General features: G+C 50.1%; 3 protein-coding genes and 1 non-coding gene across 24 annotated transcripts in view; all 4 read left to right on the top strand.

Annotated features, from left to right (window-relative positions):
• Epb41l1 (erythrocyte membrane protein band 4.1 like 1) overlaps positions 1-61,382 on the top strand; it is a 123,457-nt gene extending 62,075 nt beyond the window's left edge. For 5 of the 17 annotated variants that reach the window (XM_057780454.1, XM_057780453.1, XM_057780450.1 and 2 more), the window contains 24 exons: positions 11,541-11,731; positions 12,781-12,945; positions 13,625-13,729; positions 14,220-14,262; positions 17,854-17,929; positions 22,758-22,976; positions 24,539-24,626; positions 25,142-25,294; positions 27,901-27,998; positions 28,224-28,399; positions 29,749-29,897; positions 30,835-30,870; positions 33,066-33,248; positions 36,626-36,724; positions 40,424-42,325; positions 42,804-42,914; positions 43,956-44,363; positions 46,028-46,132; positions 48,467-48,547; positions 52,706-52,792; positions 53,570-53,653; positions 55,753-55,833; positions 56,120-56,236; positions 58,070-61,382. In XM_057780454.1, coding sequence (XP_057636437.1) covers positions 11,555-11,731; positions 12,781-12,945; positions 13,625-13,729; positions 14,220-14,262; positions 17,854-17,929; positions 22,758-22,976; positions 24,539-24,626; positions 25,142-25,294; positions 27,901-27,998; positions 28,224-28,399; positions 29,749-29,897; positions 30,835-30,870; positions 33,066-33,248; positions 36,626-36,724; positions 40,424-42,325; positions 42,804-42,914; positions 43,956-44,363; positions 46,028-46,132; positions 48,467-48,547; positions 52,706-52,792; positions 53,570-53,653; positions 55,753-55,833; positions 56,120-56,236; positions 58,070-58,078 — 4,752 coding nt within the window. In that variant the 5' untranslated portion in view covers positions 11,541-11,554 and the 3' untranslated portion in view covers positions 58,079-61,382. The remainder of the gene's footprint in view (positions 1-11,540; positions 11,732-12,780; positions 12,946-13,624; positions 13,730-14,219; positions 14,263-17,853; positions 17,930-22,757; positions 22,977-24,538; positions 24,627-25,141; positions 25,295-27,900; positions 27,999-28,223; positions 28,400-29,748; positions 29,898-30,834; positions 30,871-33,065; positions 33,249-36,625; positions 36,725-40,423; positions 42,326-42,803; positions 42,915-43,955; positions 44,364-46,027; positions 46,133-48,466; positions 48,548-52,705; positions 52,793-53,569; positions 53,654-55,752; positions 55,834-56,119; positions 56,237-58,069) is intronic. The other 12 variants (XM_057780456.1, XM_057780455.1, XM_057780458.1 and 9 more) reach the window with 12 other exon arrangements.
• Positions 61,383-65,259: 3,877 nt separating this feature from the next.
• Aar2 (AAR2 splicing factor) lies at positions 65,260-81,611 on the top strand. 2 transcript variants are annotated; one of them, XM_057780101.1, is made up of 5 exons: positions 65,260-65,461; positions 65,706-65,769; positions 66,463-67,260; positions 69,341-69,570; positions 80,079-81,611. In XM_057780101.1, the coding sequence occupies exons 3-5, from the start codon at positions 66,504-66,506 to the stop codon at positions 80,244-80,246; spliced, it is 1,155 nt and encodes a 384-aa protein (XP_057636084.1). In that variant the 5' UTR covers positions 65,260-65,461; positions 65,706-65,769; positions 66,463-66,503; the 3' UTR covers positions 80,247-81,611. The 2 variants fall into 2 exon arrangements, with proteins under 2 accessions (XP_057636084.1, XP_057636083.1); XM_057780100.1 differs by having other exon boundaries at positions 65,261-65,461; positions 66,460-67,260.
• Positions 74,045-74,163, top strand: LOC130882147 (5S ribosomal RNA). Its single transcript, XR_009057783.1, has one exon. It is a non-coding gene; the product is annotated as a 5S ribosomal RNA (ribosomal RNA).
• A 42,224-nt stretch (positions 81,612-123,835) lies between the features above and the next one.
• On the top strand, positions 123,836-276,133 carry Dlgap4 (DLG associated protein 4). Of its 4 annotated transcripts, none has more exons than XM_057780265.1 (13): positions 123,836-124,159; positions 177,657-177,841; positions 213,421-214,489; positions 216,751-216,995; positions 218,154-218,268; positions 219,304-219,354; positions 222,076-222,316; positions 258,637-258,998; positions 261,254-261,342; positions 261,854-262,266; positions 272,548-272,639; positions 273,593-273,819; positions 274,489-274,625. In XM_057780265.1, exons 3-12 carry the CDS (start codon positions 213,494-213,496, stop codon positions 273,803-273,805), a joined length of 2,817 nt encoding a protein of 938 aa, XP_057636248.1. In that variant the 5' UTR covers positions 123,836-124,159; positions 177,657-177,841; positions 213,421-213,493; the 3' UTR covers positions 273,806-273,819; positions 274,489-274,625. The 4 variants fall into 4 exon arrangements, with proteins under 4 accessions (XP_057636248.1, XP_057636247.1, XP_057636246.1 ...); XM_057780264.1 differs by lacking the exon at positions 261,254-261,342 and adding an exon at positions 260,945-261,024 and having other exon boundaries at positions 123,837-124,159; positions 273,593-273,748; positions 274,489-276,133; XM_057780263.1 differs by having other exon boundaries at positions 123,839-124,159; positions 273,593-273,748; positions 274,489-276,133.
• The last annotated feature ends 7,727 nt before the right edge of the window (positions 276,134-283,860 follow it).

Genomic DNA, 283,860 nt, shown 5'->3' with positions numbered 1-283,860 from the left:
CGCCTCCCGTTGACGGACTTCCAAGCTGTTTTCTAGTTTTACCCTGTTCTCAACATGCGAGCTCTGTTGGTGTTTAAACAGTCTCTAGGAATCAAGGGAAGAGAGAAAAGGTAGAAACTGTGAGGCCACAGGTTTCCCTTGAGGATCTGCTGCTTTTTCCTCTTCCTGCTTCCCCCGAGGACCCGTCCCTGTCATCCTCAAAGTGGGGCGATGTCCCAGGGAGACCCCACCTTTTTCTTATCTAGTATGCCCCTCACTTGTGACAGTCTCAACTCCTCTTGGGATGCCGCAAGCTGCCCTCTAGGGTCTCGCTGCCACTTGCGTCTCCAGTTCCAGTGTCCTTGAACAGCTTTGCCTTCTCTGGACCCGGGTTTGTCCATCTGTTTGTGGGGATGCCTTTCTGATCATAGCCGCCATTACACCAGCTTGTATCTGCTGAGTGTCGAATACTGTGCCAAGGTGAGCTTGGGGCCGTGTGGACTTCAGGGTGTTTTATTCTCACAACGCATCAAATGCCTTTGATGTATCAGGGTACCCTTCCCATTTTACCTGCTCACACTGGTTTTCAGAGAAGCTAAATAATGTGTCCGAGGTCACTCGACCTATGGGATTGCAACCCCAGTTCTGGCTCCGTTTTTGAGTCTGTGCCTCCTCAACCAGTCACCTCTCATTGGTGAGATCCAAGCAAAATGATAATTCTGAAAGAATATCATAATGGGACACGAAGATAATTCTAGCTCCCAGGAGGCTGAGGCAGGATGATTTGAAGGTCAAGGAAAATCTCAGCTTCAGAGACCTTGACTCAAACAAATACATCAACAAAACCGTCTTTGTGAGTAAAGAGCCCTGCATGTGTGTGGACGGGGAGGACTGAAACTGCTGTTTCAATTTCTCTGTCCAGAGCAACAGCACTTTTGACAATGTGGTGTACAGCAAGTTAGAGGTCATGGGATGTAGCAGGATTGAGGGAGAAGGAGCTCCGGGCTTTGAGCCAGCCTTCCTGGGTCCAGTCCTGGCTGTTCTCGAGCTGACTAGCTGTGTGACCTTGGCCACCTGATCCAGCCTGGGGAGTAAACCATACACTCTGCATGGCCCTTGCACAGCTCCGATAGGTGAGGTACAGGCCTGAGAGACTTTCAGACAGCCCCGACTAAGGAGGTCTTGGCTGCCTCCTGCAGTTGTCAGTGTGGTTCAAGCGGGAGACGGCTCTCCTCTTTGATGTCCGTACTCTGCAGATCAAGGCTGTCACGTGGTCCCCAGTCCACGCCGGCACATCAGTCTGGCTCCTTCGTAGCCTGTAAAACTTTGGGACAAAAAGCCGTGCTGGCAGGTGGTGGCTTCGTTGTGTCGTTTGATTTTGTTTAATGCAGTTCTCGTGGGTACCGCAGGCCTTTGACAAACTGTTGTCTGCCCGTGCTGCGTTTAGAACTGAGAACCCAGCCGTAAGGATGGCAGGAGGCTCCGGTCTTTTCAGATCATGTGGGCCTAGCTCAGGCAGCACAGCCTGCTCCCTTCCATCATTTTGTTCACGTCCGTCCGGTGTGACTGGAGGAAGCCTGTGCTCAGCCCGGAGGTGGAGGGACCCTGTGGGATGGAGCCCTGCCGCCAGAGGGAGAGAAAACCTCCGGCGTGTGCACTTCTGATGTCTTCTCTTCCGACTTCACAAGCAGTACATGTCCACAGTGGGAAAAGGGAAGCGTACGGGCAAAAGTGAAAAGCCCTGTGAGTGTTAACGGGTTGGCCTTTGAGCAGCGATAAAGGTGTTGAATGTCTCTGGGGCCTTAACTGTGGGGTTTGGCATTGCTAAGTGCTTCGTGAGTGTGATCTGAACCCAGCTCCACATTTACAAAGGCGGAAATCAAGGCACTGAGGAGGGATTGTTAGAGACTTGCTGAAGGTGTGAAGGTGTCCTTCTGTGTCACCTAAGCCGTGTAGACTGTGCTGCTCCCTCTACCCCCTCCCCCCATGCACCAGCATCAAGCAGAAATTCACTAGACGCTTAAGCTGAGGAGGTGCTGACCAGGAGGAGAGGAGAGTTGAGGAACCCCCAGTGTTGAGGCAGGCACCCATACCGGCAAGGACAAAAACTGGTTTCTGCGTTCCCTGAGCTCCATGATGGTTGGAGAAGGGCAGGGGGCTGAAGATTCGTCGCCACCCATCACAGTGGAGGAAAGCGGGGAAGGCAGCTTGCCCACTGTAGCTCCTGCCTTCCCACCAGACCCCCAGAATCAGCAGGCATGGCAGCTTGAGGGTCAGGTCAGTGGGCTAGCCACCTGTTTCATGCATACGTAGTATGGATTTGGAGGTTCAAATGGAGCCCCGAACCCAGGAGGCCTTGTTGCCAGGGAGTGGGAGCGAAGTGTCTCCTTGGCCTCCCCAAAAGAAAGAAGACTGGATAACTGGTTGTTATCTCTTGGTATTTCGGCTGTCTCTTGTCTCTCTCCCCACCTCCTTTCTTGATCCTTCCCCCTTTCCCTGCTCCCTTCCTGCCTTCCTCACTTCTCTCATCTTTCCTTCCTCTTCCCTCTCCTTCCCTCCTTTCCACTGCTGCTTCTCCTGGATCAGATCCCCTAGGCAAAAGTGTTCGGATTTAGAGGAGACAGCCTCACCATCCAGTGGGGACTGCTCCTGGTTTCCTAAGCACACAATGATGCGTTTCTCCGACACACATGACTGCCCTCCCCTCTGTGTTTGGTGGCGCTCTAGCTTTCCGATGGCAGAGTCCTTTCAGACTCTGTAATCTTGTACTGCGGTGGTATTACTCTGACGTGGGAGGCACGTGTGGAAAACAGAACGAGGAAATGGCTTGCCTGGGGGCTCATCAGGTAGGAAATGGCAGCCTTGAAATGAAAACCACTGGTCCAGATTCTGAATGTCACTCTTCCCAGGGGATCTGGTTCTCAGTCTTGAGAAGTCTGCCCTTTGCCAGCAGAAAATGGGCTCCCCCGAGCCCCCCGGCCCGAGGATGCAGAAGTCCCGTAGAGTAGGAAGGCCTTTGAAATCCAGGATCTGGCCCGGCGTATGTCCTTGCGCAAATCAGTGTCTTGGCAGCTGTGGGTTCTCATCAGTGCAGGAAGGAGGATAGTGGCAGGGGCTTGGATAAAAAACCCCGTGTTTCAGGTCTGATAAACCAGAGGAGAGGCTGCCTGGCCAGGAGCTGTGAAGGCTCCTGAGGTGAACAGCCTGGGGAGTCTGGCACCATTACCAGCTGTGTGATCTTGGGCAAAGTCACTTTTCTACTTCTCCGTTTGGAAAATGGAGATTATAAGAGTCCCTGTCACAGGCAATTGTAAGGATTAGCTATGCAAAGTCCATAGATCAAAGCCTGGCACACAGTAAACTATGAATGTTAACTTTGTACAATTTTAATCTTCCCTATTGTTTTGTTTGGAGGCAGTCTCACTTATATAGTGTAGACCAGCCTTGAACTCCTTATCCTCCTGCCTCTACCTCCTGAACCCACACAGGGCTCTGTTTGGTTTTCAGGGGTGGGGTCTTGAAGTTGCTCAGGCTGGTCTTGAACTTGTTTTTACCATATATCTCACTCAATGTTTATAGTTACATATCAAAAATTGCACTGAGGCCTGGCAATAATGTTGAATGAGACAGATCTTTATGGATTATATTGTAGAGGAGAAATAGAAATAAGTAAATGAATCAATAAGTGTAAATTCAGTTTGGGATGATGTCTCAAAAAACCCACTGGAAAAACAGACGAATAAAATATTTAAAATAACATAAGCACAAGCAAGTTAGCATGCTGTAACTATTGAAAGTCAGGGAGAGAGGCAGACAAAGAGCGTACAGAAGGTGAAAGTTGTCTTGCCAAGAGAGGGGACAGAGTCCCTGTTCATGCTAAGGAAGACAAAGCCCTATGTAGGGACAGGCCGGCACAGACAGAGACTGGAATGACAGATTTGCAGTATAGAAGAGGCAGAGCCAGCTGGTGGGAATGGGAGCCAATGCTGGAAAGATGGGCATGGGCCACAGACAAGGGCCTATAGCTTGGCAAGGAGGGTGTGCCTTTTATTTTGATGAGAAGTCATTAGAGTTATTTTGGGTTTATTTGTTGAGCGAGGGCTCACTATGTTGCCCAAACTGGCCTTGAACTAAGATCCTCCTGTCTCAGCCTCCTGAGGGCTAGGATTACAGACTTGTGCTACCACATAGCTAACTGAAGGGGTTGTGTTTTGTTTTATTTTGGTTTTTTGTTTTGTTTTGTTTTTCAAGACAGGGTTTCTCTTGGCTGTCCTAGAACTTACTATGTAGACTAGGCTGGCCTTGAACTCACTGTGATCCATCTGCCTAGGTCTTCCAAGGGCTGGGATTAAAGGTATGTGTCATCACCACTACCATTGGAGGTTTTAATGAGGGTATCTAACTAGACTTCTGATTCCTGTGACTGCTCTTGGAGAATAAATTCTAGGAATGATGGCAGTGAGACCCTGTGTCAATCAGGTTTGGACCTAAACAGTAGCTAGAGGAATTGAGAAAATGATCAAATCTGACTAATGACTAGTCTCATAGATGCTCACACATGCTAGCCCTGATTAGAAGGTTAACCAGATGCCAGCTGATTCATTTTAAAGAGGGGGTACAGTGCCAGGCCAAGTGGATGCTGCCGCAGCTGAGGAGCCGGCTCCCTGCAGATCATCCAGATGTGGAGTTTAGAGCCTGTGAGGGCTGAAGGCTGCTTAGTGGTCCTGTACCGTTGCGGAGCTCCGGATGCTGGCATCCTGCTGAGCCAGCCCTGGCCCAGGCCACACAGGACCTCTCCAGACAGCAGTGGTGTGGATGCTGTTCGCATTCACGTTCTGGCTGACCTTTCTCTTTCCTAATCCTGTGCATTTGCAGCCATGTGTTGGTGTCACCAGCGTGGCCCCACTGGCTGGCCTTTGTCTTGGGCACCATTCTCTTTCTGCCTCTATTCTAGGCAGACATGTCTGCGCTCTCGCTCTGAGTGTTCACTGTTGTGCTATGAGGGGCCTGGGGATGATGGGAAGTCTTTGGCCAGAGCCTGGCCACACAAATGCTCCATGGTGGGAATCCTGTCCTAAACTAGTCCCTGACACTTCTGACTCTTGCAAGGTGACCCACATGGTCCTAGTTCCTGCTCTTCTCCTGGTCAGCCAGTCCCTCCTGCCAGGCAGTCTGGAGCTCCCTTTGCAAGTTTCTTGAGGTGTCAGAGCATCCAGGACTGGCCCTTTGCCCAGATAGTGTCTCTGCCCAAGTGCCCTCCCTGCCTCCACCTCTCTAAATGTTTCAATTCCACTCCACCCCGACCCTAGAAGTCTTCTTTGAGAACCAAGACCACATTCTGAATCACCAGGTCCCTAGACTCTTATGCAAAGCTAAAACATACCCTGATGGATCTAAATCCCTTGCAGGCATCTCCTGGGACAGCACCATCCTCTCAAAGCAGAGAGCTCCATGGGAACTGGCACGTGCTTCCCTCCAGGGGCCCTTACTGTGCCCAGTCTGGCCTGGCCACCCAGCAGCTCTCCCAGTCTGTGCTGTCCTGAGCAAAAACCATGTCCACGTGACAGACCGGCTGTGTCAGAAGCCACAGCCCAGTTCTTGGCTCTCTTTCTATGGCTTAGTGAGAAACAATGCTGTTATCCTCGGGCTTGTCAAAGAAAGATTTTTATTGTAAAGTTTTTTAAAATGTTATTTTTATTTTAATTAATAAACTTTAAAAATAGGCTTAAACAGGATTTATTGATCTCCTTTGCATCTTGTTATCTGAAGCCATGTGTGTCTGAAAAAAAATTTTTAGCCTCTAGGTTTGTCTATTTATTTATTTGAGTCCAGATCTTGCTAAATACCCACTACATAATGCAGGTTGGCTTCAAACTCATAGCAATCCTCCTGCCACAGCCTCCTGAGTGCTAGAATTGCAGACGTGAGCTGTCATACCTAGCTAGCCTCAAGCTTTAAGGCAATCATTTAAAGGTCTAGGCCAGGCATGGCAGCTTAGTGGTTCACACTGTTTATCCCACCTCTCGGGAGGCAGAGGCAAAGGCAGGTTGATCTCTGAATTTGAGGCGAGCCTGGTCTACATAGCAAATTTTGGGCCAACCAGATGTAGAAAGAGGTGGGGGCAGGCAGAGGAAAAGAAAGAAAGAAAAGGAAGGGAAATCCGGGCACGGCAAAAAGGAGGGTCAGCAGAGTTATCAAGACTAGGGCACGGTGACAGGTCCTTGAAGTCCCAGCTGCTTGGGAGGATGAGGGAGGAAGATCCCTTGAGGCCAGGTGTTTGACCGGAGCCTGGTCTCAAGCAAGCCACAGTTAAATAGAAGGAAAATGTTAGTCTGTTCTGTCGCCCAGAGCCGACCACAGCTAACAGTTCGCCGAATGACTGTCCTAGATACTGTTGACTTTCCAAGTTGTTCTGTTCTGACAAACCTATCACAAGTTGAAAGTAAATGCCTGTCTTATGTTCCCATTTTATTGGTAGTATAATATAGACTATCAGGACTTCCCAAAGAGACACCTGGAGACCAGAACTGAGAGTAAGAAATCCATAGTCTCAGAAAGGTTGTCAAGTTGTGAGGGCATGTGTTCTTGAGTGTGCTTCGTTTTTGTTTGTGTGTTGTTTTTGAGACAGGGTATCTCTGTGTAACAGCCTTGGCTGTATTGGAACTCACAGACTGACCTTGAACTCACAGAGGTGAGTTCTACCTCTGCCTCCCAAGTGCTGGGATTAAAGATATGCACCACCACTGTCTGGAGAGTAGGTTTGTTTTAAGAATTAGGAATTATCAGGACACTCAGGGGGTGAAAGTGAACCAGCTTGATGTGGCACAGATAAGGAGGTTGCTGAAGTATTTAGGAACAAAATAACAATCCTAAAAAAACTGTACTGAAATTTAAAGTCCCTGGAAACGATGTGCTGAGTTTTCAAATATAAAATTCTCTGTATTTTAATAAGTTTATTTGTACAATATGCAGTCTAGGTAATTTTAATATGCAATCTTGAGACACATCCACCAAAGGAGAAATAATTGCCACTCGTAGATGAAGAAATGAGGGTGTCGTGATGATTGGAACGAGAATAAATAAATGGCTAATGTGTCAGGAGAATGTGGTACAGGAGCAGAGTGTTTTCCTGGAAGTCTCAGGGCTTTTGTTTGTTTGTTTGTTTTTGGTGACCTCTATCCAGTCCTTGTCTTCCACGGGCCCAGTCTTATCACCACGCCAACACCACGTGTTACCACAATAGCCTCTGTTGAGTACTCTTCAGTTCTTGTTTCCAGTAGATGTGACCCTTGACCCTGGGAGGGACAACACAGTGAGCACAGCACAGCCCTGAAAGAGCCAAGGGGAAAGTACAGCCAGTCAGTGCAGATGCTGCTCGCCAAAGGCATGCAGGGAAAAGAATGTTCCAAGGGGCAGGGCGGTGGTGGCGCACGCCTTTAATCCCAGCACTTGGTGGGCAGAGGCAGGTGGATCTCTGTGAGTTCGAGACCAGCCTGGTCTACAGAGCTAGTTCCAGGACAGGCTCCAAAGCCACAGAGAAACCCTGTCTCGAAAAACCAAAAAAAAAGAATATTCCAAGAGGCGGAAAAAGCATGCAGATCTTGGCTGGGGAAGGGTTCCTGCAAGGGGGAGCAGTTCAGCTGCATGTTTCAGGAAAGAACACAGCCCAGACTGAGAGCTTGAGGAAGGGCTGGGCTACATCACCCAGGTGATGGACCTCAGTGGGTATTTAAGAGCAATGTGCTTCCTTATTTCCCTCGAGCAGAAGTGTTATGTAAGGAGGTAGTTGAAGATTCACGGGGTGTGCTGAGACGAATGTGATGAGAAAGTCGGGATAAAGGAGTTTGAAATTTTAATGCAGGGAATGATGAGCTGTCTGTCAGTTAAGCTGGAAGGTGGGGAGGGGACCGGCGGCAGCAATTCCAGGCAAGCGAAAGTGTTTCTATTCCTGGCTGAAGCTTTGAGTACTGGTAGTTATCTTTTTTCTTTTTTATGGGGGTTGGGGGTCCCCAGCATTTCTTTACCTAGCTGGTGCTCAGCCTAGGCCTGGGCCATTTCTCCTTTGAGGAGGTTCTGTTGGGCTTTTTGCTGGAGGTGGTTGTGTGCCGGGGAGATAGGCTGGAAGGTAAGCCCACTGTTTGAGGAAGTGACTGTCATTCAAGTCCGAGTCTTACTGTGACAGAAGTGACATAGTTTTCAAAAGGTGTCCAGCCCCTCCTACCTATGGCACTGGCTACCAGAGGCTGTGAAATTTGGGGTATTTACCTAAGATTGCTTTCCTAGTTATTTCCAGGAAGACTCAGGTAAGGGGAAAAGTTCCAAGCGTGTTTTGAAGCCCTGAACAGAGGACACAGGCAGGAGAGGAGTGGTTGTACCCCTGGACACTAGGGTCACGTGGACTCTGCCTGTCACAACAGAAAATGTCTGCATAAGTTTTTGGCTTTTTAGAAATACTTTAAAATATTTATTTTATTGTTTGTGTGTGTGTGTGTGTGTGTGTGTGTGGTGTGAGATGGAGACTGTAAGAAGGAGTCAGACATCCCTCCCCAACCCACAGCTGGAGTTACAGGCAGTTCTGAGCTACTTGATGTGGGTGCTGGAACTTGAAATCAGGTCCTTTGGAGGAACAGCAAGTGCTCTTGACCACTAAGCTAACTCTCCAGCCCCTGTCTTAGGATTTTTTATCTGTCATCCCATTGATCGCCAGGGCTGATTCGCCAGGGCTGATTCATTTGGCTGATGTGGCTGGTTAGGCGGGTGTCCCCTTCCTCCCTCACCGCTCCTTTGGCGCCCCTCCCCTCCTGATGCTGTTAATTGAAGAGGAGGACTTTCTTCTAGAACCTCCAAACTAGCTCTCAAGGTCCATTTATGCAAAATTATTTAGAGTTCTGGCCTATTGACCCCGCCTGACCTGAGGACTGGCTACCCTCAAGCACAGGCCCAGAGAAGGTCCTGCGCTAGCAGATAGGACTCAGTTTGACCCTGAGTGGCCTGGGACTCCCTCAGAGCAGCTGCTGTGTCAGAGCTCACGGGAGTGGTGGAGGGTCATGGCTGGAAGAGAGCCTCTTGAGTGAACTACAGTGTGGCCACAGTCCTCCCTTCCTCCCACCTGGCTGCACAGCAGCAGCACCGGGAACATGCACAGCTCCTGTCTGTGACCCCGGCTTTAGCTCAGGAGGACTTCAGTGTGGGCCTATGGCTGGAGGACACCATGGCCTCTTCATGGCCCCAGGCTCACTGTAGTCTGCCTAGTGCCCTTTGCCTTGGGCTAGTCCAGTGCCCATGGGAATGCATGGAGGTACCAAAGAATAAAAATGAATGGCCAGGGGGCTTGCCTAGCATGTCGGAGGCCCGGGATTCAACCCCCATCCCATCCACAAATTTGAGTAAGTAAATAAATTAAAATGTTTTGTTTGATGTGGTTTGGTTTTGGTTTTTTGAGACAGGTCTCATTTTGTAACCTAGGCTGTCCTCAGACTTGTGATAATTCCCCTGCCTCAGCTTCCCAAGTGCTGAGGTGGGACACCACACGTGATGTAAATAAATAAATGGAAGCATTCTGGAGCATGTGTGTGGTTCAGAGTGTTCAGTATGCCTACCTGTCTGAGGCCTCTCATGGTGGACGGTTGAGGAGAGCTTCCCACCAGGTCTTGTGTGGATCTTTCTCATATACTGTGATACAGTGAACTTAGAGAAGGGTCTAGACTAAGGAGTAATAGTTCCCATCCATCATTTATCTTACTCTGTTATATATACATATATGTATATGCATAATCTATTGTATATTACATATATGAAGTATATCACACACACACACACATATTCTGGTTGTGGTCATGAATGACTGCTTTTGCCTTTAAAACAAAACAGACTTACACATCAATGTGCTTACTACAAATACCCAAGTGTCGGATGTGACGGCATACACCTGTAGTCCTATTGTTGGGAAGGCTGAAACAGAAGGGTCAGAGTTCAAGGCCTCAGCTGTTGAAGTGGCTTCGTGGCTAAAAGTGCTTGTAGCACACGGCTGAAGACCTGAGTTGGATCCCCAGAACCCATCATGGAAGGAGACAGTCAGATCCTGAAAATTTGTTCTCCACACACATGCCGTGACGTGTGCATGCACGTTTGTGCACACATGCAACAACAACAATAAAAATTTGAAAAGTAGTTTAGTGCCAGCATGGCCTACATAGTGAGTTCAAGGCTAGCGTGGGCTGTATGATGAGACCTTGTCTCAAAAACAAGAAAAGATCCAAGTAATTCCGAAGTGTCTAGAGCACAAATGATGCTTCCGCTCCTACCCTTCCCATCCCTGTAGGTCTTTCTTGACGGTTGCAAGTGTCCTTCATGATCTCTTACAGGATGAATAAACTATGAAAGCAGCACTGTTAGGATCTGGCTAATTCCAGCAGGACGGCTGGACAGCTGCTCCTTGCTTTTCTCTGCCATCTCATCTAGTGTTTCAAAGAGGAAAGTGTTAAGGACAGCCTGTCCCAGAGATATTCCCCCAAGTCCCTCTGTTTATGGGTGAGTCCCAGAGAGGCAAGGTGACACGTTTGCTGCATACAGGCTGAGCCCTGCTACTCTGAGCGTTCCGTGGGCACACCTCTGAGCGTTCCGTGGGCAGCACCTCTGAGCGTTCCGTGGGCACACCTCTGAGCGTTCCGTGGGCACACCTCTGAGCGTTCCGTGGGCACACCTCTGAGCGTTCCGTGGGCACACCTCTGAGCGTTCCGTGGGCACACCTCTGAGCGTTCCGTGGGCACACCTCTGAGCGTTCCGTGGGCACACCTCTGAGCGTTCCGTGGGCACACCTCTGAGCGTTCCGTGGGCACACCTCTGAGCGTTCCGTGGGCACACCTCTGAGCGTTCCGTGGGCACACCTCTGAGCGTTCCGTGGGCACACCTCTGAGCGTTCCGTGGGCACACCTCTGAGCGTTCCGTGGGCAGCACGTGTGTTTTCTAGTAGTGTCTACCTGTTCTCGTCCACGGGCCCCCATCTTGACGGCATCCTGTGAATCTGGGGCTGGTGTGTGTGTGCGTGTATGTGTGTGTGTGTGTGTGTGTGTGTTTGTGTGTGCAGCTTGGGAAGTGAAGGGAGTTGCTTAAACTCACACACAGGTCTGGAACCCAGGGCTTTCTCAGTTTGCATTTGGTGTGCCCTACATTAACTAAGGGGCTGTCATGTGCTCATGGGCCAGGTGTAGGGGGAGAGTTAGCCTGGCCAGGGCCTTGCTGGTACCCTGTGCAGAACAAAGTGCCCTAGAGAGACCCTCATCATACTTAGAAAGGGTCAAGATCCCAGGTCTGGACCAGGAACTCTGGATTTCTATGTGACTGTGGACACAGAGGAAAGGAAGCTTAAGACTTCCTCAGGAGCCACTAACCCTTCGCCGTCTCGTGCCTCCCTGTCCCTTTGCTCCACCCCCACCCCCTTCTCTCTGGTTCTTTGTCCATTTGTCTCCATCTGTCCCTCACCGCGTGTGGTTCCTGCCCCCTCGCTGTCACTGTATCATCTCCCCCCACCCCATCACATGCTCGCCTTCATTCCAATGCAGGCGTGCTGGTCACCATGACAACAGAGACAGGCCCCGATTCTGAGGTGAAGAAGGCTCAGGAGGAGACTCCACAGCAGCCTGAGGCTGCTGCAGCTGTGACCACCCCGGTGACCCTCACAGGCCACAGCCACCCAGAGGCCAACTCCAATGAGAAGCATCTGCCCCAGCAGGACACGAGGCCTGCTGAACAGGTGTGTACTGGGATCTGGGCTGTCTCTCCTCCCGCCCCACTAGTCCTCCTGGTCCAGTTCGTAGGGCCCTAGTATTTCCTCAGCAGAAAAGGAGAAAAGAGATTCAGATGCATTCATGACTTGCTACGTGCTGGACTCTGGGCAGGGGTCATGATGGTCATTTTATTCTTAATTCCCCAGTCTGCAGAGGGGAGCTGTCATTTCCCCATTTCATGCTGAGAGGATCTGTGACTCAGTGTACCCAGATCCCCAAAGTCACATGTAATACAGCCCCAGAGGTGGAGGTCAGACCCAGAACTGATTCCAGAAACAGTCCTCTCTACTTTAGACTCTGGCCTTTCTACTCAAGCTTGGCAAACCCGGCGGGACCCTGACAGAACTCATCCCCGGAAAACTACAGGAGACTAAAGGCTATTGAGCCCTCCATTCATGACAGGCCCAGAGAGGTGCGGACTTGCCCACACTCTGGAGGGAGCCAGCTCTTCCCTCCATTATGATCCCCATAGCTGTAAGCCTCATGCTAGACCTGGTGACGGGAAGCCGAGAGCACAGTCAGACGCCCTGATGAGTCAAGCACTGCTCTAGGGAGAGAGGCAGGCCAGCTTGGTGGGGAGTTTAGTTCTCTGCGCTGCTCCTGTCTGCAGAGGCTGTCCACGGTAGCAGTAGCCTGTAGGAAGACACGGCCCCCTCAGCTCCCATGAAAATATCAAATTTCTACCCATGCTGGGTAGTGGTGGCGTACGCCTTTAATCCTAGGACTTGGGAGGCAGAGGCAGGAGGATTTCTGTGAATTTGAGGCCAGCCTGCCTGGTCTACAAAGTGAGGTTCAGGACAGCCAGTGCTGTTACAAGGAGAAACCCTGTCTTGAAAAACAAAACAAAACAAACAAACAAAAAAATCACTACCTATATCCACCAACCATAGCCCCCAGCCACCCTGAAGGTCTTGGAAGGTATCACATCTTAATCTAGGGTGCACCTTGGCCTCAGCCACCCAGTCACTTCTCATTGTTTCAAGTTTGCTGACTTCTTTCTTTGTGGGACCCACAGAGCCTAGATATGGAGGACAAGGACTACTGTGAGGCCGATGGCCTGTCGGAGAGGACCACGCCCAGTAAGGCCCAGAAGTCGCCCCAGAAGATTGCCAAGAAGTTCAAGAGTGCCATCTGCCACGTCACTCTGCTCGATGCCTCTGAGTACGAGTGTGAGGTGGAGGTAGGGAGCACCCAGCGCCATATGCCCCGCCCCAGGCCCACTGGCCTCAGTGCCAGGCTAGCTCCTGCACGTCCTGAGTCCAAGCCAACCCAGAGAAGGACCAACTGCGATGTCCGGAGGGGTGGCTTGGCCTGGCACTCCCTTGTACAGATGGTGACACCGAGGTCCATAAAGGGTCGTCACTATTGCAATCTAAATTAAGACCCAACACAGACTGGCACCAGGAAAGGTGTCTCAGGCTGGCTGTGCCTTGGTAAGAATGTCACCATTTAAGGGCTGATATGTAGGGCTGTCCCCGTATGATTCTGAATTCCAGGCTATCTCCTACATGCACACACACACACACACACACACACACACACACCACTCAGCTTTGCATCTTTTGAGGGCATCTTTTCTTCCTCTCACCCCCAACCCTTAGGACTTTGGCTTCTCTTCTTCTTGATTCCTGTCAAGGGGAAATCTCCAACATGCTCCCTTGACAGGGCTCGTAAGGGAGACCTAGATGAGGTGGGCTTTAGAGACGCGCAGAGTGGTGCCAGGTGGCAGAGTGCTGAGGTCCTGCCCAGCCACAGGGAGGCTCATGGGGGCTCTGTGTTTGTCCAGGGAGAGCTGGGTCAGCTCCCTGCCCCACCTGCAGGGGCACCAGCCTCACGGTAGCCTCATCTCTCTTCCTCAGAAGCACGGCCGGGGCCAGGTGCTGTTTGACCTGGTCTGTGAACACCTCAACCTCCTGGAGAAGGACTACTTTGGTCTGACCTTCTGTGATGCTGACAGCCAGAAGGTACCTGGCGGTGGGCAGGGAGGCGGTCCCCCAGACCTTCAGTAGGCATCCTCTGTTTCTGCACCAGCAGCCCTGACTACTCACAGTTCTCTGACCCAGCTCCCTGCCCCCAGTCTTTCCTAAGATACTCACAGACTGGTACCTGGAGAACTATGATGTGGCTCTGTGGGTTCCCCAGGGAATGGAACAGTCCTCAATCAATGCCCCCCGCCCCAGGTGTGGGGGCAGGTGGCTCACTTTCCTTCTAGCGATAGCTGTAGTAGCTGGCCACTGTGGCCATCTCAAGGCAATACCAGCCCTGATGCCATAACCAAACCCCACTGGGGATTCAGGCCTCACTCTCTAGTGCCAAGTAAATCGATCCAGGAAAGAATGTTTCCCATGAGAGTCTGTGGCAGGCCACTTCCGGGTAGTCATCTGTCTCTCCCAGTCCCACTATGCCTACTCCGTCATCTTCCTTCTAAAGGATGAATCTTCAATTCTCTTCCAGAATTGGCTAGACCCCTCCAAGGAAATCAAGAAGCAGATCCGGAGTGAGTACCTGCTCACGGCTGGTGTGTGTGGATGGGCGGGCAGGGCCTGGCTCTAGTGCTCCCGTCTGCTCCCGGATCCCCATACTGCTTCGCCGTACATGGCAGGTCTTAGAGAAGGCAGGGTAGGAATGATGTTGACATTATTTTCTAGGTAGCGAGCCTGAGGCCCAGACAACAGGAATGACAGTACATCACAAATTAGTAAAGAAACTGCAAATGCATTCAGATCAGCTCTGCAGAGGACAAGGGGATAAACCCATGACCCGGAAAGAGCTAGCCTTCTGTCCAAGAGTGGTGTAGCTAGCAACCCGTAACTCAGGCCTGGAGAGTGGCAGCCACTTACATAAACCTACAGAGCCAAGTGCTGGCCGAGCCAGTCTTGAGCCCTGGCCTTTGTCTTGTTCTCTTCAGTGCCCGGGGAGGAGGCAGGTGAGCAGGCCAGCAATCTGTCTTTTCTGGCCCAGAGAGAAGCAGTTTGTTGGGAGGGGGATGAGAAAGCTCTTAGACAGTGGAAGGAGGAGGTTGGTGGCCTCCGCAAACAAGCCTGTAGGAGACAGAGAGCATCTCTGCCTCCACCCCTGGCCTCACCTACCCTGGATATGCTTGGGCTCCTCAGGGTATGGGCTCCTCCTGGATATGCCTGGCCCCCTGGCTGGGAAGCTGTAGCTGAGTCTGTTGCCATGACAGCAGGCAGCTGGCCCAGGGAAGCCAGCTGACTCTACAGGAGTGGGCTTGAGGAGATTTTCTAGTAGGTTCCTGACGGTTGGAGACAAAGAGGCAGGCACATAGGCAGAGCATACTTCTGTGGGTCAGCAGGGTTCTGGGATTGAATTTCAGGTTGCCTTCTAGTAGTGCCTGCCCAGCTGGGAAGCCAGCCTTTCATGCCTGGGGAGAACTGGTACAGATATATGCAGCCAAGTTGCAGAGTTTAATAAGAACCAGTAGCTTGGAAAAGAGGCAACCGGGCCAAATGGCCGGGCCCTAGGGTCTTCCCCAGAGCAGTCCTGGAGGCCCTGCTCACCTGGCTTGACACACGGACTATTGTTCCTGTGACAGCTCAAGCCGTGGCTTCACACGTGTAGCCTTGGTCCCAGGAAGAGCCTCCTCTAGAGAACTGGGAAGTTGGCTCAGGAGAGAAGGTGTTTGCTGCCTAAGCCTGAGGACCTGAGTGCGGATTCTCAGCGTCGACGTCAGCCAGCAGAGCAGCACACATGTGCAATCAGACGAATTCTAGGGGCTTGCTGTCCACAGTCTAGCCACATTGGCAAGCTCCAAGTTCAGTGAGAAACTAGTCTCAGAAAGTTAGGTGAATGTGGATGACCCAGCACTTGTGCAGTGTTAGGGAGCACTAACTGGACTCAGGGTGTACTGAAGAAAAAAGGAAGGACATGCAGGTGAGAAGGAGGCATGTCGGGGTGTCGGGGGAATGGGCATGGATATGATCAGGATACATGATATGTACATATGAAATTCTCAGGATGTGATCAGGATACATGGTATGTATGTATGAAATTCTCAGGATGTAATCAGGATACACGGTATGTAAGTATGAAATTGTCAGGATGTGATCAGGATACATGGTATGTATGTATGAAATTGTCAGGATGTGATTGGGATACACGGTATGTATGTATGAAATTATTAAACCTAAGTGGGGCCGAAGACATGGCTCGATGATTAAAAGCAGTTGCTGCTCTCTCAGAGGACCTGGGGTTGATTCCCAGCACCTACCATCTGTAGCTCCAGTTCCAGGGGAGTCCGATACCCTCTTCTGGCCTGTATAGACAGGGCATGCATATGGTGTGCTTAATACATAGGCAAAACTCTTACATGTATAAAATAAAAATAAATCTTTAAAGCTAATAATATTAGCTGGGCCATGGTGATGCACACCTTTAATTCTAGCACTTGGGAGGCAGAGGCAGGAGAATCTCTGTGAGTTCAAGGCTAGGCTGGTCTACAGAGTGAGTTCCAGGACAGCTGGATCTACACAGAGAAACCATGTCTCAGAAAAAAACAAAACAAAACAATAATAATAATGATAATAATGACAATAATAATAGTAGTAATAATAATAAGGTAGTTAGCATTAGAGGAAGATATCAACCTCTGGCCTACACATGTACGTGAACAAGGTGAAGAACACACACACACACACACACCTGCATGCCCGCATACATGCCTCTTCTCTATTAGAGCTTTGCCTTTGTTCAGTCTCTGAAATGCCAGTCCTGTCCTTTGGACTGCAAGAGAGCAGTTTTGCCTCCTTGCTGTTGTTGCTCACATCTCCTCACCCTTGATGGTGGCTTCATGAGCCCTTATACCCTGGGCTTCTGAGAAAGGTATCCCCCCGCTCAAGCCTCATTGCCTGTCGCCTAAGACACCTTGCACAGGTCCTCTGAGTCTCTGATTCTTCTTGGCAAGTGGACCAGCCATCCCTGCCTCATGAGCTGGGAGTGACGGCAAAGTGACACACCCTTACACATCGCCAGATACAGTGGCTGTTTTCTTCTGGACACATCTTGGATTTGAATTCTAGTTCAAGTCCTAATTCTTCTGTTTAGTAACTGTTCCATACCTCAGTTTCCTCCCTGCAAAGTGGGGTCATGATAACACAGATTTGGGATCACTGAGAGGGTGAAATGGGGTATCTGTCATACTTGTGACACTCACACAGTCCTGCCTCCTGCACCCCGCGTGCACCAGTCTTGAGCACTGTTTGCTGGCACTGCTTTCCTCCTTGAGACGGCTTGTGTCCCCTGATGCTCTGTAAGGGGTCTTTGTGAATGAGAGTCTGGGCTCTGGGGTCAGATGACTACAGTTTAGAAACCCGTTCTCTGTTACCAATTAGTTGATTGATCCTTAAAATGTTTGTCTATGGAAAGGAAACTCAGGTTGGGAAGGCAGGTAGCTCACTGGCAGAGCGCTTGCCTGCTATGTTCATGGCCCTGGGTTTGATTGTGAGTGCTGCAAAAACAAAAACCAACCAAAACAACAACAAAACCAACCAATCAGTCAATAAAAACCTCACTCTCAGGGTGATTATGAAGTTAAATTCCTATGCCTGTGGGGAAAGCTGGTCATTTTTGTTGCCTGGGCCTCCATATTCTCAAAATCATAGTTTAGTGAAGCAATTTGGTGCATACGTGTGGTGTGCAGGGTTACTTTTCTTTCTTTTTTATCTTCTTTCCCATTGTTAGCTCACAACTCTCTCATGAAATGTATTTTATTATGTGTGTGTGTGTGTGTGAAAGAGAGAGAGAGAGAGAGAGAGAGCAAGGAGGAGTGCCACAGCACACGTACGAGGTCAGAGGTCAGAGGTCAGAGGACAACTCTCAGCAGTCTCTCCTTGCCCTGTGAGTTTCAGGGTTTGAACTCAGGTCCTTAAGCTTTCATGGCAGGCATCTCGCGGGCCTCCTCACAAGTCTGTTAGCCTGGGCCTCAGTTTCCTTATCCATCAAATGGGAATGATGTTCCGGGATTGGCTTGTCCTAGAGAGGGAAACCTGTGGAGGTGCTCACAGGCTGGCACATCCTAGACAGCCACTGGGATGACGAGGCCCCTCTGACCTTTCCTGCATTTTCCTCTTAGGCAGCCCCTGGAATTTTGCCTTCACAGTCAAGTTCTACCCTCCTGACCCAGCCCAACTGACAGAAGACATCACAAGGTAAGAACCACGAAGAGAGGAACAGTGAGTGGAGCTGGGCATGCTGGCCCTGGGAGACAGAGACTATGGTGGGAGTGGCAAATGCAGATGGCGTTCCCAGAGAGACTATCTCAAGACAGTAGAGACTTTGAGGAAAGCAGGACCCAAATGCAGCTGACTTTAATCCTGGAGAAGGTGTCAGGGGGTCCATGGGGGTCATTGTGTATTTCAAAAGGCAGATGTACCTAAAATGGTTGTTGTGGTCTGGCAGTATGGTTTATCATGTAAAGGCTCTTGCTATACAAGTCTGGCTCTTGAGTTCAACCCCTGGAACCCATGTAAAGATAGAAGGAAAACAGTCCCCTCAAGTTGTCCTCTGACTTCTACGTACATGTCCTGGCATCATTCCCCACCTCACCCTCTCACTCTCTCTCACATGCGCTCTCTCTCGCTCTCTTTCTCTGCCAATATATTTTTTTTTAAATAATTTTTTTTTTTTTTTTTTTTTTTGGTTTTTTGAGACAGGGTTTCTCTGTGGCTTTGGAGCCTGTCCTGGAACTAGCTCTTGTAGACCAGGCTGGTCTCGAACTCACAGAGATTCACCTGCCTCTGCCTCCCGAGTGCTGGGTTAAAATAATTTTTAATGATTTATTTAACTTCATTTTATGTGCATTGATGTGAAGGTGTCAGATCTTGTGGAACTGCATTTTCAGACAGTTGTGAGCTGCCATGTGGGTGCTGGGAATTGAACCCGGGTCCTCTGCAAGAGCAGTGAGTGCTCTTAACCACTGAGCCATCTCTCCAGCCCTGCCAATATATTTTTAATAATTAAAATGATTTTTGACACACTCTGGGAGTCCCTGGCCTGTGGGAATTGGACCTGAAAGTTGAGTGAAGTTAGATATTTGTGTTTGAAAAACCACACATTTTAAATCTTGACAGTGAATACAAGCTTTTTCTAATCTCAGAGGGGACCCTCTGTGGGCCAGATGACCTGGCACACGTGGTCTGATATTCTGCACAAAGCACTGGTTTGTGGTGTTAAGAAGGAAGGAAGAGAGGCTTGTGTGTGTGGCAGGGAGTTTGGTGTCCTCTGTGCAGGAGAGGTGTGTGGAGGTGAAAGGAGGCACGTGAACCCAGTGGAGGCCGCCTGGGATGCCGGGGTGCACATGGACCACCCAGTTTCAAGTGGCCTGAGGTAGGGACAGCATCCTTCAGGGTGGGAGCTTGCTGGGCCCATCCTGCCTCTGGAAAGCAGAGCAAGGAGAAGCCCCTCTCTTTAATCTTGTCAAAGACATGGGCTCGTTACATGGCCTCCTGCTCTGGCACCCGTCACATCATGGGACTTACACCCAAAGTAAGACACAGGCGTGGAGTTCTTCTGCGGAGGGCGGGACGGCTAAGCTGCCCTTGCCCTCCCTCTAGGTTCCTTACTTCTCTTTCTTTTTTCTTTTGTTGGGGGTCCTGGGACTTGAACCTAGGGCCTTGTGAGTGCTAGATAAGCCCTCTGCATAAGCGGTATCTCCACCCCTCTTTTATTTAGAAATTTTAATATTTATTTTTATTTATGTGTACATGTCTGTGTGAAGGTACGCCTTGTGTGTAGCGGCCAGAAGCGGGTTTCAGACCTCCTGGAGCTAGTGTTTCAAGCAGTTGTGAACCACTCTGCTGGGCTGTGGGAACAAAACACAAGTCTTATGGAAAAGCAGTATGTGCTCTTAACCACTGAGCCATCTTCCCAGCTCCACTTTTTAAGAAATTTTGAGACAGTCTCATTAATTTTCCTGGGCTGGCTTTGAACTTCTGACCCTCCTGCCCCAGCCTTCTTAGTGTGAAGCTATAGGCCTATACAACCAGCCTTGGATATCAGGTCCATTTTTAATGCCTGATACCCATTGACTAAGCAATATACCAAGTTCAAGATGCTGCCTCTGGCCTTGGGAGAGATGACAGACGTTCCTGCAAGAGAGCAGGTCCCAGGCCTTGGCTTCATTAACCCCTCTCTAAGCCCTGAGGTCTGCTTGGGGCCAAGGTGACAGCAGCCATATCCCAGTCCAGAGCTTTAGGCCAACACAGCCACTAGAGAGTGTCTTCTCTGTGTCAGAGCCTGGGTCTTGGGCTTCCAGAGACACCAGGGGGAAGGGTAGCCCTGTCCAGCACAGATGGCTCCAGAAGGTAGGGTCGTAAGAGCAGCTGATTTAGTCAAAAATAGTGAGGCCCAAAATAAACCAGTCAGAATGACAAATTTATTGAAATGAAAGATTGGCTGGAGCGCTGGCAATGATTTTTAAATTTTTAGACTCTTGAACAAAATGTCATAGGCCCATGCTGGACTCCGGTGATGTGTGAGCGGCAGTGGCGCCTGAACCCCAGCACACACCGAGGCTGCTGTGACCATTGCCCGGGCTTTGGTTCTGACTTTGAAATGTCACAGAGCGCTAAAAATTCTAAGTCGAAGTCATTTTTAGGAAAGAGACTTGGGCAGTTAGGAAAACATTGGCAAAGCGTGCAGAAAAGGACAAGGAGAGAGCCCTGGCTGCCGGTGAACCAAGGCAGGGGCCTTACTTCAAGTGAACAGTGGCTGCAGACGTGGTGGCCAGTGACTTAAATGGTCAAAGCCTCCAACCGTGAATGTAAGCTGCAAAAAGCCACAGCCTGGTGCCTGGAAATGCTTCCTCAGACCAGTCTGGTTCTTAAAATTCAATTAGGGCTGGAGGCAGAAGAAGGTTTGGGGAGGGGGCCAGCAAGATGGTTCCACGGGTAAAAGTATTTGCCACCAAGTCTGATGACCTCAGCTTGATCCCCAGGACCCAATTGGTAGAAGGAAATCTACTCCCAAAGTTGTCCTCTGACCTCTGCACGTTCTGTAACCTGTACACGCTTCCTTTCCTCCTGACACGTGCGCACACACATGCTAACAACGAATCAATGTAGAAAAACCTGAAAACCGCTGGGGAAAAGCTCTGATAAGCAGGGCCATCTTGTGGGATCAGGCACAAAAGTTAAAGTGTATATGGGGTGGATTGCTGACACGGAGACATTTCTTAAATTATGTCACTGGCTGTGACAAAGAAAGCTCTAGAATCAGATGGAGCATTTGATATTATTTGCATATGAAAACACCCATAAATTAAAGCCATATATATTTCTGTGTGTTTGTGGAGGAGAAATGTCTAGAATACCATGTGACTAGCTGGTGGCTTTGCAGAGGGAGCTGGGAATACCACCAAGAGGAAACTCAGACACATCTCTAAAGTTTCTTTCTTTTCTTCTTTTTCCATCTGAGAACTTATTAACTTGCAGGGTTGGGGATGCAGCTCAGCTGGCAGAGTGCTTGCCTGATGTGTAGGAAGCCCTGGGTTCCATCCCCAGCACTGCAGAAAAGGTGTGGTCCTGTGTACCTGTCATCCCATCACTTGGGAGGCTGAAGTGGGAGGGTTACTGTGAGTTACACAGTGGTACCCTGTGAGAAAGAAGACCCAGAACATATTAGATTTCATAGTTAAAACTACATGATAGTCAGGCATGGAGACTTATTATTAATTATGAAAGCTCGGCTGACAGCTGAGGCTTGTTACTAGCTCTTACAACTTAAACCATTTTTACCAGTCTACTCTTTGTCTTGTGGCTTTATTACCTTTACTCTGTATTGTTCATGCTGCTTCCTCTCTGACTGGTGACTCTTCATATCTCTGCCATCTTCTTCCCAGCATCCTCTCTGCCCTGAAAATCCTGCCTAAGTATTGACTGTTCAGCTTTTTATTAAACCAATCTGAGTGATATATCTTCACACAGTATAAAAGAATATTCCATAGCACCCATGTAAAAGGACAGATGTGGTAATGCTGCTACGCAGAGGAAGTAGAGGCAGGAGAAGCCTCAGAAGCTCCAGGGCCAGCTCTCTTGGTATATACAGCATCAGAGAACAACAACAACAACAACAACAACAACAACAACAACAACAAAGACCCTGCCTAAAGCAAGGTGGTAGGCAGGGATCAACAATCAAGATTGCCTTTTGGGGCTGGAGAGATGCTCCGTGGCTAGGAGTACTTGCTGATCTTGCAGAGAACCCAGGTTCAGTCACAGTACCCACGTGGCGGCTCCATAACTCCAGTGTCAAGGGATCTGATGTCCTCTTCAGATCCCCATGGGCACCAGGCATGCACAATGTACATACATACATACATACCAGCAGAACACTTGTTCACATACAATAAAATAAATAACTCATAAAAAATTATTATCTGGCCAAACAGTAGTGGTGCACGCCTTTAATCACAGCACTTGGGAGGCAGAGGCAGGTAGATCTCTGTGAGTACAAGGCCAACCTGGTCTACAGAGAGAGTTCCAGAATGGCCATGACTACACAGAAAAACCCTGTCTTGAAAAAACAAAAAAAAGAAAACAATGGCCAAAACCAAAAACTTGCTCTCTGACTTCCATAAGCACTGTGTCAGTATATATGTTCTTGCACACACGTATATGCACATGTACACAAAACAAACCAGTTGACAAAAACAAATAAAATCACAAGTCATTTCCCCCCCCACAAGGGCTGAACCAGTAGTAGTCCTACTGAGTTTGGAAATGAATTATAAATCTCAGAAATTCTCCTAGAGTAGAAAAAAAAAATTTCTCAAATTCAGAAATGAACAAAAATGCTTCAAGTCCCATGGCATGTCTTAAAATCTGTTCACAGGACACACCCACTCACCAGCAACGAATGCCAGTGTCTACGGGTGCCATTTTTCACATAGCTGATTTTGTTCGCTTCCCGTAGCTAAGCTGTCGGGGTCTGGATCACTTGGAGGTGTAGACCCATGCCCACCTCTTTCCCTGTCTCTAGGTATTACCTGTGCCTGCAGCTGAGGGCAGACATCATCACAGGCCGGCTGCCCTGCTCCTTTGTCACGCATGCCCTGCTGGGCTCCTATGCCGTGCAGGCTGAGCTGGGTGACTACGATGCAGAGGAACACATGGGCAACTATGTCAGTGAGCTCCGCTTCGCCCCGAATCAGACCCGGGAGCTGGAGGAGCGGATCATGGAGCTGCACAAGACATACAGGTAAGTGCGCCGGGCACCCTGCTGGCTGCTGCTGTCCTCTCAGGGCTAGGCTCTGAATGCTGTGTCTTACATATGCCACTTGGCCTGCTCCTAGCACAAGGTGCCTGGGAACAGGTCCTTCCCATGAGGTGGGAATAACTGGGACCATCTGCGTGATCGTAAGTGACCACTTGGATCTCAACGTCTTGAGTTCCTGTGTGGATAAAATTCCCTGTCCTGAACCTCTGGGGATCAGTTTTTCTGTTACTCAGTTATAATAATGGTGGCATGCTTATGGGGAAGGGTACTGATACAGCGGTTTTGGCAAAAAAAAAAAAAAAAAAAAATCCAAAATTTAAATGCAAATGCCAAACCTGACTGTGCCTCTTTCTAACCAGGGAATGTTGACAGGTCATATTACTTCCCTGCGCTATGGCATGGTCATCTATTCTGCGTGATGCTGGTCAACATGTCCCGTGGGGTTATTAAGGAGGACACACAGCAAATATTAAAGCCACGTCACATGTGGGCTGAGTGTTGCTATCCATCAATTGGGGTATTTGTGTTGTTGATTGCATACTTTGTTGAGCTGTTGATTGCATATTTGTTGAGTTGTTGATTGAATACTTTGTTCTGGAGTTAGACGATAATTGGCCAGATGTGTGATTGGGGGCTAGTTGCTGAACCTCTGAAAGCCCCGTTTTCACCTATAAATACACAGGCTGGGGTGATGAGTGTTGCTCAGCCGCTGGTACTTGGGACAGCAGAATTCATCATACAGGCAGGATCTTATGCTTCTTTGGGCTGCGGATATTGAATACCCATAGCACCCCTAAGCCATTGCAGCCATGGGAATACGGTCCCCTGCCATTCCTCAGTGCCTGCTCTGCAGAGAACACTACCTACCCCTGGATCAAAATCATCTGCAGGGTCCTTTGCAGCTGGAAGTGCTGTGGTTTAAGCTCAAGGTTGTTATGGGAACCTGATGTGAAAGTACATTCTAAAGGATACGGTGCTGCGCCTGTGGGAAGGGCTCCAGCGACATTATCTCATTCCTGTGCCCGGAGGGAGTGGGGAGGGTTGTGTGCGGTGGGCTGGACCTAGAGAGGAGGATCGTGGTCATGTGATGGGTTCATATACGGGGCTGAGCCTGCTAAGTGTGAGGGGTGCTGGGCCAAAGATGGCAAACAAATGCTCGCGGAGACTTGCACATCAGCTTTGCTGGGTTTGTACTGGCTGCAGTGGAGTCCCGCTAAGGAGGAGACAAGCAGTCGTGGCCACCAGACATAAGAGGAGGATGCCATGCCTGCCATCTTCTTAATTGGTGGGAACTGAGACAAAAATCCTAACTCCCAAGCTAGTCCTTGTCTGCTGCCTGGACAAAACAAGACATTAGATGACCTGAGTTACAGAAGACGGGCTTGGTGGACTGAAGTAGAGGGGCGCTCAGCCTGTCCTGAGGGCAGAGGAGAGGTCCTGAGGCCCACCTTTCTGGCATGGCCAGTTCTGGTGGTGATACTTAGAGCTGGCTGGACTCAGCCTGGGCCTTTGCCACATCCCACAACCATCTTTTCTTTCCTCAGGGGCATGACTCCAGGAGAGGCAGAGATCCACTTCCTGGAGAACGCTAAGAAGCTTTCCATGTATGGGGTTGATTTGCACCACGCTAAGGTACCACTAAGTCCCATTAAGGCCTCATCTTAGGTGGTTCCTGGGGAACTAGAGCCCCTCCCGAGCTAGTGTCTGGACAGTTTTGCTTCCATCTTGGAACCTTTGCGGTTCTTTCTCAAAGTTAATAACCTTTTATTCTCTCCGACCTTTCTCATCTCCCCCTTGGATTCAGTCTCCTCACAAACGTAGTAGTTTGTGCCACACTTGCTTGGGTGCATCTGAGAGACAGAGGCCTTAGCTTGTTTCTGTCACAGTGGTGTGTGGCACATGGCCTGCCATGCTTATGTTCCTAAGTGTTTGTTGAGTGACTGAGTGATTGACAGAGCAAGTGCCCAAAGAAGTGAGTGATGGATCGGTGCTAAGTGGGAGGCGAATGTCCAGGTGCCTGTGGGGGTCTCAGTCGAGAAACTCCAACCTCCCCCCCTCCCCCTGGAGCTTGTTACAAGTGGAGCAGGGTGGTGGCAGGGCTGCCCCTGCCTGGCTCCCAGTTCCCATTCTGTGCTCTCCTTGCACAGGACTCTGAGGGCATCGATATCATGCTAGGCGTCTGTGCCAACGGCCTGCTCATCTACCGGGACCGCCTGAGAATCAACCGCTTTGCCTGGCCCAAGATTCTCAAGATCTCCTACAAGAGGAGTAACTTCTACATCAAGATCCGGCCTGGGGAGGTGCGTCCAGCCCCAGATCCACTCTCCTCACTCACCTCCCTGTCTGAGTCAGGGTTTCTATCGCTGTGAAGAGACACCATGACCATGGCAACTCTTATAAAGGAAAACATTTAATTGTAGCAATTTACAGCTTCAGAGGTTCATGGGGTATGCGGGCAGGCACAGTGCTGGCTATAACTGGATATGCAGGCCACAGGAAGCTGACTGATGCACTTGGTGTTATCCTGGGCATAGGAATCCTCAAAGCCTGCCCCTCCAACAGGGCTATACCAACTCCAACAAAGCCACACCTCCTAGTAGTGCCACTCCCTATGAAATTATGGGTGCCAGTTACATTCAAATGACCACCCCCCACACTACTGGGAGGTTGACTGAACCTAATAGAGCAGACCACAGCAGCTGGCCTGGGTTTTTCCTACCCAGGAAACATACACAAGGCTCTGGGGTTCATGAAAGGTGGATCTTCCTCCACCCTGCCTCTCTATGTAGACTATACACCCTGGACATGTGGCTTTACATATTGTTTATTTTATTAGTTTGTGTGTATGTGCACACACACACAGCTGTGCATATGTGCTGTGGTACACACGTGGAAGCTAGAGGTCAGGTCCTGTGGACATTTTGCTGTAGTCAGTTTTCTTATTCCACCATATTGGTCCTGGGAATCAAACTCAGGTAATCTGCTGAGCCATTTTGCAGGCCCTGGATGTATGCTTTCAAGCAACATGTCTGCATGTAAACATGTATACTCAGACATATACTTCATGATCAAAAATAAAATGACAACCACATGGATTCAGGCTACACCAAAGTCAATACATGTCTGCACACACAGATGAGCCCATGTGCGGGAGTCCACTGTGTCCGTACACCAAGACACGCACAAGCTCATGATATCACATGATATGTACACAGAGGCACGCACGCCCACCACCCACCTGGCCCTTCTCACCACTGTGCCAGCTACTGTCTGTCACCTGTATCTCTACATGGTCCCTTTGATTGACCTCCCTGCCTCTTTCTCCACCAACTGCTGGCATCTCCTGCACACACATCAGCCTCTGTCACTGGAACAAAACACCTGATATAATCTGCCATAGCAGGGAAAGACTTGATTTGACTCACAGTTTGGGAGGCTTAGTCCATGTTGATTAGCCCCATGGCTTTGGACTCATGGAGAGGTTGCACACTGAGGCAGGAGGGCATGTAGGGGCTGAGTGGCCATGCAGTGTTCAAGGCATAGAGTAATTAAGGAATACAAAGACACTGGCATTTGAGGGTACACACCAGTGTCCTAAAAACTCCCAGGAGGCCCTACCTTTTAAAGGCTTCCATTACCTTCCGAATGCACCACGCTGGGGATGAAGTGTTTAACACCTTCGCCTTCGGGGACATTGTGGATCCCAACTCTAGCACGACCCTGTCCTTCCAGTCTCAGGACAGAACTCATGCCTATGGAGGGCAGTGTTTTCTCTGACATTTCCACCCAAGCCTACCCAGCTGGTCCTTCATCCCCATTAGCACTTACCTGTATCTGTGACGGTCTTATTTATTTTACTTCTTTTTCCTCATGTGTGTGTATGTGTTGCAGTGAGTATGTGTCTGTATTCATGAGTGTGTGTGGTTGTATATGAGTGTATGCGTGGTGTATAGATGAGTGGGGGTAGGTGTACTGAGTGTCTGTGGTGTGTACCTGAGTGTGTGTATCAATGTATATATGGTGTGTCCATGAGTGTGTGTATATGGTGTGTGGTGTGTATGTTAGTGTTTATGTGGTTGTACATGAGTGTGTATGTATTGTGTGGTATGTACATGCTTATATGGTGTGTGGTGGTATATGCGTGTATGTGTGGTGTATACATTAGTGTGTGTGTTTGTACATGTGTATATGGTGTGTAGTATGAGTGTGTATATCAGTGTGTGTATGGTGTGTATATGAATGTGTGTGGTATGTACATGAGTGTGTATGTGTAGAATGTGGTGTATATATGAATGCATGTATGGGTGTGTATGTAATATGTATATGAATGTGTGTGGTGTGTACATGAGTGTATGTATGTGGTCGTACATGAGTGTATGTGTGTGTGTGATCTGCACATGAGTATAGGTGTGAGTTTGATGTTGGGAATCTCGCTCATCCTCAATCATTCTTCTACCTTATTCAGTGAGGCAGGCAGGGCCTCTCAGGCAAACCCGGAGCTGACCCGTATGTCTAGTCTAGCTAGCCAGATTTCTCTGGGGTCCTCCATCCTTCTGGGGCTGCAATTCCAGGTGACCTGCCACACCATCTGGCCTTTCATGTAAGCTCTGGGGATTTGAACTCAGGTCCTCATGCTTGTGAGGCAGACATTTCACCACTGAGCCATCTCCCCCGTCCTACTGAATTATTTTGAGACCTCTTATTCCCTAGAATCTGTGTGTTGATCTCTCCCATGTCTCCAGTGCTTAGCACTGAACCTGTCATAGGAAAGGACTCAGTCCACCCAGTTTACATGCATGAACAGGCTAAAGTTATAGCTGTGTGAGGAGAGGGTGAGTAGGTGAGCTGGGCTGGTGGTGAGTATGGCCCAGGCCTCATCTCTAACCCCCACTTCTTGGCTTCCCAGTATGAGCAGTTTGAGAGCACCATCGGCTTCAAGCTCCCCAACCACCGCTCAGCCAAGCGGCTGTGGAAGGTCTGCATTGAGCACCACACGTTCTTCCGGTGAGTTGCCCCTGGGTGCTCTGAGAGGGATGAGAAAGGCTGTGAGGGGTCAGGGGAGCAGAAGAGCAATTAGCACAGCAAGCCCACCTTCCCCAAGTCTCCCCTTCCTGGACTGTGAAGAATTGTAGGTGGTGGGACACTGGAGTGAGAAGCCTGCTGGGGTCTGACTCTGGGCTGGTAACGCCAGCCTGATCCCTCTCTGTCATCCCCACCACTCTGTTCTAGGCTGGTGTCCCCAGAGCCCCCACCCAAGGGCTTTCTGGTGATGGGCTCCAAGTTCCGGTACAGTGGGAGGACCCAGGCACAGACCCGCCAAGCCAGTGCCCTCATCGACCGACCTGCACCCTTCTTTGAACGTTCCTCCAGCAAGCGATACACCATGTCCCGCAGCCTTGATGGAGGTATGGCCCAGACTGGAGCTGGGATGACGGTGGTCGTTAGGGGAAGCAAGGTGGGAGAACAAGGCAGGGTCTGCGAACGAATGTGGCAGCTGCAGCAGGTTCTCCCCAGGCCGTTTGCACCAGACATGGCAGTCCTAGAAGCCCCGCTGCTCCTGGGCAGTGCCAGGCCAGCTCTGTCTCACAGGGATGTGCCGTATACGCCAGTACTTCTCTGGGTTGTGACCTTGTGGGGCCCCAGGTTCTGCCATCTGATTTTCTGGGCTTTTGCCCAAGAAGCTCAACAGTGCACAGGTTGACATTCTGCCAGCAGAGTAACATCGTGTGGTTTACATGAAGGAAAGAGGGTCTGGTCTGGCCCTGGCTGTTCCCTATAGGTGCCACTCTAACACCAGAGCCAAGTGAAACCTAGACTGGAGGAGAGATGGTGACAAACGTTAGCCGGAGCTGGGGACTTGCTGGGAGAGCAGAAGCCTGGACTCTAACCCTAAAGGCCAGGTTTCATGTATTGACATCCTGAAAGGACACCTCTGGGACCTTCTCCTTTTGAAGCATCAGTTATACTCTGTCAAATGTAATTCCCAGGCTAGCCCACAACACATAACAATGTAGGTCAAGCCAGGCAGTGTGCAGCAATGGGCACTTTGCAGAGGAAATAGCCCTAAAATGAAAGGCAAGTTGGCATCTCTTTTTAATGGCTGCCAACGCGAAGGGTTATATGTATGTTCTGGTTGTCGTCATGATGAGTTTTTGCAGCCTTTTTATTACTAAGGCTCAGTCTGCAACGTTTTGGGTTGACCTGGTGCAGTCTCTAAACCCACACTTCTTCTGTTCAGAAAAATATTTAAGAATTGCGGCAAGAGAGATGAACTTTACAGGAATCCCTTTGAATTCTTATTAATTCACAGAGAAAGCAAACCATTTGTAAACTTCTGCAGCCGCTTGTAAAAGCTGGTCTCTGGATCCCTGATCATTGCTAGATAATGACATACCGGGAGTTGCCTAAGGACCACAACCCAAACAGCAATGTTTATGTTTGCTGGGCCAGCGTGGATGGAAGGCTCACTCTCCAACGTACTGGGTCCTTTCCTCATCTTTCTGGCGTAGACACCATTTAATGATGAGGAACCGAGGCCCAGAGAGGTCGTGTGACTTTTTCACTGTCACCCAGCCAGGAAGGGTTGGAGTTGAGACTCGGGTGCTGCAGGAAGGAGCTCACAGCTGGGTGGGACACAGTTTTGTGACTCTCCAACCGTGGGCCAGGGTGAGCAGGGCTGCGGTGGAGAAGACTGGGCAGTGGCTGGCGTGGGGACCGCCTCTCACAGTCACCTGGCCACGTCTGCCCACTTTAGCGGAGTTCTCCCGCCCCGCCTCAGTCAGCGAGAATCACGACGTGGGGCCCGACGGTGACAAGCGGGAAGATGATGCGGAGTCGGGGGGACGGCGGTCAGAGGCCGAAGAAGGAGAGGTCAGGACCCCCACCAAGATCAAGGAGCTGAAGGTAGGAGCCCACTGGGTTGCCATGTATCCTGTTCCCAGGGGACCTGGATAGTGGGCTGAGGCCTAGACTTAGCCTTGACCCTCAGCGTCCTAATTGTATACAAGCACCCTTGCTGCAGGGCACACCATGGACAGAAACTTGGCCTTGGGCCATGCCCCACACCTGGACATGCAGAGTAGGGTTGGGGTTGGAAGTGGGCATGCTGTCCCCTTTTTGTCCAGCTTCCCTGGGTCGCAGGGAAGTTTCCTGGGAAACTTATGCCCCCCCCTTACTTACTCCTTGTACCCCCTTTAATTGTGGTCTGGCTCCATGTCTCCTCTCTTCCCTGTGCATGGCCAGGTCACCAAAGGCCTCGGTGTGAAGTGTGTCCTTTCCTGCAGCCCCCCCCCACTCTATGGACACCCGCATCCCCAGGGTGTGTATGGACACGCTCCTACAGGCACACACAGCCCAGCCTCACGGGTAGCCATTCACTTTCACACCTCCACACCCCAGCCTTAGACTCATGCACAGACACGATGATAGCATGTTCACATGCACAGGTTTGGCCACACACGGGCCAGGCGTGGCTTCTTTGGCATTGCTGAGTAGTCCTTGTCTGCCATGCAGGCCTGCAGTGTGAACACAGGCCCCCCTATTCACATCCTCACTGTTAGAAGCAGCAGGAAACCCCGGACACACACCAGCCTATGAATATGGCTCTACCCACTTAGACTCTAGTCCCCTGGCCCCTCCTTTGCCGTCCTGGGATATCTACCTGCTTCCTACCCCACACCTTCCTCTGACTACCTTGTTACCTATTACCTTAGTCACTTTCCTGGCCTGCACTGCATGGTGGGATTGGGTGTGAGTGCACAGGGCAACCTTGCTGGACCAGGCTAATCTGTTTATTCTACTGACCTTGCTGGTTCCTTTCCCTCCTGCCTTATCCTACCAGCCGGAGCAGGAAACCACGCCAAGACACAAGCAGGAGGTACTGCATGGACTCATCCCTCCCTTGACAGCCATTTAGATCCCTAGTTCATTTACCACATGTCACTCTGTCCCAAGCTCATGTCCCTGGCACCACCTCAGCTTCAGCTTCATTCTGACCAACGTCCACACCCTCTCCTCCATTTCCTTCCTCTCTGGTCACAGCACTCACCCTTCAGCTCCCAGGTCAGGTCTAGTCTCATCCATGTGCCCTGCCTCTCCACCCAGTGTCACTCTTCGCTGGACCTGTTGACCTACGGTTACCTCCCCCTCATGCCCCAGCCCACATGTGTGCTTCCATGTAGCTCCTCATTCCACTCCCACCCTCCCCTTCCCCTGTTTGACCACACCTCCATCTCATCTGTGTTCTTTGCTTCTCTTGACACCAGATGTGAGTGAGGGTGGAGCCTGTGTGGGGAAGAAGGAGCCATCAGGTCACATCTGCATCTGCTCAGACTCCAGTCCCCCTGCCCTACTGTCCCCGGACACTTCCTCCCCTTCTCTTCTCTCATCTTCCTATTCAATGATTATATCAGCTTCTGCCTCCTGCCCCCACTTCATCCCCCTCACAGTGTCCAGGTCTCTCTTGATCTTGATCTGTTTGATCTTGGGCCGCTGAGAGCAGGCCACAGTCTGGGTCAGCCATGGCGTCCTGAGATCTGGGCTTCAGCCCAGCTCCCATGCTGACTTTGGGTCTTAGAAAGGCTCTTTGGGCCCTGCTCCCATCTGCACCACAGGGCATGCACACTGCCTGTGACTCCAGCTATACCTGCCTCGTTCTTGTGCCAGGCCTTGGCACTCACCCCTCGGTTTCTTCAAGGCCTTTAACCTCTAGGGATCCCAGGACCCAACTGCTTTCCAGCTTCTGGGAGCACAGTTCACCTCAGGGCCAGCAGGCCCATTTGGGATCATCCTAGGTTAAGACCTACTCACCATTGATGCTTGGTCTTACCCCCTGTGCAAACCCACTTGACCTCTTAGATAGACACAGGCTATGGTCAGCTTAGCCTGGGAGGGAGGCCTGAGGCCTGATCAGATGTCTGGGGAGAAAGCAGAAGCCTCCATGGGATTGGCTTTCTTCCTGAGAAGTTTTGGGAGCAACTACAGTGATTCTTAGCTGCCAGAGCCGAGCCTAGGGGAAGAGTCTAGCCCTGTCTAGGGCAAGCTTATCTTCCAGATGGTCCTCGAGCCTTGCAGCGAGTCTTCAGGCTGCCAGCCCACTCTTCCTCTCCCAGAAGCAGGCAGAAGACCAGCACTGGGAGTTCTCTGTGGCTCATCCTCACTGGGCCCAAGCAGACCTCTCCGTCTGTAACACTGGCATGGACTCAGGTGTCATAGATTAACCAGGGACACACCCGGGACTCCAGCTCTACCTGACCCATTCTGTGCCAGGCCGCGAAGCTCATCTCCTCTCCCCCATCTCTAATTTCTTACCCACACCAGCTTCACTTCCATCCCAGCATCCTGGTCTCCCTGACAGCATATGACTGTCTACTTTTAGAGAGTCAGGGCAGATGGTATCTGGGAGGTTCTGTGATGGAGAAGGCAGTGGCCTATGGTAGAGAAGGCTGCCTAGTCTTTCCCTGGCCCCGAGTAAGGGAACAGGTCCCATTTTTCTGGACAACCCAACTTAGTCATCTCTTTAACCCTGGCTTCCACGCGGCCTGAGCAGTTGGATGGGGCCCGAAAAAAGCCTAGACAGAACATACTATTAAGTACAGTGGTCCAAGTCTTGAGGAGCGGTAGGAGACAGGATTCAGAGGGTTCTGGGAATCCAGCCAGACAGCCTGTGCAGCTCAGTGAACACACCAGGGACTTCTCACCTTGGTACATGCTGCCTGCTGTGCCTGGATCGTAAACAGGAAAAAGTCATCTATGTGTCTGACTCCATCTGGGCTCAGAACACGATGAGAACTCATCCAGACTTGAGGGTTGAATGGAGTTGAACGTACTAGGGTAAGGCAGGGGAGAAGAGAGGTGACTTCATTAGCTTGTCCTCTTTGTCACCCATGTGCCCCTGCCCTGGTTAGTGCATCTCTTGGAGTTCATCATCCTTGCTCCCTTGGCTCCTTGGGTTGTTGTAAGGATGACAGCGTTAGGATGGGATGGTGGAGGGCAGGGTGCTATTTTTCCTGTGCTGTCTTTGCCTGCTCAGCGCCGTTCATCTTATGCCTCTCCCCTCTCCCCCGTGCCCAGTTCTTGGACAAGCCAGAGGATGTCTTGTTGAAGCACCAGGCCAGCATCAATGAGCTCAAGAGGACCCTGAAGGAGCCCAACAGCAAACTGATCCACCGGGATCGAGATTGGGAGCGGGAGCGCAGGCTGCCCTCGTCGCCCGCCTCCCCCTCCCCGAAGGGCACCCCTGAGAAGGGCAGTGAGGTAGGTATCCTGCTAAAACCTGGACATTGTATTAAAAGGCACAGGGTAGGGGTAAAGGGTTAAGACTATATTTACCTTCATCCTCCAAACAAATCTGTACCTGTTGCTGCTGTAGGCTGGTGGGATGGGGAGGCAAGTTAGGTTGAGAGGGTCAAATCCACTAACCGCTGGATCCTAGGGACCATCTTAAAAAACTTTAAAAACTCCTGGTATCTTAGTGTATTCCCCTTTAGACAAGCAAAGAAAAATAGGGAAAGTGTGCTTGTTAGAAAGACAGGTTCTGAGACCCCATGGGGGACCCCCTGAAGCAGCTGAAGCAGGAGAGCCCTGGGCCCAGCCTTTTAAACAAGTGTCCTAGGCAAGTCTCCTTCCTACTCAACTTTAAGATTCCGGGAAGCATTACCCAAGAGCCAGCTCCTTTGGAGCATCTGACCGTACGGTAGATTGTGGTCCTTGCTGGAAGGATTCTCACTTCATCAAAGCGGTCAATCCTCTACACAAACCAGACTACTCCCAAGGCTTTCCCCAAAAGAGCCCCATGTGTCCTGCCCTCCAGGGTGGAAACACTGAAACACTCTGAGGGTATTTTCTCAGCTGAAATATGATTTGGGAAAATCCTGTATTGGTACTCCCAAGCTCCAATTATTTTTAGCAATTTCTGAGTCTTGGCAGAATTTACCCCAGTTCCAGTGTAGGTGTCTTCTCTCTTTAGCTGCCGCTCACTGGTCACCAGATGGATTGCCGTCTAAACTTAGTCTCCTGGTTCCATTGGGGAGCTGGAGGACTCTGGGCTTGTTGCCTCATCTCCCCTAGGCCCTGTTAGGTGGAGATGTTTATAGTGATGTTATAAGGGTCAGCCGAGATAATGCCTGGAGAGGGACCACACGGCCACCATGCTGTCTGGTAGGAGCTACGTGGCGTTCCTTATGGAGTCCCAGGACTCAGCCTTGTAGATCTTTTTGTTTTGTTTTGTTTTGTTTTTCGAGACAGGGTTTCTCTGTGGTTTTGGAGCCTGTCCTGGAACTAACTCTTGTAGACCAGGCTGGTCTCGAACTCACAGAGATCCGCCTGCCTCTGCCTCCCAAGTGCTGGGATTAAAGGTGTGCGCCACCACCGCCCAGCCTTGTAGATCTTTAAATCAAAGCTGGCAGGACGCTAGGAACCCTCTCTGTTCTAAGACCTCGTGTTACTGAGACCCAGAGAGACGGAGTGACTCAGCGTGATAGCTGTGCTTGTGTTTCCCAGTGTTGTTTGCTGGTAATTCGCAGCCTGCTTGAGGGAAGACCAAATCACACGCAGACCAGAAATAGTCAGTAGTGAATGTGCTTTCTCTCTAGTGCTTTGGATGTTGGTGATGCAGCCATGATTGAATCTGTAGAGTGTTGATCGAACTGGTCCTCGCCATAGTCTGAGTCCACCAAATAGCAGAGGGTTTCCTTTGTGAGGTATAACCTCTTGAGGTGGCTGGAATTCCATAGCTGCCAAAGTCCAGCAGTTAGGGATGCTTTGGGGGCCTGGAAGGCTGGTACCCTAGAGAGAAGATAAATCTCTGCACCTATGAACAGAGGGGGCACACTTAAACACTGTGACACGATAGTGTCATCTACACATGTATGGATCAGCTGTTGTGGTTACCCAGCATGCACACAGCCCCAGGCTGGAGGTTGGGCAGGCCTCTGAGAGCTTCTGTGGTGCCAGCACAGCCAAACCCTTAGACTGGGCCATGGCTGTGATGTAGTGAGCTGGTCCACAGCACTCTCCTCTCGACCCCTCATTCCCTAGGGAGAGACTTGGCCAGAGTGACCTTTCACAGTCCTGAGATGGCCAGATCTTGGCCTGGGTCCAATTGAACTGTGATGTAGAAACCTCCTGAAGGGTGAGATGTCACCAGAGAAAGGACCTGCGGATGAATGCTGGTGAGCTAGGACCTGGAATTGTGGTTGTGCCCCACCTGCTGGTGACAGCTGGAACTGCTGGCTAGGGACCTTATTAGATGGAAGCTGTTCCAGCCACCACCTCCTTAGCCCTGAAAACTGCAGTCGCCACTCCTGCCAACTACGCTGGAGTTATGAACCATTTAGAACTTTCCTTTATGCCACTTAGCATTTATGGGTTCTTGAAGATTGGCAAAATTGGAAGGAGCCATAGACAAGGACTTGACTCTGTCCTTGGGTGAGTGATGTCACCTCTGTGAACCTCTTTGCATAGGCCATCTGAAAGGGGGACCAGAATGTCATTCCATTGGGAGGTCATTGGCAAACCTAACTGAAACAGCAAAGATGGAAGCTCGTTGTCCCCTAGGAAGTGTTGACGGTTATGGGACCACTGCTGAAGGTGATTAGAATCCCTGGCCTAATGGCTCTGTGGAGGACCCTGTGGGAGCACACTGCCCAGAACTCCCGGAGCCGTCTCAAAGCATGTGTGCCCCACCCAAGGGGAAAGCAGCAGGAACTTGAGCAATTCCCATTAGGCAAGCCTAGGTTTTAGTTTGAAAGACAATTATGTGTGGGTGGTGTAGGTGTATATGTGTTCGTGTGGGTGTGTGCACACGTGCAGTACACATGTATGTGTGTGTGCATTCATGTGGGGGTCAGAGATTGGCACTGGGTATCTTCCTCAGTCATTCTTTATTTCTTTATTATATTTTTATTTATGTGTGTATGTGTCTGTGTCTATGTGTGTATCTGTGTGTGCATTGTGTATGATGTATGCGATATGTGTGTTGTGTGTATGGAGGTCAGAGGACAACTTTTGAGAGTCTCTCCTTCCTCCATGTGGGTCCTGGGGATTGAACCTGGGTTTTCAGGCTTGGCAATGGGCACTTTCACCCACTGAGTACCAGCCTCTCCACTTTATTTTTTGAGACAAAGCCTCTCACTGAGCCTGAGTTCACTGCCTGTCTCCACCTCCCCTGAGTTGGGATTACATACGTGTGCTCACCTGACTGTTTTCACAGGTGCTGGGGATCTGATCCCAAATCCTCATGCCTGTTTAAGAACTTTACTAATTGTGGCATCTTTTCAGCTTCTCAAAAGATATGACTGTGACCCCAGGGTCAAACCATAGTCTAAGCCCATGACACCTCCGGCTGGCTTGAAGTCAGAATCTGAATGCTAGGATCCCAGACTCTTGAGTGTTATTGGGCACGAGAGACTGGCCAAAGGCCACAGGACTGCCTCACAGCCAACCACAACTCTCCCTCTGTCTCCTCCCTCAGAGTGGCTCCTTCCTGACTGAATCTGTGAACTAACAAGACAATGTGGGGCCTCCAAAGCTGGACTATTTACAGACTCTGTGTGTCTCTTCTCTCCTGCTCTCTCTCTCTCTTTTCCTTTCTCCGTCTCTCCCTCTCCTCCGGCCCTGGGCCTCCCCTGCAGGCCCAGAGGACCCAGGACTCTTCTCAGCAGGACTTGGTACCTGGAACAGCAGCAGGCTTGGAAGTGTTCACTCAGAAAAGCCTCGCAGCATCTCCTGAGGTTACTGTCTTCACTTCCCCACACCCCTTCCTCCCAGGCCTCCAGCCCATCCCTGTCCGCCCTCCGGAATCTTAAGGAAACCCTTTCCCTAGGGTGAGGGGAATAGGCCAGACTCTGCCATGGAGAAGAGAACAGGGGTGGTCCATGTTGTCCCGTACTATAAATGTCGTGTCCTCATCCCAGGGATCCATGGAGGGCCAGCCCCTCCGTCATCTGTTGCTTACCAGGAAGGGCAGGATCATAGCTATACCCAGAAAACATAACTGGTCACCTCTATCTCAAAGGGGACAAAGATATGAGCCTCTCTGGAGGCAGGCTCTAACCCTAGGCTTGAGTGTGTCCTGCCCTGAGGTCTTGGTTCTGTTTAAAAGCCTGCTGTAGTCTATGGGTGGCTCGTTAGGACATGGTATTGATCCTTCCCCTGTTCCCAGCTATCTAACCCCATCTGAAACATTTGTCTGAGTCTCCAGTAAGGCAAAAATGATACCTTCTTCCCCTAAACATCCTTCTAAGTGAGGAGTTCTTTGTTTCTGAGTCCAGAGGAGCAGAAGGTCAAGGATTCTTGGGGTTTCCTGTGGCCCTGTGTGGATACTGGGGATGGACTCCCCATATCCCATCCCACCCGGACACTGGGATTACATAGTCTGTTGAGTTGGGAACCAACTGACTTGAGAAACATCCTTTGTGTAGCCTCTGCCCCGTTTGTTGGTGTGGCTCGTGATGGCATGGACCCTTCTCCTTCTGCAGAGAATACTTGTGTAGCTTCTGTGAGTGTTGTGACTGTCAGAGGGGCGTGAGCAAGTGCCACACAAGGAAAATGCAAACCAAAGCTCTCCCCAAAGTCTTCCCCCGTGGAAAACAGAAAGCAAACCTATCAGCGTTCTCTCTGAGGGCAATGAAACAGGAGCCCAGAGCATTCCAGAGTTAGGGACATGGTGATGTCCTAGTGCCTGGAGATACTCTTAGAAACAAGGACGATGCCTGTTTGGGGAGTGAGCCAAGATGTGAGCCTTTTATCAGTGGCGCCCATCCCGCTGCCCTTAAGAGCATGTTTTGTCTGTTCATCCACAGGAGCAGCCAGTCATTCTGTCGTTCGTTCCTACCTTCCTGTTCCCTTCCCCTCCTCCATCGTATTCTTCTTTCCACGAGGCCTTTCCGTGCTACCCTGACTGAACTCAAATTTGTGATCCTCCTGCCTTGGTCTCCCAAGTGCTGGGCATGAAATTTTATTCAGGTTGACCAAAGTCTGCCCTTTGGATCGGTTGCCTGGGAGCGTCCTCTTGCCTCCTGGTGGCCATGGACCTGCTCTGCAGCCTCTCTGAGGGACACCCTTCAGATTGAGCACTTTCCTTCTGCACCCCTTCCAACAGCTTCTCCCAGGATGTGAATTCAAGAGAACCCCCTTCCTGGATATCCTCTGACCCCAAATGTAATCCAGAGTTCCAGGTAGGGCCTGAAGAGCCAAGAGTCAGGGGAGCCACCCTCTGGAGTTCCTTCTTGTCTGGTATGAAGCAGCGCTGCCCCTTGTCTTACTCCTGTGGCTGGAGCAGAGGCAGTGCCGTCAGGTAGCAGGAGGTACTCTAAGGAAGGCACCGAAGAACCAGATGTTGCCCCATCTTGTGACGAGGGCCAGATGTGGCTTTACTAGCACACTGGTGCCAGCAAAGCTGTCCTTTTCTTTTTGTAAATCCTGCTCACCCCCCATGTCCTTAACTCTGGTTTTTTAGCAGAAGAACCCTTGTTTCTTCCCTCACTACGACGTGATCTGCAAATCCCCTTAATGGGAGCCTTACTTTCCCCTTCTGAAACAAAGTTGCCAATTGGAGTAAATTTAATTATGTAGATGAGAGTTGGTGCTGCCTGGCATCTAATAACTAAACATTGCCATGTGTTTCCCTTTTCTGCCTCTAGAATCTTTCCAGTTCGCGCCAGCTTCCTCCCCCACACACCATTGCTCATCTAGCCTGTTTGCTAGATGGGATTGGAGTGGGACTATTCCAGGAGGGGCCTCTTTGGCCAACTTTGACCATCATCACTAGGCTGATGATGTTAAGAGCTGAAATGGAAGCAGCTGGCAGAACTTGCTTCCTAAGATGAGAAGGGTCCTTACCTCTGCAGGCCAGCAGAACACGTCCCTCTGAGAGTTCAGGCGCAGACACCTGGAACGTCTCAGAAAGCTATGCCAGACCGTGTCTGGACCTCCCTTCCTTTGATCTCTTTCCCCCTGGTAAGATTCTGTCAATGAGGTCAGATTGCCTGACCTGGGAATAGGATTTGCAGTGTTTCCTTGAACCTTCCAGCTCCTTCAGATCTCGTGGGTGTGGCAGACACAGCACCAAGTCACACCCCGAAAAGAAGCCCAAGGTCGTGTAAGCCTCTGGTCTCCTGCTTCAGGGAGAAGTGTCAGGCGCGCCTGCTGTGGAGGCAGTTTTGCTAGGGCAGGAAGATTAAACTTTAAAAACTCAGAATCAGATATTGGGTTCTAGGCTCTGTGACTCGGCGGTTGAGTGGCTTTCCTTCCCTAGGCCTAGATTTGGAAGTTGATTTCCATGTCTGCCTCATTGTGACTTCAGAGGACGGAGAGATCTTAAGTCTGTGATCTTAAGCCCATGCAGGACTGCAACTTCCTCGGGGCTGCTCAGTGTTTGCATTATGCATTTGTCAGATGGGATTCTGATGAGAGTTTGTGGAGAGAAAGTATTCTGTGAGCCCAAGACTAAAATCCCAAAGCTCTTACGGCTTTACTAATGATTTGAGAAACCCATCAGTACCTCTAAGCTGCTGGGGACAGGTAGAGGACTATTCTGGGAAGTTTGATAGTGACAAACTTGATAGTCTCTTTGGCTTTGTGATAGTGTCTTCTGTGGTACGATCTGGTTAGTTCTTTTCTATTCTTTCCATGGGTTTTTGTTAGCGTTCTCCAAGGATCGGTCTTAAAATCATTTCTTTTAAGTGGATCCCCAGAACATTCAGACTGTTTTAGCCATTGCTTCAGTGGTGCTAAGCTGACTGTTTGGTATCATTGCTGTTGATCTGTTTCCTTCCCAGAAGCCCCTGTAGAGGAGTGATGTTTTAGGCTGGGGCCTGTGAAATATACAGTTCACTGTTTTCCTCAGCTTGGCATCAGATCCCAGTTGGCACCCATGTTCAAGGTTGTGAGTTAAGAGTTCAGGCATCAAAAAGCAGCTGTTCTTTTCCTGGCTTTGCCATCAGCAAACAATGGCCACAACCAAGTCATTTTCCTTCTCTAGACCTCAGCCCCTTCCCCTTCCTCCCCCCACTCCAAAGGAGGTGACACTGGGTGTCTTTGGAGCTCTTTTGGCTCAGTATCCAGAGATCCCTTGTAAGCGCTTTCCCTGCAACAGTGGGAAATGTTCAGTTCCAAGAGGAAGAGGCCGGTCCCACCCGTAGAGCTCTGTCCCTGGGGTGAGAGGCACAAAACCCCACCCCACTGTATTGGGATGAAACCAGTTATTGAAGAAGGTCAGTCAGTTTATTGGGGATCTTACTGGGAAAAAGAACTTTGATCATGAGGAATAGCTTTGTCACCCCGTTCTGCCCCTGGCCAGTTCCTAGAACCTATAGTCGCAGTGGCAAACCCTTTGGGGGTAGATTGGTCCCTTCTTACAGAGGGAAGAGGCCATCCTTTCAAGTGCCTGCTGTTTCATGTTAACTCTTCTTGCTCCGATTGCAACACAGGGCTCAGAGCATTGGGTATTTGTAGAAAGAGTATACACCAGGCCAGAGGAACTTGGCCTCCTAACCGTGGCCACCACACAACGGGAAGGAAGTGAGGCAGGCCTCGCTGAGATCCTTGCTGATGGTAGACTCTCCAAGGTAGACATTCTGGTGGACAAGTTCAAAGTTGAAGTGGCCACAGAAGAAACAGTGGGAGCCGGAAGAGCAAGTACTCACCAGCCAGGGAAGATGATTGCAAGTCCAGGAGAGTTTGAGACAATGAGAGAGGAAGGCCTGTGTGTCAAGGGAGGCACCCGAGAGACTGCTCAAGCTGCAGGCTACACATCAACAGACGAGCTTCCTGAGGGCTCCAAGCCCAAGGTCAGGAGCCACCGCATCTCAGATGGTCAGCTAGAGAGCCCAGTAGAGCTGAGTAAGGGGCTGGAGGGGCTCCAGACTTGGGGAAGACCTACAGCTCCAGGGACCGGGCGAGTGCAGGGAGAAGTTCTTTCTCCTACGTCAGACAGAGGAGGACTCCAGTCTTTCCTGTTGGATCCAGCCCAGGCAGAAGCCAGAGCTGACTCCAGCGATGAAACGGATACCTCCTTCGCAGAGAGGAGCTTCTACCTAAACTATGGAGAGAAAGACGCTGAAGACGTTCTCCCTCTACCCTCAGAGGACAGAGAAGAGCGTCTACATGCCCCTCCTGGAGATGGGACCTGGCTGGAGCTGGCAGGGGAGCACATGGAGCACTGGGAGCTGAAATCCTCTGCCCCAAGGGGTTCTGCCCCAGGTTCCAGCTGGAATAAAGATGAAGCCCATATGGCTTCCTCCGAGGAAGAAGCCTGGTCCTCCAGGGACCGTGGGAGGCCTGGTGACCTACAGGGAGCTGCTGTGGGGCAGAGTTTTGCAGAGGCCTGGGAAGGAGCACGGCAAAGGCTGGAAGGAGAGCTGACCTACCCAATGGCCGGGGCAGCTGAAGACATCAGTATAGACCGGATAGGAGAGACTGAGAGAAGTTCCCCAGCAAGACAGAAGAAGCACCCCCCTGGTGGAGGAGGAGGAGTGCACCTAGATGCCCAGGCCTGTGCCCTTCTGAGGACCATTCCTCCTCATGTTAGGAAACCAGTCAGGCGAGATCAAAGCAGCTTTCTGCCCATCGAGAAGAGAGCAGATTCCGCTCAGGCTGTAGAACCCATGACCGAGGACAGGGAGGCCATCATCCCACTGCCAGCCTCCTCTGGTCACATTGATGTTCTGGCAGCTATGAAGGGCACTTCTCAAAGCCCAATCTCTCCTGGGTCAGGGAAGCCTGCAGAGTTCGGGGATCCTTTTGGAGATCAGTTCCCCATAATTTGCAAACATATCCATCTTTCTGAAGAGAGCCCTGTGTCCAAGGACACGCGAGGTGAACGCAAAGTACCTCCAGTTGCCAGCAAGAAGCCCAGAGTTGTCCCTGAAGGAACTGAGGGCCCTGCAGTCCCGGGGTTTGTGTTCCCTTCAGGAAAGCAAAAGGAGACTTCCCTCCAGGCTGGGGACCAAAGGGGTTCCCAGGAAGATATTAGCAAGACCTCAGTGGCTAACAAGATTCGGATATTTGAGACCCATGGAGTTGAGTCATGCCGAGCCAGTCAGGGTGAAATGAGGGCCCTTCCACATGAGCTGCCTTCGGAGGCTTCCCCAGGGGAAGTAGAACATCAGCAAAATAGGCTTCTAGACTCGGGGTTTGTTCAACTCCAGCCCCCTGGGGACTTGGCCAGCCCCAAACTCACACCTTCTTCTGTTACACCTCTGGCTACTCAGCACTATGGGGAGGGCACCTCTGCTACCTCCCACCAGGAAAGATGCACAGACCCAGAGCTCCTGTCCCCTGACTCAGGCTGTGAAACCACGCTGGAGGAAGCTACCGGGGTAACTGGCCATGTGAGCCCCCACCCCCACCAAGTCCCCACTTGTAGAAACTGACCGCATGCTCTGTAGCTCTTAGAGGCATGTTTTGGTGGCCCCTCTTCATTCCTGCAATGATGCTGCTTGTTCACCCCACAAGGTCTTCTACATGGTCCTGAGATAGCCCAGGCTAAAAGATGGGGCCATCTGCTTAGCCCTTGTTAGCTTGTTTGATCCCCCAGCCTTTGGTGTGACCTTGTGTCCAGAAGGTCACACAACAACCAGAGAAGGCGCCACCAGCAGCAGTAACTCACGTATCTGCTTTGCCTTGCTCGTCTCACCTGCTAAATTCCTCCCTATCTTGCTTGGCTTATCCGGTGGGTGATCTTTCGTCGTCCTTTCCTGCCCCTGGTTCCCTGCCTTGTGGAAGCTGACAGTCCAGAGGTCACTCCACTCCGCTTCCCTCTCTAGTGTCATTCTGCCTCCTTAAGACTAACTGTCTTCTCTAATCCAGAACAAATCCGGAGATGCGGGCAGGGAAGAGAAGAGCTTCTTCAGCCGCTTAGCACCAAACACCCCTGGGAAGGGGGGGCGTCTGAGATTCACCAGCCCTCCGGGCCCTCAGGTCTCTACAGTCCCACTGTGCTTAGATGACTTGTTCATCTTCATCCGGCTGGGATGCTTCATTCCCTAGATTCCCACCTGCTCAAGTAGCCAACTCCCCCATGGCTGTTCACACTCTGGCTTGTCTGGAATGTGCTCCTCACACCTCTCAACCTTCCAGAACCTGGCCAACGGGAGGCTGGTTCACAAATGAATCTCTGAAGCATACTGAACCTCCAGAGCCCGAAGCTGAGTTTTTTCAAAACATTTTGTGGGTGTTAGATTGGTCTTTTAAAAAAAAAAAGTCGCAAACTAAGACAAAGAAATAATAAGCAAGCAAATAAGCAGAGCCGTGTGTTGTTTAATCCCTGACAGGCCAGTTGAGAGGTATGTATTTAGGACAAAGTTTGCTGGTGCTCTTTGGGCATTCCCTTGGCCTGCTGTCGTCAATTACACTGGTGGGGCCAGAACTTCCTCTCCATGGTTACCATAGAGTTCAAAGTGATACTGAACTCTCTTGGAGCTAGAATTTCTCCTTTCCCTGGTTGATGCTGGCCCTTCCCCCAGAGACTCAGTGCAATTGACAGGCTGCTGACTTATGTGTTCCTCAAGCTCCCAGCTTCAGCCTCTTTGCCTCCTCTCCTGAATTTCTCTGAATCCCTGCCCTCCCTCAGTTTACCTCTCAATGCCTCCAGCACGGATGGGCCTGTGGTCCAGGCCTCCATCCCTGCCTTTCGCACAGTGCTGCTTCTGATAGGCTTTCGGATCCTAGCCTTGGAGGGGGCCTCCTGTCCAGAGCTCGCTGGAAGGATGCCAGCTTGCTTTGCCGTCCTTGCGACCCTCCAAAGGAGCATCCCCTCTCTGAGAAGTTTTTGTTTCATTTTGTTTTGTGCTAGATTCCAAGGAAACCTTCCTGGGGCGTGTTTTTCGTTTCCTGACCTGCTCTTCCATTTGAGAACATCGTTGCAGCCTTGAGATTTCTTCTGACATTCTTCTGACTATCTTGACCTCTCTCTCTCTCCCCACCCCATATCCCCATTCCCCTGGTTTTATCTGGCCATAGAGAGCAGGGCTGAGGGAGGGCTCGGAGGAGAAAATCAAACCACCACGTCCTCGTGCTCCAGAGAGTGACACAGGAGATGAGGACCAGGACCAGGAGAGGGATGCGGTCTTCTTGAAGGACAACCACCTGGCCATCGAACGCAAGTGCTCCAGCATAACGGTCAGCTCCACATCCAGCCTGGAGGCTGAGGTGGACTTCACAGTTATTGGTGACTACCACGGCAGCGCTTTCGAAGACTTCTCCCGAAGCCTCCCCGAGCTCGATCGGGATAAGAGTGACTCTGAGACCGAAGGCCTGGTGTTCTCCCGGGATCTCAAGGGGCCCTCCAGCCAAGAGGACGAGTCTGGGGGCATCGAGGACAGCCCAGATCGAGGGGCCTGCTCCACCCCAGAAATGCCCCAGTTTGAGGTACAGTGGAGCTTCGTGGAGATCCAGTCCAATGGGGCACTGCATGTTCGGAGGGCCATGGGCCATGAGAAGACCAGCCATCAGCTGCAGCCTGAAGCTCTGTCTGCTGTTGCATGACTGCCCCTCCGTAGAACAGCATGGTTCTGCGACCGCATGTTTGCTGTGTCGGTTCACCCCTAACACACGCCCCATGGTGTTTTAACCCTGTGATCCCATCGCTTGCTGAGGTCAAGTGATGCCAGTCTTACTGATGACTCCTTGGCCCCCTGCCTGTGTTGCATGGCACCTGCAGAGAGCATGTGTCTGTGGACTCTCGAGGCTCCCACAGCTGGTCTGAAACCTGAGTGGTTTCTCTTGATTCAGGCCAGGGCTCATTTTCCCGGGGCCTGCAGAAGAGGCTGTTATATAAACCCATCAGGTCCTGAGACCTCGGTGTGGAGTGAACACTCCAGGAAAAGAGAAGACACAGCCTTTGGGCAGGAGGCAGGGCCACCATCTGGGCTTCTCTGCTTTGAGACCCCTTGGTTTTCAGAAACTCATCCTTGCCCTTTACCTCTAGCTGAGCCTTCCCCCCTCCCTCCCTCCTTGCCTCTCTCCCTCACTCCCTCTCTGCCTCCCTCCCTCCTTCCCTCTCTGCCTCCCTCCCTCCCTCTCTGCCTCCCTCTCTGCCTCCCTCCCTGCCTCCCTCCCTCCCAGGCAGTGATCACCAGCTCATCCATGCTGTACCCTCTGGGCAGAAGACCTGTCATTCCTTTCTGTGCCTCCCTTACAGTGATCAGGACGGAACTCACACATCCCTTCTCCTTGCTTTTCTGGCCCCCCGGGTGGCAGTACTGTCCCCACCACATCCTGCTCTGCCCTGCCATGCTTTGACTCTAACATTTCCCCAGCACAGTCAGGACAGTGGCGGGTGGCTCTGCCCTCCCGCCAGGTGCCAGCTGCTGTAAGGCTGGCTCACACTCAGCACTAAGGGATGATTAATTGAACAATTGAACGAGCGGCTAGATCACAGGATTCTGGAAGAATCCCTCCTTTCTCCCTCTTCTTTCCAACTACATGACAAGCTAGGCTCCATTCATCAAACTGCAGTGTGTATAGCCATGAACTAGGCCTAGGAGAAGACTCCAAAGAAACTGGTCATGTGGCTTGAGTCACACAGAGTCCGGTTTGTAAGCTGGTGTCCCTGGGCCGCAGGAGGCCAACTGATGTGTTTTCTTTAATTTAAAAATCACAAGAATATATTTCCTTATAAAATAAATAAATAAATGGGTATAATAGACAGACAGAGCAGAGCAGAGGCTGTGCTAAAAGCCAAACCTGAGCAGAACGGCACTTGCTTTCCATTTCTCTCGGCCAGCTAACCTCCTCACCAGGTTCCATTGCTGCCTGGCCCTGGATATTTCCATGTATGTAATTCTTGCTTTGAACAGTGGTTTACCTGAAGCGGCCAAGGGGTGGAGGCAATATGTGTGGAAGAAAAACTCTGAACAAAGAGTTTAGCCATCCTTTTAGTACAGCCTCAAAAAGACATGCGGCCTCTGGGGCACGAGGTCAGGCCTTCTTCATGCTGGGAGTAACTTTGGCTCCTCCTGCATCCCAGTTGCCTGTGAAGAGGAGTTGTGTCTGGGCTTGAGTTTTCAAGTGTCTCCTTCATGTCCCCGTAGTCCGTGAAAGCAGAAACCATGACCGTCAGCAGTCTGGCAATCAGAAAGAAGATCGAGCCAGAGGCCATGCTGCAGAGCCGAGTCTCCGCTGCAGACAGCACCCAGGTAACCTGCGCCTCCTCTGGAGCCTGATGCGGGGAGCGGGCATTTGAGGGAAGGTCCTCAGTAAATGGCCAAGCCCTTTAGTCAGCCTTTTCCTTCCCTCATCCTCCCTGAGGTCTGAGGTGGGAATGGTAGGGAAAGACCGTGCTTCTTAAAACCCAGTGTCCCCATCTGTAAATGAGGGTGATCCTGCCCCCTTCCTCCTGGGAGTGTTCAGCACTCACGGTGGCTTGGCAGGGGTGGTGAGGTTCTGCCCCAGGGTGGCTTGGGGGAGAGAAAAGGAGAAATCTCAATCGCTGTTTGATCAGAACAGCTCACCTGGGTCATTTCTTAGGCATGGAGGTTCCGCATTAGATTGGCAAGATGAACAAACCAAGGTCAAATGACTGAAGGGGTCTGTGTTAGTGAGTCGAAGCTCACTTGCACCCCGGGACAGCTGGCCTGCCTAGACACAGCCCACAACTTAACACATACTTTCCATGTGTCCTCTGTGGGCCTTTAGATCTGAAGGCTTATAGGGCTGAGTTTGTGGGTCTGGGAGATTGCCCCTAATTTTTCTTGCCCAGAAGGGCTATAGTGCTCAGTCCCTTCTCCTGGTGAAGGGCTGAGCAGATGGGTTGGTCATTGGCTGGGCCTTGCCCTGGCTTCCACCCCCATCACGAACAACCTGAAATATGACACAGAGTAGCAAAAGTGACTGTCATTTCCAGCATCTTTTTGTCCTGCTGTTCCGGCGTGCGAACTAACGGCTGTACAGGTGTCTCGCGCCTCAGGAGAATCATGAGCTGGGTCACCTTGGACAACCCGCTTGTCTTCTCTGACTTGCTTTGTTTTCGTAGCTTTTGTTTTAATGCAAAGTATAAAGAAACCAAAATGACACCAAACCCTATAACCTGGCAGCTCTTTGTCATCAAAATGTCAAAAGACTGAACGACACCGTTTTTATGCTGTCGCAGGGAGGGGGGGAAGATAGGCGTAATGCCAACAGAGATGTTTATATCTGCTTCTAATTAAAATTATTAGATCTGAGTGACCTCTGCCTTACACCATACCCTTTGCTCTCAAGTAGTTTAGAACTTACGTGCACCTCTCCGTGTCTCTGTCTCTCTGCCACTCCCTCTGTCTCTCACCTCATGAGGACAGGGTTCCTACCAGCTACCCAGGCTGGCCTCAGACTTACTGTGCAGCTGAGGATGACCTTGAACTTTTGATCCTCTTGCTTCAGTCTCCCCACGCTGGGGTTACAGGTTGCACCATATCCAATTGGTTGTTCTTTTGTTTTTGTTTTTGTTTTTTTAATGGGGCCTGGGAGTTGAACCCAAGCTTCGTGCATGCTAAGCAAGCACTCTACCACCTGTGCTATGACCCCAGCCCTGTGTCCACTTGTCTGAGTCCACTTAGGAAGCATGTCCTAACTTGTGTTTTCTCTCCCATCACTGAACCTTGTAGTGGGTTTTATCCCTGCTAAAGTCTCCTTGTTCATGTTTCTTGGAGAACTTTTAAAAAGCACCAGTTTCTGTTGTAGTATAAAACAACATGGCCAAAAGCACCGAGGAGGAAAGGGTTTATTTGGGTTCACAACTCTCAGGTCATGAGCCATCACTGAGGGAAGTCAAGGCAGGAATTTCAGGCAGGAATCTGAAGGTGGGAACTGAAGCAGAGGCCATGGAGGAGCGCTGCTTCCTGGTTGCTCCTCATAACTTGCTCGGTCTACTTTTCTTGTTTTGTTTGGCGTTGGTTTTTCAAGACAGGGTTTCTCTATGTAACCCTGGCTGTCCTGGAATTAGCTCTGTAGAATCAAGCTGATTTTGAACTCATAGAGATCTGCCTGCCTTTGTCTCCTGAATGCTGGGATTAAAGGTGTGAGCCACCACCGCCCAGATTCAGCCTTGTTCTTATACCATCCAGGACCATCTGCCCAAGGATGGTTCTGCCTCCGGTGATCTGGGTCCTCCCACATCAGTCGTTAGTCAAGAGAATGCCTGGAAGACTTGCCTACAGGCCAGTCGTGTGAAGGCATATTCCCAGTTGAGAATCCCTTTTCCCAAAATGGCTCTAGCTTGTGTCAAGTTGACATAAAACCAACCAACATGCCACGTTAACTTCCAATGGGTTGCCAAATCAAAGCTTGGGTAGAATTCATCAACTTGGATGTGGTCACCCTTCCTTTGTTCAGTAGGACAGTAAAATGAACCCTGTGAAGAGCCTTGGGACCCTCTAAAGTGTTCTGTGACCACTCCCGGTGCATGCCCCCACTCACAAAACTTGTCACTTTGTAACTGGGACTGCCACAAGCCAGGTGACATAGTCTCTAATGCCTCCTCCTCTGCCTCGTAGGTTGATGGGGGTGCCCCCGTGGGGAAAGACTTCATGGTGACCCCCCCTTGCATCACCACAGAGACAGTCTCCACCACTATGGTAAGTGGGATCGGGCGATTCCTCTCTCTGACCCACCCCTCATTCCCCACAACAGCTAGAACTTGGCAGCTGTTTCAGGAAGATCTTAGCTGCCCTCATGATGGTGAGGCAGATGACTGGATTCCTGTTGTCTGGTTCCTTGGCTGCCTTTGTACATAGTGTAGTCAGTCTTTGGTTTTCCAGTTTGAATAACATGGGGAGTGGAGTCCCAGAGTCGCAGTTATCCGGGCTGTCTCAGCCATGCCGGAATAGAGGGAGGGTAGAATGGCCTGATTCTCAGCATGCAGGAATCTTGGAATACCAGGTGACTTTTACCTGCAGGTAGACATTAGCCTGAAAGCCCCACCCCACTCCTATCCTGACAGCAAACCCAAACCAGTCACCAGCAGTTTCAGAACACTTTCTCACTGTGACCAGTAGATGGCAGCAGTGAACCTGGATTGGAAACGCAGAGGTTTTGGATACCTTCTAAAGGGACCTTGCTTCAGAATTTGCTGTTTATTTGCTGTCTAACCAGTAAAGTCCTTGGCTTCCAGTGTCCTCATCTATAAAACAGGAGTCACCCCCTTCTGTGTGGCTCACAGCTTCTTATGAAACTCTAAGGCAGTGGTTCTCAATCTTCCTGAGGCTGTGACTCTTTAATACAGTTCCTCATATTTTGGCGACCCCCAAACCATAAAATTATTTTATTGCTACTTCATAACTGTAATCTTTCTACTGTTATGATTTACAATGTAAATATCTGATATGCAGAATATCTAATATGTGACCCATGTGGAGGTCGAGACCCACAGGCTGAGAACCACTACTCTACAGCCCGTAACAACGAAATCGAACAGACAACATATTCTAACCAGGCTGTGGTGTCAGGCAGTCCCCAGAGACATCTGACCTTTGGGTTATAAACTGTGGTATCCACTGTTCTTTCTTTGACATCCTTTACAAATGAGAAAACAAGTTCAGGGGGAATAAAGGGATGAACCCAAGGTCACGTGACCAATAAATCCCAGTTTATCTTCAGGCACTCTGACACCGGAAGTCTCAGTTTCATTGGCGGTCGCTCTGCTCTGCCCCTGTCCTGACCTGTGTGAACATCAGCTTTAGAGGTCTGGGGCTGCAGAGTCTAGCAATGTCTGATCCAGATATTTCCTGAGCTAGAGAGTTGTTTTTGAATAGCTTCCCTTGTCTGACCCCTGACCTCTACCGGAGAAGATGGTTTAAGTCAGAGTTCTCAGCAGGTGGGTTGTTTTAAGTAATCAGTCTCTAAACCAGTACTTTAAACCAGTCACCAGAGGGCACCATTTCCCTCGTGGGTCAGTTCTTGCTCTCTCTCCAAACTGTTGCTCTGCGGCATTGAGGTACTTGTAAGGATACATTTAGATTCCTCTTCATGGTGAGTAGACAGCTACTCCATCCATTTCCTCATCCATCCATCCATCTGTCCATTTGTCCTGAAAACATTGATGAGTCTACTGTCTGCCTAGCACAGGGACCCCGTGCTGCAGAGGCCCCACTGCCTACTAGGATTCTTTGTTCAGTTGTCATCACAGTACCTGTCTGTATGTCCGTCTTGGGCACGCAGTGATGAGCAAGGCCCAACCCTCCCCTTGGGCAAGTCACCTGCACCTCCCAAACCCTTCACTTCCACTTCTGTAAAGTGGGGTGGACACAGTACAGTGCGTGCCTTTAAGGGCTCCTGCAAGCGTGAGCAAGTACCCTGTGCAGAGCCCCCAGCACAGCCCGGCCTTGGTGTCCCCAGATGTCAGCTGCTGCTGTCTCTCTCCTGCCTTCATGGAACAGTGCAGCAGAGTTACCTTAGGGGCCACTGGGATGAAGCTGAGTGACGTCTCTGCTAGGAGGATCTGGGGAAGGTGTCACCCAGGCAGGGACAGGAGAGCTGTGAGTGAGGGATGGGTTGAGGTGTGGTCACAGGAGAAGACTTCCAGCTGTGGAGAGCAGGCCTAAGGACAGGAAGCACATCTGGCTGGTAGGTGTGTACAGGAAGAGGAGGGGACGGTGGGGAGGGCTGCAAAGAAGGACTGAACCAGAGCTTGAAATGTTCCCAATGCCATGTAGGATGGTTTAAACTTTGTTCTGGGGACAACAGGGCAATAGTGTTTCTAGAGTAGAAGCCTGTCGTTAGCTGCGTGTGTTGGTTAGGTTATCAGCTGTGTGAGTGTGCCCTGGACCTTTAATAAATATTTATTGAATACCCACGATATTCGAGGTACTGTGAATCCAGTCCTGGAGGAGACAGCATCTCTAGCCCTGGGGCCCACGTTAGGCCAGAAAGAGAAGGTGGGGACCTGTCTGAGGGTTGCTGGTGTCCAGCAGGGGCACTGCCAGGGTTGAAGAAGGTAGGTACCCCCAAGTTAGGGATTGGAGATCCTGGAGTAGGAAAGTGCAGTGTGTGGGCACTGGTAGGATGCCCAGGAGACAGGACGGACGGATGGGCTGGGGACAGTGTTTACTGGCCAGTGGTGCTTACAGTGTGGTCCCAGGTGCCTGCAGCAAAGGCATAGTCCCCCACCCTGCTCCAAAGCTCCTAATTCAGAAACTCGGGGATCCTAGGAGTCTGTGTTCACAAGCCCTCTCGGTGATGCCCCTTGGGGTAGTGTGAGGGGAGTGTAATGCTTGTGTTAGGTTCAAGCAACCAGTTCTACTCTAGATCTGACCAGTGTGAGACATCTGTAGGGTGTTTCCAGGGAAAGGCTCAGGAAATGACTGGTTTTGAAGATTTAGGGTTCAAGATCTGGACAACAGGTAGGATAGGAGACTGTGGCACCAGAGAGGCAGTAGAAATCCCTGGATATCTGCAGGTGGATGGAGGGGAGCCCCTGAGGAGAGTTGCAGAGGGGGGTGCCTTGCCTAGGGAGAGGAACTACTTCCTTGAGTTGGGAGATGGTTCTGGCTATGAATACAGCCAGCTTGGGACGGGGAGCACCTAGGTTTTAAACAACCTGTGTCATATTTACTGGCTTCTGTTTCCACCATGAAGATGGAGAGGAGCCGTGGATGCTGGCCTCAGGACAAGAGGAAAGACAGAGAATCAGAAGCTATATGTGAGCATAGTCTGAGAGACAGAAGGACCCAAAGGGAGCTGGTGTCTGTGGACTAAGCGAGTGAAAGAAAACACTGCTAGAAATGGCCTTATAGTCTGGGACCCAAGATGTAGGGAATGCGTCTCAGGATGGTGTGCCAAGTGTGGTCACCGACAGTCAGGGCAGGAGCAGGTGTGGCAGAGGCTCCGTCCTCCCCCCATGCTGTGGCAGGAAGACAGCAGTCTAGGTCCTTGCCGTGCACAGACTTTCCATTTAGCTGAGATGCTCATAGCCAAGCTGAGCTGGAGACTATGCAGACGTGAGAGATAGCAAAAAGACCCTCAGTGTCCCTTGGCCAGATACAGGACACCAAGTCCAGTGACAATTCCAGGGAGCTCTAGCAGTTAGAATCTAGAATAAGGCCAGGGGAGCTGGCTCAAGAAGTGACAGTTCAGAGGGCAGAATGCTGGTTCGGACCACAAGCACCTAGCAGTTGTGGAGGCTGCCCAGCTGGGAGTTGACTCCTGTGCTGTAGGACATGAACAAGCCACATACTGTGTGTCCCCTGTAGGATAGGACTGCTGCCAGGGATTTCCTTCAGTGGCTACGAAGGTTAAATGAGTCACACACATGCACGTACCTGGTGAATGCCCAGTGCCTGGCAGGTCCTGGGAAGTACCTACATGGTTCATCCACCTGCACTCCTGCATTTACCAACAGCTTCTGGTTTACAAACCGTCTTTCTAGACGAAGGAATAGACAAAGGTCCTTTTCCACAGACAGTAAGGAGGGAGTGGCTCTGCCTCAAGGTTCACAGCAGGCCCAGAACAAGAGCCTGGGTGACCCAACTCCTTTTAGGGCTTCCAGAGAGCAATACTGTATCCTGTTCACCTTGGCATCTCTAATAACAGGGATTCAGTAAATGTTTGCGGGGTGAGTGTGTAAGCGAGCATGCACATGTGTGTGGGATTGAGCAAGGGAGGACGGAATGGGTGCCTCAGCTTCTGTGTTGCTTCTCAACCCTGTGGTGGTGATGACCACACGGTCACATGCCCTGGCCCTCCTGGAGGCCTACTGACCTGAGACCTGGCCATCCGAGCACCTATTGTCTCCCCAGGAGAACAGTCTCAAGTCCGGGAAGGGGGCAGCTGCCACGATCCCCGGCCCACAGACGGTGGCCACGGAAATCCGTTCTCTTTCACCGGTAAGTAGGCAGGACCAGCTCAGGCTAGGGGACTCAGAGCCGGGCATGCGGGCACACAGCCACAGCAAGTGCAGTGAGGGGCCAGGGGACTCGGAGCTGAGTGTGCCAGCACGCAGCCACAGCAAGTGCGGTGAGGCGCTCAGTACCATTTCAAATGCCCATATTCTCCCAAGGTGCCCATCAGCGCCCCCCATGTAACCAAAGCATTGTCATCAGGGCTGAGGGTAAACAGGACACACACACACACACACACACACACACACACACTGCTGTGTCAGCTTATAAAGCAGGAAGAGCAGGGAGTTAGGAGTCCAGAGGCTTGGTTCTAGGCCGGACTCTGTTGGTGACCGTCCCACCGGTGACCCTGAGACTGTCATTAGAGGTCTTTTCTGATGCCTTCATTCTCTGCTTGTTGTTCTCAATACCTAGTCCAGAGAGAGCCTATGACAGGACGAGGTCCTGGGGGCTCTGTCTGCTGCCTGGATCCATCTGGTCATTTTTCTAGGATTCTTCCATTCTAGGCCGTTGTTAGGACGCTGGGCCTTAGGGATTCATCTAAGAGTTACAGATGCCTGGGTTTGGGAATGTTCTAGGTCTAGATGTGGAAAGATTCTGGTATTGTATAAGAATGAATGTTGGTTCAAAGCATCTTGGCATCCCTGCTTCACCTTCGTGGGCCCCTGCTTCTCCCTGGGAAATTTTCCCTAGCCCTGCCTGCTCCTTCAGAGCCCAGTGCCCTGACCTGACCCCCGGGGTGGGGGTGGTTATATTCTGCAGATCATCGGGAAAGATGTCCTCACCAGCACCTACGGCGCCACTGCGGAAACCCTCTCAACCTCCACCACCACCCATGTCACCAAAGTGAGTAGCAGCAGGCTCCCCGGCCCCAGTGGGCTCCCCGCCCCAGCGGGCTCCCCGGCCCCAGGGGGCTCCCTGGCCCCAGTGGGCTCCCGGGCCCCAGCGAGCTTCAGGGCCCCAGCGGCTGTAGGTGGGAAGGTCACTACCATGCTGACCCCTGGCTCCTCATTCTCTAAGGCTCACAGAGGGGATCTTGGCCAGTCCTGGAATGCGCTGCCCTGTGCTACTGTTGTCTGGGAGTAGGCCTTGCACACAGCATTGGCAGCTAACCCGTGGGGTCAGATGTTCTCTCCAGACAATGATGTCTGCCTCTTACAGGCCTTGAGAGCCAGGAGAGTTCAGAAGAGTGATGTGCGGGAAGCTCCCCAAAGTCAGGCAGTGTCATTTGGAAAAAGCTGCCCTTTGCCAGGCCTGATAATACAAGCCTCTAGTCCCAGCTACTTAGAAAGCTGATGTGGGACTGAATGTCCAGGGCAGCCTGGGCAATGTAATGGGAACTTGTTTCAAAACAGAAAGTGAAGAGGAATGGAGATATTTCTCAATGGTATAGTCATTGTCCTGTTCTCCCTGCTGGCCCACCCACCCAAAACAAGAGAGAGAAGAGAATGGAGTTTGAGGAGGGTCCTGGGACTCTCTGCAGAGCGCCTGAGGGTACAGCAGCCAGGAGGCATGCTATGTTAGCAGGAGGGGCAGAGACACTGGGTGTTTACCTCTTTGTTAAGCAAATGCCAAGTGACCATCAACCTTCCTAGACTCCCAGTCTGCTGGAGGAGGTGTGTTTGTAGGAAACCAGGAAGCAGTGTGTAGATGGGGGACTGAGAAATTAGGATGCCCTTGGAGCAAGGAAGTGCAGAGTGGGGGCAGACAAGATAGGTGCCAGACCCTGGGGCTGATTTGATCTTGGAGGATCCTAGTCGCGAGGAAAGGTAACTTAGGTAGTGACTCAGTGGAGATAGGCTCCCTGCAGCTGTCTGTCTGTCTCATAGGTGTGGGGAGGTAGAGGAAGGAGAACTAAGGCCTGGACTGAGGGCTTGAGCCAAGGGGGAGGACAGAGAAGGAAGGCATTCCTAGGGGCCATCAGCTGCGACAGCCAGGGAACTAGGAAGGGTTGAGAAGGAAGCTGTAGCAAGTGCACAGCTGAACCGCCAGGGAGAACGGAAGAGGCCCAGCCATGACTGGAGCCGGAGGAGCCAGGCTGAGCCCTGGGGGTTGAGTTGAAGGTCCAGCTGACCCACAGAAGGGCAAGTCTGGTTGACACTCGCCTGCAACTTTGTAGCATTGTCACCTTGTCACATCTCCCAGGAAGCAACCTCTCAAAACACCTAAGAGAAGCACATGGACTTCTCTGCTGACTTTATGGGAATGCCTCACACGGCACACCCCACAGTGTATGGCTCAGGAAAGTCTCCTCTGTACCTCACCACTCAGGGGCCCCTTTGGTTCACCCTTGCCTCCCTCCAGCTAGGCTTTTCCTGGGTCACATCCTCCTTGGACGTGCCAAACAGTTAGATCCCGCCCCATCCTCTACTTCTAAGCCCCACTCCTTGAGACAAAAGGAGAGCAATAAAGTATCTTCATAGGATTGTTCCAAGTCTTTTAAGGTAGAATCTTGTCTACAGGTCACTAAAGGTAGAACCTTGTCACCATTCGCATTCCATTCATGTGCTCATTCGACAGATCTGCATTCAGCACTGCCAGGTCAGGTGGGGAAAGGTGCGGGGTGAAGGGACGCTGAGGTCATCAAAGTACAAGTCCCCCTCTCCAGGTCTTGGAGTCTGGAGAGGTGAGCGAGGCCATGTGCACATAGGTCAGCACCATGCAGAGGCCCCAAACCGTGAGAGATATAGACTCAGTGCTTAGGGAAGGCCGGGACAGGAAGCCTTGGGACCCTGCCGACCAAGGAGCAGCGTCTGAGCTGGGTGTGGGACAGTTTGAGAGCTGGGGAGTAATGACAACATGGCAGGACTCTGATGTTCTCAAACTAGAAGAGACTGCCGAGGAGGGCAGGAAAGGCTGGTTGACTGAGACCGATGTGTGTAGGTCAGCTGACCTAAGAGGGACCTCGCCTTTCTCTCCCCTGCCCTCTCCTTCTCTCTCCACAGACTGTGAAAGGAGGGTTTTCTGAGACAAGGATCGAGAAGCGAATCATCATTACTGGAGACGAAGATGTCGATCAAGACCAGGTACAGGGCTGGGAGAAGTATTTCCAGGGCACAGCCCAGTATCCAGTCTCTCCTATAATGGTGACCTATGGGGGGGTACCCTTCCGAGCAGAGAAGGTGTCCACCCCTTGCTGACCCCCAAGAAGGGGCATTAAATGGAGACCAGAAGAATCTAACTCTAGTCTTGTCCTCTGACTGTTTAACTTGGCCCCTCCTCAGTTTCCCCAGCTGTGCAGTAGGGGCTTGTGTTCAGTTTCTCCCATAGGCACTATTCTGTGGTACCTCACTATGCTTTTCTGCCCACCAGGCCCTGGCTTTGGCCATCAAGGAAGCCAAACTACAGCATCCGGACATGCTGGTAACCAAAGCTGTTGTCTACAGAGAAACAGACCCATCCCCGGAGGAGAGGGACAAGAAGCCACAGGTACAGGTCTGGAGCTCAGCAGTGTGGGAGGGAGGAGGACGCAGTAAAAAGATTCTTGGAAGCCAGACTGTGGTGACACACACCTTTAATCCCGGTACTTAGGAGGCAGAGGCGGGTGGATCTCTGAGTTCAAGGCCAGCCTGGTCTACAGAGTGAGTTCCAGGACAGCCTCTTCCTACCCTTTTTTGGAGCTATGTTTTGCTATATAGCCAAGGCATCCTGTGTTTTATCAGCTGGCGGGTACCAGCAATTCTAGTAGTATCTGTTGCTCTTATTCATAGGGTGCTTACACTGTGCCAGGCACCAAGCTTTGTTCTGTCTGCTCATTCATTTTAAAAGTAAGGAAACAGATGCTCAGAGACTTTAACTAGCTTGCCCATAGCTACGGTGCTGGGAACATGATGCACTGATTAGAATCTAAACCTAATGTGTTAGACTCCAGAGCCACCTATGTTCCTCACCACGCTGACTTCCCATAGTCTCTGACTCATAGAAATCATGTATGTATGGTAATTACCATAGTGCCTGGCACACAGTAAATATTCCATAACAGTCACTACTGTCATTATGGCGGTAAGCTATCAATGGCTGTCCTAAGCCAAGAAGAATGAATTGTTATGCACAGTATTATTTAGGTCCCCCTGGCCAGGGTTAAATAGCTTCTTACGGTCATAGAGCTGATGATGCGAGGACTTGAAACGGTGTGATTGTGCCTGCCTGGAATCTCAGCTCTTAGGAAGGTCAGGAAGGAAGATATTGAGGTCAAGGACAGCCTGGCATCCCCTCAGAGAGGATCTGTCTCCTGAACACTGCCGGCAAGAGAACAGCATTCACTTGGCTGCCTATAGCTTCCTCACCTTCCCAGGGTTACCTGTGCAGGGGAGGGGCTTGACCTGCTTCAAAATAGGAACCTCGGGTTCTCACCGTCACCCTGCCACCAACCTGCTAAACCATCAGCCTTCTGGGCATGAGTTTTCCTCTCAGTCAGCTGACCCAAAAAGGACTCTTTTATGACACTTGATTATACTGGCTCCTATGTGAGTCAGGGATGCTGTTCCGTGTACAAAGTGATTTTGAGTGGTCGCCAATGGTGAAGGTAGGGAAATGGTAGCCTTTACTGTTGGGGAAATGGGGCAAGAGCTATGATGATGTGGGTATAGCAACAAGGCCTCTACTCATTCAGCGCTCCTGTATCTAGGCCCCCTCTGTGGTGCCTCTCTACCTGTGGAAGGCAGGTCCCATTTTCTAGAAAAACTGATGGAAGCTAAGAGAGGTTGAGACACTCGCCCCACAGTTATAGAGCAGACAGGCCAGGGGTGGGGTTTGAACTAGGGAAGTGGGACTGCAGAGTCCATGCTCTTAAATTCTGAGTTCTGTAGGTAACCCTTAGTTGGAATCCAGACTCTTTTTTTCTTTAGGCTGTCTGCCATTTAATCTGCAGGCCACAGCAGGCCCATGGGGAGTAGAAGACCTGCAGCCAGGGAGAAACAGCCCCAGAACTGAGAAGAGCAAGGGGGCACAGTAAAATGACAGTGACCAGAGTGTCTCCACATTATTAAAGGACCATTTAAAACATTTTGAGACCAAAGCAAAAGATATTGCCTCCTCAGGATCAAACACGCAGATGCACAGGGATTCTGGAGTTAGTGCACATGTGCCATTCCTTAGCTGCGTAGCCTTGGATAAGTCAGTCTTTCTGGGCTATAATGCAGGGCGAACGGTAGCTAGGAAAACTGATGCTGTGTGTTTAAAGGCAAGTGGCTAAAGTAACTAATTTCCTTTATCTTCCTTCCTTTGTACCCATCACCCTGTTCCCCTGCTTCTGGCACCCAGGAATCCTGACCTCCGTGAAGAGATGCTGGCATGTCTGGTCCAACCCAAGCCAGAGAACCATTAAGAAGGGGCCTTCATTCTGGATTCTCCGACAACACCAACATCCCAGCTGCGACGTACTGTCACTGATGAGAGACTGGGAAGGGAAAGCATATATATATAGATATATATAGATATAGATATATATATAGGAAACACCGCGTCCTTGCACTGCTCTGGGGCTGGCGGAGCTGTCAGCTGATAGCAACAACCGACATCTGCAGCAACCTTCATTTCCTTTGCAGACAAATTGAATTGGTGGGATTTTTTTTTTCCTGGCCCCTTTCTCCTGCCAAACTACAAAAGCAGACCATGATGATTGTAGATGTCCCCTTGAACCTCGGCTGCACACACTCCAGGATGGGCGAGCACCTCGTTTGTTCTCCCCAGCCTCTGTTGCTCCCTCTAATACGAAGGAAGAGGAAAATAAGATCTCGTAGCCAAGCAAGAGAAGTCACAGCTGCAAGACACGCACAGGCCACTGTTTTCCAAGAAAAAAAGAATGGAAGTCTCCCACTTGGAGGAGGAGGGGAGGAACACTCGGTTGTTATTTTCCGGGTCTTGACACTGGGCTGCGACATCCATTCTCTGTCCTTCTGCCCTCCCCACTTCACCCTTGACCTCTGCTCATCTTGTCTCCATTTTCTGTCTCAGCTCCCTCCTGCCTCTCCCCCCAACCCTCCTCTTCTGTGTCCTGGTCCGGCTGAGGGCCACTGCGGATGACTCTCATTGGAAGAAAAAGAGACAACGAGAGCAAAAGGAAACCATGGGAAAGGAAGTAGACACTGTATGTTCCGGTTTCTCATGATGGAGGTGCAGCTCATAGGAGATTGTATGACTGTGATTTTAAGTTATGTATATTACATGTAACAGGAAACAGATATTAAAATAAACTGCTGGTAAGTATGCAGCTGACATTTTCAAGTTATAATTACCTGACTGTGATGTATCCCAAGGTTCCTAGATCTTGCCAAACTGGTCCAGCCGAGGACACTGGACTCTGGGTGTGGCCGGCTCCCAGTAGGGCTGACAGATTCAGTGTAGTGAAACTGTGTGTGGTGTTTGTAACTGGGTGATTGGTGGGGAGACTGGGGGGGGGCCCTCCATGAGAGGTGAAGGTTCGGCCAGAAGGAAACAATACAGATGTAGTCCCGAACATGCCAGGCCAAGATGCCTTCTCCCGCAGCAGTAGCTGTCCAGGCCTGGGCTGTGCGCAGGCCTCTGCTGCTGAGGTCATAGGTTAGTCCTCCCAGCTCTGGGGGGCTTGCCGCGGCTTTCAGTCCTCTTTCTGTTTTACTGTGACCAGGGTCTTTGTTTTGGTTTGTATTTCGCCATGTCTTGCCCTGCTCTTCACCTCCTCGTCACCGTCAGTTCCTTCTCTTAAGGGAGGTGGTGCCCTAACTGAGGTAGAGAGCAGTCCCCCTAACCTGGTTTTCTGAAATGCCCAGCCAGTCTTCCCCCTCTGCCTCTTCCATCTTGTGAATCCTGCTTTTTCCTGAGCTAAGGTAGCCGTGATAAAGAGGCCATGAACACAGGAAAGGCCATGATAGGCCTTCTGCATGATAGGCCATACTGCATTGCCAAAGGTCTCACCTATCCCAGAACGATAGCAGGTATGAGGAAGTGTTGCCTACTGGCTCCATCTGCCTTAGACTCGTTTGTAAAACGGCCTTGAGATGACAGGAGCCCTTGGGGAAAACCCAGCCACCAACTTGGCATTGCACTCTGGCATATGCAGGCTCCTGGCTTGCTTGCCACGAGCAGTGTCCCTTTCTGAAGGAAATGTCCTACGGCAATCCCATTTCACTCCTAGTCTTGCTAAGGCAGTTCATACATTTATTCAACAAATGTTTGTAAGTTGCCTGTTTGTGCCAGGCTCTGTTTTTAAGGTGGAAGGAGAAGCATGTGGGAGAAGGGGAACCTGGGACGCCACCGGACAAGCCTGTCCCTAACCATTGCTGGCTTGTTTCAAAACACGTCTCCACTCCCTCCGTCTGATCAGACATTACCTGGAGTGTCTCTCAGGGGCCCGGGCTAGATGCGCCCTCTTGGCCTGCTTATTAGTTACTCCTAGGGTGGACACCTTCCCTACCTATAGGTGCTGGCCTGACACGGGGCAAGCAGCTAGAACAGCTCTTCTCTGTAGCCGCTGAGAAGTAGAGCCAGCCTCTTAGACAACAAAGTCAGCCATATGCCCTGGTACAGGCTGGTAGGCCCACTCCACTCCAGTGTGACAGAGCATTTTCTCTGCTCCGAGATCTTTGTCCATTCTTGGTGGAGAAGCCACAGAACCTCCTGCCTGTCCTTTAGAACCTGCAAGCTCCTGCTGCTTCTGAGCCAAGAGCAGGAATGGCTCTATCCCCTTGGAACTGGGCTCAGGCCTCCCCTGCCTCTGCAGGAACTCCATGGCCTGCACGCACTGGACGTACATACCTCAGAGGGAGGACCTTTGTTCAGAGGGTTGCACCGGCCCTGAAGGTGGGCTACAGGGCGAGGAGAAAATGACCCGCTTAGCTTGTGGGGTGTTGGAATTTAGGCTGACCTTCTCCCCCCAGAGAGGCAGTCAGCACCCTGCCCAGGGAGGAGGGGACCTGCAAAACTCAAATCTAGGGAACTGTTTCCTCCTCGTCCTCCACTCCATAGAGAATAAGGACGTTGTCTTGTCTGTCTTCAACCTATTTTTTTTCTTTTTGCCTTTTATTGGTGTGGGTGTGTCTCATCTCTGTCCAGTAGGCCAGGTAACAGAGTGGGGGAAATTCTCAGAGAGCAGTCAGAGTTGTGGGTGACCGTCTAGATGCAGCTCCTAACTCACCCCGTGACACCGGGCTACTTCATCCCACCTAACTAAAGGAGCAGGCTGAACTAGCTGCGCCTAGCTAAACGAGCAGGGTGAACCAGTTGCGCCCTGAGCCTTTTCCCCACTCTGTGTCTCACACTCCTTTATTTTCCCGACTTTTGCTTTCTGTGGATCTTTTCCATGTGAAGGTACAGGAAGTGCCAGGACCTGTTTCAGTTTTTGAATCCTGCAAGCACATACCAAGACTGGCCTGAGATTGCATGAGCAACATCACTCTAAATATATATATATATATACATTTTTTTTTCAAAAAGCACCTTAACCAACCAACTGCAATGCTGTCGTGTTCCTTTTTACTCAGTCCCCGCTCTCCTCTCTTGTCCCCACGCTCCCCCACCTCAGTGCTCCGTGCTGTATGCGTGTGCTCTCTGTTCTTGTACACTCAATAAAAGTGAAATAAATGTGTTTGGTGGCGAACCATGGACTCCCTCAGCCTCCCTTATCTCCCTCCTTTCTCTCTCCTCTCTGACCTCGGGTGCTGGTACAAGTCGATATAGAACAGGAGTGGACACGTCCCAATGTAGAACACATTTTTTGTTTTGTTTTTGAGACAGGATTTGTTTTGTTCCTGAGACAGCATCTCACCATGTAGCCCTAGCCTGGAACTCAGAGATTCTCCTACCTCTACCATCCTAGTGCTGGGACTAAAGTCATGCATCCAGCCAGGCTCTAATGTAGAACAATTTTAATCAACAAAGTCTGGAGTTCCTGCTGTGGCCCAGACCTTGGCTTAGGCTCTGTGGGCTCAATGGCACACAGGGCAAAGTCCTTACTGGTCAAGGGCTTTCTGTCCAGTGGAGAAAACAGTGAGACAGGAAAGACAGGTTAGAGAGATCAGCTCTAAGAAGGAAACGCAGAGGAAGAAGTGGAGGTCACTTTAACAAGGCCAAAGTTGAGAGTGTAGCTCAGTGTGTGCTTAGCATGTGTGAGGCTCTGTGTGTGATCCCCAAAACCACAAAGGGGGAAACTGGTTAGCCAGTTAAGGACCTCCCTAAGGAAGTCATTTTTGAGCTTAATAAAGAGAAAGACCCAGTAAGGCGAAAACCTTGAATAAGAACTTTCTAGGCAGAGGGTGGTGTAAAAGTATGTGGGTCCCAGGACCTGGAGAGGAGAGGTGTAGCATAATGATCCGAAAGAAAATCAACCCCTCTATGAGAGCCTGGTAAACAACGTGCCCACAATCCTGCCACGTGCTTCATGTCGTCATGCCACCCATCATTGACTTAACTTTCCTTTAACTCACTTGGGAAACATTTAAGGAAGGAAATCAGGGGACTGGTGAAATGGTTCAGCAGGTAAAGACTGAGCTAAAGCACTTGCCATCAAGCCTGACGACCTGAGTTCGATCCCCAGCCCCTCATGGGGGAAGGAGAGGTCTGAGTCCTGCGAGTTGTCCTCTGATCTTTACATGCACATGTGGCACATGTGCTTCCCCAGATAGACAGACAGACAGACAGACGGACGGACACACACCATAAAATGTTAAAAAATAAAAGCAAAAATGGAGCTAGGGATGTAGCTTGCCTACCATGCACTAGGCTTTAGGTTCAACCTGACAGTAATGCAAAAATTATTAATTTAAAAAATCTCAAAGGTAAATAGCTAGTGCCACTTGCCAAAGAAAAGCATGGCCACAGAAATACATGGGAAGGGTTGGGGTGTATAGCGAGTATGCTGGGGGTGGGTGGAGTGTATAGCACTAGCCTGGGATGCACACAGCCTACCACTGAAAGAAAGAAAGCAATGAATAAAGGTTAAAGTTAAAATCATAATTATGTAAAAGCTAAATTCCCTTGGGTCACTTAGGGTATACATTCTACATTTTCTGTTTTATCCTGTCAAGAAAAGCACCCAGTCACCATTCTAAATCTCTTCAAACCTCAAACAAGGCAGGGTTTGTGTAGTGCTGGCTGTCCTGGAACTCACTCTGTAGACCAGGCTGACCTCAATCTCAGAGATCTGCCTGCCTCTGCCTCCTGAGTGCTGGGATTAAAGGTGTGCCCCAACACTGCCCAGCCAAAACAAGTCTTTTTTGAGTTGAAGATATCTGTACATACCATCCTAAATACTTTTTAAAACTTACATTCTGAACATCCTGTCATTCCAGATACGATTACTGCTTCTCTCTGTAAAGCCAGTTCACTAAATGACATAAGGGCCACACAGTGACAAGAACCCACTCTTCTCCAGAGTCCTGTTTGCCGTGAGAGGCAACGACCACAAGGAGCTCTGTGAATGTTTTCCAGACCTTTCCTTGTAGGTTTCTTTTAATAAGCGATTACTTTTAGAATCCTGGAATAGGACTTAGTTTACAAACATTAGGACTCCATGCCTCCTGGACCTGTAAAACTAGTTTCTCTGTTTCCAGGGAAAAACTGGGATAGTTTAAATCCTTGTTTTTCTCAGCTTGGGTTGAAGACGGTAATGAGGCAATTTCTAGACACATTTTTTTGGTCACAGTTGTCTAGTGTTCTATGAATTAGAGCCTGGGTTTGCTGCCTAACTTCGTCCAAAGCACAGAACAGCTATCTTCAATTAAGAATTACCTGGCCCCAAATGCCCATGGTGCCAAAGTTGAGAAATTGTGATTTGGATGAACATAGTTCACAAAGTTGGATTCCCAGGCCACCATCTTCATATCACACAACTTTTGTTGTTAAATGCCCTGAGTCTCTGAAAAGATACTGAAGCCATCTGAAACAGGAAGCCCAGAGACAACACCACAGAGCTCAGCTCTGAAGATGTCAATGGAGAGGGGAGGGGAGGGGAGGGGATGAAGCTGAGCTGCTTCCCAAGGAAAATGGGACTGACAGGACGGGTTGAGATTGATGTACCCGATGGTGAACATCGCCTCTGGGCAACCTTGTGACAACTCAGTGTGATTAACCATGATTGCCCCATCTAGCCTGGTCTGAGATGATTCAATCTCCTAAGAGATGAATTGTGAAATTGTGAGAGGGACATATTGATGGATTCAGCTGTCACTGGGGAAGTATAACAGACAAGGAACAGCAGCACAGGGACCAGGACTCCAGCTAAATCATGTTTTACACCCTAGTCCTGCACTCTCTGGGTCTAGGCCCCTCTTTGAACCTCAGCTTTCTTTTATTGATTGAAAATGATAATTATCAAATTTTTATCCCCATCCTGTGTCATTCTTCCCTCTTAGAATTGTAACACCAGCAAGAAGACACATTGAGCAGCAAGGGAGACTCATTCTTGGTTAGGAACAGAAATAGGAGATAGATCAACCTCTTGACCAATTGGGGCTAAAGATATGCAGATATCAAATGCAAAAGAAATAAGGCCAGTAAAGGGGTCGGGGGACTCCTAATCTTTCCGGGAATGGCAGGGGCTTTCTAGGAATTTGGGCATGCCTTTGTGGTTCCTTTTAGCTGACTACTGTCACAGTGCCGGAGTATGGCACCCAAAAGGCAGACAGGCGGCAATGAAGTTAGAGGCGATTTGTCTTTTGCTCTCTCTGTCAGCCATCTTAAATTTCAACCGATTTTGGTAAACTAACCTGAAGAAGAGATTGGAGGTCTTTAGAAATCCTGTCTTCAAAGATAAACAAGATCACAAACAGGGTAGAAAATCGGGCAGGTAAAGTCAGCAGTACTAGATTAGGGAGGGTCACACTCTGGCTATGGTTGTGTAAAGGTTAGAAACAGTGTCCAAGTGGCGTACCCTGAGAATTTTGGTGCTGTTTAGCTAGTCTCCATCACATAAGGCCATTCTTTGCGATGCATGGCATAGATATCTCCTAATGGCTCTGGGACCTAGCACAAGGTCAGACCCGCAAATGGTCATTTACTATGCCACATTATTAGTAGTAGATAATTAACACACAACATATCTAAGACAACTAGCTATGGACTAGGTTCTAAAGAAATGGTGAAGAAAAATACAGGCAGGTTTCCTTACTCAGTGCACATTTATAGCTTGTCTGTGTAGGTCTTAGTTAGACCTACAAGACACAGGGTGATCCTTGCCAGGCAGATTGCTGTGCTGGCTGTTGAAGCAACTGGTTCTCCCTTCAGGCAACAGCCTTGGTTTCTGAAACTCTACCTAGGGATAAGTGTGTCTAGAATCCGGGACTGTGTGGTAACAGGGCATCTTTGACGCGGTGACTGGCATACTGATGTGGCTAAAGAGGGCCGGCCATGACTGATCTTGTCTAACTGTGGCTACTGGGTGCCACCACCTGGACCATGATTTGGTGCCCGTGTCTGCTTGAGACCAAAGGACTGTGACTGGTGAGTATGTTTCTGGAAGGGGAAGTGCATAGTTTAATTAAAATTGTTATCCACAATTCAGGTGGTAAAATGAAACACTAAGAAGAAAACCAGGGCTTTATCAGGAGGAACCTGCAAGCACGGGCCAATTCTTCTGCATCCTGGGGCTCCGCCGGACCACTTTTTCTGTAACACCTCTCCCGTGCCAAAGCCGCCGAACTTCCGTCCAGTTTCTGTGGAGGCCGTGTGTGAGGCTTTGCGGTGAGTGTTTGCTCCTAGTACTTCTTTCGTCCTCGGGTTTCGTTGTGTGTGGCCAGGTCACCTCGCTTCTCCGCTCAGAATCGCGGAGTGCATTTAATTAGGCCCCTGTCACCGAGCCAGCCGAGTTTGTGGGTTTGTGGGCTGGTGTCTCAGGAGGCCTCTCTCTCTGAAAACCTCACCGGGGACATAGTGGTCAGGCTTCCTGGGGCCCACGACGTAACTTTTTCTCCCCTTTTAACTGTAGAGCTTGGAGACCAGAGACCTTATCCTCACTCGATCTGGTTCCGCCCACCTCTGCGTTGTTTCCGGTAAGTCACCCACGGGCCTCCGGACTTTATTTAAATGTGTGTTGTATTTTGGGAATACCGGTGTGGTCCGTTCCACTCTACTTAGCTAGGTTAGTTTTAAACAAAGGGACTAGACCCTTTACTTTTCCTCACTTTCAACTAGGTTTTTGATAAGTTTGAAAAGCTCTCCACTCCTCAACCCTTTTTGTTAATTTTACGTGCTCACGGGAAATCAGGTAGCAGATTTGATTTGGTCATTTTTGACAGAGCTTATGGTACTCTCTGGTAGCAGGTTTTAGGTAGAATGTAGTTTAAAATGATTTTAGCATAGTTCTAGTTTAAAATAGGCCATGCGTGTTTTTGTTTCTCCATCCTTACCCTCTGTTCCGAGAAAGCCTTGGATGCAGATTCTTGCGTGTGCAGTGAACACAGCAGCCAGGCTTTGACTTTGGTACTGTGTGACCTTGGGCATGTCACCTCTCAAGTGGTGCCTCTGTAGTGGTGGAGTGAAGACGCTTGCTTGTTAAGTCAGAGCCCCATCCTGATTTCCTTAGACAGATGCAGGACTCCCATGAAGGGAGTTTCTTCTGTCAGAATCGAGTTCAGTCTGTGACATGATGTGCGAGAAATGAAGTAGCCTTTCCATGTTCTGGTCAACTCATTCTGGGTTTTTTGTTTTGTTTGTTTGTTTGTTTCTCTCTGCTCTTCTAGAAGACAAGAAAGAGTCCTGCTTTTGGCCACCCACCACTGGCCTCATGGCTTCCATGCAGATGGATCCTGAGTTAGCCAAGCAACTCTTCTTTGAAGGAGCCACTGTGATCATTCTGAACATGCCCAAGGGGACAGAGTTTGGCATTGACTACAACTCCTGGGAGGTGGGCCCCAAGTTCCGGGGTGTGAAGATGATCCCTCCTGGCATCCACTTTCTTCACTACAGCTCTGTGGACAAGGCCAATCCCAGGGAGGTGGGCCCTCGGATGGGCTTCTTTCTTAGCCTCAAGCAACGGGGGCTGACAGTCCTTCGCTGGAATACAGTCCAGGAAGAGGTAGACTTGTCTCCAGCTCCAGAGGCTGAAGTAGAAGCTATGAGAGCCAATCTCCCCGAGTTAGACCAGTTTCTGGGCCCCTACCCATATGCGACACTCAAGAAATGGATCTCACTCACCAGCTTCATCAGTGAGGCCACCATGGAGAAGCTGCAGCCGGAGAGCCGGCAGATCTGTGCCTTCTCGGACGTGCTGCCTGTACTCTCTATGAAGCACACCAAGGACAGGGTGGAGCAGAATCTGCCCCGCTGCGGTACTGAGTGCAGAAGCTACCAGGAGGGCTTAGCCCGGCTACCTGAGATGAAACCCAGGGCTGGGACAGAGATCCGCTTCTCAGAGCTGCCCACTCAGATGTTCCCGGCAGGTGCCACACCAGCAGAGATCACCAGGCACAGCATGGACTTGAGCTATGCCCTCGAGACTGTGCTCAGCAAGCAGTTTCCTTGCAACCCCCAGGATGTACTTGGTAAGAAGGAATTAGGCTTTTTGGGGGAGGATGCTAGTGGGGGTGTTTTAGAATAGAGGGCTCATATTGGATTATCTAGTTCAGAGTTCTTAAAGGAAGCTAGGAGGTAGACTCCCTAGTCATCATCATACATGCATATCTTTGCCCTTAGCCTAAAGATTTTAAGTCAAGAGATCTAAACGGGCTCCAGCAGGTTGGCTGTCTGGTATTCATCTAATTATTTGAGCATCTTAATTGAACCTGTGTGCATAATCCTATGTTTGTTAATCAGTGGCATAGCCTTGCTCTGTAGAGAGAAAAAAATTTGATGGATAGTGGTCACATTGAGACCACATTGCCCAAGGCTCCTGGTTGCTAGGCCAATTCTGTCTATTTTCCTATAAGCCCCTATCTGATGCCTCACTTTGCTTGAGCTCTTAAAATGTTGGTCCCTTCCCTGACTTAGACCAGGGCTTTTATTTTTATTTTAATTGTTACAGTTTGATTGCTGCTTGCTCTCTCTTGATTTAAAATAATATGTATTTATCACAGAGCAGAAACAAAAATAAAATTTACTCCAAGTCTTAAATCTAGAAATAAGCATTTTCACAGTTCAGTACATTTTTTTCTTTTCTCTCTTCACTGTGTATTTCTATACATTTCACTTGTCTTATATTTCAGTCTTTGAAACTTCAGTTATATTCTACGTGTGCTCTTTATAGAAACAAGATTGTAGAGTAGTGTTTTGTGATGTGTTGAGTATTTCCGTGGCTTCTGGATTGTCAGGTCTTTGCTGGAGACAGGTATCAATTGGAGATCCAAATAGGAACTGGCATTTTGAGTGTTGCTTTGTGTCCTATATTTTTCTAAGTGTTTACTAGGCACTGTAGTAAGTAATTTACTCTTCATTATAACTATCAAGTAAGGAAATTAGGCATAAATAGATTACAAAACTTGCCTTAGGTCACACTTCTGCTAAGTAGTAGAGCTGGGATTTGAATCTAGGCAGTTTGGCTCCAAAGCCCATGCTCTTAGCCACTAGGCTGCTCAGAGATGAAATCAGAGCCCCATGATTGAATAAACAAAATAAGCTGACAGGTAAACTAGCCCTGGAGTAGGAATTTAGGAATTTCCTGCTGTGGGAGATTCTAAAAGTGTTTCTACCCAGCATCAAATCTGTTATAGCTTTCCATCATTCAAAACAGTAGTTATCCATTCTTGGGCACGGCCTTGACCTCATCTTAAAATGAGGGAAGTACTGCCTTCCCTGATGACCTAGAGGAGCTGGGCTGAGAATGGAGGGCGGTATGTGATGCAGCTTTTCACCAGCCCTGGAGTGGTCATGCCACCTGGAAAGCTTAGAGTACCAGCCACTAAGGAGATCTTTTCAGTGACATGGAAATGCTAAAAATTGGTTGTAAAATACTTTGCACTGATCTTGTTTTCACAAATTCTGGAGTTCATTTCTCTGCTTAACCAAAATCTCTGAGTTGACCAACTTACTTTTTTGTAAGTTTTAGAATTTATTATATTATTTTTACTTATGCCTGTGTGTGTTTGTGTGTCTGTGGTGGTGTGTTTGTGTGTGTGGTGGGTATGTGTATGAGTACACAGAGACCAGACAAGGATTTCAAATCTCCTGTAGCTGGAATCACAGGTAGATGTAAGATGGCTGTAGCAGGTACTAGGAACTGAACTTGGGTCCTCTAGAAGAGCAGCAAATACTCTTAACTCCTGAGCCACCTCTCTAGCTCTGGGCAGGTTTGCTTTTAATGAAATCTACTACTAATTCTGATGGGTAGGTTTAGAGTCCACCTCCTAAAATGTGAGGCATGTAGTAGTACTACCGCTTTTCTTAGGGCCCGTTTTTGTGTAAAGACCTAACCACAGTTTGGTGTCCCATGGTTTGAATTTTTAGCAGTTGAGCAAGTATTTTCTGAGTGCTTGTTGGGTGCAGAATCCCACCGTCAGTTCTGTTGTAGTGACAAGGGTACGCTTGTTGCTAAGGTCTAGTGTGAATGATGGCGTTGTAAGTCATGTAGGGAAGTGCCAGCTGGTTGCCTTGCTATGGGGATCTCACTGTTCTCTCTGTACCTCCTAGGTGAGCTGCAGTTTGCCTTTGTGTGCTTCCTGCTGGGCAACGTATATGAGGCATTCGAGCACTGGAAGCGGCTCCTGAACCTCCTGTGTCGGTCAGAAGCCGCCATGGTGAAGCACCACACCCTGTACATCAGCCTCATCTCCATCCTGTACCACCAGCTTGGTGAGATCCCTGCCGACTTCTTTGTGGACATTGTCTCCCAGGACAACTTCCTCACCAGTACCTTACAGGTGAGCAAACTGTGGGTGACACACATGTGGGTCACAGGAAGGCACCCATGTGAGAGCACCTCATGAGCGTCACCTTCTTCTTTCTTGCTGCTTTTCCATGACTCTGATATTTCTTGAGTTTACTTCTTAACCTTGAGGTGTTTCCTGGTTCTCTATCTTCTACTGTGTTGTAAGCACCTCTGTGCCACAGATCCTCTCTCTGGCCTCGTCCTGGGTACTTAGAATTTGAATCCTTTCCACCACTTTGGACTGCCTAGCTGTATTACCAGTTTTTTTATTACTGTAAGAAAATAACTGACACGTCCTACTTTGAAATAAAGGGATTTATTTATTTATTAATTTATTTTTATTTCTTAAATTTAGTTGTGTGCCATGGGATGCTGTGGAGGTCAGAGCTTAGCTTGTGGGAGTTGTGTGGGCTCTGAGGATTGAATTCGGGTCATCATACCTGTGCAGCAAGGGCTCTTATTCAACGAGCCATCTTGCAGCCCCAGCAGAGGCTTATTTAGCTCATGATTTTGTAGGCTCAGAGCTCAAAACCTGGTGGCCCTACTGGTGACAACTTCTTTGAAGAACTCACTGTTGCTACATTAATCCTTCCCAAGAACATTGTCCTGGTGAGCTAAGAGCCTCTCACCAGGCCCTGCCTCTTGGCATCACCAAACACATGGGGCTTCCAAGGCATGAACCATGGGGGATAAATAAACCCCAGCTAAGCCAGAGCATCAGTTTGAACAGCTTCTAGGGCTCGCTGAAGCTCTGAGTTGCTGCAGCCTAGTGAGGCAGTTTTGGAACTCGTTATTCCCAAAGAAACATCTGCAGCTCCTTAGATCTCATTTAAGCATTAAAGTAACTTTGATTTCCTGTTCAAACAAGATGTGCCAGTTTCTGCAGAGATTCTCTGACAGAAAAAGTGAAATTTGCTTTTAACTTGGCAATTAAATTTTCATTATGTGTGGTAATTAGGGAAGGAGCTTCAAACAACTTAGAATCTTCATCCTGTGCTATTTCCTCCCTTGGCAAACAGATTAGTTTCCTTTCTGTACTTGGGACAGCCTCCATCACTCACATTTTGTAACTTTCTGAAGTATAGCAGAAAAGCAGCTAGTTGTCTGTTTCCATAGCTTCTGTACCACCAGTGTCTTTCTTCTCTGTGTGTGATGCCCCATGAGGCCTGTTCTGTGCAAGATGTTCCTCACTTATCTCTCATCCCCACCCACAGAAGAAACTAGTATTTGTTAATGTCTGTTGGGTAGCAAACACCATATTTACTATGTTATATGATGTCTAAGTTACTTTTTCTGTTGCTATGACACCCTGACAGAAGCGACTTTATGGAATCCCATTCCATAAAGTGGTAGTGACAGCAGCAGGCGTTTGAGGCAGCCGGTCACATCACATGCAGAGAGTGGTGAACTCCTGTGTTGAACCCACTTGCTTCTTTTTACATATTCCAGAATCCAGCCTAGGGACAAGTGGGTGGATCTGTATACGGCAGTTAATCTAGTCAACCAAGTCTGTATACAGGCATACCCAGAGACCCTTCTCTTAGGTGATTCTTGATCTCTCTCATCAGATTGGCAGTTGAGATGAACCATCACATGTCGGCTCCCTGGAACCCTGTTGGACAGACCAGATTATTTTCATTTTTCAAATGAAAAAAAATTAGAAAGGTTAAATCATTGACTCACACTAGAAGTCAGGATCTGCATAGGAAGCTTGGAATTGGTTTGACACTTGTGTTCTTGTCCCAAGGGTCTGAATACAGTGTAGATCTCCCCCACCCCACCCCACCAAAAAAATCCTGTGACTGTTGTTTCTCAAAGCTTTTCCAAAATTGCCATGCTATTGCAGTCTCTGTAATTAGGCAGCAGGCAGTTACCTGGAAATGCTGGCATTTGGAGGGCTTGTGCAGACTGTGATGATGTGTCTGTCAAATGATGGCTTGAGCCTCGCATGTTCTACTTGAGAAGAATTAAACTGCCCTTTTCTGTTCCTTATAGAATCTCTATCCCCCTTTATCGGGAACCTCCTCACAAGGTCACTGAGCTGCCAGGCAGCTGCTAACTGGCCTGCATTGGTGGCGCAGCCATGGGGAACGATGCAGTCTAGGGAATGACATATTGCCCTTATGGTGTGAGTGGATGCTGTCACACAAGAACAGGAAAGCTGTGGTGTTGCTGGCTTGTGTTGTAACAGTGATCTCAAAATACCAAGGACCCAGCTGGACTGCTGGATGCTCATGTGGGTTGTGCAGTGCTGATGGTTTGGAATTTTCTCTGGACAAGACATTTGATATCATTTGGTTTGTTTGGGGGTTTGTTTTTAGACAAGCTCTCTAGCTCCAACTGACTTCAAACTCCCATTGTAGCCAAGTATGACCTTGAATTTCAGATTCTCTGTTATCCACCTCCGAACTCCTGGAATTACAGGTGTGTGCCAAACACACCCAGTTTATGTGGCACTGGAGATAAAACCCAAGGCCTCACACTCCGCTTCCTGAGCTGTACTAGCTAGTGCCATTATTTGGAAATGTTCAGGACATATGCCTTTAAAATAGTCCATACTAAATGTTTTTGAGCACCTTTTCACACATCAGTCCACTTCGGTTGTTGAAGAATACAAATAAGACTTAGCTGGGACTCCTGTCCTCAAGGGTTCATTGATTAGGATTCCCTGCTGCATATGAGATTTGTTCTAGAAGTGAGAATGTCACTGAACAAGAGTATCAGAGTCCCTGTCAGCAGGAAATAAACCCATGAATTAACTGAAGAATTCCAAATAGTAGTGTTACAGAAGCCATACCTACCCTTGTTCTTTGTCCTAGCTGGGGCTTTTTGGTCTCCATTAGACTACATCAGAGTTTATTAACCTCCCTGGTTATCTTGTTAAACCGTCTGCTTCCCACCCTGCTGCCTCTGTTGCTCTAAAATGCAGTTCTGATCCTGTTTCTCTGTGGCTCTCCCTTTTGCCTAGGAGATTTAAATGTGGCAGCCTTGATCCCAAGGCTCAGTGTTCCTTGGCTCTTAGCCTGTTCTCTCCTGTCAGGATAGTGTCGGTGGTCTGTGCACAGCAAGCTCCCAGACAGGCCATGCTGTTTCATTCCCCCCCCCCCCCCCCTTAAAACGGGATCTTACTTTGTTTCTGAGGCTAACTTTGAACTCCTGGGCACAAGTGATTCTAGCAGCCCAAACAACTAGAACTACCCACATGAACACTGTCTTCACTTCCTGTGTTTTAGTTGTAAAAAGCACATCATTTGAGTTTGATTTCCTCTCAGCACATTTAAAAATGTTCAGAGCAGTATTAACTGTAAGCATGTTTTTCAGAATGTTCTCTGGAGCCTCATATAACAGAAACTTTGCATCCATATTTCAAACCTTCTAGACTGAAGCTGATTCTCCTGTCTGTCGTGTCTTTCCTACACTCCCTCTCTGTGAGGCCCTCCCTTGTCTCTGCCTCCTCCTAGTAGTCTTAGCCTGCTCTGGACTTGCCACTAGCATCCTGCAAGGCTTATCTTCTGAAGTGAATACAGCAGTCCTCACGGAGCCAGAAGCCTGCATTTCCCCCCTCATTGATTATTGTCAACACCTAGCATTTGACCTGTGTTACTGCCTGTTTTTTACATGTAAATTATTTATAATCCTTTGGCAGTGTAAGTATATGTATAAACAATAAAGTCTAGCAAAGGGTACATCTAAGAGGGAATGGTGGATTCTGACTGGGGTTAATATTTGAGGGGTTCTAGAATAGCTTTATGTGAGGGACATTGATATTTCCAAAGGCACAGTGTGGACTAGGATATTATAAAACCTTTTTTTCAATGTCTTGGCAGTGAGAGTCAGATTCCTCACGCAGAGGCACTCACTTGGGGTTTTTGTGACTGAATGAATCAGACCCTAAAAGCTTCCTCAGCTTGCTCCCTGCTCTCTCTGCCACTAGTTTTGTGGAGTTGGCTTCCCTACTTAGAATCATAAATGTCTACTGTACATGAAGAGAAACTGGTGTGTGTGTGTGTGTGTGTGTGTGTGTGTGTGCACTTAAAGACATTAAAGGCAGCCATATTAGTGTGCATTAAATCAGTCATTTATGACTTCAGCCATTGATTTTTTTTTTCCTCCAAATTTCCCAAGTGAGAAACTTGAATAAATGCCACTGGCTTTTACAGATCCCTTGGATTTAGCTTGAATAAAAATGATTTGTTTTACAAAGTTTTTTTCTTCTTATTTAAAGTAACTTAACTTACCATAATTTGTTTAAAGTTAGTGAAAAGATAATCTGGAATTAATAGTGTGTGGGAAAGAGTTATGCACAAATAAGAATTCTAACTGCCGATTGCATAGTATTTAGGCGTATATCACATAACCCGTCGTGTTTGGAGATCTTGTTGTGTTTTTATAGCTGTAGATGCATTCCAAGCAAGCGTTGTGCCTTATTACTATTCTGGGTGTCATCTTTAACAATTATATATATAGGCTACGGCCATACCACCTTGAACGCGCCCGATCTCGTCTGATCTCGGAAGCTAAGCAGGGTCGGGCCTGGTTAGTACTTGGATGGGAGACCGCCTGGGAATACCGGGTGCTGTAGGCTTTAAAAAAAAAAAAAAAAATTATATATATAGGGTTTTTTTTTTTTTTTGTCTTATTTTTGAGATGGGTGGGGCCTTATGCATCTCATTCTCACCTCAAACTTTGTATGTAGACGTACATGATCTTTAACTTCTGATCCTTCTGCCTCTCCCTCCCAAGTGCTAGGTTTAGTGGCATGTGCCACCGTGTGCAGGTTATGTGGTGCTGGGGATGGAGCTTAGGACTTTGTACTTGTGAAGGGTGTACTCTACCAATTGAGCTGTAGCCCTAGTCTTAATAATGTCTATAATGTTTTATCATAAACTTTTTTTTGAGACAGGGTTTCTCTGTAGCTTTTTGAAGCTTGTCCTAAAACTCGCTCTGTAGACCAGGCTGACCTCGAACTCACAGAGATCCTCCTGTCTCTACCTCCCAAATGCTGGGATTAAAGATGTGTGCCACAACCGCCCGGCTATCATAAACTTCTTAAAAAATATATGTGTATGGGTGTTTTGCCTGCATGTATATTTCTGCAACACTTGGATGCCTAGTGTCCATGGAGGCCAGAAAAGGATGTCAGATTCTCTGGAGTTGCGGACTGTTGTAAGCTGCCATGTAGATTCTTTTTTTTTTTTTTTTTTTATTTATTATGTATACAATATTCTGTCTGTGTGTATGCCTGCAGGCCAGAAGAGGGCACCAGACCTCATTACAGATGGTTGTGAGCCACCATGTGGTTGCTGGAAATTGAACTCAGGACCTTGGGAAGAGCAGGCAATGCTCTTAACCTCTGAGCCATCTCTCCAGTCCTGCCATGTAGATTCTTGGGACTAAACCCAGATCCTCTCTGGAAGAGCAGCCAGTGGTTTTAATCAATGAGCCATCTTTCTAGCTTCATATCATAAATTTTTCTACCTCTTCCTGCCATTGACTGTGGCTTTTGTATGCTTATAGCTCTCAAAACAATGCAAGAAGTTGAGTATACAATTCTGTTGTGTAGATGTTGTAGGCCTTGTGGTTTTGTTCATCCTCATAGAACAAGGGATGATGCGGTTGAGGTTTAGATTTGAAGCCCACTGGAGGGCTATGTATACAGCTCCTATATCTAATTATAACTCCAGATGAAACAGCCCAAATATTCTGAACTGACGTTGAAAGGTATGAGTCCAGGCTGACAAGATAGCTCAGCAGGTAAAGGTTGCTTGCCACTGAGACTATTCTGTTGTCTTAGGTTTGATCTCAGGATTCCACATAGTAGAAGGAGAAAACTGACTTCTGCAAATTGTCTTCTGATCTCTACATGAATGGTGTGTGTACATGTAAATTAAATAAATGTAATTTTTAGAAAAAAAATTTAAAGACAGGAGGCCAGGAATGCTGGTAAATGCCTTTAATCCCAGCTCTCGGGAGGCCAAGGTAGGGGACCTCTGTGAGTTCAAGGTCCACCTGGTTTACAGAGTAAGTTCCAGGACTGCCAGTGTTTAAAGAAGACGGATTCCTAGTTCTCACTCTTGCTCATCACTGCAGTGGTGTGGTCCTGCCTTTACAGCCGCTTCAGTTACAGTGAGAACCAAGCCTTCTGCCAGTTTGATTTGTTGAGTCAGTCCCTTGAGGCTTGTGTTGTTTAAGGAAGTTCCTTTGTTGGCCTCTCCAGAAACTTCAGGATAAGACAGGCTCAGCTGTCCCCTGTGGTGGTTGACTTTCTCAGTGTGACTGGACTGTATGTGCTGCCGTCACTGACCTTTGCTCTTTAAAAGCTTTACTGTTTATGACTGGAGGGGGGTTTTGTTTGTTTTAATTTTATAATAGACTTAATGATTAAAGTGTTGGTACTTTTTCTGTATTTGAAGAAAAACATGTAGTGACTGTTTTTTATTTTTATTGATCTACATTTTTCTCTGCTTTATTTTCATTTTTTTTTGGTTTTTTTTTGGTTTTTTTTTTTTTTTTTTTTTTTTTTTTTTTTTTTTTTGGTTTTTTGAGACAGGGTTTCTCTGTGGTTTTGGAGTCTGTCCTGGAACTAGCTCTTGTAGACCAGGCTGGTCTCGAACTCACAGAGATCCACCTGTCTCTGCCTCCCGAGTGCTGGGATTAAAGGCGTGCGCCACCACCGCCTGGCTTTATTTTCATTTTATTTGGGTTTTTGTGGGTGTTGTTGTTTTGAGACAGAGTCTCACTGTGTAGCCTAGACTGGTCTGGAACTCACTCTATAGACCAGGCTGGCCTTGAACTACAGATCCATCTGCCTCTGCCTTCCTAATGCTGGGATTAAATTCGTATGCCATCACCTCACCTGGCCCATGGTTTTTATTTTAGATAAATACATTCATTTGCAGAATGTGATCATCCTGTTTTAAAAGTCTTTTTTTAAAAATCCAAGATTAATCAGCTAAAATTAAGGTAATTCATTTTTCTATGGTGTTAGAAATCTTTACTTGATTTTACCTCAGGAAATAAAGTAACTAGATGATTACTAAATTTTTTATTTATTTATTTATTAAAGATTTCTGCCTTCTCCCCGCCACCACCTCCCATTTCCCTCCCCCTCCTCCATCAAGTCCCCCTCCCTCATCATCCCTAAGAGTAATCCGGGTTCCCTGCCCTGTGGGAAGTCCAAGGACCACCCACCTCCATCCAGGTCTAGTAAGGTGAGTATCCAAACTGCCTAGGCTCCCACAAAGCCAGTACGTGCAGTAGGATCAAAAACCCATTGCCATTGTTCTTGAGTTCTCAGTAGTCCTCATTGTCCATTATGTTCAGCAAGTCCGGTTTTATCCCATGCTTTTTCAGACCCAGGCCAGCTGGCCTTGGTGAGTTCCTGATAGAACATCCCCATTGTCTCAGTGTGTGGGTGCACCCCTCGCAGTCCTGAGTTCCTTGCTCATGCTCTGTCTCCTGCTCTTGATTTGGACCTTGAGATTTCAGTCCGGTGCTCCAATGTGGGTCTTTGTCTCTGTCTCCTTTCATCGCCTAAATGTTTTTCTATGGGTTCACCTTCTTAATTAGCTTCTCTAGGATCACGCATAATAGGCTCAACGTCCCCTATTCATGGCTAGAAACCAAATATGAGTGAGTACATCCCATGTTCTTCTTTTTGGGTCTGGCTCACCTCACTCAGGATAGTGTTTTCTATTTCCGTCCATTTGCCTGCAAAATTCAGGAAGTCATTGTTTTTTACTGCTGAGTAGTACTCTAATATGTATATATTCCATACTTTCTTCATCCATTCTTCCATTGAAGGGCATCTAGGTTGTTTCCAGGTTCTATGGCTAAAATAAAAAACACCAATGATAGCCTTTGCTGGAGAGGTTGTGGAGAAAGGGGTACACTCATCCATTGCTGGTGGGAATGCAAACTTGTGGAACCACTTTGGAAAACAGTGTGGCGGTTTCTCAGGAATTTCGGGATCCACCTACTCCTGGACCCAGCAATACCACTCTTGGGAATATACCCAAGAGATGCCCTATCATACAACAAAAGTATATGCTTAACTATGTTCATAGCAGCATTGTTTGTAATAGCCAGAACCTGGAAACAACCTAGATACTAAATTTTTTAAAAGAAAACATAGAATTTATCCTGGTTCTTTTATCTTTAGAATAAACGCAGCTCCGGCCCCGGCGTGAAGGAGGTCACTGAAAACTGAACCCAAGGTCTCATCTAAGCTAGGCGAGTGCTATCTGTGTCACTGAACTATAGTCCCAGTCCTTACTCAGTACTTTAAGAACATCTTTTCTGAATTGTTTTTGAACTATCAAGCAGAGTATGGTAACACTTACCTATATTCCTAGCACTTGGGAGCAAGGCTGAGGCAGAGTTGAGACTGGGTAACCTAATAAATTCAAGGCCTTTCTAAACTAAGTCTCAAGAAACACCAAATTAATTATTCAGTTTGTGAAGCTATAAAGAAAATTAAGAAAAATAAATAAAAGGTGGTCGGGCCAGGGGTGAGGAGAAGGAAGATGAGGGTTAAAAGTCTAAGGGCGACACCAGAGAGTTTAAGGGTGGGCCAACCTGTTCGAAGCCTAAATATGGTGTTGCCCCAGCAAATCCATAGAGGCTTCCTGGCTGAGAACTAAATCCCAAAAGAAAACCCTCTACCTATGTGTGATCATCCACTGGCTGCATGGTTCTGGGTATTCACCCCAGTGGGTCAGACAGTGCAGTGGGAACATTTAATTGTGTGCAAAGTGGACTTCAGTAAATTTGGTCTTTAAAATGAAAGTCATTGTGGTCTATGGCCCAGGTTCTAGAGACCTGGGGACAGTTGGGAAGCACCTCACAGGACGGGACCAAACGTTCAGATTCAAGGATGTTATTTACCCTGTCCAGACAGATGAAGGTTATAGTGGAGAAATTAGAAGATTGACCATGCCTGTCGGAGCATGGTGAGCACAGTGTAGTGAGTGATCCAGCATCCTTATCTGTACAGCGGGATTAGCAGTGTCCTGCCCTCCAACCTGCTAGGCTTGTAGTAAAGATTTAAATAACAAGTTAAAAGGACAAAACTCTTTTCAAATTAGAAGCTTTGAGAGAGAGAGAGAGAGAGAGAGAGAGAGAGAGAGAGAGAGAGAGAGAGCTCGCGCTCGCAAAAGCTTTGCTTGTGCCCACTTCTAGTTGATTTTACTCTCAGGAATGTTGAGAAGGTAGGTGGGGAAGGTGGGTGATGACTCTAAGTGCAGTTTGTTCCAGCCTCTCACTTCCGGCTATTGCCAAGTTCTGTGTTGTACTTACTGATTGGTGAGCATCCTGTGGGCCCTAACTCCGTGCCAGGCTCTGGATGGAATGCTGTGTTAAATACACAAGTAATTAGGATTCATTCCCTACTCTTTAAGCATGGACTGCTGTGATGTAAGACAATATAGAAATGCCATGAGGGAAGCCAGCCTAATGCTAAAGGAACAGAGTTAAGGGGAGCTCGTTTTAGCTAGCCTGGACCTTGCAAGAGTCACAGAAGCCAGCAGCATTCTGGGGCCTGGTGTGCAGCTCATCTCTAGCCTTTTCTACAACATCGTCACATATTATTTGGTGCCAGGAACTGTGCAAAAGATCCAAAATTAAATTTTCTTTGAGCCTGTGGATGTCTTCATTCTCCTGTACATTAAATAAGTTCTGTTAGAATACCAGAAGTGCAGAATGCTAAAACATGGGTGAGCCTCAAAGACAGTCACAGAACAGATACTATATACTTCTTCTTCCGTGAAGTTCCTAGCCTAGTCAGATTCCTAGAGACAGGAAGTAGAAAGAAGAAAAGAGAAAGAGTGTTGCTAAAAGCCAGGGGAAGGGATGATAGGGACCTGGTGTTCATGGATAGTTTCCACTGGAGAAGATTAAGAAGTTGGTGATGGTTGCACTATGGGAATGCACTTAGTGCCACTGGCTAGTCACTTAAAAAGAGTTTAGACGGTAGCTGTATCTATTTTACCATAATTTCAACAATGGTAATGTTTTTTTAAACGAACATTAAAGACAGCTTTTAAGAGGAATAGAAGCCTCAAACTGGCATTCTGTGGCCCACTTAGAAGATGAGAGCAGCAATTCAGCCTTATTGGCTGAGGCCCTGGGACTTTATGGGATTCAAGGGCTTATGTGTTTCCCCAAACTTATTTACACCACCTGGTATAACTGTCTTTTCTTCTGTGCTATTGCCCAGGTGCCTTGAAGATCTTAACACCTCCCTCCCTGCCCGGGTGGGGCAGCAGTGGTAACTCTGATGGCCTTACTTTCACGGGGCATCTGTGCCCAGCATGGTAATTTTCCATTCCAGTCCCGTTCCAGTGTCTTCCTTCTTGGTTTTGGGGGGTGCATAGCAGGTGTCTTGGGACTGTGCCAGCAGCAACTGATCTACTACCTCAAAGAGCTGAACACTAGGAGGAAATTTCCACAGTTTTCTTGGCCCCCTGTTCTCAGGAGTAACTTACCCTCTGTTCTCTGCAGGTTTTCTTTTCTTCTGCCTGCAGCATTGCTGTAGATGCCACTCTGAGGAAGAAGGCAGAAAAGTTCCAAGCCCACCTGACTAAGAAGTTCCGGTGGGACTTTGCTTCAGAGCCAGAGGACTGTGCCCCAGTGGTGGTGGAGCTCCCCGAGGGCATCGAGACTGGCTAGCTACAGATCTTCAGCCAGGGAGACCCCTTCCCACATGGCTCCTACCTGGTGTCTCTGCTCATCCATCTGTCCTTGAATCCTCCAGCCTAGTGGTTCAGTCAGGTCCTGCAGAGATGGAGCCAGGATTCCTCTTCACCAGTAAATACATTCCTTTGCTGCCAAAGCGGAGCTTTGTTCCCTTCAGCCTGGCCCTGGCGCTTAATTTCATAAAAAGGCCCTTGGAGAAGGTTCAGGTGAGACCTGCCCCAGCAACAGTCTAATTTCTTCTAGCAATGAGAAAATGAACCTTAAGTCTAAAAGACTAGCTGCTTATTCAGCTGGGTAACAGGGGAAAGAAGAAACCTGGTCCATCCCAGTGGCTGAGGTGTTAGTGAATTTTTAAGTTAAATTTAGATTTGAAGTTGAATGTGGTTTGTACAGAATTTTTGCCTGCTCCATGTGGAATGGAAGGAGATCCACCAGCAGATGGGCCGCTGAGCTCTCTGGAGCCTGCCTGTGCAAGGGCGACAGGAAGATGATGCACTGAGTCTGACAAGTGGTCAACTTCAGCTTCCTCTCCCAAGGCCTCTCCTGCCTAGAAGCCCTAGATCTCCCAGAATTGGCGCCTGGTCTTGGGGCTCCATTCTGAGACCTCTCACTCTCAAGTGGGAGATAGAAGCTTTCCACAGTCCCATTTTTCACTAATGCCACCATGACTTTTTCTGGTAATATGGAAATTCAACAGCAAAAAGAAAGGTTCTGTCCCAAGTTTGCCCCTTAGACCCTATTATCGGTGGGACCTTACTTCAGAGCCATGGAGATAACTAGGTATTAACTTCCCAGCCCTGTCGTGGGGCTGTCCTCAGTGCTGTCACATTTCTGGTGTTAGAGAGTCTTGAGGGCACATCCCTCGTGCTGTGTGGGCAGAGTTCTGCCTCAAGAAGAGCTCCCAGGCCCTCCATCCTGACCTCAGGCCATTTGCTGTACCCCGGGATCCCAGTGACATCCTCTTCTGAGGCTCAAGCTCCCAGCAGGTCTGAATGAGAGTCCTGCTGCTTAAGACTTGGTTCCTCTTGTTTCCTTGGAGATGTTTTTCCAAGAGCAGAATGTACATTAAAGTCTTTGATTTGGGACTAATCCCCCTGTGTGAGTCTCTAATAACCAATCTGCCCAGTTTCCAAAGCAGCCAGGCTACTGTGCGTAGACAACACATGTACCTGCAGAGCTTGCCCAGGAGACCCGGCAGCCTGCGGTTTCTGGAGAAGGCAGGCAGACAGCTTTGCCTCTGTTTCCAGTGAGACAGACACACCCTGGAGCTCTGCATTAACCTCAAGTTTCACCTTGTGGGAAAGTGCTGTTCCCTGTCCTCAAAGCCCACTCATCAGAATTACCTGGGGAGCATGTTCAGAGCACAGATCCCAAGAAGTGAAGTTCTGGTGTGTGCTCAACATGAATGAACCTGTGCTCAGGGCTGGGGAAATGTCTCTCTCGGTGGATAAGTGCTTGCTGTACATGCGTAAGGACCTTCATGTAAAACGCCAGGGGCAGCAGTGCACAGTGGTGATCCCAGTGCTGCCGAGGCAGGAGGAGCCCAGGGCCTTCTGAGCAGCCAGTAAGCAAATGGTAAGCTCCAGGTTCAGTGAGCGGGACTGTCTCAAAACTAGGTGGAAAGTGATGGAAGACGACATCCAGTACCAACCTCTGACCTACACACACTTGCGCGCACACACCACACATTCACAAACATGGAAATGATACGTGTGGGGGAAGGAGACCCGACAACAAGCATTCTGCATGGGCACAATACAGAGCAGGCAAATCCACGGGGTGAAAGAAGAGGAGCGGCGTGTACTCTGAAACAGCAGTTTGGTGTGACGCTTGAGAAAGTTCAAATCCCCATCTTACTCCATGGGCGGCAGGGGCTTCAGTTCTCAGGGACACTCAGTTTCAAGTGATATTTTTAAGCAGTAACACCTAGAGCACCTCTGGGAAAAAATTGCCTCACATTGCCATTGTGAAGGTAGCACCCTGGAGTTGGATCGTTGCCCGAGTGTCCCTGTGTCTATGTACAAGAGCAGCTCTTTGAGAAATGCTGTTCTGTGCTCTCACTCCATCCTCTCGGCAGCATGCAGCGCCTCTGCAATCGTCAGTTATCCCCGTTTGACTTGTATAAAAAACGAGCTCGAGAACATCACCTCTCCAGGGCCACACAGCAGTAAGTATTGGGGACAAGAGTCGAGCTCATGCTCGCTGGCACCCACAGCCCTCCATGGCTCTGATTTACCTGTGCTGCCCTTCTCTGTAGAATAGCCTTCCCTTCTACCCCTGACCTCAGGTCTAGGCCTTGGCTTTGCTAATTAGCCACTGTGTGACCTTGGACAAACTGGTTTGGGGGCCTAGGTCTCCTATAGAAGAGTTAAATTTGGGGGTACTGATACAAATTTTCCAGGGTCCTCCAAGTATTAAACATTGGCCCTGTGTTATTTTACAAATTACAGAAGGGAAATTGCATTCATACAAGACAGCATGTCTGAGGCATGAAAAAAACAGGTCTCTTGTTTGAAGCAGAAATGATTGGGTCTTTGCATGTCCCAATTGGCAATTCTCTGTATTTGTCTCTGACTGTCATTCTTTCTCTTTCTTTGCATGTGTGTGTTTACATTTGTCTGGAGGTCAGAGGACAACCTTGAGGAGTCAGCTTTCTCTTAACCACCACGTTGGTCTAAGGGATCAGACTCAGCCATCCTGTTTGAATAAAGAATCTGAAAACAAGTTAATTATTATTTAATTTATGGAAGAGAAGCTGTTGGAGCAGAGTCACCATGGCTAGTCTCAGAGCTCTTTTCCAGTTTCAACACATCCAGAAGTGAAGCTATTGGCAAGACCTGGCCTGGTTTTCAGGTCTCAGACGTAGGCCTCCCGGGGTCTGGCTCTTATTTGCAAGGCTGGGTTATCCTATTAACAGAATCAGCAGCAGCGGCAGTAAGTTGCCAACCCCTCCTGCGAGCCTCATGACAAGCCCTTTCTCTGCTCCTCTCGATCTAATGTCTCACCACTTGCGCAGGGGAAGAGTCCCCTGCCATTGATGCCTCTTACCATCAGTAATTATGTCCCCAACGTCATTCTGGTGAATATTAATATTCCCAGGGCACTGTGATATGCTGGTCTCTAGCTAATCAGACGTTGGCGTGCCTGAGGTACATCCCCTGCTGCATGACTGGAAACAGCCGAAGTCCAAACCAACACTAGATCAATCACACCTGCAGATTCAGAACAAAACATGATGGCAGTGCTCACCTGAGCTGCCAGGGAATCCTGGAGTCCTTCTAGTCCTTAATAGTCTCCATTTCCTGTTGACCACAGCCATCTCAGATCTCATGTCTCCCTCCCTTGGGCAGGATTAGTCCATTAGACCCATCTGGACCTTGCTTGCTAGAAAGTAGCCAAGGTCTGGGTCCTGTGCTTTTCCCCAGACAAAGCCCTGGCTCCTGCTATGGACTGTGATATGGCATAAGAGTCAGAATCAAGCCTGTCGCTGGGGGCAGTGTGCTTACTGTCCTAGCCCTGCCTTTAGCCCCGTCCTTGCTGGCCAGGCCCTACTCCATCCTGGAACATTCTGGTAGTTCATGCAGTATTCTCTGACCCCAGGCTCCTGGGAGGTCAGACTCTATTAGGCAGCAGCTGTCCGATCCCTAGGGCCTGTCCGAATCCTTGGGTCCCCTTTTCTTGGATCTTTGGCTTTTTCCTTCCCATCTGTCACTTCCACCAATGTTTACTGGATGCTGACAGAATTACATCTTGAAAGTTAAATCTGAAAGAATTGCAGGACCACAGAGCAGGCGGGGAAGAGGGCAATGTGGAAGAGGTGTGCTTACTGAGTATAGTGGGGCCCTGTGGAAGAGGCCAGAGAAACAGCCCACTCCTCATCCCATCAACCCTTCACTGGTGTGTGCCACATCCCAGAGCGTCCCCTCCAGTGTGGAGAGCAGATAGGTGGCAGTGTGTATTAACAGTGAGGCGTCTTTGGGCTGAGGGGGCAGGATAAGAGAAATTAAGGGTCCTAGCAGGGTAAGCAGAGATGCTTCTATTTGAATGGGGTAATTTTGGAGCAAAGATTAGGAAGGAGTAATTGAGGTGGGAATGGCAGAAGGAATCAGGTTGCAGGGACTAGACTGCCCCTGGTTTAAAGGGCTGTTTGCTGTAGCTGAGGCATTTAGGTAGAAGAGAGACGTGATCTGACTTGTGTTTTGACAGCATTGCAAGCCCCTGTGTTGGACACACTGTGGTGGGGAAGGAATCAGGGAAATCTATGAGGAGCTAGTGCCACCAGCCAGGTGAGAGGTGATCCTGGTGGCCCAATCAGTGCTGTTAGCACTCCACCTGCTCTGTGTCTTGATTCAGTTACAGGAAGACTGGGCACCTCCAGAAGGCCAGTCACCCCCACTTCTCTGATGTCACAAGCTACAGCTTGTCTCTCTGCCCTCCCCGTCTCTTCGTGGGCTCTGACAGCCCTTCTGATTCTTACTGATCCACGTGGGAAAGTGTCGCAGCGAGGAAGTGTGATGTCTATCCCAGGTGTGGGGGACAGGATGGTTCTGTTGAGAAGCAGTAGGTAAGTCAGACCCCTGGAGGCTGTGGTCACGCCTGTGTGGATATTCCTGAGGGGCGCTGAGGAAGGTCTCTGCAGGACAAACAGTTAAGAGTAGGTGCATGCTTCCTGGTCAAGGGCCACTCAGGTATTTCTCCTAGCAACCAGAGCTAGCGTGTGTTGGGACCCTGCTCACTAGACACTGCATTGGGTCATTTACCTGCTGTCCTCAGTCGAGAGCACCAGAGCTACAGGGACAATGTCATCCTTTTGAGAGTCAAGCTTAAGTAGCAAGGACATGTCCTCTCAGCCACCAGCCCTGATCACATGATCTGTGAGGTATCCACAGAGGTTCTGAGGCCACCAGCCTGATGATGCCTGTGTTGTCACTTGGAAAGGTGGTAGGCAGATCCATGACTTTTTGCTCATGTTTCACACCAGACTCTATCCATATCTAGTCTGGTAGGCACACAGACTGTTGGAGGAGGCCGCTTGTTGGTTCCTGGCTGCTCAGTCCAGAAATAACCACACAGAAACTGTATTATTTAAATAACTGCTCGGACCATTAGCTCTAACTTCTTATTGGCTAGCTCTTACATATTAATTTAACCCATCTCTGTCATGGTCCCCCTCGTCCAGCAAGGAAGACGCGCAACACCGGAGCTCTTCTTGCTAAGCAGTTTATTCAGGACCTTGTTAACAATTGTAAAATCTCTCTCTCACTCTCTCCCTCTATCTCTTTTCCTCTCTCCCTGGGCAAACCTCTCCCAGCCCTTAAGTAGGCATGGGCAACCAACCCCGGATTGCCAGGTGGGCACTGCCCATAGGTCCACGCATATGCAAGCAGCTGACAATCATTGCGTGATAATAGCATAAGTCAGGCCTAGTTGATATTAGAAGTTGATTATCACAGAGAGCACTCGCTTTCGGGATTGTGGAGGGCGGGAGCCAGCACCATTAGGTGCGACTCCACACAGTTCTCTACACATAGCCATCAGGTGTGACTCCACGCAGCTCTCTACAGTTCCCCCTTTTTGTTTTGCAAAGCAACAGGCAAGAGTAGAGGTCTGATCTCTGTTAAAAATGGAACATGTACTAGTGTCTGTCCAGGTGTCATTCACCCAGAGAACACTAGACCTGTCTGGTGTCTTTTTACAGAGGTGGGAGCTAGACACCAACCCACATGCAATCAGACTTGCTCTTCTTGAGGTTGATGTATGCTTACCCTCAAGTGCAGTGCGCAAGCCTCGCATCCTGTGCTCGCTTACATCTCTAGCCAAACTTGCTTCAATGGCCGTGAAGGCCTGAATGATCATAACTGCATTGCAATGCTGTGAAACCCTTATGTGACAGACGCACCACAGGCATAACAGGGAGGCAAGCTCCATTAAGCCTGCTAGGGCTCCTACTCCCGCCCACTCCTTCAGATGATCCATGGAGTGATCCAGGAGGATAGTCCTTCTGCCAGGCTGGTGTCCATGCGTGTGGAGTTCACAGTCACAATCGTCATCCGCAGCTTTTCCAGTTTTCGAATTCACCAGACCAATTACCTAAAAGATATCTAGACAATTCTTTAGACAGATTAGCTGCATGAGTCATATTGAATGCTGGTCACACACAGCCTCGGATGGATAGAAATGTCTGACAGACTAGGGTATGGACTTGCGTCTCTAACCATACCCCAGCTGCCATACCCCCGTGGCACATTCATTCTTGTCAGCTGAGTGCATGGAAGACACCTTCTCCTCGTGCACCTCTTTGGCTTCCCTAGCAACTCAGCTGATCCTGCTTCTGCTAAGTGACCATATGCTGCATTCTTGGCACTGCTGTGGCATCCGCCAGGCTAGGTACCGACTGCTGAGGCAATGTGCCTTCCACCACAGCCACCTAGCAAAGATCTGCTCCAGCTCTGCTCCAGCTGCCTTTCTGCCCCAGCTGCATTCGTTCTGGGTCCAAACTGGTGCACAGAGTGGAGCGGAACTCAGGAAAGCAGGCTTGCTGCTCTGCAACCATTGAAAGGGCCCCACTTACACCATGTTTTAGGGATTTGGACGTTGTCAATCTGTCTGGCTACTTCCTGCTGAGCGGGGACGTTGCATTCTTACTGCCATTTTCAGCTGCGCTCGGAAGCAGGTCACAGCAGCGACTGGGGAGAGGCGGAGACTCTACCTCCCCACCGAGCTGGAAGGTGGAGGCGTGGCAGCGCAGAACAGCCCTGGTTGTGCTGCGCTTCTGTGCCCTGAGGCACACGCTGGGAGTGGCCTAGTGTTCTGGCTTGTCTCTCCAAGGCGTGTCCTGGGTGTTTGCAGCTTCGCTGACCCTCAGCTCTACTTGGCCTTGGTGCCGCCTGGAGCTCCTTGGCCTTGGAGCCGCAGCTGCTCACACTCCACTGCAAACTCAGGAGGTCTCGGTAATTCAAACCACATGAATTTAACTCCCTTCCTTAGCATACCTTGTTCAGCGGCAAAATTCAGATCTCTACCAAGCTTGTCCCAGGATGACACATTAAGATTGCCAGAGATGGCAAACAAGGAGCAATTATGTCACATTCAGTCAAAAATCTCTCCAATGCACTCCTTAACAGCTCGTTAAGAGCCAGAAAAATCAGGTGTGATGTTGAAGCGCCCATTCTAAAATCCCATTCTTTTATTTTCATTTTAAACCGTCCACTTTGGTCGTGGCCCTCACTTTAATCTGTCCGCTATAGTCGCGGCCCTATTACCCCCACTCTCCCTTCTACCGGCGAGAGTGGAAAACCCGCTTTTTTCGCGGATCCCCAGTCTTTACCTGAGGATTATCCGGTGCACCCCCTGACTGCAGCAAGTTCTGGGCTCCACGGAGAGAGGTTTGGAGGTTCCCCGTATGCAGCACCACTTGTCTTGTCCCCGTATGGGCCACCATCTGTCACGGCCCCCCTCGTCCAGCAAGGAAGACGCGCAACACCGGAGCTCTTCTTGCTAAGCAGTTTATTCAGGACCTTGTTAACAATTGTAAAATATCTCTCTCTCTCTCTCTCTCTCTCTCTCTCTCTCTCTCTCTCTCTCTCTCTCTTCCCCTCTATCTCTTTTCCTCTCTCCCTGGGCAAACCTCTCCCAGCCCTTAAGTAGGCATGGGCAACCAACCCCGGATTGCCAGGTGGGCACTGCCCATAGGTCCACGCATATACAAGCAGCTGACAATCATTACGTGATAATAGCATAAGTCAGGCTTAGTTGATATTAGAAGTTGATTATCACAGAGAGCACTCGCTTTCGGGATTGTGGAGGGCGGGAGCCAGCACCATTAGGTGCGACTCCACGCAGCTCTCTACACATAGCCATCAGGTGTGACTCCACACGGCTCTCTACACATCTCTATTAATCTGTGTATCGCCACATGGAAGTGGCTTACCGGGTAAAGTTCCATCTGGCTCCAGCAGGGCTACATGGCTTCTCTCTGATTCCACCTCCTTTCTCCCAGCATTCAGTTTAGTTTTCCCCACCTAGCTCTGTTCCCCTATAGCTCTGCTATAGGCCCAAAGCAGATCCTTTATTAACCAATGATATTCACAGCATACAGAGGGGAATCCCACATCACCAAACCAGACCCAAGAGGAGGGAACAACATCAGACCCAGAGGAAGCGCTGACTGCCCTGCTCCTGTGGACTTTGGGCTACTAGGGGCTGCCTAGGCACGGAAGCCTCTCCCTCAGACATTGTCCCAGAGTTGCTGGAGAGTTTCACAGAAGGCTTTTACTTCGGAGAAAGATACTGCCTGATGAAGGAAGGATAAATTAGTTCTCTGTTGCTGGGAGAAGACACTGTGGTCAAGGTGAAGGAAGGGCTTACTTGGACTTGTGGTTCTGGATGGATGAGTCCATCACCATCACTCTGTAAGCAGGGATGAGAGGGTGAACTGAGAATGGCAGGTGGCTCTTGAAACCTCAAAGCCCACCCCCAGTGACACACTTCCTCCTGCCACACCTCCTAAGCCTCCCCAAACAGTGCCACCAACTAGAGACCAAATATTCAAATGCTGGAGACCGTCAGGGACATCCCAAGGGGCTTCTGAGGGCTGAGCCAAAGGCCAGAGACCAGTCTCCGCTGCCCCTCAACAAGGCAAGCACTGTATTCCAAGTGTAGCCGCCTGAGCTGGGAACAGGCTGTGGTGGTGACAGGCAGGAAGGGGTTCTCTATCTGAAGAATGCTGTATGTTCTTCATCCTCTTGGAAAGGGGCTGTTTGTACATTTTTCTGCTGGTGCCTTTGCGTGGTTTTGAAAATACTCACCTTGTAAATACCCTTTTATTTATGTATTTTTTTTTCTTTTTAAATATTTATTTATTATGCATACAATATTCTGTCTGTGTGTATGTCTGTAGGCCAGAAGAGGGCACCAGACCTCATTACAGATGGTTGTGAGCCACCATGTGGTTGCCGGGAATTGAACTCAGGACCTTTGGAAGAGCAGGCAATGCTCTTAACCACTGAGCCATCTCTCCAGCCCTTATGTATTTATTTTTGAGACAGGGTCTCACTAAGTAGCCCTGTCTGGTCTAGAACTCATATGTAGAACAGGCTGGCCTCAAACTCACAGAGATCCCCCTGCCTCTGGCTCCGTCTGCCAAGTGCTGGGATTAAAGATCTACATCACCAAGCCCAGCATGAAATATCCTAATACTGTAAATATAAACGCCAGTTACTTTGCAGTCTGTGACGTTTGTAAATACACGCTTTACCTCATGCCATGTCGAGCTTTCCCGTTTAATCTGATGTTTCCATCACTTTAGTGCCTACAAAGTCTATTCCTATCTCAAGATGAAAAGCACACTAACCTATATTTTGTTATAGCTTTTCCCAGTGTTCTTCTTTTTCTTTGCCACAGTGAAAACCCTGTCCCCACAGCCCTGCTCTATCCAGCCCAACTGCTGCCTCACACTCAGACCTCGTCTTCATTTTTCACCTTCCAACATTTAGTGTCTCACATCTCCAGCCTGTCCATTCCTCGGCCACCAAGGGCCTCTCACAAACCCCTGCCATCCTATTTATAGCCTAAGTCCACACGGCCAGCCCTTGGGACTGCAGCCCGGAGGTGCACAGCCCTCCTGATGCTGTCTCACCTCTGAGCAGCCACTCACATTCTGCCCTAAGTGGGTAACTACTCTACTGAGTGGAAGATCTAGTGCTCTCTCTCTCTTTCTCTCTCTCTCCTTCTCCCCTCTTCCTCTACCCATCTCCCCACTCCTTCTCCACTTCCACTTCCCCCATGTCTCCATAAAGACCCTCAGAGTGTCCAGTCTCCAGTGACTGCTGTTACTTCAGGTTTCCCAGCTCTCTTGACCAGATTAACTTGAATTGATTGTACAAGACCAGTTGGCCTCTTCCATGGGATGCTCCTTTTGGAAGGTGCAAAAAGACCTCAGCGTCTCTTGGAGTTATGCCACTGAAAGCCTCCCAGCCTGCTATCTCCATAACAGAAAGTCCTGTACCTGAGCTGTGTTTGAGTCCCGCACAGTAGGAAGCTGAGCCAAGAGAGGGCCAGAAAGAGCTAACAGCGTTGGAGCGTCTGGATTCAGCCCTGTCTGCAGCCAACAAACCCAGACTCCCTTCTGAATGAGCCAATAAGATGTCTCTTAATTGAAACCCCTTTGTATCAGGCTCCTGCTCACTGAACTCATCCCTATCCCTGTGGTGGAAGGATGGGGGAGATGTGGTGACGGGCACTCATCCAGCGTGGCACTGAGAGAAAACTTCTTCCTCCAAGCAAAGGAACCTGACCTGAGAAGGGAGGTGAACAGGGATGAGGTGGGCAGCCTGAAGCAACAGTACCCACTGGCCATTCAGCGTGGAGAGAGAGCAGGAGTCCCAGCCGAGCCCCCGAGCCCCCAGAGGTTTGGCCTTCACTGCCTGCCCATCTGCAGAGTCTGAAGATGTCAAGAGTTGTAAGGCACCTGCAGCCAGTCTCACCCTATGCATGGTGAAACCGCAATCCCAAGAGGGAAAGCAACTTTGTTACGTGGTGACCATGAGTTATTTCCTGCCCAAGCTCTGCCAGCCTGGACAGGGCTACAGGCTCTGTGCTGGCTCTGAGGGCTTAGTGGCTATTGATCTGCCGCTTTTGGCTATGCTATCCAGATGCTTTGTGTGCTGTCTGCCACACAGGTGCTGTGCAGCAAGGCAGCTGCTGCTGTTCCTGATGTGTTTACCCCTGGAGGGAAGGCCTGTGGCGGGCCAGGCCAGGGTGGCCCTGGCAGAGTGCTCCCTCAATGCTAGCAGCAGACCCAGAGACACTAGCGAACTCTCCAGTGCTTGGGTGAGTCTGACTTCACTACCCAAGGTGTTAGCCCTTGCAGCCAGGAACACAAATTTCGATGCCAACTGAGGTTCTAAGCAGGTGGGCAGAGGACAGGGAGGACACACTACTGATCTCCACGCCACCCAGAACAGCCTGTTAAAGGTGAATGCCTAAGAGCCTTTAGTTTTTTAAGAGAAGCTGGGAATCTGGGTTTTTATGCGAAATTTCTCTATTTTTAAATGTTGGCAATAAATTGAGATTTCTAAAAAAAATAAAAAAGCCCTATGCAAGCCAACCAAAACCTCATTTGTAAGGCAGTGGGTTGCTACTTTCTGCCTAACTCTATGCTCTTCCTGTAGCTTGTCCATCTGCCTGTCCTCCCTGTAGTGTCCTTGTTCTAGTTGGATCCACCCCTGGCTTGCCTAGATATTCATTTGCTTCTGTGTGTGTTCTAGAGGCCTGCCAATACCTCGGACAGTGGCGGGGCGGGGCCTACGGGGCGGGGCCTTTGGGTGTGGCTAGGAGAGCAGGTTGTGTTCAGTTTCTCAGGTAAGGAGGCTGGGAGCCAGAGAGGCGGCTCCACCCCACAGTCCTCACAGAGGGATCTGTGGCACTCGATCCTATGCCTTGTTAAGTCATGGGCAAGCCCATCCTGCCACACTGGTGCTGCTCATCCCCATGTGACCCGAGAGAGGGAACAGGTGTTAGGATGTGAGCTTTTCCTGCTGATGAAGTGCCGGGGAAGTCCCTGAGCCTCTGAGGCTCAGCCTTTTCTGTACAATGGGAGTTGAAGCAGTTCTCAGGCTAAGCAGCAAGAACCAGCCGTGTACAGAAAGTGAACCATGCATGAGGTATACATATGGGTGACTAGGCTCACTTCCGAAAGCCTGAACACAGGAGGCCTTGGTGGGGCTCCTGAGCTCAGATCCTCAGCCTGTCTGTCTGTCTTCTTTTCTTCCTTTTTTCTCCCTTCTTCCTTCCCTTCTTCCCTCCCTCCCTCTCTCTCGCTCTTTCTTTTTTGAGGCAGGATCTCAATATGTAACTCTTACTGTCCTGGAACTCACAATGAGACCAGGCTGGCCTTGAAATCACAGATGTCTGCCTGCCTCTGCCTCCTGAGTGCTGAGTTTAAAGGCATTCACAACCATGCCCAGTTCAGCCTGGTCACTCTTTCTCAGGTCACACTGAACCTTAGGTACCTGTCTGAAGAGGCTAGAAGAGGACATGGGGAATTGGGCATTATAGTTCTGTGGGACCAAAGATAGACCCAAGATGACAGATCATCTCCCCTCAGTGGCCACTGGAGCAGTGCCGGCCATAGGGCAGGGCCAGGTCATGATTGTCTCATCTGCTTCCTGTCCCCCATGGGGCAGATGGGGTCTCAAGGGCACTGTGTGAGAAGGGTGTGTACTGAGGCTCTCAGGATCACTGGGTGCCAGTGTGGGGAGGATTCTCTGATGCAAGCAGTTGATCACAGAGCTCTTCCAGGGAGGTACCCAGACTGCCATGGCCAATGGAAGGGAGTTGTCCAATAACCTGTTTCTCTTCCATCTCACATATGGGGAGATGGACACAGACTTGGCACAGGCTATAGCTAAAGTCAGCCAGCACACTTGTTCCAGGGCCAGAGTCCAAGCTATTCCCCATTCAGAGTAGATGCTGCTGCCAGGCTAGAACCCAGACCTACAAGGTAAGACTGCCCTTGAGCTAGGACCTTCTGCTTTACCAGATGCTGCAGCCCTACAAGCATGTCAGAAACCTGAGCAATCCAGGGCCTCCTTGCAGTATCCCTAAAGGGTTAGGGTTTCTCTATAAAACAGGAGTGTTGGCTCTGCCTCCAGCTCCCATCAACCTCCAGCTCCACTTTTGAGAGCTACGTGTACCCCTTCCCCAGGAGCAGGAGACCCTTGTAGTGTGATGGGCAGAGTCAGGGTTATGCACCAGGATGCGCTGAGCTATGGCAATAAACACACCCTGAGTTGGCTCAGTACTACGGGGACGGGGCCTGGCTAGAATGAGGAGCTGTGCTTGCTTTTGTCCCACAGCCCTGAGATCTGTACCCAGATCAGAGGAGAATAAGTGAATGGTTGATGAAATAACATCCTAGCGGCAGCTTCAGCCGAGCTCTTGTGTGTGCCAGACTCTTAGCATAGACCGTCCGTCATTCCTGTAGCAGCCGTGTGCTATAGAGGGACCCACACCCTCCTATCACCTGCTCATCTTCCTGTGCAGCCTGTTTTTCAGATCTCTCCAGAGCCCAGGATTTGCCTCTGGTTTGAGATAGTTCCAGCCAGGATAGTCAGCTACAGCTTCCCCAGCATCTATGACTGGCCCCTAGCAGAATGGTCCTAACTCAGCTTCCCAAACCTGATACTTAACCTCCCTTGGAATGGTCAAGGTTTAGCTCTGGGGACTTTAGAGGGCAAGGCTGAGATGTGGGGTGGAGCCTTGGGAGTTCACCTAGAGCCTTTGGATGGTAAACACTGATGCCAAGGCATCACAACAGATGCGCTCTGTGTTCTCAGATGTGTGCATGCAAAACCCAGAGCCTAACGGACTTACAGACCTTCACTAGAAAAGCAGCCTATCTTGCCTGTGACTGGGAAGTTGGCTTCCAGTTTTTAGATCACAAACCTTTCTAGAACATTCTCCCCAAGTCATTCTCAGCAACGGTGTTAGCAGACCCAGTTCAAGACAGAGGAAAAGGGTGCCCAGAGATTGAAGGCCAGTGGTTTGTGAGAACTCAGTAGACTTAGGAGCAGGGACCCAAGAACCAAGCTTCCTTCTTCAGAGGCTTCCATGGGTCAAGGCCAAAGCTAGTGTAAGACCCAATCCAGCCCGAGAGCTTCCAACAACAACCTGGATGGGGGTTCAGCCCTGAGGTAAAAGTGGGAGCCAGGACAAGATAGCTGTGGGAACTGGAGGTTGCTGATGAACTCACAAGAGCAGATAGCTCTGCGAAGACTCTGGGACCTGTGTCCTGGGTTCACAGGCACGTACCGCCATGTGCCGGGATCACAGGCACGTGCCACCGTGTGCCGGGATCACGGGCATGCACCACTGTACCATTTTGTTGTTTTGTTTTCTTTTTCCGTGACAGGTTTCTCCGTGTAGCCGAGACTGTCCTGGAACTCCCTCTGTAGATCAGGCTGGCCTCAAACTCACAGAGATCTGCCTGCCTCTGCCCTCCCAGTGCTGGAATTAAGGGTGTGCACCACCACTGCCTGGCCCACTATACCCAGTTTTATGGGTTTGTTTTGAGACAGGGTCTCAGTACATAGAGAAGGCTGGCCTCAAATTGCCGTGGCCTCCTGTCTCAAACTCCCAAGTACTAGGATTTACAAGCTGTGCCTCAGGCAGCCCAGGCAAGCACAGGCAACAGCTGCTCGCTAGCTCCAAATCCTAGCAATTTCATGTCAGTGCATTCTGACACCATACTGAAACCAGAAGCTCTTGGCAGCACATTTTAGACACTCTTCAGACCTCCAAGCACAAACCTTGGAATCTCAAGGCTGTGCAGAAGGCTTCAGAGACATCTGGTCCAGCTGCCTTTCTAAGATGGTCCAAGAAGTCAGGAGCTGCCAGGGGAAAGAGAATTTGGAGTTCATTCCGGTCCCATCTGAGAGAAAAGGAAAATGAGGCTCAGAGAGGGTGAGTGGATGGTGCAGGGATGCACAGCGAGCCAGATGGGGCATTGAGCCTCTGGTCTTGGCCACACAGGCTTAGACTTAGACTCAGCCTTTCTATAGAGGCCTGGAGGGAATGTGGGAGATGAAAGAGGAAGTATTTGGGCTAAAACAAGGACTTTCTGGAGAGCTGTTTTTGAAAAACCAAGCCCAAAAGAAAAACGGGAAAGCAGTGGCCTCCCTTGTTTTCTGCCCGCCTTCCTTTGGGCGCTCACTCTGCAGCTCTCACAGCCTCCAGCTCTGTTCGCAAGCTGCTGCCAGCCGCCCACGGGCTTCCTAAAAACGGTCTCTGCAAGCTAATTCCAGAGGGTGAATGGCAGAGAGTGCCCGTGGAGGGGGGGTGCTGCCTCAGCTGGCGCAGGCGCAGGTGCAGGGCACCTCCCAGGGGCTCCAGCCTCCTCCAGCTGGAGGAGTACAAGGTTCTGCCTATACCTCGCAAGACCTGACCTCTTGATGTCGGTGATTTTCCTTCTTAAAAAATAACTTATGAAATAATTTTTAAGACATATTTATCATAAAATAAACAGGAAGGCAGAAAGTAAAGGAGCCTGCTGAATGAAGCAGCATCTAAACATCTCCAGGCTCTGGAGCAAGCACATATACAGATGGGCGGATGCTGTACGCGATGTTCTAACGCCTGCTTTGCCTTGCACTCACACATTGTGTGCATCTCTCCTGGTCAACAATTGCAGTTCGTCAACGTGACTTGCAGGGACTGTGTGGCATCCCGCATAGGACTGTGCCTCTCTGTTCAAACAGTCTGCAGCACTGGAAGTGCCGGTGAGCGTCCTGGGATTGAAATTATGGGTCAGAGGATAGCTCCCCCATGAATGTGCGCGTGTGCGGCGTATCCTGTGAACTTCCCTTTCTATAGTGGCCATATAACGATTATGTAATGAAGAAAAGTCAGGCAGGCTCAGTGGTATCCACCAATTTGGGACACTGAGGCAGAAGGAATGTTTGAGCTCAGGACATTGTCTCAAAAGAAAAAAATGTTAGAAAATACCCATAAGGGAAAACCCATACATTTCTCTAAATCTTTTTTTTTAATTTGATTTTTCAAGACAGTGTTTTTCTCTGTGTAGTCTTGGCCGTCTTAGAACTAGCTCTGTAGAGTAGGCTGGCCTTGAACTCAGAGATCTGCCTGCCTCTGCCTCCAGACTTCTGGGATTTAAGATATGCACCACCACTGCCTGGCTCATTTCTCCAAACCTTTTTTCTTTTTAAGATTTATTTATTTATTGAGCATACAGTGTTATATCTGTATGCATGCCTGCTGGCCAGAAGAAAGCATCAAATCTCAGTATAGATGGTTGTGAGCCACCATGTGGTTGCTGGGAATTGAACTCAGGACCTCTGGAAGTAACAGACAGTGCTCTTAACCTCTGAGCCATCTCTCCAGCCCCTTGTTTTTCCAAATCTTAATACTGAGATATGGTTAATTATTCTGCTGTGAAACTTCTCAGCATTTGTGTGTGTGCGTGTGCGTGTGTGTGTGTGCAGGCACATGTAGCAGAATTGCACTGTGCATACTTCATAAAACTTTGAACTTGAATGTGCTCAGGTCAGTAGATTGCGCTCCCGGCATCTTTATTGACTGCAGCATTCTGTTGTGCCTTTACCCTGGCATGACCACCCTCCTTGTTGAGAACTTGACTTCTTATTTTGCACAAGTATAAATAGTTCACTAATGAATGCACCTGGAGAAACATCTTTGTTTTTGCCCACTCCTCCTCTTGGGTTCTATGCCCGTGACACAATGGATCAAGGAATATTTCGACTGAAGACCTTCCCTGAAGTCTGCCAGAAGTGTCCATGACAGGCATTGGAACCGGGAGAACGAGGCTTCCGGCAGCTGCCACCCTCTGGCTGTGGCAGCTCCTTTGCAGTTCCCCCAGAACTCTCCCTTCTCGACCCGAGCGGCAGAGCTCAGGACAGCCCCAGTGCCAAACGCTGTGCGCAGATGCGATGACAAATGAGGCCAGGCAGATCCAGGCGCTGGCTGGAGACAGGCCCTGTGTTCATCAGACTTTGGCGCTTCTGTATCTTGGACTGTGTTCCTCCTGGCGTTCTTGTGTTTGCTCAGACCCTCTGGAGTCATCCAGCCAGTCCTCATGAGATGGAGGAATGGCAGCAAGATTGGAGCCCCCTTCCTTCTACCCCACACCCAGGGAGGCGTCTCTGAACAGCTCTCTGCTCCCCAGCCAGGTTTCCCCTCTGTCACTTGATTCCCCTCTGTCACTTGATTCAACCCGGTTCTCTCTCCTGGCCTATTTTCTTCCCGGACTCTGTTCTGGGGCTGGTGGTTATAGGGGAGAGATGGGAGGACAATGGTGTGCTTCTCCCACAGATGCCCACCTGAGCCCAGGTGTGACCATGGAGGCAGGATAGCTTCATCCGGGAGTGTAGAGGAACTTAGAAAAAGGACTGAAAGGTACCCTTGGGCCCTTGAGCCAGGGGTGGGCATGGAGAACATGGCACTTTAACTAGGGAAGAATTAATAGTCAACACTTAAGAATCCCCAATAGATGTGTGGTGCTGGTGTATTGAAATGTCCCTTGCTTTCAGTCCCAAGAGACAGATGCTCCATTTCACAGATGATAGGCAGAGGGGAAAGTCACTAGTCCAATGTCTCAGCCAGCAGGTGGCAGAGCTGGATTTGGAGCCTGCGATTGTCACCTAGAACCACAATTCTATTCAGGCTTTCTATCTTTCAAGCCACCCTTGGCTTCCTAAAACCTCTCCTCTGGCCTAGATTGGGGCTCACCCTGTGTGAACCCAGAGACACAGCTCCCCCGTGAGCTACTGTCCGCGTCCAGTCAAGCTCACTCCCCCAGGCCAGTGTCCCAGAGACCCTCTGTAACTAGTGTAAATGCTTGCAAGGTGGTTCTGCGGGGTGAGTGGACAGGACAGTCTCCAGACAAAGGTGGAACGCAGCTGAGCATAGCAGCCAGGAATGTGCTTCAGAGGTTGAGCTGGAGAGCTGGTGCCAGCTGCATAGCTCTGGGCAGGTCATTGCGTACCTCTGAGCTTCACTGACCCCACCTGTAGAGACAGATGACAGGACCCGTCTTCCCTGTGTGAGCACTGTGGATGCTGTCTGTGGTTACAACTGCTGACACCCAGGGGCACCATCGGCATTTGGCCCTTTCTGGCCAGAAGTAGTCCTCTCCCAGCTCCGTGTCTCTGGATGCCACGGACAGACAGCCTGACAGTGTCCATCCCCTCCAGGAAGAGACCCAGTGGAACCTTCCCTGGCCCCATTCTATCCCTGGCTGCTGTTCTAAGTCCCTCCCCTTATCACTCATCTCCAGGCTGGTTTTTCCCTCCTAAACTAGCTCTGTGTCTCCATAGGAACAGAGCAGGGGGATGGGGAGGGTCCTCCCCCATGGAAGGGAACTTCATCTGGGGGTGTCTGGGAGTGGCTGGCTGGCAGCGCCCGGTGGAGCTTCCCCCACTGCCCCCCCAGACCCCTCCATGAACAGCATGTTCCTCCGACTGTTATTTTTAATGCATTTATCCTGACGCTTAATTTATCCCGCATTGTGATCTGATTTAGCCAAGAGCACTCAGTGCTGGGCCTGCATATTCATGAGCCAGTTCATTCATGCTACCCAGAGGATGTCAGGTAGGCAGCCATGGACAGAGGCCCGGGTCCAGGATCTCATTGCAACAAAGGCTATCGTGGGCTGGAGGTTAAGTGCCCAAGCTGCAGCTAGGCAGGCTATGAGTGCAAGGTACACTTCGTGTTTGGGAGTGCCGCTGTGCCCAGGCGCTGGAACCAAAGTGGTTTAAACCCTTTCCTGCCATGGCTGACAAGGATGCATTGCCTCCAGCAGGAGAAGGGGTCAGTGTGCTCACTGGCCTTGAAGGATTGGATGGGATCATTCGTGTGCAGGGCACACGGCTTCTTTTTTCTATGTTTACGGGGGGGTGTGTGAGTACAAGTATGTGCTCATGTATGTGTGCATGCATGTGCAGGTCACAGGTCAACCTCAGGGCCATCCACCTTGCTTTTTGACAGGGTCTCTCCTTGGCCTGAAAGCATGCAGGCTAGGCCAGGCCGGCCGGCTGGTGAACCTTAGGAATCTACCTTCCTCTGCCCCCCAGCATCAGGGTGACACGGTGCCATCATGCCCCGCTGTTTTCGTGTAGGTTATGGAGAGTGAACTCAGAGCCTCACACTTGACAGCAAGCGCTTTGCTGGCTGAGTCATCTCCCAGCCCCACGGTGATTTGCTAGATACATTTCCCTGTCACCCTGACAGTTACTATTGAGCAGTGGTTCTTCGTGGGGTTTAGGTTTTACAAAGATGGAAGAAGATGGCATGAATACTTGGGGATCTGAGGGACTCGATGAACCCCAGGAGGAGAGAGCCTCTGTTTGTCAGTCATCCCAAAGCGGGATCCGAGAGTCCCACCTCTGCCCCTCTCACTGTGTGCACACATAGAGGAAAGAAGAGAGCCCTTGCTCTGGCCTCCTGGTTACTGTATGGAAAGCGGCATGGGCTCTGCTAAGCTACCTCAACACCAAAGGGCTGGCAAGAGCAGACAGTTTCTCCGTCTGGCATAATAGCCTTCAAGGGCTCGAGGCAGTAACAGGAGGTTAGATTTCCAAGCAGGAATAAGAAAGTCAGCAGCCACTCTTGGCCATTTTGGGGGTTCCTATCCCTGTCAATCTTTATGGCCATGGCATGAGAGAGCGGTTACTCAGTTGTAGGTGGCGGGCCTGATATGCAGAGAGCCAAGAGCTGAGTTAGCCTGGTTAAGCCCATGGGCTTGTGAGTCAGAATACCTTTGCTACAACATTCTCAGGGTGCCCTTTACCTGCCGTATGTCCTCTGTGCCTCGGTGGCTTCACCCACATTTCAGGACCACATCTTGTGACTGTTAAGTATGGCTGTAAGGCTTGCTGAGGCAGTCCGCACAACTTAGCCATGCTCATAGCGCTAAATGGTGCTCCTGAACCCACTTCCTCCTCTCACATTCCGAGGAAACACTATCCTTCTAGACTTTCTTATGAGAACATGGGCTCACTGAGGACAGGAACCATGTCTGTCTTGTTTATTGCCATGACCCGGGGTTACTTGGTAGTGTTTGCTGAGTATGACTGTCTGGGGTAGTATTTGGGAAGCTACATAGTGCTAAATAGTGGATCTTATTCTCTGTCTTCAACTTGCCTCATAAAGCATCCAAGAGACGAGTGTCCCCAACAGGTCTTAGTTGTCATTGCTGTGTGTCATGGTCCACCCTGCTGTGGAAGTTTCTGTTCACATGGGTGCTAAGAGGTGAGGAGAGGAGGTGAGGAGGAGACTGGGATCCCGGAGCAGGTACCAGGACAGCTGCAGACTTTGCTTCCCCCAGCCTGGGGGGCCTAGAAAGCTCTTTGCTCTTGTCACTTGGGAATCTTCAGATCTTTAGAGACCAGGGGGCCTAGAGTCTGCCTAAAGTGGACTGGAGCGAGAGGCTGCCACTGGAGACTCCCTTACACAGGACAGTGGTTCCCAACCTCACTCTTGTCCGGATCTGCAGTTTCTTTCAAGAGTTACTCAAGTGGTCCAAGAGTCTCCGAACGGCCGACCTTGAACACAGCGAGTCTGCTGCACCCAGCGGTCCCCAGGACTGTTACCCCACCTCCTTGCTGGAGCGCAGAGCCGCTGGAGCCTCTCTAGCCTGCACACAGACACACAGGAGTAACCGATGGGTCAGTCACTCAGCTGAGAGCAGCCTGAGCTCCAGCCACAGCCACCCCGCCCTGTGGGCCTCACCATCTGCCTGGCTCAGTGTCTGGGACTCCACCCAGCTCTGCCTGAGTGCACTAGGGCTAGAGTCTCCAGGACAGGGAACCCCCAACCCCCATCCCAGATGACTGGCAGGACTGTCCCCTCTAGGTGGGACAACCATCTGTGGCAGTGGCTTCCACTTTTGCTTCTCTTCCTCTCCTGGCTTCCTCCTTCTCCCAAGTTAGTTAACCACTCTCACCAAACCCTCTCAGGGCCAGCATTTGGGAAGCCCAGCCAAGGGCCTCCCTCAGACTCCACGCCTGCCACTCCCACACATGTTCTTTTTCATTACCTATGTTTACTTATGCATATGGAGGGCACGCACAGAGTGGCACTCAGGTAGAAGTCAGAGACCATGTGGAGCCAGTGAATAGCGGGGAGCCAGCTGCACCTCCGCTCCTAGACAGGAGTCAGGTGCAAATTCTGAGCTGAGGACTCTGTATTGAACCAGGGAGGTGCTGATTTCTCTTAGCAGTCACTGGGTAAGCACCTACTGTATACTGAGGTTTTTTTTGTTTTGTTGTTTTATTTTGGTTTTGGTTTTTGAAGACAGAGTTTCTCTGTGTAGCCCTGGCTGTCCTGGAACTCACTCTGTAGACCAGGCTGACCATGAACTCACAGAGCTCTGCCTGCCTCTGCCTCCCAAATGCTGGGATTAAAGGTGTGTTCCACCACCACCCAGCTTGTATACTGAAGTTTTAAAATGTAAGTAAGAATAGGTGTACTTGGCCTGGGGAGGTCAGAGCTTACAGAGGAAGAGAGATTGTCAACCTGTAGGTGGAGGATTGAGGTGTGTTCAGGAGAACCTGACAGGTGGAGCCATCCTTAAGACACGTTATTAAGCCCTTGCTGTATACAAAGCACTGTGTGGATGGAAGCAGTGAGAGGAAACATTTATTAAGCTCTGAGTGTATGCCAGGCTGAGAAGTTTCCTCCCATCTTTTACCTCAGGTCTTCTCATAAGAAGCCCATGAAGTGGGCGCCATTGGTGTCTCTACCACATGGAAAAGGTCCAGAGGGTGACATAACTTCCAGGATCACAGAGCTGGGAGTGGTGGTGCTGGGCTTCAAGAACCTGGATCTGTCACATTCCTAACCCCCAATACTATTTTTTCCCCTCAAATCAGACCAAGGTCTGTGGCTTTTGTCTTAGACACCCACTGAGTGAACCAGATTTAAAGAGAGCAAGCCTTGGAAGCAAACCAGGCCAGGCTCCCAGCAGGCCTCCACCTGGGTCCAGCTCCTGCGGGGAAGCCCTGATCCTCAGCAGGGGCTGCGCCTGGCCTGTGACCTGCCTGCAGGAATACAGGACACCCGGAGTTACCCCCATTTCACCCTGAAGGGTCAGAGGGGGGCAGACCGGAACCCTCTTGTCTTTGTTTGTGGGTCTCAGATATGAGCTGATTCAAGACTTGGTAAAAGCCCCTGGCTTGGACATGCCTCATGACCTACCAAAGATCGCCAATGCAGGGCCTGACGGATGATTGGAGAGTGTTCTGTTCCTGTCAAAAATGAGGGACAGGCTGGGGCTTTGTTGGAAGGGTTCTTGCCTAGTGTACCAAAAACCCTGGGTTCCTTCCCCAGCACTGCCTAAAACCAGATATGGTAACACACACCTGAAACCCCGGCACTCAGGAGGTGGAGGCAGAAAGATCAGAAGTTCGAGGTCATCCTTGGTTACGTAAGTTAGATGCCAACCTGGGCAGTGTAAAACCCTGTCTCCAAGTAACACAAGCACCTTGATGCTTAGTGGTAGAAACACACTATCCAGTGTGTTTGCTGACTCAGTGGTCATACATTCGGGCAGGGCACAGTGGAAACCGTGCTCTCTCATGGTTTCTGACCTGGGAAGACTCAGGGCCACAGTGACTTAATGCTGGAGTCAATGTCTGACAGGTGAGACCTCAGCCGGGCTGCCAGTCCTAACAGCTCCATGGCCCTGAGGCTGTCTCTTTCTGAAGAGGGCTAGATTGAGCTTCACAGCATGGTGCTTGGGTTACAAGCAGAAGAGACCCAGGAGCACCGAGCGGGAGCTGCATGGGCTCTATTGACCTGATCTTGAAAATCACATGGCTACATTACTTCCACCATAGTCACAGCTCACACAAATGACACAGATCTCCTCTCAGTGGGACAGCATGTAGAACTAGAGGTACCACTGCGGGCTTCTTTGGTCACGTTATTTTCCACAAATATAAACGACCACTGAAGTCAACAGGTGGCAGATGGCATCAAACTTGGACCATGTGGGTGAGCAGCTGCCTTGAGAGAGAGAACAACACCGGACAGGGCAGCGGTCTGGTTAGATGCAGTGTGGCTTGCAGCTAACTTCCAAGATGTGGGCTACAGGACTTGCGGTGGCAAGGCACAGCTGTGCTGGCCAGAACAGAGGTCTCGTGTGTTTGTCTGCCCACCCACCCCTCATCCACAGCCACCTACCTGACTACCCACCCACTCACCCATCTCGGCATCCTCTCCCTTACTCTGCCCCAGCTGCAAGCCTCGGTTAGTTCTGGTGTAGCTCGGTTGGCTCAACTGTAAGCTGTCCCTCACAAACCTCACAGGATTACTTCAGTCAATCAGCCAGTAGATAGAGAGTATGCAGAGCGGTCCCCAGGATACAGTAAGTACTCCGTGAGTATTAGTACCCGTAGTGTTACTGCTCTGCGAGAGTTTGCTACTCAGCAAATGTAATTTATTGTTATCATCACTGCTATTGTTATTCATCTTCCATTTTGTTGTTGTTTGTCAAGACGGGGTTTCTCCGTGTGGCCCTGGCTGTCCGAGAATTCACTCTGTAGACACATTTCAGATCACACTTTGCTGTTCACTAGGGCCTTACCTGCTGTCTAACCTTTCCGGGTATTACATCATCAATTATAGCTTTTATTTCTGAAGCACGGCTTCCTCTTTGTGTAGTCTCCTGCTCCTTGCTCGTTGTGGCAGCTTCCTGTATTATTTCTTTAGATAGACTGACTGTATTTATTTTATATGCTGGATCCTCCAGGGCCCATACTAGAGATCTTGGGGTAATCTGACCCTTTGTCTTGTGTTTTTCTATCAAGCTTAAGATGGCTTTTTTTTTTTTTTGATATATGTATGTGTGGTGCTTCCCAGTTAGACCTGTGCCTATGGGAACTCACTGAAAACGGTGCTAGTATTTGGGGAGAGTTGATTTTGCTTCTGTTGGGCATCTGGGAATATCATGAACTTCATTCTCATGTCTCTCACACTTTCAACAATTGCACTGCATCTTACAAAAAGTTAAGGCCAGAAGTCTCAGGCTAAGGAGTCAGCTCAGGTCTTAGCTGGAGAGGTAGGAAATTGTTGCAATGTTTGCCATGCAAGAGTGGAAACCTGAATTTGATCTCTCCCACTGATACCCTGACACCCCAGCACCAACGAAGCAAAGACAGGAGTATCCCTGTAGCTCACTGACCAGCTAACCTAACCTATTTGGAGAGACCGAGTCCTAGGGAGGGACCCTGTCTCAAAAACAAAACAAACAACAAGAACAATAACAAAAATCCTGGGGCGACATCTCGGTGGATGAGATCATTTGCTACCCCAAAACAAGGAGCTGAGTTCATATCCTCAGAACCCATGTAACAGGCTGAGGGTGATTGTGCACGCCTGTAATGCCTTCTTCTGGAATGGTGGGGTGGAGACAAGAGGTGGCTGGGGCTTGCTGGCTGCCAGCCTACTCCAGGATTTGTGAGAGAGCCTGTCTCAAAGAAAGAATGTAGAGAACAATAGAGCAGGACACTCAGCATTGTCCCCTGGCTTCTACACAAATGACATGTTAGACAAACAGGGCTGTGTAGTGTTGTCTGTGTGTTTCTGTGTGTATGCATGCATGAGTGCATGCACCTACACACATGTATAACATGCATACATGTGCACACACACAATGTGAACACACAGGTCAATCTCTTGTCTCCATATATCTGCACACATGCATACTCATTCATATACATGAACACATAAAGACATACATAATATATAAGACTTAAGAGCAGAATTTGATGAATATTTGACAAAGTATTTAAATTTGGCATTATGGGAAACATACATATAGTAAGGTGAATTAAAAGTTCCCCCCAAAGGATCTCACTGTGTAACCCAGGCTGAACTTGAACTCAGGACTTGCCTGTCTTATCCTTGTGAATTCTGGGATTAAAGGTATGCACCATGACTCCCAACAAAGTGCATTAATTTTGGATGTACATTATAATAGGTATGCATGTGTGTAGCCCTCATCTAAATTAAGACAGAGAATTCTTAGCAGGCAAAGGGAATCTCCTCCATCCAGAGAGGAAACCACTGTTCTAACTAATGGTTACTGGTTATGAAGTGGCATACAAATAGGACTGTGTAGCATTGTGTATATGTGTATATGTGTATTTGAGTGTGTACATGTGTGTATGTATATGTGTGTGAGTATGAGACCTGTACCAGCAGGTCATTCCGTGGCAGATTGCTGAAAGAGAGAGAGGATCAGAGAATGAGAAGAGAGGAACGCTGGGGTCAGGAGGCCTTGCCCACGTGATATCTTATGCCAAGCATGTTCCTGGTTTAAGACAAGGGGCTACGTTCCTTCTCCATACATCTGGGCCTCAAAAAGAGCCTCGGATGAGTCTGGATCCCATGTGTTTATGTGGCATATGCGTATGTGTGTACATGTGGATGTGTGTATATGTGCATGTACGTGTGTTTATGTTGTATTTGGATGTGCTTGCTTATGAACGCATGTGATGTGAAGGCCAGAGGTCAAGGTCGGGTATTTTCCTCAAGTAGCTTCTCTACTTGGGTTTTTGAGACAAAGTCTTCTACTGAGATTGGAGCTCACTGATTTAGGTAGACAAGGGATTGTCTCTGCTCCTCAGGGCTGGGCTTACAGGCACACACCCCCAGCCTCTCATGGGTGGTGGGCATCTGGACGTCGTCCATCATGCTACCGAGCTATCTCTCGGCTCACCGGGCAGCATTCCTTATCCTGGTGATTGTCTGTGAGACTCACTCACACATCTTCCATGGTGATAATTTGGCCTCATCTTCCTTGGTGATAATTTGGCCTCCTCATTTCTGTGCACTGTTTGCTGCATGAGCATACCACAGTTCATTCAAGCACTCTCCTGTTGATGGACATTTGGGTAGTCTCCAGGTTGTCACTACTACAAGTAAAACTTCCATGAAATTCTGGTAAGACAATTTCTGTGAGCATAGGACTTCCTTTTCTTGGGTAAATACCCAGGAAATCACCTGGAAATGGAGTCCCTGGGTGCTGGCTGGGATGATGCTGCCAATATTTTCTCAGGTGACTGTGACGTATTCCTGAGAATTTCAAGGGCTGTGTCCTCACTGGCACTTGGCGTGGTCAGCCTTTAATTCTTGCTATCCTGACGAGGTTGTAATGGGATTTAACTGTGGTCATGATTTGTATTTTCTGGTAATTAATGGCCCAGAACTGTTTTTTACATAGGTCGGCGACACTGACAAATTTGATTTGTGCTCACGTCTGTTCCTCTCCCCCTTTCCCTGAATTTGGAATTAATTGGAATTCTCTGGAAGAGTAAAGTAGCTCCCTTCCCATCTATGAGTCTTGTAGCTTTGCTGGGACAGTGGTGTGCTTCTCAGGCAACCAGGAGAAGGTCTGCTGCATGGCATTGTCTCATTTCCAGAGCAGAAACCCCAACTGCAGCCGGTGCGGAGCCGCTAACTGAACAGTTAATGGCATCTGCAAACATTTAACGAATGGCTCCTGTGAGCCCAGAAGGGGCAGCTCCAGGACACCACTGAGTCTGGGGCAGAGTCTCTAATGAAACTAATTGATATTTCTGCAGCAAAACACGTAAATATTCACACTAATTGGCATAAAATAGTTTCATAGTCATTGAGGTCAGATTTTTGCCCACAAATGAATCAACCGCCAATTAACTGCAAAGGAACCTTCTGTCTACAGGGATCCTCGGGTTCCACGCTGCAGGGAAAGGATTGTTAGCCTGCATCAACGGCTTGTCCGTTCTGCAGATTCGGGATGACTTGGAAAATCCTGTCAAACTTTTGTGCATAGTGGTGACAATGATTTTGAACAATATGGTCCCTTTGAGTTCTAGAAATCCATAGCCAAATTACAGAGAAAGAAACGGACATGGGGATGAACACTGGTGATCCCAGCACTGGGGCTGGGGGCCAGACAGTGGCATGAGGGTCAGAGGTTGAAGGCCAGCCTCAGCTACTTGGTGAGTTCAAAGTCAACCTAGGCCACATAAGATCTTATCTTAAAGACAAAACAAAACGACAGTTACAAGTGGCTAAGGGAAGGGGTGTGGTTACTGATAAGTTGCAAACTGAGGTTATTGAAGAAATGGGGTTTCTGGTCCCTTCCCTGCTGGTGGTGGGGGTTTTGTCTTACCTGAGACCCTGTGTCAATATCTCTAAGCAGCCAGTAGTGGTTCATGTAGAGGAAGTTTGTTGTGGCACCATGTGGTCCAAAATCACATGGCTGATTGCCAAGGTGTGATGGGGAAGTTCAGCCAATCACATTTGGCTAGGGTGTGGCTGCCTGGGGCCAGGGAAAAGACCTGGGAATCCAGGTACCCTCCCCTTTTTTGCTTTGCTTCCCTGGGTGTGATATTTGCTGGACCCCAGTCGTGTGAGTTTCCCGTTTTCCAATTATTAAACTAGATCTGTTGTATTGAGCTTGTCTGGTTAATTCTAGCTTACCGGTCGACTACGCCCATCAAAGGTGGCTCCCCTCTTTCCACCTGGCTCATCCAAGCCCATCAGGTCACCACACCTGACTTCTAAAACTCTCAGTGTTTGGGGTTTTGTATCTAGATTCACCGTGAATTATCTTTTGTGTGGGAGGCCAGATTTCATTTTTTTGTATGGATATCTAGTTTGGCAGCTCTTACCCCCACTCCCCATTTTGGAAGAGCCAGACTGTGGCTCTGGTCTGGGACTCCATTCTGCACCTTGACCTGTGGCTCTCTTTCTGGACTGTCACCTCACTAATCGACTTACTGTAGTTGGTTTTCTGTGTGCAAGTGTGTGTGTGATGCACGTGTGTTTGCACATACGCATGCTGTACCAGAGTGTGTAGAGACCACAAGTCTATGTTGTGTTAACTTCTGTTCGCCACCTTATTTTTTTTTTTTTTTGGTTTCTCTGTGGCTTTGGAGCCTGTCCTGGAACTAGCTCTGTAGACCAGGCTGGTCTCGAACTCACAGAGATCCACCTGCCTCTGCCTCGCCACCTTATTTTTTGAGACAGGGTCTCTTGCTGAAGCCGGAGCTCACTGAGTGGCTGGAGCGGCTGGTCACTGAGCCCTTTTCTCTGCCTCCCAGCCCTGGTGTGACAGGAGTGTGCTTTCATGCCTGGCATCTTAGGTGGATATTGCAGACCCAAACTTAGGTCCTCAGGTTTGCACAGCTGACAATTTGCCCTCTGAACCATCTCCCCAGCCTGCTGTGGGATGATCCTCCTGTACACTGTGAATATGCATTATTCTCATCGGTTAATAATAAAACTGTTGGTCTATAGCAAGGCAGGACAATCAAACTGAGGACTCAGATGAAGAAGGGTGGAGTCGGGCAAGATGTCAGGGAGCCAACCAAGAAGCAAGATGCTAGAGGATCGGGAAAGCCATGGGCTACGTAGCAATACATAGATTGATAATAATAATAATAAAAAGGTTCATTTAAAAGCAAGAGCTAGTTAGCAATAAGCCTAAGTTATTGGTCAAGCATGTTGTACTTAATATAAGCTTTTGTGTGTTTATTTGGGACTGGGCAGCTGGGACAGGAAAACTCTGCTTCCGTCTACACCAGCCCTGACTGTATAGTGTGTTTGCGTTTTAAACTTCATCTTGCAATGATAGTAGGCTGCATGTGAGCTAGGAGGGAAAACACACTGCTTCCATGTTTTCTTTACCAGCTGGCTCCCTAACATCCTATATACCCACAGCACGACATCACAGCCAGGATGGGGACCGAATCCATCTACTGGCCTTACTCAGATGTGTCCAGCTTTACCTGTACTAGTTTGTCCCCAGGTATGCATATGTGCTTCCTCCTGTTATCCCTAACCCCTGGCCATCACCAATCCATCCTCTGCTTCTATGATTATGTCATTTCAAAATTGCTACCTTCATGAGAATATAACACATGACTTTTGGGCACTGGCCCTTTTGAGACTGGCATAAATTCCCTTGAGAGTCACACGTGTGGTGGTGAGTGTATCTATCTGTGTTTGCTCCTGTTTTTGGCCAAGTAATATTTTTTTCGTTTTGTTTTGCCTTTTTTTTTCTTTTTTTTTTTTTTTGGAGTCAGGGTCTGATACTATAGCCCAGGATGACCTTGAATTTGTGGCCATTCTTCTGCTTCAGCCTCCTGAATGCTGGGCTTACAGACACAAGGCAGTATTTGGCCACATATCCTAGACTAGCCTCAAGTGCTGTGTTCTATAGTAATTGTATGCTTACTTTTTTTTTTTTTTTTGGTTTTTCGAGACAGGTTTTCTCTGTATAACAGCCTTGACTGTCCTAGAACTCACAGAGATCCTCCTGCCTCTGCCTCCCAACTGGTGGGATTAAAAGCATGTGCTACCACACCCGGCTTGCTTACTTATTTTTAAGAGACTTTTTATGTGTGTGTGTGATGTATGTGTGTGTGATGATATATGTGTATGTGTGATGATGTATGTGTGTGTGATGTATGTGTGTGTGTGATGATGTATGTGTGTGTGATGACGTATGTGTGTGATGTATGTGTGTGATGATGTATGTGTGTGTGATGTGTATGTGTGTGTGATGATGTATGTGTGTGTGATGGTGTATGTGTGTGTGATGACGTATGTGTGTGATGTATGTGTGTGATGATGTATGTGTGTGTGATGTGTATGTGTGTGTGATGACGTATGTGTGTGATGACGTATGTGTGTGTGATGACTTATGTGTGTGTGATGACGGATGTGTGTGATGTATGTGTGTGTGATGATGTATGTGTGTAATGATGTATGTGTGTGTGATGTATGTGTGTGATGTGTGTGTGATGTATGTGTGATGTATGTGTGTGATGATGTATGTGTGTGTGATGACGTATGTATGTATGATGATGTGTGTGTGTCCAGAGCCTCTGCATGCCAACAAGCATGCTTGCAGACACTGAGCTGCAGTCCCAGCATAGGACTTGGTGGTTGGCTTTTTGTCTGTCTTTCTTTTCTCCCTTCCTCCCTCCTACCTGCCTCTTCTTTTTTTTAAAGAGCTGTTTAGGTTCATAGAGAAGTTGAGCCAAAGATACAGTGTTTCCAATATTCCATCCTTCCTGTGCTGACGGTCCGACTTGTTACAACCGGACACTGATGCTTAGTTGACAGCCAGAGCCCACTGTTTACTTGCCTGTCACTGGGGTATGGTGCATTCTCTGAATCTGACAGGTTCCTAATGACCTACATCCACTATCAAATGGAGAATTTTCACTGCCCTAAAAGTATTCTGTGCTTGTCCAGTTCACCCTCCCTCTCCCCCAGCCGCTGGCAACCATGGTTTTGCTTTCTCCAGGTTGGCATAGGGTTGGGAACATACAGCACAAAGCCTTCGCAGAGGGCATGCTTTCTCTCGGTTATAGACATCGCAGATTCATCTGAGTCGCCTTTTAGGGCTAGATCCCTTCCCTTGGGCACTGAATACTACGCCGCTGGCTGTGCTGTGTCTTTCTTACTCATCCCCTCATTGAAAAACATCTTGTTTGCTTCCCAGTTTTGGCGGTCACAGGCTATCTGCAGTAACCATTCATGTACAGCTTTCTGCGTGGATGTGTTCTTATCCCTGCGGGCTCATACCAAGGGCAGAGCTGATATGAATTGCGGGGTTACATAGGAAGGCTGTGCTCTGTTTTGTGAGAAGCCACCCAACTATCTTCCCAAAGTGACTTATCACTTGGCCTTCTCATCAGCTGTGAATGTTCCCGCTGCGTGGCAGGAGTGTTTTTGATTTCTGTCACTCTAATAGACAGGTCTATAGAGGTAGACGACATTGACATGTTGATTTGTAGTCACTGAACAAATACAGTGCTGAACAGGTCTCATGTACCCACTGCCTGCCATCTGTGTGTTTGGGGGGCGGGCAGTAACTGCTAAGATCTTTTTCCTGTTTAAAATCATCAGGGGATGGCCCAGAGTGGTGCACCAGGCATTAATCCCAGCACTTGGGAGGCAGAGGCAGGTGGATCTCTGTGAGTTCAAGGCTACTCTGGTTTAGATAGTGAGACTTCACTCTCTACCCCACCCTCCCCCAAAAAGTAGGGAAACAGTGAGATGACTCAGTGGGTAAAGGTACCTGCCCCCAAGTCTGACGCTTGTGTTTGATCCTGGGAGCCAATGAGGTGGAAGGAGAGAACCAGATCACTCGAGTTGTTTCTGATGACCATGAACTCATGGTAGTACACTACCCCTCCCCGTGCACATTAAAGAAATAAATATAATCTTTAAAAAAAAATCAAGTGGGTACTTGCTGTGAAAGCTTGGTGTCTTGCCAGATCCCTGGAACCTAACTGCTGAGCTATCTCTCCATCATCTAAATTCACTTAAACTTTCATATGTATGTATGTGTGCTGAATGTCTCATACATCTGTGCATGCCTCTAAGTGTGACTGTTCATGTGTGAGTGTGAGCACACATGTGCCATGGGACACACATGGAAGTCAGAGGACAACCTTGGGTGTCAGTCCTTAACCTCCCACCTTATTTGAGTCAGGGTCTCCTGATGTTCACCAATGCTAAGCCATAGCTGGCCCATAGGCTTCTGGGGATTCTCCTGCCTCTGCCACCAGTTTTTGTCATAGGCATCCTACGGTTACAGATATCCACTACCAAACCTGCATCTGGAACCCCATCGGTTCCGGGGATTCAAACGCTGGTCCTGAGCTTGCATGACAAGCACCTCATCCACTATGCCGTTTCCTCAGCCCCTCAGTTCACTTTTTTTTAATGCGAATATTTTGCAAATTCTTTAAGACTTTCTCACATGTACAACACCATCTTCGAAAACTTGTATTTTTGCTTCTTCCGTTCCGATTTGTGCATTTTCTTGTCTTATTTCATTGTCTGTTACATAACACCGAACAAACATAATGATGGTAGGCTATTAATCTAGAGGGAAAAGCATTCCATTTCCCACTGAAAAGTATGATATGGGCCATAGGGTTTCATAGATGCTCTTTATAAAATTCCTGGAATGCTAACAACTTTTAAATTATTAACAGGTGCCGGGCGGTGGTGGCGCACGCCTTTAATCCCAGCACTCGGGAGGCAGAGGCAGGCGGATCTCTGTGAGTTCGAGACCAGCCTGGTCTACAAGAGCTAGTTCCAGGACAGGCTCCAAAACCACAGAGAAACCCTGTCTCGAAAAACCAAAAAAAAAAAAAAAAATTATTAACAGGTGTTGAATTTTGCCAAATAAAAATTCCTACATTTCTTGAAATCATTACTTTAGGCCATTCTGTTACAATGGTGAATCAGGGATGGTGAGATGGCTCAGTGGGTAATACTATCGGCCTCCAAGCCCGACAGCCCGGGCCCAACATAACGGAAGGGAACTGACTGCCACATGGGCTCAGAGGCACGTCCCCTGAGTCACATCAATAAATACAAGTAACTCAGACATTTTTTTTTCAAGATAGGGTCTCTCTGTACTGTAGCTCTAGTTATTCTGGAATTCGCTCTGTGGATCAGGCTGGCATTGAACTCACAGAGATCCACCTACCTCCGCCTCCTGAGTGCTGGGATTGAAGGTGTGCGCCACCACCACAGCCCGGCAACTTAAAAATTTTGAGGTGTGCTGGGTATGGTGGTGCATGCCTTTAATCCCAGCACTATGGAGGCAGAGACAGGCAGATCTCTGAGTTCAAGGCTAACCTGGTTTACAGATCAAGATAATTTTATTATTTTAGAGTAGCTACTAAGGGTCCATTTCCATCTTCTTGGGAGATAGTTTTCTTTAATCTCACTTAAGCCTAAGGCTGAGACAGATCAGCCTGATCTATAAATAATGAGTTTCAGGATAGCCAGAGCTACACAGTGAGATCCTGTCTCAAAAAAAAAAAAAAAAACAAAAAAGAAAAATTTATTTTATTTTTAATTGTGTGTCTGTGTTCACATGAGTGCAGGTACCCCAAGAGGGCAAAAGGGTGGCAGATAAATAGGTGCTGGAGTTACAGGTGGCTGTGAACCATGCAATGGGTGCTGAGAACTAAACCCAGATCCTCTGAAAGAACAGTCAGTGCTTCGCGCTGCTAAGCTATCTCGCTAGACCCCTGTTGGGGTTAGGGTTAGTTTGTTGTTTTTCAATCTAGCATTTTATAATTTGGGGCTTCCCACCTTTGGACCCTGTGCATGGGCCATTCCTTCTGTCCGGGATGATTTTCACCCAGATACCAGCAAGGACATCCTTTTGTCTCCTTTACTCTTGTGTTTTGTGATGTCATTCATTTGTTCTGTTTTCGTTTTCATTTTGCTTGAGCTTGGTTGGATTTTTGGGGTTGGTCTTTGAGATGGAAGTCTTGTGGAGTCCCAGCTAGCCTTGAATTGGCTATGTAGCTGAGGATGGCCTTGAACTCTTGATCCTTCTGCCTCAACTCCCCAAACTAGGATTATAGGAATGCACCATCACAATTGGGCCCTTTGACTCTTTTCCTCAAATATTGCTTTCTCAAGGCCTTCTGCCTGATTAACCTATCCAAGATGAATAATCGCCACAAACTCCAGCATCCACTACACCTCTACATTTCTTTCTTTTTCTATTCATTTTACTTTTTCAGAATTTCATACATGTATACAATGAGATAAGACCAGATCCATTTCATTCCCTGCTTTTCCAACAGATCCCCCTCCAGCATATCTATCATCTATCTATCTATCTATCTATCTATCTATCTATCTATCTATCTATCTATCATCTCCCACTGAGTCCAGTCAGTGCCGCTCATATGCGCGTGTCACGGGCCCTCTCAGAACTAGTAAGCACATCACTCCCCACTTCCTGCTTTTTGTTTGCACTCACTTCCCTTTGCGAGATGCAAGCCAATGGGGACAGGTCCCTTATCTGTCCTGATTACTAAAGTCTCCAAAATTCTTAGAACAGCGCCTGCCACACAGTAGGTCCTCAATATTTCTCAAATTAATTGAATAAATGAAACAGAATTTTCAGAAACTGGAGCCTTCCTATTCTTCCTGGGAGAGAAATAGGGATGTAGAGAAGAGAGGTGCTCAAGGTCACTTGGGGAGGTGCTCAAGGTCGCTCGGGGAGGTGCCAGTGCTGGGACCAGGACAACTGCTCCCGATCTCTGTCCAGCACTTCACAGTTGTTGGGACCAGGACAACTGCTCCCCATCTCTGCCCAGCACTTCACAGTTTTAAGCACACTTGTGTTTGTCACCTTCAGGACCAGACATCAGCAAAGAAAGGAAATGTTCTTGGTGTCCAGGTGGGAAGGAAAGACGTGCAGTCCCAGCATGGCTGACCACGTTCTGCTTCTGGAAGTGAGGTCCTTGCTGGCTTCCATCCCATACCACTCCCTGGCTTGCCTCTTCCATCTCAGCTCACAGCCTTTCAGCCTCTTGCTTGGCCAAAAGCTTGCCATTTTGTTGTTGTTTTGAGACAGGGTCTCTATGCATCCCTGGCTGTCCTGAACTCACTCTGTAAACCAGGCTGGCCTTGAACTTACAGAGATCCCCTGCCTCTGCCTCCTGAGTGCTGGAACTAGATTGCCACTTCTTAATGATCTACCCAGTGGTTTGCCAGGCTCTGTCCAGGGCCTCTCAGGTAATCTTGCCCGTGCCATGCCTTTGGTCATTCTTTCTCCAGGCCCAGCCTTTCCCCTCATTGCCCATTTTCCTGGCATTGTCTTGCAAGGCTCTAGAGAGCACGGAGACTCCTTGGGAACAAGAGAAAAGCCCTGACTTTGAAGGCAGAGTACCAGCCTCACACGACTCCGAGCCCGACCTCCTGAGGAAAACCATTCCCTCTCATTCCGTCCTCACGCCCAGGAGAATCAGCTGACTGGTGACTCCAAGACACCTCTCACTGAAGTCCCAGGTGGGTTTTGAGGACTCCTTCCTGTGCCTAGACTTCCAGCCCCCAAAGCCAGAGCCCTGTTTCTGTCCTTTTCCCTTACCTCCTCACGGCTCCAGCAGCGACTGTGGAGATGACTTCCTGGGCATCTCCCTGGCTTTGCCTTCCTCTCCCCACACCAGCCAGGTCTAGATCCTAGCAGCTCTCCTCAAGACACTCTCCATAGCCCTTCTCCCCAGGGCATCACCACCCCCCATATACACAGTCCCACCTCCTCTCCACAGCTCTCCTCCATCCTGGCCTGCTCACACCCTGTCTGTGTGCTGAGCCTCAGGCTGGCTCTGCTCTGATTCTGAGATGGATGCAAAGCCCTTTGCCTGCAGCCGAGGGGCTTTCCTGAGCCACACTCCTCAGACACTCTTGGACAGTGCCCCCCCCACCCCATTCCCCATCCTCTTCTGTCTTGCCAGCCCTGGCCAGAAACCCTTCCCTTTTCTCCCTGCCTGCTGCAGACCCCACAGTAAGACCTGTCCTGCACAGTGTAGCCCACAGCCCTCCATTATGGAAGAATGAAAGACAGGTACAATCTGGACCCACACAGTGCACGCCCATGTGGGCATGGCTATAGAAATCTTTGTGAGCTGACTAGGTCTCCTCTAAAACCAAGATGTGGAGCAGTGGGACCAACCAGATTGGGTGGCCCGGGATCCCCAGAGGACACACAGGTTAGGGTCGTGAGACTCTGGATGGGGCTCACAGGGTGCTCAAGCAGGTGGGAGCTGGATGTTCCTCTGCAGGTGTGTGTGTGTTGTGTGTTTCCCTGGTGACACTGACTTCAGGGCTAGCTTGAGAGTGCAGGGGAGAGAGGGCCTGTGACATATCTGTCCACAGCCTTTATTCTTCCATTTCCATTGCAAGGGTTAATGACCTCCTGCACACCCACCCACGCCCAGCCAGGTTTTTTATTTTTATTTTTATTTTATTTTATTGGTTTCTTGAGACACATTTTGTGTTGTCCTGGGAATGGCAGTTCAAGCAAGTGATCTCTGCCCTTTGGAGCATAACTTGAGACAGTCTCCTGACTCTGCTACTTCCTCTGCTTATGAGCAAGTTCACGTTTATGAGCCTTGGCTTTCTACTTGGACAATGGGATTTGTAAATCCAGCCGCAGCATCTGGAGGAGCAGTTGAAATGCCTCTCTGAGGCCTCCCGGGAAATAAGTAAATAGGCCTTCACTCCTTCCACTCCCCAACGTGTTAGCATCTCAAGGCAGGTGACCTTTTTCTTCCTCTTCCTTCTCTTCTTCTTCTTCTTTTCAAAGATTTATCTATTTGTTTTTATATGCATTGGTGTTCTGCCCGCGTGTATGTCTGTGTGAGGATGACAGATCCCCTGGAACAGGACTTACAGACAATTGTGAGCTGCCATGTGAGTGCTGGGAATTGAACCCGGGTCCTCTGAAAGGGTAGCCAGTTTCATTAACTGTTGAGTCAACTCTCCAGCCCCAAATATTTTTGTTCGTTTGTTTTGCTTTTGAGACAGGGTTTCTCTGTGTTACCTTGGCTGCTCTGGAACTTGCTATGTAGACCAGGCTGGCCTCTTTGTTCTTCCTTTCTAAGATAGGGTCTCATGTAGCCTAGGCTGAGCTCAAACTCATTGATCCTTCTGCCTCTGCCTCCTTATGCTGTGATCATGGGTGTGTTCTACTATTCCTAGTTCATGCGGATTGAACCCAGGGCTTTGTGAATGCTAGGCAAATACTCTACCAATTGAGCTTTTAATGTTTCTGATACCTGAGGAGACCTACTCTTATTTTAAACTGAGACACTTCTCCAGTCTCAACCAGCCTGGGCCCCCGTATAATCAGGCCCACAAAGGTGTTTGGAATTACAAAGAAACTGGGGAGGCTGACCAGGTCCTGGCTGGGACATTAGGATTTGGGATGAGAACTCTCTTCACAGTCTCAAACACATCTCTGCCTTTGGACACTGCAGATCCTGGGCCTGATTCATGTGTGTTGAGACAGAAACAAGGACAGCAGGGTTGTAAGGCTTTCTCTGCTTGCCAGGAGGTCCAGGCCCGAGCTCAGAAAGGGTATGAAGGCCAGGCCAGCACACAGTAGGTGCTCAGAGTACAGGACTCAACCTCTCCTGTGGCTTCATTTCTCTCCTCCTGGTTCCCTTTCTTCTGTGTGAGAGATGTCTCCAAGGAAACCGTAGGAATTATTTTAAGAAAAGAGCTGAGGGCTTGGGTGAGAGCAGATGGTGGCTTGGGCATCTGGGAGACAGAGGCAGGCTGCTCTGGCCCTCGGAGGAGCCAAGGAACCCCAGATGCCTCCACATCCCAGAAAGTACCAGGGCAGAGTCTAGAGGCATATCTGTATTGGAGGGCAGAGGCAGAAAAGGTTTCTGGCATCTAGAAGGAGACAATGCGTGGCCTTGACAGTGTGTTTGCCTCCCCAGGTGGCCCTGAAGAAGTGCCAGCCTTTAGCCCCGCAGCCTCTGTGTGAGCAGGAGGCCCAGGGCAAGGGATGGAACAGGAAGCGGGCGGCCTAAGGCTGAGTCCTGAATGCAGAGCAGCAGGTGTTCCTGTGCCGGGCAGAAGTTCATTAACTTGTTCACTTTCTCATTCACCCCGCACCCTTCTTCCTCCCTGCCATCCTCTTCAGAGCATCCTTCTTGTGGGATTTTTGTCCCAGTCACACTGATGAGGAAAGTCAAGTACTGAGAAACAAAATGAATCCTGACAGTCACACAAAAATTTCTCTCCCAGCCTTGTCCTCATTTTTTCTAGACCCCATCATCACCTTGACCTCCTACTCCTTGCAAGGACATGGAGTCTGTCATGACTCGTCCCCTGCTGACCTTCACAACTTCTCCTTTATCTCCATGAGCCATTATCACCTGCCTCTGCACATACCTTCAGGATGGAGTGTCCTCCCTGCCCTCCTCTTGTGCCTCAGTTTACTTCACTCCATGTCACATCTCTCCACATTGTGGGTGATGGGCTGGGGTCCCTCTAAGACAGCTATTCTCTCTCTGGTCTCCTCCAAAGACCACAAATGCCTGAGGCATCGTCTGGATGGGTATCCGTGAAAATGCCGAATGAGCGAATGAGCGAGCGAATGAATGAGAGGGGGAACACCGCGGGATTTCCATTCCGAGCTTCAGCTTGTTCTCCAAACATTTTTCAGGCACCTCCTCCATGCCAGGCCTGGTGCCAGCCCCAGGGACAGTGACAGCTCAGCCTCAAAATCCAGTCTGCAGTTTGCCATGTGCTTTTGCTGTGCACGTCGTAACCCCTGCCATGCAGATGTCTGTGCTCGTGTCCACCTTCCGCTCGTGGGAACTGAGGCCCAGTGAGGTTGGTTGCAGTCATAGCCAGTTGTACCATACTAGGACTAGAGTCCAGGTCTGTTCCCGCTGTCCACACTCCTTCCACAATGAGAAGATGGCAAGAGCAAGCAGAGGAATCTAGGAATATTGGGAAATGCTGGTGAAGAACAGGAAGAGGATAGTACTTGTCACCCCTGTGCTAAGAGAGATTTTACTCACAGTTTCAGAATCTCCTGTTAGTAGGCAGTTGAAGGTGCGCAGCAGGTAAAGTGCCTACCACCAAGCCTGATGACCCCTCCCTTCCAACTACAGAACCGACATGGTAAAGAACTGATTCCTGCAATCTGTCCTCCAACCCCCCTCCCCACATACTATGGTACACACACACACACACACACACACACACGCACACGCACACGCACACATACACGCACATGTGCTCGCACGCGCGTGCGCACACACACATACATGCAATTTAAGAAGAATCTCCTCTTTGCTTTGACTGAGCCAGTGGGCATGAAGTCACACAGATGCAAGAGGTTTGATCCTGGTGGGTACCAAGTCTGACAAACTCTTCAATTTGAGAAGAACTTGCGGTAATCCTGAGCCTCAAGGAGCTATGTCCAGTTTCGCTGTCGGTCTGAGTCCCCCTAAGCAGACCTCAAACCAGGCGCTTGAGTGTAGGTAGTTATCTGGGAGGTGATGGAGGTGGCCTGAGGGAGTGAAGAGGATGAGGAAGTGGGTTAACAAATGTGCACTAGGGAGCAGGTGACCACCATGGGCCACTGGTCCTCATTCCCAGAGCCATCTCTCCCAAAGACTAGAGGCTGGGTCTTTAGCTGTGACTTTCCTCCAAGTTTTCAAAGCTTCTTCTGGGCTTGACCTGAGCAATTCTAAACTCAGTCAACACGGCCAGGCAGAGAAGAGCGGCAATGTGGTCAGGCGCTGTCCACCGCCGCTGAAACTGGAGTCCAGGGTTGGTGCTCGCCACGGTGTTCCAGACAAGTGTGTCTTTATTGTGTTTTCCAGGTGAAGCAGGACCACCTCTGGGTGGGCAACGCTGAAGCCGTGGCTTGAAAGGTGAGCATGTGACGGGCGAGGAGGTAAAGGCACGGGTGTCTCAGAAAAGAGCTACAGTCTAGACCTGAGTCATGAGCTGTCACTAGGTCTGAGTGAGGGGAGCTCCGGGAGCTGCAGGGAGGAGGCTGCCAAACTTGTTCCAAAGTTCAAGCTCTACTCTGGGTGCGGGGAGCTAAGACTGGGTTTCCAGCAGGGAAGCCAGAGACGTGCTCAGAACACTTTCTTGAGGGTTGACATGAGGGATGGATTGGAAAGGGGAGCCTGGGGCAGGAGATCTGGGAGGAGACTCCGTGCAGAAACCCGAGACCCAGGATATCCTGAGAGCTCCCCTCTTGTCATGTGATTGAATACCTGGTCCAGCCTGTGCTCTTGTGGGGCTCGCACCGGGCATTCTTCAGGACTATCTTGACCCATCTGGGCAAACCAGGCCTTGTCTAGGAAGATCACCATTGAAGACTAGATGTTACCTTCTGCCAAGTGGGCTTCCTGTTAGGGATATTTTCAATCTTGGGTCAGGCATCCTCCTCCAGGGTCCCACCTATCCAATGGGAGCTGGCAAGCTTGATGGCAGGAGTGGGGTGATCTTGGAGGGCTGGGGTGCCATCACCTGTTCTCTACCATGCTGGCTCCCTTCTGGTCTCTGGGCTATGTCAGACAAATGTTCCCTTGTCTTGTAATTCCTGTACCTCTTGCTCACAGACCCCTGGTTGTTCAGTCACCAGGCTGAATGGGGACTGAAAAACCATCTCCCAAACAGGGCTCTATCTCCTCTCCTTACTTTGCATTTTCCTTAGACATGGTTTCATAGTGTAATGTAGGCTAGCCTGGAATTTACTGTGTAGCCCAGGCTAGGCTAACTTTGAACTGCCTTGTTACTCCTACCTCATCCTCTCTAGTGTTGGGATGACAGATGTGAAAGAGAGAGAGAGAGAGAGAAGGAGGGAGGGAGAGAGAGAGAGAGAGAGGGAGGGAGGGAGGGAGGGAGGGAGGGAGGGAGGGAGGAGAGAAATGCTATCTTATTAGTGTGTGGGGGTGCGTGTGTACCTGTGGGTGTTAATTCATGTCAGGTCAAAGGTCAGTGTTGGGTGTCTTTCCTTAGTCATTCTCCATCTTCATTTGTTGAGACAAGATCTCTGTCTAGACTGGCTGACCAACAAGCCTCTGGAATCCTCCCATCCCTCTTCCTTCCCCCCACTTCTTACAGGGATCCCGGGGATCTGAACTCAGGTCCCCATACTCACACAGCAGGCACTTCACCAATGCGCCCTCTCCTCGCTTTCTCAGACACACATGGAGCTGTGCGTTGGTGCAGGCATGGAGTTCAAATGGTCTAGAGCACCCCATATTACATGAGTCTCCCTCCCCGCGCCTCGTTTTCAATCTCATTAAGTGTATGAGTATCCAAATAATATGCCTTTGTTTTCACTTCTTATTGACTTTATGTTAACAGCTACTGCATTGTGTAGGCTTTTGTCAGAACTGTTGATGAGAATCTGTCTATTGTGTGTGATTTTGATTCTGTCGTTCTACAGGCCATGCGTATCTATACCGCTATTTATTTACTTATTGATTTACCCTCCCATTGGTTGCTAATTGGATTGCATTCACGTCTTCTGTATTACATACAGTGTCTGTGCACCTTCCTGGACACCTCCCACCTCCACTGAGTGTGGTGCAGGGACCTGCAGCCCTGGCTTCCCTAGGAAGTCATACAGACTCTCAGGTTCTGCTGAGCAGAAACCTGCATTTTTAAAAGACCCCTGAGGGGTCATGTTTGAGAAGTGAAGGGCTGTCATACACTTGGCACCAGGGAGACTGTTGGGTCCCCATGGGTGTTCCAACTTCCCCTCCTTCCAAGGGCATGTTAGGGCTGCCTCTGATCTTCATCCTCGCTAACTTTTGGGATTGTCTTAGTCATCTTTGCTTGTCCATGGGCAGCGACATCTGGTCATGACCTTGGTCCAGGATCCTGATATCTAACAAGGCGCCATGTCCACCAAGTCCCCTTCATGACCTCTCTGTTCTGTTTACTTTCACTTAGCTCAACTCCGCCTTTGTGACTTCTGTCTCCTCAGCTGGAGGCAACCCCTCCTGCAGGATTCCTCATCACCGCCTCCAGGAAGCCCCCTAGGCTGTTGCTCCTCAGCCTCACAGACAGGAGAACTCAGTGTCACTGGCCCTTCATCTCCCTCCTGGGAGCTTCATCTTCACTGAGGACCTTGTAAACCAGCAAGACTCAGCCCTATAGAGGTAAAAATATTCTAATTCACTTGCCATACTTTTCAGGACATTTTTACATTTGTAAAGAGTCTGAATTGTTGATTATATATAGAGAGAATGTGGTTTATACACAGGGGAGCTTCATGCAGTCATTAGGAGACGGAAATTATGTCCTTTTCAGGGAAGTAGGTGGAATTGGGGGCTAACATGGTAAGCAAAATAAGGCAGCCTTGGACAAGCAGCGTGTGTTTTCGCAGATACGCAGAATCTGCATTTCAATGCATGCATATTATATGCATGTGACATGAAAACCGAAATGGAGAAAGGAGGCTGGTGAGGGAGGGAGAGAGGTGGGGGGAGGGAGGGGAGGGGGATGGGGTGGTGAGTACAGTGATGAGGTATGTAAGACTTCAGCATGAGCCTATTATTTTGTATATTAACTAAAAATGAATTAAAATGTCTGCATTGCTGGTTTGTCTTAGAAAAATGAGAAGATCTGGCCTCATGGGGACTTCTTTCCTCCATGGTGACAGATGGCTGGTGTAGAGTGTAGCAGACCCTATAGCTCACCCTCGCACCCTGTCCAGCCTCTGTGACCCCTGCCCAACCATGGCTGTGATCTCTCCCTCAACCTCTCTCATCCTTCCCTGCCTCCCACAATCTCATTCCCACTCCTACTCAACCCCCACCCCTTCCCTGCACAGCCTCTGCAGCCTCTCTGGTCTCTCCTGCCTCTTCCGGTCACTGTCCATGTCATAAGTCTACTCAAGAACCAGCGCGACTCCCACTCCCTTCTGAGACAGTGCTTGACTTCTAACAAGAAGTATTATCACAACATAAAAGAAATGGTTTACAAATGGTTGGGTAACAGCATAGCAAACACGCACGCACGCCCTCTCCAGCTTCAGAAATAAGTCGTTTCAAGTGCACTGAAGCCTCTATCACACTCCCGTCCCCTGACCCTCAGGCTACCACTTGCCAAAATTTGCTATTCATCACTCCAGCGAGTGTTCTTACACTTAGATTACATATGCATGTGTCCCCAAATAATACAATTGCATTGTATTGTGTTACATGTTTTCCAACTATGTATCTGGCTCTTCCTGTCTGGAGCTTGCTTTTTAAAAATTCATATATATATATATATATATATATATATATATATATATATATGATTGCATTGAACTTAGGCGAAGCTCACAAATCATAAAGTCCATCTCTGCATCTTCACAAGGCCAGTGTGGTTTTGTGACTCATCCTCACAGATGTTTGGAGGCTCATGACATGGGGACAGCCTTTTGTGGTCACTGTTTGCCCAGGCTCCAGATAACGGCTGTTCAGGCTGTGTCCAGCTTTCCATCTATAGGCAGTGGTGCTGCAAGCGAGCATCGGTGAGAGAGCCTTTGGAGCCCCATTCGGAGGCCTACACCTGATGGGTTTAGCCAACTACTGCACAGCACACGGCCGGCCGCTGTCCAGCCCCATCCGAGGCCATCTCAGCCCCATGGAGCTCTTCCTAGTTACCGGGGCCCCTTGTTCTCTACTGACAGCTTTCTGAATTTACAGCCACCCCTCCAAACTGACCTCTCCCCTGCCCACCTTTGCCAGGAAGCCATCTCGGGCAGCATGAGTCATGGTGTGTCTCCTCTGAGTCCTTAGCTACAGTTTTTGGGAGTCCAAGTACACCTGAGCAACCCAGCCCCCAACCCCCACCCCAGGAGTGGGGAGGAAAGGGAGGCATGGGTGGACCAGTAGTATGAGAAGCTGGTACATGAAATTGCTCTGGGTCTTGAGGGATGAGTAGGAGTTTGTCAGTGAGAGATGGTGGGAGGGCATTGTAGGCTCAGGGAAAGGGGGAACGGTGGCTTCTGGGATAGAGATCTGAGGAGGGTGGGCAGGCAGGGAAAGAGAAGAAAGAGGACAGCGAGGAACCTTGATTGCACACCTAGTACTCTCCAGAGACGGCTGTGTGGGAGCCAGGGGAGGAGGTGCATCCATTTGACACCTACTGAGAGCCATGATCCAGCAAGGAGCGCTTGCCTATATACTCATTGTCTTTTGGGTTTCTTAAGGAGCTAGATGCTATGTTGTCCCCATTGTGCAGGTGGAAACACGGGCTCAGGGACAGCCTCCAGGAGAGGTAGGACAGGTGCCCAGCCACGAATTCCATAGACGCGTTTAGCCAGGTACTGCTGCTCAAGACAAGGGTTCTGAAGGAAGCGGGTCACCGGGAGGGGGCACCCGATCCTAGAGGCAGGAACCTTATGGGGGAAAGGGGGGGATTAGAAGCCTGACTCCCGCGGCTCGACCCAAACCAGCCTCATCTTTTTTGAGTCTCAGTTTCCCTTCCTCACAGTGAGCGCAGCCACCGCCAACACACGTTCCTGCTCAACAACCCGGGTTTCCAAGTTCGCGCGCCACCGCGGCCCGCGCTGTGTACCCTCGCTCCGGTAGCCTGCCCTCTCTGGACTACCGGCCGCAGATTCCCAAGCGCTCGTTCTGCTACAAACGCAGCGCAGCCGCGGCGCCCCTCCCCTCCCCCATCTCGGGCCAGCGGCGGGGGCGGCGCGCCGGGCCCCGAGCGGCCCCCGCGGTTCCCCGCAGCCCAGGGCCCCCGGCCGGATCCGCGCCTGGTTTTGGGCGCAGCCGCGCAGCCCCCTCCCCCGCGCGCGTCTCCCCGCCCCCCGCCCCCTCCCCGGCGCTCTCGGGGAGCCGGGGCCGCGCGGCTCCTCCTCCCGCAGCCGCATCTGGGGCGCCGCGCCGGCCGGAGGAGAGGCATGGGGCGCCCGCGGGCCGGGGCCGGGGCCGGGGCCTAGGCGAGTTACGCTAGAGAGAGCGAGCGGAGCGGAGCGGCGCAGCGCAGAGGCCGAGCGGACCAAGGCGGCCGAGCGACGGGCGCAGGTGAGCGCGCGCGGGGGTGGCACGCGTCAAGACCATCCTCCGAGGCTAGACCCCGGGCAGCCCCGGGAACAGACGCACAGCAGTGGTGTCTCCTGGATCCTCCAGCGGGCCAGGGCGCCGGGGCCTGGAGCACGATGCGGGCCGGCCCCTCCGATGCTGGGGTGCAGGAACCGCTCCCGGCCCTCCATCCGCAGGCGACTGGCCGCTGCAGCCCCCTCCCGGCCGCGTGTCGGGGCGGTACGGGCTCCCTTGCCTTCAGCCTGCCGCACGCTCGTGTCCCTTTCCCGGGCTCTCCTCGGGACCCGGCATCCGGGGAGGGGGTGAGCGACCCCGCGCCGCATCGCCCTCGGCGCGCTCGCGTGTCCGGGAGGGGCCCGGCGACCCTGGCACCTGGGCTGGGGGGGTGCTCACATGGCCACCAGAGGCCCCCACGTGCGGTGCCCCGCGGGAAAGGGGGTTCGCGTGCAGAGCGGGTGGAGGGTAGACCAGGTGGTTGCAGAGGCCGTCTGGGTCCAGATGTGCTGGGCCTGCTGGGAGGGGACATGTGCTACCTGGGCAAGTGATGGTCCCCGGGCCTCTTTGGGTAGAACCTGCCTTGTCGGATTCTGTCGGATTCCCTATCCAGCCTTCATCTCCTTTCTCGCGTTCTTCCACACTGCCCGTGTGGGGCTGTCACAGACTGTTGATGTTGCGGGGGGAGCGGGGGGATGGAATGGGGGAAGGGTAGGTGGGTGGGTGAAGGCCAGTTGTGGCGGAGGTACCCTGAGGATGGGGAACCCCACGCTTGGAGAGCCACGCTGATGGGGGGGGGGGTGTCCCAGCACCTCCACCTGCTTGAAAGTAGGAATGACAGAGGGGGAGGGGGCTGCAGTCCCCAGCTCTAAGGAGGCTGGACTGCCCCGCCTCTACTCCTGGCACCTCCAGTGAAGTGGGGGAGGGTCCGGGTCCTTCTGCCTATGTGGTTTCACTTGGAGGAGGGCACTGTTTTCTGCAAGGCTAGAGGTGATGGCAAAGGCTGTACAGGACCATGTCAAAATTCCTGTTGGAGGAGTCTGTAGAATTATGTCCCTCAGGTGGCTACCTCTCTCTCCCCTACTTCTCTGGTATAGAAAACTGTGGGCTGCCTGGGCTAAGGGTGGCCCGAGGGGCCAGAGTCAGACTATTAAAGACAGCGGGACTGGGTGGGGCCGCAGAGCTCGTTTCCGGGCTGATGGCTGAGGCTCCAGTGTTAGGAACCACTGTTGGGGGCCACCCTCCCCCTCAGCTGGGCTTCAGCGGCTGCTCAACAAGCTCCAAGTATGTTCCCAGTAGCTTCCGAAGATGCTGTCAGTGCACGTGGGCCAGGCGTGTGTGCCTGTGTCTATTGGGGTAGGGGTGGGATAGAGTCCGGGCATTCTCCTGGGGCTAGGGAATGCCCGGTGTGCCTGTAAGTGGTGTTCATGAAGCCCTAGCCCATTTAGGCCAGGTGGAGCTGGGCTGGGCACTGGAGAGGTGGGCAGGGCCCAGACTCAAGAGAAAGTGACGGGTAGGCAGGGCCAGATGACTGAATCACAGAACCGGGAACCCAGGGAGCATCCTGCTGGTGTCAGACAGAGACGAGCTGCATGTTTGAGGGCTGTGCCCCGGGTGCAAAGCTGCTTGGCAGCCGAGCTTGCTGTTTTTGAAGGAAGCCTGCGCAGCACTTAGGAGCTGAGGGTGGAACGTGTACTTGGAGCTTCCAGAGGACTCAGTGACGTATCTAGTGTATCGGGGCACCCACTGGCATCTTGTTAGGATTTTGTGGCTCACAGGTGTCTGGCTTCATAAATGTCAGAGTATCTACACACTGAGGGATAGTGTCTGGTGCACTTGCTGTGTGCAGAGAGCAGGTGGTCCCTCCCCTCCCATACAGCTGTGATTGGTGGGGGTTCATTTATTTGAAAAAGCCTTTAAAAATAGCCTTCTCGGACTCCAGTGCACTTCAGTATTTCAATTTAAACATTCCGAAATGCGAATGAATAAAATCTGAATTCAGATTTTCTTTTTTGGGAAAGCGTATAGTTGGTACTCAATAAATGCCTACAGCTCCCAGGATGAAACCCAACCTCCTTTCCCCAGCAGCTACCTCTCAGCTGTATCTTCTTCCCTCACCTCCTCTCTCACTTTGGCTCTGGCCTCTCTGGGCTGCTTTCAGATCCTGGACTGAGTTCAAGTTGCCTTTAGCCTCAGGGTCCTTGAGCATGCTGAGTTCTCTGCTTGCACCCCGACACCCACTTCACCTTCTTAACTATGCTGATCAGCCTAGCTTCATCCTAAATATTACTTTTAGAAGAAAGCATGCTCAGTGCCCAGGCCACTCTGTGTCTCCGCAGCCCCGGACTTCTGCTCTACTGCTCCCGTCTCAGTTCTGTGTTGCACATCACTGGTGTGATTGGTGTGGGAGGGGCAGCATCACACCTTCCTGCTAGCTTCCCTGTTTTTAATTTTTATGTCTTTGGTTTGAATGAGTGGGTGAGTATGAACTGGACCTTTCCAAGTGGAGGACTGGGCAATGGGCATGAAGGAGACTTGGCCAGGTCCAGTTGCCCACAAGACTGGTTCCTATGGGTTCCTGCCTCCAGCTGGCTCTGTACACCCAGATGCATTTGGCAGTCTTGTGGGAGTTATAGGTCTGTGGCCTCTAATATCCCAGTGTGTCCAAGGGAGTCCAGAGGTTCTGGCAGAGGCTGAGGTCATGCTTGTGTAGATCCTGCATCTTTGGGCATCCCTGTGACCCTGTTGTCTGGCATCTGTTCCTGTATCAGTTCATGTGTTCACATCAGTTGCCTCCCTAGTTACCCCTTGTTGCATCTATGGGTCTACTGGCTTGTCCCTCTAGTTTATCATCTGCCATTCCTTCTTTGGGCCACTAGTGTTTCCTGCTCCACTCAGTGCCCAGTGCTGTGTTAGGCTGGGGGACATAGAGTCAAACCAGAGGAGGTCCAGTATGTAAGCTGCCTCTCGTCCTGTTCCGGGGACCCATGCTGTCCAGTGCTGGAAATACCCTAGAGGACATGCACCAGTCTGGGTTTGGAGGAGCAAGCCCCTGCTGACTGAATACCTCACTGGCATTCATAAAATCAGGAAGGCAGCCTGTGACCTGATAAGAGGTCACAGTGGTCCTGGGGGACACTTGTCATGAAGGTTAGCTGCTTCTGTGGGCACTACAGGGTGCGGAGTGGGGCTTGGTCACTCTAGTAAATTTCAAGGACTGTGTATGAACAGGCCCAGGGCTGTGGTCCACAGAGTGATAGGCTTGGTGGTTTTCTAAAGGTGAAGGGGTGAAGGTGAGGGCTTAGGTAGAGACCAGACTGTTAGGTGAACTCTGACTGGGCACCTTTTGGGTAAGGCTGTTACCTAGCAGGGCTTCCTGTGGTGGAGGATGCCAAGTCAAATATACGCTCATTCCATTGGACTCTTGTGGCTGGCTGTTGAGTCACACTTGACTCCCTCTCTTTTGTATATGTGGTTCATGGTGCTGGTGGTGGGGTTGTTGCTGATTCTCTTTGTCCACCTACTCAGCAGTCTCCTGGCAACAACTTCAGGCCAAGACTGAAGCCTTTAGGGTATGCTGAGCACTCTGCGGTTTGCAGGATGCATTTAATTTCCGCATTTTCTAGTTATCCCCTTAGTAGGAGCGGAGAGGAAATACCTTCACTTGACTGATGAAGAAACTGAGGTGCAGGGGCTGCCCATGGTCACTCACAGTGTGGAGAGTAGGCCCACAGTCCAGGAACCCCAATCAGTGGGCCCTAGGGGGTGGCCATTGTGTCAAGGCCTCTCTTGAGTAGATTGCACATCACTTCCTGAGCTGAGGAGCAGCCTGGATCCTTCTGTGCTGGGTTTCGCAATGCCGCCTCCTCCCCACCGAGCTAGCTGTCTGACGTGGCCTTTTCAAAAACCCAAAATGAATGGAAGCACATTTTGTTTGGAGAATTTTGCTACACCCCTCACCAGGGCTGGTTGCAAAACCAGGCTTGGGGATTCCTGCTAATGTTGACAATGATAATAATAATAACAGCCGTTATCAGCAGCTGACAGTTAAAAAAAAACAAAAACAAAACAAAACAGCCATCCTCTTGACAGAACATCACTGACCACCTCCCAGAGCGAAGTATGGTTCTAAGCCCCCTATATAGTAAGTACTGACTCCAGGCACCCTGCGTCTGCCTCAGTCTCTACCACCCCTTAATCTTATTAGCCCCATTTTACAGGTGAGGAAACTGGACACGGAGAGCTTTAAGTGATCCAAGGCCGCATAGATGGCAAAGCCTTGATACTGCCAGTGTTTGGATCTAAGTGAGTTTAGAGCTGTACCTTAGCCCGTCATCTGGGGATCTTGAAGTTCCCATTCATTCGCCAGCAAGAGGTGGAGGTGGAGTGTGAGGTGTATGGGGATCAACTGTAGGAGGCTCCTTCCTGGCTTTGGGGAATCCGATCATATACATTGGAGGTAGAAGCCCACCTGGTAGGCAAGCAGCCCTAAGGCATCCCTGGAATTTGAGGGCATTAGCAGCTACGACTCTCAGTCTGACCATAGACTTGGTCTGAGCTCTGAATACTATGGTCACCATGACGTGGGGCTTACTGAAGGGGGCTGTGACCTGTCCTTAAAACTTCAGAGGTGTGACTAGGTTATATGATGAGAAGTGGCCACAACTACCAGCCACCAGGGAGAGGAAAGAAGCTATCAGTTATCTAGTTCCCAGGACCTTTCTGTTAAGAAGCAGACTTCCTCTGAAACAGAACAGCAGGCCCCTAGGGACAGGTCCAGAGACCCATCTCTAGGACTGGACTTCACACATAGTCAGAGGGCCATTTGGTGCTAGGGGGTCATCATGAGAAATCCCAGGATGGGGTGAGAGTCTGTGGTGTAACAGGAGTGGAACAAGACCTGCTGAGGCATAAATTGAGTGCCTACTGTGTACCCAGCATTGCATGGGGCCCCAGACATGATTAGGAAGCCATTCTGATTGGGAGGCACTGGGACACCATGCACCCCAAAGTTCTGGTCTTGAGGCTTTGAGCACTTGGCCTGTTGGATTTAGGCATTTGTCTTTGTGGAAAGACAGGCTGCTGGTAGTCATGGAGCCTTTTTCTTGACCTCTGTCAGGAGTGTGCTGTGTGCTTAAGGGACTGGGAGAGCTTGTTGCTTGTTGCTGTGTTTCCTGGCTCAGGACCTGGCACCTCTCTGGGTTCCGTGGTCCCCATCTCTTTTGGGTGGGTCTGGGGTGTCATCTGAGTCTTTGTCAGCTCAACTCTCTGGCTCTGCAGGGGTGAACTAAGATGGACTTCTTTCCAGTAGGTACCAGGAGCCTGGTGTTATGTTCTCACCCTGACAGCTGCCTGGTTTCCCCGCCACCCTCTGTCCTCCAGCCCCTGCGGGGCGGGGGCTCTTACTCCCACCTCCTGCGGGCCGACTGGGTGCTGTGATAGTGACGTGACCACGAACTGTGGAGCACAGCTTGGAAACGGGGATCAGGTTTGCTAAAAACGGGGGAAAGGTTCTTCCCACCACCCCAGCTGCCTGCTTCCCCCGGCTGTTGCCAACCTCAACATTCTTAGCTCTGCTGGATCCCCTGGGTGCTGGAGCTCATTGGAGGCTCTGAGTGCCGGGCCTTGCTGGTCCCCAGGCTCCAGTGCCCTCCTTTGCTCGATAGCATGTACTGTGTGGGGCTGGGCTCGGATTCTGCAGCTTTGTAATGACCCCTTTGGAGGCTGACCGGCTGAATGCAACCTGCCTGGCATAGCGATGACTTCCAGGCCCTCTGCCGCCAGTGTTTTCTATGTGTGAAGTCCACGTTGAGGGAGCAGGGTGCTGCACTCAACTCTGTTTTTGTCCAAGGAAACTGAGGCTCGGGGGGGGGAGGGGCATTGAGTCAGTGGATGGTACGGTAGGATTTGAACCCAGGTATGTATACCTGACAGTCCAGGCTGGAGAGGCCACCTGGCGACTGAGCTCCTGGTCTTCTTTGTGTTTTGGGAGATGAGAGTGGTGTGGCTTGGCCTCACCCATCTCCAGGCCCCACGTGGTGCTGCTGTGGTCACAAGTACGAAGGTGTGAGCATCTCACATCTTGCCTTCTCGGGGACTTGCCACTTCTGGGCTGTGAGGGATTCCTAGAGGACTGGGCACTTGTGAGACCTCCCAGGGACTGTGTGGAAATGGCAGAGGCAGCCAGCTCTGGGTGGCCCTGGGGGGTCCTGCTCAGGCCTGGGTCAAGCCTATTTCTTTTTTTTTGTTTTGTTTTTTGTTTTTTGTTTTTCGAGACAGGGTTTCTCTGTGGTTTTGGAGTCTGTCCTGGAACTAGCTCTTGTAGACCAGGCTGGTCTCGAACTCACAAAGATCCGCCTGCCTCTGCCTCCCAAGTGCTGGGATTAAAGGCGTGCGCCACCACCGCCCGGCTCAAGCCTATTTCTGCCTGTGTGTGGATGTCAACAGACCTTCCAGGCACTTGAAGAGAGTGCAGCGTGATGGGGAGGTGCACAGGGAAGTAAATGGTGATCTGATGGGCTCTTGGCCGCTCCTGTTGGATGTCACATGTTGAATGTGCTTGTACGTATATGTGTGGTGTGTTTATAGGCTGTTTGTGTGTAGTATATGGTTTGTTGAGGTATGTGTGGGACATTGTATGCTCTATGGTGTATGGGGAGGTATGTGTAACATGTATGGTAGTATGTGTGTGTATCTGTAGCATATGTGTGATCTAAGGGGAGACATGTTTGGCATGTATGTATGGTATGTGTGTGAAGAGTGGAGAAGTATATGTAGTATGTATGTATAGTGTGTGTGTATGGATGTGGGCCATATGTGTATCTGTGACATATGTGGACAGGGTGTGCCAGCATATAGGGGATCTATATGTGTCGGGTGTGTATGAGAGACTGGCCCCACTCTGGCCAGGCTTTTTGTGTATTGCTGGATCCTTTCGATACTGAGACAGGGATAATGTAGGCACTGTCATCCCTTGGGGCTTACCTTCCCTACTCCTTTTCTTATTCCCAAGTATTCATTCAGTAAACACATGTCAAGTGCCTGCTCTCTGCCCTGAGCAGATGCTGGGCATACACGGTGAACAAGTGGCTTATCCCCGCCCTGTGGAGCCATGATCCTCTTGGGAGGCCTGCAGTCGTTACATAACCTTCTGGATGAATGTAAACTCAAGGCAGTGACAGGCGCTGCTACCACACAGAATACCATAGCTAGTGTTGGGCATCAGGGTGGGCTGTCCCTCCCAGGAAGTGGAAAGCTGGGAAGGTTGGTACAGAGAGCCCTTAGGTGGGGTAGCATGGAATGCTGAGGATGTGGTCTGGAGAGCCCGAGGAGGAACTTGGTGTGAGTTCGTCAGCTGGGCTTCAAGGTCCTATTGACTGCAGGGAAGACTGTGGACATGGAAAGAAAACGAGGCCCAGAGACGTAAAACCGCCTAGGTAGGACTGGAAGGAAACTTGACGGGATGTGGACTGGTATAGTCTCCCATGACTGCCTCTGGCGCTCAGAGCCCTTGTCCACTGCTGAGTCTGCTCTCGGACACTTGAGCGACTCTCCTAAGGTGACCTGAGGTGTGGCAGCACCCTCTCCAGTCTTTTCTGTGTGGATGCTTCTTCATGAAAGAAACTTGGGAGCCATAGATGTCTCCAGAGCAGGGCAGGCCCACAGTGCTCTCCTGGCCAGCAACTGCCAGGTTTCCCGGCACTGGCATGGAATGTTGGCTATCTGCCCACCTGCCAGGGCCAAGACCAAAACTGGCCAACCTCTGCTGACCTGGTCTGCACTTCCCTCTGTTGACGCCAGCTAAGGCAGGGGCACAAGCAGTGGGCAGCCTCGGAGCTGTCACCATGACCCACTGTGGCCCAAAATTTCCAGGAAGCATTTGCAAGGCTGGGTTTGATGGATGGCGAGGCCATTCCCAGAGATGGCCAGAGAGGCAGCCTTCTCTTTGGGTCCCTCCTGGTAGGCCTAGGGTTCAACAATAAAGAGGAACTAGGGCTCCTCCTGTAGCCCACAGCAGCCAAATGCTTCCCAGACTTTCTTCAGGTCTACTCCCATGTCTCACACTCAGGCAGTTTTGTCTGATTTAGGACCACACCCAACCCCCACACAACAGTTGGCATGTTCTGTCACCTGTCTCTTGCAACCACCCTGCTCCTCCTGCATCTCTCAATGAGGACTAGGGTATTTTATAATATTCTGTGTCCCCTGCCTCCCAGCCTCAGCCTTTACTGTCCTTGTAGCCCAGGAGGCCCTACACCTGTTATCTGGGGCTCAGCTCAGGCCTCCTTTTCCAGGAACCCTACTTTGTCTGTCCTCATGGGTCCCTGAACCCCATGGCAGGTTAGACTGTAGGGGTCTTTGAGCATGCAGGGCCCTTGCAATCGGATGGCACCAGTCTAAGCACCAGCAGGCACACAGAAGTGGTACCCAGGCACTGTGAAGCCTAGCAGTGTGCAGAGGTGGGACGGTGGCACCTTAGTGGGTATATTGTGAGGTTGGCGCCACACAGCTGTCCATGCCAGTGTGTCCCTTTGTAGCTTTGGGAACAGTACCCTTTCTGGAGGTCAGCCCCTCCACTGGCCTAGCACCGTAGTTCTTGAGGCTGGTGGGCTGGTCTCTGTCAAGCTGGCCTAGAGGTCAGAGCTGTCTTTCCAGCCTGGGGAAAGCCAGAATCTGAAGGTGTGTTTCCAGAAGCAAAATGTTTCTTCTTCGCTTTCTCCTTTTCTGTCTTGATTCCTTGAGTTAGTGTCTTGCTATGAAGCCCAGACTGGCCTTGAAGTTGCTACATAACCCAGGCTGACCTGGAACCTGAGGTCCTCCTGCCTCAGCCTCCAGGTCTGGGATTGCAGGCTTGTGCTCCCGTACCTGCCTGCATTCTTGTTCTTGTCCTGTAAGCCTGGCATGTGGCCTGTCTGTTCCTGCAGCTGGTGTGTGCTCTCTGATGCAAACACCTGCTTGTGCCAAGGATTATTTTAGGCCTGGCAGGCATTCATCTTCAGCCCCAAAGGGTGACATGAGAGTTAGGACCATTTGAAGCTGGACACAGGGTACTTATAGTTTGGTTCTGGGGAAGAGTGGTCTCTGAGGGTCAGATCTGCTTGTGTGTCTGTCCACCATCACGAGGAACAACCCAGGGCCAATGAGGTGGGCAACAGTACTCCTTTGGTGGAGCAGGGGTCCTGGAAGTAGGACCTGTCCCATTCTGGGCCCAGGACCCAGTGCCCCCCTTGGGAAGATGGATTCATTCATTTATTCATTCATATGTATTTTCTCTGTCTCTCTCCTTCTCTCCCTCCCTCCTGCCCGCCCCCTTCCCTCTCCCTTTCTCCTCCCTGCCTACCACCAGTCTCACTTCCTCATTAGCTTTCTCTTCCTGAGGAGAGGGCTCTGAAGCTGGTGGTTAAAAGCCATGTTACACACGTGTTCTGTCCAGGACACCTCCAGGAGCCACCTGAGGGACTTAGTGGAGACCCACCATGGCCAGGTCAGGAAGTGGCATGGCACCTGGACCGGAGCATGGCATTGTTTGCCTCTTGACTGACTGGGCAGGGAGAACAGTGTCCCCTCAGGAGGAGAAACAAGGCAAAGGGAAAGGTGGCATTCCTGAGGCCACCTAGCTGCTGATGGTGGAGCCGGGGTTAGTACTGAGCCCATCCAGCCTCAGAACACTGCCCTTCCCAGGCTGAGAGTGGGTTGGGACATGGAGGCTGGCCAGGGAGACCATGGGCTTCTTCTGTGGAGTGTCCACAGCAGGCCATTTTTGCCCAGCTGTTCTCATGAATAGGGGTTTTTGTTTGTTTGTTTTCTGGTTTTAAGTAGAAAAAGCAAAAAGGAATGGAAAGGGGGTGTCGCCCAAGAAGCCTGGGAAACCTTAGGCCGGGACTCCTGGAGGAAGCCACCAGAGCTTGCCCACCCTGAGGAAGTGAGGTGATGATGAGGATTTGTGGGCTCGAGTCTAGCTCAGCTCACCAGCTACTTGACCTTGATCAGGTTACAGGAACAACTCTTAGAAAAAAAGGTCCTCCGCACGTACTCCAAAGCCTTGAAGGCTTGATTTGTGAGTGAAGTGGGGTCCTAAATGCTGAGGTGCTGGGAACAGAACCTGCTAACAGGTGCTTAAGAGATGGCTGATGTGCTCCTGTGCCCCTCCCCAGCCCCTGGCTTGCAGAAGGGCCTGGGCTGCCCCCAGAGACCAGCCCGAGAAAGAGAACCAAGAAGTGAGCAGTGCAGGGTACTAGCAGAGAGAGACAGACGGTGAGAACGAGCGCTGGTCAAGATGGGCCCGGGTCTCAGGATTCCTGACTGGAGCCAGTACTCTGTACAGGGTATGATGTAGTGTGGGGCTCTGTAAAAGCTTCAAGAAGGAAGAGAATAAATTCTTGGGACCATCAGGGTCCCTACTAAGCTAGGAACCAGGGTGGTTGCGCCTCCCCCACCTCCAGGCCTCTCTGGGACCCTGCTGGAGTCCTTCCCTCCCTGAAATCCTCCTTTTTTGGACTGGCCTGGTTTGTGGATGGCCCACATTCCAGGGAGCAGCTTTGGGCAGGAGGGCAGACAGTGGGTCTCCGCTCAGAGGGTGTCTTCCAGGCCAGAGCTGTAAGTGATGGGGAGGTGGTCCTACTCTCCCAGCGCCCAAGCCTACCATGAGCCTCGTAGTCTTTCTGGGCACCCATATTGGGGAGCAGATATATTCAGGCCACATTCTCTGTTCTGTACAGCATCTGTGTCGACTGTACTTGACAGGGCAGGGGAGGCAGGGCTGGGAGCAGCCACACCTGGTACAGTGTCCTAACCTTCCTGAGCTCTTAGCCAGACTGTTGGAGGGGACACGGGTGGTGGCTGGTATAACATGGTGATAGTTCCTCTGCAGATGGTGGGTGATCCTTTCCCCCGACCCCTAAGGCTTCATCTCTCTGACCCTTCGTATCTAGGTCACAAAGATAATCCAACTATTTGCTCCCTGCCTGCTCTCCACCTCTGAGCTCCCCAGTCCTCTGTTCCATCTCAGAAAGCAAACACGCTCCCCTTCGTGCGGCCTCATGGCCACTGTGAACCAAATGCTAGACACACGAAGGTAAGGGCCTCTGAGCTGATGAAATCTTAGTCCAGGAGAAGGCTGTCGCTCTCAGACTTCTAACCCAGGGACACCTGTTAAATAGGGGGAAGTCCTACAAGGGACACTAGGGTGTGGTGGTGCCCAGGGTCCTTTTTTTGAGGAGTGGTCCTTGCTGAGACAGGGGAGTTAAGCCGGAGTGAGCCAACACCTGGAGAAAGACAGCAAGTGTGAAGACCCACAGTAGAGGGAGGGCTGGGCTGCTTGTCGGTGTGGTAAACCAGAAAGCAGGCAGTGACTGGGTCTTCTCAGATGCCAGGCTGAGGGGCTAGGTCACCTCACCTGGCTATGAGGAGCTGTGGGTGAGTTTTTCAGCATGGTTATGGCCAGGTCAGGTGCAAGCGACTGGTCACTGCTTCCACCCGCTGCTCTCTGGGCTTCCCAGGCTCCCACAACAGATGCCCTGGGCTAGGCTGTCCAGCTGGGAATCAGAAATAGCATGCACATGGCCGGCAAAGCGCTCCCCCTCCTCAGCGCCTTTCAGCTGTGCCTTCCGAGTCAAGGACGGCTCAGTGCTTGCAAGCTGGGTGACCTTCTCTCCCTCCCGTTTATTAATATACCACCCACTGGGGCTTAGGCAGCGTGAGGAGAGTGTGAGTTGGAGGCTGGAGGACAGCAGGTTCTGGTCCCTGACAAGGGAAGTGCTGAGACTCAAATACTACCTGTCTACTAGACGGATGCCCAGGATGGATGGAGATAGAGTACCCACTGGCCGTCCCCTTCTCTTGCCACCATTCATTGGTAGCAGCCTTCTAGACATCCCTACATCGGTCTGCTGGTGGGTGTATTCATTCTTGAGTTAGCCGTCCTGTGCCAGGCCCTGTGGTGGACAGGAACCATGGACAGTTGATGGCTGTTGGGAAACTCAAATTAGGCGAAGCCATAATGAGGCCCAAGTTGGGTGGCAATGGGAGCTGAGGGTTCAGCCTAGGGCCACAGAGGCTTCCTGGAGGAGGTAACCGTTGAGCCGAGACCCAAAGGATGAAGTTGCCCACATGGAATCAAGATGACCACCCCTACAGAGGGGGCTCCATATGTACACATAGAAATGGGGGAGGCCCTGGTGTTGGGAGTAGGGGAAGATGGCGAGACTGAGTGAGTTTTGGGCGGTGTCTGACAGTGGCGTGCAGCCTTGAGGACAATTGCCAGGGTTTCGGGTTTACATGAGGGCCTGCTGCCCAGATGCAAATCCAGATGTGCCACCTACCACGTGACTTCAAGCTAGTTACCTCAGCTCCTTACCTCAGCTTCTCTGAGTGAGAGGCTCAGTGGCAGTCCCTGCTCAGAAGACCGTTGTGAAGGTGGAAGGGCTTGGGGTGGCGCTGGGCTTGTGGCAGGTGCTCACATGTGGTGTTGTGGATGATGTCAGCATTCTTTGTGGGTGAAGTGCAGATGTTCAAATGATTTTCCATAGAATGGGGCCACATCAGCCCAGTTTCTCTGTAGCTGCCTTTGCCCCCACATGAATGCTGTTTTTCAGTCCGAGAGTCACTGGCATTTGTGAGTTGAGGCAGACTCTGTGTGTTGTTTGCACTGACCCTGAGTGTCCTGTCCAGTGTGATGTGACCACCACACCTACTGGTTAAAGAGCCCCGGTCCTCTAAGCAACAAGGATTCTGTTCTAGACCTTGCAAGGGGAACGCTCCTTTTGTACGATGGCCTTTCCTGCTCTGTCAGGATAGTGGGTACCACACTGAGTGGATGTCTGCCTCACATCTGCTACTGCTGACAGGCTCTTGGATTACTTCCAGGTGTTGACTGTGGACAGTGTTCTTTGAATTTCCTCTGCATGCATTGAGTGTGCAGCCAGGACTGGGTTTCCCCATCACAAACACACCAGCTTTGGTAGGTACGACCATCACAAACGAACAGGCCAGCTTTGGTAGGTACGACCATCACAGACGAACAGGCCAGCTTTGGTAGGTACGACCATCACAGACAAACACGCCAGCTTTGGTAGGTACCCCCATCACAGACAAACACGCCAGCTTTGGTAGGTACGACCATCACAGACGAACAGGCCAGCTTTGGTAGGTACGACCATCACAGACGAACAGGCCAGCTTTGGTAGGTACCCCCATCACAGACGAACAGGCCAGCTTTGGTAGGTATGGCCATCACAGACGAACAGGCCAGCTTTGGTAGGTATGGCCATCACAGATGAACACGCCGGCTTTGGTGGGTACAGCCACACAGTCCTCCCAAGCACCTGTACTGATACATTCCCTCCTGCAAAGTGACTTCTGTTTCCTTCATGCCCTCAGCAGCACTGCTCTAGGTCTTTTCCCATCAGCTACTAACACACTCCTGTGTGGCTCGACCGCCTCATGCCAGGTCCCAAGTGATGGTCACAGTCAGTTGTTCCCATGTTAAAACAACAACAGAAAAGAAAAATAAGTAAAGGGTTTTATTTGTTTGTTTGTTTTTGTTATTGTTTAGATAGGGTATTTCCATATAGCCCTGGCTGGCCCTCACTATGTAGACCAGGGTAGCCTCAAGCTCACCTGCCTCAGCCTCCCGAGTGCTGGGATTAAAGGCATGTGCCACCTTACTGGGTAATAAGTAAAGTTTTGATAAGTTAATTAATGCATTTATTGATAAAAGAATAAAAAGTGAAAAAGAAACTCATAAAATAAACCTTAAAAAAATAAGGCAATGATAGTAAAGACACCCTGCAGTAGGTGAGTGGAAAACACGCTGTGGTATAGCTACATAATGGACTGTTATTTGCTAGAAAACAAAGGTAAGTTACCAAGTTACCAAACTGGAAAAAGAAAAAAAAATATGACAGGGAGAGACGTGTAATGTAATTGCTAAATGAAAGAAACCGATCTGAAGAGACTGTAACTTGTGACCACACTGTCCATCTGTAGTTTTCCTCAAAAGACAGATATTTAGAGACAAGGCAAGATTAGTGGTTGTGGTTACTCGGGATGGAGAAATGGGAGGGATATTGAGGGAATGACACTCAGGAATTTCTAGGGTGGAGGGAGTGAAACTATTCAGAATGATGCTGCAGTGGAGGGGTCCACATCACTCCACACTTGTCCAAACCTAGTGGCTGTGCCGCACAGAGGGCGTGGCCAGTTCCAAGAACTTGGGCTGTCAGCTGTAACAGCTACTGCACTGGCTCAGGGAGTGAGTTCTGAATGGGGGTGACTGTCAGGCTAGGGTATGAAACCTATGCTTTCTGCCCAGCACTTCTGTAAACTTAAATTTTCTAAAATACTGTTTATTTATTTAGGTCTTTTTGAGACCGTGTTTCTCTGTATAGCCCTGGCTGTTCTGGGATTCACTCTGTAGACCAGGCTGGCTTCAAACTCACAGAGATCCCCTTCCTTTGCCTCCCCAGTGCTGAGATTAAAGGTACCACCACTGCCTCATTTTAAACACTGTTTATTTAAAGATAGATAAAATGTCAGAAATAGTAAAAAGGAAAAAGACAAAACTGAAAATCAGTACAAGTGTCTGCTGTGATTCAGGGTTCCTGTGGGCTCATCCCTGTGGAAATTTTTTACCGCATGTGTCTGTGCATGTGTGTGCATGCTGCAGCGAGCATGTGGAAGTCAGAGGACAACTGGGAGAAGTGGATTCTCTCCTTCCACTTTGTGAATCCTGGGAATCGAACTCATGCTGTCAGGCTTGGCGGCAAGCACCTTTCCTTGTTGAGCCATCTCGCCTCTCCGAGATTTTTCTTTTCAGTGGTGGAGGTGACTCTCTAGGAATGCTGGTCTCACTTCTGTTTCCTCCTGCTGTGCTTGGTCTTTGTGGAAACACATCGCTCTTACTAAGCATGGCTTTTATTGGCTCCACTCTTTCCTGGGGGAGGCGGTTTAATCCCGGTGATGGAGTAGGAGCTGTTGTGTTTGGGAACAAACCTGGAGATTGATAAAGCGACAGAGTCATGGGCTCTGGGCATCACATCTGAGCAGAAGTGATTTAGAATGGCATCACCCTGCCGCGTGCGTGTCAGCATCTCGGTTTAGTTATCTCCAAACAGTGGCAAGAGGCTTTGCTGCATTCTGGAAATAAATGATTATGGGTGTGTGAAGAGATGAGTCTTCACGTTTCAAGGCAATTTTAGAACCTTTAAGTTAAAAGAGCCTGTGAAGGTATGCAGTTTAATCTTTATTCCTAGTGTAACCTGATTTATTCCTCCTAAAAAAGCTTAAATTTAGGTATAATTGACATATACGTATTTAGAGATACAGAAAAGAAAGCTTAGATTGAGTTGTAACTGACGTATCATGACCATACGTATTTAGAGATACAGAACTGAAAATACCAGCCACCACCCGAAGTTTCTTTGTCTCCCTGTGCAATCTTTCCCTTGTCCTCCTCCCACCCTTCTCCCGCCTGCCCCTCCTATCCCCCAAGCAAGGATCTGTTTGTATTTTCTAGAATTCTGTATATGTGGAATGACACCCTATTGTGCTCTTCTTGACAGTCATCCTTCACTTGGGATCATGGCTGGAGATTAATTCATGCGGCGGCGTCTGCCAGTAGTCCTTGCTTTTCTATAGCTCAGTAGTATTCCATTGTGAGACTATTGGAAACAAAACTTCTCATAAACAACTATAGCCACGTCTTCCTATGAATCTGTTTCATACCTAGAAATATTTCTGTTCTTAGGTAAATACCTAGAAAAGTGGCTAGACAATGTGGCAGGTGTGTGCTTAGCTTTTTAAGAAACTACCTAACTTTCCCAAAGTCACCATTTTAGTTTCCCGCCATCCGTGCGGGCAGGTCCCAGTTCCTCCTCACCCTCCTCAGCGCTGGCTGAGGCTAACAAGGTCCTCACCATAGCCTCATCAGTGGCACGGGCCCCCTTTTCATCCACTGTGTCCTCACAGTTTGAATCTTTTCTCCTTCACTGCTTTTTTTTTTTTTTTTAATGGAGGTCTGAGGGATCTTTTAGTATTCTGGACGCAAGTCCCATAAATGATACGTGAACACAGTATTTTCCCCATCTGTGGCTTATCTGATTGTTTCTTTAAGAGCATCTTAAAGGAGAGGGTTTTAATTTTGTTTGTTTATTAGTTTTTGTTGTTTTTTGTTTTGGTTGTTTGAGACAGGGTTTCTCTTTGTAGCCATGGCTGTCCTTGAATTCGCTCTGTAGACCAGGCTGGACTCGAACTCACAGAGGTCTACTGCCTTTGCTTCCTGAGTGCTGGGATTAAAGACATATGTCCCCACTGCATATGGTTTTAATTTTGATGAAGCCCAATTTGTGAATTCATTCTCTGAGAATTGTATCCAGTATTGTTATGACTAAGAATCCTTTGCTTAACCCAAGATTATCATGGTTTTCTCTATAGTTTTTTTTTAAGTTTTAGAGTTTTTATTCATTTTTAAATTAATTTCATTTAAGCATATGGGTGTTCTATCTGAATGTATGCCTATGCACTGCATGCATGTTTGGTACCCAGAGGCCAGAAGAGGGCATCAGATCCCCTGGGATTGAAGTTACAGATGGTGAACTGCCATGTGGGTGCTGGGAATAGAACTCAGGAACTGGAAGAGCAGGCAGTGCTCTTAATTCCTGAGCCAGTTTTAGATTTCATAACTATGGTCTTTATTTTAATTGTTCTGTGTACTGTGTAAATCTAGTTTCAGTTTCATGTGTTGTATAGAAATGTGCCTTCAATCCAGTATTTGAAAAGTTCTCCTGGGGTTGCTGAGATGGCTCAGAGGATAAAGGAGCCTCCAGGCCTGACCACCATGAAAGCTTGGCACTCACCTGGTGGAAGGAGAGAACCGGCTCCCTTATGTTGTCCTCTGACCATCACACACACACTCGGCACAGCATGCATGCATAAAATAAACAAATGTTTCTCTGCTGCACCCTTTGTGATCTTTCCTCAAAGATCAATTACCCAGGGGCTGGTGACTTAACTCAGGGGTGGAGGATCCTCTGCATCTGCCAGGCTTCTGGTGAAATCCCCAGCAAACAAATACAAATGAAACAAAACGTGCTGGAGGCGGGGAGGGGGGTTGATCAGCTGCAGAGCGCTTGCCCAGCCTGCACGAAGCTCTGAGTCTGATCCCCAAGCACCACATACACCAGGCGTGGTGGTGCAAGACTGATCCCAACATTTGGAAGGTAGAGGCAGGAGGATCAGAAGTTGAAGGTCACGGGCTCTAGAGACAGCTCAGCAGCTGAGAGAGCTCACTGTTCCTGCAGAGGACCCGAGTTCAGGTTGTGACACCCATGTTCCTTGCAACCATCTGTAACTCCTGCTCCAGAGGGCCTGATGCCCTCTTGTAGCCTACATAGGCAGACGCACACATGTGTTTGTATACAGACGTACACATGTACACATATTTTTTTATTTAAAAAAAATTCAAGGTCAGCCAGGTGGTGGTGGCACATGGCTTTAATCCCAGCACTTTGGAGGCAGAGACAGGTGGCTCTCTGTGAGTTCAGGGTCAGCCTGGTCTACAAAGCGAGTTCCAGGACAGCCAGGACGGTTACATAGAGAAACAAACAAACAAAAACATTCAAGGTCATCCTCAACTATGTAGTGAGTTAGAGGCCGCACTGGGCTATATGGAATCCTGACTGAAACAAACAAAACAAAACAAAAAACAGCTCTTCATGTGTACGAGAGCCTCTGTCTGGCCTCTTGTGCTCCATTGGTGTGTTGGTCTGTCTGTCTCAAGTAGTGTAGTTCTGTTTGGACATCAGGCCCTCTGACTTTGCTATGTTTTTTCTCTGTTGCTTCAACTCCTTTAAATCCTTTGGGTTTCCCTGTGAGTCTGAGAATTAATTTATCAGTTTCTACGAATATCTCCTAAGATTATGGTTGGGGCCAGTTTGACTCTTTGGATCTATTTGAGGAGAATGAGCTTGTAGCAACTCAGAAATTTTTTTAAAGGTTTATTTATTTATTTTGGTTTTTCGAGACAGGGTTTCTCTGTGGTTTTGGAACCTGTCCTGGAACTAGCTCTTGTAGACCAGGTTGGTCTCGAACTCACAGAGATCCGCCTGCCTCTGCCTCCCAAGTGCTGGGATTAAAGGTGTGTGCTACCACCGCCCGGCCTAAAGGTTTATTTTTTATTTTATGTGTATGAATATTTTGCCTGCATATTATTCTGTGCACTGCTGTGTACCTGTTCTCAAGAGGCCAGAAGAGGGAATCGAGTCCCCAGGAGCTGGAGTTGTGGACAGCTGTGGGCCGCTGTGTGGGTGCTGGGAACTGAACCCAAGTCCTCTATTGCTCTTACCTGCTGAACCATCTGTCTATCCCAATACTGAATATTTTAACCCATGGGCAATATTTCTCACATTTTATTCAGATTTTATTTGACTCATTTGTTGGTGGGGAGGGTCAGACCCGGGCTTTTGCTTTGTTTTTAACTTGATGTGTCTCAGTTTTCCTCTGCTCTTTCTCCCCTTCAGTTGTACTTGCTCCCTTTTGTGCGACTCTAGGTGGCACTCAGAGTTGTTTTTGTTTTTTTTTTATTTGCTAGTTCATAGCCAGGATGGAAATAAAGCAAGTTTCGTGTTCTGCTCTTGTGTCTTGCGGCGTTCACAAGCTCACTGTCTGCTGTAGCTTCTGTGCACGTGGTTCCGGTTGCCTTTCCTCAAAGGCTGACCTTGTCATCTGCAAGCCTCTGTCTTCCAGTTCAATGGCTTTAAACTCAGTTACTCGCTCAATTCACTGGAATTTCCAGTGTGTTCTGAGCAGGAGTGGGGAGGGTGGCCATCCTTGCTTTGCTGCCTGTCTTAAGGGAAGAATTCGTTCTTCACCGTCCACTGGGACAGTGGCTGAGTGTTGGCACATACGCTTTAAATTTCTTTCTGTTCCTGGACTGGAGAGATGATTCAGTGGTTAAGAACACTTACATTCTTGCAGAGGACCTCGGTTTGATTCCCAGCACCCACATGGTGACTCAGAGCCATCTATAACACCAGTTCCTTGGGCTCTGATTCTTCAAGGGTGCTTCTGGGACTAAGTACATACGCGGTGCACAGACATACACGCAAGCAGAACGTATATACACATAAAGCTTCAAATAGAAATATTTCCCAGGAGTGTATTATCGGCATTCCAGCAAGTTTGAGGCCAGCCTGCTCTACGAAAGTGAGCCCCAGGCCAACCACGGCTCCATAGTGAGTCTCTGTCTTAAAAAAGAAAAAAAAAGAAAGAAAGGAAAAGAAAAGCTGGGCAGTGGTGATGCACACCTTTAATCCCAGCCCTCCCCTCAAAACAAAACAAAACAAACAAACAAACAAACCCAAAAAAACCAAAAACAAATCAAAACAGAAAAAAAAACCAAGGCATTTGTTTGTTGGTGCGTTTGTTTTTATGAGATGGAAACTCATTCTGTACCCCAGCATGGCCTCAAACTCGTATTGACCCTCCTGCTTCATCCTCAGAGAGCTGGGGTTCCAGGGCCTCCACCCTCCTGCTGAATTCATCCTCAGAGTGCTGGACTTATGGATGAGGGCCACCACCCTCCTGCTTCATCCTCAGAGTTCTAGGGTTACAGGTGAGGGCTACCACCCTCAGTTCTGTGGCTCTCCCTGTGTGGAGCCATCTTCTTCTGAGTTTGCTGTGATGTTTGTCAGGTTGGAGCTTGTTGAAGGCATGTTCCGTGTCTACTGAGACGGTCTTACGGTTTTAATCTTGGCATCAGATGCTACCTTGCATTGCTTGATCCTTGAGCATGCAACCAACACTGCGTTCTTCACGTGAACCCCATTTGATCACAGTGCTATTCTTTTAGTAAAAGTTGAATTGAATTTACCAGAGCTTGGTTTGGAACTTTGGCATCGATGTTCATGGAGGATGTTGTTCTATTTTTATTTTTTATATTTGGAGATTTGAGGTCTGATCATTTATTTGCTACTCTTAAAGACTTATTTTCAACTGGACTTGAAGTAGAAGCTCTCAGCAAGGACGGCCTACGTCTCCTGGCAATCTGTTCCGGTGTTTTTCTTGTTTCCTTCATTCTCTTGGCCAAGAGTTTAGCACATTCAGCAGCCTCCTCGTTTTTCTTAGTACGTTGTTTCTCAGAGCATCGCGTCCAAGTGTGCTGTGCAGGACACGTGGAGTAGGGAGGAACTGAGACGTAAGTGCTTTGGTCCTGGGCCTCTCACTGTCTTTAAGGGCTTTGTAAAACCACATTGACAGACGTCATCTTCTTTGAGTGACTGAGGAGCTGCTGAATTCTGGTAGCTCTTTGGAGTCCCAACCTTGGAGGCACAAAAGTATCTGTCTGTCCAGGAATATCCTTCTCTCCTTTGTTGTTGTTGTTGTTGTTGTGTGTGTGTGTGTGTGTTTATTACAATAACCAAGTTGAGCAGGGCGGTGGTGGTGCACAATCCCAGCACTCGGGAGGCAGAGGCAGGTAGATCTCTGAAAGTTTGAGGCCAGCTTGGTCTACAAGAGTTAGTTCCAGGGCAGGCTCCAAAGCTACAGAGAAACCCTGTCTCCAAAAACAAAAACAACTCCTCTCCCCTCAAAAACCAATAACCAAGTGAAGAACATTCAGATTGGCGTCCATATTGCATGGTGAGCAGGCTTGCACTTCCTCTCTCCAATTCCCCTGAATGTCCCTTACCCAGGGGCAGACTGACTCTGCCTTGGGTCAGGACTCCTTGTTTGTTGTTCCTGCCCCTGATGGGGAGCACATAACCTTTCCATTCTTTGCCCCCAGCACCAACAGCTACTTCTGTGGCCATGGGCTTCTCAGAGAAAGTATGAAGTTCATCACCTACTTCATTGAGTGTGTGACATTCAACATCCGGAAAGGAGATATCCAGCTTCATCTTGACAGAGCCTACAGTTTAGGAGGCACCACAGAAAACCGGGGAGATGTTGATCTTAATTTTCATTGATTGTGTTGTTTCTTTCAGACTTGAGTATTAGGGCACCATGCAATGAGGAAGAAGTGTTGTCTTTCCCTTCACCCTGTTGAAAAATGCTTTCTTTATTTGTAGCTTATATGTGTGGGCGTTTTGCCTGCACGTGTGTCTTTGCACCACATGCATGCAGTGCCCACAGAAATCAGAAGAGGCCGTCCGACCCCCAGCGATGAGGTTATACACGGTTGTGAGTTGCCATGTGGGTGCTGGGCACTGAATCTGGGTCCTCTCCGAGAGCAGTCATGGCTCTTGACTGAGCCTCTCTCCAGCCCCCTCTTTAATCTTTTACAAAAATCTACTATCTCTTTCAACAGTTGGGATTGAATGAGCTATGAGACCTCATCGTGGAGAATATTTTTCTTGAGTTTATTTATATACTGTTGTTTGTTTTTGAGGCAGGGTTTCATTGTGTTGTCCTGGCTGTCCTGGAACTCAGTCTGTACCCAGGCTGGTCTCAAACTCACAGAGATCTGCCTGTCTCTGCCTCCCAAGTATTGTGAGAAAAGGCATTCACTACCAACACTCGATGGATTCTCTGATTTTTAAAATTAAAATATTTGAATTGATCCATAAGATTGTACGTATGTATGAAGTGTAATGTGAAACCTCATTGTGTGTCATTGTGCTGTATTCAGGTAGGGATAAACATCTCTTTCTCCTTACACACAGGCCCTTCCATAGGAGAGCATATTCTGCATCCTTTCTGGCCTTTGGAGACACATACAACGGTGACTGTAGACACCAGAGCTCCAGGGCATCATGAAGCTAACTCTACGGTGCAATTCTTCTCTAAAAATACAGTTCCCTTAACAAATATGGGACCACTTAGTCTATCAACTTACAGGACCTTCAGTTGACTGCACCTTTCAAGAAAGGTATTCTGCTTAGGCCAGGTGTGGTGACCTTTAATCCCAGCACTTGGGATCTACAAAGTGAGTTCCAGGACAGCCAGAGCTATATAGAGATCCTGTCTCAGATAAACAAACAACAACAACAACAACAACAACAAAAAACAAAAAAAGGGAGAAAAAAAGAAAAGAAATTTGTCTTGCTCACTTGCTCATCTTTTTCAAAATATATCATCATAAAGTTGTTCATAATATTCCTTTGTTGTCATTATTTTTGGTGTGTGCATGGGTGTGTGTGTGAGATGTATGTATATGTTAATGTGTGTGGGCACTTATACATGCATGTGGAGGTCAGAGGGCAGCCTTAGGTGTGGGTCCTCGCTTTCACTCCTGACTTAAGAGAGGATTTCTTCTCCATGTTGTGAGCCAGGCCAGTGACCTGTGAACTTCTGGAGCCGCTCCTGCTTCTGCCTCCGCCTCCCAGGGCTTGCAGGAATGCTAGAGTTACAGCCATTCGCTCTGCACAATCTGGAGTTACCCACCGAACCATCTTCCCAGCTCTGGTTAAATAAAAGAACACTGAATCCCTTTGCTTAGTGTCTGCACACGTGTGGGGTCGGTGGACAGCTTAAGAGAGCAGGTTTTCCTCCCACTGTCTGAGCTCTGTGGATTGAATGCAGGGTGTCTTGCTCAGCCATCATACAGGGGTGGGGAGTGATACCATATTTAACACCTTACTGAGAGAATTTACTTTAGCCGAGAATGAATGGTGCTTGTCTGTAATCCCAGCACTGGGAAGGCAAAGGCAGGAGGATTGCTGTAAGTTTGAGGCCAGCCTGGTCTACATTGTGAGTTTCAGGTCAACCACGGCTACACAATAAGACTCCATCCAAATAGCGAAAAACAAATGAGAGATTGATTTGCGTGTCACATGTATTCCTTCATCTTCTTATTACTCTGACATAATACTTGACCAAAGTAGTTGAGGAAGGAAGGGTGGTTTGATTGTGTTGTTCTGTTGTCCGCGGTCTGGGACAGGGCTCCTCTCATTGTTGGCCCCATGACTAAGAAGCTGTTCTGGCACTGTTTGCTGAGAAAAACTTCTCCTATTGAATTTCCTCAGCACCTTCTTTGAAAATTGATTGATCATAAATGTGAGGTTTGTTGTTTTCTTCTAGACTCTTAATTTTATTGCATTGATCGTCCTCCCGACGATCCACACGGGCTCGGTCACTGTGGTACTGCAGTAAGTGTTCAGCTTTATCCCTCACTTAATATCTGCAGACTTTGTAGGACGTCACCCGCTTCACTCCTTGTATTGGTAATTTGTGTTTAATCTCTTTCTCTTCCTCATTTTTAATTTCCCCTATCAGTCTAGCTATGCTTTAATGAATTTTATTGATCCTTTTGAAGAACCACCTTTTGGTTCTGCTGATTTTTCTCTATTGCTTTTATATTTTCTCTTTTATTGATTTCTATTCTGATGCCGGTTATTTCCTTTCTTTTACGTAGTTCAGTTTGTTCTTTTTCTGCAATTTGAAGGAGACAGCTAGAGCCACTGATTTTAAATGTTTTTATATTCATGCACTGGGCATTTTGTGCTCTAGTGCTTCCCCTAAGTACTGTTTGGATATTCCACACACACAATAGCGTATTTTAAAATTATGTGTACGCGTGTTTTCTGTGTGTGAGAGCGCCCCTGGTGGCCAGAGGAGGCGGTTGTATTCCCCAGGAGCTGGAGTTACAGGTGGTTGTGAGCCATCTGCTGTGGGTGCTGGGACCCAAACTCTGGCCCTTCGGAAGAGCAGCACACACCCACAGCACGGAGCCATCAGCCCTGTCCACCCATTTTGATTTGTTCTGTTTCCATTTTATGCAATTCGAGATTTGTCATTTCCTTTTGGTTTTCTGTTCGGCCCCTGGAGTGACTTAGAAGTATGATATTTAGTCCCCAAATATTTGAGGATTTCCAGGGATCTTTCTGTAGTAGCTTTAATTTAATTCCATTGTGACCAAATGCTGTATTGTGTGACTTGAATCTTTAAAAATATATTAAGACTTGTAATAGCACAGAATATGGCCTATTTCTGCAAATGCTCTATGAAAAGAATATGTAGTCTGCTGTTAGTGAACAGAATGTTCTAGAAATGTTACTTAGGCTAAGGTAGTTTGAGAGAACTGTTAAAATCTTTTATCCTAACCTTATTTATTTTCTGTTCACTTACTTCATTAATTATTGCAGAAAAGAAATAGAAATTTCCAACACTTGTTGGGGATTTGCCTCCTTTTCTTGCATCCCAAGCCCCCCCTTCCTCAATCTGTGTGTGTGTATATGTGTGTGCGTGTGTGTGCTTGTGCATGTGTGTGCTTGTGCGTGTGTGTGTGCTTGTGCATATGCACGAATCCACTGCTGTGCATACCTGTGTGTGTGCCCAGAGGCAGAAAAGGATATTATTCCCTTGAGACAGGGACCTCACTGCTCAAGAAGCTCGACTGGCAGCCAGCAAGCCCCAGTGATCCTCCTGTCTCCACTCCCCACAGTGCTGGGGTTCTAGGCAGCCTTGTGCCTGTGCTCAGCCTTTTTGGGTGCAGTTTGTAACTCAGGTCCTCAAGCTTGCACAGCAAGTGCTCTTAACCCCCGAGCTGTCTCTTCAAGCCCCAAGCACTTGTGGCTTGTGTATTTTGAAGCTTCACTTTTAAATGCATAAATATTTGGAAATGCTATTACTCTTAATGAATTGGCCTGTCGGTCATTATAAAATGACTTTGCCCTGAAAGATACCTTTTCTAATGTAACTGTAACCCACAGTGTTAACATGGTCTGTGGCATCCCAGTCTTTTAACTTGTTTTGTTGTTGTTGTTGTTGTTAGTTATGTTTTGTTTTGAGACGATATCCAATTACATAGCTCTGGCTGTCCTGGAACTTGGTGTGTAGACCAGGCTGACCTTGAACTCACAGAGATCTACCTGCCTCTGCCTCCCAAGTGCTGGGATTAAAGGTGTGCGCCACCACCACCTGGTTCAACTTGTTGTTGCTGTTATTTTTTTAAGATCTATCTATCTATCTATCTATCTATCTATCTATCCATCCATCCATCCATCCATCCATCCATCCATCCATCCACCCACCCACCCACCCACCCACCCACCCACCCACCCATCCATTATGCATGTAGTGTCCCTCCAGGCCAGAAGAGAACACAAGATCCCATTATGGGTGGTTGTGAGCCACCATGTGGTTGCTGGGAATTGTTTTTAACCGCCGAGCCATCTCTCCAGCCCCCACTTACATTTTTTAAATAAATCTTTTCTCTTACACGTTTTCTTACATTTGTGTGTATGTGTGTTCATGTGCATACATTTGTATGTGTGTGTAGTTTGTACACACACAAGTACATATACTTAGAGGTCAGAGGACAACCCAGGAGAGTCCATTGGTTCTTTCACACATGGGATCCAGGAATTGAACTCAGGTTTGGTCAGGGTTGGAGACAAGAGCCTTTACCCCCTGAGCCATCTCTTCTGGCCCATTTGTTGTTGTTTCTCTTCCTTCTTTCTCCCTCCCTCCCTCCCTTCCTTCCTCCCTCTCTTTCTCTCTCTCTCTCTCTCTTTCTCTCTCTCTCTCTCTCTTTCTCTCTCTCTCTCTCTCTCTAGAAATGGTCTTCTTATTGTGTAGTTCAGGCTGTCCCTGAACTCCCAATCCTCCTGCCTCAGCCTCCTGAGTCCTGGGATTACAGGTGTGTCTCACCACACACAGTTATAGTACATTTCTTTTTTCTTTTTTTTTTTTTTTTTTTTTTGGTGCCTGTTCCGGAACTAGCTCTTGTAGACCAGGCTGGCTTCGAACTCACAGAGATCTGCCTGCCTCTGCCTCCCGAGTGCTGGGATTAAAGGCGTGCGCCACCATCGCCTGGCTATAGTACATTTCTTATATGCGGTGTATAGCTGGATCTTTGGAACAACAGCAAAACTCTAATCTGAGAATCTTTGCCTTTTATTTGGAACAGTTAGACAATTTATATTTAATGTGATTGCCGATATAGTTAAGTATAAGTCTTTGATACACTATTTCTCTGCCGTCTTTAGAGTTAATTAAATATTTTCATCATTCTGTTTATCTTTATGTGATTAGATATCACTCTTTTAGGGATTTGCTGTATGATGTGTGGCACACATTTTCTGTGTCACAGCCTACTTTCAAGTCACATTATATTGCTTCGGATATCCTTGGAGAATATTGAATAATCTTCCTCTCTCCTGATTGTGTTATGTTATCTTGTTATGCGTTTACTTTTATGTGTATTATAATCACATAATCATATAATGTTGTTGCTATCGTTACTATTACTATTGCTTTGGGTTTTTGGAGACTGTGTCTTGCATCCTAATCCAGGCTGGCCTGGAACTGCAGCTGTTGCTGCCTTAGCCCTGAGAACTTAAATTATAGGCATGAGCCGCAATGCCTGTGTGTTGTTAATATTTTTGTTCAAACTTTCACTCATCTTTGACAAAGGTTTAAGTGATGTCAGTAGTAGCTCATGTGGCTGCCCCGCCCCGCCCTCTTTGTTCGTCTTGCTGAGCCACATCTTCTCCATCCCCTGCCTGTCAGCGTGAAGGGCTTTTAACATTCCTATCTGCGGACCTACTGATGAAGGGGTGTCTCCATTTTTGTCTAGAAAGAGCCACTGTTTTGCTTCATGTTTCAGTGTTATTTTCACTGGTTGGAGAAGTCTAAATCGGCAGGAGTTTCTCTTGCTGCGTTTATGTGTCGTCACGGGCCTTCTTCCTCGCACGGTTCGACAGGCATCCGCTGTCCTTATCTTTGCTCCTCACTGTGGCCCGGCTTCTTTCTCTGGCCACTAAAGGTTTTCTTGGTCACTGGATTTGAACAAGTGGATAATAGCTGATCCTGTATCATTTTCTTCATATTTCTTACATGAATATGTAATTCCTTGAATTTAAAGGATTATAACTTACAATATTACACATTAATTAAGTGTGACCCGAGAATAGAGAGACATGGTCAAGATCAAAGGTTGGTGGAGGCACTTCCTGCCTCTTTTTCTCCGTCTCTCAGGTAGGCTGGGGGACACTGCGCTCTGGGGCATTTTGTGTCCAGCTCCGACTTGTTACTAAGTCACTGGGCACAGTGGCAGAGTGGCCAAGGCGTCAGGTGGCTAGGTGGGTCATTTAACTTGGTCACTCAGCTCCTTCTAGGTCTCCTGTCCTGGCACAAGAGCAGGGCCTCCAGCTGGCAGGACATTGGACCCTGACAGATTGAGCCACAGATTCCTGTAGAGGTGAAACCCACACACAGTGAAATGAAGCTATGCCCTTGGAGGGAGCCATTGTGTGCTTGCTAACTAGCATGCACAGAGGCATAGTCTAGGACACCGAAGAATGCAGGAAATAGGCCTGCCTGACCCCATGGTCAGGGGTATGAACTAAGGCTCTCCTGCTGTTGGTTTATTTATCTCAGAGCTTAAAACTCTGTTGGGTTGGCTGGTCTGACATTTTCACCTCTAGGAACACAGACCAGAACCGATCCAGCTATTGGGGGCAAATAATTGTGATAGAAAATTGGTTGAGTCGTTAGCTCTGCCTGCAGAGTAGCCAGAGACTGGTACCCTTCTCTGTCTCAATGGTCTCTGTGTTTTTTGGGGAATTTAATGTGTCACCGGCTTGTGATGAGGGTTCAAGGTGAGGCAGGTGCTGCAGACCAGATGCATGTGCAAAAGCAGCGTCTTCCCAGTGATCTTGTGTGGAAAATAAAAAGGCTGGAAAGACGTATACCAGGATATAACAGGGACTCGCCCTTAGGGGAATAATTTCATTTTCCAGGTGCCATTCTGTTTTTCTTCTCCGAGTCTATATTGTTTTTGTAATAAGGAAAAAATAATGAGATCTGGTTGTGGTGACTTATGCTTATAATCTCAGCACTCAGAGGCTGTGTGGTCTGAGGGTCATTGTGAGTTCAGCCTAGCCTGGGCTCCAAAGTTAGCTTCAGGTTAGCCTGGGCTATCATGAGACCCTGCCTCTGAAGACCTGAAAAACAAACACTTGTGACAATTAAGGCATGTGCTTCTTCTCCAGAGCTCATCTTTAGAGAGGCTGGGGCACCCGTCAGAACAGGCAGGCCATTGGGTGGTGTGGGAGGTCCTTCTGTAAATGTGTTGCTTTTATCGGTAGATGAATAAAGCTGTTTTGGGTCTGGTTTAGCAGAGTAAAGCCAGGTGGGAAATCTGAACAGAGATACATAGAGAGAGTAGGCGGAGCCAAGGAGATGCCATGTAGCTGCTGAAGAAGGACCTGGAACCTTTCCAGTAAGCCACAGCCTTGTGGTAATACACAGACTACCGCTAGGTTGCATGGCGAAAGGCAGGAGGTCCTGCCACCCCATCCCCACACCACCCCCAGGAATCCAGAGACTGCATTAGAATATGAATGGAGAGGGCTGGGGTGTGTGGTGTCTGGCGGCAGAGTGGCTCGTCCACTGTGTGACCTCAGCCTGTCTTCTCTTCCTTACCTGCAAAATAGCCATGTAGTGGACCTACCCACTGGTGGCAGCCTCCGGACTCAACTTACTATCCTCCCGGACAGCAGTATTAGTTATTGTTACTGTCGTTAGATGACATTTCTGTCATCACCCACTATTGCTGTGATACAACCCAAGTTGGAGTGGGGGCAGGCCAGAGCCCAGCCCTGCTTCCCTCACAAGGTGAGGCATGTGTGAGAGCTAGCTTAGCTTGAGTGGGGAGTCCAACTCCCTGGCCCCAGGTCCCCCTCCTATCTGTGGGGGTGATCACATCTACCTCATGACTAGTAAGTGGGTCTGGTATCCAACACACCAGTGCATCTGGCTACTGTCCACTCCCTGTCCTTTGTGGTCGAGCCATGGTGTTAGGGTTCAGGAGAATAGTTGAATAAGCCACCAGCTTGGTCCCCTAGCCTCTTCAAAGCCCTCCCCTGTAGCTCCATTCTCTCTTCCTCCAGCACCCGGAAGGCCAGGGGCCAGCATGGCAACATTAACTGCCTCATTAAGTCCCTTTGCTCCAGAGTTGTAGTGATTAGACACACAGTCTGGGCAGCGGAGGAGCCAGGCAGGGGCACTTGGGCTGCTGGACCCTGCCTGCCTGTCCCTGGGGAGAGGGATCAGGGAAGGGGGTTTCCTTGGCAGCAGAGTTTCCCACATCAAGTGACGATGGCTGCAGAAACAAACTTGCTCTCCACTGCCCTAGTCATAGGCGTCCTTGGACATTCACTGGACACCTACTGTGTGCCTTGGAGCCAGATGTTGTCCCTGTCCTTAGGGAGCCCTAAGAAAGGAAGTAACAAAAATAATAGGGAAATGGTTTAGTGTATAAAGTGCCTGCCAGGCAGGCCTGTGGACCTGGGTTGGATCCCTAGCATTCATTTGAAATGCTAAGCACGGTGGTGTATCTGTCAAACAAAACAAAACAAATCTGGGGTGTGGGGTGTAGTCAGGCATTCCTTGACTAGTTAGACTAGGCAAACCAATGAGCTCTAGGTTCCATGAGAGACCCTATCTCAAAAAACTAGATGGTAAACTAGTAAGGAAGATACCCAGTGTCACCCTCTGACCGCCATATGTACCAGGGCCTCCTCCTCCTCCACACACACACACACACACACACACACACACACACACACTGATATTGTAAATGCTGTGGCAGAGAACAGCAGGTTAGGAGAGATCTGCCTGGGGAAGGGGTGACATTTAAGCTGAAGCCTGAAGAGTTGACAGAGGAGCCGGTCTTTAAAGACCTGGACTCAGAGTGCAGGCAGAACAGGGACTGCCAAGGCCCTGAGCGGGGACGCTGGCCTGATTCTGACTGACATTTTCACAGGTGCTATCTTAGTTACTTTTCAATTGCTGTGACAAGACACCATGACCAAGGTGACTTACAAAAGACCGCATTTAATTGGGCTTGTGGTTTCAGAGGGATAGAGGCCATGATGGCAGAACAAAGGCATGGGGGCAGGAACGACAGAACTGCCATCTTGCTGTGCAAGTCTAAATCAGAGAGCACTCTGGGGCTGGTCTTTTGAAACCTCAAAGCCGGTGACACACCTCCTCCAGCACGACCACACCTCCCTAATCCTTCCCAAACAGTTCACCAACTGGGGACCAGGTATTCAGAACTATGAGCTTATGGGGCCCATTCGCATTCAAACCACCACAGGTGCTAAACAAGGTGGAGCCTAGGAAATTAGGAAACAGAAGGGAGAAAAAGAGGAACTTGGACACTGGGGCCAGTGGTGATGTCATCACTTTTGCTTTCCTGAGCCTTTTCATCCAGACAAGGTGGGTCCCCATCACATTGTAAGTGTTGAAGTCGGTGGAGGTCTTCTCATCCTTTGAGCCTTTCCTTCTCCCACTTGGGTAGGTCTCCAAGACCCTCCCCTAGACAGCTGAGCCCCGCCCCCTGCAGCCCACTACCCTTTTATGCTCCACCCACACACAGCTCATGCTTTCTTTCTTGCTATGCCAAGGACAGAACCCAGGGCCGTGTGCTAGGCGGAGGTGCTACCTCCCAGTCCGGCTCTCCCACTCAGGGCTCAGCTGCAGCAAGGACTACTTTTTCATTGTTCATGGCTCTGTGTCATCTGAAAAAGAACTCCCTCGCTTCTGTACCTGAAGAAACAGAAGTGCGGAGGATACAAGCCAGAGCGGGCAAAGCCGACTGAGGTGGCCAAGCCCAGCCACCTGGGCTTCCTGAGTGTCTGCAGGTATGCCCGTGGCATGTATTGAGTGCCTGTGTGTACCCTGTGCCCAACTGAAGACATGTCCAGGTGAGGAAGCTGAGGCTGGGAGGTCAGAGCTGAGCCACTGGGTCTCTAGCACCTTCTCTCCACTCCAGCCACTCCTCAGGTAGGGCCCCTAAAGCTGGTGACCCCAATTTCTCCAGCTAAGGCAGCTCGTTAGCATCTCAAAGCCTGCCTGCCACCATCTATATTCATGGAGCTTCAAAGAAGCCTTTCAGATAGGACTCCCTCCTGGAGCAAATTCCCGCCTTCTCGGAGGTAGAAACCATGGTCTGACTGGACCCCCTAGTCCCCAAGAGGGATGCTACTTCTGGCTCTAGGGACTAAACGTTTGTTCTGCCTGGTCAGTTAGGGAAGGCCTGGGGACTCTGAGTGTATGGTCTTGTTCCATCCTGATCTCACCTTGGGGGCCATGGAGGATGAAGGTAGGGCCCCAAGGCATGGACATGCTAGGGTTCCCTGGCCACCAGGGCAGCCTGCTCTTCTGACTCACAGTGTACTTTGTGAGCGTCATGTCTGCCTTCTGAATACTTGGAGCATTTTAAAACCAAGAAGTTAGGGGAGGGGTGGAGCTGGAGCCGAGTGCCTCATGGATGCTGGAGAAGCGCTCCACTGCTGAGCCACAGCGGCGCTAGCCAGAGGGTTTCTAAGGAACAAGGGCTGAGGTAGTGAGTGTGCCCTGCGCCCACTTCTAGCCACCACACTGCTGGGAGCGTCCCTCCTTCCCCTCTGCTCAGCCAGCTCCTTTGCTCCTCCTATTCTTCCAGGCATGGTCTCCTTTCAGGTAGCTCCTCTGGAAGGCCACACCCTGCTCTGTCCCTTTCCTGACACCACCAGCTCCCACCCTCACCCCTGCCCTTAGGAAACTGAGGCTCAGAGAGGTGGGTGCGTTGCCATGGCCATACAGTATGTACATGGTGAGGTGGGCTTTGGTGCCTGTGTGGTTGTCACTTGCCCCCCTTGCACCGCTGCTTTCTCCAGGCCATCCCACTGCAGTTCCTGCCGGGTCCCCTGCTAGCTGGAATGTACTCTACAAGTCATGCCCCCCCCCCCTTAGTCTGCATCCTATGGACTTAGCTTAGGGCTGCAGAGGTATGGACAGGTGTTTGCCAAATAGGAGAAAACGCAGATAAAAATGCTAGGGACGAGCTTCTGCCATCCTCTCAATACAGAGTTAAGGCATAGTCCCTGGGATCTACCTTTGGAGACCTGTCTTAGTGGGTGTCCCCATCAGCACGCTCAAGAGTTGGGGCGGGGGCTACTGTCACACGCTCCACCCATAGGGAATGAGCTGTTTGGGAGTGGTGGCTGAGGGAGGAGGAACAGCAGGGAGAGCGTGTTGGCTGAGCAGTTCAGCAAGCACCACTTGAGAGCGGTTACTGTGTACCAGGCACCGTGCTAGGCCATGGGGCCACAGCTGTGCCTAGCTCAGACCGGTTCTGCCCTCACAGGCTCCTACAGGGGTCAGAGAGCGAGCAGATAGGACTGCCAGAAATACTACAGTGTGGAAAGGGACCGGTGGGGCTTGGGGGAGGGGTGGGAGTTCTCAGAAGCTCTAGGGATGAATTATTGAGCCTGGTCGAAACACAGGTGGGCTGTGCAGGTCTTTTCTGTGCAAAGGCCCTGGGGTGAGGAGCTGGGCTCACTCAGAGGGTAGCGGAGAAGGTGGCATGCTGGAGGCCCTGAGGACTAAGGTCTTAGGATGGCGGTTGGGTTTGGTTTGTGCTGTGGTGAGGCTACTGTGGAGCACAGTTTGCGAGGGCCCAGGTGGACATGGAGACTCCACTAAGGGGGGGGCTATTTTTAGGGGTGGTAAAGGTGACCTAAATCAAAATCAGGGCTGGTGGAGGTGGAAAGGAGGTCCACTGCACTCTCAAGGAGGAGGTGTTACTGGTTGGTGAGATGGTCTTGGGGGCTGGAGACATCTGGTGTCCACCTGCTGAAGAGACCCCAGCTCACCTCAGACTCCTGTCAGTCTGGGATTGACAGGCCTACTGGAGGTGAAAATCACACCTCCCTGAGAGCCAGTAGCTCCCTGGGGGTATCGGAACACCAGGTACCCATTTTAATTCTCCCGCAGTCGGGGTCCTATTTGGAGTTTTATTATTATTGCTGTTAATGGTTAGAAAAAGCCTTTTAATTAAAGCTGCAGGTTGGAGCTGCCGCCTGAGCCCCTGGGGTAGGTGGGAAGGAGCCTTGCCTAGACTTACAGAGCCGAGGCTTTGGAGCTGAGGTCCCGGGCTCCTGAGGGGATACTGAGGTAGGGGCCTCAGTCCTTCTCTCTGGGCAAACATCTTCCCAAAACAGATCATTTAACATTATTTCCTGATTTGAACCCTTAGCTGGCTCTTGGGTGCTCCGTCTGGTGGAAGCCATGAGCCTAGGGGTTGAGAGCTTGGATATAACTCACTGGCTGTAGGACCTGGACAAGGGGCTTTGTGACTGCCAACTCAGTTTTCTATGCCTCCTATAGCCATTAAAAACAATAAGGAGATCGCTCTAAGACCTGGCGAGGCTGAAGGCCGAGCACGAGCACACGTTGTCATGCCGCTGCGCCCAACCTGTTAGAAGTGCCCTGGGGATATTAGCTGCTGACCTGCGGCCTCCCGGAACACTCTGGATCCTCTCTTCCCTGTCTTTGAGCTGCCTCCTCTGGAAAGCCCTCCCAGACTATCCCCAGGCCCTTCTTTCCCAGAAGAAATAAATTCCTAATTGGACCTGAGCTGCCACCTCGAGTGACTGGCTAACTTTGGGGTGGGACACAAAAACTCAGGGCCTACAGGATCTGACGAGTGGGGTCGTGGGGTCGCTTGGCAAGCTCTTGTTTGCAGGAGCAACTCCTGCCCTGGGGCCAGGGCCATTCTCCTCCTCAAGGGGACACGTGCTTTTCCAGGTCTTATCCTGAGTTCTGCCTGTACCTACAGAACAACTTGTGTGTGTTGCCCTGGGCTTCCTGGGACTTCCGCTGCCTCATTCTCCCAGCCCCTACCCCCTTAACCCTAAGACATCTTTCGGTGCTCGCTGATGCAGACAAGTTTCTGGCCGCCAAGGTAACCCAGCTGACAGCTGTTGGCTCCCCATGCTGGACCCTTCCACCTTCCAAGATATTTGCACTGGCTTGTCCCTCTGCCCTGGACTCACAGTTCCTTACATCCACAGGGATCTTTCCACATAGTGCTTGGCCTGAGTTCAAATGTCACTCACATGTATTTTGATTATGTCTTTGCTCCAATGAGTAGAATACTGGCTATTATGCCAGTGTCTGGGGACAAGTGATTCTCAGCATGTGTCATGTGGATGGTACTGGAGTAGAATTTGGTCCCACTGTCCCTGGGGAAGGAGAACAAGGGGCCTTTTTCTTCAAGGGAGGTCCCACCATCAACCTGCCCTACTGCCTGCTGCCCTGGCTCTCGTTATGCCTAGTTCATCATCTAGTTATGCTGTGAGTTCATCAAGGCTTTTGTCTCACAGAAGCCAGCCTTGCTTGTGCTTTCTTCCCGCAGAGACACTCTTCTTTTCCCTGGGACCCCTGAAGCATGGACCCCTATTTGTCTCCAGTGTCTGTCTCTGCCTGCAATGCTTCCTCCTGACGGTTTAGTTACTGGAAGCTTCTGAACTTGGGAGTAAAAAGAGAAAAAGGGACTGGAGAGATGGCTCAGTTGGGAAAGGCTTGCCTTCTGCCTACAAGGACCTGAGTTTGAACTCCAGAACCCATTTAAAATTCTGGGTGTGGGGCACACTTGGAACTCTGGTGCTGGCTGGCGAGATTGGCAGGGAGATCCCTGGAGCTCACTGGCCAAATAGTGTAGTCTGATTGGTGAGTTCCTCCTGGCCAATGAAAGACTGCCTCAAAGGAGGTGGGTGGTGTTCCTGCAGATAGCAACCAGGATTGTCTCCAGTCCCACCCCCATCCTCAAGCACACACATTTTTCTTTTTTTTAAAGGAGGATTCATTCTAGGGGGCTGGAGAGTCTGAGATTGAGACTTAAAGTAGTACTGCCCCACCCCCTCCAGCCCTGGCTGATGGGGACACCAAGTCCATTTTACAAGCTAGAAGATGATGCTTAACAATGTGTTACTGGGGCAGGGAACAAAGTGCAGTGCAGATGGAACTCCAGGCTGGCTTACAAGCCCCCTGGAGGTATGTCTTGATCCAACCCTGAGGCAGAGCTAGAACTGACAGGCATGACCACCCTAGCATCGTCCTGAAGAGGAGAGTAACTGTGGTGGAAACAGCGGCCACTGGATCAGGTGCTCACACAGCTCGGGAGGCGGGAACCCAGGGCCAGGTCAAATGGCGGTGGCTCTAAGGTGGCAGCAGCCAAGATGGGCCCCTCTACTTGGGTGGTCACCCCTGTCATGCTGGGTACTTAGGGTTCTAAGCTGTCGCAGCGTTAAGAACTCTACTTAGCATGGGAACCCCCTTTCAAAATGTTTTAAGCCCAGACTTAGTGTGTGTCCCTGAGAGGGGGCCCTGGACCCTTGCCACCAGGCTGGTTGCTGTCTGCTACCTGGGCTAGGATTTGAGGATGCTGACCCCAGTTAGTGGATTCCAGCCCCATCTCCCTTTATCTTCACCGTTATGTCAAGAACAAATGGGGCTTGTCTTGTCTGAAGAGAATGCTGAGGCCCTGAGAGAAGAGGGGAGGTAGAGAAGAAAGGGCTGGGAGTCTCGGTGGTCTGTAGCTGTGTGGACCAGCAGCTTATGTCCCTGATCCTCAGGGTCCCTGGTGGTCCAGAATGCTGTGGGGTGGGGCAGGGGCTGCAAGGGAAGCTCCTTAGGCTGTGTGACACACTGGAGCTGGACATATGTGGGGAGCCTTGTCTACTCTGAGCTGGGTGCTGGCGGGGACCCAGCCATGAGTAACAGGGTGGCAGGGAGGCCCATCTGGAAGCTGCTAGGACGATAGTAAAAAACCACCAGTCATTCATTTAGTAAACATGTGTTGAATGTCAGTTGTGTGCAAGGCCCTGGCTAGCCTGACCTCTGCCCTCAGAAACCACCAGCCTAGGTGAACCATCAAATAATTAAATACAACCAGGCAACAGAGGAACCCCCAACTTAGGCAGGGGGTGGGAAATCGTCCTTGAGAAGAGTCATTTGAGCTAAACTCTGAAAAACAGGTAACAGCTACCCAGGTGAAGAGGAGGGATGGCCATTCTGGGCAGGGAGATGAGGTGGCAAGGCACAAGGAACATCCTGTGTGTGGTAGGAATGTGCCCCTAGCAGGGGAACCTGAGGGAGAGGGCGGAATCTGCTGAAACGGCGGGGTCTCGGCAGCCTCTGGAGGCTCTGCAGACTCCCCTAGAGTGTCTGCCCGACCCCTGCTTTAGGGAATGTAGCCAGCAGAGCCCCAACCCCAGCTGGGGACATCAGCGAGAACCATGTATGTGGAGCTTGAGGAGAACCGCAGAGGAGCCTGCCTGGAGAGAGATGGAGCCCCGTAATGGCTTTTGCCTGGGATCCGCAGCCCTGGCAAAGGTGTCAGGAGGTGACTAGTAAGAGGAACAGTCTCTGAAGTCCCCTCCTGTAGAAGATGCCTATTCCAGGCTGAGTGGAGGAGGCAGAGGAGGAAGGGAGACAGTTGAGGACCAGAGCTGAGGAGGGGAATCTGGAGTAGCCAAGCGTGTCCCGTTTAGCATATTTGTAGTTGACTGCCATTGTGAATACCACACACACACACACACACCCCCCCCCCCGCAAACACAGGGAGCTCTAATTCCCAACCTTCTTCAGGAAATAGAGCCCCAGATTGGAGCCCTGATGTCACCTTACACCTCTGGCTACCTATCAGTGTGTGCAGACTGCCCTGCCTCAGGAGACTCGCCTGCTTTGGAAGTGAAGATAAGACAAAAGTGGGGTGGGTGTCCCTGGAGCACCCCCACACACTTGAGAGCTGGGTCGGGGCTACCCAACTGTCTTGTGATTCATTTCTCGTGGCTGTTCCCAGGGTGCAGGGGCTGTGTGATTCACCATCCCTGGGACATAAGGTGGTAGGAATAGGGTGGCTTTTGGAGGAAGCCGCTGGAGGTTCCTTAGAAGCCACCATACCCGTGTCTCTGACACACAGCAGCCTAGGCCAGGGCTCACCGGTTGGCACCTTGGCCATCCAAAGAAATGACCACACCAGAGGTTGGTGTGAGCTGCCCAGTCAGGGCTGAGCAGAGAGGAGAGGGATTGCTTCTCAGAAAGCCTCCCTCTGCCCCTTCCAGTGGGAGCCTGGGCTTCTGGGAGGACAGGCCCTTGGGTGGCTGTCTGGAGGCTGGTGGGAAAGGGGTTGAGTACAAGCCGAAGAGCTCCATTACTAGGATTGAGAGGCGGAGGGGGTGGCATAAGTAGCTGTCACTGAAGGGGTGAGTCAGGCACCACTGGTAGCATTGAGTCAGCCCCAGGGAAGAGGGGAAGAGACACAACCAAGGTCAATCCCAGCAGGGTAGGGCCTGAGCACCTCTTACCTCCCTAGGCCCCCTCTGGAGTAAACAGCCAACCTCAGTGCTGGCTTCCTCTGAGGACAGAGGGGCACTCCCATCCATTACCCTGGTGTAGAGAGAGGCACTGAGGCTCCGTGCTGGCTGCAAGGCTCTCTCTTCAGATCCTTTGACGCTTATCAAGTCACAGCCAGTCATAGGGCCGGTGCCCAGCCATCCTCGCTCTGCAGAACCTGCTTCCAGTTCTTATCCTTTCTGTGACCTGTGGTTTTCTCTGACCCAGGCCCCTGCGGCACAGATCACACCTGATCCTTTACCAGCTTTGTCTACCCCGGGCCAGGAGCTAGGGCAATGTGTCTTGGTGACTGTCCTATCCCAACCCAGCAAGAATTCCTGGCTCTTGTCAAGTACATGTTGTGTGCAGGCAAGATGGCCCCACTTGCACAGGACTCTGAACCCGCAGAACCATTCCCTCTCATCATAGGTAGGAGAAGCCCCTTGACTCGAAAGCCTCTCTGTTCCTGCAGGAGGAGGTGGGTGTCGTCTGAGGCAGTCCATTTCCGAGCCCTACACTCAGGTCAGTCTATTCTGGTGCCTACTTAGGCACTTAGTAAATACTGGCTTGGCAAAGATGGGAGACAGGTTTTCTAGAGTCACCCAGTCAGTGGAGGAGGAGCTGGCCGTCCTCCTACTCTGTCCTTCCAGGTACATTGTTCTTCTAGGTACATTGTCCTCAGAACTCAGTGGGCACCATGGCAGCCCACCTTCTGCCAGCTGGCGATACGGACTCAGCTCCCTGCAGACAGCTCATCCAATCTAGTTTCTTTTCTTGAGAGCAGGCAGAGGCAGAACACTTGGTCAGGGCATCAGGACCAAGAGAGTTATTCCCCTAGGATTCTCTGGCTGGAAACTAGACCTCTGAGGTCCAGGGAGTGGGTGGGAACACCTGCAGAGCAGCCAGGACAGTGGTCCTGGGCTCGGCAATGCTCCTTTCCTCTTCCTGAGCAAGATCTGCTCACCCAGAGGGCATAAGTCAGATGCCTTTGGGCCGGGAGCCCCCATGGACTTGCTCTTGCTGTGTTTTGCTGTGTTTGGGGCAAGCCACTCCTCTCAGAGCCTCAGATTCCTCTTTGAGAGTTAAGTGCAGTGTGGCTCTCTGTGCGCTGAGGGAAGCTTTGGGGTGTATTCATAGGGAAGGATGGGGCCATCTTTTGGATTGAACTGAGGGGGTTGATGGGATGGACAGGTGAAGGTGTCAGGCTAGGAACCTGTCTAGGAAAAAGGGCTGGAGGCCTCAACCTGGCAGCTTCCCAAGCCTTGAACGCCAGGCCCAGCTCCCACCAAAGGCCCCGTGACATCCTCAGTCCCAATGATGTTGATTAATGGCCACAGCGTACATGGGCCCCAGCAGCTACCCTCCTCAGTGGAATCAGCTATGATCTATGGGATTGGGTCCCTCGGGGAGCAACCATCTGAGCTCAGAGAAGCTCCAGAAGTGGGTCAGCGCTGGGCGGGGCCTGAATGGAAGCAGCCAACTGGAAGGGAGGGGCTCAGACTGTCCTCTCTTCCCAGAGGTCAGTGGCATACCTAGGACTTCATGACAGAGGGACTTGTGACAGTGTCTATAGCCTGAGAGCACTCACAACTGCTGACAGGGGTGTTTTCTCCTCTGACTGATGACAGAATCCTAAAACCAAAGCTAGTGTGTGTGGTACTGGATGTTTTAGACTTCAGGCAGCCAGGGAAGGCCTCTCAGCTGGGGTGACACAGGAGAAACTAAAGAATGAGAACCACTTGTGTGTCTGCTGGGAAAAGTGAGCCTGTGGTAGCACCAAGGACTTACATGAGCTGGTCTTTTTGGGGAAGGAAGAGTGAGGCGGGCCGGGGGCAAGTGGTGCAGGGTGTTGAGGAAGTGTGAGGGACACAGTGCTAGGAATTGAGCGGGAATAAAGGAAGACCTTAAAGAGCCTTCTGAATCTCATAGAGAGATGGCTCAGCAGTTGAGTGCACTGACTGCACTTCCAGAGGATCAGGGTTCAATTCCCAGAATCCACATGGCAGTTCACAACTATCTGATGATGTGGGATCATATCTGTATGCTGTGATAACCATTAATGAATAAAGAAACTGCTTTGGACCTATAGCAGGGCAGAACTTAGCTAGATGGGGAAAATTAAACTAAATGCTGGGAGAAAGTCAGAGAAAAGCCATGGAGCTGCCAGAGATAGATGCTGGAACTTTACCCGGAAAGCCACTGCCACGTGACAATACACAGATTAACAGAAATGGGTTAAATTGGTATGTAGGAGTTAGCCAATAAAAAGGAAGAGCCAACGGGCCAAGCAGTGATTTAAATAATACAGTTTCTGTGTGATTATTTTGGGTCTAAGCTAGCTTGGCGGCCGGGAACCAACAAGCAGCCTCCCACTACAGTCTGAAACTACAGCTCCATGGAATCCACCACCCTTACACAGGAATACACACTCACACACACACAGGCAAAACACAAATGCACTTAAAAATAAAAGTAAATAAAAGAGTTTAGATCTTGGGGAGGGGAGGCAGCAGCTCCCTCTCTGATTCGCACAGGCCCCTCTGTCCCCCACGAGAATGAATTGGAGGGCACTTGGGGGGACAGTCTGGAGAGGTTGCTATTTCAGATACCCTGACAAACAATAGCAGTGGCTTGGGCATGGAATCTGGGGGTGGAATCCAGTCATGGTGTTCTTGTTGAAGCCACTCACTGAGCAGCCACTGATTTAAATGGCTCAGTCACAGGCTCCTGTGCTCCTCACACAAGGCCGAGGAGTCCTGTTATAGAGATGACACCACCTGAGAAAAATGTCCTCGATTCGCTCATGATCACTCAGCTGGGAAGGAGCTGATTTTGGATTCCTCCCCACTTTTAACGCTTCCCTGGATCCCCATTCCATCTGGACCCCAAGTCTACACCTCTTCAAGGTGAAAATGGGATGTTTGAGGCTGCCTGGAGTCCTCACCTCCCTATCCAGTGAATTTGAACCACATCTGTGTATGCATGTGTGAGCATACACTCCGCTCATCAGAGAACTGGGGACAGGATCAGGCTGAGAGCAGACCTGGGCCTAGAGCAGCATACCTGGGTTACACTGGGGTCTGGAGGGCCCAGCTATGTGCTTACCTGGGTCTGGAGGGCCCAGATGTGTGCTTACCTGGGTCTGGAGGGTTGCATCCCGGTGCATGCCTGGGTCTGGAGGGGCCCAGCCTGGTGCATGCCTGGGTTTGGAGGGGCCCAGCCAGGTACATGCCTGGGTCTGGGGGGGGCCCAGCCCGGTGCATGCCTGGGTCTGCGGGGGCCCAGCCAGGTGCATGCCTGGGTATGGAGGAGCTCAGCCAGGTGCATTCCCTGGGTCTGGAAGGGTTCAACCAGGTGCATGCCTGGGTCTGGAGGGGTCCAGCCAGGTGCATGCCTGGGTCTGGAGGGGTCCAGCCAGGTGCATGCCTGGGTCTGGAGGGGTCCAGCCTGGTGCATGCCTGGGTCTGGGGAGAGTGCATCCAGGTGCATGCTTGGGTCTGGAGGGGCCATCCTGATACATGCCTGGGTCTGGAGGGGCGCATCCTGGTACATGCCTGGGTCTGCTTCTCTGGGTCTGGAGGGGGCCAGCTATGATGCTCAGATGCCTGTCAGCAAGAGTGCTAATAGGCACCATGTGGCCGCTAGCCCTTGGCCACATCTGACATGTACTGTCTTTAGGCCATGCATGCCTCTGCCTTGACAGAGGAACTTCCAGTAGGGTAGAGGCTGCCATGAAGGGAGCTGCCAGCCTGGTGGTTCCAGCAGCATAGGTCGTTGTGGGGGAGGGGGATTCTTGCTCACAGTGCCAGTGAGCCCAGCTTAGAGTGGATTGAAGAGGCTTATTCTAGGAGACCTACTCTGGGGAGCTTTCTGGATGAGTTGTGGTAAGTCAGGCCCTTCCTGACTTGAACTCCCCAAGTGGATACTGACAGTGGAGAGGGGATAGATTGGATGGTTTTTAAGGCTGACCGATCTGAACTTGGCTCCCCACATCACTAGCTTTGTGAACTCGGGCAGCTAATTTCACCTCTCTGTGAGCTTTATTTCACAGGAGTGCCGGAAGGAGGGACAGAAAAACCCTCTGGGGGGAAGCACAAGAGTCAGCACCCTGTTCATGTCACCTCCCCAAAGCTCATCATCCACCACCTGACAGTGAGTCTGACCCTGTGGGCCTCTCCATCCGTTGTGACTGCCTCTACACTCCCTTTGGGGGAACTGAGCCCCCACAGCTGAACTGGCGCACGATCTCACAGCCAGCCACGCTTCTCTCAGTGTCCTCTCCATCAGTCTTCCTTCCCGAGTCTCAGCAGGCCAGCTGGTGCAGGGCAGAGCCTGCTCTTCGAAGTGTGTGGTTTCAGCACCATGGCCAGCGGCCAGCTGATGGAAGGGGTTGAGGGACTGTCCCTTACTTGCTGTGTGGAGGAGGCGGCAGGCTCTGGGAAGGTCCCCAAAGCCAAATGGCCCCTTTGCCCTGGTATAGAGTCTACTGGACATAGTGAGTACCTCCTGGGCGGGGAGCAACCAACATGCCACCTCCAGGTCCAGACACTGCCACCCCCTTTCTAGGCCTTAGCATCACCATGGAAACAGTGCAAGAATGTACTCCCAAAGACCCAGCTCCAGGAAGCTCAGGTTGATGTGGCCTTGGGAAGCCCCAGTACTGGATCTCATTGGGATTGGCTCTTCCCCCAACCACTCTACAAATGAGAAAATCAAGGCTACGGGGAAGGGAAGACAAGGTTCGTGGAATGTCCCAGCACTCAGGCAAGTCCTTTGCATAGATAGGCATGTTGAAACAAAGTGGGCGTCTTTGGGGACCTGCGCTAACTGCCTGGAAACCAGAACCTGGCTCTTCTCCCTGGATGTATGATGAATGTGTGGGGTTTGCCTCAGTATACCCACTCTATCCCACTGTTGGTAGAGACCGAGGTCTGGGCCGAGGCTCATGGTCACAGCACATCTTATGGGCATGGACATAGTTGGCCTGGGTTCAGATCCAGCCCTATATGCTCTCCAGCCATGAGACTTGGCTGCTTGTGTGTGAAACTGGGGAAGACGGGACCCACATCACATGATTCTTGGAGGATGGACTCAGACAGGACAGGCCTGAGCTTTGCTGTCGGGAGCTTCGCAGTCAGCAGTAGTGTCACCTGTTGTCAGGTCCTAGGTACATGTGTGTGAGCAGCTGCACCAGAGAGTGGCAGAGCCACCTGCCTGGCCACCACAGGGGCTTTCTCCAGGCCCGCAGGACAGATTCCCAATCTGTTCCATTCTTTATTCTGCAGATGTCTGCTCCCCACCTGCATGGCCTGAGGGCCTGCCTTGGAACTCGTCCTGCATTTGGGCAGGGCTCAAGGTACGTGCAGGGCTGTGACCCCACACTGGATAATGGGGGAGACCAGCTGTCTGTGAGGCTCAGGAAGAGCTGCTTGCATCCACAGGGCTAGTGGGCTGATGAGGCAGCCCTGAACAGGCCTCAACAGGCAGGCTCTGGTGGCTTAGCACCAGCACCCAGGCCCGAGCAGAGCCGTAGGGGAGGCCTCTGGCATGCCATGGGATCCCACGGAGAGCATGCGGAGTGAGGAGGGTGTTCACAGCTGAGATTGGCAGATGGTGCTGCGGATGGAGGAGCAGAGCCCACGACATGGTGCAGGCAGGAGAAACAGGTTGTGCCTGGAGTGTGGAGTGGGCTGAGGAGCTGCAGATCTACGCAGAGGAGGTGGCTCATCTGTGGCGCTGGCTTACACAAGCCCCTTTGTTTTCTTGCTTGCTTCCCTGTCGTAACTCAAGGAGTTTCAGACCTCCAGACCCCACCCTGACCCCACCTCACGCCTGCCATCCCAAGTCCTTGCCCACCCGCCTGTCTGCTCTGGAAACTGAGTCACAGTCTGACCTTGAAGTCTATTCCAATGCAGTGAGTCCCACAGTGGGCAAGGGTGGGTTGATTATGGAAGGCTCCGAATATGGGAATGAGTCGCCTTCTAGCCGGCTCTTTGGTGCTGCTGCTGGAGACTCTGAGGGAGAAATAGCAGGAAAGCTTCAGGGAAGCTTGAGTGGACACCCTGTCTCTGGGGCTGTGACGTGTGGGGACCTTTGAGCCCCCAACCTTTCTTCTTTCCTCAAGACCTGCCTGAGCGGGTGCCTAGGCCACTCTTTCTTGCCCTCACTGGACTCTGTGTGGCAGCCAGATGTGTGGACAACACTCGTGGAAATTAGGACAGGAGCTTGGAAGGACTGAGTGGCCTGTGGGCAACACTGCCTACGCCCAGCCAATGTCAAGGCTGTCAAGAGAGGCGGGGCCCTGACCTGCTGACCGCATGAAGTTCATTGTGGCAGTAGTGCTGGGCGGGGAGTGTGGCTGCAGTGCTGGGCGGGGAGTGCGGCTGCAGTGCTGGGCGGGGAGTGCAGCTGCAGTGCTGGGTGGGGAGTGCGGCTGCAGTGCTGGGCGGGGAGTGCGGCTGCAGTGCTGGGCGGGGAGTGTGGCTGCAGTGCTGGGCGGGGAGTGTGGCTGCAGTGCTGGGCGGGGAGTGTGGCTGATGGCGGGGAGTGCGGCTGCAGTGCTGGGCGGGGAGTGTGGCTGCAGTGCTGGGCGGGGAGTGCGGCTGCAGTGCTGGGCGGGGAGTGCGGCTGCAGTGGGAAAGGAGGAAGGACTCTGCAGTGGCCATGCAGAGTGGCCATGAGCGGACCCGGGCAGATGGCTCAGACAGGGCAGGACTACTGAACACAGCCAATAGGATCTGTAGTCTCCTGTTCGTTTGCCATTTATTCAGCAGGTAGGCAGGTACGTAGTGAGCACTTTTCCTGGGCTGGTCCTGGGAGCTGTGAAGAATGAGTCAGATGTGGTCTTCTCTGGCATAGGCTTCATGGTCAGAGTTTGAAATGAATACTTCCATGGAAAAGCTGGGAGTCTCTGTCTCTGAGTGACAAGCCCCAAATAACAGCTTAAGCAAGGTGGAAATGTGCTCCTGTCCCACATATGACTTTCTTCCTCCAAGATATAGGGAGGGGGCCATCCTGTGCTGGCTGCTGCCTTACCCTGTGACTATGAGGCCTCCACCAAGATAACTGGGCCACCCACCTGTGGATCGGCATCCTGAAGGCTTCCTCAGAAGCCTGCTTTCCCCACTGACGGCTGGCAGCTGTGGAGAGCAGCCTGTGAAGCCAGCAGCAGCAGGGTGGGAAGGGCAGAGCTCTGCTGGCCAGCGACTGAGCAGGATGACATCATCCTTTGGAGGGCGCTCTGGAGCACCCCTCACTGGGTGCTTTCTGGAAATGCAGTTTACACACTGGTCCCCTTAAGTGCTCATCCTGGTGGGAGTCTATAGATTGACACAGTGTGCCATCAGCACCACAGCCCAGGTTTCCTTTGCCTATTGGCAGCCGATCCCCACCCCCACCCAGGTCATTGATTTCTTTCTGTCTCTATAATTTTGCTTTTTCTAGAAAGGCCATATAAATAGAAACATACAGTGTATATAAGCTTCTTGCCCTCGACTTAAATTTTGGGTGTTCATCTATGCACACACTGGATCTTACTGCTTTTAAGTGCTCAGTACTATTCCATTTTGTAGAGGTTACACACACACAGTGTGTTTTGTTGATCTTCTCATGGATGAAGCAATTAGATGTTTTTGGCTTGAGGCTACGACGAACAGTTCTCTTGTCCTGTGCTTCTGTGGTCACAGAGGAAGCTAGCCATGGAGGAGGATACCTATGTCTGCCTTGGATGAGGGGTTGTCTGTCCTGCAAACCTGAAATATTTGCCATTGGCCCTTAAAGAAGAGTTTGCTTGGCCTTCTGATAGCTGAAAGTCAGAGCTCCATGACTCTGCTCCCCTACTCATCAGAACTGAGAGCTGGAAGTTAGTCCCCACCACTTCCTTGCCCTGTACGCCACTACAACCCAAGTCTGAATGGTTTCTGTAGTCTTTAAAGATTGTGTGTGTGTGTGTGTGTGTGTGTGCGCGCGTGCGCGCACCCGCACGCTTGCACTCATGTATGAAGGCCAAAGGTTGATACAAGGTTTCTAGATTAGCTGGCCAGTGAACTCCAGGGATCCGCCTGTACACTTGATTCTCTCTCTTCTCTCTCATATGCACGCACGCATGCACACAGCTCTCTCTCTCTCTCTTTCTCTTATATGCACGCACGCATACATGCACGCATACACGCACACACACATGCACACAGCTCCGAGGTAACAGACACACTGCAGTGCCCAGCTTTTACATGGGAGCGCATGATCCTCATCTCTCATGACAAGCTCTTCACTGACTCAGCCATGAACTATAAACCATCTCCCCAGTTCTTTGTCTTGTTTTTGTTGTTTGAAGCAGAGTCTCAGATGTCCCAGCCTGCCTTGAATTTGACAGGAAGGTGAGAATTACCTTGAACTTCTGATCCTTCTGCCTCCAGCATGATTTAGAACATAAACCACCTGTTCTGATTTTATGCAGAGCTGGGCATCCAAGGGACTCAGAACTTCATGCAGTCTAAGCAAGCAGTCCACCCAGCCCCCGACTGGCCTCTAGAACCCAGTGTCTCTTGACTCAGACCCCAGCTAGAGCGCCTTCATTCTCCGAGGTCTCACCACCTCCTTAAGTCTGCCCCACTGAACTGTGGGGTGCTCATTCTCCACAGGAAACTGACCGAGTACTTGGACTCGCGACTGCCCTTGGGGGAAGACCATAGTCTCTGGACTAGCAGGACAAAACCTTCTGCATGATTGAGCCCCTGCCTGTCTTTCCAGACCTGTCCAGTTCATCTCCTCAGGTCCCCTCGTTCTCTGGAGTCTACAGACTGGCTCCCCACTTTGCAGGAGTTTCCTAACCTGGCATGTGTTTTCCATGTCTGTTTCCCGCCTGCCTGCCTGGTGGCTTCCTGCGGCTCCTCCTGGGCCCAGGGGCAGAGAGCCCTCTTTTCCCAACCGTCCAGAACACTCCCCACCCCCAGGCTAGCTGCTGGCCCCACCATAGCCTTGGGCTTCCACCCATCCCTGAGGACTGCGTTGTCTGTTTACAGATCTGCCACCCCCATGGGATTGGGTGTTCCAGGGACACTGCCTGACTCATCTTGTCCTCATTGTGGCCCAGTTTGGGGCCACTTACAGAGTAGGAGCCCAAATGTTTGTGTTCAGGGCACCGTGTTCTCTGTATTTGCGCCAGAGCCCTGAGGAATTGGATGAGGCTTCATGGGGCTGGGGTGGCTGTGAGGCACAAATGGATGAGGACAGATAAAAGTGCTCGGTGTGATGGTGTGAAGGGCTCTGACACTCAGCTGTGATCTGCTCTCTGCAGTCTTCCCTGACTCCTCCCGAACACACGCTTGTCTCGAACAATACTGTAAGGTACGCCCCCACCACACTGTTCTGTGAACATTACTGTAAGATGTGCCCCTACCGCACTGTTCTATAAAAACAAGGACCAAGAACAAGGACCAACATGCCCTGCTCTTGACCACATCTGGCCCAGGGCAGAAGGCTACCAGTTGTTGCTTGAGTGACCTTGGGCTGTAGACAAGCAGCTAAGGGTGTGGCATAGCTTCCCGTTTGAAACCCAGCCAGTGGGTCATGGTTTGGTTCTTTCTAGCAAGGCAGCAGTGTGTTTAGTGTATTGTAAACACCCTGGCAATGGGGTCTGAGGTCGAGGTGCCAGAGACCACCCGGTCCTGAGCCAGCAAGAGGGCAGCCACAACCTGTGTGCTGCAGCCCAGTGTGGAGAGTGTGTATCAGGGTATTTCTGTTGCACACAATGTCCTCCACTCATGGAAAATGCGCATCCCCGGAATGTGGGAATTTGATCATAGGGGACACTTCTAACTCTGGGGTGAGTCCTGGGGCTTGAATGTCACTCACCTGAGTTTGCTTCTGCTCAGTCTTGCAACCTGAGGCCACACTGCCCTCCCATGCAGAATGGGTGACCAGCAGGCTGCTGAGCGGTGAGGAGTAGCGGAGGAAGCAGGGACCTCTGGGATGGTGACACGTGTCAGGATCTGCTCTGACTGCTGACAGGCCTTGCTCTGCAGCTATGAGAGATGACAGACGTCCAGATCAGGCACTCAGAGGGGAGCCTCGCCACCTGGCACCAGCTTCCAGATCCAGCTCAGGGCAACTGCCTCTGCTACTTCAAATCAGGAATAGTGGTGCTAGGCTTTCATGGCTGCTGAGAGTGGGGCTGGGGCCATAGTCGGTGGGTAAGCCTGGCTCAGGGAAGGAGGCAAGGAGGGACAGAGTTTAGAGCTGGGGCTGGCCTCTCCGCCCAGTCCTGGGCTCTGGCCTGCCCACTGCATCCTGAACAAACACAACCAAACCCCACCAGTCACTGAGCCTGAGAATGGCAGCCAAGGCTCGGTGGCACCTCCCCTGGGCAAAACGTGTCACTGCCTGCCAGCTGACTGGTGGGCGTTCACAATTCTTCACAGCCATATTAGCCACGCCAATTGTGTGCTGAGATTGTCAAGACCTCGGCACAATGAGATATTTTGAGAGAGGGAGAGAGTTCATTTGCATACCTTTTATTATTGCATAGTTATAATGCTACTTTATTATTATTGTTATTAATTTCTACTCTGCCACAGATGTGTGACCAGGACAAAACATAGTGTACACAGAGCTCAGTGCTCTCTGAGGAGTACACTGGGGGTCTGGGGGTGTCCCTTGGAAGGGAGAGGAGGGCAGAGCAGCTACTGTGCTGAGAGGAAGGAATGGGTGTGCAGGGGCTCCTGTGGCTCTCACGTCAGATCTTGGGAAGAGGCACACAGGATTCGCCTTTTACATTGGAGCACTAAGGTCACCACCCCAAGGTCAGTAGCTACCACACAGGACTAGGATCTAAGCACAGGATGTGTGACTCCGGAGTTCGTGCTTGAGGTCCCAAGTCTCACTTGGTCCCGCAGGTACCTTTGGAGTCAGCCAGAGTGGACCGTTCCTGGCATCCTGCCCTCTGCCTGGCCAAGTTCCACCTCCACCCTGTGCCGCGGGTCCCTTATGTTTGTGCCTCCTTTGCCCTGTGACCTCACCATAGTCCAGCTCTTAAGTGAGAATCGTGAGACCAAGGATGGGTTCCGTGTCAGTGTTCATGTTGTCATGTCCAGTGAAGGGTTTAGCTATCAATGGTGGCCCTGAGGGCAGGCTCTGGGTAGCTGGGGGCAGCTGGTATGAACCTTTAAACTAGGGACAGGCTGCCTGATGGTGGATGGTGGCCAAGTGGCTTGTGTTCCAGTGCTCTGAGGAAGATGGTAGTGGGGATAGCAGAGGCAGTGGTCTGGGAGGCTTGAGACAGAGTCAGAAAGCAGGCTTTGTGGAGGGATGGGCAAAAGGGAGCTGGAATGGTGTCCATATTTCTGCTACAGGGACTCCAGTGATTGGCAGCACCATGGAGGGAATGGACTGCAGGGAGGGGATGGGACCTGTTTGAGTATAGGATACAACCTGAGGAGCTGAGGCAAGGCTAGGAGGCAGCTGGGGGAGGGGCTTTGTGGAACAGGCTGGGGAGCCCAGTTCCTGTGGGGAGGAGGAGGGAGGTCAGTGTGCCTGTCACTGAGTAGGCCAGCAGGTCACTGCCTTGGTACTGAGCGAAGGGGCCTGGGACAGAGGAAGCTTCTTGGACAGGCTGGCAGAGGGAAACCTGGGACAGGAGGGGCCGTCAGTGCTGCTTTTAGAAACCACTTTTCCAGGCCGTGGTGGTGCATTCCTCTAACCCCAGCACTTAGGAGGCAGAGGCAGGTGGATCTCTAAGTTCGAGGCCAGCCTGGTCTACAGAGCTAGTTTGAGCACAGAGAAGCCCTATCTTGAAAATCAACAATAAAACCAAGAAAAGAAACCACATTCCCATTTTAAGGTTATTGAACTAAAATTGCCTGTATGAATCCGTTTTGTAAATTGAGGCTGTGGACAACAAACACTGCTGAGATGCCAAGGTGCCAGCTTGGAGATGGCCTGGCTGAGTCCTGTGGGAGGCCCTACTCCCTGTGACTCGGAGCTGCTGAGGACTCGGCCTTTCGGCTGTGGCAGGGGCCCCACGCCACTCATGTCTTGGGAGGATCCTTTTACAGATGTGGATATAGGGAGGCAGCGGGGCCACAAGAGTAACAGTGCTGGGAGCGGAGATGGGGGTCCTGCGAGACGACTCTAGGAGCCGGGATCACTTGAAAGACGTTCAGGAGTCTTCAGGAGAGGGACGGGTTATTTTATGTAGAAGATGAGAGATGACGAGGAGGGACAGGCGAGCTCCTGGTCACTTGGTGGTAGCCTAGGAAGGTGACCAGGTTGGAGGGTGGCGGAGGAGGTTAGGGTCTGGGGAAGGTCATCCCAGGCAGGGTTTTATTCACATAGGGTGTGAAATGGCCACAGGGTGGCCCACAGTTGTCCTAGGACCTCTGAGGGGCGAGGTGGGCTGGAGAGAAATGTCAGGCGCCTGAGAGGGAGGCAGGGGAAACACGGAGCTCATCAGTGGGTCAGTGAATACTTACTAAGTGGTACCTTTGTTGGTCAACTCCAGTGCCAGCTGCTGTGTCTGTGACCCAGGGAATGGACAGAACTCTGGCTTGGGATGAGGGTGGCACATCTCGTGGGAGGTCCTGTGTGGTAACGACACTGCAGAGAATGGCAAATCAAAAGCTTGGGTGCTAAGAATTTTCAGTGGAATGGTCAGGGAGAAGCAGCATCTTGTATTCCCCTGAGCCTCACAGCTGATGCCTGAAGGGCGACTTCAAACCACCCCCACCTTAGATATCAGCAACGGGGCACAGAGAAGTTAAGAAATTTGCCGAGAAGACTGGGCAGGCCACACCTTTAAGCCCAACACTAGGGGTGCAGAGGCAAGCAGATCTTTTCTAGTTCAAGGCCAACCTGTTTTACTGGCAAGTTCCAGGTCAATCAGAGTTCCATGGTGAGACCTTGTGTCAAAACAAAACACAAATTTGAAGAAGCTTGCCCAGGGTCAACTCATCTTCATAACTGAGAGGCTGGAGTTTTACACTGAGCCTCTGATCCTTTGGTTAAAAATGATCTCTGTGGGGTTCTACTGCCTGCAGTGTGCATGGAGGCCTGGCCCACTCACTCAAGCAGTCAGTGCCAGAAGGGCTGTGAAGGAAGTGAGAGAATAAGTATGGAGGACTCTGGCCACCAGTGTGCTGGGAAAAGGAAGAGCACAGGCAAAGGCCCTGAGGCAAGTGCACGCCTGGTGTGTCTACAGAAGAGCGTGAAGGTCAGTGGGTCTGGAACAGAGGGAGCAAGTGGAGAGGGAAGGCTGGAAAGGAGCTGATAGAGCTGCCTGTGGTGGTTGAAGGGTTGTCAGCTTGTACTTGAGGTGAAGGGACGCCCCGGAGGCTTTAGAGCTGAGGAGGAGTAAGATCTCACTCGAATTCTAACCTGGCAGCTCTGGCTTCTGTGCTGGGAGCCAAAAGTAAAAAATATGAGGAGCCCAAAGCCAACATGCATAATCCAGGCAGGAGCTGGGGTTACTCAATGCATTGCATGGCAGTGGCTGAAGGGCACTGATCAGCTGAAGGGCTGATCCCCTGCAGCATCTCAGCCTGATCGTGGGAAGGGAGAGATGTTAAGAGTGACACCGGAACTTGGGCATTGGTGACTGGAAAGATGGGGTTCTGGAGAGATAAGGTTCTGTGCAAGAAATGCGTCATGAAGAACTTCTCACCTCTGTTATTCCTGCTAATCCCTGGCTCCCTTCAGGTGTCGGAACTGACAGTTACATGGCCGTCTCAGGATCACATGGTTAAGAAGGGAATGGAGCCACACCCTAGAACCAAGTGTGCGCTCTAGGCTTTGTAATTCTGGTTTAGTATTTCAATTAGCAAGGGCCTACCAGGTGTCAAGTGCCATGCTGAGTGCTGGTGCCAGTGGGTGAAGTGAGCTTGCTTCACTTTGGTGGCATCCCAGTCTGAAGGAGCAACGGCACCCATGATGCTAGACATGGAGCCTAGGGATGGTGTGTTCAGCAATGGAAAGGAACATCCCAAGAGGTCCTGGACCAGCAGGAGCCCAACCAGTCAGACGTCTGGTGGCTTCCCAGAAGCACACAGACCTCTGGGATAGAGAGCTTCTAGGAAGCACATTTGTGGGTTTTCCCTGTGGAAACCCAAGGAGGCCACAGACTCTCAGATTATGGATGACCACCAAATTCTGGGCTTTTTGTTTGTTTGTTTGTCTGTTTGGTTTTTTTCCCCAAAGGATTGAGCGGTTTTAACAGCTGCTGAGCTGTATCTCACGTGCCATGTTTCACTAATTGAAAGTGCCCTGTTAGATGGCTTTTAGCTCGTACATAGAGCTGTGTCTCCATCGCCATAATCCATTTCAGAACCTCTCCATTGCCCTAGAAAGTGCTTCCTCCTCTCAGCTCATCCCTGCCACGACCAGACTTAATTCTGCTTTCTGTTTCTACAAAGCCAAAGTCACCTATAGCAGCCTGCATCAGTGGCCCTGGGCAGTGTGACACCTTTTGTATGGAACTTTTTTTATCTTCGCCTCTATGTAGATCATCCAAGACTTAAACAGTGTCCCGGACAGCAGGGGCCTAGGGCCTGTTACCCATCATAGAGAAGGGGAAATGGGGGAACTTTCAGCCTTCCCTCAGCAGACAAACTTGGGAGCTCCAAGGGAGCTTTAGAGACCTCCAGGTCATGATGGTCCTCTGCTGTTACCTCTGCCTTCAGCTGTAGTGCTGGGTGAATTTGGCTCCAAGTGATAACTTGGTGGGAATGGCTTTTTTCCCAGCTGTGGCATTGAGTGCACCGTGGATTTTCACACCCCACAATGCACCGGGAGGTCTTTCATTGCCTACTTCTGAGCTTTTGTCCTCTCATTGAGAATGTTCTTGTGTTCCACATCTCCTTTCCAGCTCCCCAAACCCTTGCCGGTCCTGCCTGCTTTTTCTTGGCTGGGAATGTTCTTCCTCAGGGAGATGGGCTTCGTTGTCCTAGAACCAGAAGTCTGAGTTAGAGAGTGCCGTCCTGGCCTCACTGGTGACCAGTCTGTGCTCCTTAGCAAAGGAGTGTCAGGGCTCTGAGGAGGTTTGGAGACACCCCCTCAGGACTCTCTCACCTACCCTGCCATGTTGTGTGCCTCAGTTTCTTCTTTTGAAAAAGAGGAAGTGAAATCAGTTGGACATGAGACAGTGTGGGAACTGATGTGTGGGAGGTGCCATTTCTGGCCAGACCCTGGGAAGAGCTTGAGAGGGTATCCTTGGGCCTGAGGTCCGGCAGATAATGAACATCCCAACGTCAGCTGCCCCTTCCTGTTTCTTCCCGTGATGTGTCCTGTGTCTTCTCCCAGGACTTGTTGGAGGGACTGAGTCCAAACCCCAGTCTAGCTGCTCAGATCTGGCCCTCACGCCAATGTGCCTTGGTCTCTCAGTCTCAGTTTTGTGACCTGTAGGATGGGAGGGCATCGTTTGAGGCCTCAGGGTCAGCTAGCTGCCTCCTGGGTAGGCGTGTAGTGGAGTTTCCCATTAACACACACCCGGGTGAAGAGTGCTTAGGGGAACAGACGCCTGCTCAGGCAAGCGGGGTGGAGATGCCTGGCATCCCCCATCACACAGGGAGGCACTCAGGCTGCTGGAACAGGAGAATAGCACCTCCCAGGGTCTTTCCTAAGGAGGTACCTTGTGTCAGCATCCTGCCTGCATTATCTTCTGAGACCTCCCAGCAGCTCTCAGAGGAGTACTCTTAACAAGAAGAGAAACTTGTGGCTGGAGAGATGGCTCAGAGGAATAGAGCACTGGCTGCTCTTCCAGAGGTCCTGAGTTCAATTCCCAGCAACCACGTGGTGGCTCACAACCATCTGTAATAAGATCTGGCGCCCTCTTCTGTACTGCAGGATACATGAAGGAAGAAACCTATATACATAATAAATAAAAATCTTTTAAAAAAAACAAAAAGAAGAGAAACTGAGGCTCAGAAAGAGAAAACCACCTGTCCATTGTCCCCTCAATGAGTGAGGGGCCAAACAGATTTGAATTCACAGTAGTGTGACTTTGAACCCTATCCTAACTTCCCTCGTGAGGTAGGAAAGCGGGGAGGGGCAAGAGGGAGGAGCAAGCTGAGTGGAGGGAGGAGCAAGAGGGAGGAGCAAGCTGAGGACGGACTTGAGAATGTAGCTTCCCCACTGCTGGCTGCTGCCGGGATTCTGTGGGTGGTGGGAAAGGCATTGTAAATATGCATGACATGCAAATCTACCTCTAAAAACAACGTGGGCCTCCCATGAGCTGGGGTGCCAGGGTTCTCTGGAAAATACAGTGTTACACAAACACTTGGGTTTCTATGACAACTGTGCCGACTTGCCCCTTCCCAAGGGCTGGTCTGAAGGTGTCAAGGTGCAACAATCATTTCTGGCTGCTAATCAGTATTCCTCCTGTGTCCTGCAGGCACTGGTGCCGCCCTCTGCCTGGAGCCCGGTGGTCCCCCTGTGTGACCAGGGTCCAACTCATGCCTCTGATGGAGTGCTGGAGGGATGTGTGTGGTGGTCCTCAGTCCCACACCCACTTCTGAGGCGGCATCTGCAACATACTTGCTGGCTACCCTTTTTCCTGTGCACGTAGATCCCTGGTCGGTAAGTACAGCCACAGTCCTGGGTACCTCACCCACCATGGTGCTTGCCATCGTTGGGAAATGCCCAGCCCTCCCACTGCCAGCACCCACGAGCTGGCAGAGGGACCTCCACAAGAGCATCCCTGTCTGGGCACAATTTACAATTTAACCAGCTGGGTGTATCCATCCTCCTGACAACTCTGGAGGTGGGCTTGGTGAGGATACCCATTTCCCAGGGCACTGCCTCAGTGAGGGAGAGCCTTGCTGGGGATGGACAGTAAGCTCCACACATTTCACATGCCATACCCCTGGGTGCAGCTGCTCAGCACAGGTTCAGGAGGGGGAGGGGAACAGGGAGCCTCGCTGCAGACCCTTGCTTGACAAAGAGGCACTCCTCCTGCTCCAGCTCCACCTGCCTAAACTCAAAGTGAGGTGCTAGGTCCAGCCCTGTCTCTGACTGTCCCTCCCCACCCACACTGTCTTCACCAAGCCTGGTTCCTCTGTTCTCCTTCCCACAGAGCAGGGACAGCCACCTCAGCCCCACATGATGCTAACCACAGTACCTGGCTCGTTTCTCTCCTTGTGTTTGAACACCTTCCCCTCACCCCCAGCCCTACTCCCGCCAGAATTCTGTTGGCATAAGTCCAGTTCACAAGTGAGGAAACCCAAGGATCCCCAGCCACCATTCAGCCTACAGTATGGGACCCTGGATTGAAGTGGCCTCAGCTTCCCAGGAGCTAGGATCAAGGAAGGGAGTGAGGGAAGTGGGAACCCCTGATGATCTTTCTCACCAGACACCAGCATGACCCAGGAACCCATCAATTTTCTGGAGTTCCAGAAAGCTGCTCCAGTGGCCCCTCCTCACGGTCCCAGACCCTGTGCTTCCAACTCTCCCATCTGCCAGCAGCTGCCAGCTTTCTTGATGAGATGGGGAAAGACTGGTAAATATGCATAATATGCAAATATCGAGGATAATATAAAAACCTGTGAAGTTCAGTGTCAATAATGGATATAGAGTGTCGTTGAGAACCAGACGCTGCACATTTGTGCGGTGCCAGCCTTATTGCTAATAACTGTGAAAGGGGCCCCATTAATTAGTGCCCCCACCCCAGCTCGGTTCCCCCGGCCTGGGCCTGGTCTGTTGTACCAACCAGAGACAGCTGTTGCATTTGGCTGAGAAGCTGTCACCACAGAAGTGTTGAGGACATTGTGGTCTGAGAGCAGAGAGTGCTGTGGCAAATGTGCTGGGTTTTCCCAAGGCCGGCCGGGTCTCCCTGAGGACAGTGTGTGTTACGGGGTGGGGCCAGCCTGTGAGGTAGTGGGTATTTCTTGAGCACTTACTAGGTGCCTGGCATTGTGGTGAATGCCTGGCACTCTTTGGCGTCTCCACTCAACTCCCCATCAGCTCACAGAGGTCTTAGCTCTGATGAGCACTGCTCCTAGGCCTCCTCCGCTCTAGGGCAGATTCTGGAGGTACAGCTGCCATTGCTCACAGTCCCCCTTGTGTGTGGCCCAGTGACGGAGAAGGGATTCCTTGGCACTCGGAGGGAGCAGCCGTCAGCATCACGTGGAAAGATGGAGGCCGGGGTGGCGCGAGGGAGGTGTTACTGCTGCGATTTTGCTAACAAGCTGGTTATTTAAGGAACTGGGAAGCCATCAGGGAACCGCTGTGCCTGGGCAGAGGTGGCTGGGAGGACAAGGTCCCCGGGGAATCGAGGTCAGGGAACCAGCCACACACCGATCAATGGATTGATTGAGTCTTGTCCGCTTACTGACAGGAGTAACAGTACCATGGAAGTCTGGGAAGAGATCCACTGTCAGTGTCAATGCGGACCTGGGAGCTGGAGGGCGCAAGGGGCTTGGAGGGCAGCAGAGCTCTGACCATGGGCCTGGGGGTGGCAGAGCCTTGGCCGGCGGTCATTTACCACACTCAACCTTTTGTCTTGTGCGTCTTCCTTGTGGTAGTGTATGTTACAGTGAAGTGCCAAAAAAGCCTGCAAGCTTAGCGATAGCACTTATCATTTAATGACACTTAAGTCCCAGGCTCCTTGCTAAGATTTTCCTCTGTTTTTAAAATATGTTATTTATATATGTATGTATTGTTTTAATTATTTATTTTGAGACTTGGTTTTTCTATGTAATCCTGACTGACCTGGAACTCACTGTGTAGATCAGGCTGGCGTCAAACTCATAGAGATCTACCTGCCTCTGCCTCCCAGTGTCTGAGATTACAGACAGGTACCATCACACCTGGTTTGTTTATTTAATCTTGCTGTGATAGAATCCAGGACCTGGTACCCGCTAGTTCCACCACCAAGCTATACCTCTGACTAGCACTGAACTGTTTTAGGAGATCTGCACAGATTTTCTCATTTTACCCATTGTAAGAAAGGGGCATGAGGAGGCTTCCAAGGGAAAGCTACTTGGCATATGCCCAGGGCTAGACAGGTGACTCGGGCCTCCAGAGCAAGGACGAGGAATCAGAAGCTACCCCGAGGGTCGGGGGCCTCTGTTTGTCTCTGCTGTGTTTGTGTCTCTTTCATGTTTGAGGTTTGGGCAGCTAGGCAGGTATCTATGGTCATGGGCAACTGGAAGACGAGGACCCTGACAAGGGCCAATGAAGGGCATTTGGTCATTTAACAAATGGTCCAGATAGGAGCAAGACATCCTCAGGGATAGCTGGGAAGGGGCTGAGGAAGAGTCAAGTTCACTTTAGGTAAAAAGAGGTCATTCCGAGGAGGCAGGCTCAGACCCATTCTCTAAACTCATTGCTTGCAGGCTACTGTGTACTGAATCTATTACTTTCTTGAGCTCAGAACAACCCTATAGAAAAAGCATTGTTGTCCTGCTGGGCAGACGAAGAGTCTGAAGTCTTGAGAGGAGAAGTGACTAGCTTGAGACTCTGAGGGCTGTGCTGGTTAGTGACTAAGCCACCCACTCCTGGGAACTCTGTATGGAAGCAAGCTGGACCCAGTGCTGAGGACCCTTGAAGAGTTTGAACTGCATGTAGCTAGAATCACACTCAAAGGCTGGGCAATAGGTCCAGCTGTTGCTGGGGACAGTCCTAGAACATGGCATGCAGAAGACCCTCCAAGGCCTGAAGCTGGCAGTCCACTCTGCTGTCTGGGAACCAGCTGCAGACACACCCATACATTCTAAGGAGGTTTACTGAGAACAGTTGCAGTCACCAGTACCTCCTCCCAGAGCACCCGGGCTTGGGGATGGCTTGGTGTTATGCAACCACCCACGTAAGTAGAGTGAGAGGGGACGGGACCAGTGCAGTGAAGTAGATTAACCATACAGGACCACACTGTGACATGGAACTGCCTTACAGGACACAGCTCAGCCTTGCTGGGGCGCCCTGGGTAGTGTTGGTAGTAGCAGGGCAATTGGGAACAAGCCACTTGTCCATCACCAGGGGACTAGTTAAATCTGCCTGCTGCAGCTGTACAGTGGCGCCTGCTGCAGCGGTTAGAAATGGGGCCGGATCTAAATTTACTGTTGCAGAAAGAACTTCATAGTGTGTGATGGAGTTTTTTTTTTTTTTTAAAGAGGTTATAAGCCAGCATGGGTAACATGAGGCCATTTTCATCAGGTTTGCTCATTTCTAGAAGCTGTTCCCGTGCTTCCCCTGGTGCATGTGGGCCCGAGGGATTGGTAAATCAGATCGGGCTGTGACGCATTTCTATTCCTTCTTGGCTGTATGACCTTGGGCGAGTCACTTGCCTTCTGTGGCAAAGACGGAGAGCATCAGAGAGTGTTGAGATCTGGACAGAGTGGTGTCGCAGGTGTTCACTGCCATGGCCGCTGTGTGCCCATCACACCTGCCAGCCTCTTCCTGGGTCACAGACATGAGGCTCAAGGAGGACAGCATAGCTCTGTGCACAGGGCCAGCCAAAGCCCAGATCAGCAACACCCCCACCCCAAACCTTGTCCACTCCCCTTGACCTACTAACTTGCCTCACCAGTGAGTACTGTGCCCAAAGAGGCTGCTGTTAGAGACATATTGGCCCTGGTGCTGCCACTAAACTTGTCTGGGAAGACAGGTAGCACCTTCTAGATGCCCAGAACCTTAAATCTCAAGCAGAGAAACTCCAGCTCAGGAAGGCAAACTTTTAAGAGGCGCAAGCTCTCTGTCATGAGATCCAACACATGCGAGCACAAGCATTTATTTCACAAGCACCCTCAGCCCCACCATACCTCCCTTGATGGTGATGATAAATTAGAAACTACCCAATTATCTGTCTGTGAGAAATGGTTAAACAAATTCCGTCCAGCAGCCGACAGCATTCTCTGTACTGTGGAGACAGCGCTGTAGATCTCTCCTTGTTGACATGGAAACATGTCCGTGGCACATTGTCGAGGGAAAAATAGATTAAAAAAACAAGCAGGTGGGTAAGGTGGGTAAGCATGGGGGCTGTCAGGATGGCTAAGTGAGTGAAGGCATTCTCCGGCAACCCTGACCACCTGAGTTCAGACCTCCACACTACACACACACACACACACACACACACACACACACACACACGTAAATAAATGTAGTTTTTTTAAAAAATGATACATTGATCTCTGAGTTTGAGGCCAGCCTGATCTACATAGTGAGTTCCAGGACAGCCAGAGCTACATAGGGAGACCCTGTCCTGAAAAAAATAAAATAAAAATGATACATTGTTGCAGGATCCCTGGATTTCAAGTCTTTTCTGAGGGCTAGGGCCAAGGTGGGAGGAACAGGGTACCTACTTAGATAGCCACTGATTTTTTTTTCCCATTCTTATAGAAAAACGTATGCATTCAATCTCCCAATCAGAGACATGTCTGGATCAGGAAGGACAGTCATCAAACCGTTCATAGTGATGTTCTCTAAGGTGGAGTGAAGGTGGGCTCTAATTTTGTTTTTACTCATTTCATCAGGATCTTTTTAGTACAAGTGACAGAAAACCCCTAGCAGCTTGTGACCAGGGTGGAGATGGGGGATTGTAACTGTGAAATTCAGGCTCTGCTGGATCCAGGGGCTCAGTGTCACCAGGACTTGACTGTTCAGCGGTGGCTCCTCTCTGTTTCTCCAGCTATCACAGAGATGTCTGTCCGGAGGAGTCAGTGCGAATTCTTCTCAGGCAGTTCAACCCCAGTTCCCAGAACCAAGTCATGACGTGGATTGGTCAGCTTCTGGGATGTGCCCACCCCTCAACCAGTTGCTGTTGTTAGGGGTGCTAAGTGCTCTGATTGGCCACCTAGACCTATGCACTGCCCCCTTAGACTGATGCTCACCTTAGACTGTTACCTGTGGTAGCCACTTGTGGTTATACCTTACATGTTTCTCTGTTTATAATATCTGAATCCCCCAAGATAAGTGACTTTTTTGTTGATTTGGGTTTTTTGTGAAGTAGGGTCTCACTGTGTAGACCAGGCTGATTCTGATTCTTCTCCTTCTCCTCCTCTTCCTCCTTCTTCTCCCTCCTCTTCCTCCTCCTCCTCCTTCATTTATTTATTAGTCATTCATTTATTCATTTTGAGGTAGGGTCTCTTTACGTAGTCCTGGATGTAGTGGAACTCTTTCTGTATACCAGACTGGCCTCAAACTCTTGGAGATCCACCTGACTTGTCCTCTGATGTGCTGGGATTAAAGTCTGTGCCACTATGGCCAGCACCTGTCTCAGCTTCTTAAGTGTTGGGATTACAGGTGTGCACTACTGCTCCTAGCCTAATGTGTGATTTTTTTAATAATCAGAAGAAAGAAGGGCAGCTTCCCCTAGGGTCCTGAGTCAGACCTCAGTGTCAGAGCCCATTGGGGCAGCCTTGCTCTGTGAGTCAGAATGTGGGGACCTTTGAAGCTCCAGTGTCATTCAGGAGATGCCTCACTCAAAAGGGAGCTGTCCTGGCCTCTAGGGTCAGCAGGTTTGGAGGAAGAGAAGGGAACCCACAGAAGATGTATGTAGAATCGGGAGGAATTAAGAGAATGTTCACAGAGGGCAGAGGAAACACAAGAGCCAGCCTGGAAGCAAGGAAGGCTTCCTAGAAGAGGTGCTGCCAGGGTCAAGGCGTCAACAGTGAGGGAAGGACATAGCCACATGCCAGAGATCCAGGAGCATGCGTGGGAGCACAGCCTTCAAATAAGAAGCTTCAGGCCCAGACCACAGGGACCTTGAATGACAGAGTAGGTGTTTGTGTTTCATGCTGGAGAGACTGTAGTGCTCCTCAGAAGGATAGTATGGGAGAGGGGTTGTGTCACTGGGCTTCCTGCCTTAAGCTGGGAGCTCAGTCTGCAGGAATCGGGTCAACACCCAATGTGGAAAAGTAGACCAAGGACCTAAATGCCTGTCAAGGGAGCCTGTATTTCACACTATCAGAACCTGTCTCCCAGGATGCCTAGCAACTGTTTGCATACCTTCAGAGATGGGTAGCTCACTCCTTGTTACTCCACTATGGGCTAGAAAACTATGTCATTGGACTAAGTCCCCAATCTTGACAAGACCCGGGACACTGAGGGCTGGCCCCTGAAAGCCTGGCCAGAGGGAGAGGTGGCAGCCTGCACTTTCAGGTCAAGGCTTCAAGTTAATGGGACCTGGGTGTCCACAGACTCTGCTAGGAGTCTGAATGAAGGACAGAAAGAGCACAACAAAGCTGAGCTCTGCCAAGAGTTCACAGACCCCCTAGCTGAGAGCTTGGCTGGAGAGCAGGAGGGAAACAGGAACCAGAGACATTGGCTGAGATTGGAGCTCTGGCCTCAGTAAGTTCCTGAGGGCTAGGGCTTCTCTCTTTCTCACCATAGTCAAGGCAGAGGTAGGTGAGGGAGTTGATGGGTCCTCAAACAGGCAAGCATGTGAGGGCATGGTGGGAGGCAGGAAGGGAAAGCCCGAGGCCTCCGGGAGCCTGGGTGCCTGTCTCTGTTGAGAGTTGGAAGGGTCTGCTCTGGGAGACAAGGAAGGAGACTCCAACTTGGGCCAGGAAAACCTTTAGGAGATAAAGAGTTCTTCGCAGATGGAGTAAGTGGGGTGGTAGGGAGCTTCCATCCCTGGAGATATTTGAGTAGCAGCTGAAGGGCAACCTGGAAGAATCAGTAGAGTACTGTGACCCTACTAAGGACGTGGGCGGTCCTTGCCAGCCTAGGTTCCGTGTGCTTGCTCTGAACCTCGGTTTCCTCATCTGCGACACAGGGTTAGCAGCAGTTCCTCTCAGAGTTGGTTGTAAAGTTCTATTGAGACCATTTAAGTCCCATGCACGTGGCCAGTGCTCCGTGAACGGTGACTCATTGTTGTGGCTGGCGGAAGGAGCCTTAGGGTCCTTGTCGGGCACTCCTGGTCACTGCCCCTCAGGACCCACTTTCTGCCTGGTCGATGCGCTGTCTCCGTCTCCAGCTCCCCCTCCCTGGGAGGTGGTAGGGATTCCAGACCCTTCTGGGCCCCTTTTAGCTCCACTTGAGCGAGAGTTGGCAGGTTGGGGCGTCGGGCGCCATCCGCCTCCCATATGCTTCCTGCTATTTAGGGGAAAACTCTCCTCGCATTCCTCCAACCACACGGGCTGACATTTCCAGACAGACGCTGGAACCAGCTCTTTGGGGGATTGGCAGATAAATTTGGCCCAGGCTGTTGGGAAAATCTTCAGCCTTGCTGGGGAATTAGAGCCCCAAGCTTGACGGATTCTGTTCACTCTGAGACTTCTGGGCCTCTTGTTCTCTGTGGGACTGCAGATTAGGGTAAAGTCTGCCCAGCCCAGCCTCCTCCCAGGAGAGCACCTAGAGGGCCAGGAGGCTGTGGCTTCCAGCCTCTCCTCAGAGGCAGCAGGAGGGCAGGCAGTAAGAGGCTTCTCTGTCACATACCACAGGCCACCTGGGTGTGGCCCAGCTCAACTTGGCAGGTGGCAGTCTTGGGACTAGAGAGATCAGAACTCTAGACACTTCTTGTCTGTGCCATCTTCCAGAGTGGCACCACTTCTCTGAGCTTCCTTTAATTCATCTGTAAAATGAGGCAATGGTAGGACTTTCTGGTGAAGAGCCATGGGAAGGTGCTTGGCACATGCTGCATGCCGAGTGCTCCATAAATATGGTTCTTTGTCATTACCGTCATTGTAGACAGTGACTCAGGAGAGACCAGCAGCTTCCCTTGTTCCCTGCAGCTGTGAGTGTGTGGGAAGTCCTAAGGGGGTTCACACTTAGATAGAGGACCCAGCTGCAGCAATGCAGGCATAAGAACAGATGAAGGGGCCACATGACCACACCATGCATGTGTACACATGCAAGCGTGCGTGCACACACACACACACACATACACACACACACACGTAGTGTCTCGTTTCACCCTGTTGAGTCTGGGACACCCAGCACTTTGTTCTGCCAGGAAGAATGGAAAAGAAAGGCTAGGCCTACCTGGAGGCCTAGTCTGGAGAGACCTAGTGGCAGTCACAGCAGGAAGCTCTGAGGAAGTGTGAGTAGTTCTGGCTGGCTGGAGTAGAAAGTGGGTAGCGGGAAGGTGTAGGCAGCTCATCTGAGCTTCATTCAGCGCCTCCCAGTGGAGCGCCATGCTGGGCCTCCTGCCAGACATTGCTGGGAAGATGGGCAGGCCTCCTGCCCTCAGGAAGCTCCACATATGATCCATCAGCAAATAATGCCATCCCAAGCTGCCTGCATGGAACAGGGTCTCATAGGAATGGCAGTCTCCTGGTGGTGGGCACCCACTTGAGGCAAAGGTGTTAAGGGTGTCTCTGTATCCTGGTGATTGAGTTAGGGCCAAAGGACAAAGACAGAGTCACAAGAGTAAAAGAGGGAGAAACAGGAGCCCGACTATGGTGGCCTTGAGTACTAGGCCTGTCAGAAAGTCACTCTGGCAGCAGTTGAGGCTCAGCCAAGATGCTGTCTACAGGAGAACCGAGGACCTGCGAAGAAGCTGTGTCACTGGATAGTGGTGGACTGTGGACCGGAGAGGAGGGAGCAGGCACTGCATGGGTCAGGGTCTGAGTAGAAGCCTGGCACCTGCTGGTAGGCTTTGGAAGGAGGAGCCCCCTGCACGTGGTCAGGAAAGGGTGAGGCGTGAGGCATGCAAAGGAGAGAGCAGGGGAACTTAGAGCCTGAACACAAGCAGACTCAGGAAGGCTTGGAGGAGAGGCTTCTACATTGCCAGGACCACAGGCAGTGGTGGCAGCAGCCAGATAGCTCCTGGGCACAGGCTTCACAGACCGAGTGGCCAGTGACAAATGTTTTTGCTTTGGGGGGAAAAAATCATGTGACCTCTCTGAACGTTGCCTTCTCTGATACTGAATTTCTTGGGAACTGCATTTGGTTATATGTAACAGAAGAAAACAAACCGGATTTGTATAAAGACCCAGGAGGTTGTAATAAGAATCCAGATGGAGCCAGGTATATTATAGGCACACACCTATAATACTAGCACTTTGGAGGTAAAGGCTGAACCATTGTGAATTTGAGGCCAGCTTGGGTTGTGTAACAAGGTCAAGGCCATTCTAAACTATGTAGGAAGATGCTGTGTCCAAACAACAGCAACAACAGGCTCAAAGGCTAGAAATTCAACAGAGCACCCACCCTGGGCCGAGTTTGATCCCCAGAACTACAGCATGCCAGAAGAGATTGGAAAGAATGGAAGCAAGGAAACAGGAGAAAAGGCAGAACGAAAGGGACTATCTATCAGGCAAACCAGGGCCAATGCGGCAATTCAAAGGTCCAGGCCTCTGCCTTGCTTGACTTGTGTCTTTCGTTCTCATGGCTACAAAGTGGTTGTTCCATTTCTGTATTGGATGTCTGAATCCTAGGCAGAAAAAAAATGTCTCTCTGTGACATTTCTTTTTGAGCCTATGATTCTTAGCAGAAAGCAATAGACTTCCTGGAAGCCCCTCCCAGGAGGACTTGTGCCCACATCTTTTTTTTCCAGATTTGACTATGTGGCCATCCTACCTGCAAGGGAAGCTAATGACATGGCTATTTTAACTGGGTGCTTCTGTTAGGCAGAGGGGAAAATGGCTAGCAGAAAGGCTGGCAAAGCATCAGTCACTCTGAAGTGCTCCTCAGGCTGCCTCCAAGACCCCCTGAGGTACTAATGTTCACAGACCCTAGGCACCAGGGACAGGCTACCTGCCTGGGGAGCCCGCAACCCACGACAGGACACCTCTAGTGCTCACAGTGTGTGGGGAGGCAGGTGGGGTAACTGGTGGATGAGCCCCATTTCCGCCACACCGTATAAAGGTCTGGACGTTCATTGGAGGATGATAGCAAGATTGAGGATTTCTGGGCCACAGGCTAAGTGTTTGCCTTCGATGCCAGAAAGGTGTTCAGGGCAAGGATAACTAACGGTCATGAAATGTCTAAGGGGCCAGAGACGGCCTCAGTGGTGTGATGACCGCAGGGCTGGGGACTCAGAAGGGCTTCTTCAGTGCCTTAAGGAATAGAGCAAGATGCCCAGTGAGGCCAGATGTGTACAAAGAGGGGATGGCAGAACCTCTGTTGTCTTAGGGATGTGGGTCCCCAGTCAGGTACCCCTGTAGGTCTTTCTGAGCTTCCTCCTCCATCTCAGAAACTTCAATGGGCAGATAGCAGCCTGGAAGCCAGACAGATTAGCACATGCCTGACATCCCAACACCTTGGGATGGAGGCAAGGAGTGGTCAAGAGTTCAAGACCAGCCTCAGATATATGGCCAGTTTAAGAGGCCTGGGCTACATGGGACCCAAAAGCTAATCAAAGGCAGAACAAAAACAAAACAAGAACCAGGATGGGGCTGGTTGTGGTGGTGCAGGCCTTTAATCCCAGCCTTAGGAAGGCAGGAACTGGTGGATCTTTTGAATTTGAGACCAGCCTGGTCTACAGAGAGAATTCAAGGACTGCCAGGGCTGTTACACAGAGAAACCCTGTCCTGAAAAAACAAAACACAGGCTGAGGAGAAAGGCTTTTGGAAAGAGAATTGGGAAGTCCTTTGAGTATTTCCACACTGTGGGGTTTGTAACCAGCTAGGGGGAATTAAGGTAGTTTTGGGTTACTAGATTTTGTCTTTTTGACCTCAGCCCTGGCCTCTGAGGATGCTGCACGCCCCTTGCCTTGTCCTCGGTGCTGACAGTCCAGGGCGTTGTCCGTGGTCCTGAAAAGGGGATTTGGCCCGTCCTAGAATAGGGGTGCTGTCCGTGGTTCTGTCTTTGGGACTTGTAAAGAATCCTGTCTGGATTCTGAGGACCCAACTGTGTGGGCAGTCTTTTGAGCATGGCACTGCACGATCCTGAGACTCATCCGAGATTGGATGGTGCTCTTTCTCCATCTTCATGAGCCCTGCAGGAGTTTGTTATGTAACTTGCTTCTCGCTTCTAAACATCAGCCTGCAGGGGAGGGCCAGCGTTTAATCTCATTTCAGAGGTGAAAGGACAGAAGCTTGAAAAACCAAAGGGACTCATGGACCACGTCTCTAGTCTTAGTTGCCCTGACTGTTCTAGGGAAGTTTCTGGTAGAGTCTCGGGGAGCAAGGGTAGACCTTTGTAAATGGCACTTGCATGGGTGACATTGGTCTTAAACATAGAAGACCGATACTGTTTCACAGGGATGGCTTGGGGGTGGGTGTCTCATGGCATCTCCCAAAAGCTGTGTCGTGGGGGGAGGTGTCAGGCTGGAAGATTGCATGGGAAAAGATACCTGTGTCCTGAACCCCTCCGGTGTACTGGATCCTGTGCCAGGTGTGTGGTCACTCAGGGCCCTCTTCCTTACAGCCACCCTAGTGCAGAGTGCCTAGTTTCCTTTCTCAGACACAGAAGCAGAGGCCAGGGGTTTTGCCAAGTTACTTACCTAAAAACTCTTGGGAAGACCTTGAGACAGAAAGCCACAAACTTAGACATCAAGACCAAAACGGACCCTGGATGTAACCCAGTCCAGATGGAAGGAGGGGTGTGACCTGCTAGGCATGGCTCGGGTCTCCTGTCACCTATTTCCCCGGCAGCACTCCCTCCTCACAATGCCTAAGCTCTAGGGAGATAAGGAATTAATATTGTCACAGACTAGGTGTCAAAGAGCCTATGGCTCCAATCCTGGATCTGCCTCAACTGTCCGGCCCTCTGTAGGCACATTTCCTTACCTCCAGCAGAAGCATAGAGTTGTCTGTAGCCTCCACAGTGGTTTAGGATGGGAAAAGATGGTGGATGGGAAGGAGCTAGCAGGAAGGAACCACTCCCTGGGGTGGTCCAGTCAGCATTAGAAGCAGACAAAGGCCCCAAACCCCAGACAGAATAGCAGCTGTAGCCTGGAAGGCACTTGGCATCCTTAGCTAACAGGCATTGCTTTGAGGAGGCTGACCTGAGCCATGGAGCCAAGTGTCCCTGTGGGGACTGGTGGCTGAGCCAACCTTGGCTGCCTTGCCTCCTCAGTTCCCCCAATGGCTCTAAGCTTAATAAGCCGTAGGCTGCTGTCAGGCCTAATTAGGCTGTCCTTGGCCATCCTGTCTCCAGGGTCCTGTTGTGGCCATCTGAGGCCCTGGACATGACCGTGGCCGGTGCCCTTGGCAGCCATTTGGGTGTCTTGAGTGGAAGTAGATGCCTGCTCTCACCCGTGGCTTAGATCTGACTCCCTGACTTAGCTCCTGGACCCCAAGGTATGTCTGTCCCCTCCTCCAACACCCCACTCTGCAAAGTCTAGTGCTATAGCAAATGGGGAGGGAAAAGGGAGCATGTCAGTGGGATATCAGAGAGTGGCTGGGGGTGGAGAAGGGTGGCAGGGACTTAGCTTCCATCACTGAGACTGAGGTTGCTTATGGGACCAAAGTGCCTCACCTATGCTCCTCTGAGAGCCTTCAGTAGCTGTGTGGTCAGCAGGACTGTCCAGGGAGTGGACATGGCTGGTGGTCCAATGGAGGGTTTAGTGTGGGACTGGACTCATGGTGTAGTGTATGCTCTGGCATGCTGTCCATGCCAAAGGTAGAACCTGGGGCCTTGACTGCATTCTCAGCAGAAGGAAGTGGGGAGGAGACTGAGGACTGAAGAAGGTGGGAGACACGGGTATTCTGTGTGGAACTCTCTCGAGCCCAGACTTGGCCCACTCTTAGATGCATCTCATGATCAGTTCGTTACCTTTGCATTTCATTGTGCTGTTCACGCACCTCCCATCTACCCAAGGGCAGCTGAAGTCACGGCTCGTCCGCTGAGCAGCACTCCCGGCTCTTTACACCCCTCACTCATCCTTCTAGTGGGCATTCGGACTCCGCTGTGACCACGTTTTCCGCCAGCCTCCTTGGGAATGTGCGCTAGGCTTTGGGTGGAGGAAATTCTGTGTTCGTAAACACTGCCAAATTGCCCCACGAGGTAATTACGCCACTTTGCACTCCTGTGAGTGATATATCCGAGTTCCCACATCCTCTCAGCTCCTCGCCATCAGTTGATTTAACACTCTTTAATTTTGCCAATCTGTTGGGAGAAAAATACCTCCTTTTTATTCGCATCGCCAACTATTAGAGAAGTCGAACTCCTCATTAGGTGTTGAGTGGCCATCAGACTGCTGCAAAATGCCTGCTCATGCACTTTGCCTGTTTGTTTTTGTTGGTTTTGGTTTTTAATGGGTCACTTCACTTTTTCCTATTAATCTGGGAAAGAAGTCCGAATGAACGGATGTCTCAGCATTTGTCACAGGCATTCCCGCTCCCCCCACCCCCGAACGTCACTTGTCACTGAACTTTGTGGGGTCTTCATTCAGAAGTGTGACATAGTGGTGCTGTGACACGGAGCTCCTCCCCTTAGTTGACTTCTCTGCATCTTGTTGAAGAGGCTTTCCCAGCCAAGGTCACTTTGTGTCCCTTTCCAATAACTCCAAGCTTCTGCTTCTTGTTTATTTTCATAACTTTGTCCTTGGGATCTGTGCTGTTTTGTTGTCTGCTTTATTTTGGTATTGTGAGAGAGAAGCGTGTAGCCCAGGCTGGCCTCAACTCTCTGTGTAGTTGAAGATGACCTCGGACTCTTCGCCCTCCTGCTTCACCTCCCAGTGCTGGGATTACAAGCATGCACCTCCACGCCCGTTTATTCCGTGCCGGAGACAGCGTTCAGGGTCGGACGCATCCTAGACAAGGTCTGTGCCAACAGAGCTACATCTCCGGCCTCTTATTTAGATCTGTCTTCTGTCACTGCATGTGGTGTGAAATGGGATTTGGCTTTGTCTTCCTTGGGCTGGCCTGTGGTCCCAGCAGCGCTTATGGACTACTCGGTTCCTTGTGCTCACGTGGAGTAGCATCTCTGGTGTACACGCAAGTGCCTCATGTTTACGGATGGATTGATGAGAATGCTGCTGTCTCATTGCGCTCTTGGTCTAATCCAGTCCAATGTGTAATTGCTAAATCTCACTGTTTCTTCAAACAGGACACACTGGCATTTGAGGCAGAGTAATTATACATGCTTATCACAGGTTCCTGACCCTCCCTGAACCCGTCCATTGTGTTCCATGGTAGTAGCAACTCTTGCAGGCATTTCCAGGGCTGCAAAGGCGGCGGCTCGCCTTGAGTAAGGACCACCACATTGCTGCCCGTTGTAGTTTGGTGTCCTCCAGGCTGAGCCCCCTTTCCTGCCTGGTCCTCCTATCCTGTGTTCTGTCCATTTGCCCTAAACAGGGTGGGAATCTTCAGCATGGCGCTGTCAGGCACCTCTGATGCAGGCAGCCCACCCACCCTGGGAGGAAGTGTTGGGCTTATCCTGAGTGGATGAGCCTTGGTGTGACTCCCTTCCTCCTGAATCGGAAAGCCCACAGAGTACCAGGCCTTCCTCCTTGAAGTGTCCTTCATTGCTTTCAGGAGCAGACACGTTCCTCACATCTTCCCTTTCCTCTCTAGACTTTCAAACTCAACAATTCCAACTTCCTCTGATGTCCATCAAAGTCTGGGCTGCCGGGGCGGCAAGAGTGGCATGTTTGTGCTGGAATTGAACACACTGACTTCACATTCTTGTTCTCCTCCTTATCGGCTGTGTGACTCTGGGGAGGCTGACTCACGTCTCTGTGCTCCTTGGTTCAGTGGCTATGCCAGACCTACAGACGATAAGGAGCGCGATGCGGGTCGTGAACTGGGCCTGCTCCATGTTAAGTGCTCTCTGTAACTTCAACGGTTGCCATTTTAACGGTGAGCAGTTTGTCCCTTTTCGTCCTCTCTTTTTAGAAGTTCCATTGTTTAAATTAGAAAAACAAATAAGAGCTCAGGAAAAGAGTAAATTATGGCAGAAGTTTGATAAACCAAGGTTATTCTTTGCTAAAGGTAAACTGTGAATTTGACTCTGCACTTACCAGTAAACAAAGAAAATGGGAAACACGATGATGTGGCATACATAATACTTGGTGCCCTTGAGAGGAAAGCAACTATTGTTTAGGTTGTGCAGACTGGCTGTGTCCTTGGAGCCATCATATAGTGGCTGCTACAAGCCTGGTCCCCAGAAGGTCTGAGGTCCAGAGGAGCTGTGACTTTGGAGTACTGAAGGCAATGACGGTGAGTGACAGAGCCTCAGCCTTTGGTCTCCCAGTCTCATGGGAGAGGCAGCCGGGACCACATCTGTGTAGCAGAGAGTGGCCTCCGAGGTGAACTGCAGCCAGGGAAAGACCTCAGAAGAGGGTTCTTATCCTCGGCTTTGGGGGCCAGGCGTGGCTTCCATCCCTGAAGATGGCGGGTCAGGTCATGAGCTCTCCATCTGGCCCAGCCTGGGGAAGCAGCATCAGTCAGTCCAAGGCCTGGAGAGCCTTACTCAGCGGTGCATCCTGAGATGGGACAGTTGAGGTTTGGTGAAGACAGAGATGAGCCTAAAGTCACAGAGGAATGGAGCCTACAGGATCAAGGCCAAGCCTCCTGTCTCCTTGCAGCCTGTCCTCCCGCCCCTGCCACACTCCTGCTCTGGGCTCTGACTTGCTTCCTGCAGGGTCATTAACCACCTACGGCCTGCCACGTGGTGTCCCCTATATTTAACTCCCACGCTGTGACTTACAGAGGCCCAGAATAGCAGCCCCGGGTGGGGGTTCATCTCTCTGCTCTCCCCTCTAGTCTCCCTAAAGTGAAGCTCCCAGCTCCCACCCCAGGGAGAACAGGCCTGGATCCCAAGGAGTACTGGCCCACCCCTAAGAAGGATCAGTACAACAAAGAAGAGAGGCCACCTGAGAGTCCTCAACATGCCATGCCGACTGATCCGTACTAAACCCCAGTTTGGCCCAGACTGAGCTTCAGTCCCTTTTCTAGTTGAGCCGTGACTTTGGTTCCGGATTGAGCTTTAGTCTCCTCTCTAGGTTGAACCTTGATCCTAGCTCTAACCTGAGCTCTGATCCTTTTTCCTTTCTTTTCTTTTTTATTTTTTTAGTTTACTTTATGTGTAAGATTTGTATGTGCATGTTTTTCCTGTATGTAGGCATGTGCACTACTAACATGTCTGGTGTGCGCTGAGCTCAGAAGAGGGCATCAGATCCTCTGGAACTGGAGATACAGATGGTTGTGAGCCACCATGAGGGCCCTAGGACCTGAACCTGGGCCCTCTGCAGGAGCAACAAGTGCTTTTAACCAGTGAGCCATCTCTTCAGCCTCCCCACTCCCCCGATCCTTTTCTCTTGGTTGACCCCTAATCACTGGTCCCTGCCTACAGTTGTGCCTGAAGGTTTTCCTATCAAAGATCTGCCCCCATATCCTAGCTTTGGCCTCAGTGATCTGGGACCAGTAGTGACCATGGATAAGAGACAAAGCCACTGGCCCACCTGCCCTGACTGTGAACTCCTCTGCATCCCCCACGGGATGCCAGCATTGCCAAGCCTGCTCCTCCTAATTGGCCTCCTATCTAATTCCCCCGAGCCATGTGATTGAAGCAGGGCTGTGATATTTATAAAATCTGTGTCGTCCTTGATAAATCCAGCCATGGGGACCAGGTTCAGAGCCACTGTTTTCATTCTCTGAACCCAAGAACTTCAAACCACATCAGCCATAGAGAGCCCTCATCACAGTACACCTGTCACCCATTGAAGTCCCAGCGCTCGCAAATGGGCACCGCCTCCTCTATGATGCCTTCTCAGACTCAGAAAACTGTTTCAGGCAGCCAGAACCCTGCCTGAATGGCAGGGGCAGCCTGAGGGTGACTCACCGTGGTCTCTGAGCGCTGGCTTCTTTGTCCTGCACATGGAGCAGAACCCTCCCCCGCAATCTGCAGCACTGGGGGTGGGAAGCAGTGGGCGGGAGGGAGGGCTACCCTGGTGGCACATGTACCCAGCACGACCATGTCACTTGAGGCAGAGCCCTGCACTGCTGGTCTCAATATTTGACCTGTTTGAATTACCTAGAATTCTCAGTTAACAGCAGGCCTCCCTCCCCCAGGGAAGAACCCCTCCTCACATTCTGTGGGCACCCCCTCCTTTGCCTCCACTGACGCTTGTGTTTTCCCTGTCCTGGGCAGCTCGTTGTCCTTTGGGGTTGTTCTTTGATCATGCCAGCATCTTTCTCCCTGTATTTTCTGCCCTGCCACTAAAATGCTTTCCTCTGAAATGTTTGCTGCTGAGCCCTGTGCACCAGGCTCCGCTGATGAGGAAGGAAAGTCCAACAGTCTCTGCTGTCACAGGGCTTTGGGCCATAACTTTAGAGTGCAGCTTGAGTTCCCTTATTTCCTTCCATGTTTTGTGGGGGAGACGACGACAGGATCTCACTCTGTAGCTCTGGCTTGCCTGGCTTCCAACTCAGAGATCTGCCTGCCTCGACCTCTGCTTCCCAAATTCCAGGATTGAAGACTCACACCACTGTGCCTGCTGTGCTCCCCTGCTTCTTATTTGCTGTGACCTTGGGCAAGTTGTCCAAGCCTTTAGTCTTGTTTGTCCTGTGGGTTACTGTGCAGAGGCTCTGAGGTCACGTGTGGGTCAGGAATGAGTACACACATAGTCACAACCATGTCTGTGTGGGTTGGAGGGTGCAGGCTGTGCTTGGCTTGGGCTGGAAGAAACACCTACCTGGGTAAAGGGGCTAGCCTGCCCTCAGATGAATGCAGCTCTGGGAAAAGGGGCTAGCCTGCCCTCAGGCAAATGTACCTCTGGGAAAAGGGGCTAGCCTGCCCTCAGGCAGTTGTCCCTGTGGGAAGATGATATTGCACCAATAGGTGATCAGATAGGCAGACACCAAGAAGACCCTCATGGAGCAGGGACTGCTGTCTGGGGTCCATGATGGTGACAGAAACCTGTGCCCTTGTGCGCTGGGGGCTGTCTTGTAGTGGAAGTTCCAGAAGCTTTTTGAGTCTTGTCACAAGGGACCCTCCTCACTCCTGTACCACAGCCCATGACCTACTTAGAGGGCTGGGTTTGGAGGTGGGGCTAGGTGAGATGGACAGGAAGGTAGAGCTGGTGGCAACCTTCTGGCAGATGCCAGCACTAGGTGAAACTCAAGGCAAAAAGGATAGGAATAAACCAGCAGACTAGATTCAATGAATCAGACTGGAAATGGCCAGCCTGACTGATGGGCGAGAAGAGAAAAAGCTATTGGAACAATGGAAGGGACAGGAGCTGTCACCAGGATGGCTATGACATCAGAGTAAATCCACCCTGGGAGGAGCAGGTCGTTTATTCTCTTTCCATTGAGATTCTTCATATCACAAGACTCAGCCGGGCGATGGTGGCGCACGCCTTTAATCCCAGCACTCGGGAGGCAGAGGCAGGCGGATCTCTGTGAGTTCGAGACCAGCCTGGTCTACAGAGCTAGTTCCAGGACAGGCTCCAAAGCCACAGAGAAACCCTGTCTCAAAAAACCAAAAAAAAAAAAAAAAAAAAACAAGACTCTTAGTCTAGTGGAAGATAGAGACATAAGTTAAACAAATGATTAACTGCTCTAAATAAAATAAAGTGGGGTGACATGGGTTTGGGGGTCAACATGTCTGAGAGAGAGAGAGAGAGAGAGAGAGAGAGAGAGAGAGAGAGAGAGAGAGAGAGCTTAGCATGTCTAAGGAAGGAAAGGGAAACCAGGGGGCTGCAGGCTATGAAATGGCATTGAGGATGACTGGGGTACCATGGACAGCATGGGGCTAGTTTGGGTTCTGAATTAAGGAGAAAGGATGGAATGGAACCACAAAACTGAGAACCTTTGGAAAGAATGATTGAACTAGAGTGGATGAGGTGCACCAGGACTGCGTGGGACCTGGCCTGAGAGGCCGGAGGACCCTGAGCCCACTCATTTGCTGTGTGGTCTGGAGCTGCTTCCCTCTTGGACTCGCAAGTTAGGAAATGGACACTTGGGGACAGAATAAAGGGGATGCTGTGTTTAACTGGAGCCCAACCCTCCTGGGGCGGGGGAGGCAAGAGCCCTGGGGACCATGAGGCAGGGCCAGCTGGGATACGGACCATGGCAAAAGTCCGTATAGTCCATTGCTGCAAAGAGTGACCTTGCCCCAATCCAGTCTGAAGATGGGACTATAACCCTCCAAACAGCCCATAAGCAGTGTGAGAAACTGAGGCAGGAGGCTCCATGTACCCTGTGGTTGCCATGTGTGAATTTCATACACATTATCCTGGCATTAATGGATTGAGGTGTCCATTGTCCAGAGGACAGAAGTTCAGAGAAGGAGATGACCGACCCAGCATTCACACAATGAGAGCACCTTCCAACCCTATCACTGAGAACCCTGAGGCGTCTGGGAGCAAGCCCAAGGACTTGTCCCCTCTCAGGCCACAGCCTCTGCCCACGGCTCTACCGTGTCTGAAGGGAAGGCTGGCTCAGGGGCCTAGCTCCCTATTGCATACCACCCTTGCTCTCTTTCTCATTCTCTGAACCTGTGAGCCTTTTCCAGCCTCAGGACCTTTGCATATGCTGTGCTGCCTAGAACGCCCCCTGCGCACATATTTTCATCCTGTCAGTTCCTGCTCACCCTGAGACATTAGTTGAACAGTAACTTTCTACAGCTCACGTTGTGTGGCTTTCCATCCTTCCTGACCCCCACTTTCCCAGGGCTCTGGCTCGTGCCGCCACTCTCGTGTGTGACGGGCTGGGTACCCCTGAGATCACAGACCTCAGTTCTTAGGGTTCCTACTAGGCCAAGCACAGGAAATTAGGGTGCTGTTCTACGAGTCTGCCTTGTGGAGCTGTGAGGCTTTGAAGCTGTAGCCTGCCAGGGCTCCTGACGCCTGCCCCCTTCTTCCTGAGACGGACTTTATGTCCTCAGCTCCGTTGAGGGATGACGTCAATCCTTAAGTGGCTTCTGAGCTGCTCCAGGCTTGCGTGGGCTCTGGAGTGTGTGCGTGCACATGGCCCTGGGCACACGCACGTGTGCGCACGGGCCTCCATGAGTAATTCCAGTGGTACTTCCAAACGCTGTCTCCATGGAGAGGCCGCCCCCACCTACCCAGCCCCAGGTGGCTGCCTTTGCCACCCTGCTGGCTCCCCTGCCTGCTCCTCCATGACCCAGATTCGACCTGCCTTGACTCCCACATCCCCAGGCCTCAGGCTTCTACAAGCTCAGGGCTGGGGGCCTCTCTCCAGACACACCCTCTCATTCAAAATCGGTTCTAGGTTCCAGCAATGCTTATTGAGGCCATGTGGAAAGAGAGTGGGTGCCAGTGGGTGGCTGCCTGGGTTGGATCATGGTTCCTTCGCCCTAAAGCTAATGATGCCTCGCCTGAGGGAGCTGAAGCTCCGCTGTGACCCTCAGAGCCTCCAGGAGCTGGCTGTCCTCTGTGTCCTCCCCATCACACACACGCATGCACGCACGTGCACCTGCTCCTGTCCTAGTTGCTTCACCTCCTGGAATATTCTTCCGCTGTAGGTTGGAGAGATACATGCACCCCTCACTCTTGCCCAGAGACACTTTCCCAGGAAGCCTGTCCTCGCTTCCCTTTCGTCTGCTCCATGCCCAGAGGACATGACCAGTGACTTACTAGTAGATGAACGCTGAGTGAGTGCAGAGCTCAGCCGAGACGCTTGGCCCTCAGGGGCACTAACCAGCCTTCTTGCTCGCCATAGCCACTCTCCATCGTAAGCGTAGCGTGAGTAGGTGTCATCGCACTGGGCTAGAGTCCCTTGTGGTCCATCAGCGCTGTGAGTTGGACATCTTTGGACAGGGATGACAGGCCTCCAAAGGCACAGGGTCTGCAGCGGCAAGCCCTGATGTCCCAGGGTCATCTGCAAACGCAGGGATCTCAGGAGCCCCCCTGAGATGGCATCATCCTGGGGACTCCTGCCCACTGTAGAAGGAAAGGGTTCTGTGCAGAGAACGTAGAGGGAGCCCCAAGGCCTTCCAAGTTCACCCCCTTCCTATCTAAAGCTCAGATCTACCCCTGAAGATCCAGCAGGGCAGGGCGTGGAGTTGTTCAGCCGGCTCCAGGCATCCTCCAGGTCTGATGCCATTGCATCTGAGAGACTCCTAGAAAGCATGGACTCAGGGCCACCAGCTCCCCTTGCATCACAAGCCAGGACCGTGGGGAGGCGATGTAATGTCCTCCAGAAATTCCTGCCCCAAAGCAGTCTCCCCCAGCCTCAGTTGCTTCCCTTGACAAACAGCTTAGCCAGTCCTGCTGCCCTCCTAGGTCTGTGCACTCAGATGGCTGTGAAGAGAGGAGGCTTGTGTGAGCTGTGCCTTCTCAGAGGGCACCACCACCCCATGCCAGGAAGCTGGCCTGTGCTCCAGGGAGATGAGATGAGAACCACATCTAAAGGGACAGAGAACAGCCGCCTTCAGGCTCACACGACAGGGACGTACAAGAGGCCTGGGTTAGGTTGTGGCTTCAGAGGAGTTTGGATCAGGTTCTGAAAACATAAGAGGAGAGGAAGGTCCCTAAGAAGGAGGTGGGTCCCCTTGGCAGGCACATCTGACCCTCATGTTGCTCTCTGTGGCTCCAAGGTCAGTACACATGAAACCACTCAAGAGCTGGTCAGGAAATGTAGTCTGTGCTTTCACCCAGTTCAGATGCGTTCCCGGTGAGTTGGTGTGGGTATCCTGTCAATGCCAGGAGCATTGACAGAGAAAGTGGACTGGGGAGAAGGGTTGCTTTTCCAACTCGCCATCAGCACTCCAGCCACCATCCTGGGCTGCCCACCCACAGGGGAGTGATGTCCCTAGTGAACTGCAGGGACATGTGGGCACAGGACCCCCTCCTCACCACTTTTGCATTTATAGCCTTCCTGTCTAACATTTGGAAGTAGACACTTCCCATAATGCTCTTCAGTCTTTTTCTCTTAATGTCAGCACTGAGCTGTGCATAGCTCTCCAGGTTCGGCTTTAGCTATGTCCCACAAGTGATGTTTTCATTATCATTCACTCCTAAATATTTATTTTCATTTCCTATTTGGCTTTTTCCCTGACCCATGAGTTACTGTTGAAATGTTTTGTTTTGGTTTGGTTTTTCGAGACAGGGTTTCTCTGTGGCTTTGGAGCCTGTCCTGGAACTCGTTCTGTAGACCAGGTTGACCTCGAACTCACAGAGATCTGCCTGCCTCTGCCTACTGAGTGCTGGTATTAAAGGCGTGCGCCACCACCGCCCGGCTTAGGTTTTTGAAATTTTCGTGTGTGTGTGTGTATGTGTGTGTGTGTGTGTGTGTGTGTGTGTAAGTGCAGGCACACAGCACATAGACGGAGGTCAGAATGACAACTTTAGGTAGTTCGTTTTCTCTGCCCCAAGTGGGGTCTAGGGATTGAGCTCAGGTCATCAAATTTGCTTGGCAAGACTTCTTAACTTCTGGGTCATGTTACCAGCCCCTATTAGTGTGTGTTTTCTCTCTCTCTCTCTTTCTCTCTCTCTCTCTCTCTCTCTCTCTCTCTCTCTCTCTCTCTCTCTCTCTCTCTCTCTCTCTTTCTCTCTCTTTTCATGGCCTCCCTACGTAGCCCAGGCTGCCCCTGAACTCCTGATGAAGATGACAGCACACACCACCACGACTGGCTTGTATTGTGGCTTTGGTATTTATTGAGACTTATTTTGTAGCTCAAAACGTGACCAGTTTTTGCAGATGTCACATACTGGTTTGAAAAGGACACCTCTTTGCTCCGTGGGGGATTAAGCAGTTTCTGTGTTCTTAAGGTGCAACTGTACTTCTATCAGAGAGAAGATCCAGGTCTGTGGAAGCTGAGGGGGAAGTCCTGGTAAATCTGTACTTCAGGGAAGGCCTCTGGCAAAAGGTGATTCTCAGAGATTTGTGTTAGCTGGAAAGAATGAGGGGAAGGGCATCCCACCCAGAGGGAACAGCACAAGCAAAGCAGACTCGAAAGTTGAGAGTGAAATGGAAACAGAACGGATCTTTATAGAAAGCCGAGGAAGGTGAGCTTATCTGGGCTGACAGAGACGTTATGTTTACTAGAAAGCACATCCCCACCACAGAGGAAGGTGTGGCAGGAGCTGTGAGCATCATAATGCCAATATGAGATAAAATTGGTACTCTCTAGCTGGCTGAGCTCGGACTGTAGCCAGGCTCCTGCTGGGCAGACTCATTAGTCCTCTCCAAAGCTCTAGGCGGTGTGTATTGTGACCATCCGCAGTTTATAGGCAAGGAAACAGACACCAGAGAGTTAAGTGAATTTATCACAGGGCATACAGCTCCAGGTGGTGGATCATTCACGTCCCTGCTCCGTCCCTTCCCTTCTCCATGCTGCTGCTGCTGCCTGGTGCTGTTATTCTGGTGACACATGTGGGTGGCATAGGTGGTACTGAGTCTTGAATCGGGTGTAAAGGGGGACATTGTAGAGAGTCCCCTACAAAGACCATTTTGGGGGGGTTGAGAGCTACTGTGACCCCCCTCCTTTGTTCAGATGGGGAAACTGAGGCTCACCTTTGTTCACATGAAAAGTGGGCAACAGAAGTCAAAATCTGCATCATTGAAAGACTTGTCTTGGTTTGGGGTAGGTGAGGCATGGGACGGGAAGAGGACTGGAGGGTAGGACTTGTGATGGAATGAAAAGGGGATACAAGCTTCTTTATAAGGGGCAGGAAGTGGGGAGTTGCTTTATTGGGGAACCAGAGTCCACGACCTAGACTGGAGACCTCAGGAAATCAGACCATCCACACAAAAGGCCTGCTGACCCCCAGCACAGCCAGAGAACCAGCCCCACCCAGCCAGGCAGACAGGTGATAGGCACAAGGCACAGCCAGCTCCCTCTCAGCCCTGGGTGGCAGAGGCTGCCGCTCTTGAGAAAATGATGTGTCTGTTCCGAGAAACCAAATGCCCTACAATGAATCCAATTAGATTTCATAGGCACATGAAAACGCGATCCATCTTAAGCACACTCTGCAAACCTCCGGCCACAGATGAATATTTCATTCTGTCTCAGCAGCCAGAGCAGAATAGCAAGCAGCAGCCAGGACCTCCCTGGCAGGTGGGGCCACATGTCCCCATGGGAGGGGGAGTCCAGCCAGGACCTCCCTAGCAGGTGGGGCCACACGTCCCTATGGGAGAGAGGAGTCCAGCCAGCGCCTCCCTAGCAGGCGGGGCCACGTGTCCCTATAGAGGAGGGGGAGTCCAGCCTGTGCCACTTCACACTAGTGTGACCTCAGGCAGTCTCTCTGGTTCCCAGATATTGCAGCGGCTCCCATCCTGATCACCCACCCTCATTCCCCAGGGCTGAGCATGGAAATTCATGTGCATTCATGTCACAGAGCCAGCCTGGGTGCCAGAACAGTATTAGTGTTGAGGACATAGCCTTGAAAGAACAAAGCAAAGGTCCTTTCAGAGCTCACAACCCGGGTGAGGAAACAGGCATGGAAACAAGGACAGCATCAGACATGAGTGAGTTGTGCTTCTCCATGAGAAAGAAAAGGGACTCCCATGCAGGTACAGGGTCAGAGAAAGTGTCCCCAAGGTGGTGAGGCTTGAACCAAGCTGCAGTTTCAGGAAAGTATCCTAAGATACTGGCTCTGCCCATGCAAAAGCCCTGAGGTAGCAAAGCACTTATGAGTTTGAAGAATAAGAAAGCCCCATGGCTGGAATCAAGGTGAGGGTTGGGTACCTGCTACGTCAAAGCTCCACAGATTGAGAAACTACTCCCAACTGCACATGAATGTGAAGGGGAGCCCCCTCTCCTCTGTGGGTTCAGTTTCCCCTTCTGCAAAATGAGACCTATTGCAAGTCTGTCACATGTGCTAAGGTGTCAGATGTCTGGTGGTCCTATGTCAGGGAGGAAGGGAGGTGCTATTATTACCACCATGACAGTAACTCACTGACTGTTAGTGCCACATCCTGCGGTGGCTCAGGGTAGCCTAAAGAGAAAGCACAGGGTGGGTGAGAGCCTTGGGCCTCAGCCTCTGAGAGATGGTCTGCCAGGGTGTGTGGCCAGAAGAGGGAGCCAGACTAGATGCTCCTGGGTAATTGTTTTCTTTGTCTGTGCTGGGTATGGAATCCAGGACTTTTCTCCATGCTAGGCAAGGGCTCTACCACTGAAATATATCCCCAGCCCTTGAGACAGGGTCTTACTATGTAGCCCATATTGGCTATGAATTTAAGGTCTTCCTGCCTTCACTTTGGGAGTGTTGGGATTACAGACACGAATAACCACACCTTTGTTATAGTGCTGGACTAAAACCCAGGGCTTTGTGCATGCTGGGCAAGCCCTTTACCAACTGAGCTACAAGCCTAGCCCCAGTCTAGGTAATTTCCAATGAACAGAAATGTATCGGCTCACTGTTGTGGGAGATAAGTTCAGTGTCCGAAAGCCAACCTCTGGTAAGGGTCTTCTTGGTGTGTCCTAAAATGGTGGAAGGAGGATTGAAGTGGGGGTGCGGAGAGGGGGCAAGGGCAAGCCACGAAAGGAGTCTAGCCTTAGGTCCTACTCTCCAATGGCTATTGGAGGGCAGAGACATTCAAACCATAGCAGGATGTAGTTTTTGTATGGCCCGCCCAGGATAGAGGGAAATTTTGTTCTCTATTATCCCAGAGGGCCAAGCCAGGACTTCAGGGAATCCTCAGGAGACAGAGAGGCTGAGCTCCTGGAGGTGGAGCCAACCTCTCGGGAACTACTGAGCCACCCGTCTCTAGAGCACTCAAGCAAATTCACTTCTTTTCCAGAGATAGGAGGTGACTATCTACTGCTGTGTGATTTCCCCATCCGGTAGCTTTTTCTTACCTCTTGGCTTCTGTGGTTCTGGAATTTCGGAGCAGTTTGACTAGACAATTCTGGATCAGGGTCTCCTGTTAGGCTGTGGTCCCCTGAAGGTGGCATGGAGGCTGGAAGTCTGCTTCCAAGCTCACTTGCAGGGTGACAGCAGGGTCACAGAGCTGTCTGAGTGAGAGACCAAGATAGCAGCCTGGCACCTGCCTGTCTTTATGACCAGCGTGGAAACAGGTGCTGTCATCTCAGGGGCTGGCACATCAGTCTCACCGTCTGCCAGGAGGGGGCGGACTAGAGCAGGGTTAAGCCCAGGGCATGAGACCCAGTGGAGGCTGCCATAGGATTGGACAATGAAACCTTAACTGCACCTCTCAGTGCCAAGTATTCCTGCCAAGCCTCAGTTTCCCCAGTGTACCCTGAAGGCCAGTGGTTAAAGCCAGAGTCATCTGTGGGACCTCATGGTGTAGAGGCAGCAGGGGCTGTGCTCACCAGAGTCCCCAGGGACACTGAGGTAGGCTGTGGATTTTCTCGGGGGGCAGGCACCATGCCTTGGTAGCAGAAATCTCTGGTGTTGCATCCCTGGCAGACGGGCTTTGGTGTCTACATGCATGTGGAGGTCAGAGGTCAGCCTTGCTTTCTGACACAGTGTCCCTCACTGGCAGAGGCCTTCTGATTTAGGCCAGGCTCAGAGAGTTTCCTGTCTTCCTTCCCAGCATTAGGATGGAAGATGTGTGCTGCTAACCCAGCTTTTTAAAAGTGTGGGTTCAGGGGATCAGACTCAGGTCCTTGAGCTGACATGACAAATACTTTACTCCTGACTCCTGGGTGCTCTTCTGCTAGGTAGTCTGAGGGTACAGAGTATGATGAGGAGCTGAAATCAAGGCCCACCATGATCTGACTCCAGGGGACTGTCCCTTTAGCCCCCCACCCCTGGGACAACCTGTAGACCCTCCGCATTCCCAGCACCTGGCTCCTTTGTCTGTGATTTGTCTGTGCTCTTCACTTTCATGACATGTCCTCCCATGGCAGGCAGGGTGGTTCACTTTCATGACATGGCCTCCCATGGCAGACAGGGTGGTTCACTTTCATGACATGGCCTCCCATGGCAGACAGGGTGGTTCACTTTCATGACATGTCCTCCCATGGTAGGCAGGGTGGTTCACTATCATGACATGTCCTCCCATGGCAGGCAGGGTGGTTCACACCTGTAATCCCAGTGCTCAGCACCCTGAAGTAGGGGGATCGTGAATTCCAGACCAGCCTGGGCTGTATAGAGAGATCCTGTCTCAAAACATAAAACTAGACAGAAGAAGCATCTTCCCTGTACCCTCTTCTAGTGAAATCTTACTCGGTCTAGGAAGATAGCTCAGTCAGTGAAACGCTTGCTGTGTGAGCATGTGAACCTGAGTTTCGTCCCCAGAGCCCGTGTAAAAGCCACACTTGTAATCCCAGCACTGGGGAGACAGAGGTCCAGTAGATCCCTGAGGCTTGCTGCTGAGCCAGCCTAGTATGCCTGGCAAGGTCCAAGCCAGTCAGAGACCCTGTCTCAGAAACAAACAAACAAAACAAGTCGAGCAGTACCTAAGGAACGTGAGGTTAACCTCTGGCCTTCACACACATATAACCCCTACATATGTGTATACACACGATGGACCTTACTGACCCTCAAAGGCCTGGCCGCACCGCATCTCTTCTAGGGAGCCCTCCTGTTGCCTCAGTGAGTTCTAATGTTCCCCCACACCGGCTGTGTCTCTGGCTTTGACACTTCACGGGATGTGTTTTTATTTGCCATCTAATTGTTGTATTTCTGCCTCCTGCACTTGACCACAGGCTGGAGGGCTGGGACTGAGTGAGTCAGAGCAGGCCCCATAAAGGCTGGAGGAATTGAATTAAATGTGCTGGCAATGGCTACATTCTGACCATTTTGTTCTGTTTGCCAGCTTGACCTTCCAGAATGGTCCCTCAGCGGGGGCTAGAATGGGGCTAGATGAAACAAGCCTCCAGGGTCCGCCTACTCCTAGCCAGAGCTGTCAGCCAGACAGCAGGTCAGCATGCCCCTGTACCACCTTTTGCAGACCCTGCAGGCCAGCCTGGTGAAGTCCTGCTGAAAAGTTAGAGATAGTGTTCCCCTGAGCAAGGCACCAGCCAGAGGATTTGGGAAATGGTGGCAAATTAGATGTCACTGCCTGAAAGCCGAGGAGCAGCATGAGGAGCATGGACAGTAGAACTGAAGTGCCTGGGTTCGAATCCTAGCCCTTCTCTGTGTGACCTTGTACAGGTTATTTCTCTGTGTCCCAGTTTGCTCTCTGGAGATACAACTCAAAGACCTACTCGGAGGCTGCTGTGAGAGCCCTACCTACTGTGTGTGCCACTTGCTGTGGACGTGCGGGAGGCAGGGGAGAGCACACTTCAGAAGAGCTGACCTGCAGGACTATGGGCTTCCTGCAGCTCCTCAGTTCCTCTCTGTAGGAGGCCTGCTGACACTTTATGGGGTGTTCTGCATTTATACTCGTCCTGAGGCTCACAGAGGGGGTAGGGAGATATATTTTTAAGCTGAGCTAGGATACACATAAAACATACCAATCCTTTGTGTGTGTGTGTGTGTGTGTGTGTGTGTGTGTGTGTGTAGGCCAGAGAAGGTGTTAAAGCCTTTAGAGTTGGAGTTTTATGCATTTCCAAGATGCTCACCTTGTTACATGGGTGCTGGGATCTGAACTCTGGTCCTCATGACTGCAGCAATTGCCATCGGGCCGTGCTCCAGCCCATCTCACCAGCACCGATCATAGCCTTCTTTTTAACTTTCTATTTTAAGACAGAGTCTCACTAAGTTGTTCAGGTTGGCTTTGAGCTTAACTGTAGCCCAGGCAGACACTGAATTTTCAAGTCCATCCTTTCGAGCAGCTTCACTCTACAGTGGTGGCTTGGAGCACACTTCCAGTGCAGACCAGCCATCAGCACCTGCATTCCAGAGTTCCTCCTGAACCCCTACCAGCCTCACAACCATCAATCCCCAGTGCCCTTTCCCAGCCCCTGGCAGTCACAAAGCTGCCTTTTGTTCTCCAAGTTTGCTCGGCCCAGGAAATTACGTGTGGTGTGCCTGACTTTTCTTAGGCTCTGTGCCCGCTGTGGCTAAGTGTCGGGACTCCTTCTCTTTTGATGGCAGAATAATGCTCCACCATGCAGCAAGAGTCCATACCTGGTGGGTGAGGAGACTGTGGCCTTGAGAGGTACTTGTGTGAAATCCACACCTCAGTAGGATGGCACTCAGAGCCTGTTCTTGCCTGCCTTTGTCCCCCTGCCCACACAGGCTCCTCTTGGCTGAGACCGTCATCTTCATTGTCAAACAGAAAAGTGGGGTAGAGAGGTGACCTGCAGCAAGTCAGCCAGCACCAGTGCCATGGCCTCCACAAGCACAACAAATACTTTTTCACTGTGGCAACTGAGGCTGACAGGCAAAGGAAGATGATGAACCCCTGCTCAGCTCAAGAGCTGTTTCCATGGTGACCTCTGAGCTTCCTAACCCCAGCCCTTCCCAAAGGCCGGGGAGTATCCACCCCAGGGTGGATTTTTTTGGCTTTATCTCTTCCTCTCTCCCAGTGAGCAGCCCAGCTCTCCCCACAGCCTGTCCCCCAGAGTCTACCCCATCTGAATTCCTCATGCTTTTAGCAGCTTTTCACTGTATCCTGTCCTGGGCTTGCTTTGTGCTCAGCTCCAGAGACAACACAGAAAATGACACAGGTGTGTTCCCTTCCCTTTTGTTGCATGAGAGAGAAACATTAAAAACATAAGCCACTTTGAAGAATAACCAGAGGTACCTGGGGAGCGTTTTGAGTGTTTGGAAATCATTAAGGCTGGAGAGAGAGAAGGACAGGACAGAGTAGAGCATCCTTCCTAGCTGTCAGTCAGGGAAGTTCTCTGAGGAGGTGATGCTTGAATGGGAACTTGAGGCAGTACTAGAGAAGTGCTGAGAGGGAACCACAGTATTGTATGGATGAAGGTCCTGCGGCCAGGAAGACTAGGGCGCTGGAGAAATGCTAATGAGATTAGTGACGAGGAGGCTGGAGTTAAGCCAGAGAGTGAGAAAAGACCTGAGATCCGTTTAGAGGAGCCAAGTAAAGGAATTCTATCTAGAGTTTCCCAAGGATGTCTCATTTGCCTCGCTGTGCCTGTTTAGTGTACGTAGGGCTTACAGTTCCTACTGCTATCTCCTTGTCTTTTAGTCATCCATGAAAGATGGGGGCTAAGCATGGCCCCCCATGACCCCTAACATCTCACCGGAGGCCAGGCAAAGTTGGATGGGATTCGGTCACGCGAGGGCCCTGCTGGCACCAAGCCTCTCATCCCAGGGACCCAGTACCCACGTCCTGGGCCATTGCACAGAGCCCACTCCCAGGAAAGCCAGGAGTCCCTCTGACTGTCTCAGAGAGGCCAGGGCCTTCTGTGGAGACACTGAGAGCCATGCATCCTAGCAGCCCTTCCCTCAGTCTTGTCCACCAAACAACTGGTTGATTGAATGTCACACTTTTCAAACAGTTGCTATGGACACGGACTCAGCAGGAAACACGTGGGACCTGGCACTAGTCCGGATCACGTAGCCGTGAGAAGGGAGTTAGAGCCTGGGATCCCACTTCCGTGGGCAATAGCGAATGCAGGCCTCGAAGCCACACCCAGATGCCCTCCTCCTAGCTTGGGACTTGAGCCACCAGAGCTGTTTCCTCCTCTAACATAAGTGTCTGCGTGGCAGACATTTCAGAGTCGGCAATACAGTAAACCTGTATGATGGCACACAGATTCTGAAGGTCAGGAATAGCCTTGCAGCCTGGCTCTCGCCTGGGTCCCTCGGAGAGCTGCATCATGTCACTTTGGCAGGTCTCAGCTCCTACCAGACTGGCTTAGGGCTTAACAGTCAGCCAGCATGCCAAAAGGGTAAAGCAGATGCCGCCTTGCCTTTCCCAACCTGGTCAGAGAGGCCAGATAGTGTCACTGCCACAATATCCTGTTAGTGACACGGGACACCCAGGAAAATGTGATAGGAGGTGGGGTCACACAGGTATGTTTGACCAGAAAGTTGGTACCAGCGACTGAAGAACACCCACAGCGCAGCATTCGCTACACAGCAGGCACTCCCTACCACTATCTGCCTGGGTTCCTGATTCATTTCATGGTATCCCGAGATTTCCTGCCATTCTTTCATCTCAGCCCTCTTACCTGCTGTCTCCAGGCTCTAGGCAGAGGGCTAGTGACACAGAAAGGACAGTGACACTGGTGTTCCGGCATAGGAATGATGTATCTGGTGGCACAGCAGAGAGGGGCTCCGGGTGGTGTGGTTAGGGGTGGTCTGTCTGTGCACGTGGCCTGGGGACCTGGCCTTGAAGGAAGTCAAGGAAGATCTTATAGCAGATAGGCAGAGCATTTCAGACAGGACCAGGCAGGGAAAGGGGGAGGAAATCAAATTACCCACACCCAGGGCTAGAATGAAGAACCCTTGGGGAAGGCAGGAATGAGACCAGAAGGCAGGCAAACTGGCATTCTGTCTGAGGTCCAAGGAGTCTTGGAAGGGATCTGAAGCCTGGCCGGGTGGCTCATGCCCAATTCCAGTGCTAGAGAGGATGTGGGAAAACTCGTGTGAGTTCAAGGTCAGCCTGGACTGCATAGACGAGACCTGGGCTTAAAAAATATATAGGTGGAAAGATGGCTCAGTGGTTAAGAGCACTAGCTACTCTCTCAGAGGACCTGGGTTCAATTCCCAGCACCCGTACAGAAGTTTAGAACTGTCTGCAACTACAGTTCCAGGGGATCCTGTTCCCTCATCTGGCCTCCACAAGCAAAACACACACACACACACACACACACACACACACACACGATGCACAGACATACGTTCAGACAAAACACCCAGACATATAAAATAAAATAACTGTTTGTTTTGGTCCAGGATTTGCCTGTCTGAAGCAGTGGCAATTGAGCCAGGCAGGGCTGTGCAGGTGAAAAGGCAAGACTCTAGGAACACGGTGAAAAGGCAGGTCTCCGGGGACGTGGTGAAGACACAACTGTTGAGGAAACATTTTCTCTTGAGCCCACTGGAGTGAGCGGAGAACAGCATGTCCTGGTTTCTGACTCGAGCTGGTGGGAGGAACAGACAATGTAGATGTATGGGGGGGGGGGGTCTGTCCAACATGCAGAACAAGACACTGAGGAAGCAGTTAGGTGACCGGAGCTCAAAGGGCACAGTGGGTTGAGGACCAAAGGACTAGTTAGTTATAGGTGGCCTTGTACACTAGGATATCAGCAACGACAGAGTGTGTGGAGAAGCAACTGGACTCGGCTCAGACGGCAGGGGGAGAGGTGGGAGCACAGGAGGGAGGATGTCCATAGTCACTGCCAGACCAGCAGCACCAAAGCCCTGGCGGCCATGAAGAACCGTCTTCCCTCCCACACAGCACGTCTCCAGAGAGCTAGCCCGGGACTGTGTGCTCCATGGCCCGCTGTGAATGCCCCAGAGTGTGTGGTGGTTCAGCCATGCTCACTTCTAGCATCTCATCGCTCAACTCACACCCTAATCCCCCCGGTTGCCTCCCTGTCTGCCTTACCATCAGGGCTCAGCAGTGAGTAGGACTTCCCACCCCTTTCTAAGCTCCTCCCTGTGGAGCCAGCTCCTCTAGGGGCTGCAGATACATGCTTCACAAGAGTCCAGAGGGGCAGAGTGGGGAATGGCTGAATGGTTAGAGGTTCAGTCAGTGTGGGTGTGGTTTGCCATGAGCAGGGAAGAGGGATCTACAGAACATTCTGGGTGAGGGAATGATGTATTCAGGTAACTTTTGCTTCTGGAGGAGTCAGGCTGGGTTCTGTCCCTGGCCTCATCCCCATGTAGCTCCCCCATGCTCGTGGGCTCCAGGATGAGGTATGGCAAGGCAGGGAGGGCCCATCCTGTGGCTGGTGGCTGGGAGCGGGTGGTGACTGCAGCCATGGAAGCACCACAGAGCCCAGAGGGCTCCCCAAGGCAGCAGTGTCTCCTTCCCCTGAGTTTCCATGAAGGCAATGAGGCTTATATTAATGAGAGGCAATTATGGGCACCCGGATGGGCCTAAGTATAGCTCATTGAGAAAGGCGGCACACAGCAGCCAGCTGCCTCCCCTGCAAGGCCACGGGTGCCTATTTTAAACCTCCCTATGGTGAAGCTCTGCCACCCCTGGGCTCTGGGCTGCGGAGGGGCTGGCATGCGGCAAACCCAGAGCCCTGAGAGACTCTGAGCAGACACTCAGACCATCTGCACTCAAACCCCTGCTGTTTTAGAGAGAGGAGGTCAGCTTGAGGTCACAGTAAGAAAAGGCGGACCCAGGATCCGAATCCATTTTCAGCTGTATGCCAACACTCCGCTGTACTGGAAGCATCCTAGACCGTGAGGCGTGGCCTGTCCACAGGAGCACAGTGAATGGCAGGGTGGAGGGTGTGGAATGGCGGTGGTGTGACTGACAACACAGCCAGCCCTCGTCGTAATCTCATAGCCTAGGCTTCCTCCAGGTGCCACTGAGGAGGAACCAGGCTCAGGGAGCTGATTTAGTCAACGCCAGGCCTTCCCTAGGGACACACTGATGTGAGATTACGTCAGGGTCCACAGGAAACCGATGAGCCCGGTGGTATGGATGTTCCCTGGGAGTCTCTAGAAAGGCTCTGGAAGAGGCCAGCACACAGAATCAAGTTGAGGGAAGAGTTGGACCTCGGGGCAATCCCAGTCGAGGCTCTGTTGATCCCACAGGGAGCGCTGAGTAAGACCCTGGAGGGGTGTCTGGAACAGAGACAGGGGCATCACGGTGGTGACCAGTTGTTAGATTCAGGCGGCCCCGGGGACAGAGTGGAGCCTTGCAAGGATTTCCGTCTAACTTAGAGCGATTTGTAGTGGGAACTTGGCTGTGAACTGCAGCAGCTGGTGCTCTTGGCAGCTGCAGCTGAAGCAGTCAGTGCAGAAGGACATGGGGCCACCAGAACACACCGTGGCCCCAGCGAGAAGCCAGGCATGGTGGTGAGTGCTTGTGATTCCAGCACTCAAGAGCCTGAGATACGAGGGTTTCTCATTCCTCTGCTCGGGTGGGGAAAAGCTGGCCTGTCTTCTGGGAGGTCATGAGCACTAGCAAGCCACCATGCTGGGGGAGGAAGACCAGTGTTAGCAAAGCTTGATCAGAACTGGAAAGGAGGAAAACTCACCAAAAACCCGGGAGAGAGGCCAGGCGGTGGTGGTGCACGCCTTTAATCCCAGCACTTGGGAGGCCAAGGCAGGAGGATCTCTGAGTTTGAGGCCAGCCTGGTCTACAGAGCGACAGGACAACCAGAGCTACACAGAGAAACCCTGTCTTGGTGGGGGGGGGGGGGGGGCGACAACCTAGGAGACCTGGGTTTGATTCCCAGAACCCACTTAGTGTCTCAAAACCATTTGTAGCGTTAGTTCCAGAGTATCTAATGCCCTCTTCTGGACTCCTTGGGCACCAGGCATGCACATGATACACAGACATACATGCAGGAAAACACTCGTATACATAAAACAAAAATAAATAGGTCTCAAAAAGAAAAAAAGCCACAGAATGGGAGATTGTATTTGCAAGCCACGTATCTGATAAGGGCTTAAGGTCTAGAATGCACAAGACTGACAAACAGCTCAGTGGCACTCAGAGGACGTCAGTAGATGTTTCTGCAAAGAAGCAGAGGAACGGCTCAGAGGCACTGTAACAGATGCTCGTCGTCACTGTGTGTGAGGGAAATGCGTCTCAAAGCCACAGTGAGAGTAGACCACCACTCTATCATCCTAGACAGCAAAGATGGGTGGGCCTGTGGGCTTATTGGCCTCTCTGGTGTCCGTGGTCCCAGCATCCAGCCCAGAGGTCACATCTGGGGAGGGACAAAGAGTTTACAGGGCATGAAGATCCCTCTGCTAAAGTAGATCTGGACAGCACTGTCTTTGGTCACAGGTAAGGTAGGCCCTGAGTAGCCCTGCTCTTTGGAAGCCTCTCTGGCCCTAGAAAGGGCCGAAGACAAGGAGTGCTGAGGAGACCAGAGGAAGTGCCTCACAGAGCACTGTGGGTACTCGGGACCCTGAGAGTCCCTGTCTAAATGACTCACACCTGCTTCCAAGGCATTGTGGGATACTCCCTAGAAACCCTCCTTAGATTGGCTGTTGGGGATGGGGTGGATAGCGCTTTGGATGGGTGTCCGTGTGTGGCACCTCATGGTGAGGCAGTTGGGGACTTGAAGAACATGGGAGTAGGTAGCTCCTTGCCCACGTTCCGCTGTGGAAGTGGGAGGAGTCCAAGAACTCGGGGTCAGAACTTGGCTTTCCAGGTTCCCACGAACACCTTTCTGTTCAGAGAGGAGAGTGTGCTTTGCTTAACATTTGGCTGGCTACTGCTGTCGCCTTGAGCACATGGAGACTCTGCTGTCCCCTCTGGCCGAGGACCCCGTCCAGTGTTGATGCGTGTGCAGCAGCAGCCATACGGAGGACAGCAGCAGCTCTTGTCCTTGGCCCCGTGATGGCAAGGGCAGACTTCCTGCCTTCAAGCCATCCTCAGGCCCTCCTCGTCCGGCTCCCTGCCCTATCTAGTCCAGTCCAGTTGACCAGCTGACCACTCTTTGTCTTTTCTCCCCAGGACAGCTGCTGCCTGGGACAGGTGACCCGGGCACCCCACTAGGGCAACGGCCCCTGCCCCACGGGCTGGGATCATGAAAGGCCTCGGTGACAGCCGCCCCCGCCATCTGTCTGACAGCCTGGACCCACCCCATGAGCCCCTCTTTGCCGGGCCTGACCGCAACCCCTATCTGCTGTCGCCGACAGAGGCCTTTGCCCGGGAGGCCCGCTTCCCTGGGCAAAACACACTGCCTGGAGATGGCCTCTTCCCTCTCAACAACCAGCTGCCCCCACCAAGCAGCACCTTCCCCCGAATCCACTACAACTCGCACTTTGAGGTGCCCGAGGAGAGCCCGTTCCCTAGCCATGCCCAGGCTACTAAGATCAACCGACTGCCCGCCAACCTGCTGGACCAGTTTGAGAAGCAGCTGCCTATCCATCGGGATGGTTTCAGCACCCTTCAGTTCCCCCGGGGTGAGGCCAAGGCCCGGGGCGAGAGTCCCGGCCGCATTCGCCACCTGGTCCACTCTGTCCAGAGGCTCTTCTTCACTAAGGCACCCTCGATGGAGGGCACCACCGGCAAGGTGGGTGGCAATGGCAACAAGAAAGGTGGCCTGGAGGACGGGAAAGGCCGGAGGGCCAAAAGCAAGGAACGGGCCAAGGCTGGGGAGCCCAAACGGCGAAGCCGCTCCAACATCTCAGGCTGGTGGAGTTCAGACGACAACTTGGACGGTGAGGGCGGTGCCTTCCGCAGTGGCCCTGCCTCAGGCCTGATGACTCTAGGCCGCCAGCCAGAACGCACCCAGCCCCGTTACTTCATGCACGCCTACAACACCATCAGTGGACACATGCTCAAAACCACCAAGAACACTGCCACCGAGCTGACCGCCCCGCCACCCCCGCCTGTTCCCCCTGCCACCTGTCCCAGCCTCGGAGTGGGCACCGACACCAACTATGTCAAACGTGGCTCCTGGTCCACTCTAACCCTCAGCCATGCCCATGAGGTCTGCCAGAAGACCTCAGCCACCTTGGATAAGAGCCTACTAAAGTCCAAGTCTTGCCACCAGGGCCTGGCCTACCATTACCTGCAGGTAGGGTGAGGGTGGGGCCGGTAGGGTAAGGGTGGGGCAGGTAGGGTAAGGGTGGGGCAGGTAGGGTTAGGGTGGGGCAGGTAGGGTTAGGGTGGGGTTAATAGGGTTAGGATGGGGCAGGTAGGGTTAGGGTGGGGTTAATAGGGTTAGGATGGGGCAGGTAGGGTTAGGGTGGGGTTAATAGATTAGGATGGGGCAGGCAGGGGAATGATGGGGCAGGCGGCTGTGACTTGGAGTCCTAGCTGGGGCCCAATTCAGTGGTGAGGTTGCTTCATGCTGTGCACTGCTTTGCTCAGCTGTGCGGTCGGAGGTTGGAGGACCTGTTATTGAGAGAATCCCCTGTGCTTGCATGTTCTCAACAGGCGTATTAAGTAGACCCTTGGGAGCCCAGCCCCGAAGAGACTGAAATGTGCCCCTGCCCTTTAGGTGACAGATCTAGAAGCTATACCATCTCACACTCACACACACACACACACACACACACACACACGACCAACACATGGCATTCTAATGGTCAGCTTCCTGCCACGCCCATGAGACTGGATACTTCTTGAGGACACCAGCCACATCTGATGCACCCCTGTGTTACCCAGTACCCAGGACAGAGTCTGGTGGGGAGGAAGTGCTCAGAAAGGGTAGATGGGCCACATAGCTAGAAATAAGTACGCAACAGTCCTGAGGACCAGAAACAGATGGGGGTCAGTGTGGGTGAGGGGCAGCCTAGGGCCACCAGCCCAGAGGCCTGACACCTGGGGTGGGCGAGTCTTTCCCTTTTCACATAAGGGAATTACTGAGGAGCTCATGCAGTGAAACTTCATGGCCTGAGAGCAGCCAAAGGCTTGACTTCGGCATTGCTGTTTCACGGTGGGGTGGGGCAGGGTTCTGCGTGACGGGGTGTGTAAACAGAGCCAGTGGTAGACGTGACAGGTACACATCACATGTGGAAGGGGCTGCTCTTATAAGTAGTGAGCACTTTGTCCCCAGGGTGTGCAAGCACAGACCTGACTGGCATGAAGAAGTCGCATCAAATGCATGATGAAAAGATGAACTCCAAGGTGTGACAAGGCCCAAGTTCTTGTCATTCTATATAAAACTCCAGGGACAGTGAGACTATGGGGAGGAGTAAGCTTTTGCAGTAGGAAGAAATTGAAATCTAGGCAGCCTGTTAAATGTATGTAGGGGGTTTGTGGCTGTCAGTCTGCTTCTTTAGTTCATATTGCATCCAATGTGAGAAATGCTTCCAAGACACAAGAAGAGGACTCTGGGTCTGGGGCTTGTGCTGCCTGCTGGTTGAGAGTGAGCAGGTGGGTTGGCCACAAGTTCTGAGCAGGGATGCTCAGGGTCCCATTCTCCGGGGATGGTGTGAATGTGGGGTGGACCAGCTAGTGATTCAGGAGGGAGAATTCACAGGTCTTGGTGACTAGCTGGCTAGATGGTCAGCTGGGGTTTGTGGGAACGCTGAGAGAACCCCTGGGAAGTAGTCAAGGGTACAAGAAGGATGTGCTACTATCGGGTCATGCTGATCAGGGAGTGTGCATTTGAATCCCTGGTAAAGGGCCTGCTGTGTGCAGAACCCTGTGAACCGTGTGTGTGGTGGCAGTCTTATGACATGTGTGTCCATGTGCAGTAGTTGCTGGTGTGAGTGTGAGCAGGGGTGTGCGATGTGAGTCATCTCTAGGTGCACATTGGATGGGGTGTGTCCTTGGAGAGGTGTGAAACCTGCTGGGAGTGTTTGCTGAGGAACCCAGAGACCAGGCCTGCTGAGCGTATTAGATGCATACATAGGACAAGGCTCGAGCTTCTTAAGCATGTAAATGCCAAGATGTATCCAAAGTGACCATGTAGCCAACGGTGTGAGTCAGGGACCAGAGTGTATGGAGACTGCACACCCCACCCCAGAGCAGCTGTCAGTGATGGCCATGGAAAGGCAGTGGAGTCCCCTGGAATGGCACAAGTAAAGAGATGGGACACAGAGGGTGTTCAGTAAGCATAGCTGCCGCGAGGCCATTATGATCTCTGGGGAGGGACAAATCCAGTTTGAAATGAAAGCGGGAACAGACTTGCTTAAGGCCAGGCAGAGTCTAGAGCCCAGGCAGTCTTCCTGATTCAGACCTTCCTGATGCTGGGTGATCAAGGACAAGAAAGCTAGCCACAGGTTCAAGTTGCCAAAGTGGAACCGGGTCCATGAGGACCCATTTTCTGAGTCTGAAAGCCAGACTGACTGCTACATTCCCTCTGAGTCCTGTCCCTGGATATTCCAGGTGCCCGGCGGGGGTGGAGAGTGGAGCACCGCGCTGCTGTCCCCTCGAGAGGTGGAGAGCTCAGTGGAGGGGCCCATCCCGTGTCGGCGCATGCGCAGTGGCAGCTACATTAAGGCCATGGGCGATGAAGACAGTGATGAGTCTGGGGCTGGTAGCCCCAAGCCTTCACCCAAGACTGCAGCTCGGCGGCAGAGCTACCTGAGGGCCACGCAGCAGTCTCTGGGAGAGCAGAGCAATCCCCGAAGGTGAGCTACAACCCTTCCTGGGGTCTAGAACAATAGCCCTGATGGAGCCCCGCCCCTTCGCGTATGCCACGCCCCTTGGGGGCTTGAGCCGCCCCCTTAGTGGGAACCCTGGCCTGACAATATTTCCCTGAGGAAGGCCTCAAAACTTGAAAGCTGATCTCAGACCAGCTGTGTCCCCTAGGTGAACCTCACACTTGTACACGGTGTCTCTTGGGAGCCTGGCCTTCCCCCTCTTTTGCCACCCTAGGAGAACTCAGCCCTGCAGATGGAGTCTGCTTCTCAACCTCAAGTCCAGGTGAACACCTCCCCTGTAAGGACTTTTTTATGCTTAGGCTGGCCCTGCTTGCTAACACCTGTTCCCAAACAGTTTCTTCTACAGTTAAGCTCTGCCCATAGTGAGAATTGGGGTACTTTACCCACCCTTCATGAGCAGAGCCCAGGCTTTGGTGAAAGGATCAGTCATAGCAATGGTTGCCGTCTGTTGACCTTGGCCTTGCTGGCTACCATGCTTGCCCTGGTGCACTTAAATTCACACCCTGAAATCTTTATCCCAGCCCCAGCAGTGCATCGCTCCCATTCCATAAATGGGGTCCATGAGATGGGAATATGAGGTGGCCTCTCACCAGGAGCACTCTACAGAAAGCTGGAGTCTATCCAAGCCCATGTCAGGACCCCAAACTGACCAAGGCTGTGTGTTGTTTCTAGACTAAGGCAGGGTGAGAAAGACTGACAGACTGGGCCTGCAGGGTAGGTAGCAGGTCCTTATCCAGACATCATCGTGGTGCTGAAACCTTTTGCGCATTTATAGGTAAATACCAAGGCTAAGGGTCTCTACCCACCTTTGTCTAGTCTCTGGAATTGCCCCCAGAGTTTCAGTTTTGTAGACTTGTACTAGGCAGCTTGGCCACGAGCTTAAAACAGTTAAATGCAGGCACGTTCTGCCACCTTGAGGCCACAGTGGGCATAACAAGTAAGGGCCGCCTGTTTGCCACAAATTTTACTAGGTCTCCCAAAGGTGGGAGTTCTCCCTTTGCTTGGAGCCCCACCCCCTTGCCCAGGCTGGCAGTGCCTCCACTCCCCTGCCACTGAATGATCCTGGCCTCAGTCCCCCATGCTAAACAATGGATGGGCTGAGCCTTGTCCCCCTCTGTCACCCAGGAGTCTGGACCGTTTAGATTCAGTGGACATGCTGCTGCCTTCCAAGTGCCCCAGCTGGGAAGAGGACTACAACCCCATCAGTGACAGCCTCAACGACTCCAGCTGTATCAGCCAGGTAGGGGTGATTAAGAGGTCAGGCGGCTTGGCGCATTGCTGCCCTCTGTCCAGAGCGCTGTGTTCAGCTGCCTCCTCCATGTCCCAGGCTTGGCTCAGATGTCCCCTGCTCAGAGAGGCCTCTCCTCGTCACCCTGCATACAGTAGTCCTCTGTGCTGTCCACAGACCCTGTTCCAGTGTCATTGCCTGGAATTATCTTAGTTTACTAACCTGTATGTCATTCTGCCTCGTGAGACCAGGGGTCTCTTTACATACTGTCTGGTTCCCTGTAGGTCCCCATCACCTCACCCAGCACTCAGCCAGGCAGAGGCTTACTGTATGCTTTCTTAGTAGGCATGGCATGCCTTGGCTCACCCATCTTACCTGCTCTCTCCTCTCCCGGTCTCCCTGTGTCTGCCCTTCCATTTCTCTCTCTCCCTCTCCCCCTTCTCTCTCTTCCCTCCTTTCCCTGCGTCCCTGCCTTTTATCCCCTCATTTACTACATTTTCCCTAGGTCTCCTTGTGTCTCCTCCATAGTTCCATTTTTCACATACTCTTTCTCCATCACTGCCTTCCCAGGTACCCGGAAAACCTTTACCCTTAGTTATACAGAAAGATAACTGAATCTGCCATATTGGGGGTTCCCACAGACTTCACCCACTGTTCCATGTCCAGCCCAAGTGCTCTTCTAATTCAGGCTCCTCTGACTTTTTCCTTCCCCCAAACTTCACCCCTAAAAGATTGAATGTCATAAGCTGCATAGGTAGCCACAAAGTTGCATACAGCCCAGAAAGAGAAAGGCCTGGGTATTGTCTCTGATCTGTGCTCTGGCTGAGCTGCCTGCCCAGGTGAAAAGTGGCAGACAGTGCACCCATGGTACCAGGAAGAACAGAGAGTGCACATCCTCAGTAGTGCCAGCCCCAGAAGTGAGCTTCCCATTCCCGAGGAAGCCAGGCAAAACCTCTGTGAACCAGAATCCAGCTTGGGTGGGGAGGAGTCTGAGAAGACCAGACCAGGCCTGGCCCTCCTGTAACCCACACCCTCTTTCTCCTGCAGGTTTTTGGACAGGCTTCCCTGATCCCCCAGCTGTTTGGCCATGATCAACAGGTCAGTATGTTGCCACTCTCTTGTACCCCAAATCAGAGTGCAGGGCTGGGTCTTAGGCCTCCAGGCTGGATAGGTCCGAGCAGAGCTGCTGTTAGAAAGGCACCCCCAGTAAGGATGGAGTTGAGGTGCACATCGCTGTCCTGACTCTCCACTCCCTGTACCATCACCTCACTGGGGCTTAGTTTGTCCTGAAAACAGGGAACGCATGAGCCAGGCTCTGGGCAGACAAGAAGTCTCTGCAGGGCAATGGAGCTTCTCCCTAATGCCTTCTGCCTCCCCTGAAGCCTGGGTCAGGCCAGGAAGATTTTAGTTTGGACAGGTTAGGGGCTGTGAGGCCTTCTCTGCCAGGTCCAGGATCTCCTAGTTTTCCCCTTTCCAGAGCCCCAGCAGGACCTTTTAGGATGTGGGGGTGTTGAAGTGAATGTGGAGACTTTTTAAAAATAATTTATTTAACTTTATTTTATGTGCATTGGTATGAAGGTATCATATGAGATCCCCTGGAAGTGGAGTTACAGACAGTTGTGAGCTGCCATGTGCGTGCTGGGAATTGAACCCAGATCCTCTGGAAGAACAGCCAGTGCTCTTAACCATCCAGTATATTACTCTTTAAGGGATGCCCTGTAGGCCAGGCAATTCCTCCATCCTGCGACTTTCATAGGTGTATGGCAAGCATCTGGCATTAACATGAAAAGTCCCACGACAAAGCCTGAACACAAGAAACATTCAGAGAGCCTCACACAGACTACTTGACAGCTCCTAACAGTTTGGGAGCATCTGAGCAAACAGTTATAAACACTTGTTCATTCCATACAGTCACCTGAATTATCGGGTACATGTGACCAAGACCCCTGCTCAGATGATGAGTTAGCTCATGTAATCTTGGTTTTGTTGTTTTGAGCAGGGTTTCATATCCCAGACTGGCCTTAACTTTCCAATGTAGCTCACCTACCCTTAAAATCCTTATCCTCCTGCCTCTGCATCCCAAGGACTGAGATGGGCAGCTGCAGCCAGCTCTCATCTAGTCCTGTCTGCTTTCCAAGCTTCTTCCATTAGGGCATAGTTCCAAAGCAAGACCTTGTTGCCCTGGGCAGTCAGAGGCTCTCAAAATACCTCAGTTTGCAATGCAGCTCTGAAAGATAACCGATGCTTTCATATCCTCAGTAGGTATATCTGGGGTATGCCCGGTGGCCTGATTTTAACTTAGCAGACTATCCAAGAAAACTTCCTGTAGTGGTATCCAAATGTTCTACAATCCATGTTTGTCCACGTGGCTTTTGATCCAATGAAATATGGCTATGATGGCTACCAAACTTTATTCAATTCTAATTGATTTAAACCTAAATGGTATAGTCATATGTGGCTCATAGCTACCATATTGGAAAGCACAGATTCAGACCTTTCCAAACATCTTAAATTGAGTGACAGGTGATCTAGGCATTTGACCTAAAGGCTTCACAGGCCATTAACTACCCGAGTCATTTCATTTTGTGCAGACAGGGAGAGAACTGAGAGAGCACAGGGCTGCTGAGTTACGCCAGCCCACATCCACCTTTCTTCCACAGGATACTCAGTCCACTGTGCCTCCTCCTCTAGCTATAGGTCCCCCAGGCTTCACCTACTGTCCATTGGTGGTCAGCTGACTCTTTAGTTTATGCTGCACGGTCCCTAGCTACCAACATAGCCTGAAATTGGAGTCAGTAAGCCCTACCAGAATCTTCAGAGTGTTATGTGTGGTGAGGCCCCTCTGTGCCACACCTCTAGCTTCCAATTTGCAGGATCCTGGGTGATCATCTCTGGAGGGATGCTTAGGAACTGTGTAGATGAGGCTGAAGTAAATTTGAGATGGCAAATATACCCGCAACCATTTTCCCCATTGTCCTGGCAGACATCAGTTATCCTCACTGCCACTACCCTCATTCCGGTCTATATTCTTCCACAAGCTACTGCCTCAGCTCATCTCTAGCCTCTGCCTCCTCTCCAAACCTCCCCCCATTCCACAGCATCCGCTCGATCACTATTCCATACATACGTAGCTGGAGCGTTGGCTCGGCTCTTCCCTCACCAGGTACCCTTGACAAATATCTTCCTTTTACTAGCCCTCGAGGGTTTGTTTGGTTTGGGGTTTGTTTTTTGTTGTTATTGCTGCTGCTGTGTTTTTGCTTATAGAAGTTAGTAGACCATACAGTGGTAAATATCCACCACACCTAATAAGACTCCCATTCTAACATTTAGAGCAGACATTACTAATGGATCGCGGCCTTCTTTCCTACTGAACTCAGGTGTAATCATAAACTCTTTCGGTAGATTAGTACAAACAAAAAGATTTAATCTTGTTAACATCCTGTAATATTCATTGTAGATGGGGAAACTGAGGCCCACAGAGGGGCTGTTTACTTAGGAGCCTATCTGCACTGAGTGAGGTGGAAGGAGGAGAGACAGGCCAGGAAGAGTCAGACAGGGAAAACCTCCAGCCCTAGCCGGACGGTGGTGGCGCACGCCTTTAATCCCAGTACTTGGGAGGCAGAGGCAGGCGGATCTCTGTGAGTTCGAGACCAGCCTGGTCTACAAGAGCTAGTTCCAGGACAGGCTCCAAAACCACAGAGAAACCCTGTCTCGAAAAACCAAAAAAAAAAGAAAAAAAGAAAACCTCCAGCCCTGAAGCTGAGTAGACCAGCAAGGACTGGCAAAGCTGGCCTCTGATGCCTGCTTCTGTCTGGACAGGTCCGGGAGGCCGATCTAAGCGACCAATATGAGGCAGCGTGTGAGTCGGCCTGCAGCGAAGCTGAGTCCACGGCGGCAGAGGCGCTTGATTTGCCACTGCCTAGCTACTTCCGCTCGCGCAGCCACAGCTACCTGCGAGCCATCCAGGCAGGCTGCTCGCAGGAGGAGGACAGTGTCTCCCTGCAGTCTCTCTCCCCACCGCCCAGCACCGGCAGCCTCAGCAACAGCCGCACGCTTCCAAGTGAGTACAGCAATGCCGAAGGATTAGTATTTTGTTCCATTTTGTGTTGTTTACAAGAACATGGGAAGTGTTCAGTGGGCAGCCTGGGGAGATGCTGGGGAGGAACCCATAGGTCACCAAAAAAAAAAAAAAAAAAAAAAATGGTGGAGAACAAAGGTGGCCTTGAAGCCTAAACAGGTGGCAGAAACAGACTGTCCACTGGGCAGATGATGGAGAGGTCTGGAACTCTGGGATCCCTGGCTGCTTTCTGCATAGAGAAGCCGCCTGCTGGTAGGTGAGGTTTACTAAAAGGAAAATACCACTTGGGATTAGCTGTGCAGACAGAGCTATAGGGAAGGCAGGCACCTTCAGGGAAGGAAAAAAGAGCACAATGAAGGGTTAAATCTGCTTCCAGCCTTGGGGGGGGGGGTGAGTTCATCTTTCATATTCATAGTCAGGATGGCCTGGCCTTCCTCGGATTGTTTGGACTTCTCTAAAGATGAGAATAATAGGAAGTCAGATCAAGGGAAAGCACAATACAAAGTCTGGGATAGTCGAGACGACCTTCCGTGTTCTCTTCTAGCCCTTCTTCCTAGACCCCATTTCCCCATCTCTAAGGCAGACCCTAGAGAGTCCTGGGGTACTGAAGACTGTAGGAAGCGCACCTGCCCTACTCTCACCAGGCACAGACCCTAACTAAACACCATCTGCTGGGGTGTGACAGGTAATACTGTCACAGCTGCTTCTCAGCCTCAACTCTGCCCCTGTGTGATAGCAGGGCAGTGGGGTTGAACTAAGGATGGCTGCTTCAAGTGCTCAGCTGCTGTGTGCTGTCACTAAGTGAACCCGAGGCCCACAGATGTACCCAGTAAGCAACGTGCTGATTAAATGAACTGGGCTTGTCAGGTGTCAGAGCAGAAACAGTAGTAGTCCCTCTTCACCTCCCATATCTGCAGCTGTCTCATCCCACCTACTGGGGATCCGTCAGGAGATCTCTAAACTCTGGCCACTTTTACAACTGAAGGAAGAGGCTTATTTTTAGATATTAGGGATCCAGTCTAGTCTGCTCTCAGAACTTCAGACCAATTTGCCCAAATCTCATGCAGCTGCACCGGGCTCCTGCCATAGCTGGGAAACCCTGGTGGGGAGCTAGGTGTCGTGGTTGGTGTCTTCTCTGGATCTTGCTCACTGTTGTTGTTGCTGGTTCTACTGCTTCCGGGACTCTGAACAACTGAAGCCATAGTCTGATCTTTTGTCCTGTCTGGAAGGGACTTCCTGGTACCTTCTTTCTTGGCATGAGCAATGCTGCTTCCTACTCCCCTCAGCTTCTCCATTTGGTGGTCCTTCATCCCCATTTAGCCTTTTTGCTGGGCAGTTTGTCCTAGAACAGAGTCCTCTAAGGACAGCTGCAGCCCCACCCCCATCCCATGACATTTAACCTGTTGGCAAAGCAGCACAGTTGGCTGTGGGAGCGTGGAGTATGGAAATGCCCGCTGGTGCCTTCCTTCCAGACCTGCTGTCGTGCAGGCAGACCAGCTTCCCACTTCAGAAGTCCTCCAGCTGGACTGGAGCCTGCCATTCTATGGCTTTGGGATTCTTGGATCTGGAATCCAGGAAGCTCTGCCAGGCTGTCCCAGAACTCTGCTGCAGTTCCATGGGAGTCTCAGGTAAGGATCACACTCTCTCCATTCTCGTTCTTGGTGAATGAGATGGACTTGGAAGAACGCACAGCGTCCATAGAAGTTCACTGCAGATAAAGCCTCACTCACCAGTTTCCTTCAGCCCCCATTACTCATGAGTGAATAGATCAAAGATGCGTGAGCGCTGTTCATCCCAGAACCAGGTGGGCCCCTCGGTGGCTGAGCTCTTGCTTCACTAACACTGTAGAACAAACACAACAATGAACATTGCCAAGTTTGTCAGGCTCTCATTCTTCTCCTGAGACCAAGGTCCTCCAGAGATCGGTGGTCTAGCCAGGATGTGTTCATCTCATGAGGGGGCCGAAGGCAAGATAGCAAGCCTAACTACAATACAAGCACATTCAAGGCCCACATAAGCAACAGCCATTGGCTAACTACAATACAAGCACATTCAAGGCCCACTTATCAACATCCATTGGCTAAAGCAAGTTGCATAACTGAGCTCAGTCAAGGGTGAGGACCCCTCACGACTGTAGAGAAGACCGTGTCCCTGTGGCAAAGGGTGTGGACTTAGAGAGGGTGAAGGATTGGTGGTAATAGTTCAGTCTCTATTCCTCACATGAATTCATGCCTCTCTCAAGGTCTCCCAAATGCTTCACACAGCCACAGTGTTGAGATCTGTGATTTGTGCCTGATCTGATTGTAGCCCCTCAGAACTGTGATGTAAACGCCCATATTATCCTCCCTGTAGCACAACAGCCTCTTCTCCAATGAAAACTTGATTTAGCAAAATAAGGACAGGCTAACTGCCACTCATACTCTGTTCAGAAAGGAGAGAAAAGGATTCAGAGACTTACTGACTCAGGGTGATTCTGAAATCCTTCTGGTCAACCTGAGGCACATACTTTGAGATAGATGAATATTCCTGAAGATTTCTTTCTTTTTTTTTTTTATTTCTTTTTTTTTTTTTTTTTTTTTTTGGTTTTTCGAGACAGGGTTTCTCTGTGGTTTTGGAGCCTGTCCTGGAACTAGCTCTGTAGACCAGGCTGGTCTCGAACTCACAGAGATCCGCCTGCCTCTGCCTCCCAAGTGCTGGGATTAAAGGCGTGCGCCACCACCGCTCGGCTCCTGAAGATTGCTTACACTGAGAGTATGAACTCTGGGCTTCAGCCTGCTTCCTCCCTAGGAACAATAGGAAGGTACATCTACTTTAGCTGAAGCTGATTAGCTAGCCCAAACATATTTAATTTAATTTAATTCCATGTAACTGTTTGTGCCAAAGTCATATCCACAGCCATATTTGAGTTAGGCCTCTATTTAATTATTCTTACTTTGGGCACACCAAGCTTCTGTGAGACCACCCACTGAGCTTTCTGATGGCTCCTTTGACCACCCGAGATGTTTTTATTTATGTATCTGTGTGTGTGTGCCTGCTTTTCTGTATATGTACATGCATGCAGCTAACCATAATGGCTAGAAGTGTATGTGAGTATGTCAGATCCCTTGGAACTGGAGTTACAGCCAGCTGTGAGCTACCCAATGTGGACACTAGGCACCAAACCCCATCCTCTATAAGAATAGCATTTTTTTTTTTTTGACAGGGTCTTTATTATGTAGCCCTGGCTAGCCTGAAATTCTCTTTAGAGAGTAGACTGGCCTTGAACTCACAGAGATCAGCCTGCCTCTGCCTCTGAATGCTGAGATTAAAGGCCTGCACCACTGCATCCAGCCTGTGTGGTATTTTAACAGGCAGTGACTTTGGTTTGATCTTTATCCTAGGCTATATCTTAATTTGAGAATGATCTACTGGCTGGCGGCTGAAATTGACAGATTTATTTTTCAACTCAGCAAGTTCTAGGCTCTTCTTATTTCCCCTAAGTATTCCTGACAGATTGGCTGTTTCTTTTGGGAGGTCTTCTCTCTTTTAAGTCCTCATCCAAAGGAGCCAGCTCTTGCCCAAGTATATCTGCTCACTTAAGTCACTGTAGGTGAATTTCACGGAGAGGTCTGATGCACACAGAACCCAGGAATCTTTTTCAAGCCTCCCCTAACAGTTTGCTCATTATTTCCTCTTGCTTGGTCCCAGAGCCAATGTGATATATCTTGGTTATTATTGCAGTCACACTCTCTACTTTGTGTACCACCTCAGTGCTGCTGCGGAACAAACAGTGGGGAACAAGACCTACTGATTCATGAGCTTGCAGGTCAGCTGGCTTGGCTCCCTGGGTCCAAAGGCTGTTCAGGAGTCAGTGTCCCAACCAGGCCATGTTCTTCCCATGGGGATGACAGAAGGATAGGAAGACAACCTCATATTATAACACATTCAGTTTCTTGGTTTCACATCTGCAAATAACCAGTTGATGAAAGCAAGTCATTAATCCACAGCTGATGGCACAGAGCTTTTGTGAGCTATAACTAAGGGCATGATTACAAAGAAGAACTGAGAACTGAGATCATTGGTTCAGTCTCAGCCCCAGTATCTCCATCCTTCTATCCATTTATCTATCTAGTATGACAATGGGTTTGGAAGAGTGACTCAGTTGGCAAAGTGCCAGCAGTGTGAGCATGAGGACCTAAGTTGATCACCAGTACCATGGGGGAGGGGAAGCCAGGTGTGATGATATGCCTATCTTAGTGTTTTATTGCTGTGACGAGACACCATGACCAAAGCTACTCTTTTTTTTGGGGGGGGAGTCTCGACAGAGTTTCTTTGTATAGCCCTGACTGTCCTGGAACTCATGAACTAACTAACTCAGAGACCTACCTACCTCTCTCTGCCTCCCAAGTGCAGGCATTTAAGATGTGCACCACCACTACCTGGCTCAAGATGACTCCTACAAAGGAAAACATTTAATTGGGTTTTATTTACAGTTTTTGAGGCTTAGTCCATTATCACCATAGTTGGGAGCATGGTGGCACAAAGGCAGGCATGGTGCTGCAGAAGTAGCTGAGAGCTTTACATCCTGATCCTCAGGCAGCAGTCAGAGACAGACAGACAGACAGACAGACAGACAGAAAGACGGACGCAAAGAGAGGGGCACAGACAGACAAACATATTTGAAACCTCAGTGACAAACTTCCTCCAACAAGGCACACCATCTAATAATTGTAATCCTTCTCTAACAGTTCACCAACTAGGAACTAAGCATGCAAATACATGAACCTATGAGGACCATTCTCATTCAAACCACACAGCCTTTAATCCTAGCCCTGAGGAGACAAAGACAGTGGATCCCTCACCAGTCAGCCAGCCTCCCCAAATTGGTGAGTTTCTCAAAAATAAGGTAAAGACTGAAAATGACACCCAACATATACACATCCACCCACATGTGCATGTTCACACACATGAATAAATGTGTGCACACACACAAACATCTGAAGACACATATATACTGACTGGTACTTACACATTTCCATGTGTACACCTAATTCAACATACTCCTGCACAAAGTACATGCCTGTGTGTCTCCATCAATGCTCACCCCCACACACCTGTAGGGAAGCATGCCTTAGTAGACTGGCACCCCAAGTTTTCCCGTTTGCCTTCACTGTAGGTCCCACAGTGACTGCCACATACCTGCTCCTGTTTGCCCTCTGCTCTTCTCTTTCTCAGCAGGTAAACTCACCTGCCACCTAGGAAAACCAAAGCCACCAAATTTTCAGGTCTCTGGCCAGAACTGCAGCTGGTCCATGTGGTAGTTTGGGTACTGCTCCTCACAACCCTTCACTCCCATCTACTCAAGTCACATGATGTAGTTTCTACTACGATTAGATTAGAATAAGGTCTTTTACTTCCATCTGCCAAAAGTTTGTCATAATAATTATATAATTCAATTATGTCTTTATTGTGATTTGAACCCCGAAGGCACAAACTAGGTATCCTGTTTTGTTTTGTTTTGCTTGTTTTTTGAGGCAGGGTTACTCTAGGTAGCCCTGGCTATCCTGAAAACAATGTAGACCAGGCTGACCTTGAACTCACAGTCCCCGAGTGCTGGGATTAAAGGTGTGTGCCATCACCTCCCAGCTGAAACGGAGCATCCTTAATCAGTATAAAACTTGTACAACCATACATGGCAACTCTGTCTGTAATCACCTGCCTCGCCACAGACACGCAGTCACTGTCTCCTACTCAGAAGGGTCCCCTCCCTTCCACCCTGCTCCCCCGACTAGTTCTGAGCCTGTGTTACTGAGAGGCGTGTAGCTCTTTGTCTCCACCCTAAGCACATGTGCTCGCAGACCAGATGCAGGCAGGTGGGAAGATGTGGGTGCTGGGTGGATATCGAGGCAGTGGGCGCTCAGCAGAACCAACTGCTCTGGAGTGGCCAGGCCGGGTATGTAGCTGCACACCCACCACCCACTGCTGGCAGCTTCCCAGCTCTATTGCCAGCACCGCCATCTCCCTCCCCCTTTCTGACCCAGTTTCCACATTCCAGAAATAACTCTGGCAGGTGACTGGCAGGCGGGGTCAGCAGTGGCTCAGCTGCTGCTTGTATATACCCCTCCCCAGCCAAAGGACACCAGGGAGGGTACAAGAGGGCCATGACATGACCCTTTGGTCTGCCTCTGATCCTGCCTCTCCTCTCTTTATGCCTCTGAGAGGAAGCAAGAACAGCGACAGCCTCCCTCCCATCTCTTCCCTCAGCTCCCCCGCCCCAATCCCTGCCTTCTGTTTCTCCCTCAACCCTCTGTTTCTCTTCCTTTCCTTCCTCTCAGCTCTCAGTTTTGGGCTTTCCCCTCCTCCTTTCTGTCTCTTCCCACTCCCTCTGAAAAACATCACACAGATTCAGAAGCTGAGACGCCACACAGGGACCTCAGCAAGTGGCGTGGGGGTGGGGGACTACTGTGTAGCATCCTGATCCTGCCAGTTACATTCTCTCCATCTTTAAATGTGAACATGGGGGGACACACTGACACCTACCTAGACTTAGGGTCGTTCTCTGGATAAGTTCCAGTCCAGAAACTGTTCCTGCTTCCTGCTAGAGGCCCAGAGCTCTTGTTTCAGGGCTGCTGCGTCACTCTGAAAAGGCACCTGTCCCTCCCTGGGCCTCTTAATGGCTATCTACACCCTGGGTGCGAGGAATGGTCTTATCTATGACCATCCAAGTCACAGGTTTTTTTCCCTCTTTTTGTCCCTTCTCTCATCCCTCAGAACTCTGGCTTCTTTGATTCCTTTTCCTTCCCCTGCACATATACATAGGAAGGGAGGCGAACAGAATTCCTCAGTCTTAGCCAGGTGGTGGTGGTGGTGGCCCACGCCTTTAATCCAAGCATGCAGGAGGCAGAGGCAGCCAGATCTCTGTGAGTTTGAGGCCATCTTGGTCTACAAAGCAAGTTCAGGGACAGCAGAGCTGCTATATAGAAAAACCCTGTCTTGAGAACTCAAAACCAAACCAAAACAAAACAAAACCACTAATAACAAAAAACCCTCAATCTTGTCTCCCAACCTTCTCTACCCCAATCTTTGGTTATTCCACTGCAGATCTCTGCCAGCTCGGCCCATCCAGTCCCCAGAGTGCCAGGCAAACATCCTATAATTTGTGTGTTATTTCTAATCCCTGGAGCTAAGGATTGAGATTTAATCTGAGTTAAGCAGATTAAGTGTGCCACCATGAATTAATGATGTCTGCTATGGCCAGAGTGACACATTTACAAATACCTGCCATTCCTGACTTAATCCAGTTACACACACACACTCTCAAATGGGGGTGAGGTGGCTCACCAAGCCGCTGCAACCTAGAGGAAGTGTCATAGTCAAGGTCACTCAGCAAATAGGTCAAGGAGATAATTCTCAAAGCCTTGAGTTCTTCATTGTGCCGTGGGGTTAGGAAGGAAGCAACCCAAGGACTTGACAAAGAGCAGGAGAATCATTTGGCAGTAGGAGCAAGATTAGAAACTGCCACACTGGGAGGGGACAGTGGCCCTGACAAGGCCATAGGGTCGGAGGTGATAGGATTCAGGAGGCCTTTCCCAGAAGAATATCATAACTTCCTACTGCTAAAATAGGCGCTTCCCCTGCCTGGGTAGAAGACAGACAGGCTTGGATTCTCCTAGGTTTTTACCATGCCCTTGTCCCAGGCAGTCCTACGCAGCTGAGTGCCTACAGTGTGCTGAGTGCTCAAATTATCACTCTTCAGTTCATACCTGAGGGCTGAGGAGCAGAATTGAAACTTTTGGGCAAAACAAGAGAGGGGCATCCTGTCACCCTCAGGAGGCAGAGCAGTGCCACAGTTCACTTTCCACCACTGTGACCAACACTGTGCCAAAAGTAATTTAGGGAAGAACAACAGGTGTATTTCATCTTACCCTTCCATGTCCATCACAAAGGGAAGTCAGGACAGGAACTGAAGCAGAGGCTGTGTCGGGAGGCTGTTTACTCGATTAATTCTCTCTGGCTTGCTCAGCTACCTTTCATCTATAACACAAGGAGCTTATTGTGGGCTTTTAAATTTCTGCTTGTGGCCTAGCAGTTTTTGGTTTCTCCTCTTCCCCATCGTTGGCTGTGCTTCTAAAGTCTCAGACTCAGAGATTCACCTGACTGCTTCCCGAAAGCTGGGATTAAAGATGTGTGCCACTATGGCCATCTAAGAATCTTAACTGGGCTGGTTGCCATAGTCCCCCTCCCTGCTTTCCTGGATAAGCTTTCTCTACCCCAGCTCCAGCATTATTGCATTACACCCCTGGGGAAGGGGGAGGGGATCAGTCAGGTCCATGCTGTGAATTTCAAGTATTGATGTAGTTTCAAAACAGAAGCTGGGTGTAGTGGCGCACGCCTTTAATCCCAGCACTTGGGAGGCAGAGGTAGGTAGATCGCTGTGAGTTTGAGTCAAACCCAGTACAGGACAGCCAAAGCTATATAGAGACCCTGTCTCTAAAAAGCAAAAGGTGGCGGGGGGGGGGGGAATGTGGGGAGCTGCCAGTTTTGGACACCTGGAACAGGACAGCAGGTCCGATCTGGAAAAGGAGGACCCCAGGCTCCCACAGGAGGATCTGAGTCCTGCCTGCCAGCCCTACACCTCAGACTTGGGTCCAGCCAACTCCACTCTGCAGGAAGACTAGCCTAACTTGGAGCTCCTGGGCAAGGACCCAGTCAGTATGCTGAAGGTTCCCCATACATGCCTTCCAGTAACTTAAAAGATCACCACCAGAAGTGTGCTGAAGTTCCTCTAACACTAAGGTCTCAGACTTGGTGAAGTCCAAATTGAAACTGCCCATGAGTCCTTTTCAATCCAGTAAGCTGGATTCAGAGGGTCAAAGACTTCATAGAAAGTTCTCTTTCTGCACCCATTTCTCCCCAGGGGGCACATGGGACCTATGCATCCCCAAAAGAAAAGGGGACTTGCCCAAGGTTATACAAGGAGTGTGTTACTGACTTGGAAGGGTAGAGGTGAGATAGAGGTCTCATGGTGGCTTGGCTTGGGGTGTCAGAGCCCATCAAGAACTTACTTTTTTGCCTTTTCCTAAGTAAAGCAAATGAGAATGAATAGCACAGCCAGCTACTGCTTTTAAAGTGCCCGGCATCAAATGAGCTAGCTTGTTGCTCTCTTCATCATTGTCTTAATGCAAAAGGAAGACGTCCACTGGAAACAGTGTTACCCTTTTCATTCCTCTTAGCCTTCCAGAAGATCCAGATTCAGTCAGCAGCAAGGATCTGTGCCTGGTAGACCTGGTGTAAGCAGTGCCAGGGTCTGCACGAAGGAGGGCACTCAGGGAAGTAGGAATGGGCTCGGATAGAATCGGTCTGCTTCTGTCACACTTTGTACAGAGAATGGCGAGACACGCAAAGATTGAGCATCGCACCTAAGGTCACACAGTTGTGATACCGAACCCATCCTTAGGATCCTTGGGAGCACAACCAGGGGTGGAAGGAGGGGCAACTAGAAACTGCTAGGCTGCTGAACAGCGAGGACCTGCGTGCAGGGCGAAAAGCCCACAGTAGGCTCCCTCCTCAGCTTCAGTTTCTCAACCCACAGCGAGGAGTCGCCTCCAGGGTGAGCCCGCACGGACACCCGGCCCACTCCGCCGGCTGTACAGAGCGTGCACGCGTTCCAGCTGGAACCGGTTTGGCGGGGAGGTCCGAGAGGGCGGAGCCCCCCAGCTCGGGCATGCGCGAGCCGGCGTGGACGCGCACTCCCTTTCAGGGCCGACCGGCCAGGGCGTGGGCCGCGCGGTCCACGTGCGCGCCTGCGCAGCGGCCCCGGCTGCGCGCGCCCCCTGGCGGCCCCGGAATCCCGGGCGACGCGCGCGGCTGACGCGAGGGGCGGGGCCGGCGCGGGGCTTTAACCCGGAGGCCCCGCCTCTCGGGCGTACAAAACCGGAGCCTCGGGCCGGGCCGCGTGAGGGAGGAGGGTGAGTGCCCGCCACTGGCCGCAGCTGCCGCCAGTCCGTCCGTCACTTCGTCCGTCTGTCCGACCCACGTCGTCGCCGCCGCCGCCTCCTCAGCCCGGACGCCCGGGGCCCGCCCAGCGCCGCCCGGAGCAGCCGCGGCCCCGCGAGGAGACGGGCGCCGCCCCCGCCCGGCCCTGCCCTGCCCTGTCTTCCCGTCTGTCCGTCCGTCCGCCCGCCCGCCCGCGCTTCCGTCCTTCTGTCGGGCCGCCGGCCCTCCGGCCTGTGTCCCTGCTGCGCCCGCTTTGTCTCTCCCTAGCTCGCTGTCTCTTTGTCTCTGCCCTCGCGCTCTCGGCCCCTCCCTCGCTCCGGGATCTCGGGTCCCCTTTCCCAGCGCTCCCCTCCTCTCTCACAGCCACGGGTTCTGGCACCCCCATTCTTCGGGACACCTCCTTAGATCTTTTGGGGGCCTCTCCTTCAGAACACGCTCCACTCCCCCAGGCCTCCTGAGCTTACCACACATCTATCTGCCGGGGGTCCTCCTTGATTCCTCTGCTCCTCATTCTTGGGGGTTGCCTCCACCTACTCCATATTTCCCCAGGGGCTTCCCTCTTCTCCGGGGCCTCCAGTATCTCTGCCAGAACCTTCTACATCCCTTAGCGTTTTCCTTGAACCTCCAATATCTACCCAGCTCCCTAACTTCCGAGCTTCTCTGCCTTACCAAATTTGTCCGCTGTGGCTGTCACTGCCTTTCCTTGTTCTCCTAGCGTCCCACTTCTCCGGACCCGGTCCCCCGTCTTGCTCTCCCTGCCTGTGTCTTCTGTGCATCTGTGTCAGTGGTCTCACTGCTCTGTCTGGCGTCTGAGCCTGCACCTCTGCTGGGGGATCTTGCTCCCTTGCTTCTCTGCCCCGACCCCTGTCACTCCTCTCTGCTCCTTGTCTCTCCCTCTCCCTTTTCTGTCTCTGCCGGGTCTCTGGGTCTCTGACCCCCATCCGGCCCTCATGGCTTTGTGTCTGGAGCTCTTGAAGCAATGTGAGTGGTGGGGTGTCCGGGTCGGGCCGGGCGGAGTCATCCCGCAGGCTGGCCGCGGCCGAGGCTCCATGGGGTTGGCGCTGGGGCAGGGGCTGGCGCTGGGGCAATGAGGCTGTGGGGCCTCTAGACCCGTGGGAGAGGGAGACAAGGATGGTGGGGCCAGACTGTCTGGCGAGGAGGGGAAGGGGCCTTCCTGCTCCGAGGCTTCTGCTTTAGTTGCTTAAGTGTGTGGAGGGCGCCCTGGGCTGGGTATTCCTGCTGGCTTGGCCCTGCATGGCCTGGCACTTTGTGATTGCTTGTGGGCAGGCCTGGGCTATTTTGGAGCCTACCGCAGGATGTGATATCACTTGGGCGTTTATTTAGACCCAGCTGGGGGTGGGGGCTGCGTTCTTGCCAACTTGAGTAGTGAAATTTTGCAGGGAGGGGGCGTGGCCTCTTAGGCAGCTGGGCTTTTAGGGCTGTGGTCAGAACTTTTTAGGCTACTCTGAGTGGGCAGGTGTGCAGAGGTCTGTGAAACTTGGTCTTGCTAGAACCAGGATGAACTAGAGAGGAACTGACCTTACTAGGACGACCCTTGATTATTATTTTTGGATGTCTTCAACGCTGAATTCCTGGTTATACCAGCTTCAAGGGGTTTGACTTTGGATGAGACCCTTGTATCTCTAAGTCTCAGTTATCCCATCTGTAAAAGGGATAATTGGGGGGGGGCGTGTCCAAGAGTTGTCATAAAGATCAAATGAAGCATCTGTAGACATGCTTTATAAATGGTCAAACGGCCTTTCTTTAAACAGCCCCAGGGAGAGAAACTTTCCTGAGAGTACACAGCTGTTACCTGTAGAGCAGAGAGAGACCCCCAACTCAAGTCCACTCCCACCCTTTAAGAAATGTGTCCACTTTTCGAGAATCCCCAGTGCCATTTCTCTTCTTTGGTCTGTAAAGTGTGCGTGCCCAGAGAGGTGCCTGTGCTGGGGAACACTTGGATTTTCTGTGAGCTATCTGTTGTTCAAAGTTGAACCCTGCTTGGATAATGACACCTGGAAGCCGCGTCAGCTAGTGTGTGGTGGTGAGCCACAGCTGCTCTTCTCCATGGTGGACAAAGATCCTAGTTAAAGGTTCTGCTGAGACCTGGTGTCTGCTGTCAGGGGCTCTAGGGTGTTCTAGAACCTTGGAACAGGGAGTGAGACCAGCTGTTGTAGTCCCCGTGTCTTACAGGTGAGGTCGGGAAGAGTCACCTGCCCCTGGTGTATAGCATGTGCTAACACCCATGGTCTTTTTCTGTATGCCTTGTACTAGGCACAGTCCATGGGTTGCTTGCATTTGGGAGATAAGAGGGCTTGATACCTGGCCCAAAAGTGAAGAAGTAAAATTCCAGCCCCCATGTCTCAGGTGGTGACTCTCCCTTGAGTGTCAGCTTCCTAATTAAATTGGAATAACGAGTCTTGTTTTAAGACTGATTCTAAAATGAGAGAATCTTTAAAGAAAGGTTGCAAGGTAGAATGCCAAGGTTCTGTTCCCAGTTCTGGTGCCAAACTGCCACGTGACAGTTGGTCTTCTGGTGGTTCTCTGTTCTTCCCTCTAAAGAATGGGGGGTTGATGGCTCAATCTCTTGGGGTCTTTGCATATTACATTTGAGGTTCTCAGGCCACCTGTGCATCCTTGTGCCTGCCTTACTATTTAAAAGTATGCCCGATCCCAGTAAGGAAGGAGAATATGCTGAGTGCTGCCAGCTGTGTACTAATGTCAGCTGTGGGTTTTGATGGGAGAGGTCCTGTATGGGTTGGAAAGGCTTCCGGGAAGAGGTCGTATTTGAGCTGAGTCAGTACACCAGACACAATCAGCCCTTACACAGGTGTTGCAGAGTGGGTTCTAATCAGTCTCATTTAATGCTTGTGCTGTCTTGGGCAAGTTACTTTCTTTGACCTTTAATTTCCTCGTCCGACTCTGAAAAATCATTTATATCATAGAATTGTGATGAGAATTAAGTGAAATTTTACATATATAAGTAAAAACCTGCACACAGTAGACATTCGTTAAGTGTGAGCTTTTCGCTCATACTAGCTGGGTCAGATTTTTCTTTATGAGAACAAGATGTCCCCGTCTTTCCCCTCACCCTTGTGGTTGGGGTCCAGGTAACATGGAAATTCCCTCGCAGTGTCCAGGAGTGAGTCGTAATAGGAGTGCTCGTTCATCTCCAGGGCCTTGGAAGGGGCATTGTGAATCCACAGCTCTTTCCTGACCATTGCCCCTCACAACAACCAGAAGCCAGTGAGTGAAGAGTGCGGGAACCATAGAGGAATGTGGACCCACTCTGGGTCTTGCAGCATGACAATGTCCGGGCAGTCTTGGTCTCCTGACTTTGTCTGCCCATAGCATTGCTTCAGAGTTTGCTGCTTCTGCCTGGTAGCCTGTCACTCAGGCTGCCTGTTCTGATACCTGTTCTGCTAGGGTTTATTTGACATTTCCCAGTCTCTGAGCTCATCTCACATTTAAAGACTTGAGGTGGGGCGGGGACTTGAGTTATCACCCTCCTGGCTTTTCATCTTGAGAAGCAAGCAGACACTTCCCCAGTGCTACTGCCTGATGTAGATGCCACATGCCTTCAAGTTTTTGCCCCAGTTCCGTGGACTTGGGAAAGGATCTCTCTGTCTCTTTGTCTCTTGGCAGAAGGTGGCTGGGGTGGATCTGAATGTAGGTTCTTCACTCTCCAGGGCTCCACATCAAGAAAGAAGCTACTGCCCAGCTAAGCTTTTACTTAGGCCTTGTTGCCCCTCTGTGGTACAAACTGTTGTTCTCCAAGGTTGCCTACACTGCCAAATCCCTCGTCCATGAAGCCCCACCTGGCCCCAGCTGTAAGCTCAATTCTAGGTTCATAGACTTGCCTAAATTGTGACTTTAGCAGGTCACTTCATCTGTGCTTCAGCCTCCTCATATGTAAAATTCTGGTTCTTCATCTTTATAGACGTCAGTTTTCCTGAGCTCTAACCCCAAACATCCTCGTTTGTCAGGTCTAGGACAGGAGTAAATCCTGTGAAGAAGTCTGAAGTTGAGCCTGTTGGCAGCGCTCTGGGGAAAGCTGAGCTGGGAGTAGCTAGCTCTGAGTGATGGCCTACTCATGCCTGTTGTCTGGCTCTGGACTTATCAGTAGTCTGTGCCTTCGTTTTCTTTCTGCCAGAGTAGGATAGAAATGCCTGCCTTGGGTGATCCCTTGAGAAGCGATGGTTACTACTGTCAGCCTTGTTTGGGGCAGGCCTGGTTATTTGTGGCAGCATGTCACCTTCCAGATGAGCCTTCCTGGCAGCAGGCATATCAGGGCAGACCAGGCTAATGGCTGTGGAATGGAACACCTGAGCAACAATGAAATCCAGTCATCAGCAGCAATTTAATGAGGTCGATGAGAGGTTCAGTGTGAAGACTGCTCAAGTTCCCGGGTTTCCCAGTGCTGGCTGGCGCTGCCTTTCCTGACTCAGCTCGGGCTGGATTCTGCTGCTTTGCTTCCCTATCCATTCTGGAAGATAAGGCTGCTTAAAAGATAATAAAACTGAGTTTTAGAGCTAAAAGATGGCTGTTTCTTATTACTTTGTAAGGAAGCAAGCTTGGGGAGTAAGAAGGACTAGAATCCTAGAATGAGGCTGATGGAGAGCCAGGTTAGACCGCTCTCCTAGTCTCCTCCAGGCCTCTTCCAGTCCTGCAGTGGCTGGCCTAGTCTGACGATGGGTGAAATACTTTCTAGTGGTTGAACTGGGATTAGTTGGGAGCTGACTTGGTGTTAGGAACCCGCCCTTACCCAGCCGCCTGCCCTCTCAGCCTGGACTGGCTTGCTGAGAGCAAAAGGGGAAGAACAGACAGACTAGTCCTCTGCTCCTGGGAGCTTAGGGGCTGATGAGAAAGACAAGGCCTACAATTATGAGAGCCTGTGTGACAGTCTGTAATTAAGTGGCTGCTGAGGAAAGGCATTGTCTGAGAAGGAAGAAGTGAATGTGAGCCAGAGGAATAAGAGCCCTTTGAGGGGGTTGAATTGGCAGAGGCAGAGGGTGGGGCTGGCATTCTAGAGAATGACTTGCTAGAGGGCGGGGTTGGAAAGTTAAGTGTGTGTTTGGAGAGCTGCATATGGTTGCTGGTTTTGCTGATGCCTCAAGGTTCTGATTGAAAAGTCTAAGGGATCAGCAGGCAGATTGAACATCAGTAGAGTAGCAGAGGCTTTGGGGAGTCCTGGAAGACTGGGATACTGGGAAAGCACAACTGTAGGACTCTTTCAAGATGGCAATTCAGACTGGCTAAATAGGAATAAATAAAAATGACTGACAGGGAGGAGGCTCTGCTGCACCCAAAGGAGACTGAAGGATGAGGTTAGGGTGGGGCCTATGAGAAGAGCAGATGGGATAAAGGCTGTGCTCCCTGAGGAGAGCCCGGCAGAGACTCCAGATCCTGGGGAGGATATGTGTTGCTGGTGTGGAGAAGGAAGTGGCACTCTGAGCACACTCCTTGTGCACCTGCCTTGAGACAGGCTCTGTGCCAGGGCCTCCATAAGCAGCTTTGCGGATCTGCACAGCAAGCCAGAGGCAGGTGGACTTATCAAATTCCGTTTTACAGATAAGGGAAATGTGGCTCCAGCTCAAGGCTGGCAGGCTTCAAGCCTTGGCTCTTCCCACAGTTCAGTCCTGCTGCTTAGTAGGAAATCTCTGCTGTCAGGGACCAAGGGATCCTGAGACAAGGGGCATGCAGACCATAATTTAAATTTCACAGAGCTCAGTTTTGTGAAAACCTAGCTTGTTCCAGGCCAACCAGAATGAAACCTTGTATTAACAAGAGGAAAAAAAAAAAGGAAAACATTTTTACAAAACCACTTTCCGAATATCCTTAAGGTCAGGGTTGAGTACCGGCTTAGAATTTCTGTAAGATGAGAAGATCTAAGGCACTAAGGATCCTTACGCCCAGAGCTGTGCTGCTTTTGTGTATGTTCCCTCTTCTGGGCTAAGTTGGAACTCCCAGCTAGAGTCAGTCGCTCACAAGATAGAAAGAGACTTGTCGCAAGAACCAGATTGAGCCAGGGTCCAGATTCCTAGGCTGCAGCACAGGGAAGACAGGAGAGACTGATACTTACAAATGGCCACTGTAGAAAGCATCAGTGTTGGTACCTGGCATGTAGCCAGAAAGTTGATGATCTGGCCAGGATCTCTCAGCTAGTCGTTCCCCTCTTGATGTTAGCACTCCCATCCCACCTCAGCCACCATGCAGTGGCATCCCTCCAATCCTTCCTTTGTTACCAGTAAACACCTTAGCATCCATGCGCTAGTCTAATTAGGCAAATAGTCTCTGAGTCTAGCTGTACACTGGTATGACTGCAACCATGCTTTTCATAACAAAATCTTAACAGAGTTTGTTTAAAGGGATTTTCATGCTTCTTTGGAACAGAGGCAGCCTCAGAAATGTCATTTAGACAGTGGGCTAGAGTGACCTGTGCTGTCCCTTTCAGCTATAAATACTTGTCAGGTGCAGGCAAAGAAACTTTGAGTCTCGTGTGTGTTCATTCTGTTTTCTTTGTAGCACGGTATTCTGGATCTTTAATGTCTGTCTAGCCTGATTTGCTTTGCAAAACTTTTATCCATTGTCACCTCAGTAGACCTTTATATGACCCTAGGAAACCTTTGCAGTTTTATCTGTTTATTCCAGAAGAGAAAACTGAGGCTCAGTCATAGAAAGTGACTTGAGCAAGGTGATTGTGTGAGCTGCTCATTGATTCAACAAGTTTTTATCATGATGTTACTGCGCGTCTGGCCGTGAGCCAGCCTGGGGAATATATAGTCTCCCTTGGAGGCTTAAACTTTAGAGTGTGGCAGCTTCAGAGTGTAGTGGGGTCCGCCTCCGAGCTGCTGCCCTGGACTCTTTCACTGCAGACCCCTCTGACTTGGACCCAGGAATCCAGAATTGCGACCTGTGAATCCTAGCCTGGAACATTAAGGTAACTCTAGTCACAGTATAAGTTTCTGCAAACTGATCTTCAAAATAAGAAAAAAACAAAACAAAAAATAAACCATAAAAGGTTTTCAGTAATGCCTGCATTATTAATGGGAAGGTGAGGAAGGGTGTCTTCCCAGAGGGCCATCTGCTAGGTTTCATTAGTGGGAAGTCACCCAAGAACTAACTGCTCTCCCCAAGTTCCTGGTCTGACTTTTCTTCAACCTCCAAATATTTGATTACAGTGTGCACAGGTGTGGAGCCCTATAGCCATGTGCAGAGCTGGGGACCCACCCTGCCTCCTTTAATATTAAATGAGATGAGATAAAGGCTGGTCCTGGGGGCCAAGTCAAGAAACATTGTGACCCACCCCCTCAATTCCCATGAGTAGAAACCAAACCTGGGAGAAAAGGGACTTGTTACAAACACATGGTGCGTGAAATAGCCTTCCCTTCTTCAGCTAGCCTGACTTCATCTCCCTAGTCCCTCCTAGTAAGAACCCCCTTCTTGCTCCACAGGTTCAGCAAACACAGCCCTCTTCAGAACCTTCCTATGCCGCAAGGCCAAGATTGTTCTTGAAGTCTGCTTTGACACACACACCTACCACCTTTCCATCACACCCCAGAGTCCAACATCTAGGCTGCCTCAGAATATACTCAGAGATAACGTCAAGATAGAGCTGCCTGAGGGCTGGAGAGATGGCTCAGGGTAAGAGTGCTTCCTGCTTAGAGGACTCAAGTTAGGTTCCCAGCACCCACAGATAGCTCATTACTGTCCTCACTCCAGTTCCCCGGAATTGGACACTCTTCAAGCTTCTGTGGACACACACACACAAGAAAGAGCAAGAGAGAGAAATTTTTTTTTCAAAATCTTAAGCCAAAAACTCTAGGCTCCTGGGCTGCAGGAAGGTGCCTCTGTAAAATTTTCTGGAATTAATTTTGTAAAATGTATGTCTATATGTTTTTAAATATGTGTGTGGGTATACATACATATTCACATATATGCACAATTGTACATGTATATGGCTTTAAAATTCAAACTTTCTAAGCACGTGTACTCAGTGAAAATACTAGTGTCTCTCTAACCTAGATGCATAACCACTGCCTGGACTTGCTGTTTCCCTCAGAAATCCTCTGCACACTTGCACAAGCTCAGTCACTACAACACCAACAGCTGTGTCACTAGCATATCTTTCTATTATATCATCTTTGCTTGCTGTTCTGTACCTTGCCTTTTTCACCTGTCTGTCTCATGTAGCTTTTCTCTTTGGACACACACAGGTCCGTGTCCTCCTGCTTCTAGTGGTTGTGTGACTCTCCATCTATGTAACCCACCAGTTGTCTATCACGTCATCTGCTCAGGAAGTTCACTGTGTCTGAGTTTGCTGCTGGAAGCAGCAAGGTCTTCTCTGAGTAACTGTGTGCAATTGTAATAACAGCTTTTCTTATAAGCCAAATATCTGTTTCTGAGAGTCTGTACACTTCGGTGTTTTTCAGATATTTCCAAATTACCAAGAAACAAAAACACCACACATTTTTTACCATTCTCCCTTTTTTGGCAGGTGAGAAGCTCAGACTAGCCCTTGAATTCTTAATCCTTCTCAAGTAATCAGATTGTAATCATGCACCACCACACCTAGCTGGAAGTGTCCATGTTTGTAAAGTACCCCAATCAGATTCACATTCATTTCCTTAGTTAAGAAACCACTCTTGCCATGGTGGTGTACACTTTTGATCCTAGCACTCAGGAAGCAGAGACAGGTGCATCTCTGGAGGCCAGCCTGGTCTGCATATTGAGTTCCAGGCCAGCCAGGGTTACCTAGTTAGACCCTGTTTCAAAAAAATAACAAAACTCCACTTTCCTAATTCGGCTGACAGTTTTACATTGGAGCAAGGCCCAGAGAGGGGAAGAAGTTGGCCATTGTCACATAGCTGCCCTCAGCCAAGGAACTGCCTTTCACTATGTCTGGTGGAAGGAAGGAAGCAATGAAGGAAATAAGGGGCGGGGGCAGCATAGGAGTAGAACCAAGACTGGGTAAGTGAACTGTTATGGGTACCTTGGTCCCTGTGTGTTATGTGGGTCCAGGAGTTTCCCTGTGTGCTATATTTGCCTGATAGCATCAAGGGCCAATAAGCTCCTTCAGATACTTCCCTTTGCAGGCTTGGTCACTGTACTCCTGCCCCCTCCCTCTCTTGAGTGTCTGGTTTCCTCATCTAAATGGTGGGGAGACCTGTAGTTGCTTTTCTCATGCTCCCTGGGCTACTGGGAAGATCTGGCAAACCAGTCAGTAGGGAATATGGTAAAAACAGCTTAGAGTGCAGCAGTCCCAGCCAGATAGTTCATGTGACTTTGGGGACCTCAGAGGGTCTGAAGTTGGGACCAACCCTTGGTGGGCTGCTGGCAGGGCCCAGCAAAAGGCTGGTCAGCCTGCAGTTCAGCAGTCCAGGGCAGCCCTTGGTGGTGGTGTCTTTTGTTCTGTGCAGTGGCGCCAAGGTTGTGCTGAGCTTCCTAAGTTTGTTCTGCTCCAGGTTGCTGGGATCTCCACAATACATGTGGGACAAAGGGCTCAGGTGACAGATGCAGACAGGTAGTCCAGGAGATCACAAGGCTGTCTCTGTGCCACCTATGAGGTGGCCCCCCAGATAGGTCGTCTCTACGGCTCCTTTTTAACCCCCGGTGACTGCAGGGATGAGGAAGGCAAGCTTCCACATTTAATTGGTAGGAAAGCAGAGCTGGAAAAACTTACACCCTTGCCAGTCAGAAGCTGGGGTTCATCTCTCCCAGGCCTCAGTGCTGCCTGTTTCCCACATTCTGTTTAGTTTTACTTTGGGTTTAAAAACCAAAGTGAAAGGAAACAGCAAAGCAGGAAGCAGCCACTGCAAACCCTGCCTGGCTGGGAGGGCATCGGGGACCTGTGCAGAGCAGGCCTCACTATCCCTCCTGGGTCCCACCCGTGTTCCGGAGGTCTGGCTCGTGGGTGGGGCCCAGTGGGGAGAGGCGCCAGGCTATACACAGTGGTGGCGCCCTTGCTAGGCAGTCTGGGAGTGGGCCAATAGGACGGCCCTGGTGAAGTCAGTTCTCCCGGGTGTGGTCCCCACGTTAGGCCCCCCAGGTGGAAAGCTACTGCCTTTTAAACACCCCATTCTTCCGGGGCAGGGCTGAACAAGAGCTGGGCCTGGGATGGCCTGGGAAAGAAATCCAGCCTTGGAATTCAGCTTTTACAGAGCTGTTCCCTCTTCCTAAAGGTAAGAGCAAGCACCCACCTCTTCCTCAGCCTTGAAGCAGTTTCTTCTCAGGATCAACTTGCCTGAGAGCCCTATGGAGTTCAGTTCATCCATATTCAGATGGCTTCTCACCTCTTTAAGTCTCAGGTTGATAGGTGGCTTCCAGCTAGCTCTTCCCTGTTCAGAAGCCCCCAGGGTCTCCATTTGTTTCTCTGCAGAGGGTGGGTCCTCCCAGCTCTATTCTTCAGTGGTATGGATTTGGGTTCCTGTATCTTTTTTTTTTTTTTTTTTTTTTTGGTTTTTCGAGACAGGGTTTCTCTGTAGCTTTGGAGCCTGTCCTGGAGCTAGCTCTTGTAGACAGGCTGGCTTCGAACTCACAGAGATCCGCCTGCCTCTGCCTCCCGAGTGCTGGGATTAAAGGCGTGCGCCACCACCGCCCGGCTGGGTTCCTGTATCTTAACACTCAGGTTTCTGGTATGAGTTGGTATCTACTCCCTGAGGATACTTGCTGAGCAAAGATGTCAGAAAGCCCTCTGTTGAAGGGTTATATTGATAATTCAGATCACCGGGCTACACCCTGTAACACAGAAAAGCAGCATGGTGATGGGCCCATACCCCCTAGGTTCAGGCAAACCTGTAGTTCAGACCTATCAGGTTCTTGGCTTACAAACACAGTGGCTCCTATCACCTGATTGGTCTCACCCTCAAGAGAAGAGAGGAGTGTAATGAGGAGGCCCAAAGCCTGGTGTGGAGTCCAGACTGATACCTGGGAGAATGACTTAAAACACCCAGACTTTGTACCCATCCTGGAGAGGTATCAGCAGACTGGTGAGCTATTTTGGAGAGCAGCCATTAGCTGCCTATTTGCTAGTAAAATGGCTCTGGTTGGGGATCTGAAGGAGTCGAGGACTCAAGAAGGGCTTTAGTTCCCCCAAGCTGGAAGGCACAAATAAAACATAATTTTTAGGAAGCCTAGGGCAGGCTTTCCAGATGTCAGGAGCTGTTCAGCTAGAGAGATCTGTTCTGGGCAAGTATCTGTCTGGCTCTGAGAGCCGGGCCATGTCTCTGCAGAGTGCTCATTTGGGCACTTTTCTTCTGTGAGCTGTGATGGAGAGCCTGTTGTGCATGAGTTCCAGATTCTCCTGGAACTTTCTGCCTTCCCAGGCTTCCCACGCTTCATGACGTGGCAGTAATTCTGCACAGGGGTGTGGTCAACAGTCAGGAGGTATCTGCTACCTGTGCCAAGGCAGAAGGGATAAGGGGTGGGGCTTGCATGACAGCACCCTGGGAGCTTATTTGACAGCTGTTAGAGTGAGAGCAGTCCAGAGAGGGCCGGTTAGCCAGCCAGCTGCTCCCTCCTCAGCCTTACCTCCACTCTGCTTTCCAAATGTTTCTGCACTGAGTACCAGAGGCTAGCAACAAGGCATGAGGGCATAGAGAACCAGACTGACTTCAGTCCAGCTTGGGGACTCTGTCCAAGCAGATAACAGATAGCCAAGATATCATGTGATTGTGTTAAGAGGTTGAGAGAATCAGACAGGTGCTGAAAGGAACCTATTTGGGAAGCTTGGAGGATGTCACTGGGGGTGAGGAGGAAGGGGGACAGCCCCAGCAAGACCCTGGGGGAGTGCTTGCTAATTTCTAGGGACCAGAAGAAGGGCTGGGCACATCTAAATGAGTAAGTAAACCTAGTTAACTCTGAGGTGAGCAGCGTTTTTTGCTTCCTGTGAGAGCCCAGGGTCCTGAAGTGTACTTGTGCAATGATGACAGAAGAGATTGTCTTATTTTCAATAGGTATGGAGGTACATGCCTATGATCCCAGCACTGCAGAGCAGCCAGAGACAAGAGGTTCTTTCTCTTCAAGTTCAGGGCCAACCTGGTTAACATAGCAAGTCCTAGGCCAGTCAGAGTTACACACTGAGACCCTACTTTTAAAAACAAAATAAAAATGAAAAATATAAAAACTTGCAGATCTACTTACTGTTTTTCCTAAGTCATTGTCATTTCAGTATTCCCACACTATGGTAACTTTCTTTAATGCACTACACACTTCGTAGTGCCCTGTTGCTAAGGGAGGCAGGTGCTGCTTTCAGTGATAAAGGAACAGAGAGGTAAAGTAACTTGTCCAAAATCATACAGCTTAGTCAGGAGTTGAAGCCCTGGTTCACGGCTCTTTCTACCTGACATACTGCCTTTGATTAAGAAAGCCAAAATGGAATGTTTCTGATTCTTTTTTTGGCAAAGTTGCCATCTCCAAATGAGCATTTTAAAAGTTTAGGTATAAGAGTAATTCTAGGGGCTAGCAAGATGGCTCAGAAGATAAGTGTACTGTCAAACCTGATGACCTGAGTTTGATCTCTGGGACCTACTTAAAAGTGGAAGAGGGGGGCTGGAGAGGTGGCTCAGCAGTTAAGAGAACTGACTGTTCTTCCCGAGGACCCGAGTTCAATTCCCAGCACCCACATGGCAGCTCACAACTGTCTGAAGATCCAGTTCCAGGGGATCTGACACCTTCACACCAATGCACATAAAATAAAGTTAGATAAACAATAAAAAAAATTTTAAAAAAGGACCCGATTCCTAAAATTAAATAAATAAATAAAAATAAAAAAAAAAGTGGAAGAGGGGCTGGAGAGATGGCTCAGAGGTTAAGAGCACTGACTGCTCTTCCTGAGGTCCTGAGTTCAATTCCCAGCAACCACATGGTGGTTCACAACCATCTGTAATGAGATCTGGCGCCCTCTTCTGGCCTGCAGGCATACATGGAGGCTGAACACTGTGTACATAATAAATAAATCTTTTAAAAAAAATAAATAAAAGTGGAAGAGGGCTGACTCCACAGAGTTGTTTTCTGACCTCCCTTGGCCTGCTCACACACAAATAAATGTTTTTTTTGTTTGTTTTTAACAAGGCAATTATGTTAGAGCAGTAGAATGAGAATAACTCCTGTCTCCGTATGTCACAGTGGATCTGTAGGATGTTCTGCTCTGTCTTTGAAGTGTTTTACTCTGCACATTTGAGGCTGTCTTGCCATTTCCCAGGGTTCTGTAGTACTAAGAGATATCACTGCCCCGTCTACCTCCAAGCTTCATATTCTGTTTGAATTCACTTGCTGTTTCCTAACTTTGAGGAAGGAAAGGCAGAGTATGAACCAGCACCTGTTCATAAATACATCACTTGGGTTAGTAATGGGCACGAGCCCAGCCTGAGGCCTGAGTGCACTCTAAGAATTCAGTCTCAAAAATCAGAAAACAGATGAAAAAGGGTAACAAGCCAAGTTGGAGATTCAGGCCTAGGGTTTTAAATGTATATTTTTGTGACTTTGGGATGTGGGATGAAAAAAGTCATTTGGTAACTGCAGAGTGGCTCATGGTAGAGCCCCTCACTCGCGTGTACTGTTCATTACTCCATTTCTCAAAATTTATGAAGTTTACTACTTCATGCACACAGCCCAGTGGCATTAGGTGCATTTTCACCATTCCACACTCCTCCCATCTGTCTCCAGAGCGCCTCATCATCCCAAAGTGAAACTACACATGGACCACTCCTGCTGCCCCAGCCCCACTGCCCTACATCTGTGTCTGATTTGACTAGTCTGGGTGCCTCATCCAGGAGCCCACTTTAAGAGGGAGATAATTTGAAAAGTAGGGTGCAAGGGGATCTGTGAATAATTAGCTCCCATGGTGGTGACTAAATCTCCTTGCACCCTGCAGAGCTATTTGTGTATGGCTGGGTTCCAGCAGAACTGGTAAAGGCCTGCTGCTCCCTGGAAGAGTGTCCTCCCCAGAGTCTGTGGAAAGCCTGACACACAAATACCTTTGTGGGAGCAGAATCATGGGATGGAGAGGGCCCCAGACATAATTCTTCAGTTGTTTGCAGTAGGATCTGAGCCATGTCTATCCCTCTGTGTCAGTGCTTCCTTTGGGAAGGGACAGTACTTCCCAGAATAAGTTAAACAAAATATAATGGACTTATCTTTTCATCACTAAGCATGTAGCTCAATGTCCAGATGTGTTACATGCAAAGTAATCAGGGCTCCTGGTTTCTACTTTGTGGAAGTGGCGTTTAGAAGTAAGATCACTTGCCCACAGTCATATCGTATAACTCCAAACTTGACTGAAACCCAGCCATGCCTGCTCTTTGAATTGTCCCTCTCCGTATTTTTTTTGTTGACCAATCTTTTGAAAACCTGGACTGGGGAGCAAGAAGCTTTTTCTATCTTGCTGGCTGTGAGACATTGCCTTAGAAACTCCTGGATTGGTCGTACTGATGGGAGTGTATGAGGTGGGGTAAAGATTCTGGTAGGAGATCAGGGACAATGACTCTGCCATAGGAATATCATCCTGCATTATTTCCACAGTGATCATTTTCCCGATCCTTATCCTTGGCAGCTGTTGTTCATATTGGACCCAATACAGGTAGCTCAGTCACAGCCTTCCCACTGAGCAGGGATACAACTTTAGGGTCCTTCTCAACACATGAAAAACCAGTCCACCAGGTGTAGCATGTCCAGTAGGACCTGTGTCATCCCCAACTTGGGCATTTTCCTGTGTTTCCAGATAGGTAGCAGTCCTAGGAGGGGAAGGGACTGTCAAGAGGCAAGTGATGTCACAGGTCTCTTTGTGAGAGTAGAAGGGTCTGGTAGGACGGCCAGAAGCCTTGGGACAGTGTTGGCAGAACACCTAGAAGGGTAGAAGCTTTCAGGTACCATCTACCTTCTTGAGGTCCCTGGGGTGCAACCTGGGTTTTGAAAGCACTCTGCTATCATCCTGCTGTTGTTGGAAGGGAGGGCAAATTTACCTACCCGTCTTGCCAGGTGGTGGTGGCACACGCCTTTAATCCCAGCACTCAGGAGGCAGAGGCAGTTGGATCTCTGTGAGTTTGAGACCAGCCTGGTCCCCAAGAGCTAGTTCCAGGACAGTCTCCAAAGCTACAGAGAAATCCTGACTTGGAAAAAAACAAAAACAAAAAATTCAAACTTACCTGTTTTGCTGACAACAGCTGGTATTTTTACTATTTGTGAAACTGGATGCCATGAAGTTGGATCTTGACAAACACTGCAGGGCTTATACTTAGCAGATAGAACATGACTTGCTGTGTAATGCTGAACAGAATCTGAGCCTTGATTTTTTTTCCTTAGCGGCATAAGGGAAAATGGTAAAAACATCTTAAGGGGTCAGATTATAAGATTTAGTTCAAGAACCTCATACTGTGACCTTTGAAAGCAATCTTACCGGATGTCACCGTGCTGATTTCAGAGGTGCTGGGAAGGTAGCTCAGGTAAGAGAGGCTATAGGAGCATGAGGGAGAGGCACAGAGATGACACTTATTCCTGCACCTCTGGCTTCTGCCCACTATGGCACCTCTCTGATTCTGTTACCTGTGTTTTCCTAGGCCTGAGATGGAGCTAGAGGCATGCAAACCACAGGTCTCCATCTACAAGAAACTCGGGGTCTAAAGGCTTAAGGCAATAAATAGGCCAGCAAATCCAGAATGGCATCAAAGGCCTGTATTTACCCAAACAGGGGTGCTGACCTGGGAGCAGAGCCTGGGTGGAACCTGAGGAGACTGTAAGGTGACTCTGAGGGAGGAACACAAGGGTGCCCTCCTTGCTAGAAGGGTGTTGCAGGCAAGGATAGTCCAGGGGCCTGGAGGTGTGATTATTGTGACTTGACAGAAATAGTATACCGGGAAAAGGTGGAGGGATACCAGTGCCAGCCGTGCACTGTGTGGGCACAGGGGCAGGGGACTGAACCCTCAGCCTGGCCTCTGGCCGGTAGAGTTCCTAGAGTGCCTGGAATTGAGAGGCAGCTATGTGGGCCCCTGAAGCCATAATAGGGACAGTTTCTCAGCTGCCTGACCAGGAGTACCATACCTCCAGGCAATTTCTGTGGCTTATGACCCAGCATAGTGGATTAATATTAATTAGGGATTAATTAAGGATGGGGGAACTGCTGTCTCTTGATAGGCTCCTGTCTGGGAAGTTTAAGGACCTCACACTGACTTTTGGGCACCGAAGAGAGACATTTCACTGGTGCTCGTTCCTGCACCTCCGCAGCTCCTCTCAGATTGGGACTACAGGGCCACATCAGAGATGGTCCTTTGTAAATGGCGGCAGGGCCCTAATGTTGGGATTACAGGTGTAGGTCACTGCCCCCGGCTGCCATGACTTTCTCTTCTTTTTTTTTTTTTTTTAAAGAAATATTTATTGTGTGTATGTGTGTATGCACACAGATAACTTCAGGAGTCAATTCTCTCCTTCCACAATCTGAATTTCAGAGATTGAACTCAAGTTACCAGTCTCGGAAGTAAGCACCTTTACCTAATGCTCTGTGACCTTTTAAGAACCAGAACCCACTTCCTGCTCCCTGATGTCACCCCATAAGGTGATTGTATGTGTCCACTCTACAAGCACTTCCTGGAATGGGATAAATTGAAACTTCTCCCTGTGTGGATTGCCCATTGCCAGGCTCCAGCCTGAACATGTCCCTTTCTCAAGAAATGCCTATGTCATCTGAGTGTTGCCCAAAGTCAGGGGGGCAGCCTTCCCTGACCTGGGCCTTCTTCTGGCCATGAAGCCTGAGACATGTCTATGGTCAGCCAGAGTCTCTAAGGTATTTTTCACACATGCTGTTTTCTTGTGTCTGAGGAGAGCCCTCTCCTTCCAGACCTGAGAGTTGTGTCTGCTGACCTGAACTGAACTCCTGGTTTTCCCTATTTAGCCCTGCATTCCTTTCATCTCTTTCTCAACTGCCCAGGGTTTTTGGCTTCTGCTTCTGTTACCCAATACACCACCTGTCACTCCAGGCACAGTGAATGAGCCTGTTGACACCGCCTTTCTATTCTGGGATGCACTTGGTCATTCAAAATAATGAAGAGAGCCCAGCAATTGAGGTGTACGGTGCCTGGCAGCGTCTGGCTTTGCTCATTGGATTCAGAGCCTGCAATGGCTTATGAAAAGCCTGGGTTTTGCGACCTGTTACTGAGGTTTGATGTCAGCACTGCAAGTGAGGTAGATTTTGAAACTTTCCGAGCAGTGCTTTGTAGGCGGGGCTCCTGGGAAATTAGCAGAAAGGTTGACAAGCTGTGAGCCAGTATTTGAAAAGCTCGGGTTTATTTTCTGCATCACCTCCCCCCACCTCCCACCAGGTCAGGCAGACTGTACATATTGAAGGTTGGCGCTGGGCTGGAGTGCTGGCATCTTGACACTGTCTTCTTACCAGCACTTGTTCATGTGGTTATACCTATGGTGCACAGTAGGAAATTTGTGGTTAATTCCCATGCTCAGAAACTGTACCTCTTGTTTTAGTACTGCTAGAGTTGGGGTGATGGTGATAAATAAGCCCCGGGGCATAGAACATTCACTGTGCTAGGGCTCTGAGGAGAACTAGATGATTTGTGGGCTCAGCACAGGGTCAACAAGGGGTTAATGCTGCCCCTTCAGATTGCTCATTGAATACAGTGGTGGAAATGAATTTCAGGAAGCACCCCACTTGGTGCCTGGGCAGGGAATGGGAGTTAGGATGAACAGGTCAAGAATAGAGCAGGAGAGGGAAAAGCTCAGGTTGGTGGGAGGAGAGAAGCAAGACTCTGTAAAGTGAACTTTTGTCCTAGGACAGAGTTTTGCTGGTGGGGGGAAGGGGGAAATCCCCAGACTTCTGGAGGTGGCAGGGTCACTTCTCTGGGAGAGCAAGGCTAATGTGAGGGAGGAGAGGATTCAGATCCATGTGACCCATTCCACTTGAGATGGCCTTGGACCTCCCTGTGGCCCTGCCAAGTGCACTGGGGCTGTGGAGACAGTAGTCTGTCTGATGTGCTCTAAGATTCTCTGATTGCAGCCCAGCTCTGAGGGATTCTGTGGACATGGAGGAGGGTTGAGAAGTTGAGGACCTTGCTGAGAGGAGGCTACTCTCTTTTCTCTCTTGGCCTCTTTCCCAGCCCCTCTTTACATAAAATTTTGCAAAGCTGTGCTCTGCTCAGTGTCTGTCCTGCTGTACCTTGGCCCATCCTGCTTTGCTCCTTGCCAGTGGGTTGGCCATCCATCCAAACTTTGTGTCTTCCAGAAGGGCCTGGTTTGTCTCCCAGGAGGTATGCACGCCCTGATTTGTTCAGAAAGCATGGTTTCAGGAGTGGTAGTGGTTCACCCCATGAACAGTGGAAAACACCCCATGTCATTACCTTGACTCCCCCACCAGACCATTGAGTATCACACCCTTCTGTGGATGGTCAGGGCTATGGCTATAGTAGATATAGTAGGGGTTGTGCTCCCGGCCCTGTACTTTCCGTGTGTGCTCCTCTGTGAAGTGGGGGAGTAACAGATAGAGCCTGCCTCATGTCTTGGTTTGAGGATTTAGTCAGCTACCATATAGTATAAGTCAGTTCTTATTGCTCATGGTAATTATGTTCCCAATGAATACCAAACCCTGGCTCCTGTGTGAAATACAGGGTCACACTAAGTCTCTGGTCACAGTTTCTCCAGTCAATCAGTACACTTATTTCATGTGTGATTCCACTAAAATATTCATTATTTAATATAAAATGGGTTTATTAATGTTGAACTCATGGCCAAGAGCAGTATGACTCATGCTTGAATGAAGTGTATCTAACACATTTTTTCCCATGAAACATTTCTTGCCCATGGACACTGGGTAACCCTTCTGCAGTACACTTGGGATTCATTAAACAGGCTTCCAGAAAACCATGAAGAGCGCAGCAATAAACAGCATGAAAAGGGCTCCTGCTGGCTGGATGAGAGCCAGCATGAGAAGGCAGTGTCATCTCTATCTGTTGGGACACACATGTCAGAATGACCATAAAAGCCCCAGGGTTTATGCTTAGAGTTGATGTAAAGAGTAGAATCCTGCTCATCTCTGGAACTCTTACTAAGGCCTGACCTCAGTTCCCCTCATCGTTATTACCTATGGGAATGCAGCATAACTTCTGAGCGTGCCAAAGCCAGGACCAGCTCCTTGAGCTTTGTAACTGTCACCTGTGTGACACCTTTGTAACCTGTTGACTTCTGTGGACACTGAGGCCCAAAGCAGGTGCAGATACAGAGTCCCTGAGTGGGACTGGGTAGGTTGGACCTTTGAGATTGAAAGGTCTCATAGTGCCGTAAGTTGAATTCTTCCAGGGAGCAGGATGGAAAAGGGACAAGAAGTGTAGAACAGGAGGCAAACCCCAAGGAGCAGGAATGTGTGGGTGATGCAGGTGAGGGTAGCTGTAGATGGAGACAAGGGTGGGAAAGCAGTTGGGGATGCTCTACTATGGAGCAGCCCTTGGGTACCCTGTGGTTGAAGAGCATCTCCTGGTGCCTTGGCCCCTCCCTAATACGCAGGGGATCGTGGGACCTGGAGAGTACTAGCTTGAAAGGTGTTGCCAGTCCAGTGCTGTTGACTTGAGGCACCTCAAGGGAGGTGGTGCTGCTACACAGCAGCTGTCAGCAGGATGGTGGCTCTGAGGGTAACCTGTCCCTGATGCTGGCTTTACTGCATAGAATTCTTTCCAGCTTCCCTACTTCTGAGGTGGAGACAGGAACGAGAGAGAAGCCTGGGATTGAATGGTGCTATCTTGGAGCAATTTGTGCCATAACACACAGAGAATGTCCTGTTCTAGCTTAGGATTGGCAGCCTCTTGTTGAGTGAGAGCGGGAATGAGATCTTCAGGCCTAGCAGCACCACTAGAAGGAAATAAGAGAACTTGATTCTGAGATCAGCCCTGTCTACTCATGTGGAGCCTGGAGCTGGGAGGCCTTCTACGACTAAGGTCTGTTCCGTTTCCTTCCTGTCATCCATTCCTTGAGGTGTCTAGGGCCTTCTCCTCTATCTTCACCATGCCCCAAGAGCCAGCAGCCCGAGGAAGCAATGGCCTTGGGATCACCTAGCCCAGCTCCCAAACAAGCACTTGTAGAAACTAGCTTCTTAGGGGCTGCTGTGGGCTCCCTTAGGAGATGGAGTCCCAGCCACCCTGAGTGTCTGATGCTCTGTCTAGCTAACAGACACTCTGGCTTTAAAAAGCAGAATGTGGAAACATTCACCTGACCTGGCAGTGGGTAAAATCTTTAATATTTTACTTTTTGAGACAGTCTCATTGTAACCCCAGCTGATCTTGAACTTGCTATGTAGTGGAAGTTAGCTTTGAACTCCTGATCCTCTTGTCTGTACCTTCCATATGGTTAAGCCATACACAGGTGCCACTAAACGGTGCCTGCCAGATGAAATCTTGAAGCAAAAAGGCAGAAATGAAGTACTCTGGTCAACTGCTTCAAAGAAATGAGAATTTGTGTGCTGAGGGACAAGGATGCTAACTACTTTGAGACTGTGTTGCAAATTGGCTTCTGCCTTGGCATGAGGGGCCTGCATGGCTAAGTGGTGGGAGGGAAGCATGTGGTTGGGGGTATATATGAATCATCATGCTGTGGCTTAGCAGACGCTTTGAAGTTAAGTACAAGGGTCCTCAGACAGTTATACTGAAAGGGTGTTCACTCCCAAACTTCTCAGGGAAAGTCAGAACTTTCCAGTAATGAACCAAGAGTTAGTTGGTTAACATTTAAACTATGTTGTAAACTCTGACACCAACATCTCTGAGGGCAGGGAGGCAGCAATCAATTGTGAGAAAGCAGAGCTATGCTTCTCAGTTCTAACCTCTTAGATCTCTAGGCCGTTTGCCTCCCTCTGAAGTTGATTTGACATAGGGTACCTTTGCAGCCTCTAGGCTAGGCACTGGACACCAACACACAAGCACCATGATTAAACATGAGCACAACCCTAACCCTGAGTGTTGCAGTTGATAGAAAGAGGGAAGACACAGGGTGGAGGAGCTGATAGGCCAGGAAGTACAAGGATGGAGAACGGTTCCGTCTGGAAGAGGTACATTTGTAAAGACACTTGAAAGTGTGGTATGTTTGGAGGAGGCACACTGACAAAGTGGGAGGAGTGGAAGCCATAGAGAAAGCTATAGAGAAAGGTTAGTGGGGACCAAAACAGGGTCCTGAATCAGGAAGGCTCTTAGGACCTTGAAGACTAATGTGTTGGGCCAAAACAAAGTGGCATCAAAGTACTGATGCCAGAGGCTGGTATCAGTTGTCTTCCTTTATTGCTCTCCTCATTATTGAAATAGACTTTCCCACTGAAACCAGGACTTACATTTGAGCTGGACTGACTAGCCAACAATCCCCTGGAATCCACCTGTCTGTGTCCTGTCCCTCCCCCACCCCCAGTGCTATGCTCAACTTTTTTTTTTTTTTTTTTTTTTTTTTTTTTTGGTTTTTCGAGACAGGGTTTCTCTGTGGTTTTGGAGCCTGTCCTGGAACTAGCTCTTGTGGACCAGGCTGGCCTCGAACTCCCAGAGATCCGCCTGCCTCTGCCTCCCAAGTGCTGGGATTAAAGGCGTGCGCCACCACCGCCCGGCTTATGCTCAGCTTTTATGTGGGTTTTGGGGTTCCAAATTGAGTCCTAGTGTTTGCTGAGCAAGCCCTTTTCCTACCGAGCCACCTCCTCACCATTAAATTTTATTCTTTAAGGTTTTCTTTGGTTTGGTTTTTTTTTTTTTTCTGATATAGGGTCTCTATGTGTAACAGCCCTGGCTGTCCTGGAACTCTCTTTGTACCAGGCTGGCCTCAAACTCCCAGAGATCCTCTTGTCACTGCCTCCCAAGTGCTAGGATTAAAGGCATGTGCCATCATGCCTGGCTAATTTTAATATGTATTTTGTGTGTGTGTGTGTACACATACACATATGTGCAAGTGTGGAGACCAGAGGAAGGTGTCAGGTGTCCTGTTCTTTTTTTCCTTATTTCTGTGAATCAGGGGCATGATGGACTGGGCATTGTTTTTGTTTTCTGTTTCTTTTTTTAATTACATTTATTTAGTGTGTGTGCACATGTGTTACAGTGTGCGTGTGGAAGCCAGAGGACAACTACGGGAGTTAGTTCTCTCTTACATTTGGCTTTAAGCACCTTTACCCACTGAGCCACATTGCCAGTCTGGGTAAGCTGGAGGCCATGAGCCCTTCCATTCTCTTGTCTCTCCTACCCCTAGCACTGAGGTTACAGGAGCATACAGCCACGCCCAGCTTTTATGGGGTCTTCATGATTACACAGCAAGTAATGTTACCCACAAAGAAAGAGGATGTCACTCTACTCTGAGCCCTTACTGGTCTGGAACCCACTGTGTTAGCCAGGCCTACATAGAACTTGGAGCATCCCTGAATTCAAACAGGTTCTAGGATTACAGTATGGGCATGTACTTAACCTGAACAACAACAAAAAAAAAATCTTAATTGTTGGCAGTTGTAGAATTTGGGTAGCAATAATGAGGTTCATTTTCTTATTCAACAGCTGTTTATTGACAGCCTTCAGTCCTTGAGTCATTATCCTGAGTCTATGCCAAAACAGAATTCCCACTACTGCCCCTGGCCTATCGCAAGTGACGAGTGAATCCTTAAAGGTGGGAAAGGTGACGAAAGAAAAGGAAGTGACACTTGAACACACAAGGAACTGTGTGGGAGAGCTGGCCAGAATGAGGTGTTGGCAGTAGCAAAGGTCAGGCCCTAGCCTCTGTTCACATGAGAGAAATGAGAGCCGTCCTGTGTGAGGTCAGGGCCCAGTAGAGATATGCCTTCCCCCTAAGGAGCCCCAAGTCCTCTCTGCTAGTCTTAGCCCTTATTTAGCTGGGGCCTATATCCCAGAGCCAATCCAAGATATTTCATTTTTCCTGTTATCTGTCTGTCCAGTCCTTACTGCCTTTTGTCTAGCCTCTCACACATTCACTCCCCTTCTAATGCCAGGATTCAGGCCTCTGTGTTCTTCAGGCAGACCCTGGCCCTGTGTAACCCTGAGAGGTAGGCTAGAACTCTGTCTCCTTTCTCGATCCCTGGCTGTAGTAGAACCCTCATCTCCTGGGAGACAGCACATTTTTGCGACCACCATACATAGTATCTGTTCCACCATACAAATGATGACAAGGACCCTGTCTAGTTCTGAGTTGTTCCCTCCTCTTAAGAGGTGAGTTCTTGGCATTTTCATAGTATTGCCTTCAGTGCGCCAATCTTGGGCATAAACCTACCACCACCGTTACTGAAACCTGCTTCCCCTGGGACTTTTAGGCTAGGCATTCTCATTCCTGAAAGCCTAGTAAGTCAGCCCTGTCTGCTGTGCTCTGGTAGCATCGATTTTAGTAATTGCCCTGTATGTTCATCTTATTATGGAATCCTCTGTCTCCCCATACTGGTCACAGACCCTGTAGCTGGAGACTTATGAATCTGACCTAGTTCCTCTTTCCTAGATGCCAGTAGGACCATTCCATACTGGGTCATGCAGAGCCTGGCTTCTGTGATGTAGCCTATGTCATCATTCCTTTTCTGCAAGGTGACTGCTTCACAACTGGTGAATGGCAGAACAGGATTTGAACCTGGGCTTGTCTGGTTCATGCTGCTTCCTGGCTTCTGGACCCTTACCAGAATAGAATAACTTGAGACAAGCAGGAGAACTCCTGCCCTCAGTCACAGTGGTGCATCTATCTCAGAGTAACAGTGTAGGGCGGGATGCTTTGAGTTTGCCAAGGACTGTGTGAATATGGTGTGCTGTTGCCAGTTGGAAGTACCAGATAGATGACACTGGAAAGCCCAGAAAGCAAACTCCTGCCCCTAAAGTCAGGTCTCTGCCTTCAGTCTAGATCCTTCCTGCCCTAACAGTAGGATCTGGGCTTGGATATGCCTATGCCTCTGTGCCCAGCTGGGAGGGTGCCAAGGCCTGGGAAACAGTGAGGTGGGCTGTACAGTCCAGTAAATGTGGTTGCCACTGAGCACTGCTAACTCTGGGCACATTCTCCAGCCTTTCTGAGGTGCATGTACCCATCTGTAAAGTGGGTATGATTGATACCCCACCTTATAGAGCCACAAAGCCAACTTTAATCTGTCAGCCTGTGTAGTAAAGCCTGCCCCTCCTCCTACCTCTCCTATGGTCTTTTTTTTAACCCAGAAATGTAGCTGTCCCACACATCCTCAGTGATCTCCCCTTAATTTAGTGACAGAGACTGCAGGTGAGTGTATGTGAGGAAGTCCTGTTTCCTCCAGAGGCCTGAGCAGAGCTGGGAAGTTTGAGAGTGGGAAATAAGAACTGAGTGCAAACACCCAGGCATATCACCAGTCGCCAGTCTCCTGGCCACTGCTGCTGTAGTCTCTGCTGCTTTAGCAACACTCGTCTTAAGTTTTAACTCACTTGATTGCAGGTTTATATGCAAGAAACAATAGAGAAGGTAACCTGTATTGCCCTGTAGCCAGTTTCCATGGATCTTACACCAGGATGGTGGCAAAAACACAGACCACCCGTCTTACAGATTTCCCTGTTAGTGTGCTCATTCTTGTCCATGTTCAGTGAGTGCAGTTTCTTCTCATATCAAGTTTCTTTAATGATGCCATGGTCGCAGCGACACTGAGCAATTCCATCACTGCACATGTGTAGGAGTTTATTTTACTGTCTTCCCTCCTGTCTTCCCCATTGTCTTCTCCCTGGGTATACCCTCTGCCCTGGCAGTTGCTAATCTGTTCTCATTTAAAAAATATCTGGTCATTTCAAAAATGTTATAAAAATAGTCATTCACTGTGAAACTTTGAGGGATTGCTTCACCCACTAAGCACAAATGACATGAGATTTATTTAAGTCATCATGTGGCTTAATTCATTTCTTCTCCCTAGTATACTCCATAGTATAGATGTGCCACCATTCAATCACTTAGCTACTTATTTTCAGTTTCTGGGCTTTACAGAGAGAATTGCCTGAACTTGCATGTTTATTTCTTTTTCTTTTTTTTTTTTTTTTTTTGGTTTTTCGAGACAGGGTTTCTCTGTGGTTTTGGAGCCTGTCCTGGAACTAGCTCTTGTGGACCAGGCTGGCCTCGAACTCCCAGAGATCCGCCTGCCTCTGCCTCCCGAGTGCTGGGATTAAAGGCGTGCGCCACCACCGCCCAGCTCCCCCATGGTAACTTTTTTTTTTTTTTTTGGTTTTTCGAGACAGGGTTTCTCTGTAGCTTTGGTGCCTGTCCTGGAACTAGCTCTTGTTGACCAGGCTGGCCTCGAACTCACAGAGATCCGCCTGCCTCTGCCTCCCGAGTGCTGGGATTAAAGGCGTGCGCCACCACCGCCCGGCCGCATGTTTATTTCTTTATGCTACTTGCCTGATTATTCTTGCTGAGTTGTGTGATAATTGCATGTCTGATTTTATAAGAAAATGCCAATCCTTTTTCCAAGGTGGTTGTGTCACTCAGTTTCTCCACAGCCCTAGTGTTTGACTGTGTCACTTTCTCATAGCCATTCTATCAGATTGTGTAGTGGCGTTCTCTACTGGCAGATAGAGGGCTTTCTCCAGCCTCTGTAGCACTGGGCCTTATTTGTGGATTGTTATTGGGTGGGTACCATCTCTTTGATGAGTAACCCCTACTCCCTTGGAGGGGCTGGCTTGGGTCCCTATAGGAGAGGGCACTCAAGACCTGGATAGGGGCTTGTTTGGTGTGCTCTCATAGGAGAGGACACTTAGAAGGAAGGACTGAGAAAGGTCCCTGTTGAGATGTAGCACTGCTGGAGGAATTCATCTGGTTCCAGACAGTGCAGCCTAGGAAGCGAGCACTAACCTGTGCTGATGTGTGCCCTGCTGCTGCCAGCCCCAGCTGACTCAGACTTTTGGCAATGCCTGTTTTCCTGAATCTTAGCAGGAATAGATAGAAGGATCAGGCATGGTGGAAGCTTTGTATGAGTAAGTGGGTGAGAATGGCAAAGTGTTATGTATTTTTTTTGTCAGATGGGCAGAATGTTCACACAGAAGGAGTGGGGAAGGAAAGTAGAAAAAAGGCTAAGAAGCTGCAGGACCCAAACGGTCACAGAGTGACCTGGGGAAGGCAAGATAAGTTCCTCTGTTACTACCTCCTCCTGACATTGGTCATGCTTTGTCACAGCCTTGTGGAGAGCATCTTCAAGTAATATTGCTTCCCCACTAGACTTGGCCTTGCAAGAGGGTAGACAGGACCTATGCACCTGTATTGGTCATTGCTGTGTGTGACTCTCACTCTCTGACCTTACCCAGAGGATTCTGAAGCAAGAGCTTGGCCAAGTCAGGCAGGGCCTCTACGGATTAGAGGCTTCACCTTCATCTTGCCCTCCTCTCGCCCATCTGCAGGTTCATCATGCCTCGTGGCTTATAAGAAGACCCCACCACCGGTCCCTCCACGTACTACATCAAAGCCGTTCATCTCAGTCACTGTCCAGAGCAGTACTGAGTCTGCTCAGGACACCTACCTGGACAGTCAAGACCACAAGAGTGAAGTGACAAGTCAGTCCGGCTTGAGCAACTCATCAGATAGCCTGGACAGCAGTACCCGACCACCCAGCGTGACACGTGGTGGAATCAGCCCAGGCCCTGAAGCTCCGGAGCCACCCCCTAAGCATGCAGCTCTGAAGAGTGAACAAGGGACACTGACGAGCTCTGAGTCCCATTCCGAGGCCATCCCCAAAAGGAAACTGTCGTCGATAGGAATACAAGTAGGGGTCCTTTTTGCATTGTCTTCCGTCCACTCTGTGCACCGGCCTGTGTGTAATTACATCTAGTGGAGGCCCACTAGGTCTCCCAGGAAGAAGTGTTTTGTCTGTCTATTCGGGGGCATCTGCCCCAAATTGCCCAACTAAATTTTGCCTGTAGCCACACTCGCTTGTATCCAGCCACCCATGCTGTGGGTCCATAGCTGTGGACATGTTTCTGATCCTCCAGTGGGTTGTCCCAGTGAATGTAGTTACACTCAGCCAGCAAGCTCCTGTACACTGTTTGCTGTCCACTGTCTGTCTGTCCACTTCATCCTTTGCCCTGCCAGAAAATCCATGGGAGGTGGGGCTGGTTTAACAGTTCTCTAATCCAAGGTCAGCTCGATACGGAAGCCATGGCCCCGCTTGGCAGCGGGAGCATCGTGGAGCATAGACGCTGATGGGCTAGAAGCCTGGGACCAGGGCCCTTGAGCCATGGGGGTTGTTCAAGGGGAACTTGACCCAGAGCCCACTCAGGCCTTGGGGACAGGTAGGTCTCTTAAAGCACCAGACCCGTGGTGAAGTGAGAAGTGTGATGGCAGTCTGTATGCCTCCCTTCATGAAAAAGGGTCCAGATAGGCAGGGACGGCCCTGTGGCCAAATCTATTGTATACTTAAATCCACGGTATCCAGCTTACCTTCCACTGCCTGGAAGTACCCTGTTTCAGGTGTCTGTCTTCTGTTAGCCAAGTGAGGCAAATTGAGCTTAGCCTTGCAGTTTCTAAGAATTGATCCAAATCCAGAGAGTCCTCTGCTAGCTGCTGGACCTCCAGTCTACAGTAGAAGGCAGTGAGGGAGGCAAGGCCAGCTGTAGTAGAAGATGGGGTCGGGTGTGGGGAAATGGAGGACCACTTCCAAGCCAGCAGGAGGGTAGACAACAAGGTGAGATCTATTGCAGCAGCATTAGGGCTACAGGAATGTCTCTCCTCAGCAGCAGGAGTGAGTGAATGCGATCAGGTTGACGATAAAACACTAAAATGTAAAAGGAGTGAGGGATGCAGAGGGAGCCTGGACAGAACAAAATATGCTGACAGTTCCTTATCTTTGCCTGGGTTCCCAAGAAATGGCTCTGGCCTTCCATGTCCGTCCTCCCCCCACCACCCACTGTGTACAAAAAGGAAGTTGGACAGATCCCCCTGGCTTCTAGCTGGGTTTCTTCAGGAGTACCAGCACTTGCCCCCTATGGCCTCTTTTGAACATAGAAGTTGCCCAGTATTTGACCCTTGGTCCTTTTTGACCACCATGTCTTTGTTTGGGAGGACCACCTCCTTGTTGGCCAAACCAGATTCTCTTCCCCTCTTAGAAGGTCAGAAGAAGCTTTGAGTCCTTTAATGAGAATGTTACACTTGGGGAAGGAACTCTGAGAGCCTTCTGAGCACCTCCTTCACCTGACTCCACCCATGCTCTCACTCACTGTCTTTGGAGACAGCTGTGCTTCCCGAGCTGGCTCTTGCCAAAGAAAGGGACTTTATTCCTATTCCAGAAAGCTGTTCTGACCCCTGAGCCTAGAACGCCAGCCCCTGAGACTTTCTTCCCACATTGACACCTCAAGCCCCAGGTCAAGTGTGAGCTCCCCCTTGTGTTGGAGCCTTGATGGTGGGCTTAGCTGGCTGCCTGGCTGGGCCCAGGGCATGACTGTTGTCATATTTCCTCCCCTTTACAAAGCAAGTATGACAAGTCCAGGGACAGGATCCCATTGCATCGCTGGCTCTGGGTTCTGGGTTTGAGAACTGCTGTCTGTGATTGGCACTGAGTACAGGTGCTCACCAGTTCCCCTTCCAGGCCGCAGCAGGGTTAGGGGAATTATCTTTGCCTCCAGACAGCCCTCGGCTTCAACTACACCAGATAACGGCTGTGGCTTTGTGTGTGTTCTCTCCCGTCGTCCTTTTTTTCTCTCTGATCGTGTAAAGGAGAGGACTAGAAGGAGCGGTTCCCACCTCTCGGAGGACAACGGACCCAAAGCGATCGATGTGATGGCGCCCTCCTCAGAGTAGGGAAAGCCAGTCATCTCCATCCCCTCCCGCCTCTGCGCGAATGAGCAGTGCCCGGCTTAATCTGGCCCTACTTGGGCCCACGTGCAGTGTCTGCATGCCTCGTGTCTGTCAGTCCACATGTCTGTTTGCGTCGTCCCACTAATGTGAATTTCAGCAGCAAGTGTGGTGTTTGTTTTTATTCTTGTCTTTGTCTCCGTGCCGTTGCTGTCGTTGTCCTTCAATAAGGTTGACTGCATTCAGCCAGTGCCAAAAGAGGAGCCCAGTCCCGCTACCAAATTCCAGTCCATCGGGGTTCAGGTAGAGGACGACTGGCGGTAAGTTGGACAGAGGTGTGGTGGCTGCTATTCCCCTCTCCTCTCCCTCCCTCCGCCCTCACCTCTCCTGCTCTCCCTAACCCACTTCTCCTTGCTGGATTTCTAATAACCAAGCTGGGTGTGGGTGTGGGTGGTGGCTCAGGTGTGGGGGCTGGGCAGGGCAGGCGGGTGGACATATGAGCACTTGCTCTAGACCAGTCACCCTAAGGGGAGCAAGCCTGGGCTGGGCTGTAGCCCCCAGCTCCCCTGATGTTGGTGGTCTTCCTAGCCCCACTGCAGTAAACAGACAACCTTATGACCTTGTCCTTGTGTGTGTGTGCGCGTGTGGGCATGGGCAGGGTGGCAAGGGCTGAGCAGAGAATGAGCGGGGGGCTGTGGGACCCGCTTCAGGCGCATGGTGAGCAGATGATGCATCCGTTTCTCTGTCTCCCCGTGTGTCCAGGTCAGGTGGCCTCTGGTTTCTGACCCTCTTGGTGACTCACTCCTTCTTGTTCCCACCCTGCCCCCACAGAAGCAGCGTCCCCTCTCACAGCATGTCCTCCCGTCGGGACACTGACTCCGATACCCAGGATGCCAATGACTCCAGCTGTAAGTCATCTGAGAGGAGTCTCCCAGACTGTACCCCACACCCCAATTCCATCAGCATTGATGCTGGCCCCCGACAGGCCCCCAAGATTGCCCAGATCAAGCGCAACCTCTCCTATGGAGATAACAGTGACCCTGCCCTGGAGGCGTCTTCGCTGCCCCCACCTGACCCTTGGCTGGAGACTTCCTCCAGCTCCCCAGCAGAGCCAGCCCAGCCCGGAGCCTGCCGCAGGGATGGCTACTGGTTCCTGAAGCTCCTTCAGGCAGAAACAGAGAGACTGGAAGGCTGGTGCTGCCAGATGGACAAGGAGACCAAAGAGAACAACCTCTCTGAAGAAGGTGGGTCTTACAAGGGTGATCCCCTGGGTATCTGGTGTCAAGCCAGCCTCAGAGCTTCTCGAGGAGGAGCATAGGCTGTGTTCTTGAGCCTTTTTTGTGAGCTTGCCTCTGGGTGTTCATTCTTTCCACCTGCCTAACCTGTCCCCTTCATGGGACATTATGGTGATTGTAGCTGCCTGTGGTGCAGGCTGTGGGCTCAACAGCACAGGATCCCAGCTCAGTCGCCTGTTTCTGATCTTCATCTCTAGCTGCGTAAGCACCTTGTGAGGACTGATTGTGGAAAGGCCCTGGTGAAGTGCTGGACACAAAGCTACCACCCTAATTACACCTTCCCAGATCTTTATTGAGTGCTTACTGCCCACCAGGTACATCTTACCTGGCCCCAGCAGGAGGAAACTATAAATGCAGAGACAGAAGTTTCTGCTTTTCCATTTAGTTTGTCTATACTGTGCATACTTAGAAAGAAGCTAAGAAATGGCCTCTGGCAAGGATTGCCTGCAGTCGTGCTGACTTAGCATGTAGGAGGTCCTGGGTCATCCACTAGCACTACCGAAACAGAAGGGGTAATGGGGGAGGACTGGTGGTGTTCAGGGAGCCTGAGTCAGGGCATGGCCGGTGGAGGCAGCCTCTAGGAACCTTTAGGCCATCACCCTGTGCTGACCAAGTTCTGCCAGAGCTTAGCTTCCCAATTGGTTCCTAACTGAAGATTCAGGAAGGACAGATCTTCAGAGTGCAGATAGGTTGTCCCAGTGGCCCTGATATATTCTGAGGACAGCTTTGATGATTCAGAGGGCGCTGGTGGAGTCTGTTTTTACTGCTCTTTGTGCCTGTTCCCAGCTTTGATGTCACACCCACCTTTGGGGCAGGGAACTCCTGAGGTGTGTGAGGCGTGTACCTGATACATTTAATAAGGATGCACCTTTAAAAAATCAAACCAGTGGCAGAGATCAGAGAGCCACAAGTGTCTGACAGGAGGCAGCCAGCTTGTGCTCCAGTGGCCATGCCCTGGCCTGTTCTGCACATTTCTTCTTTGTAGCGTTTAGTCTCTCTGAAGTCACTAAGCATTGATTTCTTAGGGTTTTCTACTTTTCCTGGTTCCCTTGTCTTGCTTGGGCCTAGCCATGTTCTCTGGGTATGTTTCCAGCTACAGGCCTTCTCCTGTTCTTCAACACTGCCCTTGGCTCTTCCCCATGGGCACTTCACCCTGACTGCATGGTCTTTGTCCCACTTTTCTGGACTAAACTTTATTCTGAGAGCACTTTGTAGATGCTCAGTGTGTCCTTCAGAGCTCACAGTTCAGGTGTAAAGTTGAGACTAACATAGTGTGTGTGTAACAATGCAGAAACTAAAGTGTGATGGCTAGGATCATGTTCTCTCAGAACCTTAGAGGCACTATGTAGGCTTCCATTGCTTGTGATGGAAAGTTCAAAACCATCCTGCTTCTCTGCCCTTGGACTTTATCCCTGAAAGCTTTCAGGGTCTTTACTTTCTGGTGAAGCCTCTTAGCAATATGCATGAAATAGATCTTATTTGTTGTTTTGCTAAGTTAACTGGGCATGCCTGACTTTTGAAGACTTGGTCTTTGGCTCCATAGAACTAGTCTTATATTAATTTTAAGAAGAAGAAAGAAAGAAAGAAAGAAAGAAAGAAAGAAAGAAAGAAAGAAAGAAAGAAAGAAAGAAAGAAAGAAAGAAAGGAAAGAAAAAAACAGATGTAGACAGGAATGACACATAGCAATACCAGCACGTGAGAAGCAGAGGGTCACTTGAGAGGTCAGAAAGGTCACCTTAAATTTGAGGCCCGTTGGACCACTGTTGTAGTTTATTTTTTCTGTTGGCTATGATGAAATATTCTGAGAAGGGCTGACAAGATGGCTCACCAGGTAGTGGCACTTGCCACTGATTCTAACTGGCGTGTAATCCAGGACTCATACAGTAGAAGGAAAGAACTTACTCCTACACGTTGCCCTCTGATTGCCACACATGTGCCGTGACATACATGCCCACACACAGCAAATAAGCAAATGTAACAAATTAATGCCCAAATGCATTTGGGAGGCAGAGACAAATGAATCTCTGAATTTGAGGTTAGTAAATGGCAATTTCAAGGCCAGCCAGAGCTTCATAGTAAGACCCTGTCTCCAAAAAGCAAAACAAAGCAAAAAATACTGACAAAAGCAACTTAAAGGAGAAAGGATTTATTTATGCTGACTCATACTTCCAGAGCACGGTCCATTGTGACAGGATGTCAGGGGTTTGCAGCAACTGGTCTCTGCACATCAGGAACAGAGTCATGAATGCTTGCTGCTGCTCAGTTTTTTCTCCACTTGTTAATCTAGAACCCCAACCAGGGAATGGCTTACCCACAGTGGGTGGGTCTCTTAAACAAAAATGCAGATAAACCCCCACACCATGCCCAGAGGCCCATCTTCCTGGTGATTCTACATTCTGTAAAGCAGACAGTTAATTCCAGCCGGCACAGCTACCCAGAGACACTATGTCCATAAAACAAAAACGTGGAGTGTGGTGGCATATGCCATGATTCCAGCACTTGAGGCAGAGGCCAGGGGTATTACTAAAGAGTGAGGCAAGCGTGGGTTGCAGAGTGAGGTATGTCTCAAAAAAGCAGACAACCACACCTTTCTCACTTGTATTTGTTCTGTGTCTTTCTCCTTGAAATTCTTGTCAGGTGTCAGAGTTACTGGGTTGATATCTCACCTTTTCTTTCTCCCCCAAGAGTTTTGCTTTGTAGCCCAAGCTAGCTTTGAACTGAATATGTAGCCAAGGCTAGCCTCAAACTTTTAGCCTACCAAGTCCAGGACCACAGGAAAGCACCATCGTACTTTGCCTTTCCTCTTCTCTCTGCATCATGTGTTTTTGCAATTTTTTATTTCATTTCTCAATTGCTTTAGTTACTTAATATTACCTCCACCAACCCATACCCCGGCCCTGAGCCTTCTTGAGATATAACTTACGTACTATAAAATCAATTCTTTTGCAGTAATAACCCAGACTCGCATGTAGTCACTCAGGCCACCACTAAGGTTTACCCATGTTGTGGTGTGTACCAGTACTTCCTTTGTGTTACTAAATAAATGTTCCATTTTTATGGATGTACTACATTTTGTTTATGCAGTGCATCAGTTGGTGGGCATTTGGATCGTTTGTTTGAAGGCTTTTATGACTAGTGCTACAGTGAACACTGATGTACAATTTTAGTGTGAGTCTGTGCTCATTCTTTGTGTATATATACCCAGGAATGAATTGCTCAACTTTTTTAAGTTAAACTATTCTCCAAGGCAGCTGTATATGAAGCTTCTCATTTCCCGGTACCTTTTAAAGTTATTTAGACAGATTCTCACTGTATAGTACAGGTGGGAATTTGTGGTCATCCTGCTTGCTTTGCCTCTCCAGTATTTTTGTTTTGGTTTGGTTTTAGTTTATTGAGACAGGGTTTCTCTGTGTAGCCCTGGCTCTCCAGGAACTTGCTCTGTAGACCAGGCTGGCCTCAAACTCAGAGATCCACCTGCCTTTGCCTCTCGGTGCTGGGATTGTGTGCCACCACTACCAGGCTCTTTTAAAACTTGCCTAGAACTTAGTATGTCACTCTTCCTGCCTGTGCCTCCCAAGTGCTGTAATTAAAGGTGTATGCCACCACAACTGACTTGAGCACTCCGTTTATTTATTTTAATGGAAAGATAGTGAATATGCCAAATTCCATCCTCTCAAGAGACAAAGAGGATTGAGACATTTTTTTTTTTTTTCTGGCTTCTGAGAAGCTGAAGTGCTCGGTAGAGAGGAACATTTTATAGCATTGTTCTGTGGTGGGACCTTGTTCTTATCTGCTTTTCAGCATTGGGCCACTTGTCTCTTCATGAGGCGCAGAATTTGACTAAGGTGTAGACTTTGTGTGCTCTTGTGAAATGTCATCCTGCCAGAGCGAGCCCTACTCTGCAGTCATGACCATCTGGAAGAGAAGATGCAAACATAAGCCGGCTCTGTTTTGGTTTGGACAGACGTGCTTTAGGACCTCTTTTGTGTCGCCTGTTTGCTGCTGCTACCATTGTGGTACATCAAGGGCCTTTCCAGACTGACGCGTATCTAGGCATCCTAGCGTTATTTCTGCAAGTCTGCCATCTTGCCTCTCCCAATACTTTTTTTTTCTTTTTTGGCAGGGAGGGGGTCAAAACAGTTTCTTTGTAGCTTTGGAGCCTGTCCTGGAACTAGTTCTTGTAGACCAGGGTGGCCTCGAACTCACAGAGATCTGCATGTCCCTGCCTCCTCCCCAGTGCTGGGATTAAAGGTGTGTACCACCATCACCCAGCCTCTCCCAGTACTTTTATGTGGTAATCATATTAGTGGTTGTGATAGCTCACTGTGGTTTTGGTATATTTCCACGGTGACTAGTAATGTTGATGATATCTTCATGGGTGCTTATGGGGTTTTTCTTAGACCAGACTATCTTTAAACTCACAAGAGAGCCACCTGCTTCTGCCTCCCAAAATGCTGGGATTATAGGTATGAAGCCACTATATCTGGCCTGCTTACTGGGTTTTTGTGTTCTTTACTAGAGAGACATTAGTATATTTAGGCTGTCCATCATATGCTTATATGACTAACCAGCAGGCTCATTTCTTTGTAAGATTTTACCCTTGATCGATGAGTATAGCATCTCCTTCCTTCTGAGACATTTATGTATATCTATGTTCCTGCATATTTCCTATGTTCCTGCATTGCCTTTATTTCTTTCTTTAGGATTGGAGGTTTTCCTGGAATGTCCAGTGAACTTTAGTTATTTTATTCCTATTTAAGATGGACAGCTTAATGGTGAGAGCAAGAGCTGTTGTTGACCTCATAGTGATATTTAAGTCCATCAAGAAATGTAAGGAAAAGGAAAGTGGACTGGGGTGTAGCTCAGTAGAACAAGTAGAGCACTTGTTCAGCCTGAATGAAATCTTGATCCCCAGCACCACACACACAGAACAGAAAGAAGAAAGGGGAAGTCTACCTCTTAGTTTGTACAAGCACATTGCATGAGTGAAAATATCAGACCAATAAAAATAACAAAAGTCATGTTGATGTAACAGATGTGTTGTTGGTAATAGCAATGAAGAAATGATTACAAGTGCCAGCATAAGACTTCTCTAATAACATGATGAAACCTCCTTTGAATAATGTCTCTATTAATATTCATTTGAATACTTGTTTTTCAGTTCTTTTTAGTATATCCCTAGGAATAGAATTACTGGCTTTTATTTCTCTCTCTAGCCCTTTTTCATAATCTTACCATGGCAAAATATGTGTAACATAAAATTTGCTTCTGTGTGTGTATGTGGTGTGCTGCAGGTGCACTTAGCCTGTGTGCACACATGGAGGTCGGGTTGATGTTGGGCTGTCCCCTGCCATTACTTCACCTAATTTTTAAAATTACATTTATTTATGCATGGAGAAGGGGGCATGTGCCAAAAGACAACTTGAAGGAGTGGGTTCATCTCCCACCATACATGGGTCCTGGGGATTGAACTCAGGTCAGCAGTCTAGGAACCAAAGCACCTTCAACAACTGAACCATTTGCACCGGCTCACTAATTCGAGACAGGATCTGACAGTAGCCCAGACTGATGTTGTATTTACATCTTGAGTGAATTAAAGATGGGCAACATCACACATGGCTCCTTTGCCTGTTTTTTATGACTCTCAGGGTTTCTATTGCTGTGTTAAAACTCTGACCAAAAGCAACTTAGGAAGAAAAGGGTTTATTTCAGCTTACGACGACATCTCTCCAGTCCCAGGACCTAGGTTTGGTTCCTAGCACCCACATGACAGCTCACAACCATCTGTAACTCCAATTCCAGAGGATCCAATGAATTGCATGGTACACATATAGCTCAGACACACGCACATAAATTTTTTAAATTATATTACAATTACAAAGGAAATCAATTAGACTAATGTGCAGTTGTCGAGACTGAACATGGTACATGTCTGTAATGCTGTCACTAGGAGGTTGAGGCAGAAGGCTCTGGAGTTAGTTCAAGGCCAGCTTGCACCATTTAATGAGACCTTGTCTCAATATTAAACTTATAGTAGCATGTATTTGTTTAAGGCAGGGATAAGATCCATCAGTCATTGCATGATTGCTATCAATTTGAAGTCATGGTAACCATAAGGCTTCAGTGTTCACAACTGAAGCCTCTGAGTGGTGAGACCACTCCTATTAGTGACAGTTGCTAGTACTGCTGACATGAGTCCTTGAAGAGCTTTTTGGTTAAAGGTCACAGTAAGAGAGCAGAGAAGGAACGGATCTAGGCCGAGGGCATTGTGGGCATGTCTGTGTTGTTCTGAGCACCCATGTTAGAGAAGAGGTCGTGCAGGAGTGAACAGCAGTGCTGGGGTGTCATGAAACGGGTGCCTGGTAGAGAACACAAGAGCTGCTCCTCCAGGAGGGAGGCAGGCTGCATCTGGGAACAAGCCCATCAACCCTGAGTGAGGAATAGATGCTGACAGCCGTGTAGGTGAGATGGGGTGCATGGAGGACCAAAATCTCCAGGCACTACCCAGTGAAGCTGAGCGTGGGAACCTAGCTGGATAGCACCTATGAATCCGAAGGGCTATTTCATAACTTTGTTTTCAGTGTAATTGCTGCACACTTTGGACATGTTTCTGTATCACACTACTTGCTATAAAAGATTGAGTTTATTCCAACACATACCTTTAAAATTCTGATTTCCCTTTGTGTGTGTATTGAAGGAGGCACAGCTGCAGAGATCAGAGGACATGTAGCAAGCACTTTACCCACTGTGCCATCTTGTCAACCCTGCTTTTTTTGCTTGTTCTTGAGACAAACTCGCCTCTAGCCTGGATTGCAGGCCTGCCTTGGCCCAGCTTTGTTGTATCTTAATGGGATTCTATAGTCCTAACACTCCTGGTGCTGCCTCGTGGACTAGTTTTTCAGACTGTGTCTTTGGTTTTGCATTCTCTTTTCAATGTTGCTGTCTTATACATACGCCCATCTTCATGTCTGTGTGCTGAGTATCTTACAGTCCTTCATTGCTGATTTGGTTGTCCCTTTTAATAAGAACATATGGTGACTGGTTGGTTTTATTTTAGAATTATACAAGTGTAGTTCCTTTCCAATGTGGTTTATGTATACTTGAGTTTCTCCCTCCTGATCAGTTTGAAGTCCAGTTTTGGAATCTTTCTTGGCATAACAGTAAGCAACGTTAGAATTTGTTTGTACTATTGCCTTTATGTATTTCTGCTACATGTAACACTGAGGAATATGCATGCCACTTCCTTTGGCCTTATCGTGAAATTTATATTAGAAGCCTACTGTGTGGTATTTTTGTCTTGATTGTTTTATGACACAGGGTTTTACTAGGGCTAGCCTTGAACTCAGCCTCCCAAGTGCTGGGATTACAAGTGTGCATCACCACACTTTTTTTTTTCAAACATGGATTTGGTTTTTTCATATTTTTTAAAAAGTGTGTGTGTGCCGGGCGGTGGTGGCGCACGCCTTTAATCCCAGCACTCGGGAGGCAGAGGCAGGCGGATCTCTGTGAGTTCGAGACCAGCCTGGTCTACAAGAGCTAGTTCCAGGACAGGCTCCAAAACCACAGAGAAACCCTGTCTCAAAAAACAAAAAAAAACAAAAAAAAAAAAAAAAAAAAAGTGTGTGTGTGTCGGAGACACGTGTGCCATGTGTAGGTGTGTAAGTCCGAGGATAATTTGCCAGGGGTGGTTCTGGGAATGGAGCTCAGGTTATCAGGGTTGGGGAGCAGGTATCTTTACCCACTGAGCCATCTCACTGGCCCCTGAAATGCTTTTTCTTGAGCCTGGTAGTGATACACACTTGTAATCCCAGGATTTTGGAGGTAAAGGTGGGAGCATCAGGAGTTTCAGGCCAGGCTACACTACATAGCAAGTTCATGGTCAGCCTGGGCTACGTAAGACCTTGTCTCAAATCAAAAGCAGAAACAACTCTGTGAGTTCGAGACCAGCCTGGTCTACAGAGCTAGTTCCAGGACAGGCTCCAAAGCCACAGAGAAACCCTGTCTCGAAAAACCAAAAAAAAAAAAAAAAAAAAAAAAAAAGCAGAAACAAAACCCAGCCATTGTTACTGAGACCCAGTAGTGTTACATTAACACCTGCATTTGTGTTTCGTTCATTTCATTGATCTGAACTGCTCAGCAGTGTGTTCCTTTCTCCATCTGCACCACTGCTATACAGAGGATTTTCTTGCTTTCTGCTCTGAATGTTGTTTCTAACATGATTAAGACATAATTGATAATTGAACCGTACAATACCATTGAGCCGTACTTGAAACAAAATTCGCCCCTTTACCATACACAGTTCATGAAGCCTTATTTATCTGCATGTTTGCCTGCACACCAGAAGAGGGCACCAGATCTCATTACAGATTGTTATGAGCCAACAAATGGTTGCTGAGAATTGAACTCAGGACCTCTGGAAGAACAGCCAGTGTGCTCTTAACCTCTGAGCCATCTCTCTAGCCACAGTTCATGAAGCCTTATTTACAAGGTCATCTAGATGTCATTACTTCATAATATACAATATTTTAATCACCCCCAAAAGAAACCTCTACCTATTTAATCACTACTTGTGTGGCAAGCCTTGAATTTGTAATCCTGCCTTAGTCTCCCACGTAAACATCACAGGTAGAGACTAGACAGACACGCAGAGGTTAAGAGTACTGACTTTTCTATCCAGAGGACCTGGGGTCCGTCCCTAGCATTTACATAGTAGTTTGTTTTATTGTGGGATTTTTTTGTTTTGTTTTTCAAGAGAGTTTCTCTATGTAGCCCTGGCTGTCCTGGAACTCACACTATAGACCAGGCTGGCCTCAAACTCAGATCTCTGTCACCATTTGTTTTAAATAGTGTTGCTGTGTGTCTCCAGACTAGCTTCTGGTTCTCCATCCCAAAGTGCTGAGATAACATCCTCCATTTTTTCTTACTCTCTGACTAAAAAGTACTTAAAGTATTAAGTGTTTGTGTATGTGATGAGGAAGGTATGGAGGTCAGAGGGCACCTGGTGGAGTCCACTCTCCTTCCATCTTTTTTTTAAAATATTTATTTATTTATTATATATACAATATTCTGTCTGTGTGTACGCCTGAAGGCCAGAAGAGGGCACCAGACCTCATTACAGATGGTTGTGAGCTACTATGTGGTTGCTGGGAACTGAACTCAGGACCTTTGGAAGAGGAGACAATGCTCTTAACCTCTGAGCCATCTCTCCAGCCCCTCTCCTTCCATCTTTACATGGGTTCCAGGGCTGGAACTCGGGTCATCAGGCATGACAAGTGCTTTACCCACTGAGCCATCTCTACAGCCCCTCCCTATTTCTTCTGAAAAAAATTTCCCATTTAAGCTGCTTCTAATTTAATGCTATGTAACATTTCCTTAGAAGTAGAGATAAGGTTCTGACTTCAACAAATAAAGTAACCACCGGTCTCTGCCTCCAAGTGCTGGGATTAACAGTGTGAGCCACTATGCCCAGCTTTCTTCCGACTGTCTATAAGGCAAGGTCTCTCACAGCCAGGAAGACCTCAAACCCTTGCCTCTGTCTCCTGTGTGCTGGAATGACTAGCACTGCCCTCGTCTGTTTACATTTTCCACAGTGAGAATTGGTTAGCCAGGTGGTGGTGGTGCACGCCTTCAGTCCAGCCTTTGGAAGACAGAGCAGGTGGATTTCTGTGAGTTTGAGACCAGCCTGGTCTACAAAGCAAGTTCCAGGTGTAAATGGAGAAACGGTCTTAAAAAAACAACAACCAGCCGGGCAGTGGTGGCGCACGCCTTTAATCCCAGCACTTGGGAGGCAGAGGCAGGCGGATCTCTGTGAGTTCGAGGCCAGCCTGGTCTACAAAGAGAGTTCCAGGACAGGCTCCAAAGCTACAGAGAAACCCTGTCTAAAAAAAAAAAAAACAAAACAAAAAAACAAAAAATAAACAGTGGGTTAATGTATAAAATGTATAAATAAGAGCCCATTAGCTTTATGTATATTATATACACACATGTATACATGAACTCCAATTTTCTTTCCACCCTAGCACAGCCCATGTTCTATTAACCATGGAAAAATATATATATATATATATATATATATATATATATACATATATATATACACACACACATACATATATATATACATACATACACACGTATGCACATGACCCTAGTTCTGCCTTCCATATGTCCATGCCTGGCACCTGTCTAGCACCACCATGTATGCTGAGCTGCTTTCTCTACCTCTCTCAGTCTTAGGAAAAGTCCTCAGTGCTGTGGGCAGCGCCCAACTCCTGATGTCCCAGAAATTCCAGCAGTTCCGGGGTCTCTGTGAGCAGAACTTGGTGAGTGACTCTCCCTACAGGGCTCCAGCCAGCCCTTGGCTGCCCTGCCCGGGGAGCCCCTTGTAGCCTGTGACCTCTGCACAGAGGAGGTGCTGCCCTCATGGCACTATAGAGATGGTGGCAGTACACACCATGTCCGTTCCAGGAAGGTCTGAGGCCATCCTCCAGAAATAGAGCATTAAACCTGGTATAAAGCAACCACATGAGAGTGTAAGTCAGCTGACCAGTCGGGCCTGACTTACTTATATTTAGTCCATCCTATATCCAAGAGGCTGCTGAAGGTTAGACCTAAGATCTTACCCCTGCACCAGGTGGGTCTCCTCCCTTGCTCATTTCAGCCCTGCCTGCCCGGCCCTAGGGCCAGAAGCTGAGTCCCAGACAGCCTGTCCCAGGGTTAGAGTCCCCTTCAACAGATCGGGAGCATGCATTCCCAGGGCTATCCATGATCACAGCAGGCTTGGTCCTGCCTCCCTGGAAAACACTGTTCAAGAACAGACCACCCTATAATGAGAACTTGAGCCAGGCGGTGGTGGCACACACCTTCAATCCCAACAAGTGATCTCTGAGTTTGTCAGCCTGGTCTACAGAGTGAGTTCCAGGACAAGGCTCCAAAGCTGCAGAGAAACCCTGTCTTGAAAACCCAAAGAGAGAGAGAGAGAAAACTTGTCCTGCCTAGCACAAGAGAACATGTGCCTTCCTTACCACAGCCCTGTAGTAGTGATCCTAGCAATGTCCAGTCACATGTCTGCAGGGCCCACTCATGATGAAACTGCTCCCAGGGACCCCTACCATTGGCGCTGGCCATGACCAGAGCTGTCTTCATTCACTCACAGATCCTGGCCCGGCCCTTCTCAGAGTCACACCCAGTGCCATGGCCAGAGGCCCATATGTGTGATGGGGGAGATAAGATGGATTCTGCCTTGCTGCCCCACTGACCCCCATCTGCCCCACAGAACCCTGATGCCAACCCCCGTCCAACAGCCCAGGACCTGGCAGGGTTCTGGGACCTGCTGCAGCTGTCCATCGAGGACATCAGCCTGAAGTTTGACGAGCTCTACCACCTCAAGGCCAACAGCTGGCAGCTGGTGGAGACCCCCGAGAAGAGGAAGGTGAGCATGGAGCAGTGCGGAGGGGAAGTCCAGGGACAAATTCCTGGTCGACAATAACGCTGCCCACATCGGTCAGTGCTGCTTGGCTCCCTTCTCCCTGTGTCGTCTTTGAGCTGGGGCTCACGTCCATCACTTTGCGGGGTCCATGCCTGGCATCTGTCCAGCATGCTGCTCGCTGAATAGTGGAGGCTGTCCCCAAAGCATGCCATTGTGCTCTGCATGTCTAGTAAAGGGGGTCACCAGTGCTAGTGGAAAAAGCAGAATGGCCCTTCTGGGACCCTGCTGCCGGAAGCACTGGGGTCTGGTTCCAGTTCCACCTCTTTGTGGCAGCTGTAAAGCAGTGGAGCCCAGGGGCCTGTCGTGTTGGGCCCCTGGTGAGTTCTCACACAAGGACTGCATGTGAAATATAATGGGGTAGAAGGACAGTTAAAGTCACTACTTTGGCTGTATCTGTCTCGGGTTCCTCCTAATGATTCAAAGCAAGGGTGGGAACAGGTGGGATTGTCCTCTCCTGCTAGAACATTCTAAGTCTTAAGCTTGCTTTTGCTCCTAAGCCCTGTGCTACTCCCACTATCATTGCTTCTGTGGCTTTCAGATTCTAATATGTGTTGCTTGTGCCAGTCTGGTTTAGAGATGCGGGATGGGGCAATGCCAGCTGCTTGCATTTAGTAAGGGCCAGTGCCACACAAAACGTGGCACCTTTATTTTATTTTTGTTCCCTCCTCGCTGTCTCACTAAAGGAAGAGAAGAAACCACCTCCTCCGGTTCCGAAGAAGCCAGCCAAATCCAAGGCGGCAATGAGCCGCGACAAAGCCTCAGACGCGGGGGACAAGCAGCGTCAGGAGGCCAGAAAGAGACTCCTGGCAGCCAAGCGAGCAGCATCTGTGCGGCAGAACTCAGCCACAGAGAGTGCGGACAGCATCGAGATTTATGTCCCTGAGGCCCAGACCAGGCTCTAAGGCCACAAAGGAGAAAGCACTCAATTTTAACTCATTAAAAACTCAATGCAAATGGAACAGCGTTTTCTCACCCTTTAGTATGGTTATTATCTCTAGAGACCCTGAGCCAACTTTCCAATTGACACAAACAAGGGCTCACAATGTGGCTTTTCTGGGTCCCTCTAAGCTTTAGGTTATGAAGACTTGACTCACAAAAAAATTTTAAAAAATCAAAAACCACAATCTAGACCCTTTTTCCTTTGGGCTGTCGTGGCGGACCAGAAGACGACTTGGGCAGCCCTGGCCTCCAGTCTTTTTACTTGCTCTGTCTGCTGAGAATTAGCTTGTTTACAAGACGACGACAGTCCAAGGCAGCCTTGGGCCCCTGCCATGTCCCTCCCTTCCCAACATCCCAGCTTTTCTTTTCCCTTCAGAGCTCACACACGGGTCACCATCGTGGCCAGTAGCTTTCTGATCCACACCCTTTGGGGCTGAGGGCATAGAGGACAAAGAGATGGGCAGCATTCCTCTCCCCACCCTCCACGCCAAGTGCTCACACACTGTCGGCCCGCGCACACAGATGAGGTGACTGTCCTCCGCTGAGCAGACGAGGAAAGTGCTGGTCCTTGGAGCACATGTGGGGGAGCCATGGTTACCGTGCTCCAGCCCCTTCAGCAAAAGAAAATTTAGGACTCCCAAGTGGCTTCCAGGGGGTTGTCTGTCCTTGGCCGCACCTTCGTCCACTCCCCCCGGGGCAGGTGGCGGTGTCTGTACGTATGTGTACATATGCACATAGACTTTAGAGTGTATATTTAATAAACGCCCATCTGCTCACCCAAGCCCACCAGCGCCGCTGCCATTGGCTCTCGGGGTACCTGCAGGAGGCAGGTGTGTGAATAGCATTATATTTTTACATGTACTATATCTAGGTGTGTATACAAGTGTGTAAAAACAGACCTTGTGTGTAAGCAGCCTCCCTTTTTTGGTTGTCCACCCAACCCATCAGCCCAGCCTCTACAGTTTTTTTATTCTGTTGTAACTTTCATCCCAATCTCTCCTGTACCCCACTCCTGTACCCCTATTCCCAAGGTGTTCTGAGCCCTGAGCTGCAAAGGCCTGGGCCCACAGAGCAGGATGGGGAGGGCAAGGCTGGGTCAGGCCGCCTGGAGGGGGCTGGACCCAGCAGGCAGTTTGGCATACTGGGGGCTGTTCCATGCTGTGGGTATGGCTCAAGGGCACTGGGGACATCATCTTATCTGGCGCATGCTGCAAGGGTCCCCTAGGTGAAGCAAGGCCTGCTCTGGGGGCCTGTTCCAGCTTGGCCGCCCCCTCTGTGACCTTGGGCAAGTCACTTGACCTCTGTGTGCCTAAACTTCCTCCTCTGTAAAGTGGGGTCAGTCCCTGCCCCTCCCTACCTCACAGGCATGTTGTGAGAATAAATGAGGTAACGTGTACCAAGGGCTCATGGCATTATTGTAGTGTGCTGGGCTGCGCTAAGGAGCATGGCAGCAGATGCTACAGGAAACCCAGCTAGGCCCCCTCTCAAAAGGCAGCTCTTGGGAGACAAGCTGTCTGGAGGGCATCGGTTAACTTCAGCTGTCGAGTACCTTCTCTGTGAGCCTGGGTAGTCAGCTGAGGCTCAGTGTTCTAAGGCATCGATGCAGCATTCGGTTCTGGAGCATCAGAACAACACACTTCCTTCGTGGGTACCACCACAGAAGCGAGGAGGCGGACAAAGACCTGTCCATCAGCACAACACACACTTCCCTCATAGGTACCACTACAGAAGCAAGGAGAAAAAGACCTGCCCTCCATACATTTTTCAGTGGTGCTGCCCTCAACAATCTGGGCCACCCAGTGTACTAGGGAATGAGCTCTGCTGTGCCAGGGGAATGCTGCATGGGCTGCCTCGAAGCTCACCAGGAAGCCAGTGTGGCGTGGACCAGTGTCAGTCTGACGTGGCAGGAAACATGATGTGGAAGAAAGGGGTTGCACAGAGTAGTCCAATCCAGGTGGAAGAAGGCCTGGGTATTGATGGACAAGACAGGAGGAGAGGTAGATGCCACCCACAGTGGGGTCAGAACATAATATTTAAAAGGTTCTTGGGCCGGGTCCTAGAACCACATACTTATTCCTCACTTGACCCAATCCATCTAGGATACCTGTGACCCCAACCCCAGGGACACAGATTCATCTCCACCTTTTCAACAGTTTGACCCCAGCTGGGCCGTGCTGGGTCTGCATTGCACTTTTCCTTCACCTACCCCAGCCAAGGGGATTGAAGGGTAAGTGGTTTCCTGTCATGTGGGACTTAGCTTGTTTTTGCATCCTGCATATAACCAGCCCTTCAGAGATCGAAGTGAATGCTGAAAAGCCAAGCTAGCCATGAGGGATAGAGGGCAGATAGCTGCCTGCCGACTGCCATGGGCCCAGGGACTTGGAGTGTTTGACTACAGCATAGGAGCCTGGCAGAGCCAGCCTGGGGAAGGCTCTTGGAATCAGAAGCATACAGGGTGGGAGAGTCCGTGCAGATGTGGGCTCTATACCTAGATAGCCTAGAACAGCAGGTACTAAAGGGAACTCTCCAAATCTGCCTGCACCTCCTGAGAGCAACAGCATTTTCTGCCCTGCCAAAAAACTCATGCCACCCTCAAGCAAACGATCCAGATAGCTCTCCCTTACCCAGGATATTTGGAGGCTAAAATACCCAACATCCTGCAGGTGGCCCAAGTCCTGTTCCCCTTGACTTGCCCCTGTCCACTGGAGTCCAGTTAGGGCCCTTGATGTTTCAGTCACCAGCCTCTTCTAGTTGGAAGAACCCCCAGCAGCTGTGCTCCTTTTGGTTTGTGACAGTGATTATTTTTAAGTGTCCAAGCAGCTTACAGGCTGTCCCTCGGTTTTGGTTTTTGAGGTCTCACTATGTAGCCCAGTCTTGACCTGTGTTCCGACTCTGCCTCCCAGGTGCTAGGATGGCAAGCATCCGTCACCCCGCTTCTCCTCTTTTCTGATGGGATTCAAAGCAAACAGTTTTGACAAGACTATGACTTAGATGATGTCCCACCTCCTTTGAGCTTGTCCCATCAGGAAGCACTTGACCCTTCTCAGAAAGGCTGACAGCAACTTCCTGGAGGAGCTGGAATGCCTCTGAGCTTCTGTGATTCAGAGATACAGCGCTCTCCTGAAGGCTTTGGGGAGTGGGGCAGGGAAGCCCAGGAAATCAGATGAAGCACCCTAGTGTCCTCAGACTACCACCCCCAAAGCTATAGATCTGAGATATTACCCTTCTAGAACCCCAAAGTCCTCCAGAGTTGTAAGTCCTCAGACTCTTGCAGAGTCCTCATGGAGTGACTTATGAGCAAAGAGCTGGTAAGAGCTGCATAGGGACCTGAGGACGGGAGACCATGTGGGAAAATACAGAAGGCAGACTGACAACCAAGGCAGCTGCAGCAGTGGCGTACGGTCTAACCCAGGATCTAGGGTGTGTCTCCAACCCCGCTGAACCTGCCATTGATACAGGCAGACGGAACTTTTGTGTGGCCCTCTACTGAGGCCCCTTCACAGCCTGCCCTCTTGCCAGGGGGCAGCTGTCTCCTTTCAGGCACGTTGTCAGTGAGCACCCTGGACTCTGCCCTCTCCCCACACTGTGCCCTCCATCTCTTCCCTCTGCTCTCGAGCTGGATGGTGAGGCCTGGGAAAGCCTTCCCCAGCACTTAGTCTAGGCTAGCCTGGCGCCAGCCCGTGTTCTGTGCTTCTGCAGAGACTTGCTTTCCGCCTTCATCACTGCTGTAGTGATTTACATGTGACAGACGTGACTACCTGGCCCGACCCAGGAGACAGGAGCTCCTGAGAGAGGGAGGCAGGCTCTCCTACTGACTCAGCACCCACCATGGAGCCTCGGGGTCAAGGACTCAGGGGTGAAGCATTTGCCTAGCACATGCTAGTCACTGCCAGGGGGTAGGGGAGGAAATGCCAGGTGTGGTGGAAGACAGCTTCAGTTGCTCGGGAGCCAAGGGAGGCAGCTGCTTGAGTTCATGCGTTAGAGGCCACCCCAGGCAACATAGGCCTGTCTCAAAAATGAAAAGAAGGCTGAGAATGTACGTCACTGGCAGACTGCCTAGTATGCACAAGGCCCTGGATTCAAGTCCCCTGCCCCAAAGAACTACCTAAATGACTGACCTGGGGACAAATACTTCATCAAGATGGCAACCTTCATCCTGGGCTTTGAAGCCAAGTAGGAAGCTCAAGAGGCTTTGGAGGATTCCGCGAGCAGAGGCCAAGGCCCATGCTGCTGCTCAGACAGGCTGCGCTGGGAAAGCCTTGAGTGCTAGGTCAGGAGTAAGGCCTGCAGCCGGACCTGCTCTAGGCAACAGGGACGTCGGCACAGAGCCCTAACCCCTGGCTCCAGCCTGTCTGGACTGGTTCCAGCCAACACTGCAAGTTGTCTCTGAGGCATCAGCAGACTACACCTCAAGATTCAGTAGGGAGTCTGCTAGACCAGCAGCCCGTACATCTGAATCTATAGTCCGCACTTTGGGTAGGCGTTGCCTTAACTAGGTGACCACAGTGCACACTGCCAGCAACGGGGACATCTATTTGGCATTCCTGACCCGATGCACTGGGAGGCACAATGTAATCGGAGACTAGACATTCATTTCCCAGCCACCCAGACCCGAAAAATCGTGCAGAAACCATATTAATCACAGCACTGCCTGACCAACAGTATTCCTACCTGGCTCTTCTGTCTCAGATTAACCCATTTCTATTAATCTGTGTATCGCCAGAAGACCGTGGCTTACCGGCAAGGTTCTGGCGTCCTCCTTCGGCAGCTACATGGTGGAAAGAGAAACGAGTTTGCTCTACTTTCCACACAGGTGCCGTGGCACACGCGCGCGCACACACGCACACACACACACACACACGTGCCCACACATCCACAAACAAGCCGCTAGCTCAGCTTTCCGCACAAGCTTGATGACCTGAGTTCAATCCCCAGAGCCGAGGTGAAAGGTGAGCGCAGAGAACCAGTTCCACAAAGCTGTCCTCTGACCTCCACATACACAAATGACACACTCACACCCACACACACATCATTCACACAATGATGAGTAAAAAGAAAGAAAAACAGGGTAGGGCCAGGCATGGTAACACACATCCTGAATCCCAGCACTTTGGCAGAGGCAGGGAGGTTTCTTTAAATTCCAGCCCAGCCTGCTCCATATAGTGAGTAATAGGCCAGTCAGGGCTACATAGTCTTAATAAATAAATTTTTTTTAAAAGTAATAAACGTGTTCCCAGAAGCTACCTGGGAGAATACACAGTAACTGGCCTGGGCCCTCCAAAAACATCAGTTGAACAAAAGCAAGCCATTTCTGTCCCAGGAGGTTAAAGGTAAGTCGCGCAGAAACAAAGTATTTGATGAAACATAACACACTTGTGCAAGCACAAACTCTCAATGAACTAGGAATAGAAAACTTCCGAGCTGGAAAGAGCAGCTGCAAAGAAACCCAGATACATGAAGTCTACCCTACGACAGACATAAGAGCCGGGCATGGTGACACATGCCAGTGACCCCAGCACTTTAGAGGCAGGAAGTGAGACTTTCAAGGACAGCCCCAGCTACATAGCAAGTTGGAGGCCAGCCTGGGCTACATGAGATCCTCAAAAAATGTGGCAGCCTCCACCACAAAACTCAGGACTAGGACAAGGATGTCTCCCCTCCTCTTCCCTCTTCTGTAACACGGAACTGGGGGGTCCAGCCAGGACAATTAGGCAGAGTGATGGTTTGTATATTAATGTGAGTAAGTAGCCTCCAGGTTGGAAAGAAAAAATTACCAAAACTACATCTATCTCTAGATAATATGATTTTCTAGATGATATGAAAATCCCGAGGTTATCTCTGAAAGAACTATTGAGCAAGTGGTTTCAGGAGTTTACTAGTGCATCGGTATAACTCTAGCTGGGTGTGCCAGACATGCCTTTGATCCCAGCACTGAGGATGCAGATAGGAGGCCCACCAAATCACCTCTATACATTACTGGGCATGATGCCTTGTCTCAGACCCTACTTCCTGACACAGCGTACCTCTAAACCTTCCAGACTCCCCTACATGGTAAGAGCATCCCAAGACAGGAACTCCCTCACCAGGAAGACATGCTTAGTGGGTTAGCGCCTCCAGCTCCACCCTGTAGACTCTAGGAGTGAAACAGGCTGAGGGTAAGTTAAGTACCAGTGGCCAGTGGTTTGGTCAACTGTATCTATGTCACAGGCCCCCATAAGGAACCCTACAGGTGAAGGCTGGCTGAGCGTCTGGGCCAATGAACAACACGCAATGCTGAGAGGACAGAGACCTGGAGAGCCCATGGCAGCCCCGCCTGCCCTCACCCCCAGTGCCTTGCCCTGTACATGTCTGCTGGGCTGTCCCAGCTGTGTCCTTTAGAATATACCCATAGGAGTATGGGTACAGCCAAGGGATGGTGGCACATGCTTTTAATTCCAGAACTCAGGAGGCAGAGACAGGAGGATCTCTGTGAGTTCAAGGCCAGCCTGGTCTTTAGAATGAGTTCTAGGATAGACTTCAAAGCTACACAGAGAACACTGTCTCAAAAAAACAAAATAAAACAAAACAAACATATGGGTACTTAACTCATTTTAAAAATGAAGGATAAAGTTCTAGTCCTTAAAGGCTATTACTACAAACTGTTTAGGATAATTAAAAAATACAGGTTAGTAGTTATTCACATGGTATAATCAAACTTGTAGTCATGTTAGGTATGTTTTCAAGGTTAAACAGATATATTTTAGATAGGTGGTCTTCAAACACTTCATAGACCATTTAAGATGTTTTAATAACATTAGGCTTTTCATAATAGTGAAACACGTCTGCTCCTGGCAAAATCAATTTACCTCAGAAAAAGATGACGGGCATTGAAGAACCTCCATATGGAGTTTGCTTTTACTGTGGCAAAGATAGCCACTGGGCAAGAAACTGCCCTTGCCTCGAATGCTGATAGTATAATGTCATAACTGGACAAGAAAGACACCAAAGAAGATGACAGCCAAAATTAACCCCGACAAGGTAGGCTAATTCTTCAAAATTCCTGCTTCACAAAAATGTCTGGCAGATATTCTAGGCCTATAGGCTGAAGATAGACGCCCAATGTTGCAGAGGAACCATGTTGCAGAGGAACCATGACTGACTGTCCAGGCAGCCAGATATTTCTTAACTTTGTTGTTAACTTTAGAAGTTACTTGCTTTGCACTTCTTGTTAACTCAGGCAATATTTTAGCCTTCTTGGATCTCTGATGGGGTTAAACTAAATACTTATACTGTTTTCTTTGTTACCAAATTCAAAAAAGAAACTAAAAAGAGATGTAAAGTTCATAAGTTTAAGAGACATAAAAGCTTCAGTTGTTTATCTAAGAAAATGTTTTAAGGTATAAAAAGATATTTTTATAATGGTAATAAAAGTAATGATAGAAAATGGTTTAGGTATAAAAGTTTAGATTCATCAAGATAGGTTAGATAATAGAATACTTTCTCCAAATATGCCAAATACAAATGGACTAGACATTGTGAATATAATTCTTGCCTGATAATTGTTCTTATTGTATATAGTTTTACTATGTTAGAGTTAAAACCTTTCCTTGTCATTTAGACAAAAAGGGGCAAATGTTGTGGGATATTTGTACACTGTGAAGATGTATTGCTATGATTGGTGTAATAAAGTGCCGAATGGCCAATAGCAAGGCAGGAAGAGGTGAGGCAGGACTTCTGGGGACAGAGAGAACTCTGGGAAGATGAAAGGCAGAGTCACCATCCAGATGTAGAGGAAACAGGATGGGAAGTACAAAGAAAGGCAGTACCACGTGGCAGAATGTAGATTAATATAAATTCATAAAAGCTAATTGGGAAAAAGCCTAAGCTAAAGTCAAACTTTCATAATTAATAATAAGTCTACCCATATCATAATTTGTGAGCTGGTGACCCCCCCAAAAAATCTGACTACACCACATAGATTCTATCATATTTAATCGGCCAAATTTTATTAAAGCTACAGCTGACTACAGACCCTTGGCTGGGTTCAGGACTACCCATCACTGAAGTCAGGATGACAACCCACAATTGTTTCACTTCTCCAGATGTGAGAAAACAGCATGGATTCCACAACATGGACGTGAGAGGATACCTTGAGTAAAGAGATTGATACAGTTAGAGGCCTCTGCTAGTCTCTAGCTCTCTGGTCCATTATTCTTTTGAACTAAGGCTAAAGTCTCTCTTATAACTCTTGAGTTATTTGTATAAAAACATTTAGAGCCACATAGAGACCTCCTTCCTTCAGAAGCACTGTATCTAACCCTCTACGGTTTTGTGAAACCATCTCTACCAAGGAGTCCACTTGCTTTTCAAGTTGCCTTATACAATCTTTGTATGTATTTTTTTTTTATGTCCTGGTCCACTCTGGTGCTCAGGGTTCTAAAATTCTGATCATCAGATATGATAAGACACTTAGGAATTTTTTTTGACACTTAGGAATTTTTAAATGAGGAAATAAGATATAAAAGGGGGGGCCTGGAGAGATGGCTCAGAGGTTAAGAGCACTGGCTGTTCTTCCAGAGGTCCTAAGTTCAATTCCCAGCAACTATATGGTGGCTCACAGCCATCTATAATTCAATTGGGTTCCCTCTCCTGGCATACAGACAGAACATTGTATACATAATAAATAAATTAAAAAAAGAAAAAAAAAAAAAAATATATATATATATATATATATATGGGGGAATCTTTCCCATGTTAAGAATCATAATGCAGGGAGTTAGAACACTGTTTACTGTTGCTATGGATAACTTACAAATGGAAAAAAATAACTGCGGGGATAAACAACTTAGCTGAGACTGACATAATGTTGATCATCATGATTATCAGTTTGATAATGTTAGAAATATTCTTAAGATGAGCCTCTCCATTGACTCAAATAATTCCAATCAGACCAAATTAGACCAAATAAAAGATGCCCACGTTTAATAAATGCAGCACTCCTGGGTGGCCAGGACAGCATGGCAAGGGGAAGAGATACCATGCAAAACCCAAAGACCATGTGTTTCTTTTCTGGTGGCAGCCTAAATAGCCTGTGGGAATGGTACTGAGCCTCCCTGGGGAGGGGTCAGCTCTTAGCG

Source organism: Chionomys nivalis, chromosome 9, assembly GCF_950005125.1.
Source record: "Chionomys nivalis chromosome 9, mChiNiv1.1, whole genome shotgun sequence".
Classification (NCBI taxonomy): Eukaryota; Metazoa; Chordata; class Mammalia; order Rodentia; family Cricetidae; genus Chionomys; species Chionomys nivalis.
Note: the sequence above shows the minus strand (reverse complement) of the source record. Positions and strands in the feature narration are given on the sequence as shown.

Coding starts and splice junctions, on each gene's coding strand:
- Aar2 (XM_057780101.1), top strand. CDS start 66,504: ATGGCTTCCATGCAGATGGATCCTGAGTTAGCCAAGCAACTCTTCTTT. Junction 67,261..69,340: donor CAACCCCCAGGATGTACTTG/GTAAGAAGGAAT, acceptor TGTACCTCCTAG/GTGAGCTGCAGTTTGCCTTT. Junction 69,571..80,078: donor TCCTCACCAGTACCTTACAG/GTGAGCAAACTG, acceptor TGTTCTCTGCAG/GTTTTCTTTTCTTCTGCCTG.
- Dlgap4 (XM_057780263.1), top strand. CDS start 213,494: ATGAAAGGCCTCGGTGACAGCCGCCCCCGCCATCTGTCTGACAGCCTG. Junction 258,999..261,253: donor TGTCGTCGATAGGAATACAA/GTAGGGGTCCTT, acceptor TCCTTCAATAAG/GTTGACTGCATTCAGCCAGT. Junction 273,749..274,488: donor AGACCCCCGAGAAGAGGAAG/GTGAGCATGGAG, acceptor GTCTCACTAAAG/GAAGAGAAGAAACCACCTCC.